At 49.8% G+C, this 282,519-nt stretch overlaps 8 protein-coding genes across 18 annotated transcripts; 5 read left to right on the forward strand and 3 right to left on the reverse strand.

Moving 5' to 3' along the window:
* The first annotated feature begins 15,575 nt into the window (after positions 1-15,575).
* On the forward strand, positions 15,576-23,586 carry RHBDD2 (rhomboid domain containing 2). Of its 3 annotated transcripts, none has more exons than XM_010980745.3 (4): positions 15,576-15,835; positions 17,808-18,215; positions 20,088-20,238; positions 22,611-23,586. In XM_010980745.3, the coding sequence occupies exons 1-4, from the start codon at positions 15,658-15,660 to the stop codon at positions 22,966-22,968; spliced, it is 1,095 nt and encodes a 364-aa protein (XP_010979047.2). In that variant the 5' UTR covers positions 15,576-15,657; the 3' UTR covers positions 22,969-23,586. The 3 variants fall into 3 exon arrangements, with proteins under 3 accessions (XP_010979047.2, XP_010979048.2, XP_031288570.2); XM_010980746.3 differs by lacking the exon at positions 15,576-15,835 and adding an exon at positions 17,571-17,735; XM_031432710.2 differs by lacking the exon at positions 15,576-15,835 and adding an exon at positions 17,571-17,717.
* A 27,095-nt stretch (positions 23,587-50,681) lies between these two features.
* On the forward strand, positions 50,682-103,501 carry LOC105089654 (NADPH--cytochrome P450 reductase). Of its 3 annotated transcripts, none has more exons than XM_031432698.2 (16): positions 50,682-50,791; positions 81,231-81,422; positions 92,126-92,174; positions 94,754-94,882; positions 96,421-96,570; positions 97,035-97,159; positions 97,593-97,682; positions 98,080-98,178; positions 99,230-99,346; positions 99,447-99,565; positions 101,439-101,620; positions 101,767-101,916; positions 102,257-102,527; positions 102,607-102,752; positions 102,831-102,916; positions 103,019-103,501. In XM_031432698.2, exons 2-16 carry the CDS (start codon positions 81,244-81,246, stop codon positions 103,161-103,163), a joined length of 2,037 nt encoding a protein of 678 aa, XP_031288558.1. In that variant the 5' UTR covers positions 50,682-50,791; positions 81,231-81,243; the 3' UTR covers positions 103,164-103,501. The 3 variants fall into 3 exon arrangements, with proteins under 3 accessions (XP_031288558.1, XP_031288557.1, XP_031288554.1); XM_031432697.2 differs by lacking the exon at positions 50,682-50,791 and adding an exon at positions 50,828-51,195; XM_031432694.2 differs by lacking the exon at positions 50,682-50,791 and adding an exon at positions 52,474-52,536.
* A 160-nt stretch (positions 103,502-103,661) lies between these two features.
* On the reverse strand, positions 103,662-109,923 carry TMEM120A (transmembrane protein 120A). The gene is made up of 12 exons (XM_010980742.3): positions 109,747-109,923; positions 107,981-108,099; positions 107,632-107,748; positions 105,566-105,625; positions 105,264-105,359; positions 105,098-105,187; positions 104,797-104,862; positions 104,637-104,698; positions 104,441-104,533; positions 104,255-104,319; positions 104,087-104,155; positions 103,662-104,013 (listed from the first exon to the last, which is right to left on the reverse strand). Exons 1-12 carry the CDS (start codon positions 109,825-109,827, stop codon positions 103,900-103,902), a joined length of 1,032 nt encoding a protein of 343 aa, XP_010979044.1. The 5' UTR covers positions 109,828-109,923; the 3' UTR covers positions 103,662-103,899.
* Positions 109,924-111,326: 1,403 nt separating this feature from the next.
* On the reverse strand, positions 111,327-204,205 carry STYXL1 (serine/threonine/tyrosine interacting like 1). 6 transcript variants are annotated; one of them, XM_010980739.3, is made up of 10 exons: positions 158,826-158,973; positions 157,806-157,903; positions 148,372-148,475; positions 139,814-139,875; positions 136,141-136,282; positions 131,795-131,940; positions 126,058-126,203; positions 118,542-118,639; positions 116,804-116,916; positions 111,327-111,576 (listed from the first exon to the last, which is right to left on the reverse strand). In XM_010980739.3, the coding sequence occupies exons 3-10, from the start codon at positions 148,472-148,474 to the stop codon at positions 111,445-111,447; spliced, it is 942 nt and encodes a 313-aa protein (XP_010979041.1). In that variant the 5' UTR covers position 148,475; positions 157,806-157,903; positions 158,826-158,973; the 3' UTR covers positions 111,327-111,444. The 6 variants fall into 6 exon arrangements, with proteins under 6 accessions (XP_010979041.1, XP_010979043.1, XP_064334691.1 ...); XM_010980741.3 differs by having other exon boundaries at positions 157,806-157,910; XM_064478621.1 differs by lacking the exons at positions 157,806-157,903; positions 158,826-158,973 and adding an exon at positions 204,082-204,205.
* On the forward strand, positions 159,071-171,018 carry MDH2 (malate dehydrogenase 2). Its single transcript, XM_010980738.3, has 9 exons — positions 159,071-159,250; positions 161,032-161,200; positions 162,859-162,942; positions 163,412-163,521; positions 164,932-165,057; positions 167,771-167,848; positions 168,783-168,882; positions 169,222-169,373; positions 170,698-171,018. Exons 1-9 carry the CDS (start codon positions 159,185-159,187, stop codon positions 170,827-170,829), a joined length of 1,017 nt encoding a protein of 338 aa, XP_010979040.1. The 5' UTR covers positions 159,071-159,184; the 3' UTR covers positions 170,830-171,018.
* On the forward strand, positions 188,689-243,519 carry SRRM3 (serine/arginine repetitive matrix 3). Of its 2 annotated transcripts, XM_031432691.2 has the most exons (16): positions 188,689-188,836; positions 208,480-208,744; positions 215,061-215,162; positions 224,254-224,382; positions 224,476-224,556; positions 225,078-225,107; positions 225,546-225,608; positions 225,731-225,766; positions 227,609-227,659; positions 228,177-228,281; positions 228,610-228,787; positions 238,870-239,228; positions 239,822-240,046; positions 240,134-240,271; positions 240,659-240,738; positions 242,036-242,191. In XM_031432691.2, the coding sequence occupies exons 2-16, from the start codon at positions 208,512-208,514 to the stop codon at positions 242,095-242,097; spliced, it is 1,872 nt and encodes a 623-aa protein (XP_031288551.2). In that variant the 5' UTR covers positions 188,689-188,836; positions 208,480-208,511; the 3' UTR covers positions 242,098-242,191. The 2 variants fall into 2 exon arrangements, with proteins under 2 accessions (XP_031288551.2, XP_031288552.2); XM_031432692.2 differs by lacking the exon at positions 240,659-240,738 and having other exon boundaries at positions 242,036-243,519.
* Positions 243,520-250,124: 6,605 nt separating this feature from the next.
* HSPB1 (heat shock protein family B (small) member 1) lies at positions 250,125-251,746 on the forward strand. The gene is made up of 3 exons (XM_031432690.2): positions 250,125-250,613; positions 251,279-251,342; positions 251,431-251,746. The coding sequence occupies exons 1-3, from the start codon at positions 250,262-250,264 to the stop codon at positions 251,618-251,620; spliced, it is 606 nt and encodes a 201-aa protein (XP_031288550.1). The 5' UTR covers positions 250,125-250,261; the 3' UTR covers positions 251,621-251,746.
* Positions 251,747-264,995: 13,249 nt separating this feature from the next.
* Positions 264,996-268,414, reverse strand: YWHAG (tyrosine 3-monooxygenase/tryptophan 5-monooxygenase activation protein gamma). The gene has a single exon (XM_064478623.1). The coding sequence runs from the start codon at positions 268,241-268,243 to the stop codon at positions 267,740-267,742; it is 504 nt and encodes a 167-aa protein (XP_064334693.1). The 5' UTR covers positions 268,244-268,414; the 3' UTR covers positions 264,996-267,739.
* Between the last annotated feature and the right edge of the window lie 14,105 nt (positions 268,415-282,519).

Genomic DNA, 282,519 nt, shown 5'->3' on the forward strand with positions numbered 1-282,519 from the left:
CAATATGGCTGCGGTCCTCACAGGAGGAGAAGAGACACAGATTGTGATCTCTAAATACTATTTCACTTAAGAAACCAGGGACAAACCAATGGTAAAGACACATTTTTGAGATAATTGGAGAAACTGAACACAGACTAGGTATTTGGTGACACTAAAAAATTACTGATTTTGAAGGATGTCATAATGGTCATTATGATTATATTATAATGAAGGATGTCCTTATAATTACATTATCCTCCCCCAAAGTCTTCTTTATTAGAGACATAAACCGAAGTGAAAGAAGCCAGACACAAAAGGTCACACATTATATGAAATATCCAGGATAGTAAATCCAAAGAGACAGACAGCAGATTAGTGGTTGCCAGGAGCTGAGGGGAGGGAGTGACTGTTTAATGGGTGTATGGTTTCCTTTGGGGCTGATGAAAATGTTTTGAAACTAGACAGAGGTGGTGGTTTGCACAGCATTGTGAATATACTTAATGCCACTGAATTGTATACACTTTGAAATGGTTAATCTTATGTGTTTTTTTACCTCGATTTTTAAAAGAGGGAAAAAAATATGTGATGAAATACACATTGCATTATCCTTGGGAATGACTTTCCAACATTTCTGTATTGAGCAATTTTATCAATCTGGGGGGATAGAGATTAACCAGGTGGACATAAAAGAAATAAGATTGGCCAGGCATTGACAATTATTGAAACTAGTGATGGGTACTTGGGGTTTCACTATCCTATTCTCTATGCTTAAAATGTTCTGTAGTAAAAAGGGGTATGTGTGTGTGTGTGTGCGTGTCTGTGTGTGTTTAAGAGGAAGGTTCCAGTAATGATAAAGACACTGGTGTCAAACATTCAGGGGAAGATTTGAAAAAAAATGGTTTCATGAAATCATAGTGGAAAATCCAGTATTTGTAGATTAATAAATTGCTGTATGATATATTTTAAAATGAGCATATACCTAAATTAATAAATAACATTTTATAAATATTATAAATATAGTATTATAAATAGACTTTTGCCTCCCTCTATGTTTATATATTCAAGTTGCGGGAAAATAACTTTTATTTTAGACTTTTTCAGAAGAAGCTTTTCTTCATGGTCTTTTTATATTCTGGCTTTTGAGGCATATTTCTGTAATGAACAAGAGGATCCCACCATTAAAAAGGTGTCCTCACTCCTGGAGCAGAGCTATTGTCCCATCGCTTCAGCAGAATCTGTGCGACAGGAGACTGGCCAAGACACTATGCCCTTCACCACCTCACTTTACCAACTCGGTTTCCATGTTGAATAATTCTGATTGTCCATCCACAAAAATGTTAAGTTCAGATCTTCCTAAATAGAGTCTCATCATTTTCATTAAACCCCCAAAATGAGATGTACTTAGAGCCCGCTTTACTGACACTGGGACCTGGGTTCCCTCATATTACCCATCTGTCATTTCTGTGTGTTCCCTAAGGGGCTGCTTCTCGTGGACTCAAGGTGAATTTCCCAGTTTCCTCCCCTCTGGCTCTCTGACCACATCTGTCTCTTGTGAGATGCTCATGCTCTGGGCACACACCTTTTCTGATGGTGATCTCCTCTGCCCCAACCTTTCTGACTCCTAGAGAAGACACTAATTTTCCTTCAACACCAGACATCCTTTGATTCCCTGCAGAGCAGCCAAGATCAGGCTATAACATCAGACAAGAGTATACTGGATGTGAATGGGCAACAATCCGTAGCAGGTTCAGCAAAATTGGTTTTGTAAAGGGCCAAATAATAAATATTTTAGGCACTGTGGGCCACATACAGTCTTTGTCGTGTTTTCTTTTCGTTTGTATGTTTGTTTTGACCGCTCTTTAAACATACAAAACCCAGTCTTAACTCCACAGGCTGCACACCACGGGCTGGAGCAGAACTGGCTCACAAGGCATCAGCTGCTGACCCGGATCCAGACCTCCCAGCTGAGTCCTGGGAGGGGCTGCAGCCAGCGGCCACGGGTGCCGGTCCGCCCCCAGGTTCCAGCGCTGTCCTTGCCCAACTCCCAGCCTCAGCCCTCACAGTAGGAGTCGGTTTCTGGAGAAACTGCTTGGGTCAGGGTTCTCAGAGAAACAGAGCTAATGGGGTATTTAGCTAGAGCTATAGACACAGAAGTAGAGCTAGGCTTTTTTTTTTTTTTTTTTAAAGGTATTAACTCATGTGACTATGGTTGCTGGCAAGTCCAAAATCTATAGGGCAAGGTGGTAGGCTGGAAATTCTGACTGAGGTCACAGCATTGAGTCCAGATTCCACAGGGCAGCAGACTGGAAGCTCAGGGTTTCTCGGTGACACTCTGCTGGAGAATTCCTTTTATAGGAACGGTCAGGCTTTGCTCTTAAGGCCTTCAACTGTTAGAACAAGGCTCAACCAATTATAATGAGTGATCTGCTTTATTCAATGTCTGCCGACTTAAATGTTAATCATGACTAAAATAACTTCACAGCACCATCTAGACTGGTGTTCAGCCAACATCTGGGCATCTTAGCCTAGCCAAGTTGTCAATAAAATGAACCACCCCACTGCCTGTGCCTCGGAGCCCAGGTTTCCTGAATCAGGAAAGAGAGAAGACTTTCTTTTCACTTTCCTTCAGTCTAGAGCTATGCCTCCCCACACCTCATTTATTGTCCAAGGACTGGCCTCTTTCCAGGATGACTTAAAGTGAAATTTCTACTCCTTGCAGGGGAAATACAACTCCCACCGACGGCGATAAAAGACACTTCCCTAGTACTGAATCAGGATGATGAGAATTGAATTCTAGTTTCAGCTCTGCTGCTAACCCTCTGTGGAGTCTGGTTTTTCACCAGCTCCAGGCCTCTTGCTGACCACTGGACCCAATACACAGAAGAACCCTGTAGAACAAAGTAGACATTCAACAGACACTAGTTGTGTTGTCTTAGCTTTGGGAAGCCTTATCTGATCAGAAAGTAGTTTTATTTTCCAGGCTGGCCCTCCCTGCCCCTTTTGCCCCCTAGTTTTGTGTCACAGTGCCCACATTTTGGCCCAAAGAGTCGTATTCAGGTGTTTGCAGCTTGGGCTCAAAGCAGAAAGATAATCTCCCTGCCAAGTAATGAGAAGCTACCACTGACAAGGATCACCACAAGCAGGACGGTAAGAATTCTATCTAACCTTCAAAACAGTCATAGGTACTTTCATCTCCAAGTGTCTTTGCCGTAGCTATCTTTGCCACAAACGTTTTTGCCACATTTTCACCACAGAACTAATTGGCCATAAGGCATTTTTGCTGTGAAAGATAAAATAACTGGTTGACACTTTGGTTAGATAGTTTGGTTTCAACTGGTTGAAATGCGTTAGTATTTCTTCCAGTTAGTGCCATTACTGATGGTTTTATCGAGCTGACAGATGGTGATGATTTGCCCCAAGAGCTGGTTTCTTATTTCGAAACACACTACATTGAAGGAGAAAGAGGCTGAGGGTCCACAGAGTTGAACTCCCATTTCCCATAGAACTTTGGAACATCTATCAACGATACAATCCATCAGGTGTAAAAGCTTTCCCAACACAATACAGAGCTCAGTTACAAATATGCATCCTAGTTTTTAGAAACTGACACCTCTCTTGAAAGAAGAAATTTTAGCAAAAAAGAAAAAAGGATGATGAGGAGACGAATCAACAAGCAGAAAAATGTATGATCCTATGAACAAAAGATGTCGAAGACAAGTGCTTTAGTACAGCCTACAAAATAAAATCAGTTCTTTCTGCAGTATCGCCACAAATCTATACACATGTTCAATCTATTTGCATATTTTTTATTTTGCAATAAAATCTTTTTAATTTTGTTATTCAGTTTTCATGTTTCAGTGTGTCCCTTTTAATAATCTCTCTTTATTTTTTGTAATTTTGTCTTTTACAGCAAAATTGCCTTATGGCCAATTAGTTTTGTGGCAAAAAAATGCTTGTGGCAAAGAGCTTATGATGAAAATATCAAACATGGAATTTACCTATTCTGGACATTTCATAAAAATGGAATCATATAATAGGTGAAAAGGTGGCCTTTAGTGACTGGTTTCTTTCACTTAGCATAACTTTTCAAGGTTCATTAATGTTGTAGCATGTATCAGCACTTTGTTCCTTTTTTATGGCTGAATAATACTCTACACATGGATATCCTACATTTGTTCATCCATTCATCAGTTGACATTTATGTGTCTCCACCTTTTGGCTATTATGAATAATGCTGCTATCAACACCCTGGAACAAGTTTTTATGTGGACATATTTTCACTTTTCTTGGGTTAATAAACACAGTCTTAAACTGCAGCATAATATTGCATGCAGTTATATAACACTGCTGTGTAGACACACAACCATCTTACTAACACTGGAGTTAATTTTTGGATTTTCTTTGCCATTATAAATAACATTGCGGTGAATAATTTTGCATGCGAAGCCTTGCTGAGATTTTGGGTAATTTTCTGTGTGAAAGTTATCAACAAAGTGGTTTGTGTTTAGAGGAGAGTGACCAAGATGGAGACTGAAGTTTTAATTTGAATCTGTGCAACATAATAACTTAAATGTCCATGGCACTACACACTTTATGAAACACTTGTCCTTTTCTTTCTTAAGAAGATACATGAAAAACATGAGGCTATTTAACCTGAAGAAGAGGAAAATCAGGGGGTCAGAACTGCCAACTGTAAAGCCCCAAATGGCCACCATTTGGAATGGAAGAGTCTAATTTCACATGATTCCAAAGAACAGGATCTGCTCACCATTGGCCAAGGGATTGGACACTTTCCCCTGATCCCTTCACACAGAAGGCAACCTTTGAATGGGCTGGTGCTTCTGCCTGTGACTCAGAGTAGGACGCGGGGACTTCTTATGAAATCAAGATGGGTTCTATCTGTGAAGAAAAGTTCCTAACTCTTTAGCAAGAATGAGATCAATCTAAATTTAGGCTGTCAGCAGATTTGAGGTTTGCCGCAGAACTGACCTCCAGCAAGAAGGGAACGTTTTGGTCTGGGGAGTTGTCAAGGGACTGAGATAGGCGTGTGTGTGTGTGTGTGTGTGTGTGTGTGTGTGTGTGTGTGTTGAGAAATTCAGCTGCAGCTGGGAAGATGGCAGCTGGGTCAGAATGTGTAGAAGAAGTTTTGGTTGGGACACATTCAGACTTAGAGATCATTTCTCTGGAAGGCGTAGCACATGTTGAGCTCAGCTGGCAGTTGGCAGCATCTCAGCAAGGGACCCAAGTCAACATGTGTTCACGTCAGTGAAGGTTTCACTAAGGAATATGAGCCTCTTGCCACCACCAGGCCATACGAATGGGAGAATATTTGCTCTAAAGGAAATGATTCTTAATTTTACAATTAAATAATATTTTAATGAGCAGTTCTAAAGTCCCCCTGGCAAAAGTTCCTTACCTGGGATTGGGGAGAAATTCCCTGACTTCCAGACTCCCCCCCCCACCTCAGTATTTACCAACATATAACGGTGGAACAGGAATGGTTAACCAGAATAAACACTCCCACTCAGACAGGGGAAAGATGGGAGCCTGCCTACTTGGGATTGGGGAAAATTCCTTGACTGGGTCTTGGTTCCGTCTCTGGAAGGATCTCCCTAGCCCGTCATTCCCTGTGACTCTTGGATTCACTCTTTGAGAGTCTCTATCTACTCAGTGACCATGTCTGAAGTAGACACTAGGCCGTAAGTTCTCCATGGAGACTGAGCAGTGGTCTTAGTTTGCTTGCTGCCTGTAGAACATTGGAGGGTCCAAGGATTATTTCAAGGATTGAAATAGTCACCCTTTCTTTCAGTTCAGATTAACGGTTCTTTTGATGCTACAACTTTCTCAAAAATTTAGTTGGCAGGGGCTAGGTACAGCTCAGTAGTAGAGCACATGCTTAGCATGCATGAGGTCCTGGGTTCAATCCCCAGTACCTCCATCAAAAAAAATTTTTTAGTTGGCTTCATGAATATTTGTCAAATGCAACCAAGAGAAACCAACTCACGCTACCAAAATTCTGTTTTCTCATTTCTTTACCCAAAACCAAAAATTCATTAGCTAAATTATCTTTCTTCCCCATTAGTTCAAGTGATAGTTTGGACAACAGTTTTGCCATTGTGCAACATGGGCTGCAATTTTTTTTCCCAATCTCCAATAAGCCCAAAGCCAAGGTCACTTATTTTAGACTTTCGTACTTCCAGGTATCAATTTTTCTATAGGTCAGTATTCACTATAATGTTACAATACCCATCCACAAATCTCAGCTTACAAAAAAAAAAAAAAGCTATTTCTTGCTCACTTTACATGTTATTCTGTGGTGAGCCCCAGCTATGCTCACATGTCCCAGGCTGGAAGAGCAGCTCATATCTGAACAAACCGGACTCAGGACAGAGGAAGGGGACAAAGAGCAATGGTGGAACACTTCTACTCACATGGTTCATCAGCCATATTCAATAAATGGTCATGTCTGACTTTAGGGGTGTGGGGGTAATAATCTCACAGGGAAGAACAGTGAAAATCTGGAACAGTAATACAGTCCATGCCAGGGCCAATGAACAGAACCTTCTTTCTCACCTGAATTCTGAACTGCGACATAAGACAATCAAAATGACTCTGTTATTGCTCATATAGCCCAGATGGGAGGATGGCAGGTTGGTATAACAGCCAAAATGGGTTCACTGATATAAAAGCCCAGAATTAAAAACCTTACTGCCCAGTCACTGCTTTGCTGGATGAGGCAGGCCTGTGGGGATAACCTGCTTCTGGAAAAGCTGAAAGCATACACCAAAGGAAGGAACCTGCTCTTAAGCAAAGGGGAAGGGGGGAGGGGGAGGGGGAGACCCTTGGTTTCTCCTTCCAAACTTTCCAGGCAGGTAGGTTATTCCAACTTCCCTGGAACAGAGTAAGCGGACAGAGGAAGGCCAAGAGTATAATGCTAATAAACTCCCTTCACATGGACGAAAACCTCAGGAGTCAGGAAGAAACACTTAAGACATAGACATCTTTCAGATGAGGAAACAGGTCAGTGAAGACCAGTAGCTTGCTCAAGTCCCATTTGGGTAGTTCAGTGTCACCCAGCTCCAGGGGAGGGAGGGGTCGATTTGTACCTAAGAGAGGTCGGGCTGTGCTTCATAGAGAGAGAATTGCCATTTGGGTAGAAAGGTTAAGATTTGAGGAATATTTTCTGTGTGTCTTCATGTATCCAAAGTGGTATCTGTTGATTTCATATAAACCTTTTCTTTGTGTTTAATGAGCACATATAGTTGTGGCCATTTCCCTCAGTCCACTCCCCAAAATGGCCATTTAAGAAACCATAAAAATTGGTTGACTCTGAATAAAAACAGCCTTATCGGGACTGATTAGGCCTATTTCACAGTCCCAGAGGGGCTGAAACGGTGTCTGAAAGCCAGACCGTAAAAGGCAGCACTGAGGATGGAAGCTCTGGTCTTCTGATTCCCAGGCAAGTTTCCTTCCCCTGCCCCCAGCTGCCTGTCTACCCATGAGGGAGCTTGAGTGTCTCAGAGCACGTGTCCCACTCCGCAGTCCCCAGGGGATGGCTGCCTGGCTGATGATAGGATCCCAGCCAGTCCCAGGCTGACCCACGTGGGGCCCCTGAAGAGGGGTCTTCGCCTTTCACCAGGCTGTGATTCCTTTCCAGGCAGCAAAGCGGACAGACAGCGGAGGCAACCCATCACCGACGTGCAATTCAAGGATGTACCGTACTGCTGGCAGCGGCAGCGGCAGCCCAGGAGCCGATCAGAGAGGCACAAAGCCTTCTCAAAATCATCACAAATATGCCCCAAGACGTGTGAATCTGGTCCCTGCCGATTCCTCTTGCCAAGTCTACAGGAATTTTCGCTTCTCAAGCATTCCTAGGAGTGGGGGCGGAGTCTGTTGCCAGGGCGACAGGAAGGGATTTCCCTTGGGTTCTTACACACACACACACACACACACACACACACACACACACACACCACACACACACACCCCGCCACTTCCTTCTGTATTCTTGGCCTTCCTCACCCTTGTTGCCAAAAGAATGCAAACCAGGCCATCCTTCTGCTTCCTTTTCTCATAATTTTGCTTCTTTCTCCAAGGTCTGAATCTCCTGGAAAGAGCAGGTGGACCTCTGTCATCTCTCCCAGCCTACGCATTTGTGTCTTTTTATTCCTCCAGCCAGTGGGTGCCTTTGCCATCTCCTGAACCACAGGCTCTCGCTAGTATTTCTCCTTTGGGACCATAATTCCCAACAGTGAGGAGCTGATATTTCACCTGAGGTGGGGAGGAGTTGCAGGTGCATTTTGAGCCGTGTTGCCGGGGGATACTGATCTGGCACCAGTGGAAACTCAGTAATAATAGCAACAATTTACTGGCCGCTTGCTTTGTCAGGTGTCTCACATATATTGCGTGTAATGTTTGGAGGAAAGCTTTTTGGGGGGTCCATTTTACAGCTGAGAACATTAAAGTTAAGAGGATTAAGCCAGGCCCTCAGCTAATGAGTGGCAAAACCAGGATTCAACCCCACATCTATTTGGCTCCAATGTCTGTGTCCTCCCTGTGTCCCAAGCTCCTGGAGGTGACAGAGGCCAAAATGAGGATAGCACAGTGGGAATTTACTGTACGTATCCAGGGCAAGATATAAGTCCTCAGGAATGCATTCTGAGTTGGCCGGTGACCCTAGGGAGGGACGGGGGTGGGGAGTGATTACAGTAAATTATTTTCATACAGCACTTTATAAAACACTTCCACAAATACGGATTTGTTTGTTCCTCTTCACAGATTTGGGAAGTAAATCTCACCATCCCCTTAAGTTGAGGTATTCTGACTCAAAGGCTGATGCATGTGTCTCCACCCTGTCCCCAGCCCCCACCCCCCACCCCCCAGCACAAACTCCAGGGAATAGGCTCCGGTGAAGGAGATGTGACTCTGAGCTCATGTGTAACTTTAGCAGTGGAGGCTACAGCAGGGTGGGCAGGGTATTTTCCACCCCCAAGAAACACCCTCCACCCTTCTCCATCCTTCTCCGTGGAGTAGGCTGACCTTTAGGCACCACAGCAGGAGACTTCCTGGCCCTCTGGTTTCAGGGGTTGGCTGACGGGGGCACCAGGAAGTCGGCTCATCCCTCTACAGGTACAGCTGCCCTCATCAGGCCCAGGAATGATGCCCTCCTCTGGCCCCTCAGGCCCTGGAGGTGCAATGGCTCTTGGTCACTCCCAGCCCTGGGGTACTGCACCAGCCTACCTCGCCTGCCCTGTTACAAATCGTCACCTTATCCAGTTCCCCTCAAGTTTCCCATTTTGAGTGTGTCTGCCATGCTGTTACTCCAGGGCCTTGATAAGAAAGATAGACCTACAAGCCTCAGCAGCTTGACCCAGTGAAACATCAGGCCTTGCTCATGTCACAATCCATCGTGGGTCTGTGTGAGGACACGTGTAGAAACTCTGGGGAGGGGATGGAGGAAGTTGTGTCAGACAGTAGGTAAGAAAAAGTGGTGGGTGGAGGGTTTGTTTATCTGGAAGGCATAGGCCACGTTGACCCGGGGTTGGCAGTTGGCAGCACCTTGGAAAGTGACTTTCCAGGTCAACGTGCAAATTCAGGGTTTGTCAATCACTGAGAAATAGGAACCGCTTGTCAGCACTGAGCCACGGAAATGAAAGAGTAATTGCCCTAAAGTGCTGATGCTTGCCCAGAGACAGTAACTTTGACTTAATTATCATTTACTTTAATACACAACCACAAAGCTAAAGCAATGTACTAGACTCTCCAGGAGTTATAAATTTGATGTAGACATAGGATCTACCCTCAAGACACTTGAAATCTCTTCATATTAAAATTTTATTTTTAAATTTACACACAGGAAAGTTCATTCCTTTTGGCATATGATCCTATCAAGGGTTTTAGTATTCCTTTGGAGGGATGTACCATAATTTATTAATCATTCCTGCAATGGCGGACATCTGGGTTTCAATATTTCCTATTGAAATCAACACTGCAATAAATAGCTTTTTACATAAGACATTTTCCACTGATGCAAGTATATCAGTTGGTTAAAATCCTGCAAGTGGGATTGCTAGATCAAAGATACATGCATCCGCCATTTTGAAAGACATGGCCAAATTTCCTTCTACAGAAATTGAACCAACGTTCAATCCTCTCAGCAGCACTTCAGAGTGCTCATTATTTCCCCACTTGCTAAACCATAAATGAGTCATGCGACTCCAGGCTTAACCCCTCTAAATTTCCCACTGTCTTGGAAAACATCCACATTCTCACCATAGCCTGCAAGGGCTTCCACTGTTTGGCTGCTGCCAACCTCACTTCCCAGGCCACACTGAAGCCAGGAGGATCACTGTAGACACCGGGGTGCCAGCCAGAAGGGGTGAGGGGAATCGACATTCCTTTCCCTGGGGTGTGTACGTTTAGGCAGTGAGCTTGCTGCTGTGCGTCCTATCCTATGAGTGTGGAAAGAGAGCTGGGGCGAGATGGCACAGCACACGACTGCCACGGAAGGAGGAAGTAACATTATCTTGAAGGGTTGCCATCCAGGGCTTCGGACCTAAATGGGCTACTTATTCAGCAATCCCCCAATTAAAGCCTAGATGTGAGCCGCTTCCCAGGACAGCCAGCAGGGGGAACTATTCTGATTTGGGACACGGCCTCTCCAACAGACTGGAGGAACAAGGCACAGGGCTGTCCACCAGGGGGCAGTAAGGACGTGGCTTGGAGGCTCCAGAGTGGCTTATGGAAGCTTGAGATGGGAACTGGTAAACAACGTCCTTGTGCACCGCTGCCGTCCCGCAGGGAGTGAGGAGGAAAGAGAGAGACATACAGGCCAGTAAGGAGCCACGCTGCTCAGTGGGCTCCGGCCCGAGAGGGACCCGAAGGACCTGATATCCTGCGCCCCTGTGCCCCTGGAACGTCCTTGGGGATGGACGAGGGTCAGTCCCCCTTCTACCCCTAGCCCTCCAGAGCCCGGCGGTCATTCTGTGCCTTCTGCAGACGTGCACTGTGGATGCAGGTGGTGGGGGTAATCCAGGAACACCCAGACCCGACCAAGATGAGTGGTTGGCATTGGTCCCAGCGCTGTCTCAGCTGTGCAAAGTGAGACACCTGGTGCTTGGTTTTTTGTTTGTTTGTTTGTTTTTGTTTTTTTTTAATATTTTCTTTTTGTGTGTGGGAAAGGTAATTAGGTTTGCTTGTTTATTTAATGGAGGTACTGGGGATTGAACCCAGGATCTTGTGCATGCTAAGCACACACTGTACCACTGAGCTGTACCCTGCCCCCTATCCTGTACTTGTGCATCTCCCATCAGCATCTCCTGAAACCCTCCACGCCTTTCCTTCCCCAGAGACACTGTGGAGAGGAGGCACTAACAAGTATTTCTGAGTGCCGACTGTGTGCCAGGTTCTATTCTAGGTGCTGGGGGATACAGCAGGTCCCTGCCCTCAGGGAGCTTATAGTCCAGTAATGTGACAATCAGACAAGTAAAGGCATGAATAGGTGAGATAATCTGAGACTGCAGTAAGTGCCCTGAAAGAAGTAGGAGAGAGGGATGGTCCTGGAAAGCCCTTCAGAGGAGCAGCATCTTAGCTGGAGACCTGACGGCTAAGAAGGAGGCCAGGCTACTAAGAGCCAGCAGAAGAGCATTTAAGCCAAGGGAAGCGCACATACAAAGGCCCTGAGGTCAGAAAGACCTTGGCTTGTTTGAAAAACAGAAATGAGACCAGTGCAGTGAGTGACTGAGGGAATTAATCCATTTCTTATCATTGCCATAACAAATTAATACAAACTTTGTGGCTTAAAACAATACAAATCTCCACTTCACACCTTGTAGGATGGTCACTATCCAAAATCCAGAAAATAACAAATGTTGACAAGGATGCGGAGAAATTGGAGCCCTTGTACACTGCTGGCAGGAATGTAAAATGGTGCAGCCACTGTGGAAAACACTGTGGAGGCTCCTAAAAAAATTAAAAATAGTTGCCAAGGGGGAGGGGATTGGGAAGGGACAGACTGGGAGTTCAAAATTTGTAGATACTGACAGGCATATGTAGAATAGATAAACAAGATTATACTATATAGCACAGGGAAATATATACAAGATCTTGTGGTAGCTCACAGAGAAAAAGACTGTGACAATGAATATACGTATGCTCATGTATAACTGAAAAATTGTGCTCTTCACTGGAAATTGACACAACATTGTAAACTGACTATAACTCAATAAAAAATGTTTAAAAAAATTAAAAATAGAATTACCATATGATCCAGCAATTCTACTTCTGGGTATATGCCCAAGAGAATTGAAAGTTAGGTCTCACAGGGCAGCATTATTCACAATAGCTAAAAGGTAGAAGCAATCCAAGTGGCTATCAAGAGATGAATGGATAAACAAAGTGTGGTCCATCCATACAATGGAATATTATACAACCTTTAAAAAGGAAGGACATTCTGACACAGGCTACAACATGGATGAGACTTGGGGACATGATGCTCAGTGATATAAGCCAGTCACAAAAAGGACAAATACTGTATGATTCCACTTATACAGGGTACGTAGCATTGTCAAATTCATAGCGACAGAAAGTCACATAGTGGCTGCCAAGAACTGGAGAATTACCATTTAATAGGTATAGTTTTACAAGATGAAAAGAGTTATGGAGATGGATGGTGGTGATGGTTACACAACATCATGAATGTACTTAATACCACTAAACTATACACTTTAAAATGGCTAAGATGGTAAACGTGTGTATTTTCCCATAATGAAAAAATTTTTGGAAAAATATCCCCACACATTTATAATCTTACAGTTCTGGAGGTTGGAAGTCTGAAATGGGTTTCACAGGGCTAAAATCAAGGTGTCCACAGAGCTATGTTCTTTTTGGAGGCTCAAGGGGAGAATCTGTTTCCTTGCCTTTTGCAGCTTCTAGAAGTTGCCTCACTTCTTGGTTCTTGGCCGGCCTCCATTTTCAAACCACAGAGCTCCACCCTCTGCTTCTGTTATCACATCACCTTCTCTCTCTCTGACCCTCCTGTCTCCTTAAAAGGACTCTGATGATTCCGTTGGGCCCACTTAGATAATCCAGGATAATTGTCCCAAGATCTTTAACTTAATCACGCCTGCAAGGTCCCTTTTGCTACATAAAGTAACATACACGATGGACCTGGGGATTAGCATGTGGACATCTTTGGGGACCATTATTCCATCTTGGACCTAGGCTCTTACAAACTGTAATAAGAGTAGCACCTTCTCATTTACTTAAAAACAATCAAACAAACCTCACCCCGACCCCCCAAAAACTTGGCTGCTGGGTGGAGAACGGGTTGAGGGTGGAGCCAACAGAATTCGTTCATGAGTTTGATCTAGAAATGTCCACACTGGTACGTGTGCTCCCTGAGAAGTCACCTGTCACCCAGCCTCCATGTCTGGCATGTGGAGCACCAGACAGTCTCCAAGTAGGAGGATGCTCGGTGGAACTGTAAACAAAGGCACCTCCGGGTAGCACGTTTGAGGCCCGGAAGTCTCTCTGCAAACCAAAGGGGAGGCAGGCAGGACAAAAAAGATTCACAGTCCTGGGTTGTCCCCATCCCCACGCCACCTGCTGAAGACGGCTCTGCTTTGCTTACTCAAGTCCTCCATCCCCTGAGCTTAAGAGAAGGTCTTGGGGGTTTTCTGGAGGCATAATCAGAAAAAAATTAGAAGAAGGAGGCAGAATCAGAGAGACAGGAGACCGCTGGCTGCTCCCTGTGTTAGACTACACAGCCCTTGGCTGTAGGATACATGATGTTACCACAACTCTTATTCTGCCAGGAGACCAAATGCCCAAGCCCCTGGTAAGCAGTAAATAAATCAACCCTCCATATGCATTTGTGTTTGTTTATGGAGTCTTAGATCTGAGGATCCAAAAAGATTTTTAAAAGCATCTAGCTCCACCTCCAACCTGATGCTTGAATCTCTTTAATACTCTCAGCAAGTCCCCAGATAGCCTCTGCTTGTATACTTCTGATCACAGGGAGCTCACTACCGATGAAGGCAGCTCATGCCATGGATGGATGAGCCAAATTGTCAAATAACTCATTCTTAAGTCAAACGTGCTGTCCTATTATTTCTGCCTTTTGACCTCAGTTCTCCCCTCTGGAATAACACACAGTAAGTCTACTGCCTCTCCTCCAGGAAAGCTTTTCACATAGTTATAGCCAGTGGTCAGGACCCCGAAGCCTCTCCAGTAAGGTCTCTCTGGTCCCTTTAATTGTCCCTCATCAGATATTACTTGAAGTCCCCTTTTCCCTGCCAATCCTGGTCACTTTTTGTTGGACAAGCTCTAATTTTCTACATCCTTTTTCAGACCATGTGTCTAGAAATAGACCTTGAACTCCTAGAGTGGCCTGATGGGCACAGAGGACGTGGGACCACCATCCCCTTCCTCTTTCCGAGGCTCAGACTTCAGTTCCAGCAGCCCAGGTTCCCACTTGCTATTCTTAGCAGCTCCAGCACACTCCTGAGTCACATGTTGCTTCCTGTTGAGTAAAACCTTAATTTCCATGCCCACTGCTGCATCATGAGCATTAGTTTAAATACGCATCACTCATTTAAATGTGTCCCATTGCTTTATATTTATATCCAGAAAATTGTACGGTTATATTTTAGTACTAAACAAAAAAGATGAAGAGAATCTCAGCTTCTCTTCCTGAGGTTCCTGGGAACATAGACACTGCCAGGATTACTGAGAGGAGGCAGACTAGGGCTGGGAATGGATCTGAATGTCCAGCACAGAGAGTGAAATATTTGTTTATTTTTCAGGAGTCAAATTTACATACATGTAACAGTAGGCAGGATATTAGAGGGAAATAGTGACGAGAGAAGAAAATGAGGGCCCAGAAAATAGGGATTTCAGTCCCAGTCCAACCACTTCCCGCTTGTGACCTTGGGCAAGTTACCTCACCTTCTGGAGCACCTGCAATCAGGGAGACAATAATTCCACTTGTCTACTTTACACAGCTGTTCTCTGGTGAAGGTGCTTTTCGGACTTTAAGTGCTGAAATTTAAGTGCTGACCTTTATTGTTATTGTTATATTATATCCCTAATCCTTCAGGGCCTTTGGTAGAATCCCTCTTTTCTCTCCCACCCCTGTTTCTCTAACCCAAGCACTGAAACCTGCCCTTGCCAGTAGCCAATTCCGGAACCTGAGTTCTAATTGTCTTTGCTGTTTAGCTGCATTTCCCAGGGACCTCTCCAGATTTTAATTTACCTCATTGGTATAATGGGGTTAAACACAGATAAGGGAGGGGTGTGTGTGTGTGAGAGGGTAGGCGAGAGAGAAAGAGGGAGGGAGAGAAAGGAGTCTGTAAACTAAACGGTAAGGCACAATAATCATTAGGTAGCTAGAACAGTGATGATCAAAACCACTCTAGCCCCTGAAGCGGCTCCCACACCAGGCTCCGTTCGGCCCCGGGTATGCTGCCGCCAGAGGGCGCTGGCTGGACTCCTAGCTGCCTGCGCGCGGGGGCAGCTGGCTGGCGCGACCGGATTGGGAAACTCTGAAGGGGGCGGGGCCTCGGGGAGGCGGGGCTTCTGGCCACCTCCTCCGCTGTTGCCAGGGGAAACAGCCGCAGGGAGGCGGAAGGAGCTGAGAACCAGCCAGAGCCGCGAAAGAAAGCGGAATCCTTGGCGGCCATGGCGGTCTCGGAGCCCGGGTCCCGGAGCTGGTCCTTGTGGCCCGAGGTGCCATCCGCCACCTTCTTCACCGCGCTGCTCTCGCTGCTGGTGTCCGGGCCCCGCCTGTTCCTGCTGCAGCCGCCCCTGGCGCCCTCGGGCCTCTCGCTACGGTCCGAGGCCCTGCGCAACTGGCAAGGTGAGCAGGGCGGGGCCGGGCACCGATGCCAGCCGTTTTCTCCTGCCTTGCCAGGCCCTAGGCTCTGGCCTCTCAGCAGTCGTGCTACCCGTCTCCATACGCCTCATTATTCTCCCCACCTAGAGGATCAGCCCCATATCCCACGTCTTTGTGCAGAGCCCCATCTTCGTCATCAGTGTAATCCTTCCCTACTCGGATTTGTTCCCTTCCCTGTCGCCGTCGAACTGGTCAAGGCCCCCATATCCATTCGTAGCAAATTGGTTTCACTTACCCCTGCTCGTTTGCCGAGAAGAAGCATTTTCCTCTCCCCCTCCCTTGTCACATTCACACCTACGTCTGCTTTAGAGCCTAACCACCCCCCCATTGGAAAAAAAATTTTCTTTCACCTTCGTCAAGACACTTGAGCTTCACCTGTGGCCTCCTGGGGTTTAGAATTTCCTCTGCTTCTTCGTTTTTATCTTAATCCTGATGCCGATTCCCAGCTCTTGTACCTTTGGGAGAGGTGTTTGTTTTCTCTGGGGAGTGAGAAATTTTGCAGACCAATTAAGGATAAACGTCTGCTCATGTAAGACGTTCTTAGGGGAGGAAAATGGGGAATTTGTATGACTTGCTGTTTTGCAAAGCACATTCACGCATTAATCTCATCTAATCCTCACGATGATCCCATGACGTAATGTAGGTTTTATTGTTGCCGATTATTTAGATGCAGCTGAGGCTTAATGCGAGACTCGCAGGTCTATTGAGTCATACAACCGAGACAGGAACCCAGATTTTTCTTTTTACTGTGTGATGTTTTGGAACTGGAGCCTTGGGATTTATAAGCCCCAAATTATATAGAATTGCTTCTAGAATCTTCATACTTGTACTTGGAATTTCAGTGTCAGAACTAGTCAACAAGTTATGACGTACTTTTCAGATAATGGAGCCTTATAGAGATGGCCTGACTGAGGTGTGTGGTTCATGGCCTGCCTCCCTGCTCAAATCTGAAACTCCCCCACCCCCACCCTAGATACGCAGCACATCTGTCCTCAGAGACAGATGCAAAATGCCAGCTTAACTGAGCTCCCTTCTTTTTTTCTTTACTTCACAGCTTCTTTGAGTGTTGGGTTTATGGGCATGTGAGTATTAGATATGTAAGATCTTTGAAGGCCTCAAGTGTAATCCTGTTCTTTCACATTGAGAAAACCCAAGCAGACAGGGCCTGTGACTTGACTGAGCTCAGCCAGCCTGATTCCACTTCCAAGTCCAATATCACTGCCACTTTATCGGTCTCCCTCCTTCAGTTCAGTGTTTTGGCCTGCAGGGGTGTAAAAGTACATAAGAGAGGACTGCTTTTAGAACAATAAAAATGAGATTCTTTGCTGTCTTATTGCATATAAAGCATCGCTCTACCTGTAAGCTTGGATAAACACTTTCAGGAGACTTCTGAGTTCTGTATCAACATTATTAGTGATAGTTTTCTAATCTTTATAGGTGCAAAATAATTCATGGTCCCTTTTTTCTTCCTCTAAACAGCCACTATGGAAGGAGAGGTCAGGATTACAGCCGAGGAGACGGGCACAAAGAGTGTTAAGTGACACCCACCCAATCCACCTGAAGCTGTTACAATTAATTAACCCTCAAACTGCCCGGTGAGATAGGTCAGTATTAAAACCAAAAAAAAAAAAAGGATTATAAAGCACATTACAAATTCAAGTTGCTAAAAAGTGTTATTTTTTTTCCCCCACGTGGAAGCCAGTCACTGGTAAGACTTGCTCCAGGTCTGGGAAAGAGCAGAGATTAGATTTCCACGCCTCTACTTTGAGTCCTGGGTCCTTCATTGTTGCCTCCCACTGTTTATTCCACTGGCTCTGGGCTGATTTTCACTGGCAACAAGAGCCAGGTGCTCCCCATTTCCTAGGTGGGTTGTAACCTGGCTTTCCCTTCTTGGAGCTACGCCCCCATCCCGCCTCTAACTCAGCCCCCTCTGCAGTTTACAGGCTGGTGACCTACATCTTTGTCTATGAGAATCCCGTCTCCCTGCTCTGCGGTGCTATCATCATCTGGCGCTTTGCTGGCAATTTTGAGAGAACCGTGGGCACCGTCCGCCACTGCTTCTTCACTGTGATCTTCGCCCTCTTCTCCGCCATCATCTTCCTGTCGTTTGAAGCTGTGTCCTCGCTGTCAAAGCTGGGGGAGGTGGAGGATGCCAGAGGGTTCACGCCAGTGGCTTTTGCCATGCTGGGTGTCAACTCCGTCCGCTCTCGGATGAGGAGGGCCCTGGTGTTTGGCATGGTCGTGCCCTCAGTGCTGGTGCCATGGCTCCTGCTGTGTGCCTCCTGGCTCATTCCCCAGACCTCCTTCCTCAGTAACGTCTGTGGGCTTGGAATTGGGCTAACATGTATCCTTCCTAGGAGGGGACTGTAGAACAGTGACATGTCAAAGCGTGGACCAAGTTGGAAGGCCTGGGGGGCCAAGTAGGTGGAGCTGGGGGCCCAGATGTAGGTAATCTGTGTTCTGGCTTCAGTTTTGAAAACCATGTGGCCTTGGGCAGGTCACTTCCCTTCTCTAGGCCAGAACTGCCTCATCAGGAAAAGATCCCCGTAGCTCTCTCCTCACAACAGCCCAGCACTGCCAGTTAGTGAAATATTCTGATTTGATATTTTTCCTTATAAAGTGACGTGTAAACCTACATTTGACTAATTATGGTAAGACTCTATTGGAGGAATCTGAAATACCCATGAGCTGAAAGGACTAGGGAACAGGTTGGTTGGTTTTTGATTGGCTTAGTCATTCTCTCAGAAAAAAAAATTTTTTTTTAAAGATAGGCTTTTACCATATGGGTGGTTAAAAACATAGGAGAAACCTCATATTCCTTGTGTGCATATTCTGGCAACTGGGGGGAAATTCCAAAGTACAAAGTGGAACCTCAGAACTAGTAGTGTTGGGAGTTGGGCAAGGTGCATTCCTAAAATATCTTCCAACTTGTGATTCTGTAAACTGTTAGTGTGGGGAAAGCCAGCTTGATCTTGAGGGTCACTTAATTTGTTTCCCTTATCTTGGGTATCACAGTTTGGTAGTGTTTGTGGTCCAAAGTCTGAAAACAGTTGTGGAAAATATCGTATGCTGGTTATAGTTATTTATTTGGGAAGACCAGTCTAGTATTATTACTTCTTCAAAGTCAGAAGCAGCACACATTCTTCAGATCATTCTGAAGTCATCAGCCACAACTTTTGACATCCTTTCAGCATTGGTTTCCACCTGGAATCGGTATTTAGAAATACACTGTCCTCCCTGAAAGAATTTAGAAATACCCAAGGGCATATTTGGTTATCACAATGACTAAGTGCTACTACCATTTAGTGGCCAGTGGCGAGGGATGCTCGATGTCCTAATGAGTGGAACAGTCTGGCCCAGCACAGAATTACCTTACCAGGGCATTCCAGTGAAAACACTGCCTCAAGGAAAAACATTCTCTTGTTGCTTTCTTACAGCCTTCTCTCTGCCACCACCTGACTTCTCGCTCTTGCTACACGATTTAGGGCTCAGCCTGCACATCACTTCTTAGAGAAAAACACATCAGATCTACCTAGACTAGGTCAGGGTCCCCAGCATGGTCATCTGTGGATAAATTTTGCTCATCACCACTATTCTACCCCAATTACTTACTCCTTGTCTGGCACTCATTCCTTATGTCTTAGTACCTGGTATATACTAGATGTTCAATAAATACTTGTTGATGGATGGATGGTTGAAGGCTGACTCTTTGTGGCTGTCTAGGCAGTGATGGGCTGACACGGGTCGGATGACCAGAGTACCATCACATCCGTGGGAGAGGTGACAGTGTGGAGGAAGTGCTGCCAAGGAGGCCCACAGGAAGCTCCCTGGGTCACATTGAGGCAGGGGTCCTTCTGTTTGGGACAGAAGTACAAGAAGACGTCCGTTCCCCCAGAAGGTACCAGGACAGCTCCCTGCTTCATCCCACTACACAGACGGGTGTGTGCTGGCTTACGGCTGTGATCGCAGGGGCTGGAGGGGCTTGAGAGATGGGATGGCTGGGCGTAGGGAGAGGTGAAACGCTAGCCCCTCTCCGCCCTCTCCTGTTGCTGGACCACGTTCCTGCGGAGGTACCTGCGGGCATGGAAGCTCAACTCTTGGTTTCCCCTGAGCTTGAAGCTCCAGGTGGACTAAGTGCTGACTCCCCTGTATGCTGTGGGGAGGGTTCAGCCCTCCCTTTAGCCACTTCCGGTTTTCCTTAATTCGCCAACCTCAGACGGCCTCACCTACTGCTATTCCATCGACCTCCCCGAGCAGGTCGCACTGAAGCTCGACCAGAAGTTCCCCTTCAGCCTGATGAGGAGGATTTCGATGTTCAAGTACATCTCTGGCTCTTCAGCTGAAAGAAGGGCGGCCCACAGCCGGAAGTAAGTTCCAGAACCCTGTTCTTTATTCCTAAAGCAACTCCAGGGCCTGTAGATGGTGCGCCTGGTTCAGTGTCATGGGGAGAAGGGAAGAGGGTGTGGGCAGCCTGGGCCCAGAAAAATCTACGCATGCATTTCTTCTGCACTCTCTGGAATCTGCCCAGCTGCATCGAGGTCAGGGCGGAGCAGGAATGGGCGAGGGGAGGCATTTGAAGTTCTGGCGCATAATCCCGGGTGGCCCCATCTAGGGTTGTCACCAGCCCTCAGTGCCGACAAGCGCTCTGTGCAGTGGGATCGGGCTCCGGCCTGAAGGCTGTAAGAAGCACAGTCCGCACGGCACAGCCCACAACCTGAGAGGCAGGGTTTTCCTGGCCGCCCAGCAAGAGAAGGCGAGGTTTACCGTGTTCCAGTCCAGGCACGTTGATTCGTAGTGGAGAGTGCTGGGCACCGCCAGGGCCCTCCTCCCTCCTTTCAGAGAGGTGGCCCGAAGAGGACAGGAGTCTTTCTCCAGGTACCGCAGGGTCAGAAGAGCCTAGTCTGGAACCAGGGTCTCCTGCTCTGGGTCCTGTTTATTCCCTTTGCACTGCTGCATGCAGCCAGCCTTCCCTGGTGTTTGGAGATGCTGAGATTTCATGACGGAGGAGGGTTTCTTCAACAGTCCCTCCCGAAGAAAGGACTCACTGAGAAGTCAGGGTGCTTTTCAGTGGCCCTTTTCTGCGTTCAGCCAGCTGTGGAGGGAATTTGGCCTCTGTGATGACCTGGATGCAGGGTCTTGGTTGAGTTGGAAGCTGCACCTTGTCCTTTACCTTGTACTTTCTCTCAGGAGGGGGACACTCCCAGGCTTCAGTGGTTCAGAGCCCCCTGACCATCTCTGAAAGGCAGGGACGGGTACTGGGAAAAAACAGAAACGCACACTCACCCGTTTGGCTTCAGGCAAGTAATTGCTGGAGTCTAAATAGGTGGGAGACTGTTTAGAATTGGGTGGTGGGGGAGGGAGGGTATGGCTCAATGGTAGAGTATGTGCCTAGCATGCACAAGGTCCGGGGTTCAATCCCTAGTACTTCCGCTAAAAATAAATAAATAAAACCTAATTACCTCCCTGGCCAAAAAGCAAAACAAAACAAAAACAAACAAACAAAACAGAATTAGGTGTAGGAGCTGTTTGGCTCTTAATTGCTGTCCTCACAGAATCTAGGGAGGACTTAAGGGTCCTTGTTTGCAAACCTCCCACCTGTGGAGGGATCCCTGCTAAGACAGCTGGCAATGTACTTTACCCAGCCTTAACTCACGGCCCCTGTGGGCTGGGGGCTCTGACACTGATTCTGCTTCATGGCCTGCAGATCTGGTTGGGGGACATGGTGACCCTCTCAATCCCTTCCACGTCCTTTGCATTGGCGTGGTGTTCGATCCCTCGTTATCTTGGCCTCAGTAGGCACCCAGAACAGAACACGATGTTTTCAATGGCCTGGCAACGGGACACAGGCAGTGTTACAACACGCTTGTTTATCTTGGCAGTGGACTTGGCTTTGCCTCCCTGGAGGCTCTTGGCAAGCTTCTTATAGGCCGAAACCTCCATATTTTTAAAAACCTCAGAAGTACTACTAGGTGTCCTGTATCTGTACTTAAGCAGCTGATTTGTAAGGTCAGGTTTGGGTTGAAATGTATACAGCTTTAGTGCTTTACCTAACACCAGTATCAGCGGTGTTGACATTCGTTCTTTAGATTTGGAACTCTGCACAAAAGTTCACAGGATGAAACGCTTAGGGTGCTTCTGCCTTCGTGGTCCCAGGCACACGTGTCTGTGGTGGGGTCTTTAACCTCGACACAGACAGCTCCCCACACCTGTCCTGTCCAGGACCTTGAGCTGTGAGTCTTTATTCCTGAAGTCAGAGGTGGAAAATCACCCAGCAGACAAGGCCTGGGCCCAAGCCCTGTGTTACCCCATTAGAGCCCTCCCCTCCCTTCCCCACGACAACAGAGGTGGGTCTACTTCCTCTGGGTAGAATGGCTGAGCCGGCCACAGACATGCTGACTGCTGTGATCTGGTCCCCGTCTCCATCAGGTTGGCACGCTACTGTGAGTCAGTTACCCCTCAGGGGGTCTCAGGCGTGGGCCTGATTCCCCTTCATCCTGCTGGCTTCCTGCAGGACTGTGAGCGGGCCCTGCCCTCTCTGGGCATCTGTTTTCTGTGCAGTTGAGATGAACCTTTCTCCCCACATGGTGCTTTTATGGCTAGTTACAGGAAATGTCCAAAGCGCGTTGTAATAGAAAGCAGTACGGTGACCTCATGCTTTTCTCCTGTGGAGTGACAGCTGGAGGCGCCCTGCCCTGGCATTATGAGCTCAGTGACCATTTTCTCTCTTGTTCCTTTCCAGGCTGAACCCTGTGCCCGGCTCCTACCCCACGCAGAGCGGTCACCCTCACCTGTCCCCAAACCACCCTGTTGCCCAGATGCAGCACGCCAGTGGCCAGAAAGCCCCGTCCTGGCCAGCCAGCACTCCTGGGCACATGCCCAGCCTGCCCCCATACCAGCCTGCCTCTGGCCTGTGTTATGTGCAGAACCATTTTGGCACAACCCCTAACTCCTCCGGTGTCTACCCAGCTTCTGCGGGTGCCTCCCTGGGGGTCCAGCCCCCCGCCCCCCTCAATTGCCCGGGCACAGTGTATTCTGGGGCCTTGGCTACTCCAGCGGCTGCAGGCTCCAAGGAGTGCTCAAGGGTCCTGATCCCCTGAGAGAGAATTTCTAGGGAAGTAATCTCCCATCTCGGCCTTCTGAAGGTCCTCTCAGAGCTGATTTTCTTGACAAGAAGTTATTTATTGAACACCTCTCTGTGCCAGGCTCTGTGCTGAGTATTTTGATATATGTCCCTATTTCAGTCTCACTCATCCTGCTGAGACCTTTGTGAAGTACAGTTTATCGTCCCCAGTTTACAGATGGGAAGCGAGATGCTCTGTGAGGACGTGAAGTCGAGTGGCCCAGTGGCGGCACAGCTGGGGTCCTTGGCTCCAGGCCCAGGCTCCTCCCACCCGCTGACCTGCCTCCCAGAGAACAGCTGGGCGATGAGGGCATTGGTTGTCAGTGGCTAATTCAGCTCTCCGTTTCCTTGCTGTCCTTGTATGTAGTGCTCTTGGTTATACAGTGTCCGTGTGTCTGTGTGTGCCCTTCGGGAGCTCCCAGCTGGCCTGCTTGCCAGTCCCCGGGCCTGCATAGTGTTTCTCCCCTGCAGCAGCCCCCCCCCCCCCGAATTCTGCCCTCTCTCGTGTGGTGAGATGGGCCAGTGAGCCGCAGCAGCATGCTGCTGGGTCCACGGTGTTGATTACCTTTGTATAAAGAAGCAGCCTCCAACCTGCCCTTGGTGTGTGGTCTCTTCGTGGTCTGGCCAAGGAGCGCGGAGGGCAGTGGCGAAGCTCAGTGAGATGGCGGAAAAAAGCGTGTTCAGGTAATCAGGCTGACTCCCTGTGGGGGATCTGTCGGGGCATCATTTGCAGAGGTCCTGGGAGAGCTGAAAGGGTAAACAGGAAGCTTTGGCAGCAGCAGGAAACCACTAGGCCCCTGGGGAGAAGGCGTGTTCCCAGAGCTCCAGGCTGGCTATTGTTAGGAGAACAAAGAATCTAGCATCATTGGTAGGAGAGAAGATCATTATTCCCTGCACGCCAGAAACCTCTCTCTGGTCCTCAGGCCAGGTGGGACCCACTAGCCAAAGAAGTTTCCAGACATTGTCCAGTTTCCCCTCTTCGTCAGCAGAGGGCAGCAAAGAAGCCACCCCCTTGGCGACCTCTGAAACCCTTGCCTGGGCTAGCGCTGAGGGTACAGGAGGCAGAGGGCTCCCTCCTGTCCATGGAGGAATGCCCTCCCCCTTCCTCGGAGGGAGTCAGCTTTGCAGATAATTACAACACAAGAGGATGGTGAGAGTCAGACACCCCACCCCACGAGGCTTCCCTCCTTCACCTGCTCCTCCTTTTTTCATTTAACTAACACTTTGTGAGCAACTACTGAGTTCCAGGCCTGCGCTAGGCTCTGGGGATGCAAAGATGGAACAGTATGAGCTCTGTCTTCAGTGCACCCGTAGTTCATTATAGGGGGCGTGCTCTATGGAGTGAGAGAGGGGAGCCAGGTACGGAAGTGAGGGGAGCCCACCTGGAGGGGAGGTGGCATCAGAGAAGAGACTTCCAGGAGGAGGAGAGTAACTGGGCAACAGCAGGGCCAGGAAGACGAAGGGCGACAATGTGAGCAAAGACAGGAAGGCGGGGATCCAGTAGGCAGGACGGAGGATGTGAGCACGGAGACTGGGAGGGCAGGTAGGAAAGAGCTGGTTGCAGTAGCCCGGGCTGGAAGTGATGGGAGGCCGGCCTGAGGCCCTGGCAGTGGGGTGGGACAGGCAGAAACGGAGTCGAGAACACAGAGTGACTTTCTGGAGTCACACCAAGCCTGTGGCCAAGCTGAGAGTGTGCGTACAGCTCTCCCACCTTAAGTCCAGCGCTCCTGCGCTGCCTGAAGGTGCCTACTCACTCAGGTGGGATGGAGAAGGGCCCAGAGTAGGGTTGGAGGCAGGATAATCCTGTAGGATGAGGTTCCCCCAAGCATGGAATGAAAGGACTTGGGGAGGGGTGTGCTGGTCCCCAACAAATCCCAGCCCAGCCCATTGCCCGAGGCAGGGACACCCCCGTCCTGTACCCTTGGCAGAGCCCAGGCATCGCCCAGGAGGAAGCAGGTTAGAGGGAGGAGGAAAGCCCGCAGCAGGGTGGACACAGCAGGCGCCCCACTGCCCTCGCTGCGCCCTGTAGCGCAGCTCAGACAGTGACCACCCCTCCCCGGGGACATGCGTCAGGGTAGCATCTCCAAGGTCTTCCATGCCATCCAGCATCCTTTGGTCACTGTCATGGGTTGAATTGTGCCCCCTCCCAAAAGATACGCTGAAGTTCTACCCCCAGTACCCATGAATGTGATGTCATTTGGAAATAGGGTCTTTGTGGATGTAATGAGTTAAGATGAGGCCAGACTGGATTCGGATGGGCCCTAAATCCAACGACTGGTGTCCTTATAAGAAGGCCACATGAGACCCACAGGGAGAAGATGGCAGTGTGAAGACAGAGGCAGAGACAGGGTCAATGAGTCTATCCACTGAGGGGCACCAAAGATTCCTTGAAGCCACCAGAAGCTGGAAAGAGGGAAGGAAGGGCATTCAAGGGAAGCAGGGTCCTCTTGACACGTTGCTTTCAGACTCCTGGCCTCCAGAACTGTGAGAGGGAAAATGTTTGAAGCCACCCAGTTTGGGACACTTTGTTACAGCAGCATTAGGAAGCTAATAAAGGCAAGGTCCTCTCCCCATATGGCTACATCCAGACATCACCATCCCACTCAGAATCCTGGGAGCTCCCCACAGCCGGCTCCCCCACCCCCACCCTCGCCATCTCTCCACTGGCAACTTGGTTCCTCCCAAGGCATCCTGTTCTCATTCAGTGGGAGGAAAAGGGGGAGAAGGAGTGGAAGAGAAGTGACCTTTTGAGCTCAGGTCACCGAGTCCCTGCTGGAAATAGGAAGGCCAGAAGAGGGAGGTGGTCTGCAGGTAGGGGATATGCTGTTTAGGGTGGTGTGATTTTGCCGTCATTGTCACCTCACGAGGTCACAAGGCAGAGATGGCATGAGGCATTGCAAAGAGATGGTGCCAGAACCCAGACTCTGGACACTATAGACTTCAGTCCCCACCCCCAGGTGGGGGTGGGGGCTGGAATTAGTAAATTGAGGCCCAAGGAAGGAGCTCTGATCAGAAGGCAAGAGGGTGTGGAGAGGGCGCCTTCCAGGCTCCAGCAACCTCTCCCTGGCTGTGAGGCCTTGGGCAAGTCACCTGACTTCTCTGAGCTCAGGGAGAACTGTGCCTGCCCCACAGAGGGAGATCAGATATATAACAAAGAGGGAGGGCTGAAACCATTCTTCTTTCTAGTGTTTGACCCAGGGGCAAGCACACCTGAACTTCCTTCTCTCACCTGCGTCATCCCCACCTTCAGGGAGGTTGTCAGCACTAAAGGACAGTCACCTGATGTGATGTGAACACAGCTCCCAGGTGTGGTGAAAGGCTTTTGTCAACTATGGCAAATTGCACCAGTTCTGGTGGCCTTCTCCAAGTAGGTGTCTGTCTACTGCACCGAGAACTCTGAGGACAGGGACTGTCTTGGCTTGGGCCCTCATCCTCAAAGTCTGCGTTCCCTCGTTCACTGAGCATCTGCTGAGCACCGACTATGTAACAGGCACTATTCCAGGGGTGAGGATGCAGCAGAGAGCAAGGCGGCCAAATGCCTGCCTTCAAAGAGCTTACTACTCTGTGTGTCCGGGGCAGGAAGGGAGAGAAAGACAATCAGCAGACAAATAAACGAAAAATAGGAGCTGGTGATAACTGTGGTACAGGGCATTAAAACGGGACAATGAGGCATAAAGAGGGGCTGCTTTAAATCTGGACAGCCTCCCTGAGGAGGTGACTTTTCTGCTGAGGCCTGATGGAATCCAAGTAGCAGCCATGAGAGGACCAGGGTGAAGAGCGTTCCAGGCTGACAGAGGGACAAGAGCAGAGGGCCAGATGGGAAGGGGGAGGATGGCCTGGGGTGATGTACACAGTAGGTGCTCAATCAGTGTGTGTTGCTCTGGGAATCCACAGGTGGGCAGTCTGGGCTTGGGGGGTGGCACTGGTGCTCTGAGCCCAGATGTCTTGTCCATCTGGTCCACAGGGAGCTCACAGTCAAGGGCCTTAGATACTGGGAGGCTGAGCCCTGGCAGTGCCCACCCTCACTCACTCACTCACTCACTCATTCTCCTGTATCAAATAGTTACTGAGCACCTGCTACATCCTGGGCCTCAACCCTGGGGTGGAGGGGCACAGGGATGACCTAGACCGGCTCCCAGTGCGGTCTGGCGAGGGAGACAGAAACCAACAGTAATCCCAGGAGGCACTGGCTCTGGGAGGGACATCTGCTCACCCACTGCAGAGCACAGACAAGGGAGCAGCCCGCCCAGCAGGACCCAGGGAAGGTGTCCCAGATGAGGTGATGCCCTAACCCGGTCTGGAGGGCTGAGTGGGCCTCTCCAGAATAGAACATGGAGAAGGGCGTTCCAGTAGGAGAGAGCAGCCTGTGACAAGATGCGTGACAGCCTAGAAAGCATGATGTGGAAGGGCCCACGGGGCCAGCACCAAGAAATGGATGTGGAGAGGCACGGGGGCCAGGGTGAGAGGGGCCCTGAGGGCAGGCCTAAGGAGTTTGGACTGGATCCTGTGCATGGTGGAGACTGCAGTTCGGTTTCCCTGTTTTACTGTGCAGGGGTCTGGAGGGGGTCCGTGCAAATTTACCCGACTGATGCGGGGCATCTCCCCGAGGGCTGCCCCCTCCCAACTCGTGAACCCAGGTCCCATGGGGCTAGGGAGGACATTTAAGGACAGGCAGAGCTGGCCCTTCCATGTGCCTGAGCTCTCTGCTGAAGGGTGAGCTGGCTCTCTGGGCTCCTGTGGAGGCATTCCTGTGGGTGGCAGAGAAGGAATCTAAAACCCTTGAGCCTCCTTGTTCTTTGTTGTTCTCCATTCCCAGGTGTGGTTCCTCTTCTATTAACTCTCAGGGACCCAGGGGCACAGCAAGGTTACAGGTGAGGTAGGGCAGGGCCAAACTCCCAGCAAAGAAGGATGGAGCCCAGGTGCTCCACTCCCCAGCTCCCATCTGTCCCGAGTTCATCCCCTCTCTGGCATCTGAGGAAGTGGGCAGTGGGAGAAAAGGAGGCTTTCTCGGGGCTTACTTCCTGAGGGCTCTGCTGTGGAAGGTAAGCTCTCTGCCATCTCAGCCATGGGTGTTGGGACAGCCGTGAGCCCCATCCCTCCTGTCCCCAGCTAGAAGAGGAGTCAGCTGGCCTGAATGCAGGTGTCAAATTCCGCTAATCTGGTATCCCTTCTCCTTATCTGATCTGTGAGGAGGGAGAAGAGAGACCAGAACCTCCCCTGGGGCCTGGAGAGGAGAATGGCAGGTCCCAGTAACAGCAACCCCCACCCCTCACTCTTTCTTGCCTGGAAGAACCCAGGAAAGGAGGAGGGAGAAATTGAGTGTTTGTGAGGACAGCGGCTTGGAGAGGTTGATGGTGAATACATCACTATGTGTGTGTGTTCAATGTTGGGGCAGGTGGATAAATTTGAAGGTGTGGACGACGTGGTCTATTGAAAATTTCCCCAGTGGAAAAGGTCCTTTCCCAGGCTGGTGCAACCCAGGGGCACCAATGGCTGTGCTGCAAAGGCCCTCGGAGCCCCCCTAGTCCTGAGAGGAAAGAAGTCTTTCCCGAGGCTGCACAGGGAGTGGAGGCCAGTCCCACACACCAGCATCCCATTCTCCCCCAGAGACTTTCTCCCATGAGCAAGAAATGCCCAGGCCCTGCTCTGACCTGCGGCAGCCTCCATCCAGGCCTCTCCAGCCAGTGCGGCTCAGTCCCTCTTGGTGTCCAGCTAGCCCCCTGGGATGTTTGCGGTTGGAGTCTCTGCCTGGAGTCTAGCCTTAAGCCTTCACGCTATAGTGCCAAGTCCTGATAGTAGACGCTCTGCAGGCCGCGGACCTCTCCCTTCCCGAGGGCGCCAGCCCCTCCTATAGCTTACGCACCTGGGAAAGGTTCAGTTTTCCTGAGAACCAAGGTCTGGTTGGGTCTGGTTGGGTCTGGTTTGGTCCGGCTGCAGCTGGCTCTGGGAGGCTCTGGGTGGCATTAGGTAACAGTTCCTGCCCACTCCAGGCTTCGGGAGCCTGGCCCATCCCCCTTCACCTGTCCTGAAATGCTGAGCTGCGTCTGAGTGAGGGTGGAGGAGGGTAAGACCTGACTTCATTCTCCCCTGCTGCCCTGCAGGGTCCCTGAGCCTGGCACCCCACCCTGGGAGGCAGGGACTCTCACTCGCATTTTGTGGATGTGCACACTGAGGCTCCAGGAAAAAACAACTTGGCCAGTAAAGGCAAAGTCTCGAGGGGCGCCCAGGTCTACAGCCCACTGACCCTGCCCTGCTTCTCCCGCTGCCTGGGCTGCTCAGGGCCAGGGAAGGGGCTTGCAGAAAGGATGCCCAAAATGCCCCCTGGATGTGGCAGAACCCACCAGGGTCCTCTCAGAGCTCTGGGTGCGGGTTTGTGCAGGTACGCACGTCTATTTCTATGTGCGTGCGTACACTTGCGTGCGTGTGTGCGCACACGCGAGCGCATGCGTGTGCGTATGCATGTGCGTGTGCGTGTGAATGGGGTGGGGGACTGGATTCCTCCATGAGCCCCTCCCCTGCACGGGGCCTGCTCACTCTTCCCCCTCCCCCTTTCCCCCACAGAACCTTCCTCTCCCCCCTCCTCAGAGAGCTCCTCTCCCCTCTGCCAGCTCAGGAGCCCCTTTCTCTCACCGAGCCCCCTCCCCAACAAATATAAAGCTGCCATTTAACTCCTGAGGGTCACTTTGAAATCCTTACCCCTGGCTCCTAACTCCTCACCTGCTCACCCACAGCCATCCCGGATGCTGGGTGCGGGATGGGGGAGCAGCAGTTACCCGGCTAGGGAACAGTGTCCAAGGCGCTGGCCTCTGGCCTGGGAGGCGGAAGACCCTGTAGTTACCTGAGGGGATGCATGAGGCCGGCAAGTAGCTACCCCCCGGGGGGTTGGAGGGGACCCGCAACCCTCCTGGCCATCCATGGGAGCTTGCCCTTCCCCAGCACCCCTCCAGCTTCTTTGGTTTCCAGCTTGATCTTCAGGGAACATCAGTCAAGGTAAACTGACAGCCTACGGAGTGCCAGAAGCCAGATTACGTTATGACTTCTGGCTGCTCTGCTGCCACTGGGCCCCTGCAGCCAAGCCATTTACAAGGGCCCAGGCAAGGAAAAGTGCTACCCAAAGGTTGCCAGGCCGAACCTGGTGGGGCCAAGGTGACCCCTAACTCTTTCCTCCATGCCTCAGCTGAGGCCCCCTCCCATCAGTGCTCATCTGCTGGGGCCGGGCAGTGGCAGGGCCCAAGTGATGGCTGCAGAAACCCTCGAGTCCAGGCCCCAGATGAACATCCAAGTGTGGACACACTCTCTCCTCAGGGCCTTTCCCCTGTTGCTCCCTCTGCCTGGTGGCTACTCCCCTAGATGTCCCCGAGGCTCACGTGACGTGTGACCTTCAGGTCTCAGCTTAATCAGAGATACCTTCCTGGGCCCCCGCATCCATAATCACCCTGAGATTCTTCATTCCTTATAGCACCTGACTTCTTATACAAGAGCTCTTCCCACGCTAGAGTTCCATGAGATTAGACCCTTTGTTTCATTCACAAGGTTATCGCCAGTGCCCAGAACCGTTCTGGTTCTTCCTGCCCTGGTGCAAGGCAGGCACTCAACAAGTACGTGCTGGATAAATGTAATAACTCATGGGATCATTGCAACTCTCATCCTCATGGTCGTATTGCAAAACTGAGGTGCAGAAAAGCAAAGTATATCATCAAAAGTCATGCAATTAAGAAGCAAGGATTGAAACTAGGAGGCAGGTGCCTAAACTCTGGATTCTAACCACCATGCCAGCCTGCTGGGTACTGTCAGGGTCCGCTTGGCTGCAGCGTGGGGTGCAACTGGGACACATGCATCATCAGCTGGGAACACAATTCCTGGGCCCACAGGCAGGCCTGGCCTGGCTGGTGCCCAGCCTACTGAGCTCTTCTTGGTGGTTCGCTGGCCTCTCCTGGCCTCACCCCTCTGCAGTGAGAGCCCAGCCGTACTCTCCCTTAAAGTGGACGGGACTGCACCCAGCTGGGGACACAGACAGAGAAAAGGAAAAGTCCTGGGGAAAAGTCCAGAAGGTTCCTCAAGAGGCTGTGGAAGGTGAAGGATCAGCTTCCACCACAGGACAGGGAGAAGGAAAAAGGTGAGCCAAGGTGTTGGGTGGTTGAAGCTCCCTATGCGGACAAACCTTAGTGCTGGTGCTGGAAGTGTGTGTGTGTGTGTGTGTGTGGAGGAGGAGAGGACCCCAGGGATGCTGCCCATATGCTGCTGGAGGGGCATCCACATGGGTGTCAGAAGGCCTGCTTTACTGTGTGACCTTGGCCTCCCCGTTCAGGTCCCTCAGCTGCAGAATGAAGGTCATGTCGCCCACTGTAGGGCCTTTTCTAGCAACTGCGTAGGCTTGTCCAGCAGCAGAGTGGGGCCTATCTGGGGTTAACCAGCTGCCTTGGGAGAGCATGGGGTCCCGTCACTAAGGTGAGCAGATGAGGAGTAAGGTAGGGGGCGGAATTTGATGTGCTCCACCCTACAGGACCCAGAAGACCATTCACTCTCTGCGAAGTTGGACTGATCACAGTCTATCTGGGCCTCATCCTTATAACAGGCATTTATCCCACATGCTGGCTTCTATCTATTCCCTACTGTGTGAACCACTCCCGGAGCCAGCCAGTCAGTCCTATTCTCCCTCCTACCCTGCACCTGAGTCTCCTTCTTTGCGGGTTGCACCTCCCTGAGGGCTCAAGGGACAGTGGTGTCAGCAGACTCACCCCTTCAGGGGTCTGGACCCCTGCTCAGAAACAAGCACGGCTACAGGGGTATTGTTCTTCCATCCCCGGTCCCTTGTCAAGGCTTTCCTGGGAATTACCGGGTCGCTGAGGATGTTCCTGCCAATGGCTAGAGAGTAGGCCCCACCCTGGACCAGCCAGTGCAGTGGGAGAGCTGTGTACACAGGAAGACGGCCGCCTTGAAAACTAAGCGGTCCCTGTCTGCCACCTTTGCCCACAGATGGCCAGGGAGGGGGTGGCTAAGTGTTACCCTCTTCCTGCAAGGAGGAAGCCAGATGCCCAGGGATGAGATACAGCAGGTGGGACTCAGACCTCTTTTTGCCTCACTGGGGGCCCACCTGTACTTGTCTAGGGTCCTCAGATGCAGAGCCAAAGACCTGAACAGTATCCTATCTGGTCTCCCCTCTCCAGCCTGCCTGTACCTCAACCCCTATTCCTGTCCCCTCTGATCAATGGCCGGTGGAGTAATCAGAGCACAAGGAAACAAGCCACAGCTCTTCCCAGCTCACACCCCTTCAATGCCACTCCTTTCCCTCTCCCCTGCCCCCAAAACACACACATTGCCCTTTGTTCATCAGCTTATAAATATCAATGGATGTTTATGAAGGGTCTGCTATGTGCCAGGCATGGGTGCAAAGATCAGCTTACAGGCTGGCCGGGAGAAAGCCAGTAATGAAATAGCCACACAAGTGAGTATCCAGTTACCAACTGTAGCACGTGCTCTGGAGGAAAGGAACATGGTTCAGTGGGGATTTAAACAGAGGACTCCGGCTGGCCACTTAGAGGAGCAGGAGTTTGCAAAGGACCCTTAGCAGGAGCTGAGGAAGAGCATGCCAGAGGGTCGTTTGCTGCAGAAGGGGAAAGAGGAGGAGCAGTTGAAGGAGGCAGATGCCGCTGAGGCATCGAGTAAGATGAGAGACAAATGTTCTTGGGGTAAAGCACAAACTTCTCAGCATGGCCACCAAGGCCCTTCAGGATGGCCTCATTGATATCTCCATCCACTTTCTGGCCACAGCAAACACCGTGCTGACCATGCAGTTGTTTGCACGGTCCTCCCTACCTGGAATTGCCTTGCCCCTTCTCCTCCTGGCAAATACCCAATCATCCCACAAGCCTCAGCTCAAAAGCCACCTCTTCCATGAAGCCTCCCTTGCCCAACACTCCTCAGGTAGAACATGTCACTCTGTCCTTGGGGGTTCCCATAGCACTACATACAAACCTCTGTTGGAGCACATGGCAGACCAGTTGGGTCTGCCCAATGCCCACTCTTCTCTTCTTCATTACTGAAAGAACTTTTTGGTTTTCTTTGGGGTAGCAGTGTTCCCAGCCCTGGCAACACGTTGGGATTGATCTAATCCAGTCATCATAATCATGTGGTCCACTTTTCCAGGGTCTCTTGCAGTTAGAGGTGGCCACACGACCCAGTTCTGCCCAATAAGATATGAACATATATCTGTTTCAAAAGGCAGGATTGGGAAACCTTTGCCTTCCACTCTTTAGTCCATCTTGAAGACAGATATGATGGCTGGAGCTGTGGCAGCCACCTTGAGACCATGAGGGAAAAGGCAAGGAAATTAGGGAAATGTGGGCTCTGACACTATTGAACTGCTGAGCCAAAGGCAGCAGCTGACATACTTTTGGACTTCTTGTTTTATGTGAGTGACGATGCCTTCTTCATTTAAGCCATTGTTTGCTGGGTTTTCTGTTGCTGGCAGCTAAGTGCCTCCCTAACACCCAGCACTTTATAATTTATTTGGTTCCCTACCTGAGAGCCAGGATCATGCCCTATTCATCTTCAGGGCCTTTGAATTTATCAGAGTGTTTGGCAGTGAGTTAGAGTCCAATAGTGTACATTAACTGAAGAGAAAGTTTCTGAGGACCAAGACCACTCCCAGGTGGAAGTGAAAACAGCAATGACTTCAGACGGTTAGTACTAGGTTGCCAGATAAAATACAGGATGCCTAGTTAAATTGAATTTCATATAAATAATGAACAATTTTTTAGCACAAGGAAGTCCTATGTAATTTGGGGGATATACTAAAAAAAATTTGTAGTTTATCTGAAACTCAGATTTTAACTGAGCTTCCTGTATTTTTATTTGCTAAATTCTCCTTGGGTTATTTTCCACAAAGTGCCCTCACCTGTGTTCAGGGGCTCTGCAGTGGGCATGAAGGGAGAGACTATTCTTGGGGTTGAAGCTTGGACAAAACAAGATGGGAGGACTCTGGGGGCCTTGCTTTCTGGCTGCAGAATGTGTAAGAGTCAGGCTGGTGAGAAGCCCCACTGTGAATAACAGCCAGAGCCAGGAGGGCCAGTGGGGTGTATGGAGATATTGGAAAGAATGAATCAGAAGGACTGTGGGGAGCCCAGGCCCTTTATGTCCACCAGCAGAGGCAAGCATGGAGCCCTGCCCACCCTGGCCTGCAGGCTGGAAGAACCAACAAGTTGGTGTCTTCTCCCACCTCAGGGCCTCTTATACAACCCACAGCACCTTCTGTCCTACTCAGCAGGCTGCCAGGAGTCTGCTTGTCTCCCTGTGGACCCACATGTCCCTTGAGGGTCTTTCCTCATGGCCCCCCACCCAGCACAGCATAAAGGGCTATAATAGAATGTGGAACATGAGGCCAAGGCAAGGGATGCTGTACCAGCTTCTTTCAGCATCAAATAAGGATGCTTCTGGGCTCCCCCTCTCTGACTCCCTCATTGAGAAGTGCACATGCACTTCTCAAAGGATGGGAACAGCCCCTCCATCCCTGGTCTCTAGGGCTCCTAAGCCTGGACATGAGTCCCAGAAAGTAGAGGAGCTGGGTTCTTCGAAGAGCCACCTAATAATACAGGGGGTGTCATCTGACCCAGGCTGGCCTTCCAAGATCATTGTAAATGCCAGGGACACCATGAATCCTGAATCCGCCCAGCTGGGGAACCATCTGCAGAGGACCACAGTCCAGAGCCACCCTCCCAGAGAGGTCCTGGGAGGCTGGAGCAGGCTCTGGTGGCTGAGCTTTCTAGCCTTTGCACCTGGCCAGTCGGGCTCCAGGCTGTGCTGAGGGCCTACTGTGTGCTGAGTGATGACTGACAGAAAAACGCACAACCTTAGAGTTGTAAGTTTCAGTTTTTATTCAGGGACCTTAATGAGAACTATAGCCTAGGAAAACAGCCTCTCAGTATCTCTGAGGGGGCTTCTCCAAAGAGGTAAGGGGAGAAGCCAGTATGTATGTATATATGATTTTGGCTATGGAATACATGCAATCAAGTGTACCTCTCGATTAAAGGTTAATGCTAGTCACAAGGAACAGATGTCTGTTAATGATTTTAGTGCTTTTTCTATGTATGGGAAGATGAAAGAATCTGGGTCCATTAAAATTCTTCCTGAGATACATCTAACTATTTATTCTATGGGCCTATTTTTTTCAAAGCACAGAGTGCCTTATCTGGTTTTTTTTCCCTGTCCTGAAGTCCTTTCAGGGTGTACTGTTGATCAGCAACTACAGTGGCTAATGACATAATCCTTGTAGAAATGAATGGTGGGCAACATTCCTTACTTTACATCAAGTAGACTGTGGATCCACTCAGAGCCTCGGAGCAGACCTGGTTCTGGCCCAGGCCCTGCCACTGACAAATTGTATAATCTTCAGCAAGTCACTCCAACTCTCTGAGCCTCAGTTTTCCCCTCAGTAAAAAGGGATTATAACCACCTCTTGGTGTTGGTCGCAACAGTGAAGGGTTTGCTCATGTGAAAATGTTCTGTAAGCTGTAAAGAAAGGTGGATGAAGGCATGGGTCATCTGGCTGGGGAGCACCTCGCCCAGTGATAATGATAATCTTCCTTCTCTCTAGGAAGGATGAGGAAAATACAATCCTGATGGGCTAGGTCCTTGTATTATATTGCTGTATAAAAAGTTACTCTGAGATCTAACAGCTTAAAATATTTGTTACCTCATAGTTTCTGTGGGTCAGAAACTTGGGAGCAGCTTAGTTGGGTGGTTCTGCTCAAGGGTTCTCTTGAGGTTAGAGCCAAGGTGTCATCTGAAGGCTTGACTCGGGGCAGAGGTTCTGTTTCCGTGGTTGCCCACTCACACGGCTGTTGGTGGGAGAGCCCAGTGCCTTGCTAGCTATTGGAAGAAGGCCCCATCCTGTAGCACATAAGTGTCTCCACGAAGCTCCTTGAGTGTACCCACAGTGTGCCAGCTGACTTGGCCCCAGAGCTGGTGATGGAAGAGACAGTAAGGGAGAAGTTACGATGTCTTTTATGTCCCAGCTTTGGAAGTTACATGTTATCCTTTCTGCATACTCTACTGGTCACATAGGCCAGCCCTGATGCACTGTAGGAGGGAGCTATACAATGGTATGACTATCAGGAGGCAGGATTGTTGGGGGCCAAGCTAGAGACTGGCTGTCACAGTCTTCTGCTCCAAGATTTATACACCCACCACTCCTCACTCACATACCAGGAACCTGGCCATTACATTTCTCTCCCCGCTTCACCCTTACTCTCTCCCTCAGCCACCAAGGCCCAGGACTGGGCCTCTACAATGCCTCTTTCACCAGTTTCCTCATTCCTCCCCCCTGTCCTTATCCAGGTGAGATCCTTGTCACTTCCTGAACACCCAGGCTTATCTAATCCAAAATGTACGTGTTGTGTAAAACTTTTGTTGGCTCCCCAGCATTCAGACTCCTGGGTGAGACATTCGGTCCCATACCTGGCCTCCTTCTATCTTTCCGGCTCCTGCTCACCACTTCCCAGTGGACCTAACTTGAGCCTCACCAGATGTTCTCTAAGCAAGTTTTACCCCTTCATTGACTATGTTAGCTCTGCCTGGAACGTATTCTTTTTGTCTGTAAAACTCCTAGGCATCCTTCAAAACCCATCTCCCAGAATCCTTCTCTGATGCCCAGGACACTTTGTCCCTCCCAAGACATCCTCAGCCTCTGCTCACAAGCTTGTAACCATCTGATTACCTGCCAGGCCCTCCCTTCACAACTATGAACTTCCCCAGGGCAGGCACAGAGCCTGGCACATCTTGGGGTCCTTAGAACAAAGCCCAGGGCTGGGCACATGGGTGGGGGTTCTGCTGACTAGTGTTGAGGAATAATGCAGGTAGGGGCTAGGGTGGAGATCAGGTAGGATATGTGCAGTATCCTGCGAGTAACAAAACGCCGACTCAAATTGTCTTAACGAATGAGGACCTTCATTATCTCACATGGAAAGAAGCCCAGAAGTGGATGGGCAATTGGTATAGTGTGACCAGCAGTTCTGGAACCCTCTGCTCTGTGGTCTTCATTATTGGCTTTGTCCTTGAGCCAGTTCCCCTCATGGCCACAAGAAGGCTCCTCAAGTTCCCATGTCATTGGACATAATATCCAGAGGCAGAAAGCAGCTGTTTCCTTTAGTATCTTTCTCTTGGGAGCCAGGAACCCCCTCCCTGTAACCTCCCAGAAGACTTCCCCTCCTATTTCTTTGGCCATAACTGGGTCACGTGTCACTCCTAAGCCAGTCACCATCTGGGAGACTATCTGGGCACAGGGGCTATTGAGAGGAAACCAGCTAGCGGGACTGAGAGGGAGTCACAGCCTGACCGTGAGAGGAAGTGGGGTCATCTATGGATGGAGCTGGGAAATAGGGAGAGATTTTGGCATGTCTGAATCAAGCAAGGTGAGACGTTGAGGAAATAAGGTTGCTAAGGATGAGTTTCCAGACCGCTCATCAACCTAGTCAATTTCTATCCATTCATGCATTCAGTGATTGAGTAGCTATGTGTTAAGTCCCGTGTCCATCCTATGAAGTGAGTATTATTATTTCTATCTTAGAGTAAAAAAACTGAGGCACAGAAGTGGCATACCTCTTCAAGGTCTCAGAGTAGGTAGGAATTTCACATCTGTTGGGCTCCTGATGCAAGGATCTGAGTCTCCCCAAGAGAGACCCCAGGGAGCTGGGGAAGTCAGGTGTCCCAAATGAGCTTCACTCCTTTGGGCCCTGACCAGACCCAAAGGAAGCCTGGGCTTGGCCTAATGGGGCTTCTGTGATGTTTTATAAAGGGAGAGGCCTTAGCCAGGGCAAGAACTGTTCTGGAACCAGCTCCAGCCTCAGCTGCTGCCTTCAAGCCTGGCAGGAGCACTCAGGGTGGGGACATCTCTCAGATACAGATACCCTGGGCTCCACCCCTAATCCCTCACACCACACCTCTCTGCCCCATAAAAAGCCACCATGGGGTTCAAGCCCTGGGAAGGCAGGACGATCCTCAGCCCAGGACCTCCCCTGGCTGGTCAACCCTGCCTGGGGTGCCCACACCCCTAGATGTCCAGGTGGGTGCCTTCTCAGCATGGGGCAGGGCAGGATGGAGGGGGAGGGGGCCAGAGGCTAAGCACCCAGAGGTTTCAGTCCTGCTGCCCCACCCCCACCCCTGGCCCTCAGAGGGAAGTCTGGTTCAGGGCAAGGAGGGCACAGGTCAACTGGAACTGATACTGAGGGTAGCTGAAGGCAAGATGGCTGTAGCCAAGCCTCGATGAGGAGGCCAAGTAGCTGGCTGGGCTCTGCTCTGCCCTCTGTCCTGTCCCAGAAGAGAACGGGAAAGGAGGGAGCTGGTGTGGAGCCCACCCCCCACCCATGCCCATACCCAGCGGCAGAGTGGGAGACCAGTGCTTCGACCTCTCTGCGCTGAGTTTTCTCATCTGTAAAAGGTGGGGGGAATGCCTGTGATGAACTTGAAGACGCCTCTGTGCTGACTACTTCTGCTCTGAGTTTGTGGTGGGACTGGGTGTGGGCACCCCGCTCTCTTCCACCTCCCCTTGCTCTCACCCGCTTCCCATCCTGCAGTCATTTCTGATTTCCAGCCTTGAGCCCCCAAGACAAGGACTGGGACTGGAGTGTTGGGGTAACTTTTCAGAGCCTTAGGGGGGGCCCAGATCTTCGTGGTCATCTTCTCTCTTCCTGGAGGCAGGCTGGGCAGGCATTTCAGTGGAGAGAAGGGGAGTGGGGCGCCCAAGACCGCACTGCTTGGGAGGTGCAGGACTGGCCTGTGAAGCTCAGGGCCTGCTGCACAATTCCAGGGGTGCTGGCCCAGGTGCAGGGTACGGGCTGAGTCCCTGGAGAACCACCCCTAATTTCTCTAGCTCTGAGCTTCCTGGACTACCTGCAGAATGAAAACGTGTGCAGATACCTGGGCCCTGGCCTCTTGAATGGGGCTCTTTGGCGTGGTATCTGGGGATTCCTCCACCTAAAAAAGTTTGGAAGCCACTGCTCTGGATGACCTGGGAAGGGGTGGGGAGGGTGGGGTAATGGTGGTGAGACTGTCTCCTTTGTGAGCAGCCCTACAGAGACGGATGAGGATGCTGCCTGCAGCCTGGGAGGCCCTTGGACTCCCCGTGGGGTGGGCACCAGCAGGATCTGGCACTGGGGACCCCAGTGCACCTGCTTAGGCCAGGAGTTGGGGTGTTCTCCAGAGACCTTTTATAAAGGGAAGGAGGATGACCTTAACAAGGCAGACACCCTCTTCAAGGCAGGGTGGGGTGGCCACGTGCAGGCTGGGCAGCCCAAGGCAAGGAAGGAGTTTCTAGGGCTCCTTACTTCTGCTAAACACTCATCCCTCCTGAAAAACACGTTCTGCGGAATGAGGCCAGAGTGGTTTGAATTTCCTGAGCTACCACAACATCTTTGTCTCTTGGCAGACTTGGCAGAGCCAGTGTTGTCAAGATGAGTAAAATAATCCTGTTACCATCCCTGTGGGTCTGCAGGAGAGTTTCCTTCCTTGTGGGACATGACCCTTCTCCTGGAAGAAATTGCTCACAGACCCCTGGAGGGCTGCCTCCGGGCTGAAAAGTCTCTCTGAGCCCAAATGTAGGCAAAGCCCCTCCCCCAGAAATGCACTGAGGGCCACTTTGCAAAGAATCCTGTGAAAAATAATCCTGAAGCGTGAAAACCAAATATAGTGATTGGTGACAAGGGGACATTTCATTGTCTTTCTCTAGAGAGCTAGTCCTCCAAACTCACTGGTTCTACTGGTTCTGTGCCAGGACTCCAGGTGAGGTCTCCTCCAAGCAGGATGGGTGCCCTTCTGCCCCCTCCCCCTCTTCTTAGGAACAACCAACCAGTTTCCCTCACACCCAGACTCCAAGCGTTCATCTTTAGAAATCAGAGAACATAACAGCTCAACAGATAATTTCCCCTTCCTTTAGCTTGTTTAATTCTCAAACCAACTTTAGAATGTGGTAGGCTCACCCCCATTTTACAGATGAGAAACTGAGGCCCAGAGATGGGGACGACTTGCCCAAGGTCAGAGGCAGATTTCCACAAAGCTGAAGTCGCTTTAAGCTCCAAGATCCCCATTGGCTGAAAACAATAATATATGTGCAAAACTTTCACTGAAAACACTAGAAGTGAGTTTTACTTTTCTGTCATTACAAAGCAGCCATCTATGACTTTATTCAACAAAATGAAACAAGTTCTGGCTGATCATATTTGTCATATTGTGTTGTTTTTCTTGAAGGGGGCTCCCATGAAAACTGCTCCAGTCCTTCTGGGGTCTCGAGGGAAGGAAGTGGCGAGATGGAGGCTCCAAGTCAGTGGTCTTTCCTTCCACTTCCTCCTGCCCTTTTCCACCCCCACCTCCTCTTGTTGTTCCTACTGTTTCCAAGGTAATGAGTTGGTATGTTCTACCTGTTTTGTTTATCTGCAAAGGTAGATGCTTGGGAAATCATTGGCATAGATATTCTTAGTTCATATCACACTTTAAAAATAAGCCTGTAATCTCTGTTACAAGGGATTAGCCTGACTCATATTGTAAAAGGTGGAAATTACACTGGGATGGATGTCAGCTCATGTGAAAGGGAACTTAACCCTGTCAGAGATTTCACAGATGGATGGGCAGCCTGAAAAGGCAGTGAGCACCCAGTCCCGGGATGTGTGCATAGAAAGTCTGGAAGCCATTAGCTGCAAAAGAGGTGACTCCAAAACTGGGGAGAGGGGTGTTCAGGCAGATTGCTGTGTAAGATGGGTCCCTGAGAGTTCGTGGGGGCAGAAGGGTGGAAAGAGACCAACCTAGTGTGCAGATGAGTGAACACAGGAGAGAAGCTCTAAGAATTGGAATGTGGGCAGGAGGGCGCTTAGCAGCTTGGATGGCCTCAGCTGGGGGGCATCATGTCAGCTCAGCGCCCCCACATTCGGGGAGGTGGTTGTCACCAGGGCTGCTGCTCTTTCTGACCCTACTCCTAGCTCTGCTCTGCTGCACTGTGAGGTTTTCATTTCTTCTTGCCTCTGTCACTCTACTCAGTCCCAACTCGGCCCCTGACCCTGCTGGACACAGTGTATGATACTTCTGTGAGCCTAGTGTCTCCAACCAGGACCCAGGAGGAGTACCTGCTCGTGACCCTCTCACAGGTGCTGCCGAGGTAGAATTTGATATCGGGAGGGACCTGAGAATCCAGCCCCTTCAGAAGCTGTCAGCTACACCACCAGGGCAGGACAGAGCCTTGGGATGCTGTGAGGTTGTAATTAGATCTGTGGTTCTCAAACTACAGCATCACCTGTGGGGCTTTTGTTAAAACTCAGATTTCAGGATCCCCTCTCCCCCAGAGTTTCTGATTCAGTAGACTTTGTTGTTTTCTTTTTCTTTTTCCTTCTTTTTTTTAATGAAGGTACTGGGGATTGAACCCAAGACCTCACGCATGCTAAACACACACTCTACCACTAAGCTCGTACCCTCCCCCGTGATTCAGTAGACTTTGGAAGAAGCCTGAAATGTGGCATTTCGAACAAATTCCCAGGTGATGCTGATTGTCCTGGTTTGAGACCACACTTTGAGAATCACTGAACTAGACCAGTTGGTTCTCCATCTTGAGTTGGCCAGGAGACTGCCGGGCCCTCAAAGCCAGGGACCAGCTCTAACCCACTTCCATTTCTGCCAAGTGACTGCTCAGTGCCGACACATGGTAGATGCTCTCAGTAAGTGCTGTTTGAACTGAATGTTAATGGAAGCCACGCAGTCTTCGCCTCAGGGGCCCTTTCTCAATGGTCGGCTTTGGGTTCTGGTTGCCATGGCAACAGCAAGATCAGCAGCCAGGCAACACACGCTCTTTGCTACACTGAGGGGAGAAGGCAAAGGTTCTCGCCTAGCAGCACGTGGACAAGAATGTGAAGGGAGGGAGGGAAGCTGTGGCTTTCAAAACCTGCCACCCTCCCATTTGCTCTGCCATGGCCCCAGCTCCAGCTGCAAACCCAGGAGTGATTTAAACTTTGGTTGTGTAACAGAGAAAGGAACAAAGGGGTGGGCACGTGTAGGAAGCAGGAAAGAGGAAGGAGTCCTGGTCCCTGAGAACCAGTGCGCACTTGGCTACTTTACACCCATTAACCTGTTTAATCCTCACCCGAACCCCAAGGAGCCGTGTTACAAGGACCCACAAAACCCATCCAAGGTCTTGCAGCTGTCTGGGCCTTGGCAGCATCCAGACTGGAAACCCGATCTGCTGTTGCCAAAGGCCATGTTTGTTATTTCATTTCAGGGCTGCCTTTTTGAAATTGTGGAACTTTGGACACGATTAGAGGATCTAGGGGCACGGGGGTGGCAGGGTATCTGTGAGGGAGCTCTGGGGAAATTTTGACATCTCAGGGAGCCAGGCCAGTCATCTTCCCAGTTTCACCCTTCAAAGCAACTGCCCCCTCCTCCCCTTTGTATGAGCCATGCTGTGGACATGCACCCCCCGCCCCATCCCACTTCTGGCCAAGTTAACCGAATAAGGCAGTGGTTCTCATATTCCAGTGTGGCTAAGAATGAAGCTTATTTAAAATTTCAGTTTCTGGCTGGCCTCCAGAGATTCTGATCCAACGGCCGGGGGTATGGATGCCTAGGATTTGGCAGTTTTAATAAAAGGCTCCATGACGATTCAGATGTGCTGCCCTTTGAGACATCCAGCTAGGTCCTCCGTTCTCTCCTGTACTCTCACAGCCCCTTCCAGAAGCTCGCAGGTTTCAGTGACTTCTCGTCCTCTCAGCTGTTGCCTGGGAACGGTTCCTGTAATCCCCACATCACTGTCTCCATACAGCATATCCACAGCTGCCCACAGCTCGCCAGCTCGCCCCGCAGCCAGCAGGGCCACACACATCTAACTGGCTTAGTGAGCCCCACACCCCGGACCTCTACCCTGTTTTATAAGGACTTGGCCCTGACCTACCAGGAGGCCTGAGCTAGGAGCCTTGGGGCACTGGGCCAGCTGTCCCCAGCATTAGAAGAGAACTAGGATGTCTGCTCTTTGTAAAAGAGGTTTGGGCAGAGAAGCCCCCCATCTATGGAGAAAGAATAGACTTTGGTGTGCACTGGCCAGATGGTGCTCCTTCATTCCCTGCCTCAGATGGGGACAGGGCCAAGGGCTCATCCAAGAACTTCAGAAAGTTCAGAGTCACCCTAGGCGTGAGGTCAGGCCCGAGATTTGGCCTAGGGCTTAGAGGTCAGGAAAGTGTGTTTTCAGGCTCCTCCCTCCTCGCCTCTTTCACAATAAGGCTCACTTGGGTACCAGCCAGCCACCCTGCTATCACAGCCATTTTTTGATCATCATCACAAACCTCAGAACACCTGGGAGAAGAGGACAGGACAGGATTTTTCTCCCCATTTTGTGGATAAGGAAACTGCTTATCTAGGGAGGCTGTGCATCTGGTTAGCAGTCAAAGCAGAATCTGGCTCCTGATCCAGACGGAGCTCTGGGCCTCTGCGCTTTGGTGACTGCCTCATCCCTGGCCCTGTCAGGCACACTTAGCATGAGTTCCTGCTCAAGGCAGGGGGTTGCAAAGCATGACCTTGGAGATGGTATAAGACTCTGTGTGCCCATGAAGGAGGAAGCCAGAGTCAAAGAGAGCAGAGAAGAGTCAGGCCAACTGGAACAAGGGTCCTGAGAAGCTGAACCCTCCAAGGAAGGAACTGCCCTGGGTGTGGATGCAGGGACCACATGTGCACCAGCGTGAGAAATGTTACCACTCCAAAGTGAGAGCGGAACAGAGCCCCCCGGGGCTGGATGGGTGACCCAGGCCCATCACTGGGGAAGAATGGCTCCCAGGGATGGAGTGAAGTGGGAAGGGTTCAGACGTGCTTGGCACGCTCACTGTGGGGGCACCAGGCCCTGTCACAGTTTAGACACTTACTAGTTGTGGGATTTTGGGGCGCTTGGGACAGATCCCTTCACCCCTCTGAGCCTCTGTTTACTCATCTGTCAAATGGGGATTATAGTGTATACTTTTGAGAGATTTGCAGCAACATGGGTAGAAAGTTTAGCACAGCTCTCGGGATCTAGTTGGTGCTCAGTATATGGTAATTAGCTCCTGCCCTCCATCCCATAGCACGTGGAAGCCCGCTGCAAGTGCTCAGTAAACGCTGGGTCCTACGCAACAAGGAAAGGCTCCAAGGGATCATGGCGATCAAAAGTACCAGTACAGGGGAGTACATCCCTTGGCTTCGTGAAATGCTCCCTGTGTAAAAGCTTCTCTTGGGGAAAGAAGCTTTGCTTTTGGGGCCCGCTTCTGGCCCCCTCAGTCCCTGAGCTTTCTCTGTGTTGTTGGGGCCTGGGTTTTTTGGGTTGTTCCCATATAGGAGAACCTTGGGGTGTGGGACTTCACTGCCTGTGGCAGAGAAAGATCCATGATTCAGACACCCGCCCCACTTAGATCACACCTTCCTAGTGCAGCGGTGCCTGCAGCTTCACCTGGAAAAAATGTCCATGCGATTCAGTGGAGATAGCCCTCCCCAAATCAACAAAGCAGCAGCCTGGACAGGCCGCAAAGTCCTTGTCCTGCCATGACCACAGTCCTGGGCCCTGGCTCCCTTGCACCCCAGCCTTGGCTCTGGGGTCCCTGCCCCTTGGACCCTAACTCTCTTTCACCCAAGCCCCAGCTTCTTAACTCCAGGCCACCTTTCCTGAATCCCCTGTGGTCATCCGGCAAATGTCTCCATCCTGCCTGCATTTGGCAGAAACTGGGGGCGGGGAGGAAGAGAGAGGAGGCTTCTGAGACAGACCTGCCCTGGAGGGACTCCAGACTGATGAGAGAGGCCTATACTCCAGAAACATGATTAAAAGTAGAAAGTAATCAGTGGCCTTCTTAGCTCGGTGGGCAGCACATCAGTCTTGTAATCTGGTAAAAGAATTTACCGGAGACCAAGTCTTCCATAGACAACAGCGGGCCACACAGGCAAGAGGTGCCTGCGTGAGCACCAAGGGTGGGCATGCAGGGTCTTTTACTGGGGAGAGGAGGCTGTGCACAAAAGGAGTAGGGGCTGCATGATCCATTCGTGTTCAGGTAACTGATTGGTTGTAAGATCTGTCAGGGACTTTCTGAATAATAGGATGTACGACTCTGGTAAGGGCAGGACATGAGGCCTGTCCACCTAGGGTATTGCGAGACAGGCTCTCTTCTGGGGTGATGAGTCCTGCCAGGGTAAACACACGAGATGTTTTTATCCTGCAGGAATGCAGGTATGCGAAGTGTCCTGCACTGGGGAGTGGGGGTTAAGGTGTCAATGGCTCCAGGTACACAGATAGCCTAGGAATGGGGGTTTTATGACTCCAGAGAGTGCCAGCAGGCTCCACAAATAATAAGCCTTCTGGGATGGTGCTTACAGAGGGCCCGCAGGGCCCAGCAGGTAAGTAAATGCAAGTAGGTCCATGCAGACCAGTCACCACAAGCCACAGACCCGTAAATGTAGGGGTAAAAAAGTAGTAAATACTCTGGGCCTTGGAGAGCTGGACAGTGGTAGGGGAGCCATCACTCCTGGAGGGATCAGGGCATCTTTCCAGAGACAGGAGCATTGGTAGGATATGGACTTACAAACATGGGAGAGAACAGCATTCCTAGTGGCTCAGAGGAATGAAATGCACAGCATGTAAAAACTGGATCCGTCCAGTTCTGCTACAGTGGAGAGTTTGCGGAGAAAAGTTATAAAGATCAAATTGAAAAGATAGGTTGGGGTCAGATTTTGAATGATGTTCTTGCATTCCAGACGAGGCGATCCATCCATTCCACACACTATTGTGCACCTGCTAACACAGATAGGAATCCTAACACAGCTTCATGCTTCACAGTAACTCATTTGGATGGGGGCTGGAGGGGAAGGCAGTGTCTGAGAACCTTGGAGGAAGTTTCAGGAAAAAACTTGATACACCAGATCCATGAAGAGGTGGAGGTCTGTTTCTTTTAAATCGTGCCAGGCGGAAAAAGAAAGAACTTTCAGAAAGAGGATAGCTGCGCAGAAGAGCCCTGTAATCATCAGGGTGGTTTGGCTGTGTATCCCCTGTATGACGTTACAACAGTGTCAGTGCTGCCTGATGACTTTTAGGCTCAAGGGACAGACCAAGCAAAGCACGCACATGTAGAATGCAAATGTCGTCAGCCTCAGTAATGGAAATATTGAGGTTCAGATGGCTGAAGTGGGGAGGCAGAGGTGGGCATGCAGAGCAAAGGGAAGGGCAAGGATGCCAACAGCTTCATCGCATAGTGTGAAAAGATACTGCCTGCAGTGGATGGGTCAAGAAATAAAGGCCCAGCAGGGAGGTTATAGCTCAATGGTAGAGTGTGTGCCTAGCATGCACGAGATCCTGGGTTCAATCCCCAGCACCTCCATTTAATAAATAAATAAATAAACCTAATTACCTCTCCCCTCCAAATAAATAAATAAATAAATAAATAAATAAATAAATAAATAAATAAATAAATACATACATACATACATACATAAAGTTCCAAGGCTGTTACTTCAATTGTGAAGATGACTAACAGGAAGTCAAAGAGGTATATAAATAATTCCATTGGCATGTGGGCAGGGGAGGTGGGCTGTGGTTTTAATAACCATCATTAGCAGGACTCAAGAGATAACACCTAAAATATAGGACAACAGCTAGCCACAAAACACACGTATTTACCAGCATGGAAATAAGGACCAAAAGAAAGTGCTTAACAAGGTGAGAAGTGATTCTTTTTGGACAGCAAAGAAGATGAGGAGAAACGGAGGGGAATTGGCAGGAAACTGTAAGCCTACATGTGTATGTAACTTTGATTGATGAAAAATGTAGTGTATAGTCATCATTTTGTTTTGCTTTGTTGTTGTTGTTGTTGTTTACTAAAATAGAATTTATATACCATACAAATCACCCATTTAAAGTACATGTTGTGGGTACAACTTGGCAGGCCAATGATGAGGGTTGGTGAAAGAATTACCAGAGACCGACAAAAGTTTAGGGAAGTTTAACAGGTACCCTGCTATAGGCAACAGCAGGCCATAGCCTGTGTGAACCCCGAGGGTGGGCATGCAGGCTCTTTTACTGGGAGGAAGGGGCTCTGCACACAAGGAGTAGGGGGCTGCGTGGTTGTAAGATGTCAGGGACTTCTCTGAACTGTAGGATTTACAACTTTAATAAGGGCAGAATGTGAGACCTGTCCACCTAGGATATTGTGAGATGGACTCTCTCCTGGGATGATGAGTCTTGCCAGGGTAAAAACACAACAAGAGATGTTTTTATCCTGCAGAAATGCAGGTATGAGAAGGGTCCTGTAGTGAGAAGTGGGGGTTAAGGTGTCAATGGCTCCAGGTGTACAGAGCGCCCAGGAGTGGGGGGGTTATGACTCTAGAGAGTGCCAGCTGGCTCCACTATACACACAGTTCAGTATTTTAAAAATATCTTCGCAGAGTTGTGCAATCATCATCACCACCCTCACTCTTAGTACATTTTCATCACCTCTGAAAGCAATCTCACACCCATTAGCAGTCATTCCTTTTTTTGTAGATGAGGAATATTCTGTTGTATGGACACATCCCCTTTTACTCATCCATACATCAGCGGATGGACATATGAGTTGTTTCCCCTTTTTATAGTCATTATTCTTTAGATTTGGAAGCCAGTAAAAGAGTTGGTTCTTTGGCCAGTGACAAGATTGTTTAGGTATTTTTTAAAAAGTGTTTCTGTATTCGACTTAGAATAAGTAAAACATTCATAGGACACGTGAAAAATACAAAGGATGTACAGTGATGCTCCCTTCTTCCTTGGTCCCAATTCTCCCAGTTCTCTAGAGACAACCAATGCTATCACTTTTTTTTTCTCTTTCCAGAGAGGTCGAGCTTATATAGCTATGTATATACACACAGTATGTACGTTTTCCCTTCATCTTCCCCCACCGGAATGTTTTTAAAAACACAAACGGTAGCATTGTCTACCTACTGTCCAGCCCCTTGCATTTTTCTTTTATCAGTTTATCTGCAACGTGGTTCTGAATCAGCAATGAGCTTTCTTGTCTTTTTTTAGAGCTGGATGATATTCATGTTTGGATGGAGCAACAATAAATGACAGTGTGTCTTTCTACACAGCTCCACCAACCATGTGTCATCAAACTTGGATTTTGTTATTATTGTAGGTGAAAACTGGTATCTTGGTCAAGTTTTAATTTACATTTCTTTGATGTGTGGAATTGAGAAACTTTTCATATGGTTAAGAGCCATGTGTATTTCTTTTTTTAGTGAGCTGGTGATTCCTATCCTTTGCCCATTTATATTAATAAGTCTTTTTCTTGTTAGTAGGGGCTCTTTATTTAGGGAAACCAGTCCTTTGACTATTAATAATCGCAAATATTTCCTCCTGGTTTGTCCTTTGTCTTTTGAGTTTGCCTGTATTCTTTGACTTTGTTTTTGTTTGTTTTTAAATTCATTTTATTATTATCTTTTTAAATAGAGGTACTGGGGATTGAACCCAGGACCTCATGCATCTTAAGCATGTGCTCTACCACTAAGATATTGCTCCCCACCCCACCCCCAAGCCTGCCTGTAGGTCTTTGTTACATATCAAGTTTTAATTTTTATGTAGGTAGATTTCTTATCTTTCCACTTATCTCTTCTGGGGTTTGTGTCGTAACTCAGAAAGGCCTCTTAGAGATTAACACTAATTCTCCCATGGTTTCTTGTAGGACATTTCCTTTTTCTTCTCTTTTTAAAAATCATTTAAGTCTTTTACCTATCAGGAATTAATATTAGTGTGAGGTATGTATCCAACCTTTTTTTTTTTTCTTCCAGCTGGCTTATGAGAGTGTGCTTTTAGGGTGAAGGGACAGGAAGGCACTGTTACTGAGTCCAAGCTCATACTGCTCACCACAGGACAAGCCAATAAATCGAGAGATGAGTTGTTGAGGCAAGGAATAGCAACTTTATTCAGAAAGCCAGCAGACTGAGAAGATGGGGGACTAGTGTCCCAAAGAACCATCTTGCCTGAGTTAGATTCAGGCTTCTTTTATACTAGAAGGGGAGGGAGTAAAGTTAAACATTTCCTGTTTCTGGTCAGCCTTGGGAAGGGATATGTTTATTTCTTCCTTCCTTCAACCATTCACAGGTGGGCTGGGTCAGAATGTTTCCTGTGAGCTAAACAAAGGTATTCTGGCTTAATGCTCATTATCTGGGAGGCAGGATTCCCAGAGATGGGTCCTTATGTATAATTTAAGCTTATAGGCAAATCCCTTTAGAAGTTAACTTGTAGCAAAAGCAATAGAATACAAAGGTTGAAGTAAAAGAGACAGATCCAATATGGAGTCAAAATTGTTTTTCTTTATTACAGTAGGGCAGTGAGCAGAGCAGGATAAGAGGAAGTTTCCCTGGTAGTGGGTGTAGAAGAAACTGGAGGTGGCATGCAAGTCAGGAACTGTTGAGATCATCCAGATGAAAGGTGAAGCCAGGTAGGCCTGAACTAGGGCAGGGACAGTAGGAAAGATGAGAAGTGGGAGCGGCAGGAAGGGTGATCCTGGAGACAGAACCCATAGGACTCAGTTACTGGTTCAACGGGGAAAAGCAAAAGATGCCTGTTCCCTGCCTCAGCGATGCTATTAGCAGAGAAAGAGAGAGACTCAGTTTTATGTGTTCTGGCTTCACAGAAGCAGGATGCAAGGGTTAAAAGGTAAAGTTTGAAGGCTCTTTGGAATACGCCAGGGAGATGTTCAACAAGGTGTTGAAAAGATGAGACAGAGTATCAGAGATCTGGGTGATGAATTTCCCCACTGCTTTCTTGAGGGCCTAGGGCAGGAGTTAATGTATTCAGTCCCTTAGTAAGACACCATATGCCCCACCCTGAGAGCTACTGCATTCATCAGACCTGTTGGAGGTACTGGTTTCTGACAGACTAGATGGAGCACGGGAAGCCTAATGCTCGGGCCACATTAATAATCCTCTCTTTATATAGGACTTTACTATTTTTAAAGTATTTTGTTGTCATTGGTGGGTCTTATTTTCAAAGATGTAAAACAGGCTCTGAACGTAGTTGCCCAATGTTCCAAAAGGAATTCGCAGCAGAGCCTGTGATGATAATGAAGATGAAGACGATGATTGCAATGACTTACATTTCTAGAGCACTGACCTAAATTACTTATGAACGTGAGTTACATCACCTAATCTTCAACCCTCCAACAGGAACCACAGTTAAGAGGCAGAGGTGGGCTTCTCACCCCCGGATCAAGACAGCCAGGCTTTCCAAATCCTTGGCGCCATCTACCCCCCTCTGTCTCTATGGTTCAGTCCTAGCCCCTTGTCTGCTCACTTCCGGCCCCCAGACCCAAGCAGGCCAGTAATCTAACCCCAGGTTGGAGGGACCCCGGACACTCAGTCCCTGCAGCCTCGCCACTTTTAGGTGAGGGATCTGAGGGCCGCGGAGGAGAAAAGGCCACGAAAACACGTGAGCGGCAGCCGGCAGCAGGAGGCCAGGCAGCGCAACACACAGCCACAGCCCCTCAGAACGGCTGGGTCAAAGGCGGGAGGAGCCACAGTCGCCCGCTCCAGGGTACTCCTGCTCCGGAACAACGTGACGGGCTCCCGGGCCTCGGTGTGGAGCTGGGACGCTGAGGGGGCGTGGCCGTCGGGACCGTACCAAGAGCGCAGATTCGCAGGGGGAGGCCTGCCCCGGAAGCAAGCGCGCGGCCGGGTTGGGCGGAGCGGGCGCCGCCGCCAGCCACGCCCCCACCCCCGCGGCCGGCCCAGGAGGTGGTGGCGCCTCAGTGGTGCGGGCCTGCGTCCTGCTCCGGAGCTCGGAGTGCTGCCGGCTGTCCGTGGTGAGTGCGTGCGTCCGCCGACGTGGGGTGGACGAGTCCGGGTGCCAGGGCTCGGGGTGCGGGCGCTGCGGGGCCCGACGCATACCGGCCGCCTCGGCAGCCTGGGCCCTCGGCGCTGGGAAGGGCACTTTGGCCGGGGTGCTACCCGTTTCGCCCGATGCTAGCTTTGAAAGTGAGGCTCCCATCTCGGCCCTTCACTTCGATTTCACCTCTCACGGCGGCTTGAGGGTCGTCATTTCCACGGCAGAGGGTCCCGACGGGCCCTTCAGCGAGGATCCGGTCTCGGCCCACACTGCCACCCTCGGACTAAGCCACTTTTTCTCTCCGAGCCTCACTTTCCCTGTCTGCACAGTGGGCCTCAGGAGGCGGCCAGTCAGAGGGTTAACTCCTGTGGGACGCTCTGGGTGAGTGCGGGCGGGACCCGAATCTGACCCCGGAGCATCAGGTGGGCTCAGTCTGGGGCTCAGGCAAGCCCGCCAGCCCGGCCTTTCCTGGGAAACTCTTGAGTGTCTGAGTGCGGGCAAAGTCCTGGCATCCATGGCGGGGAGCAGTGCTTCTTGCGGGCAGGTGTCTTGGCAGCCGCTACCACAAGTCTTTGACGGGCTCAACTGGGCAGCGTGACACTCTTAAGTTCGTGGGAGCAACTGGGTAAGAGGTCGAGGTCTCCTGGGCGGCGAGGGAGCTTGACCTCGAGTTTTTGCTTTTCATTTCTCTAGGAGAGTCACCATTGTGTAAGCTGGTGACCAATACAGGGGAATTTGGGGTTTTTTCAAAGAATGTGGCTGCCTCCTCTCTCAGACCCAGAAAATGTAGCCTTTCTTCTGGGCTTGACCGAAGTAGGGAATAGTGCTGTCGCCCCGGGAGACCGGGCTGGAGTGGGTAGTCCTGGATTTGAACCTTGGCATCTTGGCAGGACACTACTTGGGAGCCTCTCCTTTTCTCCTCAGCAGCACAGATAGTGATACAGCTCACTTTGCGGGCCCCCACAGGACTGAGGTTCTGAGGATTAAAAGGGAGGGTCCTGGAGGGTGACATTTGAGAGCTGTAACGTTCTGTGTAAGCTGAGCAGTCAGCTAACCCTCTGGGATCCAGTGTCCTCACTATGTAATGCTGTAATTCCTCAGGCCCTCCTGTGTGAGAGAAGGCATTGATTCATTAATCTCTCACAGGTTCTGTCTACACAGATCCCATTTGAGTGGTTATGGGGTTAACCTGATTAGGAAAACAGTCCAGAAGTCCCAGTTAGTAAAGCAGTCAACCCAGAAGACTTCTCTTTGTGTTCCTCTAAGACATCCTAATTTTTCTCTTGAGAGTGTGGTCAGTCCTTGAGCTTCTCGTGATTTTCATACCACCTGAGGCAGAGAATTGTTTCATTGGGCAGGTAGCTTAATCATTATTGAAAAAATGGGTCTGCATTTCAGAGAATAGAGTATTAGCTTCCAGTGGTGTAGTGTTGAAAACTTCAAAGTGATCTTAACTCTCCCCAATTCTTTTGTGTCTGGTACTTGAAGAAAATTACAGGTGGGTTAGGTTTGAGGTGAAAGGAACTCCAGGGATGTACTTCAGCGCCTGGTAAAAGCAGCCTTGACTGCAGTCACCATAAGGCAAATGAGCCTCCTGGGTGATTTGAGTTTGTAAACAGCCACAGGAGTTGTTTGTTGCCTGACAAGCCTTAAATTTCAGGAGCTGCCAGTGACTTCGAATTGATCCTTCCTTAACCCCTTGAGAATCAGGATCTGGGTCAGGTAAGTTCTGTGTACTTAGGAGATAGACTGTTTGAAATCAGAACTGCTTGGCAAATCCAGAATCTTAACATGGAATAATTCAAGTTAATAAGAATTTGGCTCTTAAGCACACCTCCCCACCAGCAATGGAGGCTTCTCTAATTGTAAGACTTCTCACAGTGCCAGAGGGCCCAGCTGCCCTTGCAACATCTCTGCCTCCTTGTGCTTTAGGAAGGAGCAGGGCATTGGATTGGGGGTCAGGGAACTTGAGATCCAGCTCTGACACTAGCATTGCATGCCTCTCGGCAAACCACCCCAGGCCCGTGGGCCTCAGTTCAGTGCTATGGAATTTAACTTGTATGTCAGATTCATTTAAAAATTAAAGTCTGGCGGGAGGGTTTAGCTCAGTGTTGGTTTCATTAGCATGCACAAGGTCCTGGGTTCAATCTCCAGTACCTCCATTAAGAAATGAATACATAAATAAGCCTAATTACCTCCTCCTAGAAAATAAAAATAAATTTAAAAATAAATAAATAAAATCAGAAAAAAGTGAAATGGAGAAATGACTTATGAAAAATAATTTTTATGCTGTTTACAAAAATATTAAGGGCTCATTATTTTAAAAAGTGCTATTATAGAAATATGCAATACAATGAACATTCCTTCACAGTCTTACATAGAGACAAAAGATCACTGCTGGTGGTGTAGTATATAGTCTCCAGTTGTTTTTCTTTACATATAAGAACATCCGTTACCTAGATTTTTGTTTGTTTTTACTTAAAACAGCAGGAAGTTTTTGACTATTTAAATTTTAAACACAGAATTAAGATGAAACTTAATTCTGTTCTGAGGCTTGCTTTTTATTCCTTAACATGATGTCTTTCTATATCACTCTGTAAAGATCTACCTCATTCTTTTTTTAAAATGTCATTCTTTGTAAAAATGACAGAATATTCCAGTAGCCAGTATTAATGAAAGCAATTTATGCTGTGTACAGTCTTTTGCTATTTTGGATTCTGCTACAATGATTAGTTTTGTTCTTTATCTTTGGACAATTGGACAAACATTTTTTCATAATGAATTCTTAGAAGGGGCAGAGCTAGAACAGTTACGAACTTTTAACACATCGATCGCCACATCACCCAAATCTGAGTGACAGTTGTGTTTCCTCAGAGGCACTCGATCCCCAGTGGGCAATCAACGTGTTAAATGTATTCATTTAACAGATGTTGACTACCTCCTGTGTACCAGCTACTATGTGAGGTGTCGGGGGTATAGCAGTGAACAAAACAGACAGATCCTCTGTGGATCTGACACATGGTTTGTCAGATGATATGCTTTCAGGTTTCAGATTCATTTGAAAATTAAAATCAGAAAAAAGTGAAATGGAGAAATGACTTTCTTTTTTTATAAAAGTGTATTTTTTCTGTTTACAAAAATATTAAATGCTCACATAAAAAGACTATTGCAGAACATGCTGCAGACAGCGAACGTCCTTCATAGCCTTATACTGAGACTTTTTCTCTGTGGAGAGAAAGTACAGAGGAGCATGTGTGTTTGTAGAAATGGTGTGATTTTAAATGTCAGTAGGTATTGCCAGACTTCCCTACAGAAGCGATACCTTGTTACAGTCCCATCAACAGAGACTCATCATTTTTTAATTCATAATTTGTGAAGACTAACTGCTAATGGCAGAGCTGCTTTTATTTCAGGGAAATTTGTGCCAGACTCTGTGCTAAGTTTACACTATGTATGCACATGTGTACAAGTACATACACACTATATATATATATATACATATACATATATATTTTTTGGTTCTTCTGATGACTGGTGTTTGCATGCCCTCTTCACAGCTGGGGAGGCCACCTCCGAGATGACATCACTTGCTCAAGGCTATGAGCGTGAAGCTAAGGCCTCACGTAGGGCCATCTGCTTCCAGGGCCCTCCCTCCTCTTTCTGTGCAGTGTTATGTCATTTTCTGACTGCAGGGTTTTTTTGCTTTTTTTTTTTTTTTTTTGGTGGAAAGGAAATCTCCTAAAACATATAATTGCTTAATAATATGATTGTTCCTCCTCACTTCCAACACTGCAGTGCACAAGTGATTATATCTATCTTCTATGTTTCACTGTACATTTCATTATAATGTAAAAAACATACGTGAAATGAGTATCTTATAACAACATAAACTTTGCCAGTTATTATTATTATTATCTAGGCAAACAGAGCAAACAGAGCAAAACTGTTTTGCAGAGCAAAACTCCTGTGCAGTTATCTGGCATTGGGTAGAACTTTAGACTCACTGGGCCAATGGGGAGAAGCTCCTGGGTCAGAGGTAGCTTCCCAGCTTATATTGGTCCACACCAGGCCTTACTTTCTTCATCCACAATGTGAGGGAAAGAATCCGTGCTCAACCTGCCTCCTGGAACAGCTCAAGAGGTGTGTCTTTTCAATAGTGAATTCCCTTTATTCTTGACAGTGTTTCCATCCTGTCATCCCTGAGGAATGACACTTAGAAAACACATATTTGGCCTTGAGGCTCTCGAATTCCATGTTTAGGGCCTGGTTCAGCACTTGAGAACCCTGGCCTTAAGGGGAGCCAACGTTAGAGTAAATAGTGATGACCAAGTGTATTCAGTTCCTTCTTGAGATAATGCATGTGAGGCATTTACTCTTGGTGCTGAGCATGCTTGTGTGTGCTGAGGAGCACTCAGGACAAGCTGCCTTTATGTGGGGGGTCATGTGAGGCCCCACAGAAGAGGGGCCATTTGAGTTGGGTCTTGCAGGGTTTGTAGGAGCTCACTGAGCCCACCAAGGCACACCCTCTCTGGGGCATGTAAGGGTAGAGGTTGCCTGAGGCTTGGAAATGATTGGGGCTGATCTGAAGGCATCTTGTGAACCATGCTAAGTGATGGGAAGGCTTTTAAATAGGTCAGTGATGTGACTAGCACAGAACATGTGTTCTTGTCTTGGGTTTTTGGACTCTTTTTTACTGTGCAATGTCCTCCTCTCTGATTGAGTTCATCATTTAGGAGTCTTACTCTGCCTAAATCATACTGTTTTAGAGCTCTACATTGTTAAAGTGTTTTTCCTTCCCTAACCCTCTCACCAAGTGAGGTATTAGTTGTGTGCCTGTTGGGGTGTGTGTGCGTGTGAGTGAAGGTGGCAGAGGAGTCCCATGGTGCAAACCATGGCTCTTTGCAGGCTGGTGGCTCCTGTTGGTTGGGTCCACTAGAGCCAAATTCATCAGCCTCTGTTATGCCTGATGCTGGCTGGCATGGCAACTCAGTTAATGCTTAGGGATGTTGTGAACAGAGCATCTGGGGGACCTGGTTCTTCTCGCTGGCCAGTGGAAAAAACTGCTGACATGGGGGGCTTATTTATTTCACTTATCAAGAGGTGGCTGTGTTGGAGGGAAATCTAAGAATTATCCTTTAATTGGAGCACTGTGGGTTGAGGCAGTCTGATCTCCATTGCACAGCATCTGTACAGCTGAGAGAACTGTACCCCCAGAAATAAATCTGTTTCAAGGCTAATGTAGAATATAACCATGGGCCAAACTGTGGTGCCCTCCACTGTGGACTGGATTCTTTGGGAGATGTCCTGTGGTAGCAAAATAGAAGGGGAAAGCTGGCTTTTGTCCCCCTGGTTGTAATCACAGAGGAAGACGGACTCTGGGATGTGTCCTCTGATGTAGGGTTACAGAGTTTACGTCTCAGTGAAAGTTACGAATTATGTTTAGTCGTTAAAAAAAAAACTCCCCTAGTTTTATCTTTAATGCCTTTTCCTGTGGCCCTGCCCACCCCATTCCTTTTCCCTCAGTTCAGCCTTTCATGTCACCTCTTCCTGTGATGCTTAGGTAAGAGCACCGTGACCCTGTGATACTTTGATCCTCACGGCAGGCACCGTCATTGCGTTGGGTAGACTGGGTCTGTACAAAGGTTCGAGGACTGGGTAGGAACACATGAACTTGCGCTCACCTTCTGTGAACCCAGATGTGTTGACTCTGTATCTGTGGGTCACTTGGGTCAGCTTCCAACCCTGTAAACAGGGGTGGCACTTCTTGAAAACACAGGAGAATGGATGGGCCAATTGTGCCCGGCTTCTTTCCAGAGTGAGGTTTAGGGTGAGACACATTCCAGGCACTGGAGTGTTGCCCGCCAGGGATTTGCGGTCTTGTACAGAAGGACATTTGTCAATTTCAGTGAAGGGTTTCAGAACCTTTGTGATTAAGAAACCACACGGCGTTACCTGGACACGTTGGACGCAGTCCCTTATGTAATATGATTTGCAAACTCTAAAAGGTCGTTTAGCACGAGTGCAGAGATGAGCCAGCCCTTCCCGCCTGCCTGAAACCCCCGCTGGCAGTCTGTCTCCCAATAGTGACCTCACCATTCCCTGATCCCTGCAGCTGTAAGGACGAAAGACATTTTCCCTTCTTCTTCCTGGGTTTCCGCCCCCACACAGTCCTGACAGTTTTTACTCTTTGAATCTCTTTCTACTGCCGTGGTCTCATGGCCGCTGTCATTTCCCGCTATGCCAGCCCTCGAATTGGCCTCCCCCGAGTCCGTCCGTAGTTCCTCCACGCTCTTCCCCAGCTCTGCTCGTGATCTGTCCATGGTACCATGGCTAGACTGATCTCGAAGCCCTGCCTTTGCTCAAGAATTTACAGTCGCTCTCACTGTCTTGTTTTCTGTTTATATTTCCTCTTCTCCATCTGCTTCCATCAAGGATGTGGAAGTGATTTATAATAAAAGGAGTCTCCTCCCTCCCTCATGGCAATGTGGCTGGAATAGACAGTGAATTGGGTGAGGACAGGGGACCTCCCCATCGTTTCCGAGTGTAAGCCAGTGCCCAGAACAGGGCCAGGGATGAGGTAGGCCCTCAAAAAATACTAACTGGGTGAGTGGAGGGATAAGCGGATGGATGAATGGCCGTGGCTCCTCTCTCCCAGGTGTACTGCCGAGCTTTCTCCTGCGTATTGATGGAGATGCCAGTGTTGGGTCTGATCTGTATTTTTTAAGATTATTCTAAGATGCAGTATGAACTTTTAGTAGGGTTTTAGTTGTCCATCTAGGTATGAAATTTTAAATGTTTCAAGTTCCTCCTGAAATGGATAGTTTATTCAATGATTAATTATTTTTTAATTGAAGAGGAAGAACCTATGTACTCGTTCCCCCCCCCCCACCCCCCATCATAGTATTCTAAGTCTTTCTGGATATTTCTAGATCAGTTACCTGGATGTGAAACACATGAATAAATTTGTTTATTTAAAAAATTCTAATGAAATGAATTAAAGGGATCTCGTCTAACCTTAGAGTGTCTGTTGTGTCGGGTGTTTTCCATCTCATGTGATGAGCATAACACTGGGAGGCTGGTCGGCAAGGGGACCGAGGCTGAGTGATAAGGAATGTATGTGCCCCGGGTCCCGTGGTGTCAGAAGCATATCTGGGGTTTGAACCAAGGTCTTTTTGCCTACAAGGCCCGTGTTCTTGTTCATGGCTCAGCTGGGTTTTATTTTAGGTTTGTTCAATTTCAAGGCCCCACACTCTCCTCAGCAAAATAAAAAACCACAGAAAGAACTAGCAGTTGAGAGAAGGACTCAGGGAGGCAGGTATTTGTACCAAAAAACAGTCAAGGGAAGCCATCGTGATGGAGGACAGAATCAGCTCAGAGCTTCCTGGAAGGTAAGGAAAGAAGAATGGGCTTGCACAGCAAATGTGACTGGAAAAAGGGAGCAGATTGGTTTATCACAAAAGGGAGCAGATCGGTTTATCACAAGCGCTTTTCCCTGGGGCTTCATGTGAGGGTCATTGAATGAGGTAGTGGCAGCAGCCTCTTTTCCCACCAGGTGTTTGCATGTGCCAGGCCCTCTTTGAGGCACCAGGACTGCCCTTGTGTGTGGACGAGATGAGGGTGGCTTAGGCCAGGGTGGAGGGAATGTTCTAAAGAACAGGAATATGACCACAGGTCATGCTTTTGGGGACCCCCTGGGGTAAAGGCAGAGACCTGCAGGCTCCCTTCTCATGCTGTAAGGGCAGATCTTTGAAGGATGGGACAAGAGAATAGACTCAGAGGAATGTATTTTACCAGGCAGGGGTCAAGCAGGAGATTCTGGGAGAGTGAGTGGGGGAGACCCTTTGCCGGAGGTGGGAGGCGGGCAGTCCACAGTGGAGGTCCTGAGCTTCTCAACCTCCTGTCCACTGAAATGTCTGCTATTTGGCCGTGAAAGTTGAAAAGCCTGGCTTGGCTTCTTGCCCCCTAGTGGGTGACCGTAGGCAGAGCCAAGAGTTCTCAGAAGGCAGCCTTGGTTCTGTTTAAATGCTTCTGGCTGAAGGGCCAGCATACTGCACCATCAAGTGTGGAGTAGGAGAGAGCCGGGAGCGTTTGTGGGTTCAGTCACCCAGCAAGTGTAATACTGAGCACTGTGTCTTGCCAGGCCTCTTGAGCACCAGGGCTACAGAAACACCAGGGACCTCCAGCCAGACACCAGCCCCTTCTGTGACACCAGGGCTTCTTTAATTTTGAGCAATGCTGTCACCTGATGGTGTAGTCAGGGTGTTACCTGCCAGCTGAACCCCAGGTCATGCAGTGAAGCAACTTCTATCTACAGCTTTGCCTTGGTCTAAAAATGTTGTGTGGGCATGCAAGAGGGCGACAGAGGGGCTCTGACACCAGCTGGTCTGTGTTTGAATCCGGGTTCTAACACTTGTCAGTTCCCCGACTTTGGACAAGACTCTAACCTCTGCTAGTGACGGCTCCTGCACCTCGGGGCATTGCTGTGAGGAGGAAATGGAATCGTAGAAAGTCAGAGTGCAGATACTTAATTCATGGTAATTGTTGGTACAATTAGTATTTATTAAGAAAAAAATAGATAAGGCAACTAGAAAATGATGGGGGGAGGTGGGGACCGGGGGGGAGGTGGGGACCCCGGGATAAGGGTAGTGTGTGGCTGCTAGGGCTGTTTAGATTTCTCTAGAGTTTCCTGACATCCAGAGCAAAGACGGGAAAGCACATCAGGAATGGCGCGTGGCTGCTGGTGGGTACGAAGATTTCCTGTGGGGGGCGGGGTGATGAAAATGTTCTGGTATCAGCTGGTGGTGCTGCTCTCACAATGGGTGAATCTACCGAAAACCGCTGGGTTGTATACTTTTTAAACATTTTTTAATGGAGGTGCTGGGGCTTGAACCCAGGGCATGCTAAGCATGCGCTCTACTACTGAGCTATTACCCTGCCCCTGAATCGTACACTTTAAAATGGCGAATTCTGGGGCTGTGAATTATATCTCAGTTTGTAAAACTCCGATTTGTCAGTCACAAGTCCCTGAGCAGCTTGACCCCCACTAGTTCTGCTACCGAGTCCCATCACCTCGAGCGAGTTCTGCATACCTGCGGCAGACGTCTTTACTGCTCACGGCGTGTTTCTGTGTCCCCGCCCCGCCCCCCCCATTCCTTCGCCCTCTTGAAGTTAACCTCAGCTAATGGCCTGCGAGTGGGAGTGATGTGTGTCACTTCTGGCCTGACACACATTTAGGGGCTGGGGCTGATCCTCCCCAGTCTCCTCCCCATCACAGCAACCCTGCAGGTGATGGGTGAAGACAGTGGCGACCCAAGAAAAATGCTGCGTGAACCACTGAGTCCCCTTATGGAGGCCAAGAACCCAGAAGAGGCACCTGGCCTCCCCTGGACGTTGTGTCACTTATGTACCCTGTCACTTGGGGTGGAAGTCTGTGCTTAAAGGAGGACGCCTTTTCCCAGCACTGTGGCCTGGAGAAATGTCCTTGTGGCCCCTCCCGCTGGTGTGCTGGGTGATGTGGGCGTCATTTCTAACGGGGAGCCACAGCCTTTGCACTGGACCTCGAGCGTGTTCCCACTGCTTGCCGCAGCTGAGTGCGCAGCCCTGTCCATCAGAGGGAACATTAAACTCAGCCTCAAAGAGCATCTCGAGGGACCAAGTGTCCCTGTCTCGAGTAACAGCATGGTCTGATGTCAGGGCAGCTGACATCCTATCCCAGAGAGAATGTAGTCGGGCAATAAAAAGCTCTCATCCGCTAGTGATTTATTGCGCTATGCAGTCTTGTAAATGGTGTAATAATTGTGGATGCTTCTACAGACACCGTAAAATAGTCATCTGTCACCATAGGGTCTGATTCGTACCTGCTCATTCATGCTGTTGTGAACTTTTAATAACCCCACTCCCGAATCCTACAGTTTAAAGCATGGTGTGACCCTGTGGGCTGAGATCACAGAGATGACCTTCAGCGGGTGCTCGATACATGTTTGATTGTCACTGGCCTTTAATACGTGGCTGTGGCCTGATGTCAAGGCAACTGCAGAGCTGGGAATCAAAACCATGTCATCTGAGGCCCAAGCATGACGACATCCTGGCCTGACCTCATGATAAAATCTGACCCCTCGGAAAGTGGATGCCCACATCTCTGGGTGCAGAGGTACTGCCCAGAGGAGCCTTGTGTGGCTTCCTGGTCCTCACTTTCTGGCAAAGCGCCTGTATCTTTGCTGAGTGACACAGCCTACTGTGGGCTGAATCCGGGGTGACCAACCAGCATGAGGACCAGCTGAGACCATTGTGACATTGTGAACCAGGAGTTGGGCGACCCCCTGTCCTCTTCAGCAGGTAGCCAGTGACGGCTAGGGTTGCAACAGGATGTAACGGAGAGGGTCTTGCACGACGGCCCTTAAATCTCCTTCTTTGAGTTGCTGGCTGTGGGATCTTCTGTAATTTTCTGGTTCCTTCAGTCTTTGAGTCTGTGTCTGTAAAATGGGTGACTTAATATTTATCTAAATAGGCTTACTGTGAGAATCAAAAGTAAGAGCTTGTATCAAATGATGCTTGCACATGGCAGGTGTGGGGTTGATGCTGGTTCCCCTCACTCGCCTTCTGCTTCGTGAGCAGGCTGCGCACACAGTACTGATTAGGACCTCGCAGGCCTTTCTCCTCCAGTTCTCTGTGCCTGTTTTTGGAGACCCAAGGGCACTCACCCTTGTTTCTTGGAGGTTTTGAGGAATCCAGGTCATCGGACCTCTATTCAGCACTGGCCAGAGAAGCGCAAAGTTGAATAAGACATGATTCTTAATCCTCACACGTTCATAACCAGGTGAGAGAAGCAGATGTGGACGTAACAGACTGGAACCCAAGGCAGATGCTGCCACCGAGCGTGAATATGAGGCAGGGAGAGGAGGTTTTATGTAGAAAGCGGCACTTGAGTTAATTTGTGAAGATGGAGCTTCAGTGGCTACAAAAAGGAAGGACCATCCTTAGGAGGGAAAACAGTGATGCAGAACATGCAGCAGCATGTAAGGTGTGTCAGGGGAGCTTGATGGGAAGGCCTCACATAAGGATGCTACGGGCTTTTTAAAAAAAAAAAAATTTTAATTTTTAAACCAAGTTTTGACTTACATAAAAGTTGCAAAAATGGTACAAAGAGTTTCCTTAAGTTTCTCACTCAGCTTCCCCTGATCATCACATCTTACAAAATTATAATAAAATGATCAAGAACAGGCAAATAAGACTGGCACAATATCATTAATTAAAAAAATTAAAAAGCAGATAGTCAATACTTTAGGCTTTGTGGGCCCTAAGATCTCTGTCACAACTACCTGACTCTGGTTTTAGGAAGAAAGCAGCATAGGTCATCTGTGAATGAATGAGCGTGACTGTGTCCCAGTAAAAATTTGTTTTCAGAAATAGTTAGCAGGCTGGGCTTGGCCTGCTGACCATAGCTGGCCAACCCCTGGACTAAACTCCATCCCTTATTAGAACTTTACTAGGTCTTTCCGCCCATGTCTTCTCTCTGCCCCACAGCCCCATCCAGGACCCGCCTTGCATTGAGTTGTCCTGTCTCCTCAGTCCCCTCCAGTCCGTGCCAGTTCACTCCCCTCTGATTACCTTGATGCTTTTGGAGAGCTGGTCAGTTATCCTGTTGAATGTCCTTCAGTTTGGGTTTGACTGATGCTGCCTTGTGATTGGAGCGAGGTTACGCATTTGTGGCAAGAACACCTCATAATTGGTGGTGTGTCCTTCTCAGTGCCTTGTCTTCGGAGGTTGACTGCTGGTGATGTCTAACTGGACCTCTTGGTGAGGGTGGTGACTGCAGGGTTTCTCTGCTGTGAAGTTTCGACTTTTCCCTTTGTAGTAAGTATCTTGGGGGAGATCCTTTGAGACTGCGTAACTCCAGTCTCCCCCCGCCGGCCCCCACCCCCGGGGACTTCGTGCTCACTAATTTCAGCACGTCCATTGGCGGATCTTACCTGCAGCAGTTCTTACTGTGGTATTTGTCAGACGATAACTCTCTATTTTCCTCTTTCCTTCTGCATTTATTAGTTGGACTTCTACTGTGAGGAGGAGTTGTTCTTTCTCTCCCGTTTATTATTTCATTATTTATATCTGGACTCAGGGATAGTTATTTGTTCTATGGTTAAAAATCCATAGCTCCACTAGCAGTGAGCAATCCAAAGAGGAAATTAAAAAACAATTTCATTGACAGTGGCATCAAAAGGAATTAAATACTTAGGAATACATTTAAACAAGGAGGGGTAAGACTTTTACACTGAAAACTTCAAAACATCTCTGAAAGGAACTAAAGAAGACTTAACAACCCCCCACCCCAAAGCAACAATGCACAGATATAATGCAGTCTTCATAGAAATCCCAAGAACTTTTTATGCACAAATGGAAAAGCTTATTCTAAAATTCTTATGGAATTGCAGGGAACCCAAATAACCAAAACAATCTTGAAAAAGAACAAAATTGGAAGACTCATATTTACTGATTTCAAAGCTTACTTTTAAGCTATAGTAATTAAGACAGTGTGGTACCATTGTAAGGACAGACAATGACTGGGTCAATGGAATAGGATTGAGACTCCAGAACTTAATTCATACATATATGGCTAATTGATTCTTGACAAGGGTGCCAAGGCCATTCAATAGCGAAAAAATAGTGCTGGGAAAACTGGATATCCATCCATATGCAAAAGAGTGAAGCTGGACCCTTATCTCATGCTATATACAAAAATCAACTCAGGATGGATCAAAGATGTAAATGTAAGAGCTAAAACTATAAAACTCTTACAATAAAACATGGAGGTTAAGGGGGAGGGTATAGCTCAAGTGGTAGAGTGCATGCTTAGCATATACAAGGTCCTGGGTTCAATCCCCAGTACCTCCTCGAAAAATAACCTAGTTACCTTCCCTCCCAAAAATAAAAAGTTAAAAAAAAAAACTTAGGGGTTAATCTTCATGACCTTGGATTTGGCAGTAGTTTCTTAGATATGACACAAAAATCACAAGCAATGAAAGAAAAGAAACATAAATTGGGCTATTATGGACTGAATGTTTGTGTCCCCCTAAAATTTACATGTTGAAATCCTAATCCCCAATATGATGGTATTAGGTGGGAACTTTGGTTGGTAATTGGGTCATGAGGGTGGAACCCTTGTGAATGGGATTAGTGCCCTTGTCAGAAGAGACCTCTAAGAGCTTGCTTCCTCTCTGCCCTCTGCCATGTACGTGTTCGAGGAAGCAGTTGTCTATAGGCCAGGTAGGGGGCTCTCACCAGACACTGGATCTACTACTGGGGCCTTGAACTCGGACTTCCCAGCCTCCAAACTAGGAGAAATACTTGTTGTTTTAAGCTACCTAGTCTCTGCTATTTGTTATAACAGCCCAAGCTAAGACATAGACTTTGTCAAAAATTAAAAACTTTTTATGCATCGAAGGACACAACCACGAGAGTGAAAAGACAGCTCACATAATGGGAGAAAGTATTTGCAAATTATATATTTGATTAAGGTCAAATATCATAACTCATAACTCAAAGGTCAAAACTCATGACTCAACAAGAAACAACCCAATTAAAAAATGAATAAAGGACCTGAATAGATATTTTTCCAAAGAGATACAAATAGGCAACAAGCACATTAATATTGGTGAGAATGTGGAGAAATTGGAACCCTGGTACGTTGCTGGTGGGAATGTAAAGGGGTGCTTTTGCTGTGGAAGCTGGGTTGGCATTTCCTCACTACATCAAGCATGGAATTCCCATATTACCCAGCAATTCCATTTCTAGGTCTGTACCCAGAAGAATTGAAAGCAGGTACTCAAACAAATACCTGTATGTGAATGCAGCAGCATTATTTATAATAGCCAAAAAGTAGAAACAACCTAAATATCTATCATCTAATGAATGGGTAAATAAAATGTGGTATATCCACACAGTGGAATGTTAGTTCTGCCATAAAAAGGAATGTTATTCCACCAAAAAAGCTGATGCAGGCTACAGCATGGATGAACGTTAAACACCTCATGCTGTGTGAAAGAAGCCAGTCACAAAGGACCACTTATTGTATGATTCCATTGATATGAATTGTCCATAATAGACAAATTCACAGAGACAGAAAGTAGGTTAGTGGTTGCAGGGGCTGAGCCATGAGGAATGACTGCTTAATGGGTACAGTGTTTTTTGGGGCAGATGATAGAAAACGTCTGGACTAGATTGTGATGATGGTTGCGCAATATTTTGAATGCACTTACTGCACCTTTAAATGGTAAAATGGCAAATTTTACATTATGTGTACTTTACCACAATTTTTTAAAAAAAAAAAACTTAAAAATGACTACCTCCCCCCAACCCAATAATATCATTATTTGGTTGTTGAAATTGTTCTAGCTTTAGCCACTAGGAACTCCTTCACGTTGTCTCCTGGTTCTTTTGATAGCCCCATCTTTCCCGGAGCATTTCCTTCATTTATAGCACCACAGGATGTTCCAGGCTCATCTGTTGCTTTTCATGCCCCATCCCTGGCTTCCCCTCCCCCCGCCCCCAGCCCTCCAAACTGACACACAGCTTTTGTTGTTGTGTTGTGAAAATATCACAAAGAAGTCTGAGGAATGATCTGGCATCTTGCTGTTTCTGTAGCTGGATAATGTAGATCTTATTCGTCAGCCTGCTGAACTTGTCCTTTTTCAAAAACATAGATACCATCCAAAATTTTTCTGATATCTTTTATTTAGCTGCTGTGGCTTGCTGAATCCAAGCAGCTGAATTTGGTACATGTTCACTGCCGTTTCAAGAGTGAACTCATCTTCTGGGCTTGAGATCACAAACAAACCTCTTCTGAACCCTGCGTATGGATTTTTTGCCCAAGAAATTTCAGATTTCAACAAGAGCACCATTCTCCTGAGTGATGACATGAATGGGGAATGAGCATACTCAGACCTCGTCTTGTAACAAAAGCTGAGAGTAACACCCTTGGTCACTGTACGTGCCTGCAGAAAGGAGGCGGGATGGGACAGACGCGGGGAGTTCTAGTCCTCATACAGACCCTTTCCCTTCCGAGAAGATCAGATTTGTCCAGAACTTTTGGGTGTCTCCAGATCATGTTTCTCTAAACTCTTAAGGAAATCCAGGGGCTCTGGGGAGTCACCTAGACCGGATTCCTTGCACCCTCCTAGTTTCAGCAGACCCAGAACACAAAGCACAAGACAGAGCACCAGTTAACAACTTTTCTCTTTTTGCAGGTATCACTCCGGCCATATCTGTTGTCTCATAGAATTTCAGCATCAGCCCCTAGGAGGTAGTAATATTATCCTGGTTTTACACATGAAGATACTGAGGCTCAGAGATTTTAAGATTTGTGCACGTGTGAGTGCGTAAATATCACGGCATACGGCATTTAAACACATGAACTGTTTTCAGACAGATTGTGTATAAATGATTATTCGTACTTTCTCAGGACTCTGGTCCTGCTGTCTGAGTCACCCACTCCCTGCCCCAGCAGCTTTCACACCGACAAGGGCTCCAGGGACAGAAGGGTATGTAGTGAGTGACTCGCAGCAGGTGGAGAGCTGAGAGGTGGCACTGGTGTGTCCCCAGGCTGTGGTCCCCAGGTTGGTATGTGGTTGTCACCCTGGGCCAGCACCCCCACTGCACACCTTTCCCCCGAATGCCACAGAGGGTCTCGTCTACCAGGAGTGGTTTCCATGGTAGTGAGCACCTCACCCATCTCTCCAGTTTTCCCTCTGTCCTCCTCTCTGGGGCACAGACTTCGTGGCGTCCCTGGACTCCTTACTGATTCTTGTATGTAGGGCCTATTCCTGCCTTGTTTCCCTCCCAGGCTGCTCTGGACACAGTGCTTTGTGGAGTTGCTCCCTCCACGCCGGGTTAGCAGTTATGTCTTGTGGAGGAAAAGCTGTAGAGAAATGTTGAAAATAAATTGCTTTTTGGAAAATGATTTGACAGTGAGTCAAAAGCCTTAAAATAATTATTCCCTTTGATTTGTAAATATTTTTGAGATATATTCAGAAACTCTATTTTCAGAAAATAATCAGAGGTGCACAAAAGCTTATCTTGAAACAATATCAATCATGTTTATCATGGCATTGTTTGTAATAGTGAAGATACTGAATAAACCACTCTGCAGTCATAGACTGGAAGAACATTTGAGATTTTATAATGTGCACTATTTAATAAATGAAAAAAGTGGGACAAAATTATATGTAGTATAAAACAAGTAATATTGAAAATAAACATGTTTTATGATATACACATAAAACAGCTAGGACAAAAACAAATAGGTGTTTGGGTTATGTTTTCTTTAACTTTGTGGGGTTTGTTTGGTTTGGTTTGGTTTGGTTTTGGTAGAAGTACTGGGGACTGAACTCAGGACTTCATGCATGTTAAGCATGCGCTGTACCATGGAGCTATACCCACCCCCAACTTTGTTTTTAAATTTAGCATATTTTCTTTAATAAGCATGTATTTATTTTTTAACTTTTTATTTTGAAATAGTTTCAGATTTACAGAAAAGTTACAAAAATAATGCAAAGAATTTTTGAATACTCTTTAAGCAGATTCCTCAATTGTTAACATGTTACCATGTTTACTTTATCACTTTCTCTGTCCCTCTCGCTCTTTTTAAAAATTGAAGTGTAACTGACCTACAACTCTATATTAATTCTGGGTACACAACATAATGATTTGATGTTTCAAATTACATTACAAAATGATCACCATGGTAAGCCTAGTTACCATCTGTCACCATACACAATTGTAATGTTGGCTTTATTCCCCATGCTGTATATTTCATCTCCACGACTCATTTATTTTGTTACTGGAAATTGGTTCCTCTTAATTTCCCTCCATTATTTCATTCATCTCCCCATGCCCCTCCCCTCTGGCAACTACCTGGTTGTGAGTATTTCTGTTTTGTTCTATAGATTCCACATATAAGTGAAATCATATGATGTTTGTTTTTATCTATCTGACTTAACTTCACTCAGTATAGTACCCGCTTGGCCCATCTATGTTGTCACAAATGGCAAGACTTCATTCTTTCTCAAGGCTGAGTAATATTCCATTGTATATATACTACGTCTTCTGTATCCATTTACCTATCGATGGGCGTTTTATTTTGCTTTCATATCTTGGCTATTGTAAATAATGCTACAGTGAACATAGGGGTGAACATATTTTTTTTAGTGTTTTTATTTTCTTTGGAAAAATACCCAAAAGTGGTATTGTTGGATCATACGGTATTTCTGTTTTTAATTTTTTAAGGAACCTCCATTACTGTTTTCCCTAGTGGTTGCACCAATTTTCTTTCCCACCAGCAGTGCACCAGAGTTCTCTTTTCTCCACATCCTCGCCAACATTTGTCTCTGTATTTTTTTAATCATGTTTTTTCCTGACCTCTTTGAAAATAAGTTGCACATATGGTGCTCATTTACTCCAAAGTACTTCAGTACTTCTTTTCAGAAATTCAAGGACGTTTTCTTACATTGCCATAGTGTAATAATCAATCGGGAAATTAACATTGATATACTACATTGTCTAATCATAGCATTTATTCAGATTTGCCACTAGTGTATTTTATAGCAAAAGAAAAATCCTCCCCCACCACCTCCGGTCCAAGATTGCATTTAGCTGTAACCACTCTTTAGTTCCCTTTGATCTGGATTAATCCTCCAGTCTCTCTTTATCTTTCATTACCTTGACATTTCTCAAAAAGTCAGACCATCTCTTTATAGAATGCCCCTTGGTGTGGATTTGTCTGATGTTTCTTCATGATAAGATTCAGATTATATGTTTTTTGGCAGGATATCACAGAAATGGTATTTTGTCCTTAGAGCGCCGTGTTAGTTGGCAGGTGATGTCTCTTTGTTCCAGTCTTGGACTTAGATCCCTTGGTTACAGTGGCATCAGCCAGGTTCTCCACCATGAATTTCTGTTTCTCTGTATGTAATCAATGAGTTTCTCATCACACTTTCACCCCTGACGTTTTAGCATTCATGATTCTTGTCTGAAACAGTTATTACTGTGGGGATTGCCAATTGGTGATTTTCTAAGTCCTCCATTCCTTCTACATTTATTAGCTGGCATTCTGCTCTAAGGAAGAACTTTCCCTTCTCACCCTTTTGTTTATTTGTATCAGTGTTGACTCTGGCGCTATTCTTTTATCCTGTGGGTTATAATCTGTCGCTAATGGTGTTTATTTTGATGTTCAAATGGTCTCAGATTTCCCCGGTGGTAGACTCCTATGTCCTTTAAACATGTCCCTGTCATTCTTCAAGCCCTTACTCTTGGGCACAGCAAAGAGACCCAGGTTCACCACTACTTTCCCTGCCCTTCTTCTTGAGTCAGCCATTTCCCCAAGGGGTCCTGGTTCCTTTTGATGGAGAATAGTGTTTAGAAATCAAGACCTGGTGCTGGATGACTCCTTGCTTCTGGAGGATCATTACTTCTAAGCCCTCTCAACAGACAAAATTAGGAAATACACACAAGTACATACACGTTTCTAGATCTCTCTTTATACAGTAAGAAACCGTTGTGTATACTGATACCTCCAGTTTCAGTCCAGCCCACAGTGTTCATTCCCCAGTCGCTCTTCCATATTTGTACCTCCCTTCTTCAGCAGCAAGAAATCCAGCCCCCATGTATTTAATTTCAGAATTAACACATGAATACCAACTATCTCGTTGTAAAGGACAGGCAAAGCCAAGGTGCCTTTAGACCCCCACCACCCCTTTCGTATTCTAGGCATTTCCTAGAGGAAATCTCTATTGTGTATACATCCTCCTGGATCATTTTTCTGTAGAAATATATAATTTTTCTTTTATTGCATTAATGATTTCATAAAGAGAATGTAACTTTCTTTTTTAATATATCTTGGCAGTCTTTCTATGAGAGTACCATTAGTTCCATGTAATTATTTTTTAACTTCTGCATAGCATTCCATTGGAACTGAAAACATAAGCATACAGTTTGGGGCTGGGACAAGCAGTGCTGGGCTCAGTGAGAAGCACAGTCCAAGAAGAGAGTTACCAGACCCAAGGGTCTGGGAATTTTTTTCCTCTTAAGAAAACAACTTTAAAAATATTTTTCTAGGGGGAGGGGAAAGCCTAGGGGTAGAGTGTGTGCCTGGCATGCACAAGGTCCTGGGTTCAATCCACAGCACCTCCACTAAATAAATAAATAAATAAAAACCTAATTACCTCCCCCCCAATTTTTAAAAAAATTTCTCATTATGTAAATAACACCTATTATTTATTTATTTATTTATTTTTAATATTTTTATTGACGTATGTCAGTTTACAATGTTGTGTCTATTTCTGGTGTACAGCACAATGCTTCAGTCATATAGAAACATACATATATTCGTTTTCATGTTCCTTTTCACCATAAGTTACTATAAGATATTGAATGTAATTCCCTGTGCTATACAGATTAAACTTGTTGTTTATCTAACACAGTAATTATTTTAAAAGAAGCAAATAATATGTTAAAAGTAAAGTGGAAAAAATTAGAATCTCACCTCTGAGACAATATTTTGGTGATCCTTTCACATATCAGCTTACACATATACACAAGTAAGTTATTTTCACATCACGGGGACCAGAGGACACATGCTGTTGTATTGAAGATACTTATTTTGCAGTGTAACTTACATATAGTAAAGTGTGCAATCTTTAATGAACAGCTTGATGACTTTTTACATAAACTTCCCTGTAACTACCGCCCCAGATAAAATACTGTACCTTGTCAGCATGTCAAAGCTTCCGTTATGTCTCCTCCTCCATTCATGATCCTTGACCCAAAGGTAGCCACTGTTCTGACCTCTGTCACCGTAGATTGCTTTTGCTGGTTCTTGAGCTTCAGCTTTCAGTGGAATTGTACAATAAGTTACTCCTGTGTTCAGCCTCCCTGGTTCAGCATTATGTCTGTGCGATCTATTCGTGTTACTGCATGCAGTAATTCATTCTTTTGCATGGCCATGGGTACTTAATACTTTTTGCTGTTGTTTACTTCTTGTCATTCAGAATTCTTCCCGGTAGTAACAGCTACATTTATTACAGTACATACTCTGTGCTAGGCACAGTTCTAAACCCTTTACGAGCTCAGCTTGTTTAATCCTCACAATAACCCAGTGAAGTGGGTCCTATTATTATAATGACAGTCCATGACTCTGTCAGGTTGAAGAAGTTCCCTGTTATTCCTAGTTTACTGAGTTTTTTCATCATGAATGGATATTGAATTTTGTCAGGTGCCGTTTCTCCATCTACTGATGGTCACGTGAGTTTTTTAAAGCCTGTTATATAGAGGATTACATTGATATTTGGATATTGAACTAACCTTGAATTCTGGAGAAAACACCACTTGATCATGACATAGTATCCTTTTTACATATTGTTCAATTTGATTTCCTAATATTTTAGAAGATTTTTGCATCTGTGTTCATGAGGTGTGTTAGTCTGTAGTCTTTTTTGTACCGTCTCTGCCTGGTTTTGGTATCGGGATAATACAGGCCTCATAAAAGAGTTGGGAAGTATTCTATTTTCTGAAAAAATTTGTGCCAAATTGGTATAATTTCTTCTTTAAGCATTTAGCAGAATTTGCCACTGAAGCTGTCTGCTCCTGGAATCCACTTTTGGTGAAGGTTTTAACTACTAATTTGAATTATTTCAGGGAACTCTTCAGCTTATCTATTTTTCTTGGGTGAGCTCTGATGATTTGTGTTAAGAAATTTGTCCATTTCCTCTAAGTTATCAAATGTTGATGTAAAGTTGTTCCTAATTTCCCATGTTACCCTTTTAATGTCTGTAGACTCTAATGATGGCCCCCTTTTCATTTCCCTGTATCAGTGATTTATGTCTTTTCTTCCTGATCAATCTGCTTCAGGCTGATCTATTTGAAGGCAATGTATGTATTAAGAGTTACAAAAATTCAAATGGAGTCGAGAATTTGAGGATTTTTTTTTAAGAGAAAGCTTTTTGTTTAAAGATGCTTTCCTTAATATTATTTAAGGAGGAGATCAGATGGACCTCAGAAACAGACACACGTTTTAATTCAAGCTCCACCACTCACCAGCGGTGTGACCTCAGGCAAACCACCTAAACCCCCCTGAGCACTGATGTCATCCTTAGAAGGAGATAGTAGTAACTCCAGGGTGAAACGGCTGAGACACTGACGTGCACCACAGAAGGGCCCAGCCCTGGTGCCTGCTTATAGTGGTCACCCATGCATCTGTTACTCACAGTGAGAAATCTGAACCAACTCTGCCAAAATTGCCTGCGTGTGGAGTGTTCCTGAGCTTCTCTGGGGCTCCCGCTCGCTTCTCCTCCCCTCAGTTCCCACAGCACTTTGTCAACGTTTATTTCATAGCATTTCTCACATTTGACCGCAGTGTCTTCTGTGTTTCCTTGACCAGATCGTGCACGTGTGCACAGCCAGGCCATGGTGTTCTCATCTTTTCTTCCTGGTGCCCATATATATTTAAATGATCAATTATAATTTAGTAACTGCAGAACAGGAAAGTAATCAAATAAGATCAGTGGCCTGTCCCACAGCCAAAGAAAATATCACTATAAAGGATCCTCTAGCAACGTGAAAAACTGTTTTACAAAATAGAGTACATTTTATCTGCTTTTTGTATGAGTGTATGTAGGTGTGTGTAAGGTATTCAGATATGGAAAAAATGATGGGAGGCTCTAGAGAGAAAATAGCGATGTGGGTAGATGGCCTCTGGCCTGACCTTTTTTGTCCTTTAAGAGAAACACTGGAGCAGAGTCAGCCTGGGATGCGAGGGGGTGAGCCCCTGTCACTGGAGGCTGTACCGGCAGAGGCTGGGATCGCTCGGCACAAAGGGCTGTCGTGGTTCCCGATTGGGAGGCCTGAGGCAGGCATTCCTTCTCCCCTGGGCCTCAGTTTACAGGTACCGAGCCCTCCCTCTCGGGGCCGGAAGGAGCAGTGAGGTGCCATCAGGGAGCAGTACCTTGCATCCGCGCAGACTGAGTTGGGTTCTCAAAGACATAACGCAGACGTGGGGATGGTGTGCTTGGGGGGCCTGTAGACTCATTTACCCCTGAACATGCTCCTCGTTAAGGCTGAAAGCCCGGCTCTGCTGGAAGCACAGAGTGTTCTTGGAACCAGTTTCTTAACCAAAGTAGTTAGAGCTTCCCCCTTTCCTGCCTTTTTCAGAGTCTGCCCTGAGCCTCCCCGTTTCTCTTCCTCTTTTCCCGAGTCCTTAGGATGTGCCCTGGACCACGTATCACTGTGTCACTGTCTGCCTTTGTTTTCCATAGCTCTTGTCCAATGTGAAGTAGGAGTGTGTGTCTGAGTGTGTGTCTGTGTGTGTGTGTCTGTGTCTGTGTCTGTGTGTATTTCAAAGGGCTCAGTGAAAGAAGGTCCAGGAATTAGTGGTGCAGTATTAACTCAGGTCAGAGACCAGGGATTTTCCTCCCGGTGTTGTCACCAATCAGCCGGTTCAGCTCACTGAGCATTAATTTGGCGGGTCTATGTCCCAGGCCCCTGGGGTCATGAAACCCAGTGCACCTAGCCTTCTGTTGACCCATCTCCAGTGATGCGGGGCTGTGGCTCATAACAGCTCATTTCACTTTTAAGCACCTTTGTCGGAAAGTTCTTCTGGGGAAGTGTGTGAGTCTCTATCCTCTGTCACCAGGCCCCACTTCTACACTTTGGGGCCTCCCCCCTCCTGTTTTTTGACAACCTTATAAAGGAGTCAGCTGCCTCTGAATCTCCTTCTCTTTAGGGTAAACCTCTCTTGTTCCTTTACAGTAAGCTTCTCATGTGACATGTTTTGGGGACCACACCATCCTGGGGACCCTTTCTGATTGTCTTCCAGTTTGTCTTTGATGCTGACCGCGGAGCCCATTTGTAGCTCTGTTAATAGGTCCTTAGTACAGATTCACTTTGGGGAGGCCCTGTTGGCTCCGGCCCATCCCATCCCCTTCTCTGTGAAAGGGAGGCGGCTGCAGCATCTGTGCCGCAGGCTTGCTGTGTGGATGAGCCGGGTGAACGGTAACAGGCCCTGCCGGAGCTGGGGGGTTCGAATTCTCTCTCATCAGACTGTCACCCCTTATTCCCGCTGATGCACTGGAGGCAGGAGCAGACTTCAGAACAGCTCTGCCCAGAACTTAAGTAAACCAAGGCGGGTCCTCCAGCTTGGAGCTTCTCTTTCCCACATTCATATCCAAGGCTAATGAAGGCAAAGACGTGGTCAGAGGGTGAGCCCTATGAACTCATGTTAGGAAAGCCTGGTCCTTCCTCCTGGGTCTCTCCTTTACTCTCACGCTGCTACCACCCTGACAGCACTTCTGACCCTGGGTGTGTGGGGTTTCCCCAACAAGCTATTCTCTGTGACACCAGCTAGTATCCTACAATTTAACTCAGTCCTGACACTATCTACATGGAGATATGGTCAGATCCCACAGGTTAAGGGCTCAGTCCCGCAAGACTGCTCCCCCTACCCCCACTGCAGATGCCAGTCACAAGACCAGGTTGTCAACCTGTGCTTCTGACCGATTGGCTGTAAATGGGGGTTCCCACAACCCCCTCCTTGGGTTTGATTAATCTGTTAGAGCAGCTCACAGAACTTGGGAAAACATTTACTTATGTTTATCAGTTCATAAAAAAATATAATGAAAAGATACATGGGTGAGGTCTGGGAGGATCCTGAGCCCAGGAGCTTCTGTCCCCGTAGCGTTAGGGTCACATCTTAGAACATAGATGTGGTCCCAACCTGGAAGCTCTCTGAGCTCCGTACTTCTGGATTTTATGGAGGCTTCCTCACATAGGTATGATCAACTCCATTATTAACTCCATTTCCAGCCCCTCTCCCCTCTTTCGAGAACAGAGTTGGGGCAGGTACTGAAAACTCCAAGCTTCTCATCATGGCGTGGTCGTCATGGTAACCAGCCCATCCCACCCAGAGTTGCATTCGAACAGAAGATGCTCCTGATGCTCTTATCACATAGGAAATTACAAGAGTTTTAGGAGCTCTGTGCCAGGAACTTGCCTGGTGCAAACTTTCAGTCATGCTACTAAGTTATACTCTCAGAATGTCCCAGAGTATGTATTGTTCAGTCCAGGTGGCCAAAGCCCTGGGGAGGCTGACAGAAACAAGCCCGCGTGGCTGTCCATGACAGGCAGCAGTTTGGGCGATCAGCCCCTCTGGGGCTTTGTCAGCAACATTTGTGCTGAGTAATGCTAGCTCTTCTCTCCAAGTCACACTTTCACAGATCCAGCTCCGCTGGATGCCTTCCTCTTTCACATCATTGCATCAGACACAGTGCCAGTCATGTGTTTCCAGATCCCACCTATAATATGCCCTGTTAAGTGGGGGAAAGGTTGTCAGCTGGGGCATTTGGGCATCTGCTATGGTACATTGGCCAGAGCATGTTCTAGTCTCGGATGTCTTGGTCACGGCTCCGTGACTGTACTGATAATGTGGGTGCAGGCACTGTTCAGGGTTACCGCCCTATGATGTAGTTCTAATCATGCCACACCCTCGCCTTGTAATCACCGCTGCCCAGGGCCCTAAGACCTTAGACACGCAGAGGGCTCCTGGGCCCTTCGCACATGGATCTTGGTCTCTTTGAAAAGGCTCATCTCTTCCCTGCCACCCTTAGACCCCCACACACAAAAGTATCCTGTCATAGCTCTCCTGAGTCACACCCGATCCTGTAACTACTGCTCTTTTGTGGTTTATGTCTTGGCACATGCTTCCTCTATCTGGAACTTCTCTTACCTTCCTTATCTGACTGTTGGACTCTGGCCATTTTTCTCGACTCAGTTCAGAGGTTGACCCCTGGTGACCCTTCTTTGACTGACTGGACCGTCTTATCTTCTTCCTTAAAGCTCCATTTCCCCCTCCGCCTGGCCTCCCCACTGTGCTGTGCCTATTGGGATATGCCTGCAAATGACAGCAATGCGTTGGCACCCTCCATCCCCCACCAGTGTGATGGCAGAGGAGGTCTGACAGAAGAGAGAATTTAAATAAGATTTAGAGTGTTATAATACTCAAAATGTTCAGGATACAGTAAAAAAATCACTCACCATACTAAGAACTGGGAACGTCTCAACTTGAGTGAGAAGACAGTCATACAAGATATAAAGAAGAGCCAAACAGACATCTTAGAACTGAAAAATACTGTAACAAAAAGATGAAATAAAAACAAAACCCAGTGGATGGCAGGCACCACAGCAGAATGGAGACAACAGAGGAAATCTCCAGTAAACTTGAAGACAGAAGAGTAGAACTTACCCAGTCTAAACCACAGAGAGAAACTGGATCACTAAAACTGAACAGAGCCCAGGGACTTGTGGAACTAATAACAAAACACATTTATGTTGTCATGGTCCCAAAAGGAGAGGAGAAAGAGGGTAGGGCTGAGAAACTATTTGAAGAAATAATGGCTAAAAAATTCCCAAACCTACCGAGTCAAGAAGCTGAGTGAACTCCAAGTAGAATAAACCCAAAGAAGGCCACACCAGTCTTGTCTCACTTTGAACGATCAGCTCTGTGGACACGCTCACCACTGGGGAATCTGTACCAGCTGCTCTTTTGAGCAGCACTGTCGAGTAGGCCACCAGGGGAGGCCTTTTTCCCTGGGCATCTCAGGCTCTGGAGGATGAACTGCGAGACAAGAGCAGGCTTGGTTTCCCTGTGGCTTTTCCCTCGTCCTGAAGCCACTGAACGTTGGCAGAGTTTTGTGACCCTGAGCAGACTGCTCGCACTGCTGCTGGGGGCGGAGGGTCGTCTGGGCTTCCTGGAGGTGACAGCGACTGTTTGCCTGGGCCTTGTGCATGTTGAAGGGGCCACCTGAATCTCTTGCTAGCTTCCTTCCTTTCTGTTGCTGCATCTGTAACCAGCTCCCTGTGATGTCAGTGCCGGCTCTGATGATCAGTCATTTACTGACCAGAAGTTACGTACAGCAAAGGCAAAGCTGCAGACATTTCCTGGAGGAGGACTTTACACTCCAGTGTTGTAAACAGTCAGATGGAGAAAGGGCCCTTTTGTCCTTGCCTTGGTTGCCCTTTCAGAGCTGACCAAACCCCCTCCATGCCCTCGGCGCTGGGTGGCCAGCAATTTGTACAGCCTGCTCAGCTGCACAAATCGGGCTGCCTGCTGAATCCGGTGCGGGCCCTGGAGGTGATGTCCTTGGCCTTCGACATCAATGGGAACTGGCCAGTGATGAAATTCAAGAGGAATAGCGCCTGTCTGTCTATCTGCGCCCTTTTCCGGATGCACGTTGTCATTTATGATAAAAATGAAAAGTTACACACAGACCTAATTTATAGTAAAAGATCAGATCATATCTGCTCTCTTTGGGGAGGGGGAGACCTTCTTGGCTGGTCTTTCAATGCACCCCCTTTTTCCATACCCTGACTTTACGGAGAAGGACATAAAAGCCTGCTGCCAGTAAGCAGTTTGCCCAGTTAGTGGCAGAGTTGTCCCTCAGGGCACCATAGCCGACGCTCAGAGGTGCTGAGGGAGAGTCCACATCTGTCCACCTTACTGCCACTTGGGGTGCTTCTCAGTGTCAACGTGAGATCTTTGACATTCCTTCTGATACTTTGTGTCTTTGCAAAGCTGGGTTTTCAGTGGTTGGATCTGGTCACTACCTAACTGCATCTGTTAGGTGTTTCTCTTGGCCTAGGGATACCATGAAAATTTTACTGAGTTGCCAGGGCTCCGTGAGTTGAGAAAGTTTGGAAACGTGTGTCCTGGAGGATTACCATGTGCGCACACTCCCAGCCTCAAAGTTCTTTTCATTGTGCATGCTTCATGTTTGGTTCATGCATCTTTCACATCCCGTGCTCCGTGTTGAATTCACTGGCTCCCTTCATTCATTCCACGGGGCGTTATCAAGCACTAGATTATGTGCCAGAAAAGTGTGACCCCCGGAAGTGACGGTCGAGCTGAGGTCTGAAGGCTGAGCAGGAAGCAAGTAGGGGAAGAGCAGCCCCAGCACATGTGAGTGCCCTGAGCAGGGATGGAGACACAGCCTGGAGAGACTGGTGGGCGTGTTTGTGTGTGATGGTGGTTTAAGTGAGGTCGAAATAATGGTTTAACAGCTTTTCAGGGCTTCAGCCCGGAGGCGTGCTGCTCTGGATCCTACTGGGAATCCCAGTGGGTAGTGTAAGGTTAAGGTGTTCCCTCCCAGGTTGATGCCCTCCTTGCCAGCCTGCCAGTCCTACCTTCCCACCACGTGGCAGATACAGAGGTGCCTCTGGGACTGTCCTTCCTTCAGGAGCTCACACAGAGCAGGGGGGAGACACATGTCCGCTTGGTCCCCCCACTTAGCTGGGTACTGAGCGCAGCCCCCCCAGGAAGCTGGCGCCCCTTTCTAGTCTTATCACAGGTGAGCTGCTTATCCCTTGGAGCTTCTGACTCTCCGTTGTTGAGAAGATGATGGCCAGGGTCCCTCCCAGAGCCCCTCTGCAGCTCTTTCTGTCTGACATTTCATGCCTGAGTCAGAGCTGCTGGGGACATTCTTGGATCTGTTGAGACCCAGGTCTGAATGCCGGGGGCCTCAGGACCTGCTGCAGGGAGTCAGGCACGCTCCCAGTAGCCAGCGCCTGGTTGTCTCCGCGGCGGGGCAGGAAGTCGTGGGGTCCGACTCTGGGCTCGAAGAGAGAGGCCTGAGAGGCGGCAGGAAGCAGCAAGTGCAGGTGTTCGAGACAGAGGGAGAGTGGGGACTAGTGGACGTAGCCTCAGACTGTCATAATCACGTGCCCATGTTGTGCTTTTCAGATTAGAAAACCGCTGTGATTTGTGTGCTGCGCTTTGCCAGCCCAGCTGCGCTAGAATCCTGTGCTCACTTATTCAACAAGTTGCTGTTGGATGCTCCTTATCTGCCCTTGTGGGCTAACCACGTAGTCAGAGAGATAGTCAGCGGGGAACGTGTAACATAACATCAGCTAGTGATCAGGGCTGTGATGGGGGAAGGGCAGGGAGAGTGACCAGATACTGCCTTGAGGCCAAGTCGCCCTGAGATGGCGAGTTCTGTGTGGAGACCTGAATGAAGTGAGGGAGAGAACCCTGTAGATAGCTAGAAGAGCATCCAGATAGCTGTGTTAACATGTGCAAAGGCCGTGAGGCACAAGCAGGCCTAGAGGCTTGAGTAAAGGAGGCCAGTGTGACCGGTGAGTGTGAGGAAAGGAGAGATAGTGAGAAACGTGGTGGGAGTGGTATCCAGGGGCCAGACCGACTGGGGCATATCAACCAGGTAAGGACTTTAGATTCTGTGCTGAGTGTGACATGAAGCCTTTGAGGGTTTTGATTAGGGAGGTAACGTGGTCTGAGTTACTTTTTGAAAGGCTCCCTCTGCTACTGTGCAGAGAACAGCCCGTTAGGTGTCCGTTGCAGGGCCTGGTGGCTTGAGCCTCACGTTGTTAGAGAGAATAGGGGAAGAATGGGGTCGTGTGAAGGCCGACATGCAGCCCTTCCCTGTGCAGCACCAGCACCTTAGACTCCTCCTCCAGGGCTGAGCTTTCTCTTCTGAGCTGTGTGGTCAAGAAACAGTCACTTAGCCTGGTGGGCATTGGTGCCCAGTCAGTACAGTAAGGGTGCCGGGCGGCCCAAGTCAGACAGGAGCGGTGTTCACTGACTGCCTTGTTGTGAGGGGCACCAGCTGGGCCCTCCCGTGTCAGAACATTGACCCTGAGCAGCACCCCCAGCTGCTTCCATCTGGGCCCCTAATTCTGTGGGACAAGGTCCCATGTCTCTGTTTCCATGGAAGAAGGCTTGTGACAGATGACACAGTCAGAGTTAGACATAAGGACGTGACTTAAGTTCAATAAATATTAAATGTGTCTTTAGGTTAATAGTTAAATATAAACAGTATTCTCTGGGCACTAGAGTTAAGTTTGTCCTTTAATGTTCAGGTGTCTAAAAGGATAAGTTGGGATGATCTCAGTCAGGAACTCAGCCATTCAGAGAGCACCTCCTATTGATCACGAAGCAGAGAGCCAGGCTTGAGGACCCATCCTGAACTGCCCATTCCTGGCAGGTTGCACAGGATGGCAGGGCCAATGCCCCGAGCCCTCAGATGCTGGGATAAAGTCCTAGCTGCAGGGGCCTGCCCTGTGGTTTCCTGGAGGAAGTGACAGCTAACGGAAGTCAGATATTTGGTAATCTCCCATTGCCTGAGTGGCTGAGCTCTGACTAAGATGTTTCTGACCAAGTCTGGGGCCATGGCTGCAATGAGAGCAGCCCACATGGCGAGAACAGTGATTGCAAAAGGGCCTGATGCAGATTCCAGGGCCGAGCCAGTGATGAGAGGCAGGAGTGCACCGCTGGGGTTTCAGGGACTCTCAGCTCAGCCTTCATTGACTCAGACCAAATCTGATACCTGCCAGGTTCCCATGGTGGGAGGACCAGTGAGCAGTTCTTTCAAGGGGACTAACTAGGCTGGTGTGATGGGGGCTCCCCAGGACCACCCTCTGGGTCAGCAAGTCAGCAGGACTCATAGGACTCAGATAAGCTACTTTACTCCCAGTTGTGGTTTATTATGGCAGAAGGAAACAAACTGAAATCAGCAAAGGAAAAGACTCCATAGGACAGAGTCCCGGAGGAAGGAGGCACAAGCTTCCAGTTGTCCTCTGCCAGGGGAGTGAGACAGCAGCGCTCAATTCTCCCGGTAACCACTTGTGGCAACGTGTATGAAGTGTTCCCCACCAGGGAAGCCCACACAAGCCTTGGTGTCCAGGGTGTTTATTGGGAATCAACCTTGTAGGCATGGGGCACCCATGGGTCTCAGCTCACTGATGCAGTCTCCAGCACCCCAGAGGTCAGACCAGTATGATGGGATTCAGAGCCCTGGGTGTTCCCCTAAATCAGACCATTAGCATGGATCTATATGACCCAAGGTGTCAGATATATGGAGACACTCTTTTCAGGTGGCACATTCCAAGGGCTCACAGGTTACTTCCCGGGAGCTGTCCAAGGGCCAGTCCTGAAGACCTTTGAAATGTGCAGAGGTTGGGGCATCCCAGGCTGGCCGCACAGCAGGGGAAAGGATTTGCTGTGAAGTGGCCCCTCTCGTGTGGAAGCTCCCCCTCTACTGGGCCCTAGAGGGGATAGGGGATGCTAGTACTGGGAGTCTGTGGCTTCCATTCTCTGTGTTCTTGGGGGGCCCAGTCCTAGCTCCAGCCCAGGTACAGCAGGGCTGCGCTGATGCCAGAGGGCCACATGCTAATTTAGTTCCAGGCCAAGGCTGTAGCTGCGTCCTAACGGGGGCCTTGCTGAACCGGCAGCCCCGTTCCCCGGTCCTCTGCCGGTTGCTGCGGCCCCTGGGGCATGAGGCCAGGACCAAAGCCTTCAGGAGATTCCCCAAGAGTCCTGAGGCGGACCCTGCTCTTCCCTGCTGACGTCTGTCATTTCTCTCTCCCGACAGTTTCGCAGTCAACATGGGGGACTCCAGCGTGGATGCCGGTGCCACGGCGGCTGAGACAGTGACGGAAGAGGTGTCCCTCTTCAGCACAATGGACATGATCCTGTTTTCTCTCATTGTGGGTCTCCTGACCTACTGGTTCTTCTTCAGGAAGAAAAAAGAAGAAATCCCTGAGTTCACCAAAATTCAGCCCATGTAAGTGACACCACCCAGGCCCCTCTCGAGCCTGTCCGTCTCTGCTGTCCCAACAGTGCCGTGCTTGGGCCTCGGGCAGGAGCGAGCCGGCTGGGCGACGTGGGGTCCCTTGCAGCTGGGCTGAGCCTGGGGGTTTGCCTCTTTGGTGGACTCTGCTGCGGGTCTACCTCGGCAGTCCCTTATGTTTACACCGCACCTCGCTGTGTTCAAGGTCCTTTGGTACCTGGTTCTCATTGAGGCTTCACAGCACCCGTTCAGAGTAGAAGGCACCAGGTACAGATAGGTAACCCGACGCTCAGGGCAGGGAAGGGTCGGCCCTTTAAAGGTCGTCAGCACCAGGCAGAGCTGGAGCCGGCACCCACGCGATACCTCACTCCAGACCCCAGATCTTTCCGTTTTGTGAGCAGATGGGCTCACAGAGGCTCTGTCCACCGGGCCAGGTCGCTCCTTGGCACAATCCTTTCAGTCCTTTTCATCACTGACAAGGAGAGAGTCGCATTTGGTGCTAATATGTCCCTGTCACCTAACGCTTGCTCATTTCTCTTTGTAAATGAGGAGAGCAACCTGGAGTTTAGAGCTCTGGGGAGTGACAGCATATGAGGAAAACTCAGTCCTCACCCCGAGCACTTCTGTGACCAGGTGTGTGAGGAAGACTCCACAAGTAATTCTCCAAATCTCCGGACACCAGGTGGGTCTGACACTATCTCCCTGGAGTTAGCATCAGATCCCCCAGGTTAAGGGCTCAGTCCCACGAGACCACCCACCACCCTCTTCAGACAACAATCACAAGTCCAGGTGTCACTGACCAGCTAAATCAGAGGTTCCCATCACCCCTCCTCAGGTTTGATTAACTTGCCAGAGTGGCTCACAGAACTCAGGAAAACATGCTGCTTACTAGATGACCAGTTTATTATAAGGGGCACAGCTCAGGAATAGCCCAGTGGAAGAGATGCATCGGACAAGGTGTAGGGAAGGGATGTGGAGCTTCCATGCCCACTGAGGGTGCCATCCTCCCTGCATCTCCATGTGTCCAGCAACCGTGAAACTCTCCAAACCCCATCCTTTGGGGTTTTTATGGAGGTGCCGTTAACGTAGGTGTAATTGATTAAATCATTGGCCGCTGGGGATTAAATCAACCTCCAGCCCCTCTCCCCTCCCCGGAGATCAGTAACCCTGAATGGAGGCAGTAACCCTGCCCTCATGGGGCTTGTGGGTATTAAATGGGGTGATCTTTCTGATGTCACCTGGCACTGGGCTTGCCACGTGGTAGCTGTTCAGTGTTTGCATCAGAAAGTATTTTGTACCCAGCAATACGCAGGTGTGCAAAGTTGGCCTTTACATTAAAGAAGCTAAGAAGTCAGGATGTTGAAAGGTAATTTTTAAAAATGATTTGTGAAATGTTTCCACGTGCATTTATCTAATCTGGGCCTCTCTGCATGCAACAGCAGTGCCAGCCCAGCAGGGTGAGTGGCCTCCCTGTTCATTGTGGAGGGGGAGGCCAGGCAGCCAGGAGACACAGGCTCTGGGAACTCTTAAGAAGGAATCCCCCTTGGGAGAGATCAGGAAGGTGTGCGACGGGAGGTGGGGCCACACGCCCGAGGCTTCGAGGGCTCTGCCAGCAGAGGGCCAGAGGGAGGCTGGGAGGCTGGGCGGCTGGGCCGGTGAGCTGGAGTCCAGCCTGTTGCAGCTGGGGTGCAGCAGGTACCTTCCTGTGGTGGGAAAGTAGTTTTGGTGAAAATGATGGCACTCAAGATAAGGTGACCAGTTCTCAGGCCCCAGGTTACAGTGGCCCCACGTTGCCCTGTGTGTAAGATGGAGGTGGTCCCCCACCCCGGGGTGAGGACCGGCTGTGCCTGGGGGTGTGTGGGGCCGCCATTCTGCCCGTCCCGAGCTCTCTGGCCTTGCAGGGTAGACTGGAAACTCCTCTATTGGGAGCCCCTGTATTTTGTAGATTCCAATTGTCCATCTTTGCCAGCATCCTGGAACTCTGTTTCCCTCTTCATGATCCTAAAGTTTTAACCCTATTTTAAATCTCTTTCTCGTCCCTCATTATATCATGTTGAATACCCTGTGCCAGGGGTTTTATGTGTTCGCTACACAGAGGAAACTTTCATAGCACAGGGGTTAGGTTCTAGGCCCTGACACTGGGTAACAAAGGTTTGAATCCTGACTGTGTTACGTCTTAATTTGTGACATTTGCCCTTACTTAATCTTTGGAGTCCATGTCCTCAGTTGCAAATTGGAGGTAATAATAGAACTTACCTCATGGGTAAAAATTAAATGGTATGATCCACTGTAGGGCTGTTTGCCTGGGGCCTGGTGCAGGATGAGCCCTCAAATGGCATGCATTTACCCTTATTATTAATATCATTTCCAGTCTTACAAGAGCCCTTGAGGGACACCATTGTTAACCTCGTTTTGCAGAGGAGAAAGCTGCGGTGCTAGAGACTGAGGAGTTTGCCCAAGGCCGCCTGAAGTACAGGTAGTAGAGCTGCCTTTTGAACCGAGATCTGCAGACCCCACATCCCATGATCTCCCCACTCTGCCAGGCCGCCTTTGGTCTCTTAAGATGTAGTTAATATCCCTATTTCAGAGGTGAGAAAACTGAGATTCAGCGAGGTCACCTGAGCCCCAAGCCTGGGCCTCCTGCTGTGAACCCCGCTTGCATGTTCAGTGAGCACAGGTGGATTCAGCCATGGCCCAGAGCCTCCCTTACCCCCAGGTCGCTGGAGCAATTTGTGTGGGACTACATAGGCCTGGGCTTCCATCCAGAATTCTCACCATGATCTTTGGTGGCCTCTAGTTGGTGTTTTAAGGCCTTAGCCACCTGGATGGTGAGTCCAAACCATTGGGCATGGATGGTATTTAAAAACCAAGCCAAAGGGAGCAACTGTACCTGACAAGCAGGCACTTGGAATAGCACAGAGGCACAGGACACACATACGCTGCCCCGACCCTGGGCTTCGAGGTGCAGGGGCCCCAGGAGGAGCCCCTGTGTCCGCAGGTGTGCTGGCCTCTGGGGCCCTTACCACCGTCTGGATTTGGCCCCAGGACCTCAGGAGCCTGGAAGCTGTCTCTGCTGCCGCCGTCCACACGTGGCTGACGAAGATGCCACCTGTAGACCCGCTGAGCCTGGACTGCTCTCAGGACGGATCAGCGTCCGTCCAGAGGACACTTGAAGCAGCCTTTGCCCTCACGGGCGGGGAGGGGTGGGGCTTAATACACCAGTCAGAGTAGCCTTTGCCCTAATTCTCCCCTGGACAGATTCTAGCTCAGGAGTGACCTCATGTTCCGTTGTGGGAATGAACCATCATTAATTCATTCTAACAATGATGGCCCTTTAGACGACTTCCAGCCTGGGGCACTGTTACCAACAGTCCTGCAGGGAACATTCTAGTACATGTGGACGTGGTTCCCTATGGACGCAGTATTGTTAGGTGTTAGATGTGGAACTGGGAACTGACAGATTTCCAGCGTGCTTGTCCTGGCGTACAGTCCCACCCCCAGCAGGTGGGGTTTCAGTTGCTTCCCGTTCTCATCAACATTTATTTCTGTCAACTTTTATATTTTAGCCATTCTAATGGTCATGTGGTGGGACTTGTTTTAACTGCATTTCTCTAATGTCCAATGACCTTTTCATTATTGGCTGCTAAGATATCTTTTGTGAAAGTCTGTTCAAAAGTTTGCCCATATTTTTTTCTGTCGGGTTATTGGCCTTCTTGTTGATTTGTCACAGTTCTTTATATATTCTAGATATGAGTCCTTTGTTAGATGTCTATGTATTGTCAATATTTTTCTGTAACTTGCCTTTTTTACTCTTAATAGTATCTTTTGGTGATGAGAAATTCTTGCCTTAAGCTAGTCACTTTGTCAACCGTTTGGTTGGCCTTAAACTTTATGGTTAATGATTTTGTGTCCAGTTTAAGAAATCATAACTTATCTTGAGCTTGTGAAGCTGTTCTTTTATGTTTTCTTCTGAAAGCTTCACTCTTGTAGCTTTGATACTTAGATCTGCCATCCTGCTGACATTGACTTTGATGTTGGCAAATTATCAAGTTTCTTTGAAATTCATTTTTTCCTCGATAGCCACGCACGTGACCCAGCACCATTTATTGGAAAAGGTCATTCTTTTCTTGTTGTACTAAAGCTTCACTATAGGTATAAATCAGGGAACATATAGTTGGGGGCCGATTTCTAGACTCCTTGTTCTGTTCTGTCAATCTGTTTTCTGTCCTTTCACAAATACCACCTTGTTCCCTTTTCTATGATTTTATAGTAGCTTGTGATTTGGTATCTGGCAGTCTAAGTCTTCCGGCTTTGTTCTTCTCTTTGAAGATTCTCTTGGCTTTTGGGGCCCTTGGCATTTCCATATAGCTTTTAGAATCAGCTTGTCAACGTCCACCAAAACAAACAAGCAAAAAAACCTGCTGCGATTGGATTGACTCTGTAAATTAGTTGGCATCTTACAATATTGAGCCTTCTAATCCGTGAACATGGTTTTATCCCCCTGGGGAGGTCTTTTGAAGGGTTTATAATAATAGCAACTAAAGACTTGTTGAAGAGGAGCAGTTACAAGCAGTGCATCCTCTTAGTAATAATCATAATGATTTAAAAAGTTGCTCTTTCGTCTCCCCTCCCGCTCACTCCTCAGCCTTCACTCTGCTGGTACCTCTGGGCAGAGCATCCACACCAGGGCAGCTCCTGATGGGAGGGGACCCGGGGGATGGAGTCTGAACTCGGGGGGCTCCCTGTGCCCCTCGTGCTTCGCTCCCTCATGTAATACAGCGCCCCTCGTGTTGGATGGGAATTTGCTTCTCCTTCTGCCTCCCAGAGTGCAGAGGTAGCGGCCCAGTCCCATCAGGTCCCTCGCTTGGCGCAGGGCCCGTCGGAGCGAAGACGCTCGGAGAAAGGCTGTTGAATTAGTAAACCCTGAAGCTGCACGTGTGTCTGCCTCTGAGGCAAACTGGCTCGCAGGCTGGGTGTGGCTTACATTAAAATTTAAAAATCTTTTAAATTAGAACATTGAAAAGTCTGGCAGCATCACATTAAACTCAGACTTACGGCTTCTTTTGGAAAAAAAAAAACCAGGCTACCTCGGGCCTACGGTGACACCTGCCATCAGTGGCTGGGGCTGAGTGGGGCCGCCCTTCTCCGTGGGGCCTGCACCACAGCCCCTGCCCACCAGCCAGCCTGGGCTGCCCTGCTCATGGCCCTGAGGACCCCCCTGACTCTCCCCACACCCCCTGCAGCTAGGCTTCACTTGTGGCGCCTGAGGGTGCTTGAGAGAAAAACAAAGCTTTTCATAATGGAACATTTCAAACAAACAGCGAAGCGCAGAGCACAGGAGAGTGAACTCGTGCACCTGTCACCCTGTTTGAACAGCTGTCCCCTCCCAGCCAGTCTTGTTTCCTTCCCCCCTCTGCTGTTCCTGGCTTATCCTAAAGCATATGATTTCATAGGAAATTGGAAATTTGCATATGAAATTATATGGAAATGGGGACTATGAGAATATTTCCATCCTCTCAAGTCCAAGGACTCCCCGTTTAAACCCGACCCAGCGCCATCCTCCCTCCCCCGGAAGTCCGCAGTAAGTCTCGGCATCCTCAGGTACAGCAGCCTTGTTCATAGTTCCCAGAGTGACTAAGGAATTTTTGTAACTGTTTTTTTTAAAAATTCAAGATCAAAACCCATTACATTGCAGTTGATTACTAAATTTTATGTCTTTTTTAGGGGGGGTCAGGTATATTAAGGTATAATTTACATGAGGTAAAATTCACCTTTTTAAAGTGTATGTACAGTTTGATGAGTGCTGACAGGTATGTGCAATTGTGTAACCCGTGTTACGGTCAAGATACAGAGCACTCCACACCCCAGCAAGCTCCCCTGCCGCCCAGGTCCTCTTACAGCCGGCACCCCTAGCCCCCACCTCTGGCAACCACTGATTTTATTTCTGTCCCTGTGGTTTTGCCTTTTCCAGAATGTCGTGCAGATGGAATTGTTTCACTGCGGCCTCTGCTGTCGGGCTGCTTCCCCCTAATGTATCGTCAGGTCTCCCTCCATCCTGGCGACTCCCTCGCGGCATTTGTATCGAAGAACCCAGATCACTTGTTTCCTGGAGTTTCCCACAGTCTGGAGTCTGCTGACTGCATCCCACTGGGGGTTGCTTCTGAAAAGCCACAAAAGAGCTCATTTTCCTAAGTGACCTTTGACTGGCGGCTAGTTCTCAACAGAAAGGCCAGGAAAGCCAGGCGTCAAGGCTGCCGACACCGGCTCTGTCTGCCTTTATCTCCCGAGCGCCAGCAGATAGAGAGTGAGCTGTTCTTTCCACACCCAGTTCAGGGCCACTTTTTATAGAGAGAGGGTCCTTGCCTCTGCCAAGCATGAAAATAGAAATACAGATGAGTTTTTACAAAAAGAACAGCATGAGGAAAGGCCCCTGTGGACGTGGAGGGTGGACAGCACCCAAAGCCTCCCCCATGGGTAGAAAGGGCGAGGAGGTGGGCTCAGGGCATCCACGTTGCTCCCCCAAGCCCAAGTCTGGGTTTTCCGCTGCCACCTGGCCACTGAGGCACCTCTCCTGTCTATGACACTGGGGTAGTTTTGCCATTCCAGCCAGTGCTCAAAACCTCGGATGTGACCTGTCTGGGAAGGCCATGAAAGTCTAATGTCATTGGGCCTCCTGACCTTGCTGGCGTCACCGGGGCTCTTGGTGCTAGTGGCTGCGTCTCTCTGGGTCAGGCGCCAGGGTGCGGGGACACACGGCATCTGTGGGGGCTCATGTGCAGTTGGGGGATGTGAGCATGGTGCAGTGGGTGATGCTGGAACAGCCCAGGGCAGTGAGAGTGCAGAGGAAGGGCGCCTCTCCACTGGGGGGCGTGTCAGGATGGGGGGCCCTGAGCTGAGTCTGAGAAGCTGAGTAGGAAGCTGGGAAAGGGCCGTATGTGCAGAAGCCCGGGGGAGGACTGGCAGGCCAGCTGTCTCAGGAAGCCGTGTCCTCCCTGCCTTCTGTCCGTGGAGAGAGCTGCTGGTTTTGGTTTAAGCTCCAGCAAACCACTTCGCTTTCACCAGAGACAGTTTTTACAAACCATTAGCTCTTTGCCCCACGGCTCGGGGACAGCCCTGCCCATAGTGGAGACGTCTGCCCTGGTTCAGCCAGCCTGCCCCTGCTCTGCCACCATTGAGTACCGGGCCTCAGCTCTTGTCCCCTCTCCTGTCATGGGTGCCTGCTGTTCCTGGGACTGGACAACTTGTCGCCATACACTAGGCTCTGGGAGGGAGCCATTCAAAAGCAGCTGCCCCGTGCGTCACCACAGGCAGGGGAAGGTCCCAAAAGAAATCAGTTCCGCTGCGCAGAAAATTAAATTTGAGTTGCACTTTTCAGAAACCCTTCTGAGCGTTGCCTGGGACTAGACACAAAATGAGTCACTCTGGGATATCGTGGTTCATCTCTGTCCAAGTGACTCAGTGCTTTTGTCCATCCTCCGTCTTGGCTCTGCCACCCAGCGGGCTGCAGTTAACTTCTGCAGCCAGAACCAGAGACACTCCTGCTCCCAGTCTGGGGCTGGAGAGCCCTAATTGGAACCTTTTGTACTGTATTCCGGAGCCACATGGTCTCTGGGCTCTGAGCCTGGGCCAGCTACGGCCTCTTCTGATGGGCTGTTCGTAGTTGGGTGCCTTTGAAGGGGGGCTCCCTACCTGGAAACGTCTCAGCTGCCAGCGTGGTGTCCACCTTGCAGGGCGTTCCCTGCACTGCGTGGTGGGAGGCTGAGATGTGCCGGTTTCACAGCACACTCTGCTCCTAGGTGCCTGGGCCCAGTGTCTTAGGCTCTGTTGCCCACAGTTCTTTTGTAGGGAGGAAGATGGGGACCAGATCTAATTTAATGTGATTCTGAGGTGCCCGGGCAGCGAGATGGATGTGCTTCCTTTATGGAGAAGGGGCCCTGCCCTAGGAACCCGCACCACTGCCTTCCAGTGTCCAGAAGAGCTTTGTTCAGCCCACACGACTTCCTCTTTTTTTCTTTTTCCTTCATGGGAAGGGGGAGGATGTGGGGAGAGAGGGCTCTGATATAAACAGTTACCAAGGAGACCCGAGCAGGGTTGGGAAGGTTTTCTCCCTCCCTCGGTCCATATAGAAGGAGGAGGGGTGTGTGCCGAGACGCAGGGGCTCACGGGAGGTTTCAGCCTTGAGTCCCGGTTCCTCCCCGCCGGAGCCGCCAGATGCGGCAGCGTTCCCAGTCTCACAGGGACAGGCGGGCAGGGGCTCGGCGGGGCTTCGGAGAGGACGGGGGTGTCCAGGAGGATGTTCAGAGTCCTCGGGCCAGTCTGCCCGCCCCGCCAGCACTGGTAGAAGATGGACAGGGCCCGACCTCTGAGACGCTGGCTCCCAGCCTGCTTCCAGGAGAGAGCAGCAACCTGCCTTTTCCCTCACGTCCCAGAGTTGGGAGTCAGAAAGCATGGGGTGCAAGTACTCATCTTCACAGGACGAGCCCACCCTGACAAGGTCAGTTCTAGACAGTGTCCAGGCAGACAGTGTGGATGCCCGCGGGCACCCCTGCTGGGGTATGGATGGAACTTGTTCCTGGGCAGGGCTGCCAGGAGGCACGAAGAGGGCGCTGTATAGAGTTGACTGGCAGACTCGGGTCCCTGGGTGGAAGGGGCACTCTGGGGCACGGACACCCTGGCCCCTTCAGTCCTGGCTTGCAGGCTGCGTTTGCAGGAAGGGTTTAGACTGGAAACCAGGAAGGCCCCAGCCACCCACTCCTCCGCCTGTGGAAGTTCAGGTTCTGAGTGCAAGTCCCAGCGTGCAGCATCAGTTGTGGGGGACGGGGGCGTGTAAAGCCAGCCAAGGGCACCCGGGTGGGCAGGACCGTCCTGCCGCTGCCCAGCAGGCCAGTGTAGCCAGTGGGAATGTGCAGAGCCTGCCCTGAGCTGGGCAGTGGCTAGAGGCACGGACAAGGGCTTCCCAGTCTCCTTGGGTTTCCCTTTCCCCCTCGTGGGTCTGCAGGAGTGACCCACCTTCCCCAGCGGCTAGAGCTAGTGATGAGACCAGTGCCGGCCTTCAGAAGTGCTTGTCCTTCTTGGGAGCATCCTTCCCTGGGCAGCGGGGGCCCTAGCACATCTCACCTGCCCTCTGACTCCCCCAGCCAGACCTGTGTGGAGGGCTCCCCTCTCTGCTCCCTCACCGCCAGCTGGAGCGTCTGTCCCATGCAGTTGCATGGGGGGCACCCATGCCCTCCTCCCCAGAGCTCAGCCCCCACGAGCTGCGTGGGCCTCATCCGGGAGCCCCTTGGCACCCCTGCCTCTGTGGCTTTCCCTCCTGGGAGCCATTTTCCATCTCTGAGAAAAGACCCCAGCTCTTCCAAGAGGCTTTCTCTGGTTTCTTTGGCCACAGTCCCTGCTCCCTCGGAAGGCCCAAGATGTAGTATCTGCTCCATTGTTTGGTCTTCACACGGCCCACCTTGTGCCCCTAGGTGGCTTTGAAGTCACAGAGCGACCCAAACAGCTTTCTTTATCCAGAGAACACCCCTTTTATCCCCAAGAGTTATCCAGGCTGCAGGCACTGTGCACGGCACCAGGGCGACTGCAGGAGCCAAGATGCAGTTTCCAGCGAAGGAACCCAAGGCTTGAGAGGCCCAGCTTATCCGGTCACAAGCCTGTTTGGTGGCAGAATCCGAGTCTCTGCCCCTGATGTGTGGCCCCTCCCCTTCCTCCTGGACTCTGTGTTTCCCTGGACTGGTGATTGGCCCCTGGGAGGTCCAGGCCGCCTCATTTAGTCTCATGCCCTTGGCATTGGCGGCGCCCACCCCACCCAGGCTGGTGCACATCACCTGGAGATGCAGGGAAGGCAGCTGGCCACTCGCTGCGTGGTGAGGGTGCCGCTGGTCCCTTCGCGAGGCCTTCAATCCACCTTCCTCAGATGTAGCGTCTATGGAAACCTCTGTCCTTTGCGAAAGATGAGCTTTCCACAGATGTCAGACCCTCTCAGGTGGGTAGGGAGGCTCCAAAAGCCTTCTCCGGCCACCTTGGCCAGCCTACGAGAGGTGGAAAGGGAGCGGGCGTGCCGGGCGGTGGCGCTGCTCTCTGGAGAGCACGAGTAAATGTGGCCTGAGGGAACGGGGCGGGGGGCGGGGGTGTTAGGAATCCCAGGAACCTAGCAGGGGAGCGGGGGTCTGTGGGGTGAGAATGCTCTGGGCAGAGGTGATGGCGTTGACAGAATTCTGAGAACCGTCATGGAGGGATGGTGTGTGGATGGGAGTAGCTGGGGAGGCTGGAAACAGTTTCTGAAGGGACTTGTGTTCCCTGTCCTGTGGGTCATGGAAGCTATCCAAGGGTTGAGAGTGGAACAGGGCAGTGGCATGGTCCGAATCTTACCTGGGAGACTCTCGGTTCCTGTGAGGTGGGGACTGGAGGAGAGACAAGGCTGTGGGGACCATGGCTGTGGACGGTAGGGGACGGGGGAGTGAACGTGACCCTTCTTTGTTCTCGTGCTCTCACATATCCGGGGGGTAGGCCCTGGCCCTGAGAGGTGTTGGATTTGGAGTTACCGCTGAGGACACAGGAGGCCTCAGAGCCTGGGTCCTGCGTCTTCCAGCCCCGGCACTGGGCCAGAGGCGGCTGCTGGCGTGGTCCCCAGGGAATGGGTGCAGGAACACCCCTGGTGCCCCACGTGCCTCCCGTGCCCATCAGACACTTTTGTTTTGCAGGACCTCCTCTGTCAAAGACAGCAGCTTCGTGGAAAAGATGAAGAAGACGGTGAGGTTTCTTTCTGTCTCTGTGCTCTTCCCAGGGAGTCTTGGCCTTGGTGGGCATGCGGGGGCATCTGGCAGGAGGCCAGCCCCGTGGACAGGAGGGGGCAGTGGGAACCTGGCCCCACTTCCCTTGTGGGTGCGTTCTCCTCCCACCAAAGCCTCAATGCTGCTCTGCTGTGGGTGGGACAGTTTACTCTGCTTTTTAAATATTTACTTCTTGAACAAACGTAAGAACAGACTTCCCCTCTAACTCAGACGCCGCCCCGTCTCCTCCCCCACCCCAGATCAGGCTCTGTCCCCTAGCAGATGTAAACCTCACATATCTGCGGTCACAGCACAGCTACAATTTTATCTGTTTGGTTTTGTTTATTTAAGTATTGAATTTCATGACAAGGTACTTCATTCATGTGGTTAAAATTTGAAACATAAACTATTCAGTGGAAAGCTTCTCCTTCCCCTGTTCCTCATCACTGTTCTTAGTATTTTATAGGTCCTTCCAGAGCTTCTTTATACACATGTAATAAAAAACAAACATAGATTTTTATTTTACACTTTTTTAAACACGAAAGGTGGCTTATTATATACACTGTTACAGACCTTAATTTTTTTTTTCACTTACTATGTCTTGGAGACCCTTTCACAGCAGTTCAAAGACACCTCCCCCATTCTTTGTATATATATATATTTTTTTTAATTGAAGTATAGTCAGTTTACAATGTTGTGTCAATTTCTGGTGTACAGCATAATGCTTCAGTCATATGTGAACATACATATATTCATTTTCATATTTTTTTCCACCACAAGTTACAAAATATTGAATATAGTTCCCTGTGCAATACAGTATATATTAATTAGTATCTGCAAATCTTGAACTCTCAATTTATTCCTCCCCATTCTTTGTTATAGTTGCATGATTCCATGTGTGGCCACAAGTACTGACTTTAACACTGTCTTGTTGACAGGCACTCAGAGTATTTCTAATCTTTAGCTCTCATGAACAAGGCTGCTGTGACTATCCAGATCAGTTTGCACATTTGCAAATACAGTAAAATCCCAGAAGTGGAATTGTTGGATCAAAAGGAGTATGCCTTTGTGATAGAAGTTGCCAAATTGCACCCCAGTAGGGGTCACCCCAGGGCACTGTCACTAGCAGTGTGTGAGGAAACCTGTTCCCCACAGCCTTGCCAACAGTTTTTTGCAAAGGCTGGGATTTTGCCAGTTTTCTAGATTAGAAAAAATGCTCTCTGTGTAGTTCTAATCTGCATTTTTCTTATGAATGAGTTTAAGCAAATTTTCATGTAACGATGGCATTTTTTTAAATCAATTCGTTGTTCAAATCTTTTGCTGTTTTTTTCTGTTGGGATTGATCTTTCTTAGGGACCCCTTAAAATTATTCAAGAGATTAACCCCTTGTCTGTGATATGAGTTAAAATTATTTTTCTCAGTTACTAATTTGTGAATAATTCAGCTTACTTTGTGTACGTGTGTGTGTTTGGTTTTGTCGTGTAAAACTTCCCTAGTCCATTTTACTATTCTTCCTATGATTTCTGGACCATAAATAGTTAGCTACTGTTTTATATCCTGTTTTGCTCCCTTAACCTGATTTCATAAGCATTTTCTTCTTTATTAAGTAGTTTCTGTAGTGATTATTATAAAATACTTTTTAAATGATTTTAAAATGATTTGTAGAAAATCCAGAAAATGTAAAAGCTATGAGAACACTTAACAGCAATTGTAAGTCCTACATTTTATGTGTCATTTGTACCTATCAGTTAGGGCTCGGTGCAAAACCAGAGACCCCCCTATGCATTTTGGACACTGGAAAGGCTGCTGCAGAGAAACCTCCTGTCTACATAAACAGACTGGAAGGCAGCCTGTGCCTCACTTCCACCTCTCGGATCTACAAAAGCACGTTCAGTTGCCTGGACCTAATTTGCTGCATCCCTGGCTGCAAGGAGCCCAGGGAATAGAGCTCGGGCTTTTCCAGAGCCACAGCAGAGGGCTCCGTAGGAGGAGGGGAGGGTGAAGAGCCTCTGAGCCATGTGGTACCTCTCCCTGTTCTCTGGGTTTGTATAAAGCATATGTATTCGTTGTCTAACACCCAGAAAAACTCACCTATAATCCCCCATTTGGAGATTCTTGGTATATTTCTTGCCCATCTTTTCCTTTATACAAATACATGCACAAACAAAATACACACATATACATATGTGTGGAGGTATAAGACAAAACTGAACTATGCTATACATAGTCTTTGGTCACCTTCTTTTTTCACTGAACATTATTTCTGCTTTTTTCACACGTCACTTAAAAATCTGTCCAAAGCGTGATTTTGAGCAGCTTGTGTGCGTAGGATTTATCTTGACGGCTCTGGCTGGAGTCAGCTGGGTGGCCTCTGACCCCGTCCGCTGCAGTGGCTGTGGCAGTGAGATGCTAGTCCCAGAGTGACTTAGAAAGGACGTGAAGCAGGAAGGAAAGAAGGTGCCCTTGAGGGACCCACCTGCCCCCGTGGTCCCCTGGAGTCTCCAGTGACACCTGTGGCTCTTGGCCCCTTCTTGACCCCGTGTGTCTGGCCATCCCTAGGGCAGGAACATCATCGTGTTCTACGGCTCCCAGACGGGGACCGCCGAGGAGTTTGCCAACCGCTTGTCCAAGGACGCCCACCGCTACGGGATGCGGGGCATGGCTGCGGACCCCGAGGAGTACGACTTGGTGAGCCCCTTCCTCCCCAACAGTGCTGTTCCAGAGCATTAAGGAAGTCATGTCTGGATCATGGAGACACTTAAAGGGCTGAGTTTTCCCAAGGGACAGACAGGAGTGGGTGTCTCTTGTCATTTGTTCCAGCAGCCAGGTGGCCCCGGTTTTAAGGACATTAAGAACACCTGGCGCAGGTGTGCACGTGTGCTCCCAGCACTGCTCGCACTGTGGGCGTTACAAGTGCTGGGCAGGTGCAAGCAGAAGGGACTGGGGCACCTGGTGGATTAGGTGTGGCTCAAAAAATGAAACGGTCTCAGCAGGTCAGGAGAGAAACTGTTCCCATCCCCCAAACTGCAGTGACACAGGAGCTGGATTGAGGAGTCGGGGGAATCTGGGCTCTAAGCCTGCTCTGCCCTTACTGCCCGTGACCCTGGGCAAGCCTCCCACTGAGAGCCTTCCTTGCCTCGTCCACAGATGAGGGACGAGGGTGTTGGACAGGCCGTCCCTGGGAACCCTTCAGCTGGGCTTTGAAATGAGGCTGTAAACTCATGTGTCCGGGCCTGGAAAGGGGCCAGGAGAGCCTGAGAATTGGGGGAAAGGCCCCCATTTGGAGCTGCAGGAGCTCTCCCCCCTCCTGTCAGCCATCCTCCACACGTGGCTCCTTTGAGCCACACAAGACTGTGTGCAGTGTCAGTCCCCAATTCCCCACCCACCTGACCCAGCCTGGCTCTGAGGGCCGTGGGGGTGGGAGGTAGGCTCACCTTGCTCACTATTCTCCTGGCATTGTCTCCTTCGTCCTAACCTTTGCCGGTTATGGCTCTCCAAAGTGCAAGAACCTTCCAGCAGTCTGTTTGCCTGTTTCTGGGGCAGCCAGGCCAGCGGCCCCAAGTGCAGGCAGTGGACAGGAAGGGGGAGTGATCCTTACGCAAGCAGGAGGGGTGAGGCTGGTGGAGAGCAGGTGGTTCTGGGAAGGTGCCCCCATGAAATTGCCCTCCTGCTTGTCCCCTTCTGAGGTCATTGTCAGTCATCACACAGGCTGTTGCTACTCCAACAACATGACAAATGAACTTTCCCTTAGAACCACTCTCTCCTGAGTGCCAGCTGCTTCCCCCGTGTGCCACTCCATCTCTCAAACCAAACCACCCCCACCTACTCCCCTGCCTTTGGCCTTGGGGATGGGCACCACTACCCATCCATCTTTGGCCCTGGGTCTCGAGTTGGCAGACAGTTGCTTAGGAGTTCGTGCGAGCCTAGGTCCTCCTGTGCCCCAAGTTCCTTGTGGGACCATCTGGTTCTCCCGCCGTGGTCCAGGGCTGATGCCCAGGGAACTGTGTTCCAAGGGCCAGCTCATGGCCCGGAACCCAGCCTGCTTCTGCCTGTCAGTACCCCGCACCCTAACCTGTGCTCTTCTGGACCTGCTGTTGCCTTTGCTCTTGAAACGCACTCCATCCACTCGAACCCTGGACTTGCCTGTCTGCACCCGTATTGGGAGCACAGACCCAAAGCAGACCCAGTCATGATCGCTGGGCTGGGCCCTGACCTTGTCCCTCCAGGCCGACCTCAGCAGCCTTCCGGAGATCGAGAATGCCCTGGCAGTGTTCTGCATGGCCACCTACGGTGAGGGGGACCCCACTGACAATGCCCAGGACTTCTACGACTGGCTCCAGGAGACAGACGTGGACCTCTCTGGAGTCAAGTATGCGGTGAGTCGCCCGTGTGGCCTGTGGTGGCCTCTGGAACCCCACGTCTGAGAGAGAGTCCTCCAGTCCCCACTTCATTGTGATCAGCCGGCGTGGGTCGCGGTGCCGGGATGGGGCCTTCAATCTAAGGGCCTGGCAGGCAGCTCGTGGCAGGGAACCCGGGAAGGCTGCTCACGGGACAGCCCTCTCTTCTGCCCGGGCCTCGCACTAAGGACTTCTCCTCCTGTGTCCCCGCCTCAGTCTGCTCTGGGGGCATTTGCTGCTGGAGGCTGAAGGCAAGAAAGGAGGGGCGGGCTGACAAAGATCAGCCAGGCGAGAAGAGTGGTGGGGGGAGCGCCCTGCTACCTCCAGGGTCAAGGCTGAGGTGGCTGTGGAGGGGCCTGGGCTGCTGGTCACTGAAACAGAGCCACCAGCGGGTGCGAGGTGTCTAGCAGGGACCGCTGACCACTGACCTCTCATCCACACAGGTGTTTGGCCTTGGGAACAAGACCTACGAGCACTTCAATGCCATGGGCAAGTATGTGGACAAGCGGCTGGAGCAGCTTGGAGCGCAGCGGATCTATGAGCTGGGGCTGGGTGACGACGATGGGAAGTGAGTGCCCCCCAACAAGCCCCGCCCCGGCACCCCCACTCCGGCTGTCATGTGTCAGGAGCCAGATTCAGACTGGCTGGGGTGCAGGAGAGGAGGGCAGAGACACAGGGTCAGCGCAACTCCAAGGCCTGCCTCAGCACAAGGGAGGCTGACCCCTTTGCTTAGTCACACATCCCCCACCCACGGCTTCCCCAGCTCAGATAGGAGCCGCCTGTGGTTCCTGCAGACCCTCTGGATGCTTCCTGATGCCCTGGGTTACAACACTGGGTGGGCTGATGTGAAATGAATCCTCAGGCTTGGGGCACAGGGGCCAGAGTCTGAGCTGCCTCACAGCCCCATCGGACGCCCAGGCTGTTGGGGAGCCAGCCCCACTTGGGGTCTTACTTCCACGATTGGGCTTCCTGGGGCCTGGCTCATCCCCTCTCTTCCCCAGCTTGGAAGAGGATTTCATCACATGGCGAGAGCAGTTCTGGCCGGCCGTGTGCGAGCACTTTGGGGTGGAAGCTACTGGAGAGGAGTCCAGGTGAGGGTGTGTCGCAGGTGGGCGGGGCTGTAGCTGATGCCTCCCGCAGGGGAGGCTGGCCTGGTGGGTGCAGTGGGGCTGGGGCCAGAGGAGGCTCCATCAGGGTATGGGAGAGGCCCAGGCCCATGTCTTCCTCACCTTCTCACAGCAGCGCCTCAGGCCTGGCAACCCCAGGCTCCTCCGCCCTCTTTGCGCTGTGCCGGCCCCTCCCCTACCTCCCATGCTCACGCATGTCCTTCCTTATAGGTCATGTCTGGCCATGCACACCTCCCCTCATGACACATCCTGTCTCCTCACAGTCTCACTCCCTCCTGTCTTGGGACCCCCTCACCTCACCCCCAGAGCCTCCTGGCCCCCTTCCCAGCCCCTGGCCTTATCCTGGGTCTCCCCTTTACAGCATTCGCCAGTATGAGCTTGTAGTCCACCCAGACATAGAAGCAGCCAAGGTGTATGTGGGTGAGATGGGCCGTCTGAAGAGCTATGAGAACCAGAAACCGTGAGTAGAATGTGGCTGGGGGCCAGGCTGTCTCAGACGCCCAGGATGGCAGACAGCTGGCCATCCTGTGTCCCCGCAGGGCCTTTCCTTTCAGACCTCATCCCATGGGGCTTCCTTATCCCTACCTTCATCCAGGAGTGATCGTGGGTGGGCGCACCCAGATTTCCATCTGCACCTCACAGGAGGGCATGAGGCCCAGAGCAGGAAGAGACAGGAGGCTGCTCCAAGCCCAGGGCCCTGGGGACCCGTCTGCTCCTGGTGGTCTCTCAGTCCAGGGTGCAGCCTTGGGGAGACTGGCACTTGCTCAGTTTGTACTTAATTTGCTCTGACAGCTTTCCCTGTAAATACTCTGGGTGAGGGATGCCCACCAGTCCCTGGACCAGAACATAGAGAGTTCGGCTCTGGGTCTAGGCTGAACTTTGGCAAAAGGGCTCACTTCCTTAAAATCTGCCTCAATATATGAACTTTTTGTCCAAAAACACTGTGTTCATCTTTTGGGCCCCTGATGTGCCCCTGAGCGTCACCCAGATGCCTGCAGATGCCTTGAAACACTGGCATTTGAGACCAGCAGCCCCCCTGTTGGCAGCTCTGCTGTAACTGTTGTAGGAAAGCTGGACATTTCAGTGACTTCACAGGGTGGAAGTTTCTCTCCTGTTTGTGTACAGGCCAGGGCGTGTGGTGGGATGGAGCTTTGCCCCACAGTCACTCGGGACCCAGGCACATTCCGTCTTGGGGAGCCACCTTCGAGGGCCTGGTCCTCCTTGTGCTCAGCCCCCACAGTGGGTACAGAGTGTGGAGGGTCCCCCAGGTTTTTAGGAACCAGCCTCAGCTTCCATGTCTGTAAACAGGGACACTGATAACGTAGCTCTGCCACCTTGCTGGGTGCTGGGAGCATTTCCTGGGATTGGGCTGGAGAACCCTTTACCTAATTGGAGAGGTTTCCTTGTGGCCTTTGAGGTTCCCCATGTTCTATGTGGCCAGAAGGGTCCCTGGGGACAGGGAGATTCAGACTGAAGACCTGGCCAGTCACTGAGCTGCCCTCTCTACCCAGCCCCTTTGATGCCAAGAACCCATTCTTGGCTGTCGTCACCACCAATCGGAAGCTGAACCAGGGAACTGAGCGACACCTCATGCACCTGGAATTAGACATCTCAGATTCCAAAATCAGGTACCAGCTCCACCACCCACTCCCCAAACCCAGCACTCAGGCCTCTTGTTTGGGTTCAGAGCCATCTTCCCCCTCCTCCTAAGCCTCGCATCTCCCCTAGGTATGAATCTGGGGACCATGTGGCCGTTTACCCGGCCAACGACTCTGCCTTGGTCAACCAGCTTGGTGAGATCCTAGGTGCCGACCTAGACGTCGTTATGTCCCTCAACAATCTCGACGGTGAGTCCTGGGACCAAGGCCTCCCTGCCTGCCGGGTGTGAGGCGGCTGGTGGGAGTGGGCCCCTTGGCAAGGCTCGTAGGTTGAGCTTCTGCTTGGGCTTAAAGCCTGGTGCCCTACAGGCCCTTACATCCAAGACCCCAGAGTTATAGGTTCTGGAACAAACTCGGAGGGCAGGGGGCAAAAGCACCTGTAGGGTCTGGCACTGTCCCTTGAGAGGGATACTCCGTAGAGGTGGGGGGGCCTGGAGACAGAGCCAGCCCTGGCTGCCCGCCCAGCGCCACGTCCTGTGGGGAAGAGGGCCACAGCTGGCCACTGAAGGCCGCCTTCCAGCTCCAGGGCCTCCATCTCTTCACCTGTGAACTTGGGGATCAGTCAGTGATCCTAATAGTCCTTTGGGTCCATTCAGGGTGCCTAGAGTGCAAGAGGCACTGACATGAGGCGGGGCTGCCCAGGCCTCCCCGGGGCCGCCTGAGCCTCTTGCTCTGAACCCCTCGGCGCCCTCCCCGTCCACCAACCTGGGGTCCAGCTCCAGCCCAGCTCCGCCTGGTCCTGCCCCACTCACTCTTGTCCTTGGTGCCCCTGGCCCGGCTGCTGCTTCTCACCAGCTTTAGAGTCAGCTCGTAAGAGGAGCAACACAAAAGGGGGCTGATCGATACCAGAATTCACGGTGCCAGCAGTGGACATGCAGCGGTGCGCTCGTGGGCCTGTCTTTCTCACTCTAGGGGGCGTGCCTTTTGTGCCATCAGAGGTGGGATGTTGCTGGGGGCGGGGGGGCGGGTAGTTGGTGCTCACGCTCCCCGCATGAGAATCTGAACCCCCATGGGGAGCCCTTCACTGCCAAGAGCTGCGTTGAGAGAAGACTGTGGAGGCTCAGAAGTCAAGGCAGAAGTGGGGCTTTAGAAAAGGCACCCACACCTGCCCCTGTAGTGCGAGGCCTGAGCCCTGGTTCCTGGACCCGCAGAAGAGGGTGCTGGGGTGCTAGGAACACCTGTTCCTTGATGTGGGTGCTGGGTATGTGAGGACGTTCAGTTTGCATGTGACTTGTACACTGTATGTAGGTCATACTTCAGTAAGAAGCTCAAACTCCTCCCCAAAATAGATGCAAACCCCTGAAGTCCTGGGCCAGGCCCTCTCCTCTGCGTGTGTTCGGCACCCCCTTGAGGTTCTGCGGGGCTCATTTGTGCACAGGAATAAATGCCCCTGTAGTCATGCCTCTACGAGGTGGACTTACTCCTGGGCCCAGTCCTGCTTGAGCCTGGTTGTGGGGAGGGGTCAGGAAAGCCGACCTGTTGACTGTGGCAGCGGAAGGCTCCCGCAAGGGGTGGGGGGATTCCTGTGCCGGCAGCTGGACCTGAGTGTACAGGATGCTACCCCAAAACCTTGGCCTTTGGGTGTCCCATGTACCGACCTCCACTTGTGTCCAAGCATAAAAACTGACCTGGAGGTGGCCCTGCTGTGACAGCTGAAGGCTCAGTATTGGCACCTTATAGGAGCCCCTACTGTGGACCAGGCCCAGCCCACAGGCAGGCAGGACCCACTTGGGAAGTTCTGCCCTTGAAACCCTCTCAGAGCAGCTCTTGGCAGGGCAAGGGCCCCCGCAGGGGCTCAGATTCTCCTTGATAAAGAGAGTGACCGCCAGGCCCCCCCCACACCATCCCGCCCGTGAGGAAGACTGTCAGGCCTACAGTTCGAGGCTGGCCGAAGGCCTTAGCCTTTGCCCCAAGCCCAAGAAAAGACCAGAAAAGCCTGGCCTTGCTTCCAGTGCCAGCTACGCTGCCTGCTTCCTGAGGTTTCACCCACCCCCATCCCATGATACCCGGCCCATCTCAGCTGTGGCCGCTGACCCCAAGCCTGCCTGCCCTCTCCTTGCAGAGGAATCTAACAAGAAGCACCCGTTCCCCTGCCCCACCTCCTACCGCACGGCCCTTACCTACTACCTGGATATCACCAACCCGCCACGCACCAATGTGCTCTACGAGCTGGCCCAGTACGCCTCGGAGCCCTCGGAGCAGGAGCAGCTGCGCAAGATGGCCTCCTCCTCGGGCGAGGGCAAGGTAGACCTGGCACCCAGAGTGCCACCGCCTCAGCCCTACACTGCAGTTCCCACCCATCCCCCTGCTGCCTGGGCCCCGCCTCAGCCCTGTCCCCTGGGCCCGGGGCCCCCTCGCCTGTGCCCCACCTCCATCTCTGTCTTCTCCAGGAGCTGTACCTGAGCTGGGTGGTGGAGGCCCGGAGGCACATCCTGGCCATCCTGCAGGATTCCCCGTCCCTGCGGCCCCCCATCGACCACCTGTGTGAGCTGCTGCCTCGTCTCCAGGCCCGCTACTACTCCATCGCCTCGTCCTCCAAGGTGGGGGCTTCGGCCCACCTGCTTATAGAAGACAGAGTGTTGGCTCCTCAGAGGTGTCCAGGGACCCTGGGCCACTGCCCCTGCTCTGCCCAAATGTCTGGGGCAGTGCGCTCAAGACTCCTGGGCTATGTATCCTGTTGGCTGGAGTGTAAGACTGTAAACTGCTCTCCGGCCCCAGTGCCAAGAGCCGGTCAGGAAAGCTGCCCGAAAGGGGTCTTTGAGGAGGTTTGGGTGCTTTGAAGGGTTTGAAGAGGCCCTGAGCAGGGACCTCATGACAGGGTGGGTGGAAGGAGGGCAGGAGCCTCGGGCACACAGCCGCACTCACTCCTGTCCCCACCAGGTCCACCCCAACTCCGTGCACATCTGTGCCGTGGCCGTGGAGTATGAAACCAAGTCTGGCCGCATCAACAAGGGCGTGGCCACCAGCTGGTTGCGGGCCAAGGAGCCAGCCGGGGAGAACGGCCGCCGGGCCCTGGTGCCCATGTTCGTGCGCAAGTCCCAGTTCCGCCTGCCCTTCAAGTCCACCACGCCTGTCATCATGGTGGGCCCCGGCACTGGGATCGCCCCCTTCATGGGCTTCATCCAAGAGCGGGCCTGGCTGCAGCAGCAGGGTGAGTGGGGTGGCCGGGGCCAGGGCGGGGCGGGGCGGGGGCGGGGGGCTCCAGGCTCACTCCAGCCGCGCTGCCCCAGGCAAGGAGATGGGGGAGACGCTGCTGTACTACGGCTGCCGCCGCTCTGACGAGGACTACCTGTACCGTGAGGAGCTGGCCAAGTTCCACAAGGATGGCGCCCTCACCCAGCTCAACGTGGCCTTCTCCCGGGAGCAGCCCCAGAAGGTGAGGCCGCGGGCAGGCCGCCTGGGGTGCAGGGGGTGGTGTGATTGGCCCTCCTCACAGGCGCCCCTGGTCCCCCAGGTCTATGTGCAGCACTTACTGAAGCGGGACAAGGAGCATCTGTGGAAGCTGATCCATGACGGGGGTGCCCACATCTACGTCTGCGGGTGAGTGAGGGCAGAGGCTGGGGTTCGGCCTGCCTGCGTGTGTGTGCGTGTGGAGGGGGGGGCCTTGTTTGGCCGCTAGTGCCACCTCCTTCCTGCCCCCAGGGATGCTCGGAACATGGCGAGGGACGTGCAAAACACCTTCTATGACATTGTGGCCGAGCAGGGGGCCATGGAGCACGCCCAGGCCGTGGACTATGTCAAGAAGCTGATGACCAAGGGCCGCTACTCCCTGGACGTTTGGAGTTAGGGGTTGCCTGGCTCCGCCCTGCCCCTCACACCCTACAGACTTGCTTCCCCGTGTAATCACTTTCCTTACTCCCTTCTGCCAGTCTCTGCCCCGGGAGGCAGGCCCAGTGACAGAGACTGCTCCAGGCCCGAGATGTGCCCTCCGGACCTGCCAGCCCCAGGCTGCGTGGCCAAGGGTGCCTGGGCTGGTTCTTTGGGAACACCTCAGACCTCTGGGGGCCAAAAAGAAGGGGCTCCTCCTCTCAGCTGAGTGGGGCCTCGCCCCTCCACATGATTTTCAATGAGTGTAAATAATTTTAAATAACTTCTGGCCCTTGGAATAAAGTTCTGTTTTCTGTATTTGCCTGGCATTGCTTACACAGATCTAGGGGCCTCCACGTGGGTGTCCTTAACTCAGACCCCAGAGAGACCAGCAGCTCAGGAGCCCCAAGACCCAGTACTGTGGCAGCACAGAGCCTGTGCCCCTGCCGTACCTGCAGGAGAACACACACTGAGCCACTCCGAGCCTCTCGTCCTTTATTGAGGCCACTGGCCCCCAGCTCCCCGCAGGGCAGGGACATAGGCCCAGGTCTGCATCACCTTCGGGGCCCACAGAGCCCACAAAACCCAGGGGAGAGCAGATGAGACCCTCTCAGACGAGGGGAGCCCTGACCCGCTCAACACATGGGGCACCAAAGCCCCTTCCGGGCCAGGGGTGTGGTAGGGAGCTGTGCTGGCAGGTAGGGCGAGGCCCCGCCTCATTCTTTCTTGCTCCCATGCTGCTGGTTGTGGAGCTTCTGGTGTACAACCCGCAGGGTGGTAAAGAAATTCCCGAGGAACAGGAGGAGGAAGGGGAAGCCGCACATGAGCACCTGGGGGAGGAAGCAGAGTTAGGATGGAAGCTGGGCCAGCCCTCCCGCGTCCTCTCCAGGCGCCCTGGCTCACCTGCCACTCCTTGCACTCGGGGTCCCGGGCCAGGTTGAACAGCGTCAGCGCGTTAAAAAGCTGCCAGAACTGTGAGGGAGGAGCTTTTTACACAGCAGAACACAGTCCCAGCTGTAGCCAGGGCTGGGGACGGACAGCCAGGGGGACAGGGACACAGGTACAACTTACGTGTCCGAAGAAGAGGAAGGGCAGCAGGAAGGTGAGGCCCCGCCACATCCAGGACTGGAAGCCCTCTGCAGGGGCACGGCAGGGACAGAGACGGACCTGTCACTCAGACCCAGGTCAAGAGGAAAGGACGTCCCCTTCCAGCTCCCCCATCAAGAGTCCAGAGAAGCGTGGCCACGCCCAACTCACCCACAGTGAGGTCCATGGTGTGCCGCTCGCCCAAGGCCCGCAGGCGGTACAGACAGCCGCTCTGGTAGTAATACTGGAGGAACTGCACAAAGCCTGGGGGCGAGGGATCATCAGGACTGGGCTGGAGCCCCCGGTCCCTTCCCCACCCTCCCCAGGAGCCAGTCCGGAGCTGCGCGGGGACCTCTGAGACACTCACTCTGGTACATGGAGAAGGACAGGAACTGGTTCCGGAACTTCTGGTACATGAGGCCGTCTGGCCTAAGGCAGAGAGCAGAGAGAGGTGTGAGGGCTCGGGGACACCATCTCTCCCTGCTCCGGCTCCCCTGAAGGCCCTGGGACCAAGCCAGCCTACTCACCATGTCAGCATGACTCCCGACAGGAACGTGGACACGTAATGATGGAAAACCCACCAGCCTTTGATCCTGCATCAGGAAGCTGCCATCACTCCTGTCCCCTCAGCCCCCAGAATCAGTGCTCAGGGACAGGAAGTGAGGATGAAGTGGGAAAAAACCAGTACCCCAGCCAATTCCCACTTCTCAGGGGCCATGGCAAACGCCCCACTCTAGGGCAGCTGCGGTGTGGGTCCCCCCACCACCCTAGGAGCCTGGGCCTGGGTCCCCCCACCGCCCCAGGAGCCCGGGCCCGGCCCTCGCCCACCGGGAGCCGTTGTTGATGAGGATGCTCTCTCGGATGGTCAGGGTGCAGTAATACCAGACCAGCAGGAAGTTGAAGGCAGCGTCTGTCACCCTGGGGAGGGGTACAGAGGGCTGGTGTCTGAGCCTGGCAAGGGCACAATGTGCAGCGCTGTGCAGCAGACACCCACCTGGAATTGAGGAGGAAGCGGCAGGTGAAGGAGATGAGGATGAGGATGATGGTGAGGTAGAGCTTGAACTTCTCGTACTCGTCTTTGTAGGCAAACCTGGGGGTGGGGGGCAAACACTGTGGGGCAGGCTGGGATGCTGGAGGGGGCCACCCACGCCCCCAGACACATCACTGTGGGTGGCATGGGGCCCGCATGGGGGAGCAGCCCTGAACCCCAAGCTGAGCCGGGGAAGCTGGGGCACAGGGAAGGGACCTGGGGGGCCGGAGAGTAGGGATGAGGCCCAGCCCCTGATGACAAATTACTTAGCCTGCTTGCTCAAGAGTGTCACGTTGACGTTGCCCAGAACCAGGCTCAGGTACAACCTAGGGGAGGGGGCACCAGGTGAGGAGACGCTCTGAATGAGAGGGCAGCCAGAGGGCATAGAGCCCCACCCCGACCCGGCCTCCCCAAGGCCTCGGCTTAGAGGTCTGACCCCGCGGAGGCTGCAGACTGACTCCATGGAAACAGTGATGCCCGGACTTCCTCCCTGCCTGCTCCTGAGTAAATCAACAGACCAGCCCTGCCTTGTCCACAACCGAGCTCGCCACCTCAGGGGCTCAAGGGCAGCCCGGCTCTCCCACCACATGGCAGCAGGGCCCACACCTCAGATCGCCCCGTAGGCCTGGGCAGTGACTCAACACCTACGTGCGTGATCACCGTCCAGCACCCGCCCTCCGGTTCCTGCCACCTCCAATGACCCGCGGCCCCCAAGTCCACTGCAGCAACCCACACCCAACGACCACAGCACAACCTCCTCCCAGCCCAGAAGGGCCTCCTCGGAAACCCTGGTCGTATTCTGACCCCTGAGTGCCCAGCCTCCCATCCAGAAGAACCTTCTCTCTCACTAAGGCTCGAAGGCCCTCCTGACTCTGGTCTTCCTCCCTCCCTGAGCCAGCTGAGTCTCCAAGCCCTACTTAATGGCACGTCAACCACTTTCTGGCCAACCCCGTAACCACCAACCAGCTCCTTGCGTGGCCATCACCCCCACCAGCTAAGCGCATCTTTCTCGGCCAGAGAAACTCCAAGAGATGACGGAAGGTCATAGTCATGTACTAAGCAGCTGCACCCATATGGGCTCCAGTTCACATTCAAGTCACATGGACAGGCTCAGAGTGGTTCCGGGGCCTGCCTGAGGCTGCAGAGAGATGACGGGGCACAGCGGGGACTCAGACCAGGCTGCCAGGCTGCCTCTCAGCATCGCCATGAGCTCCCTCTCCCACTCCCAGAGGTGGTCTCGTCCAACCGACTCCCAAATCCTCCATCCCGTCCCTCTCTGGGCAGGTGACATCTCCCCTGCCTACCTCCTCACCCTCCCATCCCAAATGACAGGGACTTCCTTCCCATCTCCAGGGACTTCCCTCCACAGCTTAGTGCACCTCTTCTGGGTCTCTCTCCCTCGGCTGGCCCCACTCCTCAGCAGCTTGATATGCTCACGTCTTCCCTATGTACAAAGTAACACATACATCCGAGCAAAAGCCAGCCCTCAACCCTCATGCCGAGTTCTAGTTACTAGTTTCTCCTTCCATTCACAGCCAAGCCTTTGAGGCATGGCCTAGACTTGGCTGTCTCCTCAGCATTTTGGTTATCCCCAGTATCAACTTCCACCCCAACCCTCCTGTCAAGTGGTTCTCTCCAAGGTCACCCTGACTTCCAGGAGACATTTCCCCATTCATATTGCATTTGACTGCCTGCCCGCCCACCCCCCGCCCCGGGCCAGTCTGATCTGGGGCTACTGGCCACTGCTTCCTTCTTGGGACATGCTCTCTCCCAGTTGTCTTGCTGCCTGCCATCTCTGCTGGATTTTCTTCCCTAAGCCTAGGATTCTGCCCTCTCTCCTGCCGTCCCCCTCGGTTACTGCAGCTGACCTCAGTGCGTATTTGACCTGTCACTCTCCCCTGCCCACTGAGCCAGGAAGCTCTGCAGGTTGGCTCCCCCTCTGGTATCATTGAAACCTCTCACCTCCCACCCCAAGCTCTGGCCGGGACACCTGCTCTTTCCAGCTTCCCACGTCTGCCTGGCTTACTCCTCTTTATCCTTCATGACTCAGCTGAGGCATCACCTACTCCAGCAGGCTTTTTGTGACCTCCCAAGCAGGTTAGGTGCCCCTCTCTGTGCTCCCCCCATTCCCTGTACATGCCCCAAAAAACACCCATCGCAGTGAGCTGTCACTGTCACTCAGGCTGTCTCTAAGATAAGACTGTGCCTGACTGCTCAGCCCAAAGAGGGTCCAGGCAACATTTTCTGACTGAATGACCAAGCAGAGGAAGACCATGCTTCAGGCCTCTCTCCTAGGAGTGGCTGTGAACTGAGCTTGGGGAAGGAGTCTCACCCATTCTTCTTGGGCAAGTAGGCCTCCATATCAAAGAAGAGGCCTTGTCGCTCCTTGATTTGGTTCTCCAGCTCCTGCGCGGCCTCCTTGGCCTCTGACGGGAGGGAGGGTTTGCATCTGCAGTCGGGACCACAGAAGCCAGAATCAGAGCCATGTGTCACACCTGACACCTGTGGGGCAGGAGAGCAAATGCAGCCCAGAGAGGGGAGAAGCCATGCCCAGGGACACCCGAGAGTCAGCTACTCCCTACCTCACCAGGTCAGACACCCACCCACAGTCCGAGGCCAGGGAGTATGGGGGGATGAGGAGGGATGGGGGGATGGGGGAGTATGGGGGTTTAGGTCCTAACTTCTTCAGGACAAGGGCCAGCTCCTGGAGCTGCTTCTTCTGCCGAGTGATGGAGCTGGTACAGTTGTTCTGCAGCTTGGTCAGCTCCTCCAGCTTCAGGCGGTACAGCCGGTGGGTCTCCTGGGGACCATGTAGGGGAAAGGCTCAGGCTGGTTAGGGGGTCCCTGAGCCAGAGCCTGCTGGGCAGGGGGCAGGGCACAGACTCCCCCAGAGTTCCTTGGGAGGGTCTCAGCAGGAAAGGAAGCAGCCAGCTGTGCCAGCCCAGGGAACTCCCTGAGGTTACTCTCTCTCCAAGGCCCGCAAGGAGACAGGGTTCTTCCTGCAAGTCCAGAAGCCCCCACAGCACCCCTGTCCCAGAAACAGACTAGTTCGCTGAAGATTTTTAGTCTCAGTACTTAGTTGTTCCCACCCCTCTCTGTTCTATCCTGAGTCTGGATTCTAGGCCCACAGGTCCACCTTCTGGACCAAGCAGGCAGCTTAAAGCCATCCCTGGTCCTCTCAGATCCTCCTGCCTATCCAGCCTGCAAATGCAGGGGGAGCTGGGTTTTCCAAGATGCCTGCTGCTCTGGCACTCCCAGCAACTTACCCCCAGGTAAAAGGTCATCAGCCCTTGGACCTCCTGCTACAAGACCATTCCTCTACCCTTCCCCTTGCACCTTTGGCCCAAGGCTTTCCAGAGCACTTTGCCCCGGTGGGTAAGTATTGAGAAGGAACAGCCTGAAGACTGGGCAAGGGGCAGTGGGAGGAAGGTCAGGCAGGGACTGAGGCCGGAACAGTGGCACCCAGGTTAGGAGACTAGGTCTCCTCTGCTCAGGACTCTAGGGAGAGGCACTAATGGTGGCAGCTTGGCCAAGCCAGGGGGCAACCAGGCTTCAATGTGGACAGGAAAGGACTGGAACCAGTCCAAGGGAGGCAAAGGGCTGATCAAGTGTCCAGCTGGCATGGGCTCTACCCTGTCTGAGCCTTGTTTCTCATGCCTAGGAGGGGCCACCACACCCCTCAGAACCCAGCGTATGCCACCTCAGCCTACCCCCAGCCACCACCCTCTACTTTCAGCATCTCCATAGAACAGCACGGTGGCCCACTCAAGTCAGATCTAGACAGTTCCTCCCCTGGCTTTCCACTGGTCTTAGAGAGACTCCAGTCCCAGCCAGGCCCATGAGGTCTCTTGGCAGGGTCTTGCCCACCCACTTCTCCCCTCATTCTCTGCAGCAGCCACGTGGTCCTGTCTGGGTAGGTGTTGTCCTTCACCCTGGATGAGCCTTACCCACCAGTCCAGGGACTTCACCTAAACACCACTTCCCCTGGCCTAGGCCGGGCTCCCCAGCCGCACTCAGCCCAGACAGCTCAGCCCGGTGGTGAGGAAGACGCTGCTAACCGCACTGGCCCGGCTGGCGCCCTCGGCGTATCTGGTCAGTGACTGACTCAATACTGGCCCGGGTTTGCTCGGACTCTCCTGGGAGGAGACCGGGTTGGAGTCGCGCCTCTTAACGAGGCTCCCGAGGTTCACCCGGGTCAGTGTGGTCACTCTGGGGTCGCGGCGGCCGCGCTAGTGAAACGTACAGCCGCCGGACATTCATTTGAGGCCAAGAGGAGGGTCCAGCCGGGAACACCAGGACCCTGGGCCTCGCTGCCCTCAGGAGCGACGCCAAAGTCCTCGACCGCTGACCCCGAGGTCCCCGCTGCTTGACCCGGGGCCATCCGACCCCTGACCCCAAGCCAGATAGACATGGCTCGGGACCAATAGGAGTCCGCATCAGGGCTCACCTGGATGCCGTGGAAGTCCTGCTGCAGCTCCTCCCAGTCCCGTTGGCAGTCGCCCAGCGGGCCTGGAGGAGGGGGATGCATTGCTGCCGGGCCGCGGGCCGGACGACCAGAGCCGAGGACAGCGCCGCAACCCCGGCGGGCCCGAGGCGCCTCCGCCTCCGCCGCCTCCGCCCCTGTCCGCTTCCGGGCTCGCGCCGCCACGACTACCAATGGGAAAAGGCCTGGAGCAGTGAGTGCTCTGGCCCCGCCCCCTGCCCGAGCCAGTCCGGACCGGGGGCGGGGCCTGGGCGGGGCCACGTGCGCTGAGGACCGCTCGCCGTGGGCGGTACCGGGCCCGGAGGGAGGAGGTGGCCCCCAACCTGGGCTCCAGGGGTCGTGCCAACCGCGTGGTGCAGCCAGCAGTGTCCTTGCCTGTCGTGCTGGGAGTAAACCAAGGCCCAGGGAGGTGACACCTGCCTCACTTTCGTCCTTGAGAAGCTGCACTTCTGCGGGGAGGATGATTCTGAGCCTCTTCTCTCACTTGGATTTTTACAGGGGCCTCTTTACTGTCTCCCTATCTCCAAGTTCACTATTACTGTCCCTTCACACAGCCACCACACTGCCCTTAGTAAAACACAAGGCTAATCCCCACCTTGTCCCTACTGAAAACTTTCCAATGGCTCTGCCCTGCCTACCAGGGGGTCCCTAAGCCATCACTCTGCAGCCCTCCCAGGCTCTGCTCCAGCTCAGGTCCTGACTAAAGCCTGCACTACCTGAAAAGCCCTTATCCCTCTGGCAAAACCCCACTTCTTGAGAGTTTGGGCGTCTGTTGGGGCACCAGGGGCGGGGGTGTGCTCCTTCAACCCTCTGCAGAGAATCCTAGGAGGCGACATAGTGTTCATCTCTTGGTCCTCAGCCCCACCCAGGTGGCAGGGAATATTTGCTGAATGAACATGGACCGACATCCTAAATTCTCCATCAGTCCCTTTGTGCCCTCTCCTGACTCCAGGCTTGTTCTGTGTGCGCTGCCAGCATTCAGAAATGCTTTCTGAGGAAAACACCCTTCAAGACCTGTGGAAGTTCTAAAAACCTGGGTGTGATGGATGGGAGGGTAGGAATCTCTTCTTGGTGAATATAGCCAGGCAGACATGAGTTGGGAGCAAGGAAAGGAAATCTGTACAGGCGGTGGACCACTGGGAAGAGAGAGGAGCGCTGGGACTGGGGATGAGGCAAGGGTGTGCCCTTGTGCCAGGAGCCTCTCATAGCTATGAAGCCTGGGGCCTGGGCCAAGGCTGGGCCTGGCATCTCTGGGGCTGGGGGATCTCCGCCCATGGGCAGGCATCGTGACACCCACTGTGGCCCAACACAAGGCTGGGGGAACCCTTGGAGCTCCCACCAGGCAGCCTCCAAAGGATCCATATCATAGGGGACATGAGGGACAGCTGCTCTGGCAGCCAGATGCTCCTCCAGAGGCACCCTCAGGAGTGCAGTGGGGTGGTCCAGGATGCCCCAGGGATGGGGATTCTCACTGAGTCTCAGCAGAGCGCACCTGCTGTGTGGTGTGAATGAGGAACCTGGGAAGAACCAGGGAGGCTGACACAAGGCTCCAGGCAGCAAAGGCCTTCTCATTCCACATCCTGGTTACACACCCTGGCCCACTACCCACAAGAAGCCTCCAAGCCAGGTTCTTCTAGACCCACAGCTGGGCCACAGAGAAGATCAGTAGAGTGGATCCAAGATGTCTGTGACGACGTCTCCAAGGATGACCTTCTCCCACTCTGACAGCTGAGCCACCAAGGCCCGATTTGGACGCATGTTGTTTTTACACTTCTTGACGTAGGCCCAGGACCTCTGTAAACCCATGGAGAGAAAGCAAACTTCAGGATTGGACCTGGCCCCTTTCTACCTTGATCAGAGCTCAAGAGGGACAGGAGGTACTTACACAGGAGTCAGGAACATGGCTTAAGGGCAGGACATAAAAATAGCAGCTGCCTGGGGTTAATAGATTAGGGTAAGGAGTTGTAGGAGCTGGCTCTGCCCTCTCTGCACCTCTGCTTCTGAACATAGAGACAGAAATCATTCCTATGTCAGATGGCTCCTATGAAGGCTGAGACAACATATGTGAAACCTCCCGTGGACAGGAAAGCACCATGCCCATGCCTGACACTTAGTGCTACCTCAACAAACGTTTGCCTTGTGAGTGGAGAAATTAATAAAAAGGAAGGGAACTTGGGCAAATTCTCTGAATAAGGAAAATTGAAGCTGCCTTCCATCAGGCATCCACCCTAAAATGCAGAAAGGGTTATTACGTGAAGGAAGGTGATCAGCTGGTCTATCTGGATTGACAAAGGAAAAAGGAAAAGGCAAAAAGCAATGCCTCAATAAACCACGGAATAGAAGGAAACTATCTCAACATAATAAAGGTCATATGTGAAAAGTCCACATGTGTGAAAAGAAACATCATAGTCAATGGTGAAAAAGTGAAAGCTTTTCCTCTGAGATCAGAAACAAAGCAAGGATGCCCGCTTTCACCACTTCTTTTCTACATTGTACTGGAAGTCCTAGCCAGAGAAATTAAGGGGGAAAGAAGGAAGGTGGGAAGGAAGGAAGGAAGGAAGGAAGGAAGGAAGGAAGGAAGGAAGGAAGGAAGGAAGGAAAGAGAGAAAGAGAGAGAGAAAGAGAGAAAGAAAGAGAGAAAGAGAAAGAAAGAAAGAAAGAAAGAAAGAAAGAAAGAAAGAAAGAAAGAAAGAAAGAAAGAAAGAAAGAAAGAAAGAAAGAAAGAAAGAAAGAAAGAAAAAGAAAGAAAGAAGGAAAGAAAGGAAAGAAGGAAGGAAGGAAGAGGAAGGAAGGGAGAAAGAAAGAGAAAGGAAAGGAAAGAAAAGGAGAGGGGAAAAAAGAAAGAGAGAGAGAGAAGGGAAGGGAAGGGGAAAAGGGAAAGGAAAAGAAAAAGCAAGGCATCCAAACTGGAAAGGAAGAAGTAAAATTTTGTAGATGACACAAACTTTATGATCTTATATATAGAAAACCTTAAAAGATTAAAGACAAAAACCTTTAGAACTAATAAATGAATACAGCAAAGTTGCAGGATACAAAATCAACATTCAAAATCAGTTGTGTATCTAACAATGAACAACCTAAAAAGGAAATTAACAATTAAAGTCCATTTACAATAGCATCAAAAGGCGAGAGGGAAACAGCTCAGTGGTAGTGTATGCCTAGCATGCACAAGGTCCTGGGTTCAATCCCCAGTACCATTAAAAATTAAAAAGAAAAAACAAAAAGAATAAAATACTTACATTAAAAGAATAAAATACTTAGTAATAAACTTTACCAAGGAGGTGAAAGACTTACACCCTGAAAAATACAAAATGTTGCTGAAAGGAATTAAAGAAGACATAAATAAATGTAAAGACATCCCATGGAAGGACTAGAAGATTTAATATTGTTTAGATGTCAATACTACCCAAAGTGATCTAAAGATTTAATGCAACCTCTATCAAAATCCCAAAAGCATTTTTTACAGAAAACAGAAAGATCCATCCTAAAATTTATTTTGAATCTCAAGGAATCCCTGAATAGCCAAAACAATCATGAAAAAAGAAAAAGAAAGTTGGAGGTCTCACACTTTCTAATTTCAAACCTTTGAAGTTATTACAAAATTTTAATAATCAAAAAAATGTGATACTGGCATAAAGACAGACATTCAGACCAACTGAATAGAAATAGACATCCCAGAAATAAATGCTCACAGATATGGTCAAATGATTTCAACCAGAGTGCCAAAACCGTTCAATGGAGAAAGAACAGCCATTTCAACAAATGGTGTTGGGAATACTGGATATCCATATGTAAAAGAGTGAAGTTGACCCTTACCTTACACTATGTACAAAAATTAATTCAAAATGATTAAAGACCTAAAGTAAGAGCTAAAACTATAAAGCCCTCAGAAGAAAACATAGGGGAAAAGTTTCATGATATTGGATTTGGAAATTATTTCTTGGATGTGACACCAAAAGCACAGGCAACAAAAGAAAAAATAAATAGACTGGATTATATCAAAATTTAAAATGTGCATCAAAAGACACAATCATCTTGTAACAACCTATAATGGAAAAGAATCTGAAATATATATATAATAATATTATAATATATAATATATATAACTCAATCACTTTGACATATGCCTGAAATCAACCCAACATTGTAAATCAACTATAATTCAATTTAAAAAAAAAAAGAGACACAATCAAAGAGTGAAAAGGCAAGTCACAGAATGGAAGGAAACATTTGCAAATCATATATCTGATTTATATCTGGATATATATTCAAGTGTTAATATAAAAACTATGTAAGAAACTTCTAAAACTCAACAACAAAAACAACCCAATTAATAAATGGGCAAAGGACTTCAATAGACATTTCTCCAAAGAAGATATATGAATGGCCAATAAGCACCTGAAAAGATGTTCAACATCACTAATCATTAGGGAAATGTAAATCAAAACTACAGTGAGATACCTCCTCAAATCCATTAGGATAGCTACTGTGAAAAGGAAAGAAGGAAGGAAGGAAGAAAACAAGTGTTAGCAAAGGTGTAGAGAAACTGGAGCCTTTGTGCATTGTTGACGGAAAATGTACTTTAAAAGCTGCTGCCTGAGGTTCCAGCTTCCAATCAGCCTGAATCTAGGTGCAGACTGAGATTCTTCCCTTTGGGAGGCTGACAAGTCTTAATACATCCTCAACTACTGAGAACCACTAAGAACAAAGTAAGTTGCTTGGACAATTACAAACACAAAGGTTTGAGAGATAGCCAAGAGCTAGGAAAGGGTTGAACCATAAGGTTCATCTCTTACATGAGGCCATTCCTTCAAGACTGGGAGAGGTGACTGTTTTATCTAATACACAGAAACCAACATAGAGAGTCAAGGAAAATGAAGAAACATAGGAATACACTCCAAATGAAATAAAAAGATAAAACCTCACAAAAACACCTTAATAAAATGGAAATAAGTGATTTACCTGATAAAAAGTTCAAAATAACAATCATAAAGATACTCACCAAGGTCAGAAGAATGCCTGAATAAAGTGAGAAACTCAACTAAGAGAGAGAAAATGTAACTATAAAATATAAATCACGGAGCTGAAGAACACAATAACAGAACTGAAAAATACAATAGAAGAAGTCAATGGCAGACTAGATGAAGCAGAAGAAAGGATCAGCAAACAAAGACAGGACAGTAGAACTCATTCATTCAAAGTAGAAAAAAGAAAAAATAATTACAAACAGTGAAAGATAGCTTAAGGGACTTAAGGGACATCAAGAGGACCAACAGTCACATTATAGAGGTCCCAGAGAAGAAACAGAGAAAGGGACAGGAAAATTATTTGAAGAAATAATGACTGAAAACGTCCTTATCCTGGGGAAGGAAACAGAATTCCAGATCCAGAAAACCCAGTGAATCTAAATAAGATAAACCCAGAGAAACCCACACTAAAACATTATAATTAAACTGTTAAAAGTTAAAGACAAGAAAAGAATCCTAAAATCAGCAAGAGAAAAACAACTTATTATGTACAAGGGAACCCCCATAAGACTATCAGTAGATTTCTCAGCAGAAACTTTGCAGGCCAGGAGGGCATCATATATTCAAAGGGCTTAAAGAAAAAAATTGCCAACCAAAAAAGTACTCTACACCTGGCAAAGTTGTCCTGCCAGATTAAAGGAGAGATAAAGAGTTTTCCAGACGATCAAAAGCTGAAGGAGTTCTTCACCACTAGGCCTTGCAAGAAATGTTAAAGGGGATTCTTTAAGCTGAAATGAAAGGGTACTAATTAGTAACTGGAAAATATATGAAAGTATAAACCTCACTAAGAGAGCTAAATACACAGGAAAATTCAAAATAATCTAATGTAAAAGTGGTGGTTTAATAACTTCAGATGTAAGGACACATACAGACTGAAAGTGAGGGGATGGAAGAAGATATTTCATGCAAGTGAAAACCAAAAGAAAGCTGGGGTAGCTATATTTATTCAGACAAAAATAGACTTTAAGACAAAGACTATAATAGAGACAAAAGAAGGTCACTATAAAGGGGTCAATCCTACAAGAGAATATAACATTTATAAGTATTTATGCACCCAATATAGGAGCACCTAAATATATAAACAAAATATTAATAGACCTAAAGGGAGAAATAGACAGCAACAGAATAATAGTAGGGGGCTTTAATACCCCACTTTCATAAATAAATAGATCATCCAGACAGAACATCAATCAGAAACAGTGGACCACAGGTGGACTTAATAGATATTTATAGAACATTCCATCCAAAAACAGCAGAATACACATTCTTCTCAAGTGCAGATGGGACATTCTCCAGGATAGAACATATATTTGACCACAAAACAAGTGTTAACAAATTTAAGATTAAAATCAGATCAAGCATCTTTTCTGACCACAATAGTATGAAACTAGCAAAAGCAACAAAAGCAAAAATAAACAAATGGTACTATATCAAACTAAAAGCTTTCTGCGTAGCAAAGAAAACCATCAACAAAATGAAAAGGGAACCTAAGAAATGGGAGAAAATATTTGCAAATATAATTGATAATGGGTTAATCCCAAAATATATAAAGAGCTCATACAACTCAACAGCAAAGAAACAATTTGAATTTTAAAAGGGACAAGAATCTGAATAGACATTTCTCCAAAGAAAACATATAGATGGCCAACAGGTACATGGCAGCAGCCAAAATGCACCTCCCTTGGGGAACCTGAACAAACACTGATAGACAGAGTGATGGATGGGGGACACGCAGACGGTGCGGCTGGCTGAAGCCTTGCCCAGTCTGAGTCCCTGGACTTGCCCTGTGTTCCCAGCCTCTGGTCTCTAGCCCATATCTTCGGACCTTGCCTTTGGGTATGGTGTGCTAGGTAAAGCCATGGACTTGCAGCTCCCTTCCCCAACCCTTCTTCCTCCCTGTCCCCCAGCCCCCAGTTAGGCCCCTGAGGCAGTGCTGGGGCCCCATTCCTCCCAGGTGCAGCTCTGACCCCACCTCTGGACCAAGGAATACATACTTTCAGGGTCTGCTCGTTCCGGTGCATAAGGTAGGCCAAGATGGCTGCGCAGCTGCGACTGATGCCCATGGTGGAAAACACCAGGATGACAGAGCCAAGATCAAGGTGAATTTCTGCACAAGGAAGGAAAGACAGGGGTTTGTGCGTGGCCCCCTTCCCTGTGGATCTATAAGATGACTGACCTCAGTAGGTCCAACAGTAAATTCAGAACCAGCAAACCATGGCCTAGGTAAGTCACATGACATCTCTAGGCTACTTACTGTTTCATCCCCTGACAAGTGGAGATCCTCAGAGCTAGCTGGCAGTTTAAGAGAATCACGCCTGGGCACTCAGTATTATCATGCAAAGGTCTTTTCTGGGCCCTCCAGGCTTCCAGCCCAGGAAGCCTGCTACCAGTTGACCTCCCCAAGTGGAGATGAAGAGGACCGTACCCCAACGACACTTGGATGCTGACAGAGGCAGTGTAGCCTGGGTGTAAGTACTGGTTGTGGGGCTTGGGCATGTTACTCTAAGCTACAGTTTCCTCATCTGGAAAATGTGATAATAGTGTACTACCTACCTCATAAGGCAGTCTTGAACTGTGCTTAGGCCAGTGCCTGGCACACAAGTATCAGCTATAATCACATTCAATGATGGCCCTGGGGCTGCCAAGCTCACCCAGTGAGGGCTCGGGAGAAAATTTAAATTGGCATCCTAAGCTGGCTGGTAATACCCAAGAACTGAAAATAAACATACCAAGTGCAGAATCAGAGACCATCAGTGCTGGAGGAGGACTGAGATTATTAAGGCCAACTGCTTCATCATATGGATAAGGAAACTTAGGCACAGAGCAGTTAAGGATTGGCCCAGAGCCACACCAGTGAGGTGGGGCTGGACAGGGGTCCTCTTTGGGCCACAGGGCTTTGCTATCCCATGGTGGGATGCAGGGCAAGTCTCAGTCTCAGCTCCTAGGCAAGTGACAATGGCAATCTCCTGGGAAAATAAGGGAATTCTGGGCCAAAATGCCTTTCTCAGGTTCAGGGTTGTGTTGGTGACAAGCAGGCCATCCTGGGGTGGGCCTCTAACCTGACACAACCTACTCTCTCCAGGGATTTTGCTCTCTTTGGGGAATCCTGAGCCCTGGGAATGGTTGAAAACTCCACCCCTGGTGAGATAAATGACTGGTGGGCACTGTTGTGTGGTGGGACAATAGAAGGGGCACTGGGCACACATGTTGGGGATCATGGAAGTCAGAAATGGAAGGGCTCTAGAGTCTTCCTTCCACCCCACCCCACTGACCAGACAAGAGGGCCAGGACGGAGTGAGATTCACCTGCAGGTCACCAGAGCCCAGCCCAAAGCAGGCGTCCATGAACACATGCACCCAGGATAGGCCAACACCCTCATTTCACAACAGGCCAACAAGTGCAGTGATGCCAGGACTGGGGCCTGGCCAAGCCCAAAAGGGCACAGTGATCCAGCTAGGGCCAGAACACAGGGCGCTCAATACACAGCCTGGGGCTCTTACTTGGCCCTATTGCCCCCAAGGTAAATACGTGGCTGCCCATATTGCCAAGGATCCCAAGGAGAAGGGCCTGGCCTGGGGCTTGGCCACACCTGGCTGAGCACGGCTGGGCCCTGACCTTTTTCTCCTGAGTCCTGAGAGTCACAATCAGCAATAGGCGTATGGACAAGGTGTCACAGCCCCTCTGCTTCCTGGGCACAGGCCAGTTGCTAGCTAGTTAGAGAATGCTCCTTACCAATGAAGTGGCAGAGGTGGCGTAAAAAGGGGGAAATGTTGGCTTCTAGGGAATCTTCTATCTGGATGTGCAGAAGCTTGTCAGCGTCGCCTACAAAACTAAACAGAAGAAAAGCACAGGCAAGTGGGCAAACTCACACAGAGACCTACTGTGGTGTCCCTCAACCACAGCAAAAGGACCGCAGTGGAAGGATGCTGAGCTAGCATCTTGGAGATGTGGGCAAATAACTGAAACCCTCTCAGAAAAACAGCACCTATCTTGTAGGGGTATTGTGTAGATTGAGTCAATTAATCTAGTAGCAGTTAGCAATCTGCTTGGCACATAGTAGCGCTCAATAAATATGACATTACTATTGTTAACCAAACCTGGTGCTTTCCTAGAATACAATGCAGATAATAAAATGAGCATGGAAAGGAGTATGTAGTAAGACTGCTACGTTAAATGAAGAAAGCAAGATAAGAAGGATGGAGAGTGGTGGGGCTGCTGTTTTTTAGATAGGGTGGTCAGGGAAGGCTTGACTAAAGAGATGACATTTGAGCAGAGGCTTAAAGGAGGTTACAAAACAAGCCAGGCAGTTATCTGAGGAAAGAATGTTCCAGGTGGAAGAGAACGCATGTGCAACGGTCCTGAGGGCAGGGTCTTTAGTGTATTTGAGAAACAATAAGGAGATCAAAGTGGCTAGAGCTTCATGGATGAGGTGGGCAGGGGAGATGAGGCATGTAGCATGTTTAATGAGAAGATGCCTGCAAGGAGCCTGGCACAATGCCTAGCGTGCAGTAAGCACTTGATAAATATTTTTGATGAAGACCATGGCCTACTGGTGACATTCATTCACTGTGGCATGCAGAAAGTTGCAGTAGATACAGAAACAAGAATAGGCTGGTTTAGTTTCTGCATGAGCACTTGCTGTGACAATACAAGCACAGTTCACAATGCATTCATTCATCCATCTATCCTTTCCTCCCCCCTTCATCCCTCTCTCCCTCCTTGCCTCCCATCTACCCACCTGTCCACTCACCCATCCATCTACCCACATCCATTCATTCTTTCCTCAGACACTCACTCAAGTCTGAGCCTTGGGCTGGACCCTAGTGGACCTAAGATGGATCAGACAGGGCCTTTCCCAGCTTCAAGGAGCTCCCAGTCTGATGGGGAAGCCAGACACACAAACAAATGGCCCCAATCAAATTGGTTAGGTTTATGGATAAAGATCTGCACATGACACTGAAGAGGAGGGGCAGGGAGAAGTCAGGGGAGCTGGGGAAAGCCTCACAACAGAGGAGACATCTGGACAGAGAAGGCTGAAGGATATAAGGTTATTAATATATAAAAAATCAATTGGATTTCTACATAGTAGCAACAATCACAAATTGAAGTTTTTAAAACAGCATTTATAATTGCACAAAGAATATCAAATACTTAGGAAGAAATCTGACACAGGATGTGCAAGATCTGTGCAATGAGAACTACAAAACATTACTACTCACAGTAACACTATAATTTTCTGGGTAGGGATCTTGCACATCCTTCATTAGGTACTTAATAATTTGTGCTATTGTAAATTATATGTTTTTAAATTTCAGTTTTTTAATTTGTATGCAAAAAGTTATTTATATATTGCTCCTGTACCCAGCAACCTTATTTAAGTCTAATAATTTATCTGCAGGTTGTTTTGGCTTTTCTTTGTATACAATTACATTGTCTGTGAATAGTGAAATTTCCCTTTTGATTCCTTTTTTATTTCTTCTTCTTGCCATATTTCACCAACTAGGACCTCCAGTACAATGTTAAATAGGAGTGGTGATAGCTGCATCTTTATCTTGTTCCCAGACTCAGAGGGAAAACTTTCCATTTTCACCATCATGACATTTGCTATAGAGATTTTTGTAGGTTTTAAACGAGCAAAGAAGTTCCTTTTTATTCCCAGTTTGCCAAGAGGTTTTTTTTTAACCATAAATATATAGTGAATATTGTCAAATGCTCTCACTGCATCTATTGAGATAATCCTGATTTTTACTTTATGTTATTAATATGATAAATTACATAGATTGATTTTTTTCAGATACAACATTGTATCCTTGGAATAAAACCAATTTAATCATCATGTATTACCTTTTTCATATATCTCTATATTCAGTGTGTTAATATTTTATTAGGATTTTTACATCTGTGTTCATTAAGAAAATTAGTCTATAATTTTCTTGTATTATAATATCTTATGAGGTTGTGATATCACAGTTATGCTGGTCTCAGAAAACAAGTTGAAATTATTCCTCTTCTTTATTCTCTAAAAAAATTTAATATTGGCTTTATTCCCTCCTTCAATATTAAGTAATATTCATCAGTGAAGCTACCTAGATCTAGTGTTCTCTATGAGAAATTTACTGGTTATTGATACTAATAAAATTTTCTATTTTGTCTGATGTCAGCTTGAATAGTATTTTTTAACTTGTTCATTTCATCTAAATTTTCATATTTATTACAATAAAGTTTCACAATATCCTGTTAAGATCTTTTTAATATCTGTAGGGTATGTGGAGTCCCCTTTTACAGATGGTTATTTGTGCCTTCTCTCTTTTTTGCCAAGGGTTTATCAAATTTATTAGATTTTTTAAAACTATTTTTACTTTCTTAATCATTTCTATTGTTTCTAGATCAATAATTTTCTTTTATCATTCCTTTCTTCTCTTTTATTTGGTTTAGTGTGATGCTTCTTTGATAATTTATTGAGAGAATGCTTAACTACTTTATTTTTAGCCCTTCTTCTTTTTAATAGATGCATTTAAGGCTATAAATTTCCATCTAAGAACAGTTTTAGCTACCTTGCACAAGTTTTGATATGCTATATTTTTATTATCATGTAGTTGAAGATACGTCATAATTTCCATCGTGAGTTTTTCTTTGATTCATGGGCCATTTAGGTATTTATTTTATTTATTTATTAATTCAATAATTATGTATTAATAATTTGATAATTAATAAAATTTATTATTTCTATGAATTTTCTAGTTACATTTTTTAATTATTGCTTTTTACATTAATTCCACAGTGGCTGAAAACCCAACTGTATATGATTTTAATCTCCTGAAATTGGTTTAATCACACTTTATAGACCATCATAGTCTCAATTTTTATAAATGCCCCATGTAAACTTTTTTAAAAATTTAGATTCAGTACTTGCAGGATGCCATGTTTCTGTATCTATTCTGAAGATAACTTTTCTTTTCTAGCCTGTTTAATACAGTAGTTCCCCCTTATCCATGGTGGGGATCCACATTCTAAGACCTCCACCTCACCACTGGATGCCTGAAACCACAGCTAGTACCAAAACCTGTACATACTATGTCTTTTCCAGGATCACTACTCTTGTTCTTTGGGGCCATTTTTAAGTAAAATAAGTGTTACTTCAACACAAGCGCTGAGGATACTGTGATAGTCAATCTGATAACCAAGATGACCATTAAGTGACTAATGGGCAGGTACTATATAGTGTGGCTACACTAGACAAAGGCATGATTCACATCCAGGTGAGACAGAGTGGGACAACATGAGATTTCACTGCACTACTCAGAATGGTGCACAACTTAAAAATTATGAATTATTTCTGGAATTTTCCATTTAATATTTTCAGACTGCAGTTGACCGTAGATAACTGAAACTGCAGAAAGAAGAACCATAGATAAGCGGGGACTACTGGATGGTGAATTACACTGACTGATTTTCTAATGTCAAACCAACCTTGCATTCCTGGAGCGAATATATTTGGTCATGAGATATTATCCTTTTTATATATTTTTGGATCCCATTTGCTAAAATTTAAAGAATTGTTCTGCCTATGTTCCTGAGGATATTGGTCTGTAGTTTTCCTTTCTTGTAACATCTTTGTCAGGTTTAGGTATCAGAATATGATGGCCTCATAAGTGAACTGGAAAGTGTTCCCTCCTCTTTTATTTTCTGGAAGAGCTTGTGTAGAGTGGGTATTATTTCTTCCTTAAATGTTTGGCAGAATTCACTAGTGAAGCCAAATGGGTCTAGAGCTATCTTTGTGAAAAAAATTTTAAACTCTGAATTCAATTTCTTCAAAAAGTATGGGGATATTCTGGTTGTCTCTTTCTTATTGAGCATCGGTAGCTTGGGTCTTTCAAGGAAACTGTTCACTTAATTTAACTTCAATATAATAATCAAGTGTATTGGCATAAAGTTGCTCATAATATTTCCTAATTTTTCTCTTATTTTTAATTTAAAATTTTATTGATTTTATTGAGATCATTATAATGATCATTTATAGTTTTTATCAAAATTGGAAAAATTTTGGCCATTATTTCTTCAAATGTTTTCTATCTCCCCACTCCTCTCCTTCGGAGACTCCAATTACACATGTTAGGCCACTTGAAGCTGTCTCAATCTCACTGAAGTTCTGTTCTTTTTTTGAGTCTTTTTCTTCCCTATGTTTCATTTTGTGTATTTTCTATTGTTTTATCTTCAGATTCATCCATCTTTTCTTTCATACTGTCTCATCTGCTATTAATTCCATCCAGTGTATTTTTTATTTCAGACATTGTATTTTTCATCCCTAATATCAAGCTAGTTTTTCCTCACTACTGAGGCACTACTCTTCTGAGTATTCTATTTGATGCCCTGCATATTATGAGTTTTGTTTACTCTGGCTCGAAACATAAACTACTTCTGGCTCCCTGTAACCTCTGGGGACTGTACTGCCTGTTCATTTCTATTGGTTTTTCTCCAGCCTTGAGTAGTTTCCTCACATGCATTTTCTTATAAGTACTCAGCTGAAGACACAGGGGGACTCTCTGCAGACCTTCTTTGTACTTTGCTCTCTATTCTCCATGCAAGTCTCCCCTAAAAATTCTAGCCAACTTGACAACTCTAAATTCTCAACTCAGAAAGAATAATAAAATCTCTTTTGGCCTCAGCCCTGTACTGAGACCTGCAAACAGTCTCCAAGCAACAAGCTGGATTGATTGTGGGGCTCATCTTGATTTTTCACCCTTTCTCTCAAGAATCATTGTCCTATGCTGTCTGTTTGCCATTGTCCAAAAATCCTTGTTTTAGATGTTTTGTCTGAGTTTTTTAAAGTTGTTTAAGGTAGGGTTGTAAATCTGGTCCTAGTTACTCTATCAAGGCCAGAAACAGAAATTCTTCTCACTTACATTCTTGAAGGATATATTCTCTGTGTACAAAATGGTAGGTTGGCAGTTATTTTCTTTCAGTGCTTTAAGACTGCATTAGTTATTTACTGCTGGAAAGCAAAATGTTCTAACACTTAGTGGCTTAAACAACAAAAGTTATCATCTATCAGTTTCTATGGATCAAGAATCTGGGAGCAGTTATCTGGGCACCATTGGCTCAAAATCTTTCATAAAAGTTACAGTTAAGCTACTGTCTGGGTCTCATATGATCTCATCTGAAGGCTCAATTGGAAGAGTAGCTGCTTCCAAGCTAATTCACATGACTGTCAGCAGGATTCAGTTTCTCATAGGCTTTTTGACTGAAGGCCTCAGTTCATTGCTAACTGTTTGCTAGAGACCTTCAGGCCCTTGCCATGTGGACCTCTTCCAGAGGGCAGCTCACATCCAGTCTTTCTGTAACCTAATCTCTGTAGAGACAGCCCATCACTTTTGCTTTTCTAGTCATTAGTGCACATGAGTAAATCTAGCCCACACTCAATGGTCTGAATGATAGGAGGTGGGGATCACCTAAAAGTCTACCAACTGCAATGATATATTCCATTTTCTTCTAGTTTCAGTGATTTCTGTTGATGAATGAGCTGTCAGTCTTCAAGAACTCCAATTACATTTATGATAGACCTTTCTCTGTAGCTCCTATGTTTCTTGCATCCTCTATCATTCTGTATAATTTTTATCCCCTGAGCTTCATTTTAGTAGTTTCTTCTGGCCTAACTTCCAGTTTACCAATTCTTCCTCCAACTGTATTATTTATTATTAAACCTAATCATTGTTTTCTTAATTATGGTTATTTTCTTCCCAGTTCTAGCATATCCATTTGCCTCTTTGTTAGTTTCCAGTTCTCCACTTAAATGCTCAATTTTCACTTTCATTTTTTTAAACCTATCCATTATAGTTAAGTTAAAGCCTATGTCTGATAACTCTACTATCTCTATTATCTGGACCCTCTATGAGTCTGTTTCTATTCTCTGTTGTTTCTTTTGATTACTGGTCATGTTGCCTTATTGCCTCATATGACAGATTTTTTTTTTTTACTGTATATAGGTATTGTACATGTAAAATTACAGAAATAATTTGAGGCCCAGGATGATGTTATTTTTTTGTAGAAGATTTACAATTGTGTCTGGCAAATAATTTGGGGCGTTAACAATCTAGAATCACCTGAATTGAGGTTAAGATGACTTTTGGCTGGGCTTCAGTCCCCATGAGGGTTGGCCTTTCTCTGATTAAGCCTTACTTCTAGGGAGTAGTCCTTTAGTGTTCCAATCTAAAATATGAAAAAATTTCCAGGGCCCCTGATTCTTAAACCTATAGCTCTATGAGGCTTTCAAAAGTTCTGCTCAATTTCTCAGCCTTTAGCTGTCACTTTCAGAATCAGCAGACACTCCCAGCTGAAAAACAGCACCAAGTGCTACCTTCACCTCTCTAGATTTCCTTCTCCCAGATATTGGCCACTAAATTGTCACTGCTTTGTCTTCTCTCTTATCCATAAAGTAGAAGAAAATTTTATATTTGATCCAATTTTCTAGTTGCTCTTGCTGGAAGGCTGAACTGAATCACCTAGTCCTGACTCATCATTAAATTTTGTTTTCTCTATGAACATCAAATTGTCTAGTTATACACACATGTAATTCATAATTTTATTGAAATTTTGAATTTATAGTCTTTTCCATTATCTGTATCATCTTTTATCTCCTACCTTAAAATCTTGAAGTTTTCTTTACATAAGTACTGTGTATTTTTTAAGTTTAGTCCCAAGAATCTTATCTTTTTCTTACTGTTTTAAAATGTATCTTTTCTCTTTTACTGATTATTGTTTTTATATCAATAACTTGAATTTATTGATTTTATATAGTATTTTCATTACCAGATGCCTTACTGAATTATTGTGTTATTTATATAAATTCTCCCTGAGCTGAATTTTTATTAGCTTTGACCAGGAGCTGGAAGAGGTGGGGTGTACAGTGCTGGGCCTTGGTGACCATGACTGGACACAGCTGGGAAGACAGCGGCTGACAAGCAAGGCTGTACAGAACTTTTCTGCTCTTTGAACCCAGAATGTTAAACACCACGAAAGCATTACTTTTGAGATTTAAGTATGGGGCAAGTATGACGTGTCAATTAGGGACAGAGGACACCATGGCCAAGCTAGGAAATGAACTGCAGGCCAGGAATAGACAAAAATAAATGTAGACCCTACTCCAGTGTGTGCTGATGTCTAAGAGCCCTTTCAATGCTATCATTGGATGGCACTAGGAATCTTGTATAAATAAATTATACTAATCTAAAAAAATGGTATTTCTACTTACAATGGCCCTGTCTCCATGGATACGTTGACATGTGCTTTGATTTTCAAATCCTTCTGCACTTTAGGGTCGCAGGCTTGCTTGAAATTGCCCAGGTAGATTCTGCCTGGCATTATCTCAACAGGGTATGGCTGAAATGCATCCAGTTCCTGAGATGGAGGGAGGAGAAAGGCCACTATAATAATAATTCTCAGAGAAGCTGCTTTTGTTTTTGTCTCTTGAAATGTGGCTCAGAAAACAAGCTCAAAAAGACAAACTGGGACAGTGAATAAGACTGAGATCTGGGCATTCAAAGAGATTGGCTTATAATTTGCACAGGGGTGAATAAGACTGAGATCTGGGCATTCAAAGAGATTGGCTTATAATTTGCACAGGGGTTAGAGGGCTGGTAGTGACAGAAGGACCAAGCCACAGCATCATGGTAGAGTGTGCTGAATCGGAACACTGACATCTCACCTCCCCCAACCTCCCCGTTTGTATTTGGCCAGGTGCACAAAGACTGTAGTTGAATACCACATGGTATTCAACATGGTAACCCCAGGGTGTGTTTGGTCAGGGGATGGCAGGGGACAACCTTTTTATTATACTTGAAGACCACCAAAATTTAAAAACTTTAAAAGAAAAACAATAAAACTAATCACAAGAGCCTATTTGCCATTAGGAAATAAATTCTAATGAAGTTCTGATGTAGGGACGTAGGGAGAGCAGGACACCACTTAAATAAATGGAAGCTTAGTGAATTCCAGGTCCAAAGTTATAATAAGAAAAAATTTTGGTTTCTTTGAAAAACAAAGAAACAAAGAGAAGGATTATTTCTACACTTCCCAAAGCGTGTTCTAAGAATCACAGGTTGCTCACAAGGCACTGAGAAAAGAGTTCAGAGAACCAAGCACAGATGAGAAGCAGTGCCTGTGCTATCCCTCTCTCAGAAACTAACAACGCACATTAGCAATGAAAGGCTTGAAGAAGTCCGGCACTAAGGAAGTCCACTAACCACAGCCTCTATGGGTAAGAGTACGGAGGGTGCCTAAAAAATTAAAAACAGAACTACCATATGATCCAGCAATCCCACTTCTGGGTATGAATCTGAAGGAAATGAAATTGCCATCTTGAAGAGGTACCTGCACCGCATGATCATCTGAGTATTATTCACAGAAGATACAGAAATGAATTAAGTGTCCATCAATAATGAATGGTTAAAGAAAATAAGTTATATACATACAATGGAATGTTGTTCAGCCATAAAAAAGAAGGAAATCCTATCATTTGTAACGTGAATGGACCTTAACACACGTGAATGGCATTGGTTAAGTGAGTAGGTCAGACAGAGAAAAACAAATACTACATGATCTCACGCATATGTGGAATATAAAAAAGCCAAACTCACAGAAACAGAGAGTAGAGTAGTAGTTGCCAGGGGCTCTGTGAGTGGGGGAAATGGGGAGATGCTGGTCAAAGCTTATAAACTGCCAGATATAAGGCACATAAATTCTGGGGATCTAACATACAGCAGGATGACTACAGTTAACAATACAGTATAATATACTTGAAAGTTGCTAAGAGAGTAGATCTTAAATGTTATCACACACACCCAAAAAATGGTAATTACATAAGGTAAGGGATGCGGTAACCTTGTAATGGTGATCATTTTGCAACACATAAGTATATCAAATCATCCTATTGTACACCTTAAATTTACACAATGTTATATGTGAATTATGTATCAATAAAGCTAGAGGGAGAATTACAAAATTTGACGGTTTCCAAGGAAAGATTATTAGAGCACCAATCAGGTGGTTAGAAACAATTATGATCAAATAATAAAACTAATCTTATTATTTAAAAAGTTGGACAACAGCCAGAAAAGCATGCCAGTCTAAGACTGTTCTCAAGGTATGCCTCCAGGGAACTGAGAACTAGTGAACATTTCCCTAATGGCTGGGTGACCTCTGTAGCTGAGATGTTTGTAATAAAACAATGGCTACATATTTATTGTTGGTATGGGTTGAAAACTTACTTGTTTTTAGGCGTAATTTCAAAAGAAATCCACTAATATTGTATAAACTCATGCTTCTATTATGATCTGTTTAGAGACCCCTTTTTTCCATCAGTTTTCCATGGGAAATACTGACCTATGTAATTTCAAAGGTCAAACCAGTTCTAAAATGCCTCTGGCTCCATGTTTGACTCAGAAATAAAATCTTAAGTACCTCAAGCTATTCTGCCATCCACTTCAGCCTTTCAGAGCCTTCTGGCCTCCGCACATCCCCCCTCCCAGGGAACCTACTGCAAGCCCACATTCTTCCCAAACTATCAGCCTCAAAATCCCTTATCAATGAGCAGACATCACACTGAGCCAATCCTCAAGTTTGTGAAAGGGAGGCAGGGCCCTTCCACATGCAAGCATGCAGGCTACTTGCAGATGTGACCCAAAGCACCCCTCAGAGTTCAGGCTGACTCCATACAGGATGCTCAGCTTGCTGGAGCCAAATAAAATCTTCCTGGTTTCATTTGGGAAAAAAATCTCACTCAACACCCATCGTAAATCTGTCAACTCTCTTCCGGATGCTTTCTAACCAGCTTCCTTTCCTGTGGTTGTAAGGGCTGCGAGGGAAGAGGGTGTAGCATGGATGAAAGCATGCAGTACTAAAAGAAAGAGTGCCTGTTAATTCTAGTGGTCACAATTTTGACAACCACATCAGCAAATGCAAAAGAAATAGGTATCTTGAATTAACATGTCCAGACTGAGCCCACTGCCTTCCCTCTGACACTGCCTCCTCCTTCCGTGTCCCCATCTCAATAAGCCACACCACCCGTCACCTGCCACCCACACCTAAACCAGGGTATTATTCTAGACTCCTCCCTCTCCCATGCCCTACTCCTTGTCTAATCAATGCCACTTCCTAAGTATTTCTCGAATCCATCCTGTCCTCCTCTCCATCCCTGCCTCCTAGCAGGCCTCCCCAGATCCACTCTGCCCACCCCCATTGATCTCTGCTCCATACTGCCATCAGAGCTGATCTTCCTAAAGGGCAATCTGACCAGGCGCCCCACCCCCCACCTGACTTAAAACTATTCAGTAGCTCACCATTATCTCTTTCCAGTGTGGTCTTCACACAAGCTTTAGTCAGAGAACCCCTGTGCTCTTTGAAGGGATGCCATATATAAGACAGGAAATCAGAAGTTGCTCTGTCTAAAGTAGAAGGGCAGTCTCAGAGCCCAAATTCTGTACCTCCACCCTCCCCACAGAAGGACTTCCTTGGGGAGTGTTAGGAACACTCCTGCTTTACAGTGTGACAGAACACAGAACAGGAAGGGAGTGGGGCTTCCACTCTTGCCCCTGCATTAATAACAAAGGTCCCAAAGCAGGGAGAGGCAAATACTAGGAACCTGCATTCTGAAGAGGGCCACAAACAATCAGAGTAGAATTCATCCACCCAGGCCCTGCTAGATACCACCAGCCACCACCACCCTCTCCCTCCTCCCAGTATACCTAAGACTGGGGGCAAGGGCAAGTCGCGGGTGTACACGCGTGTCACAACTGACCAAATTGTACACTGTGAATATGTGCAGTTCATCCTATGTCCTTCCTAAAAATTTAAAAGAAAAAAAAGGAGGTGAGTTATCAGTGTGTGATATTCAGATGAGAAAGACTCCCTCCCATCACTGCAAATCCAGCAAGGGTGCTCCTCTGACAGTGCAGAGGAGTGTCTGGCAGGGCAGGGAGACTGGTGGTACACCTGTTGAGCTGAAAATCATAGCTCAGTGGAAGAAGGGGAGGAAATCCTTTGGAGAGCTTGGGTTTGTGAACAGGCATGACTCCACGATACCCTGGTCCCTGCCTTTTCACACAGGCTGGCTTCCCTCTGACACTGCCTCCTCCTTCTCTTGCTGAGTCAGCAAGACAAGGAGGGGCTGGAGCCAGGTCTGCCTGGGCCCCCTTCCCCACCATCACACTCCCTCGTGGCTCATTCTGGGATTCAGGCGAAAGAGTATAGATGTGGTGAGAGGTCATGAGCTGCCAAGGGGAGGGAAGGGGGTTGGGGGTACACCTGGCAGGAATTCTCAGCTGGCTCTCTCTGAAGGATCCTTAGTAACAAATGGGGCCCTCTGACCAAGGCCTCAAGAAAGCCAGCAACCAAGGCCATCAGCAGCACACAGGAGCACCAGAGTGAGAAGGCACTCCCCCACCACTGACGAACAGCCAGTCACACAAGACAGGGCCCACTCTGGACCCCCAGCACCAAAGGGTCCAGTCCCAGAAGAAGGAAGTGAGGCGATGTCCCTGAAGCTATCCCACATCCCTCCCCACTCCCAGCCCCTAGGAAATGGAAGGCTGCCCAGCTCCGGGGGATGGGAAGAGAGGAGATCTGATTTGAGATTGTAATGTTAAACTAGTCTAGCTTGTACTGGGACTGACTGTTTTCATTCTCTTTTTAAAAATTATTCCAAAAATACACAAAAGTAGAGAGAATAGTATAACAAACTTCTGGTTCTATCACCCCTCTGCAAACATTACCAACTAATGGCCTATTTTGTTTTATCTATATCCCTGACTTACCAACCCACCCCGATTATTTTGAAGGAAATTCCAGGCGTCATATCATTTTAATTATAAATATTTCATTATGTATGTCTAAAAGATACCGACTCATATTTTTTAAAACATACCCATAGTAATGTCATCACAACCTAAAAATAAATAATAATTTCTATCATCAAATTCCAGTTCATAGGCCCATTTCCCCAGTTGTTTTATAATATGACTAGATTGAAATTTTTCATAACCAAAAGTCGCCACAAAGTACAGAATCTGCCCTTGACAATGCTAAGGGCAAGAATGAGAGCGTAGCTGAAAGCAATTGTTGGAAAGAATAAAACCCTTGCATGTTCACATTCCATTACATTCAGACTCTTCAAGAAATCAGATACTACAAAATGGCCCCAAGGGACCAGTCCCTGCCTGCCAATCATTGTTACTCAGTGCTTGCCCTACTCACCCTCACCCAGTTCCCTTCTGGTTTGGCTCCAGGAAATAAGTGCCCCTCTGGGCTCCAGACATCTGGGACATCCCTTGGCCACCTTGCTATAACCCTTGTCTCTCCTACTAGACAAAGGACTCCTCACAGGCAGGGACTGCCATCTCACTTTTTTTTGTATTCTCTGGACCCAGCCAGGGTTTGTGGGACTCAATGGCTAAGGATGGCGAGGCAGCCTCAAATCATGATGCCCCAGGGGGAGGGTATAGCTCAGTGGTAGAGTGTATGCTTAGCATGCATTAAGTCCTGGATTCAATCCCCAGTACGTCCATTTAAACAAACAAACAAGCAAGCAAATAAACAAACCTAATTACTCCCCTAGAAAAACACAAAAAAAGCCACAAACAAAATTAACAAATTATCTTTTAAAAATTCACAATGCCCCTGCCCGTCTGACTTTGACCACGACACACCATCCAGAATACCCCCTTACCTCACCCCGACCCCTGCCCTCTGAACCTGCCTTGTCTCTTAAACACCACCCTGGCCTCTGCCTGAATTTGGCAACTATAAATTCATCATACTGAACTCGACCTCCTGGCTGCCCCAAGTTCATTTCCCAAGCCATCTTCAACATCTGTTCCACCTTTTCCACGTCATCTGTCTCCTCCTGTGTCTCCAACCCTGCTCCCCACCCTTTGGGTCTCAGGGGAGGGCCATGTTCCCATCCGAGCCTGCCTGCGCTCAGCACCTTGCCTTACCAGCGGCATCCAGATGATCTTCTGCGTCCGGAAGAAGTGGTACATGGCTGAGAAGCGCTCGTAGCCCCCTCTCAGGATATGGATGGGCTGGCGGGTGAGGCGGGTCAGGGCTCTACCACACTCAAGGGCAGCTCCGAGCACCACTCCTAAGAGGGGAGACCAAAGAGAAGAATGCTCCCTATGTGCTCATCGTTTGCCTAAAGCTCCAGCGGATGGGCACTTCATTCTGAAAAGCAATTATCTGGGAAGCTGAAGTGACTATAAATAGAGATGAATGCTACCATTAAAATTTCAAAAGCAACTTACTACCAAGTAAGCTGATTTTTTCCTGTAAACTGAGATTTCATTTTTTTTCATATTGTTGTAAAGAATTTTGATTCAATGTAAGGGAAATGTGTGTGCGTATATATACAATACCATAAATCATATATCACACAATTCACCTAATTAAAGTATATAAATTAATGGTTTTTGATACATTCAGAGTTGTGTAACCATCACTGCAATCAATTTCAGAACATTTTCATTACCCTCGCCAAAGAAACCATGTACCAGTTAGAGGGTTTCACTCCTCATTTCCCCCCAAATACCCAGCCATAGGCAGCCACTAATCTAGCTTCTCTCTATGGACTGACCTATTCTGGACATTTCATAGAAATTGAATCACACAAAATGTGGCATTGGTGTCTGGCTTCTTTCACTGAGCCTCATGTCTTCAAAGTTCATCTATGTTGCAACAGGTGTCAGCACTCCATCCTTTTTCATAACTGAATAATATTCCATCGTGTGGCTCTCCACCTTTTGTTTATCCATTTGTCTGTGGTGAACATTTGGGTTGTTTCCATTTGGGGGCTATTTTGAATAATGTTGCTGTGAACATCCATGTGCAAGGTTTTGTGAACACATGTTTTCATTTCTCTTGGGTTATTGCTGGACCATATGGTAACTCTGTGTTTAATTTTTGAGGATGCACCAAACCATTTTCCATAGCAACTGCACCATTTTACATTTTGACCAGCAGTGTATGAGGATTCCAATGTCTCCACATCCTCATCAACATTCGTTATTACCTGCCTTTTAGATCATGGCCATTCTAGTGGGTGTGACGAGATCGCCACTCTGCCTTTGACATCAATTTAATCTTAAATGCCTTCATCAATCTGCACAATCATCATTAGACCATATACAAGCTAGATCTATGTGACAGGAAGCTTGCAAAATTAAGGCTAAGCTAAAATATCCTGAGGCCAAGATGTGAGCCCTGAAGAGAGATACTATGCAGCAGACTGTGGAGAGCCAGCTAAGAGGAGAGAGGGAAGAGCACAGACACTGACCTCAATACTGAACCTTTGTCCAGGGAGAGAAGGCCGATTCCATTAGGGGCTGCTGAGAATATAAGCGGCCTGAGACCCACTTGGAGAGACTGTATTTGGAGGCAGAGCCTGGATTCAATAGCCAGGCGAGGAAAGAACATGTAGCTGGCAAGACAGGAGCCAAAGTCCAACCCAGAGCACCTGGCTTGGAAGCCAGAGAGTTCTGAGCCTCCCTCTTGAGCAAGAGCTTGAATAATGACTGGTGAGTCAGAGGGCCCCAGGGATTTGGGGAGGGAGTCCCAGGACACACCGCTGCTGTCTTTCAATTGGGACAATTCAAGACTCCAGTGAAAACCCATGAGAACCTCCCAGGACCCAAGCTATCCAGCCACGGATGTAATGGGGTTAATACTTCTGATTAAATAAATTTCACTCCCATTAATTCTGAGTTCTCTACTGACACAAAGTTTCCCACTTGGGTGCCCACTGCTTCAGGGGGAAGGGGACACCACCTGGAACAAGGGGTTCGGGTCCTTAGCCAGACAACTGTTTTGAAAGTCAGGCTTTGTTAAGAAGAAAAAAGGAATCTCCAAATTCCCAAAGCTTCCCTTTCACAGTTGGTGTGAATGTCGGGGCTAGGGAACTCCATCCACACATATCAAGAGCCCAGCTTGCGGGTCTGTAATCCATTTGTTGCAAGGAAGGATGATTTAACATAAGGAAATGTCTTTCATTCAGGAAGGGGCTGCCCTTTATGTGCTAAAAGAGCTTGGAAAGAGAGTCCCAGAGACCAAGACAAGGGAAGATAACTTTCTGGGTTCCTAAGAAGAGACTCAGCTGAGGAGGCAGAAACACACTGGCTAGGGAGATGGGGGGGTGGAACGAGGGGAGCTGAAAACAGCTTGTGCCTTATTTCCCACTAGGAATCCTGAGGCCCTTGCAGCAGAGGTGGGAGGGGTTAACCTACCCTGAAAAGAAGGAAAGACACAGCAGCCCAGGGATCAGCAGCACCTGTGGAAGGCCAAGCGGAGCTTGGGTAGGAGGGCACAGGGCTGAGATCCCCAGGGGCCATCACCATGCACTGCCAAGATGGAGGGCACTCTTACAACTTACACGAGACGTGGACATTTCAGCCGCAGACAGCAAAGACAGAGGACCGTGCCAAAGGCAGCGCACAAATTGAGCTGCATCCCACCCAGAGACCAGCAGGAAAAGACTACACAGAGGCCAACACATGCTTCTAGGCTGTGATGAAGGCTTTGCCCACACCCAGATTTCCTTGGGAAACAGGGAGGTGGGTGCTTCACCGTGGAAAGAAGGTGGGAAGAGAAACGTTGAAATGGTCTTTTATCCAAAAGACTCTGCATTTACCTGAAAGATGCCATTTTAAAGGAGAAAAGTTGCCTTGAGTAGGCAAATTTTATGTGAGTGGTTTTTGGTTTTTGTCGTTCCGTGGTTGTGATTTCTTACAGGGTGAGAAGAGGGGCTCTCTAGCATTACAGTGAGGTCAGGGATGGAGTGTAGAGGGTAGTGCCTTATCAGCCACCATTTCCTAGGATTTCAGGGTCCAGCCTGCAATCCTAGGATTGCAGACCAGAGTCCAACAGGATGAGCTTAGGGAAGAGGGGACAATTGCCTAATGACCTCCTGGAAAGACTGGTTTTACTGAAGGTGGAAGCCTAGCGCCACCCAGTGACTGCTGATGTGAATGCCCAGGCCGTGGAACTCCACCTGCACGTATCAGCCACGGAGCCACAAGCAGCAGCCAGGGGTGGTCGGCCCAACCAGGGGCTGAATGGAGGACGCAGCGGAGCCTCAGTGAAGCAGTTCAGGACCGACCGGATCACAACCCCGGCTCGGACTGCTCTCCTGCACTCTCCTCCAACATCACTTTCCAGCCCTTAGGAGACCCGACAGAGCCAAACCGCCCAGGTTTGGATCCTGGCCCCACCATTTACTAGGCATGGTGGTTTAAAAATATGCCCATAAATTCTTTCAAACACCTCCCTTCAAAAGGTTAAGTTTAATTCCCCTCTCCTTCAGGGTAGGCTGTGCTTAGTGACTAGCTTCTAACGAACTGAATGTAGCGAGAATGACAGTTTGAGCCCCAAGACTAAGTCATAAAAGGCATGTGTCTTTCCCTTTCTCTCCCTCTCTCGTTCTGGGGGAAACCAGTTGCACTGTTGTGAGGCCACTGAAGCAGTCTTATGCAGAGGTCCATGTGGTGAGGAACTGAGGCTTCCTGGCTATTCCCGTGTGACTGACTCATCTCAGATGCAGATCATCCTGGCCCGGTGAAGCCTTCAGATGACAGCAGTTCTGGCCAATGTTGTGACTACAACCTCAAGACAGACACTGTACCAGAACCTTCCAGCTAAGCTGCTCCTGAATTCCACAGAAACTATGAGATAACTGATGTTTACAGTATTAACCTACTGAGTTTTGGGGTAATTTGTTACATGGCAAATTCCCAGGTGTGGGACTTTGGGTGAGTTACTTCACCTTCCCAGGCCCCAGCTTCCTCATCTGCAAGATGAGGATGTTACCTATTAGGAGACAATTCTCCATGGTCTCTCATGTTTCTACATGTCCTGTGAACAAAGCACTGGCTTTTCAAGGGTATTTGTATAAGAAACACCCTTGATTGATAGAGACAGTTTGTCCCTCCAGATCCAAGGGTGGGCAGGCTTTCTGCCCATTTAGTATACAAGACTTCAGGCTCTCTAAGCTAAGAATTCTCCTACAATGTTACCCGTTGCATTCTGGCCACTTTTATTGCTCAGAGAAATAAAGCCCTTTGTCTCTGACACAGAAGCCTCATGTCTTCTGCCAGCATCCATGAAACCATGGCAGGCTCACTTATCATCTTGTAAGGAAGGAAAAAATCCCAGACTCTCCCCAGTTCTTGACATTGCCAGCCTCACAGGGTTGTTCTGCAGATGGCATGAGGTGATGCAGGTAGGGCTCCTGGCAGGTGGCAGAAGTGCCCAATAACTGTTCAGTGTGATTCTTGCTGCTGCAGTAAAAACCCACCTTGTTTGTCATCATCGGTGTTGTCATCATCGTTTTCGTCTTTTAAGATTATCTCCAGGTTGCTGGTGTTGTTATCATACACCACACAGTATTTCACACACTCCAGATCTACAGACTCTGGGATGAGATATTCATCTGCCCTCTAAAGAGACCACAAGAGAAGCCTGTTGGCGGTGGGTTCAGCCAAGCAGATATTCCCTGTACACCAGCACTGGGAGGAGCTGAGGAAGGACTGTGCCCATTTCCCTGACTGCACACAGGTATGGAAGCCCTGAGTGAGCCGAAGAGTCTGCTAAATGCTAAGGATCTTCCACACCTATATCCCCTCCTGGGGAAAGTGACCACAGCTGACTGGACCAGAGATAAGTGCCTGGGCAAGGAACAGTGGGCTACTGACTGGCCCACAGTCTATTAGGTGCCCTGGCATGAGTGCTGTCAGAGCAACCATAGCCACCTGAACTAATGACATCCTCTCTCTGAGGAAGAGTGTTGGTTGTGAGGGCCAATTCCAAAATCTGCCATGAAGAGGGCAGTAAGCAGGAGACTTGACTAGACAGAAGTCATAAGCAAGCAGGTATGATGAGGCAGACTCAGCTGAAATGGAAGCTCTGGGAGAGTAGGAACTTTTGTCCATGTAGAGCCACTGACGTATCCTGAGCTTCCAGAATGATGCCTGGCACACAGCAGGGCATAAAAATGGTTAAAGGAAGGAATGGACAAACAGGAGCCAGGAGGTCATGAGGAGCAGTTGGGAGTGGCTGAGTCAACATCACGGCCACAAGGGCAAGCACAGGAGACTTCTGCCAAGGAGGTGAGGACCTCTCTCAGTACCAGGACTGTCCATGATCCCAAAGGGTGTCCCAGAGCTCAGGAAGACCCAACTGGTTAGTGTCCACTTGTTCACAATGCTTCCTGAAAGCCCGCACTACTCAGGGGAACCCAAGCCTGAGTCTGCCCCTTGCGATCTGGTCTGGCTGTCGTAGAGGCCCTGACAGGACCTGCGGGTGGGATGGGATGAGTGCACATCTACTGGACAGCAGTGCAGGGAGGTAAGGCCCAGGGAGTACAGACCAGGACTGTCTCCAGGACTCTTGAGGGGAGAAATCATATTCATCTAAAGGAATCAGGACACAGCTGGTGCTCGGGGGGTGAGCAGGATTTCAACAGGTGATAGCGAGGAGGTGGGGGGATGGTCTGTGTGTGGAGAAAAGTATGAGCAAAAGGCAAAGGTGGGAACAGCCCCCAGAGGCTGGAGCAGACAGGAGAGCAGGAGAGAAGTGGCTGGACCTCCATCCTTTATTCAATAAACATTCATTGAGGACCACTTTGTACTTACACTGTGCCAGGTTCTGGAATACAGAGATTTAAAAAAAAGAGAGAGAGAAAGAGAAGAGAAATGCCTGCATCAGCCTGGAGGACTCAGAAGGGCTGCATGGGGCAGGAGGCACTTGAGACGAGACTGTGAGGGTGAGCAGAAACTTGCCAGATGGACAAGGGCTGGGGGAGTGTTCCACACAGGAGGACCAGATTCCAGTCGTTCATGTTTTAGTTAACAAATAGGTACTGAGCACCTCCCAGATGCCAGGGACCAGACTGAGCATGTGCGATACAATGATGAGCAAAGCATACACATCCCTGTATCACAGACAGTAGCATGTCCAGGAGATCACACATACTGTCATTTCCTAGATTGTAAGAGACCACGGGTTGTAAGATGCACCACCAATTTTAACAGTTGCAATCAGGAATGTACATAAAAGGAGGGATGTGTTGGCATATAAATACTTTAGGCAGGGTGGGGACCAACTGGTCCTGGGAAGATCTGAACCAGTGCTCCAAAGCCCAGACCTCGCTCCCAGGCACTGTGCCTCGCTCTGTCGCCTGCACACTGGCTTCACCTTCTGGACCACTCTGTCCTGAGGCCTGAATCACGGCCACCAGCAATGCTCAGATTCCCACCCTCCACACTCCACCACCAGAGTAAAAGGAGCCGCCTTCTCTAATTCCAACTCTGACTGGCCATTTTCGTCCCAGGCCAATCACTGTGGCCAAGGTCTGGATCCTATTCTAGGGAGCACAACTAGACCCTTATGATTTGAGCAGAGAGAGGAGGAATGCCCCTCAAAAAAGTGGAGGTGCAGGGCAGAACAATAACAAGTGTGGACCACATTCAGTTTTGAGGGAAAGACACCGCTACTTTAAGGTGCAACTGTAGGATATATTCCCAACTTCAGGAGTGTTAAAATATGATGTATGTGCATCTCATAATCAAGGAAACACGGCAAGGCAATGCTGGTGAGGCATCAGGGGAGAGTGGAAGCGTCCCAGAGGTGAGGCTGAAGAGGGAGATGGAACCAGATCCGAGAAGGCCATGAACACCAACTTGGGGGCTGTGTGTTCTGCTGGTGCTGGGGTTCTGCTGGCCAGAAAGTGGAAGAGGGGAAGCATGAGGTGTCAACCTGGCTGAAGGGTTCTGCAGGGCTGAGGCTGAGAGAATGTCTCTTTTCCAGAGCTGGGGGTGCTGCCAGGATCAAAGGAACACACAGAGTTGAGAGCTGAGTTGGAAACTGAGGGCCATACATGATGAAGGGGCTCTGAATAGGCTGTAAAAGGATGAGAAAGGCCTGAAAGGGAGATGAAGAGCTGGAATATGGAGCCAGAAAACTGAAAACCCAGGGAGGAAAAAAGCAGATAATGATGCACGAGGGCGGAGGGGGAAAGAAGGAGTTAGGCAGCAAGTTTATCTCAGAAAAATGCTTGAGGCAGGGCTCATGCTTCCTGTGTGTTCTGTGTGGAAAAGGGCCAGAGGTGGAGCGTGGCAGCAGGAGTAGGGAGAAGGGGGAGTTTTGCAAGACAAAACTTTTGAAGTGACGTTGGCAGGACAGTTAACTGCGTATAGATAACTGAAGCTGTAAGCTTGGGTGAAATCTCTGAGCAAGAAAGTAGACTGACCAACAGAGATAAAGAAGACCAGGGACACAGTTCAGTGGTTTCCTTTAGGCGTGGCAGCAGGAGAAAATGAAGCTGAACCAAAGAGATAAAGAAACCAGAGAAGCAAGAGAGAACCTGGAATTCAAGGGCAAAGAATGTGGTGGCCAGCACTGCAGGGGTCAGAGGTGGAGCCCGAGTGATGGCTGCCAGGCTCCACAGTGACCTGAGAGAGAAGACACCCTGTGGGGCTGGACGGAAGGGCCTCAGCTGCAGGAGGAGGGGAATGGTCACTGCATGCCAGGCGCAGTCTTTTTAAAAAGCTGTAACTGGGAAAGGAAAACAAAACGGAAAAGAAAAGGGATAGGAGAGAAGGGGCTTCCCACTCCGGGTTATGCTATCTCTATGGCTTATCTGTTCCCTGAGTAGGGACAATGAATTAAGGGCATCCTGTATTCTGTTACAACAGACTGTCCCAGGGTCTGGAACACTGCCTGGCATGTCAAGAAATTAAATCAATATCTGCTTAATGAAGCTGCTGACCATGGGGGACAGGGGGACACCTGAGGGTGTGTGTGACAACGTAGAAGACCCTCGTGGTGGACGCACAGGGCCGGTCCTGCCTCTGCTGCCCACACTGTCCAGTAGGAGGTGCCGCCTCCTGGAGCTAGGATAACATCTCCCGTTCTTCCCACAATCCTGTATGGCAGCCAGTCTGCCCCAGATTCTGACTCTGCTGCTGTACCTTCTTCACGAGAAGGGCTGTAATCACGTGGCTTTCGTCATACTCCCGTTTGGAACGCACATCTGAAAAGAAAGGTAATGAACTGATAACTGCATTTGCAAAAGAACACATGACTGAACTACTCAGAGTGCTTACACCAGCATTAATGTGCATTTGTTTGGCAGTTGGCCAACAGCTGCCGTCAGTTTAAAATTCCAGGCATGTTGTTTTACTATTCTAGGCTGTCTGCACAACTCCTCTGCCCCATCACATCCACACCCACACATTCCTTTAAGGAAGAGTGAGACTTCGTATCTATGATTTAGGGGGAGTTCTCTCAGAGGTCCAAAAAAGCAGGGAAGGGAGAAATCAAAGCCAGAGTGGCCTCATATTAAATGCCCCATGGAATTTTAGACCCAAATTTTAGAACTTAGGAGTTGAGGTTCTAATGCCTTTGCCAGGACAGAGGAAGTGGTATTGATGTCCTCAATGCTGGGAGGAACATGGAAGCTAAATCCTAAAAAGGACTGTTCTGCATAAATCTTAAAAAGAACTGTTATCCAAAATATACAAAGAATTCTTAAAATTCTACAAGAAAACAACCAACCCAATTTAAAAATGGGCAAAAGATTTGAACAGACACATCATATCAAAAAAGATAAACAGATGGCAAATAAGCATACGAAAAGATGCTCCATATTATATATCATCAAGGAAATGCAAGTTGAAACAAAGTTAGGCTCCAGAATTTACGAAGAACTCATAAATCAATGAGGGGCAAAAACTCCAGACATCTGAAGGTACCTGTATTTTAAGAGTAAGTAAGTAACTTACCTTAGTAAGTTAGGTATATATGATAACTTCCTTAACCTGATGGGTAAATTACTAAATATCTACAGCAAACATCATACTGATTGATAAAGTGTGAAACAAGACAAAATGTTCACTATCACTATAACAGAGGAGAACAAAGCTGACTCCACATTGGATCTATTCTTTTATCTCTAACCTTTGTGCTCCGTTGCCTGTGCTTAGTCATGCTGGCTCTGCACCTTTGTAAAGGAATGTTGCCAGTAGACTGAAATATGCATACTAGCCCTTTCTCAAGGCTCTGACTCCCAGGCTTGAACTTTAAAGGTATAACATTTGTCCTGTTGGAGGTTTACAGGAACACTGTGACCAGACCTACTTGGACAGCTGCCAGAATAAAGGATTATCACATTCCCTCTGGGGTCTGGCCAGCACCAAGAAGTTTGCAACAACCAGCTACAACCCCCTCCCCTTTTAGTAATAAAAGGGGCCTGAATTCTAACTCGATTCAGACAGTTCTTTGTGACACTAGTCCACTATCTTCGCCATCTGTTGGCTTTCCAAATAAAGCCACTATTCTTTGACTCAACACCATGTCTCCTTGATTTACTGGCCTGTTGTACAGCGACCAGTATGAGCTTGGATTTAAAGAAGCAAAAGATTCTCTCAAGACACGAGGAGCAAGTTATATAATAATGGTGTGTTTTGAGTGCACGAATGGGACATTTTTTTCTTCTTTTTCAGAGCTGCTTCTTCCTTTCAGGGCTACTTTTTTTTTTTTTTTTAATTGAGTTGTAATTCACAAGGCATTACATTATTTTTCCATAAGGTTTTTAATAAAAAGAAGACTGGATGCTTGGCTCTAGTCTTCTAAGAAGGACATCTTATTTTTCAGAGTTGTTTCTAAAGTCATGTGGTCTTTAACTTTGGGGACTATTTTGCATTTGAGTGCAAACACAAATTTCAACCCAAGTCAACCTCATCACATGCCTCCACGAAGTCTGACTATGGAGGGAATACCTTGCCTATAGTATAAATATCAGTTCTGAACTGAAAAGCTGGGGAGGAAAATTTCCTTCTCAGAAAAACTTAAAGCTAGTGAGCTAAAGGCACAAATTTGTAAAAGACCTGAGAAGACCTTAAGTTTACATCCCTGGGCACAGAGATCTGGGCACAGAGACAGCCTACAACAATCAAAAAGACAAAAAACAGTAAACAATAACAATAACCAGCAAATCCAGGGGAAGGAGGGTAATCTGATTTTCAGAGTTACCGCGTTACCGCGTTATTAAATTCAAATGTCCAGTACTCAGCAACAACCACAACAAAATCACAAGGCACATGAAGAAACAAGAAAGTATGCCCCATTCAAAAAATTAATGGACAGAAACTCCCTGAAAAAGATCTGATGGCAGATCTACACAAAGACTTTAAAACAACTGTCTTTAAGATCTCAAAGAACTAAAAGAACATACAGAGAAAGTCTAGAAAATTATGTACGAACAAAATGGAAATATCAGTAAAGATAAAACACCTAAAAAGAAACCAAAAAGAAATTCTGGACCTGAAAAGTATAATAACTGAGATGAATAACTGACTAGAGGAATTCAAAGGCAGATTTGAGGAGGTAGAAGAATCAGCAAACTTGAAGATAGGATAATGGAAATCATTTCGCTCGAGGAATAAAAAGAAAAAAAGACTGAAGAAATATGAACGATACGTAAGCAACCTGTGAGAATTCAAAGAGACCCACACCAAGACACATTATAATTAAACTTTCAAAAAACAAAGACAAAGAGAGAATCCTGAAAGCAAAAGAGAAGCAACGACACACACGCACACACAAGCACTCCTCAAAAAGATGATCAGCAGATTTCTCACCAGCCACTTTGAAGGTCAGAAGGCAGAGGCCTGATATATTAAAGTATTAAAAGAAAAAACATTGTCAACAGGAATCCTTTATCTGGCAAAACAGTCCTTCAAAAGTGAGGGTGAAATTAAGACATTACCATATCAACAAAAGCTGAGGGAGTCTGTCAGAAGTAGACCTGCTCTGCAGGAAATGCTCAAGGTAATCCTGCAGGGTGAAATGAAAGCACTCCAGAGAGTAATATGAAACTGTGTAAAGAAAGAAAGATCTCAAAGGTAAATCCGTGGGGAACTATAAAAGCTGGCATTATTGTGACAACAGTTTGTAACTCCACTTTTTGTTTTTTTACATGATTTAAGAGACTAATACATTTTTAATTAATTATAAATCTAAAAGCTAGTATATTGTAACTTCGGTTTGTAACCATACATTTTGTTTTCTACATAACTTAGGAGATCAATGCATTTAAAAGAATTTTTAGTTTATGTTTTTGAGCACAGAATATATAAGAAGTAATTTTGTGACATGAACAACTGAAAGGAATGGGGAAGGAGCTATAAAGGAGAAGAGCTTTTGTTTGCTATTGAAGTTAAGCTGGTATAAATTAAAATAAGAGTTTTATAACTTTAGGATGTTAAATGTAATCCCCATGGTAACCACAAAGAACATAGCTATAGAATATTCACAAAAGGAAATGGGAATTTAAACATTTCACTATCAAAAAATCAACTAAACATAAAAGATGACAGTAATGTAGGAAATGAAGCACAAAAAAGCTATAAGGCATATAGAAAACACACAGCTAAATATCCCACTTCAATACCTCACTCACAGTAATGTCTAGAAGAAAGAGACAGAAGCAAGGAACTAGAGGGCTTAAACAACACAATAGACAAAGTAGATATAACATGTATACAGAACATTCTATCCGACAACAACAAAATACACATCTTCTCAAGTGCATATGGGACATTTTCCAGGATAGGCCACATTCTAGGACAGAAATTAAGTCTCACTAGATTTTAAAAGACAGATATCATACAAAGTACTTTCTCTGACCACAACAAGATGAAGTTAAAAGTCAATTACAGAAGTAAAACTGGAAAATTCAGAAATTTGTGGAAGTTAAACAACACACTCTTAAAGAACCAACAGATCAAATAAGAAATCATGAAGGAGCTTAGGAAATACTTAAGAGACAAATGGAAATGAAAACAAGATACTAAAACTTATGAAACCCAAGGAAAACAATGCTAAGGAGGAAATTATAAGTTACAAATGTTTATATTAAAAAATAAGATCTCCAATCAACAAGCTAACTTTACAACTTAAGGAACTTAAAAAAAATTTTAAAAAGCTAACAAGCTAAGCCAAAAGCTAGCAGAAGGAAGGAAATAATAAAGTATTAGAGCAGAAATAAATGTAATAGATAACTGAAAAACAATAGAGAAAAAAAATCAATGAAGCCAAACCAGAAGTTGGTTATTTGAAAAGATAAATGTGACCAACTTAAGCTAGATGGACTAAGGAAAAAAAGGCTCAAATTACTAAAATCAGAAATGAAAATGAGGACATCACTACCAATACTACAGAAACAAAAAGGATTTTAAGAAAGTAATATGAACAATTATATGCCAACAAATTGGATAACCCAGATAATATGGACAAATTTCTAGAAACACAAAACCTACCAACACTAAATCATGAAAAAATAGAAAACCTGAGTAGACCTATAACTAGTTAGAAGACTGAATCAGTAATCAAAAAGCTCCTGATGAAGAAAATCTCTGCACAGACCATACTAACACTCTAATTATAAAACTGGATCTTTACAGCTTGTATATTCATAGAGAAGGGTTTAAACTATATTCCATATTACTATAATTCACATATGTCCTCTGCTACTGGCAGAGTGAACACAAAGCAGAATTATAAGCCAAATACAATACATAAACAACAAGGTCCTACTGTATAGCCCAGGGAACTATATTCAATACCTTGTAATGGCCTATAATGAAAGAGTATGAAAAGGAATATATATATGAATCACTGTGCAGTCCACCAGAAATTAACACATTGTAAATCAACTATACTTCAATTTAAAAAAAGAAGCCAAATACAATATATGCACTGAGGCTTTTCCCTTGTCTATAGCCTCTGTGACACATTACCCTGAAAGGGCCTTTCCCATATCTATCTAACCAACAGCTGCTCTCAGGAAAGGATCTCATCCATCACTCCTTGAGAATATAACGCTTTAAAATTCAGTGTATCATTTATTGTCTTAAAAAAATGATGACAAACCTCTTGAAATTCATGACCAGGATTCACTGGTGAATTCTACCTAACATTTAAAGAATTAATATCAATCCTTTTCAAACATTTCCCAAAAAAATCTGAAGAGAGGGGAACACTTTTTTACTCATTCTATGAGATCTGCACGACCATGATGCCAAAAGTCAGACAAAGATACAAGAAAACTACGATCAATATCCCTTATAAAACACTGATGCAAAAACTCTCAACAAAATGCTAGCAAACCAAATTCAGCAACATATTAAAAGGATTACACACCATGATCAAGTGGGATTTATTCCTGGAAGGCAAGAATGGTTCAAGAATGAAGGGGGGAAAAATACATGATTATCTCAATCAATGCAGAAAAAGTATGAAAAAATTCAACACCCTTTCAGGATAAAAATACTTGACAAACTAGGAATAGAAGGAAATTACCTGAACATAAAAAAAACCATGTATGTGAAACAGTATGCTGTACACCAGAAATTGACACAACATTGTAAACTTGACTATACTTCAATTAAAACAAAACAAAACAAAAAACCAAGCATGAAATACCCACAGCAAACATTATACTCAATGGTGAAAGACTGAAAGCTTTTCCTTACGAAACAAGACAAGGATACCCAGTTTCACCACCTCTATTCAGTGGAGCGGTGGAAGTTCCACATTACAATTAAATAAGAAAAAGAAACAAAGGGCATCTAAACTGGAGAGGAAGAAGTAAAATCATCTAAGCTCACAGAAAACATGATCTTATACATAAAAAATTCTAAAGATTCAGTTAAAAAAACTGTTAGAACTGATAAATGAATTCAGCAAACCTGCAGGATACAAAGTCAATACACAAAAATCAGTTGTACAATTGACCCTTGAACATGAATTTGAACTGTGGGGGTCCACTTACATGCAGATATTTTTCAATAGTAAACACTACAGTGCTACATGGTCTATGGTTGGCTGAATCCATGAATGTGGGGGAACCACAGACACACAGAGCTCACTCTAAGTCATAAATGGGTGAACCCCCCATTGCTCAAGGGTCAGTTGTTATTTCTATACACTAGTGATGAACAATCTGAAAAGGAAATTAACAATTCCATTTTCAATAGCATCAAAAAGAATAAAAATACGTGAGAATAAAATTTAACCAAGGAAGTAAAAGACTTATACTCTGAAAAATGCAAAATGTTGCTGAAAGAATTAGAAGCAAATATACAAAAAACCATTCTGTTCACAAGTTGGAAAACGTAATATTGTTAAGATGTCAATACTGCCCAATATTATTAAGATGTCAACACTACCCAAAGCAATCTACAGATTCAATGAAATCCCATCAATATCCCGATAACATTTTTTGTAGAAATATAAAAATCTATACAAAATTCATATGGACCCTCAAGTAACCATGAACAAGACAGTCTTTCCAATGGTGCTGGGAAAACTGGATATCCACATGTAAAATAATGAAGTTGGGCCCTTATCTATATACCACATACAAAAATCCACTCGGAATGGATCAAGGACCTAAATATAAGGCCTAAAAGTATAAAAATCATGGAAGATAACATAAGGCAAAAGCTTCATGACATTGGATTTGGCAAAGATTTCCTGGTTATAACATCAAAGACATAAGCAACAAAAGAAGGGACAGACAAATAGAACTTTGTTAAAAAATTTGTAAATGTTGCACATCAAAAGACAATACCAACAGAGTAAAGAGGAAACCAAGTAAGGGGAGAAATTATTTACAAGTCATACATCTGATAAGGGATTAATACCCAGAATATACAGAGAACTCCTAAAACTCAACAGCGACAATAAAACAACAACAACAATGCAATTCAAAAACGAGCAAAGAACTTGAATAGACATTTCTCCAAAGAAGATACACAAATAGCCAATAAGCACATGAAAAGATGTCAATACCACTAATCATTAGGGAAATGCAAATCAAAACTATAATGAGATACTACCTCAAACCCATTAGGATGGTCACTATAAAAAAAAATAATAAAAACCCAGAAAATAACAATGTTGACAAGGATGTGGAGAAATTGGAACCCTTGTACACTACTGGTAGGAATGTTAAATGGTACAGCTGCTATGGAAAACACAATGGTGGTTCCTTGAAAGATTAAAAATAAAATTGCCACATGATCCAGCAATTTCACTTCTGGGTACATACATAAAAGAATTGAAAGCGGGGCCTCAGAGATATTCTGTACATCCCTGTTCATAGCAGCATTATTCACAACAGCTAAAAAGTGGAAGAAACCCAAGTGTCAATCAACAGATGAATGGATAAGCAAAATGTGGTATAAACATACAATGGAATATTATCCAGTCTTAAAAAAAAAAAAAGAAATCTGGACACAAACTATAACATTGATGAACCTGGAGGACATCATGCTAAATGAAATAAGCCAGTCACAAAAAACACAAATACTCTATGATTCCACTTATATGAGGTGCCTGGAGTAGACAAAACCATAGAGACAGAAAGTAGAATGGTGGTGCCAGGGTTGCAAGAAGGAGGGAATGGGGATTTATTTAATGAGTATAGAGTTTTAGATTCACAAGATGAAAAGAGCTGTAGAGATGATGGTGGCAATGTACCACCAAACTGCACATTTAAAAGTAGTTAAGATGGTAAATTTCGTATGTATTTTATCACAATTTTTTAAATTGTGGAGAAAAACATCGTAATACAAGTTCACGTCAGTCAGATAGCAAAAAAATTAAACACTGACAAAACCAGGTATTCATAGGTATGTTTCCCAAACTACTGATTGGAGGATAAACTGATACACTGTCTTTGGGGGGCAATTTGACAATAATGTAGTGAGGCTGAATTTGCAGCTTGGCAATTTCATTTCTGGATATATATCCTGAAGAAACTCTTGCACACGAATAGGGAGAGATATACAATACTGTTCACTGCAGCACTGTTCATAACAGCGACACAATGCAACACAATTAGAAATGGATATGTATTGCAATGAACAGCTAAAATAAACTAGATCTTCATATTTTTTTTTAGATCTTCATATTTAGACATAAGGGAAACAACAAAAATGCAATTTTAAGCAAACAAAAAAAGCAAGCTGCAGAATCACTGTACATTATGGTACTATTTGTGTAAATGTTTGAACCATATATTATTTTGGGACGCCTACAGATGTAGAAAAAGTGCAAATATACAGAAGCAGTCATCTTTGGGGAGGGAAAGGAATAGGATCAGGATGGGGTACAAAAGGGAGGTACATCTGTGCATTTAACTTTTTATTTATTATGTTAAATCTAAATGGTGGGTACTTCAGTGTTTTGCATATTACTATACGTTTGTTAGATGTTTAAAATATTTCACTAAAAACAATTAACAAGAGGACTCAAACATTAGTCTTCCAGGAACTTCTCCTCTAGATTTATTTAATCTGGTAATATTCCAAGTCATGTTACAATTAATAGCAGCGTCTGAGCTATGCCTGATGAGTTTAACAGTTTTCTAAACTAATTTATTGCCCCCCACCAAAGTTTGTTGATTCATCAAAAATAATCTTTGAAGGACACTGTTCACAATATTTTTTTATGTACTTACCCAATAAACAGAGATAGTTGGGTTCGGTTAATCTGGATAGTTTTGTGACCTGATTCAGGATGTTGTAAAGCTCTGTTGGTTCACACAAAACCAAACCAGTCATCCTATGGGGAAGAATCAGTAATAACGTAAAAGCTTTGTACATCTTTTTATCTTAGATGAATGACCACAAAGTAAGATAATTAAACTCTTCCCTAACATGCCTTCAAATAAGGATGAAAGTAATCAGGGAAATTCAAAAATTTATAGTGATATGTGTGCAGGGGAGATAAACATTGCATACAATATATATGAACCATACAAATAAAAGCAGGCTGTAAAATAGTCACCAATTCATTTCTTCCTTCAGCAGAAAATTACTGACCACCTACTGTATGCCAGGCACTGGAAATAACTGTGGTAAGCTAGACCTAACCTTGTGAAGATTACAGTTTAGCATGGAATGCAGATGTTGGACCAAAAAATACATCATACATAAAAATACGTAGAAAATGCATTCCAAGAGTCAGCATCCAGTGTCATAGGAGGGGCTAACAGGAGGGTCTCACCTAGCTGCGGGGATCAGAGAAGGACTGACAAGATGTGATTGCTAAGCTGAGACAGGAGGTTAGGCAAGACTTAGGCAGGTGGAGGAGAGAGCGAGGATGAAGGAAGTAAGAACATTCCTGAGAGGAGGAGGGAACTCAGTACCTGAGAGATTTCAAAAGGAGCCTGGTGTGGTGACAGAGGGGAGAGAGTGATGAGTGAAGACCCCAGGGAGGCCGATGCAGGACCCCTTGTGAAGGGCCTTGTAAGCTTATGATAAAGATCATGACGGTTCATGGAAGGCAGAGAATCATTCACTTGTATTGACAGAACTGCCCAGCCTGGGCTCTGGCTCCTGATTGCAGGGCTGCCTTGGGGACACAGGTTTCTGAGGACAACTGTCTCTGGTGCCTCGTGGACATGGAAGGGGGAAAGCTGGGTCTGTGCAGCAGCTTCCTGCAAGGGGGCTACCTTTGAGATAAGGTGGGGGCCACAAGGCGCAGCTAGCAGACCTCTGAAGGCCAGTCAGGTCCAGACATAATCTTGCTCAAAACAGAGTCCACTTCAGAATTACCAGTACTCCCCAGAAAGGCTACCCCTCAACCTGAGCCCTGGATCCTTCCTCCAGCATCATCTGTTTCGTTCTCCACATAAACCATTCCTAACAGCACACATTCTCTGTACTTGTCTGTTCTCCTTAACAGCCAGGATGTCTCAAAAGGGTAGTGTTGACTCACTGCCTCCACTTCCTCACCTCCAGACTCTCTAGGTCCAAATTCCTACTGTGTCACTCTCTGTTTGCTGCCTTACCTTGGGGAATAATTATCTCTCCTTGCCTCAGTTTCCACTTCTGTAAAATGGGGGTAAAAATAGTATTGCCACCTCTGTAAAACAAGGATAATAGTACCTATTGTGTGTGGACTAAAGCAATTACACACGTAAGACATTCTGAGCAGGGAAGAAGTGTTCGCTAAGTGGTGGCTATTGGCACAACCTTCTCCCCTGGAACTTCTAACCCCAGCAAACCACAGAAACTGCTCTTATCAAGGTCATCAGCAATACCCATCTTGCCTAACCCAGTAGTCATTTCTCTCTGTGCTCAAACATGGCACCTCAGCAGCACTTAACCCAGTGGAGCACTCCTCCCTCCCAAACAACTCTCCACTACCAGGACACCCCACTCTCCAGGGTTCCCTCCTACCATTCAGATAATTCCTGCTCTCTCTCTCCCCATGAGAATGCCCTTAGGCACCATCATCTCCTTTTTACTGTCTGTTCTCACCCTAGGACAAAGCTTCTCAACCTCAGCACCACTGACATTTGGGGCCAGATAATTCTTTGTTGTGGGGGCCGATCTGTGCATTGTAGGATGTTTAGCAGGATCCCTGGCCTCCACCCAGTAGACACCAGGAGCAAAGCCCCGCCTCCAATTATAATAACCAAAAATTTCCCAGACTTTGCCAAATGTCGCCCAGGAAGAGGGGCAAAGTTACCATTAGCTGAGAACCACCACTGTAAGCCCTAGATTATAGAGGACTCATCTAGTCCCTTGAATACCCCTTGTATACTAATGATTCCTAAACTGTAGCCCCTACTTAACCACTCCACTGAGCTCCAGCCTCCACTTGGATGCCTGATGGGCATCTCAAATTTAATATGGCCAAAAACGAATGTTTAAATTACATATGCCCACATCTCCAAGATCTGCTTGTCTTTTAGTCTTCCCAGTCTCAATGAACATCACCGTTACCCACCTAGTTACTTGGGTCACATCCCTAATCCCTCTTGCCCTCAGCCCCTCACAGCCAATCTATCAGCTCTACTAACTAAATACATTCCAAATCCATCCACTTCTCTTCATCTCCAGGGTTAACATCCTAGACCAAAGGTACTAGCAACTCTCTCCTGAGGATGCAATACTTCCCAACTGGGCTTCCTGCTTCTTGCTTTCTCCCTAACAGTCTTAATTTTCACATGGCAGTCAAGGTGATCTTTGCAAAATACGAGTTTGTCTTCATCTGCATTATCACACTAATTTGTTTGCTTGGTTCATCATCAGTCTCCTCACAGTGGAATGTACGACTCATAAAGGTGGAGACCTTGCCCTTCTTGTTCACTGTGTCCTCACCCAGTGCCCAGGGTGCAGAGCAGTGCTCAATAAGCATGTGTTGAAGGAATAAATCATGACTAGTCACCATTCCTGCCTTCACCAATGGGGTCATCCTGACCTGATGCCACATGTAGATTCCGCCTCAGGATCTCCCCTCTTGCACCCCCAGGTCTTCTGCCTCTGAAAGTCCTGATCTCAGGCCATTTTGAAGGTGGTGAGCATGCGGGAGAGAGGATGGGCTCTGTGTCTCACCCTATAACTTTGTTAAACCAACCTAAAAACTGGCTCGTAACCTGTTTGGTCTATCACTTAGAGCCCATCCTCACACTCCCAACTACTTCTCCCCATTACAACTTCCATCTCTTCACTCACTAGCAGAGGGGTTGTCTCTGGGCCTCCAGGAAAAGCCCAGCCCAGCCCCAGTGATGAACTCCTTCAGACTTCTCTCCTTCCCAAAGGAGGCACTCTATCTTGTCAAGCAAGAACTGCCCCTCGCCTGCTGGTAAAGTGCAGGGGGGTGAATGCAGTCCTGAACCTAACAGCACATTTCTGAGAGAAGATCCCTGTAAGCTGAGACAAGAGGAATCACTAACCCGGATGGGTGGAGGACTGGACACAGGTAACATCTCTCAGGGCTGCTCCAAATTCTGAAGGGTGTAAGATATTCTTGGCTCCACAGTTTGGGCCCCCAAAATATTTTGATACTGAGCTCTTACATGGAACCATTAAGTGAATATCGATGAGGTTTTGCCAAAAGTATTTTCCTTAGAGGAATTCCATTAAGCCAATTTAACCCCTTAATTGATTTTCTGTATTTCAGTTAACCAATTCCAATTTCATCTTCAGTTTTGTTTCAAAATTATTTTTCCCCAAGATCATCTTTTTTCCCTGTGAATTGTACAATAAAGATTTGACTCATTCATCAGATTTTTGTTGCATCAGATTTTACCAAATATAGTTACTGCCACTGTGAGTTTCATTATATTGATTATTGCTACCAAGTCTCATTTTCCTGGTGAACTATTCAAAACAGTGGAGTCAAAATGGCAAGTTTCAGCCATCCCCCTCTGGGCTCTTTTAGCACAGCACAGCTTTTAAGAGACTTTCAGGGCATTTAGTGAGATCGTTTTTGCAAGGGTGATGGGGCAGGTTGTAGAAAGAGAGGTCAGAGGGAGCACCTTCTGGGGCTCTGGCTTCATGGAGTGAGAAAGAGACCAATCCTCCTATAAGCTGATGCAGCTGGGATATCCACACAGCTTTCTGGGTGGCAAGGAGGCACCTACTGTCAGCAGCAGGATGCCAGCCCAGGCCTTGTCTTGGCACACTAGATGCCCACCAGCAGGAAGGTTCTTCACCCTCCCTGTGATGACCTGGCCTGAACTTCAAACCAGGGGACTTGTGTGGGGCTCTCTCTCCCTCTCAGTCCAGACGCAGCTGTGCTGGCAAGCTCAGCTCCAGCGAAAATGCCTGGGAAAACAGCCGACTGAGAAGGGATGTTTCATTAGGAGCTGTCATAGCCTGAGACTAAGAGGAAACTGGCCAGATCCAGGCCTTCTTGCCTCCCTGTGCTTGACCAATGCCTGGGACTTTCCATTTTGACTGATAGCATCACTGTCAGAGACTGGGCCCGACCCCATCCTTCTCACAGGCATTATAGGATACTGAGAGTTTGGTCTGGTTCAGCCCCAGACAGGTGGACACAAATGATGGACATTTGCCTCTGGTGGAAAGGAAGCATCACTCAATGCTCCTGGAGAAGCCAGACTGTAACCTTCACTTTGTGCTCCTGGCTCAGGCTAAGCAGGGACCAGAGGACTACACAGATATGAGATGGGGTCCACAGCCAACCCCACTATGCCCAGATTCCCTGTGGGAAACTGAGGTTGTGCCAGGATGACCAAGGCTTAAATACAGCGACAGGCAGCAATGCCCTCACCTGTAAACTGAGGCAATACTACACATTGGAAAGGCTATAGGAAGGTAATGTTGAGATAATCAACATAAATTGCTCAGACCTGAGCCTGGTATAGAGCAAGAGCTTAGAAAACACAAGATCCTTTACTCCTAACATCTCTCTTTTCATCCTCAACCAGGAACCTCTGATAGCTACAAGTCCAGTAGACAGAGATTCGGAGAATCTCAGGCCAAAGACCAGCTGGCCAAGTTTATAAGAGGAGGGGAGCCTATGATGCTGCCTGACGGTCAGGCTCCTATGGGATCTGATACAGTCTTTCCTCAATCCCAGCCAGACACCTTCCTTGTGGCCCAAATCTTGACAAAGCTAAGGGACATAGTCCTGGGTGGCAGCACCCCACAGTTGCAGAGGCTTCAGAAGTGGTCCTGAAATCTCTCAGTTCAGAGGAGCACCAGGTCCTACTGCCAGTGATTGCCAGTATTTCTGTATTTTGGAAGGAACAAGTATGGGCCAGAGGCACAGACCCAGCCACCACATCCCTGTCCCTCATCTTCTATTTTGCCTTCATTCCCATGTTCCCAAACCTACACCCACTACACCCTGGAGAAGCACCCTAGTGGCCCTGGGAGGGTGACAGGCCTACCCAGGCAGCAATTCACTGTCAGAGGTAGGGGCTGGCAAACTGCTACACAAAGGCTGTGTGGCCACCACGTCTGGTCTCACCTCCTCTGACTCCGTCTCTGGCACTGGCTCCTCCTCTGCTCGACTGGGCTTATGCCCTACCTTCTGCTCCTGACACGGGTTCTTGGACCTGACCAGGGTCTGGACTCACATTTGCACTCACTTCCCTGACCCCTGGCTGGTCTGGAGGACTGAAGGCTCTGCTCCTGACAGATGTGTCACCGTCGGGAACTCTCAGCTCTCGAGAGCACCTTGCCAGCAGCTTCTTGCTGCCTCTGCTGTCACCATCCACCGCCTCCTAGTTGCTCTGCTGGTATATATCTTGGAAAGCCAAATCCTTCGACTTCCAGCAGGTATGGGCCGCAGCAAAAAGTTAAACTATGTATCTAAACAGAGGTCTGTTTTAAAATACACTGTACATTTTCCAATATTCTAATGTATCTAGAGGAAAATACAGAAAACTCCCATGCAGGTGGGAGGACAACCACCTTTCTAATTCTTCACTTTAGCTCCAAGGATCTGAAAGGGAAGATTTAAAATACTTCACTTGTGGTACGATTTTAGGGTTGAAGAGAAGGTAGGTTAGTATATAATATGTGTACCTAAGAGCAAAAATCTGATAGCCCCTGACTGTGGTCTAAGCCTATTGTAAGGAACAAAATGGTCAGTATACATGCATGTGTGCGGCTTGTGTGGCAGTGTGGCAAGGAGGGTATCAATGAATTAGTATATTGTGTATAAATACATACAATGAAGAAATAGCAAAATTAATGTATGGTGATAGAAATCAAGAAGTAGCTGTTTGGGGGACTGGGGCATAAGGGAACTTTCTGGAATAATGAAAATGTTTCTATAGCTTGTTTTGGGTGGTGGTTACAAGGGTATAAACTCAAAAACATCCAACTGCACATTTGAGATCTGTATACTGTACTGTACGTAAACTATATGGCAATAATATTTTTCAAGTCCCCTGTGTAGAACCATGTGCTTATGTGGTCAAGGATGTGAACATGCAGGTGTGTGGGGGGATGCAAGGCTGTGTGTGTGGCCCCACCTGTACATCCATGAACTTGGCGTGGGGTTTGGGCTTTGAGACACATGAACCTGGGCACACAGAAAGTACACTCCGCAGAACTTTAGCTTGGCCCCGACAGCCGCCAGCTAATCTCTCTCATCGTCCCTTATTTGGGCAGCATTTCCCCAATGGCTACAGCTGTTATCCAAACCTCCTCACCTTGGAGCAACTTCTCTCACTTACTAGTTCTTGCCGAGAAAGGTTAAGGCCACTGGATGCAAAGAGCCCTGCCCCACCAACTGCTCCCTAGGTGCCCTTCAAGTTTCTTCCCCGAATCAGAGGGATAAGCATCCTCTGACCTCGTCTTCTCCCACCTAATCCTTCTCTCTACTTTTAGCATCTCAAAACTCTTTACCTCCATTAGCATCTTTCTCTATGATTTCAAACATTTCACAAGCCTCAGCTTTCTTGAACAGTTCATGAAACAAGAAAGAAAACCCCTAGAATAGCTTGGCCTGTGTCCTCTGAAGCTTGTGCAGGCATACAGGCTGGTGGTGGGCCCCAGTGAAAGTCTAAGGAAAAGTCTGAGGCTAACTAGCAGTTAGCAAGGAGAGGCAGCTGCATTTGAAATGGCCTACATCCCTAGAATTTGTTGGGGAAAAAGATATGTGTTTCCTGTAGACCAGATGTGGGCCACACAGTAAAGAGGGCCAGCTAGAAGCCATCTTAAAGGCACTCTGCCCAAGAGGGCCACTTGGACGGACCCTGGACCAATTGCAGGTAGTGGGGGATACCAGAAAATGAGGGCTGAAAGAGCACCTGGAAACAGCAAGACTGAGGTGTAAACACCTAGGTCAAGGGAACTACAGGTAAGAGAGACCCACAAAAGCACCACATGGAAGTGTCAGCTACAAACTCCTGTCAAGCTCAGATAATGCTGATGCCAAATGACAAAGGGACCTTTCCTGCCCCTATATTCTTACAACCCTCCTCCACCAACACTAATGGGTCTGAAGCCTCAGTCTGCAGGGATGAAGGGTGGTGAGGAAGCAAGATGGAGGAATGGAGAAGTCAATCACTCTCCTCTCCAAAGGTGGGAGCCTGAAGCAAGCTCAAGGGTAGAAGGAGACAAGTTTTAACATTGAATCAAGTTCAGAGTTTTGACTACTAATGTGAATTGGACATTTAGGCTATTACAAGTCTGTCCTGGTGACTAGATGTAATCCAAGGACAAGCAAAGGTTTAAAGGAAGAGTGGGGATGAAGACATAAAGCTATTTTCTGACTGCACTAGGCTTCCTGAATGAGGCTGGGCATGTTCAGTGTAACAATTATACTTGCAAAGCAGGGCACAGTGCCTGGTACAAAGTCAATGCTTAGTACAGTAGCTGTTAAGACTGTTATAGAACATTTTGGGATTTAAAAGGAAGCAACTAGCAGTTGAATGTGAGGAAACTTTTCTAACAGTCAAGTTGCTGGGATGGCCAGAGCAGAGGACTTGGGAGATAGTGATTCCCTGTAGTGGAGATGCAGACAGGGGCTGACTGACTTGGCAGGGATAGGGAGGAATTCCAGCCCCACATGTGGGAGTGAGCATGAGAATCTGATTCTAGTTCCTCTCCTATGGCCTCAACTCTCCTCTCTACAGGGATGACTTCAGTCCTGGCCTCTCTCATCGGTTTCAATCCCATATTTCCTCTTGGAGTAATTCCCCAAGTGCCCACTGATATTTCTATGTGGACAACTCACCATCACTTCCAATTTAGCCCATCTAAAACAGAGTGCTTTACTTTTTCTCCAGCCAGCTCTCCTTCCACACAACCCCTGAATTCCCTGTTTCTGTACAAAGATACTTCTCTCAGGCTGATTTCCCACATCACTTTTCATTTCTTAAATCCAGATGCGCACAAACTCTTACCATTCTTCCCTCTCCCTCACTGGCCCCACTTTCTCCATTTCTAAAACCACCACCATAACTTAGATCTTTATCATCTCATATGACAGCCCCCTAAACAATCTCCTTGCCCTGCACAATTTTCCCTTGGGATCTTTAGCATGCCAAGGTCAGTCTAATCTTCCTCAGAGTTTCGGTGGCATCATAAAAACTTTGATAAACACCTGCTTCCCAAGGAATAAAATACGAACTTCTCAGTTAACATTCATAGGTCACGCACAACCTGGTTTTTCCAGACATATCTAGAACCACCCAACTCTCTCAAAATTCAGAGACCCACTCTCAGCCTGGTCAGATGTGTGTGAAGGAAAAGCCAGGCTGGGCTAACAAGCTAACTAACAAATCTAAGTGTAACAAGTGTCAGATTACTGATTTGAGTTCTGCTGGGCTAACTCATAAATCTAAGTTAATTAGTGTTGGTTTGCTGATTCCCTGTTCATGTTTTTTTTGCTAGCCAGCTGGATTTCCAAAGAGACATATCTGGCCTTGAAATGTTGGTTTGCTGCCTCCCTGCTGCTACTTTTGTGATAATGATGCTGCTAAAGTTGTTCCATGCCTATTGGCCGAGTACCCCAAGCTTGTAATTAACCCTATAAAACCTCATGCACACGTCTTGGAGGTGCTCAGAGCTTCGGAGCAGAAGCCCCTCTGAGCCCGCCGGCGTAATACATCTGAGTACTCCAACCCTTCGAGTGGTGCTTGTTTCTCGGCTGGCCTATCATTTCCGTAACAGCTGGACAATAGAGATGAAAGACGTACCTGACTGCAAGATGCTTTCAGTTGTAGTGCTAAGATAGAGAGGTAATTAATTAACCAGAAAATACAGTCTATAAGATAAAGGTCACTGTTTGTCCTCATGTCTCCACACCAACAGAAATTATCTGTTCACTGTCCCCTGAATACAGATCTGGGTTTTTCCACCTCCAGGTTTTTCTCTGGGCTCTTTCCCCTTCCTTTCTCATCCGAACACCTCCCACTGTTAAACGCCCAGCTCCTAGTGCCCCTCCTTTGAGAGCTCCAATGTCCAGACAAGGATCTCTCCCGGCTGTGGAGCTGAACGGTCCCACTGAGTAACTCCTACTCTTCCTTTACATCTCCCCTTAGGCATTTCACCCTCCAAAGTCCTTTCTCACATAGTCCCCACCCCAAATCTAAGTTAGATGGACCTCCTCTGTGTTCCCACAGCACCTCATAGTTCTCCTCGTGTTGGTCATATCATGCTGCTTGCAATTTACCTGTCTCTCCCACTAGACTCTGAGCTCCATGAAGGCAGAAAAATGTGTGGATCTTGTTCACAGTTGGGTACCCAGCTCCAAGACTGGGCTAGCACATCCTAGTAGCTCAATAAACAAATGGGAAGGAGAAAGGAAAGAGTAAGCCAGTCATCATGCACTCCCTCCTATAGCACTTTTGCTAACTGGTCTTTTCACTCCTGCTTCCCCAACCAGGTTCTCAAGCAGGCTCAGTTATTTGTCACCCTCCTCCACTGGGTTTGTACACTCCTCCATCAAGGCAACAACCTGCAGTACACCTATCTGCCCCACTTGACCCTAAACTTTTTGAGGGTAAGGAATTATCTGTATGCCAGAAAATAGGGGGAAGGGGAGTGGAAATGAAGTGATAAGCTGATAAAGTTAACTTAGAAATTTAAATAAGCTTCCTGTGAGTAGGAACCATTACTTTCTGTCTGGGTAGACTCTGAACAAGTCCACTTAACTGAGCTCAGCCAGTTTCTTCATCCCTAAAGCAGAAACAATGTGGCCATGGTCACAGAATTGCTGGGCAGGCCTGAATAGTAGGGACTGGGTAGCTTCACAAGTTATCACCTGTTTCCTCATCTATAACGCTTGACTGCTTTCCTGTAAACTCTTAAGAACAGTGTCTCGCGCCCAAGTCAATGCTTAGGGTCAGCCATTCTCAGTAGGGGCGTCTCTAAAGCTTTGTAAGCTGTAATGGAAGGTCCTGGGCACCTGGCGGACGACACTGGCTGGCGGACAGTGCGTATATGTGTGCGCTCGAGCGCAGAGGGGTGCACGGGAGTCACTGATTAGAGGGGCCCCCATCTTCCCACCCCGGGACTCTCCACCTTCCCTCCCCCTTTTCTTTCCAGAGCTTTCCAGACCTCGGAGCCCCCTCCCGCCTCCACGGGCAGGAGGGGTGGGTTTGGCTCAGGGGCTCGGACTGCACCCACTCCGTCAGGCCTGCGGCGTGACCTCGGATGGTCTTCCTGTCAAAACCTCTGTATGGGGCCCCACCTGCAAAATGGCTCCTCTAAGGCTCTTCCAGCCTAAAGCCTGTCTTCTTCCACCTCTCCGGTGCTGACTCTCCCTCCCACTCCGACCGCGTCTCCCCTACAGGCCGCAGGAAACACGACCCGCGCTATGACCCAGCCAAAGCCTACGCTTGGGAAAGCGTCCCTCCGCCTGTCTCCGCAACAGCCCGGATGTGGCCGTGATACCGCGAGATGTGAGCAGAGCGGCGCCGGAAACCGGGCCACTCTCGCGAGACCAGGCGGAGAAGAGCCGGGAGGTCCTGCGCAGTGTGGAGGTCGTTGGAGTCACTTGCTCGCCGCCAGTTCCTTCGCCTCCCGGTCCGCGCCCCGCCCGCTCCAGCCATGTTCTCCGCCCTCGCCCGGCCTGCCGGCGCCGCTCTCCGCCGCAGCTTCAGCACCTCAGCCCAGGTAGGCCCTGCAAGGGGCTGACTGCAGGCCGAGGTTCCCCGGCTTAAGCCACGTGTGTTCCTGGCTCGCGAGCAGCCCGGACCCCCGGGCCGGCTCTGATACTGGGCAGGAAGTGCGGGGGAGAAAGCCCAGGAGAGAGAGGGGAAGGTAGTTCATCTCCAGGACCGGTGCGCTTCTCCAAGCCCCCAGCTCGTCTCCCAGAGGGCCTGCTCTTGACCTGTGCTCCTTCAGGGTCGAAAAGCCAGGGCTCTAGGGCCGAAAGTAACTTGTTTTCCGTAGTACTTTGACACTAACCTCGTTCTTCTTGCAGCATCTGTACAAACTGTGTAATTTTTAACTCCATAGTGTAGACTAAGATTCCGAGGGTAGAGAAGTGGTCCAAGGTTACACAGTCATTTTGCCAGAGGTTTAAAATTCAGCTTTCTTGACCATTGTTAGTGACTTTTTTGGATCATCAAGCCTTCCTTCTAAGAAACTGAAGACACTGTTTCCTCTTAAGGACTTTTTTGAAGGATCCATTCTGCTCTGGGCCGGCTGGGCCTGCCCCCAGGTGTTATAACAGTGGGTGGCTTGGCCTGGGACTGCTTAAGCTTAAGCTATTTTTAGCCATCTTCTTCTGGGGCAGCTATTCTCAAACTCTGGTGTGTGTCAGAATCACCTGAAAGCTGCTAAAGATCAGAGGCGGATAGGACCTGGGCCTCTATATTTTTTACCAAGTGCCCCAAGTGACTACTGCAACCAAAATTTGAGAGCCCAGGAGATGCCCACATGGCCTCTTAAGTACCACATCCAAAGGGGAAGTGGTTACTGAATGAGATTCCACATTTCTCATTTAGCTTCTGTCCTTCATATAAGATTCCTATGCATTCAGTTCATTAAAAAAATAAAATATACACACAAGTACATTAAGTATCCGTGCTTGCCAAGGATTGTGCTGGGTGCTGCAGGTAATACAAAGATGAGTGAAAAGTGGCACTTAAGCCAACAGTGAATAAACTTAGGACAGGTGGAGGTGATGAAAGTTGACGCTGAGAAGCAGGGGAAGGGAACTAACTGAAGGTAAGACAGTGGGATTTGCTGACCGTTGCTTTGAAGAGGGTGTTGTGAGAGAAAGAGGAGCTTGGAGGACACCAAGGCTTTGGGCTTTGGAGTTGAGATTTGCTGAACAGTCTTGAGACTGCTACAGGAGAGTGGGTTTGGGCAGGGGCGGGGATGTCAGGGGCTCAGATTTGAATCTGTTGTTTAAAATGCCTATTGGACATAAGGGTGGAGATGTTGAGAATGCAGTTGTATAAGTCAGAAAGATGAGCCTGAGCCAAATAGTATATGGGCCCAGAGAGACTTTGGATCCTTTGTCTTTAACAGGAAGAATGTGTTGACCATGCAATCTCAATGTATTTATTCCTGTCGGTATGAATTAAAATATATAAAACACAAATAGAAATTTAAAAACAAACTGTAACAGACTGCTCTTTTCTCCTTTTGTTTTCTCCTTCCCTGGCAGCTGCCCACATGCTTGCCAGGATAGGCTCCGCTTTTTATTTGTGAGTTTGGACCCTGACTATCACAGCATCTAGAGACATGAGTTCTCCCCCATTTTCTTAAGGCAAGCTTCTGAACTTCAGAAGGAAACAAGGGCCTTAGGGTTGGTTGAAATACTATTGCACCTTCATTTGGCACCACTGCAGTAAGAGGCTCAGTGCACTATTCTGCAGGTTAACACATGAATCTTTTCAATGCCGATTCTGTCTCCAGAGTCCTTTCTCTGTGCCTCTTTCTAGAATAATGCTAAAGTAGCCGTGCTAGGGGCTTCCGGAGGAATCGGGCAGCCCCTTTCACTTCTCCTGAAGAACAGCCCGTTGGTGAGCCGCCTGACCCTCTACGATATTGCTCATACCCCCGGAGTGGCCGCGGATCTGAGCCACATCGAGACCAGGGCAACTGTGAAAGGTACTGAGCACGCCGACCCTAGAGAACTTACATCTCTTCTCCCCAGGAGACCAGGGTCCAGGTTTAGAGTGAGAGTCTTAGATGAAACTGGGTGTTGAGAGACTTGGGGTTTTCATGTTCATTTTAGAATTAAATTTTGTAAATTATTGCACCTTTTTGGACTTGAGTCCAAAAATTTAAATAGCAATGTCAGAAAAATTTAAATAGCAGTTTCAGAGAAACAACAATGGTCCAATCTTCCCATGTAAAACTTTTTTCTAGTTTAAAAAGTAATGTGGAGGGCGGTTATAGCTCAGTGGTAGAGCACACGCTTAGCATGCATAAGGTCCTAGTTTCAATCCCCAGTACCTCCATTAAAAGTAAACAAACCTAATTACCACCACTACCACCCCCTAAAAAAAAGGTAATATGAGGATGGGGGAGGGGGAATCTCCTGCAGGGACGTGCAACAGTAAGAAATGCTGTCCCTGGTGCACCGCCAGTTCCCTTCCTGCCATGGGCCATCCCTCCACCCCAGAGTTACCTTTGACAGCTTTTCCAAAGCACGGCCACCTTAGGGAAGTCTTCCCTTCCAAGTAGGTAATATAGGTATGTTATCCAAGAAGTCATGCATAATTACATATAATTATATATACCCTGCTTATTTTACCTTCATGTTACAGCAGCATTTCTCCTTGTCACCAAATTCTTGGTAAAAATCATTTTTAAAGACGTACTGTAATTTATCGTTTGTTTATTGACCATTGGGCTGTTTCCTGTTTTGCTCTACTATAAATATATAAGCTGTGAAAAACATCTTTATCTTTACCTCTTGTTTCTTAAGAGTCCTAAAAGTAGAATTAGTGGGTATGACACTTTTAAAGCATTTCCTATAAAGTATCAAATGGCTGTGCAGAAAGTTTGTACTGCTTTCTGTCTCTACTGATAGTGTGTGAGACTGAGCTGTTTGATGGTGTTTGCATGTGTCTCTATAGACAGCACAGAAGGTTGACTGGTCACATGTTTGTGTGCCTTCCATGGTCCCTCTGAATTAGTTTGCTCATTTTCTTCTGGACACTATGTTTGAGTTTCCAAAAGCTCCTGCAGTAAGGGAAAAGGCAAATCAGAGCAGACTTTGGTCATTGGAGCCAATTTCCCTGAAATCTTTGGACCTTTTTTCCCTCAGTTGATAGAAGTAAACAAAATAAATGCTAATATTTAGAGCCCAGGGATGTTCTTTCCTGGCCTCCAGTGTGCCTTCTGATCTGATCCCGAGATGCAACATTTGTTAGGATGATTGTGGCAGTGAATAAGCAGCTCTTACCAGGAGCCAAGAAGGACTTAGGTGCTAGTGATTAGGATAAAGACAAGCAGCCAGTTTGGTGTAGTTTTGTGGGAACCTGCAGGGTTGCTCCATTCTGAATTGGGGCCTGGGCCAGTGGAGGCTGGAGGAAAGGATAATGAAAGGGGCCCCTGCCTGCCTGCCAGGGTCATCAGACCCACAGTGACAGTTCCGCAGGAGAGGAACCCCTTCATGGCTGGGCCTTCCAGCCTGTCTTGAGGCCTATGGTCAACCTTGGACCCAGGTCGGGCTGTCCTATCCGGACTCTGTCCCCACAGACATACTGGCCTCTCCGGGTCAGAGGCAGTGAAATTGTTCTTGTGGGTATTTTTTCCAGGCTATCTAGGACCTGAGCAGCTTCCAGACTGCCTGAAGGGCTGCGATGTGGTGGTTATTCCGGCGGGAGTCCCAAGAAAACCAGGTGTGTGTTGAAAGCCTTGCCTAGCATCTCCCTGCAAGTCAGACGAGGGCATGGTTTTCCATGAAAAATGGATCTGGTCAGATTTCTCTGCTGCAGAAAAAATTCCACAGGCTCCCCAATGCCTGTGGGGTACAGATAAAGCCCCCCATGTGTCACGGTGTCCCCTCGCCCAGTCTGTTGTGTGTGTGCTTTTCCTGCATGGGGTGCCCATTCCTCCTTGGAAGTCTTGCTGGTCCTGATGATCCTCCTCAGAGCTACACCCCCATCCCGTTCCCCCACCCCACCCCCACAAACCTCAGTCTTGGCACTTGGCACACTGGGCTATTTTCCCTACAAGGCAGATTTACTTGAAACAGGGACCCTGTTTCACTCAAGTCTGAATTTCCTGGAACAACACACACGGCAGTTGGCACGTATTTAGAAACTTCATCCTGTACTTTGTGAACATCTGAAATTGGATCATTCTCAGGCATGACCCGGGATGACCTGTTCAACACCAATGCCACCATTGTGGCCACCCTGACTGCTGCCTGTGCCCAGCACTGCCCCGAGGCCATGATCTGCATCATTTCAAACCCGGTGAGTGTCAGCCGCGGGCAGGTAGGTGGCTGATACCGTATGAAAGTTCACAGTTAGCCCAACTATGTTACTGTGCTTATAGGGAGAATAATCAGATTAATGTGCTGAAATGGGTAAATTGGGTGAACTAATAAGAGGCCCTTGAATTTATTTCCTAAGGATTCCCCCTGGCATGACCAGGTGAGTTTTAACCTGATTTTTCTATCAGCCGTGTGCCTTTGGGCAGATCGTTTCCCCGCTTGATATCTTAGTTTCTCCACCTGGAAAATAAGTCCATTCCTAAGGCTGCTTGCAGCCATGAGTCTGGTGCCTGTTAACACCTTTTACCATACGCCACTCAGGGTTTGTGATTCCTGCCTGCCCGACATCCCCTTTCTCCTCACATTGATGCACATAATCCTGTACGCAGCTGCCCCGGGCCTCGCTCGCTGGCTTCTGCAGGAAGCTCATTCTTCAGTTCAGAAACTCCGAGTGCTGTGTCCCTTGAGAAGATGGCGGTGGCTCCCACAGCCGCCCCAGCAGGGTCTCGGGTTGCACCTGACAGCAGCCCTCTGCGTTCCTCCCCACCACTTGAATTGGGACTCTGGTCTCCGAGTTCAAGATTGGTGTGGGTGAAAGTGCAGTGACATGATGTTCACTGAGGGACGTGGCTGCTGATGAACCCAGAGGTGGGGCCCTTGGCCTCTGGGAAGAGGATCCTGCCTTTTCCAACCAGCCTGCCTTTCCTCAGGGGCAACGATCAGGAGTTATTGGGGAGCTGATTAACCAGCACCTCATGTAAAGCTTGCTGTTCTGGTCTGGTTTTAGTCTTTCTATGCACCAGGTAATATGTTAAGCGCTTGCCATATATTAAGTCACTTAATCTTTACAACAACCTTATGAGATAGTTACTTCCATTTTACAGATAAAGAAACTGAATCCTCAGGAGTTAGTAACTTGCCCATGGTTACAACGCAGAGTGACAGAGCTGGGACTTGACCCTGGTCCCTTAGAGCTTTTAGCTCTGTGCTAGGCTGACTTTTTTTGTTTGTTTCTTTTTCTTTTTCTTTTTTTAAGAATGGCCTTTCAGGCATAAGCCCCAGTTGGAGCAGAAGGTGCCGTTTCGGAACCTTCATCACATTTTAAGTTGTTAGTTGAAGGGTCATGTGCGTCTGTGAACTTTGAGCTCAGAGGCCACCGAGGGGTAGAGCGTCTGCCACAGAGAAGGGTTTCTTCTTTCCTGTGGCAGAGAAAGACGCACTCTTTTAGAGTAGGGGGCCTTCCGGCCATTGTGGGGGTCGGTTATCAAACGTTCGGTTTAATGTGACACCTTAGGGCTTGTTAATGGTCTGGCGAAAAGACTTTTCCTTCTGTTGCCTGGCTGTGCTCTCAGAATGCAGGCAAACTGTGCCTCTCTCCTGGATTTACTAGGTTAACTCCACCATCCCAATCACAGCAGAAGTTTTCAAGAAGCACGGAGTATATAACCCTGATAAAATCTTCGGGGTGACCACCCTGGACATTGTCCGAGCCAACACTTTTGTTGCAGAACTGAAGGTAAGAGCTGCATCCGGCGTCTTTCAAATTACCTTTCCAAACTTTTCTGGCCATTGCTGGCTCATTAGTGGGCATGGAAGATCGGGGCCCTTACAGGTCACATGTGACTGGGGACTTTTAATGTCTTTATGGCCTGCCCCCTTGGTGGGAAGCAGCTCTCGCGTTGCTCAGGGAACACGCGCCGTGGGCCTCTGCAGGTTGAAACCTTGACCAGCTTCTGCCTTGACTCTGCTCTTCTCCCTCCTGTACCAAGGGTTCTGGCTTTCCCTGGGTTTCTCACTGGCTAGACTGGGTTGTGCTTTCCAAGTTCACTGCCTCTGAAAACTTAGTAACAAACATTTACCTGCTAATCATTAGACAAATGATAAAATCAGCAGACATGAGGAACTTGGGAGGGTTCCCCAAATCCTCAGATACGAGAATTGTTCCTGGGCTGTTCTGACTCCCCTTCTTGGTACTGGTAGCAACTTACCCGAGAGCTCTGCTGCTTCCTGAGCTCCAGACTCGTCCTGAGGGAGCTTTGGGGCTTCGGCACCAGCACCAGGTCTGGTGTCCTCAGTGCCTTTCACAACCCGCTCTCCAATGTTTTTGGCTGTGGAACCGGCAGAACCACTTCCTCTGGCCCCAAGAAGCCCTCTTGAGCTTTAGGCCATTTTTTGTGACTTTGCAAGTCAGGGAGTGGGGGTCTCCCAAGTAGGGAATGATTGTCGTGCACACAGGACCACCGACCTTCATTTTCCTCCTGGTGCACCCAGCAGTTCTCTTCTAGAACGTGGACAGTCCAGTGCCCCCTGTAATTCCCACTGTGGCACGTCCCCCAGGCTCTGTTCTAGCTGTGGGGTCCAAGATCCATGAGACTTGGCCCCAGGCCTTGGGAGCACTGTGGAGCAAAGTGGAAGGAGACACTAATTCCAGAGACAGTTGAATTGAATCATCAGTTCAGCACACTTGTGTATAGAACACAGAGTCAGAAAGGCTTTGCGGAGGAGATCTCATTGGAACCGAGTCTGAACACGGACAGGTCAGGAGGGTGGGGGTCCCAGCTTTCTGAGGCTCACACCCTGGGTTCCTGGAAGCAGTGGTGTTCATTCCCTTAGGTCTGCCGTGGTGCTCCTGGCTCTTGGGGGACAAAGCACATATTTCCCTGGGCCCCTAGTCCTGCTGCGGCAGTAGATATATGCAGCTGTTTCATTACAATTAAATAAATTAGAAATTCACGTACTCTGTTGCACTTGCTGCACTTCAGATGCTTCACAGCCACCCATGGCCGCTGTGTGCCTGCGTAGTTCTCAGACATGCAGCCTTAGCCTGGAAGCACCGCTGTGTGGGGTAGAAGATGGGTGTCTCGGCCCTTGCCAGAGAATCTAGTGCTGGACGAGTCAGTTAAGTGATGTGCCCTTTACCTCAGGCTGCCTTGTATTCAGAAAAATTCCTGAATTCTATCAGGAATGAAAGGCAGCCCTTAACCTTGCAGCCCCTGGCTCCCCCCTCCACCTTGGCTGTCTCCAGCCCCCTGCACCACCACCTTCCCTTTCCACTGGGCTCGCTATTGCATTTCATGCTCTGCTGATGTGCTGACATGCTCTTTATACCTCGTGTCTTTGCTCCTTCTGCCCCTTCTGCCTGGAATATGCTTCCCTTGGCAGAGTCCTGCTCCCTGCCAGGTGAAGTTAGGTCTGCCCCCGGAAGCCTTGTGCCAGGCTGAGTAAGGGCACCCCTGCCTTCCACAGCCATCCTGTGGTTGGCTTAGCCCATCACACTGGAGCATCCATTTGTGTCTGTTTCAACGTCTATCTTAAGACAATGCATTTCTCAAAAGCAGGGGCTCTGTCTGTTGGTGCCCGTGTCCCTGGTGACCAGCACGGTGCCTTGGCCCACAGGCACTGCTGTGCAAGCTCCCTGCTCGGTTAACTCGGTGCTGCTGGGTCTGCCTGTTCTTGAGATTGGGCCTCCCTGAGTGAGTCTGGTTCCTAACTTAGGGTATCTCTCTTTAGCAGCTGCAGCATTTAGGGAAGGTGGAAGCATTTGGGGACTGCTCACCCCCTCCCATAACTCCTACCAGCTTCTTTTTTTGACTGTCTTAAGAGATACCTGGTTCCTAGATTCTTGGGGGCGTCATGTCTCTGGTTTAACAAATGAGTCAGCCGCCCCAGCAAGCCCTGCTTAGCCATGGCATTGTGACCCCTTTCAATTTGGTTTCATTCTTTCTGTCCCAATCAGTTTGAGTTGACAGACTTCTCACCCCTGGGTTTTCTGTAATCTTGCTCTGATATGAGGGAAAGAGAATTTGACTTGTTCTCGGTGACAGAGTGTGGGCACACGCGTCTGGGCTTTTGCCTGGGGTGTGACATCAGGTGTGGGAAAGAGGACTGTCATCCTCTGGTTCCAAGAATCTATCAGACTGATGGGGACCAACTGGGGAGACCCTTCAAGGAGGCAGTTTTCGGTCCGTCATGAAAGGAAGCCTCATAGTGACCTCACCAGACACCTAGTTACTCCTCACTGCACATGTTCAAACAGATGTTAGACCATGTAGTGGGGCCCGGTAGGAGCTGTAAGCACAGCTGGGGTCAGACAGCCTCTTTCCTGACTTCTTTGTTTTGTTCTGAGTTCTGTAGATTTTTCCAGTATTGGTGCCTTAGGTAGATATGACACGTTTTACACTCAAAAGTGTGTGTTAAAAATTAATTAAGCTTCACACTTTGGTGACCAGGGTTTGGATCCAGCTCGAGTCAACGTTCCTGTCATTGGCGGCCATGCTGGGAAGACCATCATCCCCGTGATCTCTCAGGTGTGTGCGTCACCTTGCCCGGAAGCCTGAAGGTCATGAACACTGTCCAGAGGTTCCACTTAGGGGCCCTTGGGACAGGCTGACAAAGATCTCACTATCCATTATATTTTGAAAGGATTCCTGCTATGGGTACAGCCCCATCCCAGTCTGGGTCTCTCGAAGGGCCTGTGGGGCTGTGGTCAGGCTGGAGCCTTTCAGAGTCCATAGCCGTGGGAGTGAGTGTGGTCAGAAGGTGTTCAGGATGGCCAGCTCCTCCATACAAGGAACCATCGCTGACTTCCTGGTCAGGTCAGAGCAGGCATAGCTGCTTTGTTTGAAAATGAGTAGGCAATGAGGTAAAACCACCGAGAATAAAATACATGAGACCATCTCATAACCTCACAGGGAAATCCTGAGGAAACACCTTATAGATGTAAATTGGTAGACATCCTACAAAATGAGCAGTGGGCACTCTTGACAGATGTTGTGAAAGGCCAGGGAAGATGGGAACTGGCCAAGGCAAGATCCCTAAGTGCAGGGGCCCTAGGCAAGACCCTGAACGGAGAAGGGACAGTAGTGGGACAGTTGGACACTGAATAAGGTCTGTGGCTTAGTTAATAACGTGCGCTATTAATGTCCTATTCTTCGTACTTCGTACTTGTGGTTATGTAAGATATAACATCAGGGGAAGCCAGGTGAGGAAAATCTTTGTGCTATTTTTACAACTTTCCTCTAAGTCTAAAATTAGTCCAAAATAGAAAAAGTTCTTTAAAAATGAGTAGGGAACTCACCACACCTCCCAATAAAATCGGCTTTTTTCTTTAAAGAAAAGGTCTTGGTTTCCCATGGGGCGGTGATGCTGGGGGCCTGCCTGGTGGTGGGGGAGGAGGATGCGGGACCTGGGAGGTGATGGGCCTGGCCCTGCTCACGTGGTCCCCGTGGCTTCTGCTTGCAGTGCACCCCCAAGGTGGACTTTCCCCAGGACCAGCTGACCACCCTCACAGGGCGCATCCAGGAGGCCGGCACAGAGGTGGTCAAGGCTAAAGCTGGAGCAGGTAGGCTCTCGGAGGCAGCCCTGGGCAGTTAGAGTCAGAGTTGAAGACTCACGGGGGCCTGGCAAGGAGCTGGTCCTTTTCTAAGTTTTGCGTCTGGCCGCTTGACGAGCAAGCCCCAGGTCAGGGCAGCTCAGCTTGCCTGGTGGCGTGGAGTAGTGTTTGAGGTCAGCAACCCCAATTTCACGCCATTCGTGAGTCTGCGGGTCAAGGGATGCTGACCTGAGGTCTCAACTATAAGAGCTGGAGGTTGTGCGGGTGCTTTGTTTAGCTGGTGGGATGGGCTCACCTGCAATTTACGGTCACATTGCCAGCTTGGCTGACCTGCCTGTGTCCTCCTAGGCTCTGCCACCCTGTCCATGGCATACGCTGGAGCCCGGTTTGTCTTCTCCCTCTTGGATGCTATGAACGGAAAGGAAGGAGTTGTCGAATGTTCCTTTGTTAAGTCCCAGGAAACAGACTGTCCGTATTTCTCCACACCGTTGCTGCTGGGGGTATGTATCCTGGAGGCTGGGTCTCCTTGGTAAAACTTGACAGCTCTGCCCCGAGCGTTTGCGCCATGGTTCGGATTTCCCTGTGTGGTGACTGCGTCTCACCGCCTGGAGTGTGCTTGGCTTTTTGAGGGAGAAGTGCACCACAGAACTAAGAGCAGGGAAGTCCTCAGCCCCAGGGCTGATGGGAATCTCACGGCCCCAGCAGCTGGTCGGTAGTGGCTGCCTGGGTGTGTTCCTGGTGAGACCCTCGGTCCATCTCAAGGCAGCCCACGGACAGTCCTCACAGAAGAGGTTCCTCAGGCCCTGATGAGCCTCGTTCCTCTTCCAAGGAGCCCCAGGGGTGGCTTTGCATAGCTGTTAGACTTTCCAGTTGAGGCTTCCCTGGGTCCTGGCTCCTTGTCACACTGGTTTTCCGTCTCTGCTGCAGGCGTTCCCCTTGGAATGTGGCACTCGGACGGAGCCCATCTCATCACCTTGCTGGCTTCAGCCAGGCCACTTTAGGGTAGCTGCCAGGTCAGGTTGACTCTGAGTCCTCAGTGGGCAGGACTCCTAGTCTCATTCCCACAAACCGTGGAACCAGGGTTCCATTTCTTAAGTGTGGGCACCTGCTGGAACCGCCTTCATCTCCTGCCCAGAAGGAAGCCATTTCATGACTTGTTAGGCCACCAGAAGCCCTTCCACGGACACCCTTGTGTCCAAAATCCCTAAGACTGACTCTGAAGAGATGAATTCAGGAACCAGGGCCGCGCAGGTGTGTGCAGCGTGGTGGGGCCCGTGGGTCAGGACCCCGCGGCTGACTGTCCTCACCAGGGTAGGGGCTCCAACAAACAGCCCAGCTACAGAGGATGAGATTGTGACAGGCACCTACCGTTTTCCTCATGTCTGACGTTCACCTGCTTAATTACGTTAGATTCAGGTGGATATTAAAGTGTTTCTTCAGTCCTTTACCAATTTGGAAAAGAAACTAGATCCCAAAGGTACACTCTGTGGCAGGGTGAGTAACTCAGGTGCTGCTAAGTATTGAGTGCGCCACGTGCCAGGTCACCCACGTGTGTCCTCATAGCCTCCTGTGAGGTAGACTGGGGGCCCCTTTATAGAAAAGGAAGCCAACCTGGCGTGTAAGTGACAGCCCAGGTCACAGCCCAGGGCTGCCTGACCAAGGCCAGAGCTGGCCCAGCTCATTCCCATCCCATCTGGGGGATGTGCCACCCCTCAGTGGGCTCCCAGAGGCCACTCGTGTAGACAGTCCAGGCAGAGCGATGAAGCTACAAGCTGGGTTTTCTGCAATAAACTCATTCACTATTCCCACCTCCCCTCTCTCCAGAAAAAGGGCATCGAGAAGAATCTAGGCATCGGCAAAATCTCCCCTTTTGAAGAGAAGATGATCGCCGAGGCCATTCCTGAGCTGAAAGCCTCCATCAAGAAGGGAGAGGAGTTTGTAAAGAGCATGAAATGAGAAGGCAGTTAGTGAGCAGTCCTTTTTCTTAACTTATTAAGGCATCATGTCACTGTAAAGCCATTTCAGATGCCTTTGTCTTTTCAGTTTGCTTTGATGATGAGTATTGTATTAACGAACCATCCCTTCCAAATCTCCGGTCGGTCTGTCGGAACATCAATAAAAGCAGGCTTTGATTTTCTTTTTCAAGGTCTCCTCCATTTGAGTACCGTGCTTTCTTCTCCATTAGAGCTGACTGCAGAGTGTCTGGCATCTCTTCCATCAAAAATCAGAACTAGATATTTAAAAATTAGACGGAAGCATGATGGTCTCATCAGTAGCTTCACGTCTGAAGTCTGTCACTTACTGCTTCTCCCAGTCCTCCTCTCTGCACCATCGCATCCCTCGGGCGGGTGAGCTGAAGGAAGGGCTGGCAGGGCCTGATTCCTCAGGTCCCCTCACCTGCTAGGGTGGCAGCTCAGTGGCCGACACTAGGCCACTGCCTTCTGTCCCCCGTTCTCTCTATGAGGTATTTCCTGGCCAAGCAAACTCTGCCTTGGCTGACCTCTGCCCCCTCTGGACTTCATCCTCCCCTGATACTCAGTGGTGATAACGACCCAAAGCCAGGAAGTGAGGGAGGCTGGGCAGGGGCAGGAACAACCAGAGCAAAGCCCCAGCAGCACCCCCAGGGGGCTGAGGACACAGGGATTCGAGTCCTCATTGGTGGCCTAAGGGGATTGTGTTGCATTAGCTGGGCTTAGCATAAATGTGAGGAATTAAAGGGACCTGATTCCCTTAATGTTGGGTAGTCTGCTCCCCAGAAGCCATGACCTCTAAAGTAGAAACAGAGCTCCATACCTGAGAAAGAACTTTCTGGCAACAGGAGATGACCTTCCGGTGAAAGGGCAGGTGGGGGAAGTGAGTGGAGCTACACCCTGGGGACCGACACTCATTTACCTACAGCTTTTTTTTTTAAACTAAAAGTGAAGTGGATTTTATCAAGTGTGACATTGTTTTCTTACACAAATAGTAATGTTCATTGTTTAAAACCCAAAATGTAGCCAAATAATAAAGCAGGCAATAATCACTGATAGTAGTATGTGCCCTCTTAATTTTGGGTATTTCAAAAGTTGAGGTAACATCTCTGTGCTATTTTGTAACCTGTCTTGGTTATTACTGTGTGACACAACTGAGTTGCTATTAAGCCAGTCTTTTCTTTTTATGTCTCATGATTCTGCTGTTGACAAGATTGTCCAGGTGTGGGGACTGGCCATCCTGGCACATTTGAGATGATGGTTCAGGAATGTGCAGCTGTTCGGGAGGTGGTGGGACAGCTGGACTTCTCCATGAGATCTTGGGCCTCACTCATTCCTCAAGGGCCGCTACTGCAGGGTGGGCAGGTTTCTCATTTGATGGCTCGGGGTTCCCCAAAGTACAGAAGCAGAAGCTGCCGGTCGTTAAGGTGCAGAACAGGCACAACATCTCTCTGGCCACATCCTTGTGGTTAAAGCAAGTCACAAGGTCCCCGGCAAGCCCAGGTCTGCAGTGGGAGGGGACTGACCACACAGGGGCTGGAGTACCAGGAGGCCTGTTTCTTTGGGAACCAGCTTTGAAGATTAGCCATCACACACAATTCTTTTATTCTAAGTGTATGTGTGTTTTCCCCGTATTGCTTGTTCAATAGCTGGATAATCTTAGGGTGAACATGCTATAAGGTGTGTGCCACTGTTGTTGGGTAACTAGGTGGTTTCAGTTTTCACTACTATGAAGAGCATGGCTCTGAACACCATGGTACTTTGGGGCTGATTCCTCCTGGTGGCTCTCTATGTGAAGCACTTTACTAGCTCTGTTTGGGGTGCATTTGCTATTTCCTAGCATCCTTGCCGTGACCCTGATGGGCAGGACCTAGTGCAGGTGACTCGGCAAGTTGTCTTGGTTTAGGACGGGTCAGAGCGGGTCTCCACATACCGGTGGTTACCCACTAAGGCCTGCCCAAGAAGTTCGCTTAAAATGCAAGTTCCTGTGCCCATCCCTCACAAGTCCTGACCTAAGAATCCAAGCGAGAGGGCCAAGAACCTGTAAGATTCCAGAATCTTCCAGATTATGCTGAGGGGGATGGAGTGGTCCACCACACTTCAGACTGTGTAAGCCTCTTGCCTGTCAGGGTTTATGAACAAGTCAGGGATGTGATAATGAGAGAAAAATGCAGGTCAAGTACAGCAGGACTTGAAAAGAGGATGAGATTACTCCTGGATGTCTCGGCAGAGGCAAGGATCAGAGAAGATTGCCCCATCGAGATATCCAGGAGGGAGGAGGAGGAGAAGGCATTTGACCAGTCCTGCAGGCGGGTTAGGATTCCAGCTGGCAAGGAGGGCAGGGTGGGCGTGGCAGTAGCTGCAGGAGCAGGCTGGGCTTAGAGAATGGGCTCAAGGTGTGTTTGAGGAATGGCGAGTGTTCACAGGATGAGGGGAGGGAGGCCATTCGGGGCGGGGGCAGGGTTTGAACGCCAGGCTGCAGAGCTCGGACCTCGTCATCTGGGTGGTGGGAACAGGGAGGATGTCAAAGGCGCTGAGCAGGATGGAGACACAATCCTAGGAGGGGGCTTGTTAACACGCACGGGAGCCTGGGGTGGAGCCCAGGGGATGTCCTGGCTGCGGGCCACACTTAAGTAGGAAAAACGTGGTGGCAGGGACCACTCAGGACGCTTAGCAGCAGCAGGACTGAGGACCCGAAACGGGGTGGCAGTGAGTGGGAGGGGAAGGATGATGATGACATGGAGGAAAAAACAGCGTCTCCCAGCCCCATCTCAACCACCCCTGAAGTCCATAAGCCCATTAGCAGCATGGGTTCAACCAACCACATCCCCACTTTCAAGCTCCAATTATACACCTCCCAGTCCGTGAACTGGCTGCCATCCCTGCCTTCTGGTCACCTCTTGACATGCAACTCCTGTCCCCCTCAGCAAGGAACAAAAACCCGGGGATTGAGTGGTTGGTGTTAATGACCATAATGAGCTGGCTGAGCCTTTACCGAGGGAAGCCAAGAACCAGTCTTTGGACCTCAGAGAGGAGGCTGGTGCAGCAGCAGTGAGGCACCCAAACGACAGTAATTAGATGGCAAAAAAGTCAGCCCTGCAAAGAAGCTGCCATTTAAGTCCCGAGTAGATGCAGCCAAGTTGGGTAATTATAAGGAAAGCAGAGTATTGCATCCCCCCTGCTAGGGCAGAGGGAGTGACAACACCCACAATGACCCTGACCTCTCTTGGATGGACGTGTGCTGCAGGGAAAACCTCCTGTGCAGTTCTCTCAAGCTGCCTGCAGAGGGAGCTGCAGGCTGGTGCTGCAGACCCTGTCCCTGGGACAGTGTAGGTCAGGTGACCCAGGATCAGCTTCCTAGGGCCAGAGCTCCTCCCTGCCCTGTCTGGTCTCTGCTCACCCAGCCAGCCGCCTTCTGACAGTGGTAATGGAGGTGGGATTGAATCCAAGGAGGTCTGTGGAAACCGGCCTGGAGACACCAAAGCAGGGGTGGGGTAGGGGGTTCCCGTAAGAAAGCACTCCCCTCCCCATCACCCAAGAGACTCAAAGCCATGGCCTCACAAGAGAAGTCAGCGGAACAGCGCAGAGGATAACTTCCCTCTTCCATTAACCAGGTATCCTTCGGCTCCTTCTGTCTCCAGGGCCCTGAGTGGACAGCAAGGACAAGCCACTCCGTCCAACACCCTGGGGCGGGTGGGGGAGAGGGAAAGCCCCAGACCTGTGGCCACCTGCAGCAGCTCCTGCATCAGGCCCTGCAAGGGGCCTGGGCCTGGGCCTGGGCCTGGCGCCCACTTGCTTCTGAGCTCCTGGAGAGTGCTTTCCTGACATCGCCAGTTTGTAACCCCCGGGGCTAGAGATGGAGCTACTCAATTAACCCACTTTAAGAAGCCACCCACGTCCTCCCCCTCCGTGGGCTGTGGGCTCACTGCTTGGGGCAAACTCCCAAAGGCAGTGAGCTGACCAGCCAGAAAGTGTCTTTTTTTCCTCCTGTTCATTGTCTTCTAGACAAGTAATTAACTTCCCTCCTAAAGCCGAATAGGGTCACCCAGAGCCAGGTGCCGAAAAGCAGGGCCAGGTGGGTTGATCCTTGGCTTGTTGCACCAGCAGCTGACTTGGTTGTGAAGTACCAGGACTAACTAGTCAACAGGTGCTGCCCCAGCCTGCAGGCCCCTCCCATGGGGCCCTCCTCCAACCTCCCCATAATAAAGTGGTGTAGCAGCTCCCAAACCCACTAGCCAATGGTTAAATAATTCAATACAACCGTGGCGTGGGGCCCCTTCCGCAGAGGACTGGAGAGCAGGCCTGGAGGACAGCTTCCTGCCCCCAGCACCAAGCCCCCCACCGCGCTTCAGCCAGAAGGGAGGGTCCAAAAGCTGGGCTTTGGGGTGGTGGTTTCCCAGCGGTTTCACCCACCCCGTCTCCCTCCCCAAGGCCATAGCTAATAAACAAGGCACTGATCTGACAAGCCTCTCTACAACCTATTAAATGAAAACAAATGGGTATTATAAGATTCCACATGCTGTAAAAAAAAAAAACCCACTAACAACAAATCTCCCCAAAAGATATTTGTATTTGATTGTAAATGCGAAGGAAAAGGTCTTGAAGGCATGCATGACACTAATCAGCTGGTGTCAACGTCTAGAATGGGGAAGGAGTTATCTTTGGAGCTGCGTAGAGTAACTTTTTAACTTCATGTACTTTGTGTAAGGGGTTGAATTGTGTCCCTAAAATTTCGTGTGTTGCCATCCTGACTCCCAGTGCCTCAGAGTGGGATCTTCTTTGGAAATAGGGTTGTGGCAGATGTAATTAGTTAAGATGAAGTCACACTAGAGGAGGGTAGGCCCCTAATCCAAAAGGACCAGTGTCCTTGTCAAAGGGGGAAGTTTGGACACAGACGCGCAAAGAGAACGCCAGGGGAAGATGTAGGCAGAGATGGGGTGAGGCGTCTACAAGGCAGGAAACACCAGGATTACCAGCAACCACCAGCAGCCAGGCTCCCCAGGCGTGAAACAGACTCTCCCTCAGAGCCCTCAGAAGGAACCATCCCTGCCGAGGCCTTGATCTCAGACTTCTGGCCTCACAGCTGTGACACAATAATGTGTGTTGTTTAAGCTACTCAGTTTTGCTGCTTTCTTAGGATGGTCCCAGGAAACTGGGGCACTTGGGGTAGTTAAATATTGCACGAGGAGAAGTCCCCTCTGGTGGAGGTCAGAACACACCATGAGTACTGCTTGTGAAACTAAAAATCAAATATCCATCTTTCCAAAGCATGTTAGGGAGCTGACCCCACACTCTAGTCCCACTCCCTGTGTTTATGTGTGGGTCTTGTCCTTTAATGCAACAGCCATCCATACTGGCCCTTTCATGGATGTAGGTGACTTGCCCAAGGTCACACAGCTTGAGTGACAGTGCAGGATGGGAGCCCCGGCTGTTGGACCGCAAGCCCAGTGGCCTCTGTCCTTCCTAGGGTGCCGCGCCCACTCCCAGCTTTCTGGCCTCCAACCCACTGTGCATGTATCAGCTGTGCTGGGCACAGAGGCACCTGGGGTGTGATGGGAAGACCCACCCCTAGGCTTGAAGCCGAGCACTCCTGGATTCAAGTCCTGGCTCTGCCATTTATACCTGACCTTGGGTGAAGCATTGTCCACTTGTCAGTTTCTTCATCTATGAGATCATAAAAAGCCCTTTACAAACTGTAAAGAGCGGTGCACCAGGAAGTTGTAATGTCTCTGCTACCTTATCCTGATGTCACTTTTTGCCTAAAGCAGGGCCACCTTTTCCTGGCAGCCCCTGGAAGCCCCTATTGACTAAATCATTCCCCATCCTGTCCAGGCCGTGAGCATTTTTCCCTCCCTCACATTTACTGACTCACTACTTCCGGAGCCTCCTAGTGGAGGCAGAGTAATGGTCCCCAAAGATGTCCATGTCCTTATCCCTGAAACCTGCAAATACCTTACCTTACAAGGCAAAAAGGACTTTGTAGATGTGATGAAGTTCAAGATTTTGAAATGGGGAGATTGTCCTGAACTATCTGGGTGGGTTGGATATGATCACAGTGGTCCTCATAAGAGGGGGGCAGGAAGGTCAGAATTAGCGGTGCAGATTTGATGCCAGAAGGTGGTCAGAGAGAGAGATCTGAAGATGCTCCATTTCAACACTTGAAGAGGGAGGGAGGGCCCACAAGTCAAGGGATGGAGGCAGCCTCTAGAAAGACAGGCAAGGAAACAGATTCTCCCCTAGCACCTCCAGAAGGAATGCAGCCTTTTTGACACCTTGATTTTAGGACTTCTGACCTCCAATTAGATAATACATGTGTATGTTCTAAGCTCAAAGTCATTTGTTACAGTAGCCACAGAAACCAGTACACCCTCCTAGGCATTTTCACCATACTCTGTTTTATCCTCATCACAACCCACTGAGGTGGGTAATTAGCAAGAGAATTCATACACAGAGAGGTTGAGTAACTTGTCCAAGGTCACACAGCAGGTGAAGAGCACTGAGATTTGAACCCAGGCTTTCTAGCTGTAGAGCTTTCCCCTTTCAGCAAGGTGCCTGCAGCCTCAGGGAGGGCAGGGCTGTGTTTAAGACATCTCTTTGTCTCCCAATAGCTCCTGCCACCACTGGGCAGACCCTCCCTGCATGTGGGGGTGGTTCTGTGTCTTGAAACCAGATCCTTGGATATCTTGGGTTCCTGGCTCACTATGTTCTGATATCTTATGTGCTTTGAAAGTTGGGGAGGTAGGGAGGCAGTTTCCCACTCTGCCCCTCACTGGGAGACAGGGGTACTCCATGGTGGATGGGGGGACATTGACCCCAGATCAGGGACCTGAATGGAGGGGACATGCCATTCACAGAGGGGCTGGTGTGCCCTGGGGAAGTCACAGACCCTGCCACTGCCCAGCTAGTCTGAAGGCCTAACAGAAGCACGGCCCTGCTCCCACCCTGTGCGTCTGTCTGTCTGTGGGTGGGGGGAGGGGCTGTCAGCTCACACAGAGCCTTCTCCCCATTTTAAATCCATTTCACATTCTCCCAGCTGGCAACCCAGCCCAGCGGGACAGTTGCGGTAGGAAGTCTTGGCAAGTCCCCTCTTTCCTTCTCTCGGTCCCCTCCCCTCCTTCCTGGGAGCCCCGGGTGGAACTGGACCCTCTTAGCAGAGGCCACAGCCAGGCTGCCTTCTCCCCCTGCCCTGAGCCCTCCACCACTCTGTGAAGCCCCCTCCACCCGAAGCCACCGGCCCAGCTCAACTACAAACCCCACCTCTGTTGCCTAAAAATAAACTGAAAATAACTCCTCTCCACCCTGCTCTCTCCCTCCCAGGCTCCTGCTGGTGCTAATATTCTCCCAGCCAGGCTGGGAGCCTTGCTCGTGCCAGGCAGACTGCAGGCCAGTAATTAGGTTAACTCCACTCCTGCTGGGGATGGAAGTTGGCTGGTTGGGGCTGGAGTAGAGGGGAGATTGGAAATGCTTCTTTCATGGACTGGGGTGGTTCTTTGGTGGGGCGGTGGGGGCTAGCATGTGTGTGTGTGGTGTATATGTGTGTCGGGTATGAGGGGGGCGGTGTGCATGTTGGGGGCAGGCACTGTGAGCTTTGAGAGCAGCGACTGATGCTGGATGTACCTGGCCTGGGCTCAGGGGAAAGGTCTGATTAGGAAAGGGGGGAGCAGAGGGACCCTCAAGACCCTACCATTGCTCACTTGGAACAGACCAGGAAGTGCCTGTTTGCATCACAGAGCATCTTGTCCCCACCCAGAACCTTCCACATCTGCCATCTCAGAGCTGTGAGGCCTCCATTACAAACGAGAAAGCAGAGGTTGAGTACAAACAGGAACTGATTTAAAGAAAGCATTAACAGCACAGAAGTCACCCAGAGGAGCAGAGACGTGGAGACAGAACAGGAATTGCTGAAGTCTCAGTGGCATCGCGCTACATTAGAAATGTGTGCTTCCCAGTGCAACAGAACATTCAAGAAGGAAGAGTCCAGCAGGGCTGGAGTAGTCCAGAGGGACAGCCTGGGAGGTGAGGCTGCTGAGGGCCAACAAGGGGTCACCTCACTCCAGACCCCAGACCTCTTCCCCACCCCCAACTTCCCAAGGTTGGGGAACCGACTTAACTTCTCTGGGCCTCAGTTTCCCGGCTAGTAACATGGAGATGATCACGCGCGCCCCCAGGCTGGCTGAGGGGACTGAGCATACAAAGTCCCCAGTACAAAAGGCGCTCAATAAATGGTGACTGTCCTGGTGATGGTTCTCACTTGGAGGCCAGGACCCTTCAAGGACTCATGGGGAGTCTCCGGGTCTGAGGGAGCAGGGTAGCCCGGAGGAAGGCTCTGGCCAGGCCAGGCGGGAGCCAGAGAGAAGGAAGCTGGGGTCCGCAGGGCAGCCCTAGGCAGAACAACTTCCTGGGGCCTCACTACACCCTCTGCAGGGCTGGGCCAGCCTGGGCTTTGTCTGAGCCAGCCTCAGCTCAGGAAGCAAATCCAGCCTGCTCGGTCCCTGGAGGGGTAATTAAAGCAGGGCTGGGGGAGAAGGAGGGAGGCTTTTTGATAGTGTGCAATTAAATGCATCATATTTATAACAATCCCTGCATGTGTGCACGCACAGATGTGCAGACCCTTCCCAAGGAGCTGGCTCTCTCCCTGTCTCACACTGACAGCCTGTCCCAAGCCAGCTGCCCTCTCCCCAGAGTGGTCGGAGTGGGCAGGCTGAGGCTGGTCCAGTCCAGGACCCTGGAGCTCCACAGGGGCTCCCACCGGGCTCTGTCTCCCAGCCCTGCCCCCACCACTGCCCCCACCCCAACCCTCACTCTGGCACTCCAGCTGGGGCAGGACCTGGGGGCTTCTCTTGGGCCACTGAAAAAGAGATGGGGGTCCTGTGAAAGAGATGGGGGTCCAGGCTAGGGACCCTCAGTCAATCCCCTCCTGCCTCTGGGTACCTGGGGGTCTGGTTCAGTGTGGGTGTGCCCCTCCTCCAGGCAGGCCATCTCTGTCCCAGGGTCTGATGTGTTGGTGTGTGTATCTACGCATGGATGCTCGTATGTGGGGGCCATGCTGATGCAGGACTGTGTGTGTGTGTGTGTGGGTGCGTGCGCGGGCATGTGTGAGCGGGTGTGGTGTGTGTACGGGACTTAGTGCGTGTAGCACATACATAAGTGTGAGGTGTGTGTTCCCTGTGGCCGTGCGTGGTGGGTTCAGGTGACTGGGACCGATTCTGCTGGCAGACGGATGCTGGAGATGAAACTGGGTCACCGCCTCCAAGACAGCCTCAGCTGCCATCTCTGCAGCTGCATCCACTCCTCGCCTGCCTGATCTTGGTTGGAACACATGGATTCAGGTATGATGCTCCGGGCCTTTCAGAAGAGCTCACTGCACACTCCTTGGGGATGAGGGTCCCCAGGCCAGGGCACCTGCCCACTGGGACAACCTGGGTTCTTCCTGGACCTGGATACCATAGGTGCCCAGTGTGGGATGGAAAGACGATGGGTGGTGGGTGAGGGCCTGTGGTGACCTGCCAAGGAAGGAGGGGAGGTGGCCATCCTAGGCCACAGTGACGGGTGACGGGGCAGAGCTGCGCCCTGCCCTCTGCCCACCTGCACCCCTCCTTTGTCCCTCTGCTGACGTTCTCCTTTTTGTCTCTTCAACCTAACCCTCCCTTCTCCTTGGCACTTAAAATTTTATTAAAGTACAACATAAACAAAGTATAGAAATCATACATATACAGCTCAGGGAACTTTCACAAATTAAACCCAGCCAGGTACCAGCATCCAGATCAAGAAACAACATTACCAGCCCTCCTTGTACCCTCTTCTAGTCACCACCCACCAAGAAAACTGCTATCCTGACTTCTAACACTGCAGATGAGTTTTGTCTAATTAGTCATTTTTAACCCCAATACCTGAGTCCCTCCCTTAACCTTGGAGCAACATTAACTCCTCCCTGATCAGGAGAGGTGAGGAGAAAGCTGGGAGGCCATGCTGTCTGTCCCCACCACCAGTAGGCAAAGGTTGAAGGACCAGACTGGCCCTCATCACAGACGCCTGTTGAGGGTCTCGACAGCCCCTGCCTGAGGGTTTCGGGGCTGAGTTCCATAGCTTGGCAATGAATAATGTGTGAGTGTGTCAGTTAGGGCAACGCTAGCTGCTATGACAAATAAACTCTAAAACTGCAGTAGCTTATCCCTACTTATTATTTGTCATTCTGTAACAGTCCTAGGCTGATGTTCCTGGTCAGCAGGCAGCTCTCCTCCACGTGATGATACAGAGACCCAGGCTCCTTCCATCTTGTGGCTCCCTCTCCCCTTCACAGGGCCTTGAAGTCTTGTACATCCAGCCAGCAAGTGGGGGAAGAGAGTGGAGAGAGGGAAGACAGGACATACCTGCTTCTTAAGAGCCTCTTCCAGGAAAATGTCATTTCTGCCTACACGCCATTGGTGAGAATTGGTCACATAAGCTGTCTACATCCAAGGAATGCTGGGAGATGTAGTCCCTGGATGGGCATTCATGGCCCATTGACAACTCTCCACTCTGAAAGGGGAGCATGAACATTTGGTGGGCATCTCTGTCACAGTGGGCCTCATGGGGAGGGAGAGCCCAGAGAGGACCCATGCTGTCTCTTTGCTCCTGCCTCTACCTTGCCTGATAAGCAGAGTTCACAGACTCAGTGCCTCATTTGGTATCCATTTAAATGACTTCTCATTCATTCATTTGCAAATTCATTCACTAAGTGAAATTCACTCACACAGTTATTCCCCACGCCCTTTACTCACTGTATCCACTCATCTGTGCACACACATCCATCCACACTTCTACACCTCCTATACACCTGTAAGACCCCAAGGGGCAAAGTAGCTGGGCCAGCCAGAGTCACACCCACCATGTGGATAGCTCAGGGTGGGTTTAGGCTCTGCAGTCACAAAAGGTCCAGGGGGAAAGGGGAATACACTGAGGAGCCAGGGGATGGGCAACCTGGTTCTGGGAGGTCTGTCCCTCCCACAGGGCCCACACTGGAGGGTCTGGCTGAGTTCCAGCCTCAGGAAAGCAGAGGAGCTGTGTGCCCTGGTCAGGAGCAGGAAGGAGAAATAAGACTGTGTTCAACTCTGAGGCCAGTGGTTCAGGGGACAAGCTTGGCTTTGGGTCAGACAGATGGTGGCTCAAGTTATCACTCAAATCACCTATGGGCTGGGTGGCTGTGGGCAGCTCTGAACCTCTCTGACCATCAGTGTCATCATCTATGAGATGGGACAATGATCCCCAGCTCAGGGGCCCATTGTGAGGAGCAGAGGTAATGAGGATGAACACAATCGCTGGGGTCCTGCAGTGTCCAAAGTGTGGGCCCCTCTCACTCCCACACCCAGGCTAAGTAGGACCTGGTCTGTGGGGCACCCAGTGGGTGAGGCCTAGGCTGCTGATGACAGCCCCACAACTCCAGCTCAAGATGGCCTTGGGCCAAGGGTGGGGCTGGACCACAGAGACAGTTGCAAGGCCTCAGTGGGGGAGGTGGATCCTCCTGTAAAGCACAAAGGCAGAGGCAGGCGGGGCCCACAGCCTCAGAGTATAGCCCCCTCCCCTCCTATACCACTTCCCGCCCCCTCCCAACAAAAATTTTCTTCCTTCACACTCCCACATCCCAGGGATTTGCACCCACCAAAAGGACCCTAATGAGGGCAATGCTTAACCCAGAGCAATGGCCCTTTATGATAGATTTACAGGCGAAGGAGAAGAGCGACCCGGCTGGAGAGAGGAGGGGAGTAGCGCAGGGGAGGAGAAGGGGGAAGGCGGGGCTGCCGCCTCTGCTCATTTTTTATTAAAGATCTGCTTCAAGGTCAGTCCTGCCACAAGGGACTCCTCAATTTCCCAGGCTCTGCAAAGAGTATGAGAGAATGATGTGCTGGGAGGAGGGGAGGGAAATGGAGAGGAAGCAGCCTGGGGTGGGCCAGCCAGAGAGGCACCAAGAGAAAAGGGCATAGTGGTCCCTGAATGCAGCGTGGATCTAAAAGAGTACTGGGCTCAGAGAGGGCACCTGGGAGACAGGGAAGAAAGCCAGGAGAGAGAAGGGGTGACAGCAGGGAAACCCTGATGAGTTGGGCCAGAGGCAAAGAGTGATCGGTTAAGGTATCAGAACCCCGACACCCAAGTTTTGTCATTTTCCAGATAAAAGATACCAGATAGTCATTGGCCTGTCACCTGCATCACCAAGTTGCTGCAGGCTATGACCAGGAGATGATCTCTAATAATTAGAAAAGGAGCACGACCCTCAGAGACAGGTATTATTAGCCCCATTTTACAGATGAGGAAATTGAGGCTCAGTGCGGCTTAAATCGCTTTCCCAAATCCACATAGGTAGTCAGAAATCAATCTGGGTTTTGGACCTGGGTCTAGACTGCACTCCTCCCACTGGGTCAGTCACACCCTCCCCTACCCTTTGGACCCAGCTCAAGACTCTCCCTCCAAGACTGTTCCAGTAGCCATGAGGCCTGCTGGGCAAAGGAACAGCCCAGGGGATGAGGAGTATGCGCTCTAGGGTAGAGGAGGGCCATAGCTTTGGTTCTTCAAGTTCAGGAGCATGATCATGTCTCTACCCCAGTGTCGGCAGTGGGTATGGCCGATGGCCATCAACTCCTTGCCCCTCCTCCCATCAAGAGGTGGGATCTATGTCCCCTATCTTTGGATACGAGTGAGGAAGCACTACTTTAAACAGAGTGGGCTCTGTAACTGCTTTGACCAATAGAAAATGGGGGAAGTGATGTCATGCCTTCTGAGCCCAGGCCTTAAAAGACTGGCAGCTTCTATTTCCTCTCTTTTGGAACATTTGCTCTCAGAGCCCTGACCCACCATGTAAGAAGTCTGACGATGCTGCTTGAAACACCTGAGACTACCTGGAGAAGGAGAGAAGTCGACTGAGCCCAGTCCTCCAGCCAGTGAACAAAGATATCCTAGGCCTTCCAGTCCACAACTCATCCATCAGCTGAGAACCACCAAGTGATTCCATTTAATGCCTTGTGGAGCAGAAGAATCACATAGTCCAGCCCTGCCCAAATTTCTGAGCCACAAACTTGTGAAATATAATAAAATGGTTGTTGTTTTGAGTCATTAAGTTTTGGGGTGTTTGTTACGCAGCAGTAGATAACCACTAGAATAGGTCTGGAGAGAGATTCAGATATAACACATTTAACAAGCACTTAAACTGGTTCTGATGCAGAAAGTGGGGGAAACACTTTGAGAAGTGCCAGAAGAGACAGACTGACCCTAAGGCCAAGTGTCCTCAGGGGGCATGTCTACATCACATCATGCAGAAAGATGAATGGAAAGAGACAAGGCAGAGCCAGAGAAAAAGTGAAGAGAGTCAATTGTTTGAGGAGTGGAGGGGGAAAAAAAAGGTGGGAGGTGGGGGTAGGGGGACAGAGAACAGCTTGGAGACAGAAAACAAGACAACTCAATTCAACAAGCAATGATGCTTGCCTCCTGGTGCTAGTGTGGGAGATAAGGAGATAGGCACAAGGCAGCCCCACCTTCATGGAAATTTACATTCTAGACATAGGTTGGCACAGAGAGAAGGTGGCAGAGACGGCGGAATAAGAGAGAAAGAGCAGAGCCAGTTCTGAAGTCAAACCACTATAAGCCACACTCTGGGCCTGGGAACTCTGGTAAGGAAGGACCCCAGCCTGGCCTGGCCTCTCATCACTGGGTCTTTACTGCTCTTTTCTCTGGGCATGAGGCCCCTGGGAGGGGAGATCAGGCATCCAGGAGGGTGGACACCTGGAAGGGAAGTTCCCCCTGGAGCTGAGTGGTGATGTCAGGGGAAGCAGGAAAAGGTGTTACAGTCAGGAGAATAGCAAATATAAAGGCCAGTGGGGGATGTAGCGGTTGATGGGGAGGAGCCAGGAGATGCGCAAAGCCAAATTCAGTGACAGATTGAAGGCAGGTGAATTTGGCTATGCAGGGAATGGGAAATCATGAATCTGCTCCAGGTGCAGGGCTCTGAATCAGACACTGGATCCCATGTCTACTTTGGAAAAGCTTATTCATGGCACTATTGTTCTCATAACACCAATGGCAGAATGTAAGATGGACATAATTTTGGCTGGTGAGGCTGGGCAGAGATGGATGGAGAAAGCATCACAGGGAGAATTTAGACATTCAATCAACAAATATTTATTGAGCACCTACTATGTGCTGGAACTAGGAATACAGCAGTGAGCAAAGGCCTTGCTCATGGAACTCAAGGTCTAGAGTGTGAAGACAGAAAAAAAATACAAGTGTTTGTGTAACATGACAGGTGGTGATAAGATAAAAAATAAGGGAGGGCACCACACCGAAGATAGACAAACAGCCAATAAGCACACAAACAGATGCTGGGCATCACTAGTCATCGGGGAAATGCAAATCAAAACCAAATGAGACACCACTTCACACCTATTAGGATTATAAACAACAAAAACAACAGAAAATTACAAGTATTGACAAGGATGTGAGGCAATTGGAACTCTTGTGCATTGCTGGTGGGAATTACAATGGTGTAGCTGCTGTGGAAAATAGTACGGCAGTTCCTCAAAAAATTAAATATAGAATTACTACATAACCCAGTAATTCCCCATCTAGGTATTAACCAAAAGAGTTCCTCATCTGGGTATTACCCAAAATAATTGAAAACAAGGAGTCAGACAGACGTTTGTACACCCATGTTCATTGCAGCGTTATTTACAATAGCCAAAAAGCAGAAACAACCCAAATGCCCAGTGATAGATGAATGGATAAACAAAATATGGTCCATCCATATAATGGAATATTATTCAGCCTTAAAAAGGAAGGAAATTCTGACATCCACTGTGACATGGAAGAACCTTGAGGACATTGTGCTCAGCGAAATAAACCAGGCACAAAAAGATAAATACTACGTGATTCCACTTACATGAGTTCCCCAGACTGGTCAGATTCATAGAGACAGAGAGTACAACTGTGATTGCCAGGGGCTGGGGGAGGGGCAGGTGGGGAGTGATCTTTTCCTGTGTACAGAATTCCAGTTTGGGTTTGGGTGATGGTTGTACCCAAAAGAATGGGAATGTACCTAATGCCATTGAACTGTAAATACTTAAAATAGTTAAAACAGCCAATTTTATATCGTTAATATTTTACCACAATGAATTTTTTTAAAGGAGAATAAAACAATAATAGTGCTGGGCTGGGAGACACAATTTTATGAGGTTCATTGGAAGGGTTCATTGATCGAGAGCTACTCAAACAGAGATGGATGTTCCAGGGCAGGGTGAATGGGGAGGGAGCAGGAACTAGGCAGGGGTCCAGGACCAAGGCCTGGACCAGGCAGACACCCTGGGGGTGAAGAAGAGACACAGTTCCAGGAGGTGGAAGGTCTGCAAGGAGAAGGGGGGTGGGAGAACTCAAGGACTCAAAGGGCTCTAACTTAGAGACTGGACTTGAGAGAGCAGGGGTGCATGGGTCAGGGACCCAGAATGGAGTAGAGGCACCTCCAGAGGTTTAACTGAAGAGTGCTTGATGAAGGAACTATGCACAGAGATGGGGGTGAGGATATGAAGACTGACCAATGAGGGATAAGAAGCACCCAGAGACTTAGAACAGAGGGGGGCATTACCACCTCTAGGCCTGAAGTGTCACAGAGAGGAAACTTACTGCCGGGGCTTGACCAGAAGAATGGAGCCACGGACAAGGGGCCACTGGACCAGAGCTGGAGAGGAACTCAGTAGGGGAATAAATACCTAACTTCTCTCTCCTCCCGCCCTTCTTTCTCCTGGTGATGTTTCCCTTTGGAGGAACCCGAACAAAAGCCAAGAACAAGGGAACCTGGGTAATCAGCCTGCCGAGGTCAGCCTCCCAAGGCCCAGAGCAGCACAGAGAAGGATAAGAAGGGACCAAAGGGGCAAGCAGAGAAAAACCAGTGCAGATGCGGATGCCATTTGTTGACATGAGTAGCACAAGGGAAGGAGGTCTTTTTGGAAACTTAGCAGCCTGGTAGGGAAACCAAGATAGAGGTCTATTTCTCTGAGCCAGGGCATGGGAGTACAAAGGGTGAGAGGGCCACTCTCACCACTTGTACTGGGGCTGAGAGGCTGCCTATGTTCCAGAGCTCCCCCTCCCAGGACTGGTAAAATAGAGGGCCCAAGGCAGCTAGAGAGGTCTGCCTGCAGCCAGCTTGCAGGCCCCTATCCCTTTCTCCTCTAAAGCAGCTCCCACTGTGAAGCAGTGGTGGTGGGGGCGGGGATTTGCAGAGGCAGATGAAGGGAGGGCAGGAGGAGGTATGCCCAGCTAGGGCAAAGCATTCCCAGGCACCAGTCCCAAACAGAGTTGTGCCTGGTGCTGGTCTGGAACCAAATCAGTGCGGTGATATTTCAAAAAACTAACTTGACTTCATTTAAGGAATGGGCTTCATTCTGGGAGTATGTGGCGTCCCAGCACCTCCTCTGGCCTCCTCCATTCCCTCCCTTCCACACACCCAGCCATGGCTCCCCAGGCAAGGCAAGGCCTGCAGGCCCTCGAGGGGGCCCTCCCCCAGCCCTTGATCTGCCTACTCCCCACTCTGCCTTGCGAGGCCTAGCCAGATAAAGGGAGCAGCCCCTCCCAGGCAGGGGGAGCAAACACACTGGTGCTAGTCCAGCTCAAGGCCCCAGCATATGAAATATTCATGCAGCCAGAAGGCAGGAGACCAGCAGAGGATGCACCCCTGAGGCTTTGGGGCTGCAATAACAGCAGCAGCAGCTGTAACCACCCCTCTCCCCCACCCCAAGCTTTGTTCAGCAGACCCCCTGGGCCTACAGTGCAAGGATCCCAATGTGTACACACACACACACACACACACACACACACACACACACACACACACTCCAACATACACTCCAAAGATACATGTAGGTGAAGAAACTTGGGAAAAAGAAGAAGGGAGGGGAGAAGGGCACACACAGACACACTCTTAATCTGGAATATAGAAACAGACACACGATATACAGATGGGCGCACACACAATAAACCTGCACAGATTAACAACAAACATACACTCAGGATGACTCTGAGTGTCATGCAAAGGCGTTCTTGTAATCTGTGTCCCAGGTGCTTCACTTGCCCTGCCCAGGTCTGCTCTGGCCCTTCAGCCCTGCTTCCTGAGAAAGCCACAGGGACACCACTGGTGGCTCCAAGCAAAGGCCTCCACGACCCTGGCCTCCTTTCCACTAGGGAAAGGTCTCTGGGCTCCCAGTGCTCCTTGCAGAGGCCGCCCCACCCCTGAGTTCCCTCCACTCAACTGGCTCACTGAGGAAATGAGGAAACCAAGATGGAAGCTGAGGGAGGCAGGCTACCCAAGGTCAGGAAGAGAGTAACCAAAGGGTGACTTGAACTCAGGACTCCAGGCAGCCAATGACTCCAGCACCACCGAATGTCCAGCGATTCCATTCTCGAATTCCTCTCCCCTTTGGGATGTCTCCTGTCACCCCGACTGGCCTTGGTCAGGCCACCAGGATGCACGATGAAAGGGAGCATCCCAGAGGGATCCCAGGGCCCTCTTCGACACTGCGGTATCAGTGTCCTGGTGAGGACTCACGTTATCATGTTCACTCCCAAACTAATACTCTCCCTTTCCCCAAGCGCCTCCCGGGGCTGACGTGCCCCTACCCCTACCCGCAAGGCGTGGAACTAGTCGGTGCGGTGGAGAATCATGCCCCCCTCCCCCCCCGCCCAACACCCAGTCCCGTGCCTCGGCTGCGGACGACCTCCAGGCCTGTGGAGGGCGCTATGGGCGCCAGGCCGCTCTGGCCGGCAAGTGGGAAGGGAGGCCACCTCCATGGTGGTGCGCTGTCCAGCATTTCAGCAATCGGCGGCGGCGCCCGCGGGGAGACGGAGGGCGCGGGGCCGCGGGGGCCGCGGAGCTGCCCTGCCGAGCCTAGCCGAGCCAAGGAGGCGGCCCGGAGGCACCCCAGAGAAGCGGGGCCAGAAGGCCTGGCCCCAGCGCCCGGCGAAGCGTGGCAGTCACCGGGGAGGTGAGAGCCCCTGGTGGGGCGGGGGCATTTCCCAGAGGGGCTGGAGCTGGGATGAAACTTGGGCCTCCCAAGCGGGGCGGGGACCCAGGGTCCATAGACCCCAGAGCAGAGGGTAGGTGCTGAGGGACTGCTAGTGTGTTTGGTCGGGGTGCGAGGCACCTGGGGAACAGAGATGAGGAACGTTGTTCATTTCACTGAGGGATGGAGAAAGTGAGAACCCTGCCGGGTCATGGGCAGGACTCCACTAAGCATAAATGACCATGGCCTGGCCCATAGGGATGCTACAGAGGCCCCCAATTGCCGTCCAGTTGCCCTCCCCCAATTGAGGAGAAGGACCTTCTCCCTAGGGAAGGGAAAGTCCAAGGAAGGGACCCTGTGGAGATGCTGGTCACTGGGAGGCATGAAGGGAGCAGGCCCCCACCTGAATGCTGGGCTTCTGTCCAGCACAGAGTGGCAGCATAAGGGACAGTCTGGCCCCTTTCCCAGCTGCCCAAATGCCCCTGGGGAGGCAGAAGCTGGCAACGAGAACTGGGTTTCACACAGGATGGCATTTACTCTCACATGGGGGAGCGAATGGAGGACACGGAAGAGATAATAACCACTAGGAGTTTAGGGGGGTTCTCTGTGGTCTCTCTGGATGCCCAGGGAGAGTTTCTGAAGCTGAGAGTGGGCTCCAGAGCAAATTCTTGGTAAAAAGGAGAGATAGAGAAGAGACGCAGCCTCTTTCTTGCATCCTCCTCCCCCTCCCTCCCAGGGCTCCTGCCTGGACAGTATTGAAGCTTCCTGCAGTTCCTGCTTCTGGCAGCAGGTCCATTGTGGGGATGGATTTGGAGGGGAGCAAGAGAAGTGCACCCAGGTCTGGCCTGGTATTCCAATGCCTGTGCTCTATTCCAGCCATAACTTTTCACTCTCCTAAGTCCTCACTCACTCATCTGCTTCTGGGATCAAGGGGCCTGGGCTGGTTTTTTGTCCTGTGTCAAGAGAAAAGGCAAGTACTTTCATGTCCAGGGGGCGTATTAAGGTCATAGCCCTAGCATGTGCCAGATCTTTCCCAGGCCAGAAATAGGACCAAGCTGGCTAAGAACTGGCTAAGAAATTGCTTCCACACAACACCAGCTTTTTGATTCCTTAACTTTATGCCCCATCCCACTCTCCTGTGAGGGATGGAGGAGGAATCCTTTAAGAGTGAATAAAGAGTTGATTGGATTTTAAAAGGTGGAGTTGAGTAGGTGGGGAGTCATGGACTTTGAACTGTGAGGGACATGGGTTCAAATCTAAGCTATGTGACTGCAGGTATGCCACTTAACCTTTCCGAGCCTGTTTCCCAATCTGTAAAACAGGTATAGCATTGAAAATATCAACTTTGGCAATCAAAGAAATAATCCAAATAATAGATGGGAAACTACTTTGAAACTGTGAAATGCTGAACAAGTGTTAGTAAATCAAATACAAGTAAGAATTTCTTAAGGAAGAGCTAGGTAAGGGTGGAAAAGTTTTCAGCATTGTTTGAAGCACATCTTTCTCTTCCCAGTGGAATTGGACATTGGCTGAGGGCCTCACCCCAGACTTCATGCAACGCACAATGCTACAGTTAACTCAGTTAGTTCTCACAAAAACTTAACAAGGAAGCCTTCAATGTTCCTATTTCACAATTTAGAAATGAGACTTGAATGACTTTTCCAAGGTCATGAAACCACCCAAACTGTCTTCCCTGGGGCAGGAGTAGAGCTAATAGCCTGTCCCAGCCCCTTGATATCAAGATCCAGTTAAATGCCAGTTTCTTGATTCATGATGCCAGCTTTCCAGGTGAGGAGCTTGAGGCATATGGGTGAGGAGCTGACTCCCCCAAGGTCACTGGGATATCTGGAGAGCACACAGAATGTATTTTGAATTGTCCAGCTGGGTGCCCCCACTGCAACCCACCCCCTCCACTGCTATGTCTACCAGGGGGCAAGTATGGGCTGGCAGGCCCATCTGCTCACCGCCGCACCCACCCTCACCTTCTCTGCCTGCCAGCCTCTTGCTGACCCTGGCAAGCCAGTGACTGCCTGTTCCTTTCTGAGTGGCTAGCCCTCACCCCGTGAGACAGGGCTATGGTCACAAGCAACTGCCAGCATTGCTGGGGTCATCCTTCCCTACTGACTCTTCTCTTCCTCTGCCTACTTCTTACTGCTGGGGGTGGGGTGGGGGCCGAAGCACAGCTCCTGTCCCAGCAGCCAGCCAGGGGTACTACTGAGAAGATGGGGGAGAGCCCACCCTCTCTGCCTTACCTCCTACGCACACTCTGAGCCCCTGCCGCAGGCCTGTCACTTCACTTACGTCATCTCATTTCATCCTCACATAACCTGGCACCAAAGGTGCCACTGTCTCCCTTTCACAGAGGAGCAAAATGAGGCCTGAAAGGGACATGACTTTCCGAAGGTCACAGAACAGGTCATGGTGCAACCCTAGCCCACTGCCTCAGGGGCCCAGTGTGGCTTCCACACCACCACTCTGTCCTCAGTTCTCCAGGTTCTCCTGGGGAAGGATCAGCTAGGGCCCTGTGAGCTGGCAGGGGTTAGGGGTGGCAGGTGATGGAGGTAAATGAAGGGCTCTAGGACAGAAGTCCAAGGACCTTTCTGGGCCCGTCTCTGACCCTGTCTCCTTGTGTGACCTTCAACAGGTCCCTTCCTGTCTCTGGGCCTCAGTGTCCTCAACCATAAAATGATGGTATTTGACCAGATGTTTCCACCCCACCCCTACTAGGCTGAAAGTCCTGCCAGCACTAAGATTTTAAGATCTCTTGGCTCCGTAAATCTGTGTGTCAGGAAGCCTGCGGTTCCATCAGCAGAGGTAGAATTCACCTCTAGTGTCTGAAGGTTTGGTTTATTAGTTGGAGCTGAGATTTTAAATTCACCCATCCCTCTTAACTACAAACTTGGGGTCTTAACTCAAAATGGGAAAATGTGGCTTGGAGAGGCCCAGTGGCTCACCTGGAGATCCCAGGATTCTTTGGCTGAGCGAGGATGAAGCCCTCCTGGCCCAAAATTTGAGGTGACCTGCAGGGGCACTGAAGGTGCCTTCCACACACCTCCCAGAGTTATTCACCGAAGTCCAGGAATTCCCCCCAGACATGTAGGCACAGGTCCCACATCAAGGGAAGCAGCAGGAGGGACGGTGGTGGAGGCTCATTCATAGAGTCTTGGAGAGAGGGAGGGATTTCGAAGCTGGCGCTCTAAAGAGAGGATGCAGGGCCCTGTGGGGGACTGGGTCAGTACGGCCATTAGTCCAGGCTGAGTGGAGGAAGGAGCAGACAGGCAAGAAATGGGGAGGTTCCTTTTCCAACACCTGGGCTCAGTGAAAGGGTAGGCAGCTCAGAGACGGGGGAAGATTTCATGAGGAAAGGAAGAGAGAGGGCACTTGCTGAAGGCTGGAGGCTCAGTGGGGTCTTAGAGGCTCAGGGAGAAGGAGGGGGCTCGGGAGATGGTACTCAGAGAATGGAGGGCAACCGATGGGTGGGAAGGAGTTAGATGGGAGGTTAGGGGCTCAGGTGTGGGGAGTGATTTCAGAAAGGAGGAGGGGGTTAGAGAGGGAGAGAGACCAGTGAGAGGGCGAGAGGTCCAGTGGAACCTACAATAGGGAGGAATCATTACCAACAGTTACAGACGTAGGTCTTCATTGTGCTTAGTGTCCGCTGACACCTCTGGTTTCCTCCCTTCACCTTCTTCTGGGTCATGAGCACAGGAGGGCGGCAGCTCCATCACCAGAGGCCAAGCCCTGTTGACTCTGTCATCCAGAATAGGGCTCTCAGGCAGGTAAGCCAGGCCCAGGCTGTCCAGGTTGACCATTGGCCTGGGAGAAAGGCCTCAGCACCATGTGTGCCTTGGCTCCGGAGCAGCCCCTGACCCCGAGAGGCTCCCCGCTTATAGCCAAAAGCCGCCGGCCCATCCGTCTGCGGCACTGCTCCCTCGTCAGCCAGCCTGGCCTCAGCATCCTGCCGCCCCCACCCTGGCCTCCTGCCCACTGCAGAGGCTGCTGTGCCAGCATCCTGCTGGGGCCTGTGAGGACTTGGAGGTGGCCTGAGCCCAGTGAACCAGACCCGGAGGTCCAGGCAGCTTACTGAGCTGGGGAGCTCTCAGCCTGCCCATTTCTAGCATTGAGTGTGGCCTGTGCCTCTGAGACCCCTCCCTGTACTGAGCCCCCTCCCCACCACCATTCCCTACAACGCCCCAGGTATAGAGACAAGTAAAAGTTAGTTTCATGGAATTCTTTTGATTTTAAGAATGGCACATCCTCATTGTGCAAGTCTTGGGACATAGAAAAACCAAGGAGGAAAAAAATCTGTAGCTGCACCACCCAGAGAGAGCCACTGTGAACACAGGGCAGTATTTCCTACCAGGATTTTGTCCATGTGTTTATAGATGCATAGCATTAAATAACTGGGAACACCCTGTTGAGGGAAGTTGGCATGCTAATTTTCATCCTAGAGTAAAAAAATTCTCTGATGTCTTTAAAGAGTCTTCAAAAAGTATACTTTTAATGGCCAAAGACTGGGCACAGGTGAAGCTGCTTCCCAGGGAGCCAGGGAGACCTGGAGGTGGTGGGGTGAGACCTTGCCCCTCCCCTGCCCTCTCGAGCAGAACATACCTTGGGGGTCTGCTGGCTGTGGGTTTCCCTTGGAGAGCATGGCTCTGGGGCCCGTGACAGGCTCAGCCAGGGACTGCAGTGGGCCTGCTCCCTCAGGACACCCCTCCGCCAGGGACCGAGGTGGGGAGGGCCAAAGCTGCCAGGGGAGGGGGAACACTAGAGAGTCATACATTCCCCAGAGAGGGTGGGAACTGGGATCCACCCAGGCCTCAGAAGAAAGAGCTCCAGACTGGGAATCAGGCGATTGGATGCCTATCTCCTGGGCTCTGATCACATCTAGGCCCCAACCTCCAGAAGCCTGTCTGTTTCCTGTTCTGTAAAATAGGCATAATAATAGCCACCTCCAGGTGTGCTCCGAGGAGTGATTCAGGTCATGAGTGTGAAAGCGCCCAAGGGAGGATAAAGCCCCCTTGGGCCCCACAGCGATGGCGGTCATCTGGGTGCGTGGGACCACGCAGTTAATATCTATCGAGCCCCCCCATCTTTCGGGCATCATATGAGCCCTGAGGATGTGGAAGTGAATCAGACACCCTCCCTGACCTTGAGGAGCTCCCAGACTAGCAGGAAAGGGAGGCGTGAGGGAACTGACAGTGAAGAGGTTCTGCTCGAACTAAGATGTCCACGGTGATGTGGGCCACTGGAGGAGGCTTCTGGGAGAGGGACCTTTACGTTAGACTTTGGAGAATGACAGGGAAGATGCCAGACAGGGAAGACAGAGGCATGGCCCTCCAGACAACAGCTTGGGCCATGCACAGGGGCGTGAAAAGCCCTAGTGAACTAAGGGGCTAGTCAATGATCTCAAATATCCATGGCGCAGAGGGCATGCATGAGAATAGAGGGAGGCCCCCACACACTTCTCTTCTCTGCCTCCTGAATTCTCTCTCCCTCTGTCCTCTGCTCCTTATATATCAGAAAGCAGAGATGGTCATTCATTCATTCATTCATCAAACATTTGCTCAACACTGGAGAAAGGGAGGAGCCTCCCTCTGCCTAGTGGGGAGCAAGGCCCATAAGCCGGTGAATGTTTTGGGAGGAAATGGGGCTATGTGGGAACATCCCGAGAGCTGCCTGGGCATTGGTGGAGGGGGCAGGGTTGCCTGCCTGGCTGACTTTGGAGCCAGCTTCACAGATGGTCTTCCTAAGTTGAGTACAGGCTTGCCGGGGGGAGCAAAAGGGGAAAGGCATTTCTAGCAGAAGGAACAGCATGAGCAGACGCATGGAGGAGGAAAGCGCCTCAGGCACTCGAGGATTAGTTTGGCTGGAGAGTCCAAGGAACAGAGGACACCATGGGAGTGGGAGGCCTCTTGAGGGGCTCTGATGCCAGTCGGGGCAGTCTGGCCTTTCTCCTGTAGGCAGCAGAGAAACCAAGGGATGTTTCCGGCAGGTAAGCACGTGGCCAGAGCTGTTTCAGGAAGGTCACCCCTGAAGGACAAGCATGATTTGGACAGATGGAGAGAACAGGGGGGCCTGGGTGTGCTTTCAGGACACAGGTCACATGGCCCGTGGCCTCTCCTGCTGCAGCTCTGCTCCTCTCAGCCTGGGACACCCAGAACCACAGCAGCCATGGTCTCTAGATGCACAGTACCTGCCTCAATATTTCCAGAACAGTCCACAAACAGCAGGTCCCCAGGACCCACCCATTCAGAAGCCGAGTGTAGGGCCTGGGAAGCGGGTGGTGTGGGGTGCTGCATTTTTTAAAGATCCCCAGTGACTATCCATGCTAGCGGTGAGGAGTGGTGCCTCATTGCTTTGCACATGCTGTTCCCGTTGCCTGGATGCCTGTCTTCCCTCCTCTATCTCCTTGAACTTCAGCCTCTGCTCTCATGTCTTTTGTGCGATGCCTCGTTCCAAGCTCCCTCTGGGTGCCCCCAGGTGCCTGGTACCACCACTTTCTCAGCCCCTCTGATACTCTGTCCTGATGGTTATTTACCCTTCTGTCTCCCTTGGTGATCATCATGAACGCCCACTTGGCATCTCCCGTGTGCCAGGCACTACTGCAAGGGCTTCATGTGTGTTAACTCATTTAGTCCTCACAACGTCTTATGGAGAAGCCAGGCCACAGCAGTGGACACTGAGGCACAGAGAAGTAAGTTACATCACCAGCATCACCCAGCTGAGATGCGATAGGCTGCACTGTTCTGTGACACCCCAGACTTGGAGCTCTTGGAGAGCAGCAACCCGCGCTGTTCATTGTTGCAGGTGCCCAGTGCAAGCACAGGGCCTAGCATATGAAAGGTGCTGTTTCCTCATCCTTAGGATGGGCTTAAGGATGACAATTCCCCTCCAGGGCAGCTCTGGCAGGAAAGTCCATGGCCCTGGTGGGTGTTGTAAGCTGTGAGGTGTATGGTCTGGGCTGGGGGTCAGGGCGACAGTGGAGACAAGGACTTCTGGCTAGGATCTGAGGGTGGACCAGTTTCCCAGACAGGAGGGCTTTCTCCCTCCTCTGCTGTGCTGAGGTTCAGCCTCTCTCTCCCAGAAATCAGACCCTCCTAACTCTGGCCAGGGGCCAGGAAGGGTTTGTGGCCAGTGTGGGGTCGGATGCCCTGATGAAGATTCTCGGGCTGATGGCGGAGCAAGGCGGAGACTCATAGAGGCCTCAGCTGCAAAAGTAGCTCCCACTCTCAGTGGGAACTTAAGGGGCTCTCTCCTTCCCAGAGCAAGGAGGGCCCCTACCCCCTGCCATTTCTGCCTCCCACCCACAATCCCTCAGGAGCCATAGGTTATTGTCAATGATGTTGTTAATTAACTGCTTAATTAACTATTTAGGCTAATCAGATTAATTGACATTAATTGGCTACCATTTGTCAAGGACCCTGGAAAGCTGTGCCTCTCAGAGTTGAAGTGTGTGACTGGGGCTGGGCAGGGAAGTCAGGGAGGAGTTGTCACTGTGCTGCGGAGTGGGGGGGAGCAGGTGGCAGGCAGTGGCAGGACCCAGGACACCAGGACTGCTGCGCAGGGACTGTGTCTCTCCCAGCGGCTTTCCGGGCTGGGTCCTTGGACTCCTGAGTCCTGGGTCTTCATAGTTTGGGAAGCAGACCACCCCTTCCTCTCCCTAAGTTGCATTAAAAAAGAATAAAAAGGTCTGATGAGGGACCAGAGGCAAGAGTGAGACACTTTCCATCCCCAAGGGCTGTAAAGACCTCGGAGGGGGAGAGATGTTAAAATCCTAAATAAGCCATGATATAAGTAGGTCACCACACAACAACTGTGGGGATGAAGTGCACATATTCAGCTTTAAAAAAAAGGGGGGGGGGGGGAAGATGAGCAGTATAAGGTAGATAAAATATGCAAAATATTAAACTGTGATAAAATGATCAGATTTGCATTATTTAGTCAATTACAGCCCCCAAAACCCACAGTACATTTTTATGCCTGTTTTAAAACACAACTTACAGTTTTAAATTATAGCACTTGAAACAAAAAAGAAAAAACTACTATGAAATGCATCCTACGTTTTGAAAAAAGGAAAAAAAAAGCCAACCCACTCAAAACTGGGAGTGTGAATTTGTCTTCAGAGCTATTCTCTCAAGATTAAATGGCTCCCACATCTAGTCCAATGCTGGGCTGCAAGTTGGTAGGCTGCAGCCTCGATTGGACTTTTTCACTAACACCTGCCTCCCCTGCCCTGCTGAAGGTCCCTTCTCCTCTGGTGAATCCCTCGCCTGACTTCCTGATAGAGTGCTTACATGGAGCACAGGAGGTGTGGATTTCAAGTATTCTGGAGATGAATACAAATGCGAGGGGAGAAAAGGGGTCTGTTTTGGTGGAAGGGTCAAGTTCCCAGGATGGGGGGCCCTTTCTGGGCAAGAGGAGGTCTCCCAGCTTGGTGACAGAGAATTCTCTCTTGGTAAGGGAAGACCTAGAGAATGAATATGGGGTCTCTCTCCCCCTTTACGGCCCAATCCTGCAGCCCCTGGGGGAGGAAGGACCAGAAGAGACTGGAGGCTGTTGCCTAGCAACGAGAGGCGCATCTGGATCGATGGGAATGGCAGACGAGGCTCTAGCCCCCAGCCTGGCTCTCTCTTTGATCTCACCCAGCCCAGCAGAAACCTGGGGGGGATGCCCAGGGCAGCCTGCCTAATTAAAGCTGAGTCAATAGAGGGAATTTTCCATAATGAGATTGTGTGAGCAATGGAGGCAGCTGCCCTGTCTCCCTACTTCACCCTTCCCAGTGGGTGGAAGGGGCTTTTCTGTCTGTCCAGCATACACACTTCCTGCTGATACCTCTGGTTGGGAGGCAGGAGCGAGGCAGCACATCACCACCCAACTTAGATTATTCCAAGTCTTGGGCTGCCAGGAACTCAGAGTCCAGTGCTACCCCGGCCCACTAGTCCTCAGGTCCCTGGCACTTAGTCCAAATGGAGAAACTGAGGCCTAAAAAGGGAAAGAGATCTGGTCATACAGCTACTAGCCCATCTTCCCTTTCCTCAGCCCAGCTCCCAGGTGTCAACCCAGGAGGGTCTGATCTTTGCAGGGAGGAGAAGCGGGTAAAAGAGGTAATAGAAGCTGAAGACAGCACACCGGCTCCTCTGATTTCACTCCATGGTCATCCCTGGAACCCTCAGAGAGCATGGAGTCCTGACACTGAGGTGGCTGGCTCTCTCTAGGACACCTCACCAAGGCCATCTGGTTTGGACCCTCCCCAGGACACAAAGATCACCTCCCTGGCAGCCCGTGCCATTAGTGACAGCTCAGCCATGGAAAGTTTCTTTCTCAGTCTCCCCCTTTGCAACCCCAAATCTCCATTCTAACTCAGGCAGCCACAGGGAAGCTGTCTGCTCCCTGGCTGGAAGACTACAGCTCCCGGAAGGCCACTAAGGTCCCCAAAAAGGAATAGAGTGGCCTGGGTGGGGGCAGGGATTCTTTTGTTCCACTAGAACGTGGGGGAGGAGCAACTAAAACACTACTTGCTTGTTTGGTATCAGTACAGGTCTATACAGGCTGCCTACTGGGTTTAACTAGTTTGTTATTTTCAGGACCAGTGATGTGTGTTCTGCTCTATTCCCCGGGTCTAGAATACTGGCCTGCATTGGCCTGTGGGTTCCCCCCGTCCTCTGCTGATGTATCCAATCTGAATTCCTGGTTCCTCCATGGCCTGTCCTGGCTACAAACAGTATTCTGCACTGATCTCCTTTAGGCTGTATTGCCTGTACTGGGGCTCCTGTGTAGGAAGCAGACAGCTGAAGCCTCTTTGTCCCTGTGGACCTGCCATGCAGATCCTGTGCTCTGGAAACCCAAATCAGAGCCAGGAGGAACAAAGGCAGGCCCTGGGCTGAGGGGTGGGGGCCTAGGTATCAGGCAAGTCCTTATCCATTCAATGACAGAGCTGGACTCCAGGGCTTACAAAGTATATGACCATGTGGCCTTTGCAAATATACACACACACAAAGTCTGGGCGTATTGAAAGCAGTAACCAGGGACCTTTCTCACTGAGGTCCCGAGAGATGGCCATGGTTAAAAACAAGTAGTGAGCTCCCCATCAGTGCAAACACAGGCTGGGTTTCAATAAATATTCATAGATGGCTGCTTTGTGCCAAGCTCTGTGCTGGGCTCTAGGTTCACAAAGACGGACACAACCCAATCGCTGCCCTTGGAAAGCCCTCACTAGGCCAGAGAGCAAATAGTCACAACAGAACAAGGTAAACACTGAGAGTGGTAACCAGAGGGTGAGGCTCTGGGAGCAGCACAGAAGCATATCCTCCAGTGGAGGTCAGGGAGGGCTTCACAGAGGAGGTGATGTTTGCACAGAGTCCTGTAAGATGAATGGAAAGGGAAGGGCATTCCAGGCAAAGGGAGTGGCCTAGGCCAGCGTGTTCTTGGGTGGAGTGGAGTGCCATGTATCTGACATACAGGGGGCTGGACAGGTTGCCCAGGACACAGGTACCAGCTAAGCTGCTCGGCTTTCTCTTATGGACAGTGCACGTGACCGCCCTCCTTTGCCTACCACGGACACCTCACCTTGGCTCTGGGAACTTGGCCAGCCCCATCGCCTCTGGTTCACAGCACAGACTGAGACTGCCAGGAAGGGGACAGTTCCAAGCCTAGCCAGGCACAGCTGGGCCCCTGCACAGGGCTGGAGTGGGGAGGGAGGGAGCAGGACCACGAGGGTGGTGGCCCAGGCGGTGGTGCCAGCACCCCCGCAGGCCAGGCTGCCTGTCCTTCCAGCAACCAGCCCTCCCCACAGCCCAGCCAGACCCAGCCTGGGGGCTCTGGCCAGGGCTTTCCTCTGGCTCCAACAGGGAAGGCAGGAGGCTCCGGCTGCTGAATAATTGAAAAGAAGGCTTTCAGTTTTCTCCTTCCTCCTGCAGCATCTTCTCGAGGGTTGGGTAACAAACAGCAGTGCCAGCGCCTCCCGAGAGAGACTCCAAGGCAGGGAGGAAGCTCGCTTTGTTAACCCTCTCGCTGCCGCCGGCCTGCTGAGCGCCTTCCGCCCTGGCTTTGCCCTGCAGCATCTTCTTACCTGCAGATACCGGTCTCTACTGGTCTGTGTGGGCTGGTATCTACCAATCTTCACAAGTCGGTGCTGTTTTGGCACCGTACGTTATCTGTCTTAACTGTTCTGATTTATACTGATCTGGGTGTCTCACTGGTTAACTCAGTCTTGTAGTGGTTTAGACTAGTTGGCATTGTTTGTGGCTAGTACTAACAGTTAACACTTATAGATAGAACTTAACTTGTTCCTGGGCACTGCACTGTCCCTATGCTAAGTCCCTCATCCCTAAGTGGGGAGTGGGGTGGTACTCGTATTAACCCCATTTTACAAATGAGGAAACAGAGCACAGAGGTCAAGTTACTTTAGGGCACATAGTAAGTGATGTGAACCCAGGCTGGCTCTCCTGCCACTTGCTGATCTGCACAGATCTGTCTTGGTTCATGGGGACTGGGCTGTCCCTGAGAGTCAGACCTCTCTCCAAAGGGCAGAGGCCACCAAGAGTGAGGGCACCAGGCAGCACAAGGGATCTTTCCAAAATGCAAAGCTGGCCATGATCTCCCCAGCTTAGCAGCCTTCAGTGGCTCCCTACTGCCTGCAGGGTATGGTCCCAGCTCCTCCTGCCCCTCCTGGCCCACTGTGCCCAGCCATGCACAAGCCCATGCTCTTCCCTCTTTCCTCTTCAAGGCTTCTTCCCATCCACCCCTACATTCTGCCCAAGACAGCCTTCATCCCCTTCTATGTCCCACCAGCTCCTATTCATGCTTCAAGATCTCTCCTCCAGGAAGACCTCCCAGCTATGCTCCTCCCCAAATACACTCCAGCTCAGTTGATGTCTCTGCGAAATGTGCCGCATCCCAGTACTTATCTTGCTCCATCACAGTGCTTCTCCTCTGGTGAGTCTCAGACTGGCTGCTCACTGAATAACTGTGACATGAATGAGTGACCCACCCCTGGAGCTAAGGGGCTGTCTCCCAGTCCTGTGGCCCTTACTCCCCAGCCCTCTCCTCTTGGGCAGGGAGCACAGGGAGGGCTTCCAGTTTGTTCTAAGCACTGCCTGATTACCTTTGCCACCTCCGCATGCTTGTGCTCACGCTCTGGAGGTCTGGAGACACCCCAGGGAAGGGAGGGGTTTGCAGGAGAGCCCCCCACCCCCCCCAGTGCTCTGGGGACCCACCGGTGTGAGGAGTGCAGCCTGGCTTCGGTGCAGGGATTCAAGGATTTGGGTGGGGAAGGGAACGCCTAGATTCCCTGGACACAATGAGGATGGGTTTTCTTTTCCAGCTGCATGAACTATCTTGACAAACCATTGTTGTTGCACACTCCTTTTTACAAAGACCCAGACTTAGTTTTACAACCTAAGTACTTGGTTTCCTGTGTGTTTGTCAGTTCCATCACACTTCTGACAGTTACAAAGAATATTTTTTCCTCTGGGAAACTCAGGAGACACATCCCTCCCCACCCTCTCTCCCCACACGGGGCTTTTTCTCTGGAAGGGCTCACCCTGTGTCCGCAGTTCCCACCTTCATAGGAAGGCAGAACCCCATCATGCATCCCACCCTACTGTGACCCCGTTAGCCCCAGGTCCTGGGGCCTGCCACGCCCTTGCCCTCGGCCTGTGCAGTCTCCTGCCTGAACTCCCCTCCCTTAGACTCATCCTTCAAAGGGCCAGCTCAAACACCATTGCCTTTGTGAAGCCTTCCCTGACCATCACAGGCAAAGGTAGACCCTCCTCAGTCTCTTTTAGGCTCCCCGAGCATGGGGCAAGGTGAAGGGTAATGAGGATCTGTTCTCATAACAAGCTTGTCACTGAAAGAATGAATGATCCCACTATCCTATGAGGCAAAGAGTACTGTCTCCATTTTACAGATGAGAAAACTCAGGCTCAGGGAGGTTTGATGACATTTCCTGATGACTCAGGCAGAAGCGGCAGAACCAGAATTCAAGCTCAAATCTTCTGATTCTACACCCAGTGCTCTTTGTTCCTGAGCCAGTGGGAGACAGCAGACAGACCTTAGTGGCAAGGAGGTGGTTAAATTGTGTAAGACCACAGACCAGGGGTTTACTTGAAGCTGTAGGAACCTGTACCTTTGAGGGTACAGATCCCTAGTCCCAGGATCATCACTGGGGACGTGGGTCTCTGGCAGGCAGGAGCAGGGAAAGCAGCCCCCAGGGGAGTGAGTGCTGCCCCCTGGGAGAGAGAGTTTTCTGAGCCCCAGGAGCAAAAGGGGGCCCTGGGTTGGTGCCATAGGTGCTGGAGGCTGAGACACTGCATGTGAGATGGAGGGGAGTTTGCTGAGGCCAGAGAAGAGCGGGGGGACACTGGCCTAGGTCACCCCCGCCCGGAGTCCCAGCCTCTGTCCTCCCCTTCCTCCACAATCCACAACCTTGCTCTCCCTGTCGTCTTAGTCCCTAGCCATGTAATTACAACCTCTGATCAGATCCAGATCTCAGCCTTATGGGAGCCAGACCCGTAATCTGAGGCCTCCTGGACCATCTTCACATGGATGTCCATGGACTCCTCACTACCCCCATGTCCGAAAGAGGACGGTCACCACTGACAAATAATCATCACCGTTTATGAGACATTTACTGCGCACCAGGCCCGTGATAGCATTTCACAGACATTAGTCCTTTCCTATGACCCTACGAGGAGGGTGCTATGATTAGTGCCAGTTCACAGGCAAGGAAACTGAGGCACAGAGTTTAAGCTTCATGATCAAGGTCACTTAGCTCATGAGTTCCCAAAGAGCACAGCCCTGTCTCCCCATCTCAAACCAGATTCCCCAGGACAGGGCCCAGTCTCCTTTTCAGACACGTATGTGGTGCACTGCTCCCTTCCCCAGACCTGGCCCGGTCACTACTGTCCTCAGCATCCTACCCTCCTGACCCCCCGAGGTGAGTGATGATCTCATTAGCTGAGAGGCCTCTGTGCCTGTCAGCAGACTGGACCCTGCAGTACAGATGGGCTGTTTCACCTTCAGTTAATCTCTACCAGCAGGGCTGGACGTGCAGGTACCAGCAGCCAGGTTATGTTCCATCCTGTACTCAGCCAAGCCTGCTCAGGGGACCCAGGCTTGGGTCTGAGGAAGGGAGGCAATTCCAGGGACTCAGCCATGAGGCTTGGAAGTCAGGGCTCTGGCGATTTAACTACTTCCTGGCTGGCAGAAGAAAAGATGTTCTCCCCTCTCCCGTCAGCCAGCATAAAATTAGAGCTTCAGGACTTAATCTGCACATGGGTTTGGCTGGCCCAGCATCTGGGCCTGCCCTTGGGACCTGACCCAGTGCTTGGGACAGCCTCAGGCTGGGCTCTGGGGGGAACTGGTGTGCTCCGGCCACTGACTGCAGCAGCAGGAAGGAGGGGAGTTGAAGGCTTGGCAGTATACATACATAGTTAGTATTATCTAGATTTCCAGAGCAGGAAAAGACCTGTGGGGTCTTTGAGTCTGGCCCCTCATTGTCAAGTGGGGAAACAAAGGTCCAGAGACATGGAGAGACTTGCTCAGTGTCTGACAGCCAATCAGTGGTAGAGAAAAGACTTCCCTCCAAAGAGACGCAGCGTTGATGTCCCCAAGGACCTTAACAAGTCAGGGTCAGGGTTACGGCTCTAGACCTCGTAGCTGCCTGTTTGACCCCCATAAGCCCCTCACCCTTAACAAACCTGTTTGCCCTCCATATTCCCCATCACAGTAAGTGGCTGCACCATCCAGCTGGCCACACAAGTCAGAGACCCAGTGGCATCCAAGGCGCCTCCCCCAGCCCACACCCAGTCCAGTACAGTCCTGCCAAGTCTGTCTGTCTATTTCTTGAATGCTGGTCAGGCCCCACCTGCTCTGGTGTCCCTGTCTCCAGCCCCTCCCGCCCGTTCTGGGAAGCCTGCCCGGACCAGCCAGGAGGAGATGCGGACATTCTTTTATCACATCACGCTGTGATACCTGTTGGTTTCCCAAACCAGCGGAGAGCTCCCAGAGGGCTAGGATGGGGTCTTGTCCATCTCTAAATCTCTATCCAGCCTTGGGGAGGTGGGCCAGGGGCGGTGGCAAGCAGATGCTGAGTGTTTGTTGTGTTTGTTGAGTGAATATCGTCTGTCTCTTATTTGAGCAGCTCCTGTAATGGGGAACTCACTCATCCTCGGATGAGCAGCTCAGGGTTTTTTTAAAGTTTTGATTGTTAGGGGAAAAAATCCTACCTTGGTCTTAGCTGAAGTCCACTCAAGATGACTTCCCCGTAGGAGTCTTGGCTTTGTCTTCTGAAACCACCCAGATCGGCTAGGGGCTTTGTTCCTCTCAGTGTGGTTCAAGGTCCGGCACAGGGGAACCTTGTTAGAAATGCAAATTTGCAGACCCCACCCCAGTCACTGAAGCAGAAATCCTAGGGGTGGAGCCTGGCCATCTACGGTTTAACAAGCCCTGCAGGTGACTCTGATGCCTAATGAAATCTGAGAACTGCTGCTCTAGACACTGGCTCCCAATTGCTGGCCACAGATGGTCTGTATCAGAATCACCTGGGGAACGTGAACAATTTCACCCCCAGAGATGTTGATTCAGTAGGACTAGGTAGGAATCACATATAAAATAAAGACACCCAGTTTAATTTGAAATTCAGATAAACAATGAATTTTTTTTTAGTATAAGGGTGTCCCAAATATGAAATTCATGAAATTCAAATTAATTTAACTGTGCAGTCTGTATTTTTATTTGCCAAATCTGGCAACGCAACCTACTTCTAACAAGCTTCCCAACAGATTTAGCCAGGTTCCTCTGTAGTCCTTCAGGCATTTGAGGATGGGGATTCTGACCCTTTGGATATTCTTATCACTCCCCATTCCCGACATTATATTTTTGTTGATGGAGCTGAAGATAACATGCACTTTTGGCAGCCACATCGTGCTATTGACTCATATTGAGTCTATGACCATTGAAAACCCCTAAATCCTTCCTAAATATGCTGCTTCTAAAGGATGTCTAGCTCGTTCCAATTTTAGAAAGTTAGTTTGGGACCCAGCTTCAGAATGTGACATTTCTCACTATCCTGTTTCACCTTCTTAGATTCCTTCCATCTTTTTAGCCTGTTGAATCCTTTTAGATTCTGACTCTGAATTTACGAGACTTCGCAAGTGGTTGCCCAGTGAATCTGATCATCAGGTTATCAAAGTGCCATCCAGTCAATGGTGAACATGTTGGATCAGACCTCAGTGAGGACAGAGCCCTGTGGTCCTCCACTAGTTACTCCCATCTAATGTGACACTGACCTGTTAATCAGTTTCTTTTGGAGCATAGGTCAATCTATCTACCACTTACAATAGTACAGATTATTACTTCCCACCAGCACAATGTCTCTTTCTCCTTAAGAAATCTCACAAGGATTCCATAATAAATAATGTCAGATACCTCACAGGGAGACCCGTGCCTGCAGTAACTCCCTGGTCCGCTGGTCCAGCAACACCAACTTGGAAAGAAGTGGGCTCAGTGTGCCATGACTCATTCTTAGGGGCATGGCCTCTTCTCTAGGGGTTCAGGGGTCATTCTGAGGTTATTAATAACCTGCCTCAGATTCCTGCCTGGCACCCTCCATCACCAGGTGAAGTTGGTAGAATCCACCATCTGTCCTAGTGCAACTCCAGACAGCATTTGTCCTCTGTCTTCACACCACTCTCCTTGCCCTCAGCAGCCCAGTCATCTTACCCAGGCTTTCTCCTAGTGCTGGGGATAGACTTTCTCAGGTTATGGAGACCTGAGTGCCCTCAGAACTGCTCCCACCAGCCTCGCATCCCCTGGGGTCAAAGAATTTAGGCCAAGGTCTAGGCTGGGGAGCCAGCCCACATCAGAGGGAAAGCATCACTCAAACCTGGCTCCACAGGCTCTCTCTGGGGCCTGAGCACTTTCTCCCCACACCCTCAGTGCACCTCCTGCATCGCCAGGTGCTGGGTGGGCTCCTGGGAGCCAGAATGAAGGGGTGGTCTCCCCTCCACTTCAAGGGTCAGAACAGGGGTCAGAGGCAAACAAATTGAGCCTCAAAATCTAAAGATGTGAGGACAAAAGCTCTAGGGGCACAAGGAGGGAATGACTTACCCTTCCTCAGAAGCAGGGAAGGCTTCCCAGAGGAGGTGGCATTCTGCTGGGCCCTGAAGTATGTGCTGAAGTTCCCCAGGTGAAGAAGAGGGGAGAATGGAGTTCCAGCACCGGGAAACCACATGGGCAAAGGCACAAAGGAGTGAGGGCACATATTTGGGGACAGACGATCCAGGCTGAGGGGCTGGATGTTAGTTGCAGGATTAGGTGTAGTAAGGGATGAAGTTGCAAGATAGCACAAGGCAAAATGCAAAGGGGTCTTGCTGTCTGTATCAAATGCCATGCCAGACCTCCCTCCGTCCCGCCTCCCTTTTTGTCTCCTCTTAGTTCCACCCATGTGCACTGGGCTCCAGTGTTTCAGGCACTTTACAGGCACTGGGAGTTGAAAGTTAAACTGCCTTCAGCCCACAGGGGGAGCCAGACTGTGAGCCCACAGTGACACAGAGAGTGACAAGAGCTCCAGGAGGGTAGCGCCAGCCGGAGGGGTGAGGGGAGGCTTCCAGAAGGTGGCGATGCTTGTGAGCAGTGACTTTGAGGACATGTCGGAGTCAGGTGACGAGCATCCCAGATGGAGAGGCCTGGATGCAAGAGAAATGGAGAATGTGTGTGGGAGAGGGAGAGGGATGGCTAGACCAGGAGGCAGGCCAGGTCACGACTAAGCCAAGGTGACAGGAAACCACTAGAGGCTGTTAATCAGGGCATGACATGGTCTGATTTGCTCCTGGACTGGATCTCCCAGGTTGCTGATGGAAGATGAACAGAAAGAGGTCAGGGGTGGGGGAGGGCAGACAGGATGCTGAGGCCAGAGTGAGGGACTTGAAGTGGTAATGAGAGGGGAGGAGGTGGATAAACGTGAGCAGTATTGAGAAGAGAGAATGAGGGACCAAACTTGTTGGCTGTGGTGGGCTGGGACAACAAGGGTCTCCAAGCTCCACACATGTCCCTTGCTCGGTCCATAGCCAAGCACTGGAACCAAGGTGAGTAGCAAGCAGGGATCCCAGGGCTCTGTGTGGGGCTTGGTGAGTGGGTGATGCTTGAGGGCACCCTAGGAGAAGCCCTGGTGGAGCTGGGGTGAGGGGCTGGGTTAGGGACAGACAGGAAGCAGGCAGGGGTTAGAAAAACAGTTTTGTTCTGTAAGTGCCCAAGAACCTTCCTCTCCTGAAGAGTCTAGATGATGCTCCCAGGCACAGGTTGGGATAAGAGGCTCAGAAAGGGGCAGTGACATCCTCAGGGTCACACAGCAAGGAGTAGAAAAGCCTGGCCTAGAACCCAGACACTTAGGGAGATGGACATGTGAAAGAGGCATATGTTCTCATTACCACTATCCCCTCCTGTCACTGTCCCCTTTAGAGCCCTTTTCCTCTCATAGTCCTCCTCTTCTCTGCCTTCCAGACTCCATGGCTCTGAAAACCACTCACCCCCACCACTTTGAAGCCAGTGAGGGGAGTATGTGTTCGGGGAGAGGGCTGTGTCACAAGGAAGGCTCCATCTGAGATGTCCAGACGTGCCCAAATCCTTCTCTTCCCACCTCCCTCCACCCCTTCCCTCCCTCCCATCCCACTCCCTGGGAAGGAGGACTTCCTGTTGCTTAGCAACTAGCAGAGCCTTGGAAGAAGGAAATGGAAATAGCTCAGGAGGTGCCTCCCCCCTGTTAAGATAAGTCCTGGGGTGGGGGGGTTGTGCACACACAAGGAGTGCTTGCCTGCACATGCTCCACATGGAGCCATGGCTTCTCACCTCCCAAGCCATGCTGACTCCCACCCCACCAGCAGGAGGATGGGGCTGCCTGGGAAGTTAATGTTAGTGCCACTTTTGGTCACATCCTCAGAAGCAGTGTTTCCAGAACAAAGGAGGGGACAGTCCTGTGGGCTTCAATCCAGATCAGTCCCCAACCTGGAATTTGAACTTTAGAGAAGTTAGATCAAAGTGAGAACAGAAAGCTGCATCTGTGTTGGAAATGGAGTTGAACCCGGAGAAGGTTCCATCTTTCCATCTCTGCAGGGTGGTCTGAGAGCCTACTGGGTGTGGGGAGCACATGTGTTCTGTGACTCCACCCACTAGAGCCAGGGGAATGCAGTGTTAAACTGAGCCTGAAGGAAAAACAAGAATAAAACCAACAAATTTTCCCAGATACCAACTTGGTTGCTCCGAGAGTTGCCAGCAGGTGTTCAGGCAGGGGCCAGGCAGGCAGGCCCAGGCAGCAGTACAAGGCAGAGAGGATTGTCCTGGGGGGTTACTAGGTCCCTGGAGATGAGAAGGCTCCTTAGAGGCCATCTAGCCCAGCCTGCATCCACCTACCTCACAGATAGGGAAAGCCCAGTGTCCAGTTCCCCTTCATGCCCTGAGGTGTGACCTAAAGGTGCAAACCTGCCACCCGCCCCACTCTGCAGCTTGAGGGGAAGCGGATTAGAGCCATGAGTGGGCCTTTAAATCTCCAGGATTAACCCGCGCGGAGAGGAGCTTAGCAGGTGGCCGAGAAGTGACCATACCGCGGGGTGTCTGTGTCTGTCCCGCAGGGCCGAGGCCAGCAGCTCCGGGGCCAGCCACCATGTCCTCCACAGTAAACAACGGGGCGGCCAGCATGCCCTCCCCGCCCGACGCGGCGAACGGCTTCCCGCAACCGGGCGCCTCGTCGGGGGCCTGGCCGCGGGCAGAGGAGGAGCTGCGAGCCGCGGAGCCGGGACTGGTGAAGCGCGCACACCGCGAGATCCTGGACCACGAGCGCAAGCGGCGCGTGGAGCTTAAGTGCATGGAGCTGCAGGAGATGATGGAGGAGCAGGGGTGAGAGGGCCGGGGGCGGGGCCGGGCTGCCGGGCGGGGCCGGGCGGGGCGGGGCGCTCGGAGTTGGGTGGGACTCAAGGGCGGGGCCAGGCAAGCGCTGGGACCCGGGAGCCTGTAAGACAAGGGGCCAGAATCTGCACCAGTCCTAGTGGAACCATTGCAAGCCCAAACAAACTTTCATTCACTTATTAGTTTATTCAACGAACAATCTGTCTTGAACTGCTCTATGTCAGGCTCTGAAGCGGGCTCAGATTCACAGACGCCAAGGAGAATCAGTCCATGCCTTTCAGGAACATCCAGCCAAGCGGGGGAGACAGGCGTGTAAACATCAATGCCAACTCAAAGCCTCAGTTTCCCCTTCTATAAAATGGGTGGATCGAGCTGCCTGGACTCAGCCAAGCAGGTTCTGCAGCCAGGAAAGAACGCACAGTGGGCCCTTACAATATGTGAGGGCTGCCTGTGGTTTCAGCAAAGGAACCCCAGCTGGCAGCCACATCCAGAAGCTTCGGTTCCACACTGTCTAGTTCAGGACTGGTCACAGGGGCACACGAGCATGCCAGGCACTGTGCTGGGCAATGCTGGGCCCCAGAGCCAGACTAGAGTCACTTCCTCAAAGACTACCATCCCATCCCCTACTCTTTCCCCATCTCAGAAGGGAAACAAGCACATTAACAACCAACTTCACCATAAAACAGATTAAAATTATGGTTATAGACCAGGACAGGAGAGGGCCAAGTGCTTCAGGAGCTCAGAGGAGAGATTCTGAGAGAAGACATTTGAATGGGCCTTGAAGGATCAGTAGGAGTTCATCAGGCTGAGAAGGAGGGGTTGTGCATCAATCACCCCCTGAAAATCCAGTGGACGCAGGACAGGACAGTCATCACACATGGAGCTCAAGGCAAAGAAATAGAGAACAAAGCTATTTCTGTCCGTGCAGCTCCAAGAAAGCCAGTGTTTCCAAGGCTCCATTTTGCATCTGCCCTGAGTACTTTGAAATTATTGGGCTGGTTGCTGAGGGAGTCAAAGTGGGGAGCAGGGCCTGCCCATCAGACTTGCACTGAACATGAGCTGAGAAATCAGAAATGCCCATTGCATTAGGGCCTGGAGCCATATGGCAGCAGACAGCCTGTGTACAACAGTCCTTCTAAACCACAATTTTGTCTGTTCATCCAGGCCTCCTGGGCTCCCCAAGAGGCAGTCAAGGCATGGCTCACTGTGCCCAGAAGACACTGAGGCTCAGACAGAGATAGCCACTAACACTGAAGTCCCTCAGGAAGGGCCAGGAAGGGCCACTTGTAGAAAAAGAAAGGGGCACAGGGACTTGGTGTTCACCTCCAGCCAGGGACCAGATGGGGGTGGGGAGGGTCCCTGCAGGGAGCGATGGATGGGTGAAAGGCTGCTGAAGACAGACAGAAAGGAGGCCTCCAGCTGGCAATAAAAACAGGCTTGATGAGCTGTGGATGTGGGCAGAGGAAATGAGATCCCCAGGGGCAGGGCTGAGTAAGGGGTGGGGAGTGGAGTATCCTTCTGCAGAAAGAGCTTCAGACCTTAATTAAACCTGCAAATTCCATTGAATTGGGAGACTCATGGAGAGGAGGGCGGGTGGGTGTGGCTAGGGAGCCAGATGACTGAGACTGAGAAGAACCAGCCTTCTGTGCTTTATCCCTGGAAAACACCCCCTTCCCCTTCACAGAGTTCCGCCCCCTTCCCCTATACAGAGACCCACTCTCTTCCCTTAACAAAGTCACACCCACTTCCTGATCTGCTCTCCACTCACTAAGCCCCATCCTCTTCACTGAACCTTTCCCTTCTGAAAACCCTCACAGAGCCCCAACCTTTCAGGGAACCCCCCAAGGCTTCTCCCTCATGGTGCTCCCTCCTTCCCAAGCCCCCTCCCCCTGGCTGAATAAACCTGCACACAGAAGGCTTATTACCCCACAAAGGCAGCCTCAGGTGGAGAGGACGGATGGTATCTGGCCATGTACTAAGTGTCATCTCCCAGCCCCGCAAGGCATCCAGGACTCACGCCTCAGGGGCCCTTCCCTGACCCAAGCCCTCACTTCAGATGGTCCTTAGACTGGAGTCTCCCACAGAGCTAGCTTTCCAGTTACCATTCCCCTCTCCTCCCCATCTCTTAGCGGCTGCCTCGTCGGTAGAGGGCACAGCCACTCTGGAACCCAACAATCCAGGCTTCCAGCTCCAGCCCGTGATCTTGGGCAAGCCACAGCTACTGGCCTGTCAAATAGGGAGTTGTTCTGAGGGTCCTGTGGATTAAGGCACGTACAGGGCTCCCGCATCCCCAGCCAGTCCCCCAAAAGTGCTCCACAAAACTAAAGAGGGACTCTTGCTCTGTTATAAAATCCAGTCATTAATATCCATTTCTAGAAACACTGGTTCACTCGCATTTATTTACCAGGTTCTTGGGCATTTGACAAATATTCCCACTAGTCATACATTCTTTGGCCCCATTAAATAGCAATTCCTTCCTTAATATTGATGGATGGCAGCTGATCCACTGGTGACTGATGCTGCATTTGGAGTCATCTTCCTGAGCAGCCTCTATGTGCAACCTGCAATCACCGTAGGGGCAGGGACAGAGCCCCCAACCTTCGTGATGTGATGCTCCAGCCCCAACCCCAGACATCCCCTCCCACACCTTACCCATACCCTTTCCCAGAGGACACTCAGTTGGATGGAGCATGGCTCTGCCCCTAGCTGGACTTGGAGCTTTGAGCCCTCCCCTCTCCCTGTTCTGTCTCCTCATCTGTAAAATGGGAATAAATTGTAAGGCCACCACCCACCTCAGACCTGTGGCGAAGGTCAAATTAATGACCAAGGAAGTGATTGTCTAGGAAGTGCCGGGTCTGCACAAAAACAGGCAGAATGAAACATTTTTCACTCTGGGGACCTCTTTTAAAATGCACTGTCCCCTCACCTCACCCGAGCCCCAGAGAGCAACCCAGAAAGTCCCCAACGCAAAAATGAATTTGGCATATCCTTCCCATAGAGTGCAGTGGTAAGGAGGGAGCCAGACTGGCTGGAGGAGCGTCTGAGCCAGGAGGCTGGGGCGCTGAGACAGGCATCCTTGTCCCGCCTACCCACTCCCCCTCATCCAAGCACTTGACTTTTAGCCAGCAAGGCCCCCTGTGTGGCCTTAAGTTGGCAGGTATTGCCAAATCCACAGGGAGTGGATGATTTGGGTACCAACCTCCCTCTCCATCCCAGCCTTTGCCTCCTGGGAGAGCAAAGCGGAGAGGCCCCAGTGATTCCTGACTCAGGACCATGCTGACCTGAAAGGGGTCTAGAGTAGAAAATGGCAGGGAGCCTGGGATGATTGGACCCTCTGTCCCTCCTGCCCTGGGACAGATAATCCTTAATCCACCACCATTTACTGAGCATCTACTGTATGCCAGGCACTGTGAAAAGTGCTTTATATGAATCATCTCCCTTCGTCCTTAGGAGAACCTTGCAAAACAAGTTACTATCCTGGTTTCACAGATGTAGAGGCTCAGGCTAAGAGAAGTACGTGGACTTGTTCAAGTTCACAGAGTTAGAAAGTGGAGGATGCCAGGATTCAGAAACAGGACTGCCTGGCTCTCCTGCCTCTCCTCTTAATGACTGTCCCCGTGGCCTCCACTGAGAGGTCTCAGAGGAGACTCTGAGGCGGTGGTCACACTTGAGACCACTTTGCCCAATAATCGGATGTCATCCCTGGGTCCCCAGCTTCTCCCAGCACGAAACCCTGGGGCATAAAATGGTCTTTCCGAGTCAGTTCAATCCAGCACCCCTGGCCCCCCAACAACAGGTGCTAGAGTTAGTCACGTCACCTTACACCTGATGGCTCTGGGATGAGCCCTAAGTCCCTGCTCATGTCCCGCTCCAGGTCTTAATGAAACCACAGGTGTGCTCCCACCTCCCAGCTTTCACACGCTCTGTAGACCACCAGGCTTGCGGCTCATGCAGCTCAGACCCTGGCCTGAAGCCCCTCCAACACAGCTGGCGATCTGGCCCAGCCTTGCTCTTGGGCCATCTCCTTCCCAACCCGACCAGGTCCCAGGCCCTCTGCCAATGGCCCAGCCAGCCTGTGTCTCCCTCCCAAGGGCTTATGCATTGGGGGCTGGGCAGTGTTGAAGGGCCTGTGTTGTCTGTCTCTGTGCTGGTGACAATGACCAGCTGGTCTCCTGAGGAGAAGGTGAGATGGAAGTGGTTCCTCTGTGCCTCCACTGCTCAGAAAGGGACCAAAGATGTGACTCAGGGGATGTTTACAGCAAGAAGGATACCCTCCTTCAGAGCCCAGCGAGCTAGGGCTCTGTACTGCCCAACAAGTAAGGCCAAGGGACTTCTGGCTGAATGATAAACAAGGTCCAAGGTGGACACTTACGAGCCAAGGCCCAGGGCTGTGAAGCTGGAAAGGGTGAGGGGTTGGAAGAGATGGGCTCCTACCCCTGCCAGGCTGGACCCAATCCTTCCTATACTGGGCCACATGGGTGCCTGAATCTATAGAGGGTGACACCTCAGCTGGGGGTCAGGGGACAGGTTAAGAAGTAGGTAGTGCTCCCCATCTGACACCCACCCTGACAAATTCAATCAGTTCCCGAGTCCCAGCTACTCTCCCTCCCAGATGGTATTTTGTCCACTTCTTCCCCTCCATCCTCACACCCACTCTCCAACTCTGACCTCATCAACTCTCCCATGAACCCCTGCAGTAGCCCAGTGCCAGCCTCCCTGCCTCCAGGTCCCTCTCTTCCAGCCACACAGCCACCAGAGCCATCTTTCCAAAATGAAAATCCAACCTTCAAACTCTTCAATGCCTCTCCAACACCAGCCACTCATTTATCAAACATTTTTGGATGCAGGCAAAGTGCCAGGTGCTAGGGACACAATAGCAATCCAGACAGACAAGGTCCCTGCCCTCAGGGAACTCCCAGGCCAGTGCAGAATACAGTGGAGTCAACAGATGATAACTAGCGCATAAACCACCTGCCAGGATCCAGGAGGCTCCGGTTGCTATGGAAACACAAACACTGGCACCTAACCTGGTGGCGGGGGGAGGCCCATCCTGTTGTAAACATCTCATGAGTCATATCTTTGTGCGTAGCCATAAGTATTTCCACAGAGTAAACCTGGAAGTTAATTTATGAGTCAAAGGCTCTGTTCATTTTTTTAAAGGCTTTTGAAAAGAATTGTCAAATTGTTCTCCCAAATGACTGGGTCAATCCCAAATGCTTGTTGAAGGGGAGGCGGAAAGGAGGGCGGAGGGAAGGAGCCAGAAAAGAGATGGGGTCCCTGAGAGGGGACAGTGTACCATTTTCATGGACAGGCTGAGCGGGGAGGCTGGGCCTGCTGGGTGCACAGATGGATGGTTAGATGACAGAGAACACAGGACCCCAGTTCCTATTTGGCAGCCATGTTTTCTGTCCAGTTCAATGACCTGCAGCCCAGGAAGGGGAGAGGGTGTGAGCTTGGGGCCCCAAGATTCAGTCAACAACAGACACTGGGCACCTGCTGTGTGCTAGGCATAGGGCAGGGGGCTGGGTGAGCCAGACGCCCACCCAGGGACAGCATGGACACAGGCTGGGATGCCCAAGCAGCTGTCAGAATGGTGGCATGAGAGAGGATGACAGCTGACCCCAGGGTGCGAGAACAAGGATGAGTAGATAATTCTGGGTTTTGGTCCCCAGCCTGAGGCTCGGCTCAGGGAGGGAGGGAGAGCAGAATAGAGAAGTCAGGAGCTTCAGTCCAAAGCCCAGACTTTATCCACCCCCACCCCAAGCTGAGAAGCAATGGATTTACCCCTGGGATCCTGGGCCAGCCACTTGGCAGCCTTGACCTTGCAGAGGTGGGGATGCACTGAGAACCTCTCAAGGCTATTGTGAGGATCAGATGTCCTTGAGGCCAGGAAAATAGAAAAGACCACGTATGTATCAAGGCCAGGGGTCTCACTTCTCCCCTAAAATGTCTCCAGAGAGTGACTTCAGCCTGGATGTGGGAGGGAGGGCTGGCCAGGGGTGGGAGAGGGCCAGGAGGAAGGGCCCAGCCTCCCTGGTGGGTCTCCCCACCTCTGGGAACAACTCATCCTTTAGTTTATGTGTTTATTTGGCTGATAGTTTGTTTAGTTGGTTGATTGGCCGATTTGGTTCAAAGTAGGTAGGCCTTGAGCTTCCCCAACACTGAGAATCTTGTCGGTGGGGTGACCTCGGACAGGATATTGCGAGCTGGATGGTGCCATTGTGACTGAGGGCTGGGCTCGGGGGCAGGCAGGTGGGGAGGAAACCAAAGCCAAGAGAGCAGCGCTCACCTTCCCTGTGCCCCGCAGGTACTCAGAGGAGGAGACCCGGCAGAAGGTCAGGACCTTCCGGCAGATGCTGATGGAGAAGGAGGGAATGCTCATCAGGGAGGACCGGCCTGGGGGCCACATGTGAGTGCTGCCCGTGTTAGGGCAGAGTACCGGGAGGGGAGGCCCAGGCAGCAGCTGGGGGCCAGAGGCGCATTTTCCAGTGCTCCCTCAGGCGGTGGGGGCTGGAGGTGGGGAGCAAGAGACGGAAGAAGAGAGGGTATGGGTCCTCTTCACTGGATGCTCTGGCCTGGCCCAGGGCACTGGGCAGGAGCCTCTGGGTACCTGTGCATCACCAAAGGCCTCCCTGCCACCCTGGGTTCTACCAATGGCCCAGTGGTGGGGGAGGCAGCCCAGATCTCAGCTCAGGGAATCCTGGGCTACAAATCATGAAACTTGAGAAATGTTCTGGCCCTAGTGTTGTCACTGGCCGACAGGTGTGTCCCTCTGCCCCAACTATTACCACCTATAAAGTAGCCTCCAGAGTAAGCACGTACTCTAGAAAAAGAACCAACACACCAAATGCCATTGCTGGCTTGGCCAAAGATTTATTGGGTAATGAGAGCCTGGGCTCTATGGGAGTGACATCTCTGCAGCTGTCACAGAATAGGAGACACATTGGGATGCTATGGGCCTCCTGGGTGGGCTTTGGATCAAATAGGGAAGTTACAGGGAGGTACACTTTGTCTCAGATTACAGGAGGACTTCAACCACTCAAAACCATATAAAATGGAGCAGGCTGCTGTAGGAGGGTGGGGACAGCCTGTCTCTGCAAGTGCCCAGGCATGGCTGGGTGGCCAGCGAGCTCCATGCCCGGCAGGCAGTGTTCACTAAGGGAGAATCACTGAATCTACTCTATGGGTCTTGCCCGTGTGCTAAGCCTCAGTGGCCCCTCCTGTGTGCCGGCATCCTGTGTGCCTTTTGGCTGGAAGTGAGACTGGGGTGAATGCTGCTGGTCATTTCCTCCAGAGTAGGGCAAGTGTGGGGAGAGGGCACCTTACTGAAGCCCTAAGTCCCTGTGCATCTTTACTGGCACAAAAATAAAATGACAGCAGCCCCTTTGGAGTGATTTTCCCATTGCTGTTGTCTTGAGGGCAGACAGCATTGCAAGAGTAGATGTACCTCAACAGGCAGCCCTTCTGCAGAAATTCTAGACCGCTGGGGATTCTCAGGATCGGGGAGTCCCCTCCTAACCCCACTGAACCTCACTTCTCCGACTAAACTAGAAGTAAAAGCAGAGTCAGGGCAGCTTCCAGCTTGCCTTGTGGGTGATCTGCGGGAGCCTGGCTCAGCTGGCCTGCTGTCTCCTCCCCTGGGGTGGGAAGAAGTGATACCACCACCAGCTCCTCTCCAGCCTCCCAGAACACACAGCACCCCTCAGTGATGCCCTGCAGGTTTCCCCCAGAGCGGGGCTAGCCCCTCTCTTCCCTTCTCAAACCTCCTGACAACAAGATCTTCCACCACTGCCCACACCCCCTCCAAACCGCCAGGTCCTGGCTTTCTGCCCCGTGCCTCCTCAGATGGCCCCAGGAGTCCTCTGGGAAATCAGCCACCCTTTCCTCTTCCATCCCATTTGAGGGTCGGGGGATTCCTCAGGAATCTACCTTGGCCACCTTCTCTGGGCCCTCCCAGTGATAACTGCCCCTCCAGCTCAAACTGGCTGCTCTCCCTGCCCCCCAACCCCCCTGCCACCACTGGCTTTTTCCTCTAAATCTGCTTCTCATTCTTCCTCAGCCCTGCTTTCTCCTCCAGCTACCAGCCCACATTTTCCTCTCCTTTCTCCACCCAGTTTCTGTCGAGTGTGTGGTACACATTGTCTCCACTTCCTTAAGCCATGAAGATCTGGCTTCTGCCCCCACAAGTCCCATGACCTGCTTGGGCTGGAGCTGCCTGTGTCGTACTTAGCACAGCCCGGGCTTCTCTGCAGGCCTGGCCTCTCTCTCACACGTGTCACCCCTGTGCTTCCCCTCTGGAAATTGCTTTCCCCCCTGGAGTCCAAGATGCTGTTCTCTGTGAGCTTCCTCCTATGCCTCTGACGGCTTCTGCTCCTCCCTTGCTCCTGCCTACTTCCCAGATGTTGGTTCCTGCTAAGGTTCAATCATATCCTCAGGTCCCTTCCCCAGCTCTGCCTTTCCTCTTCTTCCTGGAGGAGCTCATCCATTCCCCAGCTGGAGCACTCTCCTGTTAATGGATGACTCCCAAGTCTTTTCAGGTAGTCTTGATCATCTCTTTCCTTGAATGAATGAATGAATGAATGAATGAATGAATGATGCATTTAAGAACTGAGACACACTGGGAAGTATGCCATGGAAAGGTTGCAATGTTCATAATCAAGAAATGACCTTGAGGGTCTATGGTATATGCCCCACCCTGCGCTAATGCTGTGTATGGGGAGAGGGGAAGAGAAAGACATGCCTCTGTTCTCTGGTGGAAACACAAACCTACAGCCTGAAACCAGGATTACTGGCAGCTCCTGACAAGAAGAAACAACTCAAACCTTTTACTCTTCAGATCCTGTGTGTGTGCGTGTTCTGTGAGGGAAGAGAGAGAGACAGTCTGGGGTGATCAGTCAGGTAGGGTTGCTAGGAAGAGGCAGTGTCACGGCGCTCAGGGAGGACCTCTGCTCTGGAAGCAGGGGAGAATATATACTTGGCAGGGTCCTGGGATCCTACTAGAATGTTAGAAGACAGTGAAGGTAAATTCATTATCAGTTTTTTTTACTGCTGTATTCCTGGTGCCTAGAACAGTATGACTTGCCTTGATTTCCCCCAAAGCCTCAGTTTCCTCCTTTACATGGGGAATGGGTGGGACCGGAAGCCTTCTAGCTCAGGTAGCCAAAAGCGTGTGAGAATAGCGCTGCGGACAGTGACCACAGCAGGCTAAGGAGGCTGATGGTGGCCGGGATTACTCCCAGGCTGGGAAGAGCTGTTTGTGGTGCTGAACCCAGGGCCCAGGGCAGAGAGGTGATGGAGAGCTGGTGACAGATTGGTCATGTGCCTTCCATGTGCCTTCCTGGCAATTGACCAGGTCTTCAGTTCTTAGTTCAAAGTGTGGGGTAGAGGAGGGAGAGGGCTCTGGCGTAAGACAGTCCACCTGTCCAAACCTCTGAATTCAATGTTAACCCCCCAGGGTCTGGGTGCCAGCTTGACCACACCCCAGCTGTGTGACTCAGGCAAGTCCTTGACTTCTCTGGGCCTTCAGTTCTTTACTTATAAAATGGAGATATTAGCGGGGGAGGGTATATCTCAGTGGTAGAGTGTGTGCTTAGCATGCACAAGGTCCTGGGTTCAATCCCCAGTACCTCCATTAAAAAGTAATTAATTAATTAATTAATTAAAATGGAGATATTAGTACTATCCTCAGAGGATTGTAGAGGAAATGAGTTGAGATGATGATGGTTAGTGTGAGGATTAGTGGCTGGCACATAGCAGACGTACATCACTACCGGATGCTCCCCACCACTGTCTTAATTGGCTCGAGCTGCTATAACAAAGCATAAACTGGGTGGCAGAGCAACAATTGAAATTTCTTTCTCATGGTTCTGGAGGCTGGAAATCTGAGATCAGGGTGCCAGCGTGGTCTGGTTCCAGCAAGAGCCCCCTTTGGGGCTGCTGACGGCTACCTTCTTGTAACCTCACATGACAGAAAGAAAGGAAACTGTCTTTTCTCATAAGGGTACTAGTCCCAATCACAAGCACTTCATCTTCAAGATCTAACTACCTTTCAAAGGCCCCACCTCTAAATGCCATCACACTGGGATTAGAGTTTCAACCTATGAATTGGGGAAACACAAGCATCCAATCAATAACAGCCGCCACCCCCATGATCACAGGGACCCCTGGCAACGGCAAGGAATGGAGTGACCTAAACTTATTTCCCTCTCCCTGGCTGTGTCCACCCTCTCTGCCAACTGTGGGGTTCTCTTGGGAGTCTATGCCTCCCCAGCAGTCCCTGTGCTCATGCCTTTGGCTTTCTGACCCTGGTACCCCACCCCCACTCATAGACTGGAATTTTGAGACATGGAGAAATTCAATGCCTTCTCAGAGTGAAATAAGAAACCCAGAAGCAGCGCAAGGGTCTCCACACTGCAGGAGAGGGGGGCCTGATTTTAACCCTCCACAGACTGTAAAAGCCCATGACACCTCCAGCTCAGGAAAGGATCTCAGTAGGGAGGGCAAGATCACTCCCAGAGCTTTTTGTCCCCAGGGATCATCCTTCCTCCTTAAGTTAATTGACTGGTTTGAGTGACAGTCTCTTGTGACAATCTGCCCTCCAGTCTACTCTCCACACTGGTTGCCAGAACATCATACTGTGGCATCCTGGATGTGATCCCATAGATGGCAGGAGCCCGGGGAAGGCTCTTAAGAGGCAGTCAGACAGGTGCTTGGGGACTTTTCCCTTTGGAAGATGGATCAGATGGGTGAAACTACAAGGAGAACAGTGGGGCAGCTGACTCTCTAATCTGGGAGAGAAGTGATGGAGAGGAGTGAGGTCCCACAGACACTGAGAGAGGACATGCTTTTGTCTGGAAACAGATTGATATGGGGAGTCCTATTTTACCCCCCAAAACTCCTGTAGTTCCCCTCCATCCAGGCAGTCAAATCTGGACTCCCTGGCCTGCATTCAAGGCTCTCCACACTCTAGACCCAGCCTGGCATCCCCCTCCCAGCATCACACAGCAGCCAACCTGACCTGCTGGCAGTTCCCAGTCACATTCTGCGTGTTCTCACTTCCACGCCTTTGCTCATACTGAGCCCTCGGCCGGAGACACCCTAGTTCCTTCTGCACAGACTCAAACTCACCCCATCATTCAAGGCTGCCTCTAAAAACCACTTTACCCATATTCCCGGGATAAAAGTAAAATCCTCTCCTCTTTGGGATACATACAGTGTTTTCTTTACGTCTATGTGTTATCAGTTCTGTGTTCTTTTTTTTCACCCTAATAGACAAACTTTATGACTAATTGTTTTCAGGGGGTGGGTATAGCTCAGTGGTAGGGTACATGCTTAGCATGGGTTCAATTCCCAGTACCTCCACTGAAAAAAAAAAACCAGAATAAAGAATAACCATTTTCTTCATTATATAATACACATCCCATATATGGACATGTGATTATATTGAATCTTGGTTTGTAATAGCTCAGAACCATTAAAGTGTACTCTGGATATTTTTTTAAAAAAAGAATAGTTTTCATAGTTACGTAATATAACAAAATGTTTGGGAGAGAGGGTTTATGAAACACAATATTCATAAGCTATTTTCTAAAACAGTTAGCAAATTCCAGTCTTTTTTTTTTCCCTATGTCTTATTTTATACGTAATGTGACCTCTCTGTGCCTCATTATCTTTTGTCTAAGATGGGACTATCAATGATAGTCACACACACATCAGAGGCTTGTTCTGAGCATTAAATGACTGAATGCGATAAATACATGTGAAGTGCTCAGAACAGCACCTGACTCCTGCCTTAGTAATTAGTATCATATGCACTTGTCAGATTTTTGCCCTGTGCTGTGAGGCCCCAAGCCTGATTTATCCCTGTTCCTGCCACCACTCCCCCATCTCCCCCTCCATCCCCCAACAGACCTGGCATGCAGGCTGAGTGAGCAGAGGGCAGCCCCTGTGCCTGGAATCTTCCTCCTCCTCTTCTTTCTGGACCCATTCATCTGTCAATTGGCCATTAGGCTCCTGGCAAATGGGAAACAGAAGCAGTTAATTAGTGAAACTGCTGGCACGAGGAAGCGCGTGTGACAGGCAATCTCTTCCCAGGTCCGAGCCCTGCCTGTGGCAGCCAGTCCAACATGTGTCCCGTGCGGTGCTGTGTTCAGCCTCCAGACGTTCCTGGTCCCTTTGCAGTGACACCGGCTGAGCCCACTTTGGTCGGCCCCCTGGGGCTGGGTTTGTACTATCGCAGGGGAGGAATGCCTCCCCAGCCTACTCCACACACGTGGTGAGGCATCAACTAGCTGACAAACGTGAACTTAAGAGCAGAAACACTAACCAAGTCTAGAACTCGGAGCACTCACCCACAACTGTGTCTAGAGAGTAGGGAGGGGACAGCTGAGCTAACATCTACAGCAGGAAGCCCAGCCAGCAAAGTCAAGGGCCATCCGGTTTGCACGTGAATTCTCAAAGCCAATTGGATAGGTGAACTTACATTCTTTACTCAAAGGTCCCAAAACATAGGTGATGTTCCTTTCCCTCTCCGGGCCTCAGTGTTTTCATGTGAGAAATTTGAAAGGGGGGTGTGCAATTTCTTTAAATCAGGAAGTGGTTCTGAATGGGATTTGAACTGTGGAGAGCTATTTAAGCATTAGAGAACATTCATATTAGTGATGTTATCATCTAGGAAGTTCAGGACAGGAGAACCCAGTCTTCTAGCCCTGGGAGAGCCTGCAAAGCAGAAGTAGTGATACCAGCTGCACAAAACTAGCAAAAGAAGCCTCAGTCTAGGCCTACTTATACCCTTGGAACTCCCAGGGCAAGTCTTACCGGAAGGTTCTGAGACGCTGTGCGTCTCCCCATGCCTGTCTTTCAAAGTTCCCAGCATAGGAGATCCCAAGTCAACCTCCCTGAAAGGATTGGAAAGTGAGGGAGTTCAAATGATAAGGTCCCAGGGAGGGAGGAGGAGGGGGAGGGGAGGAAGCTCTGACCCAGGGACAGAGGAAGAAAGGAAACATGTCTCTAGGGGTGCAGCCAGCAGAATCAGGAGGGCGCAGTGAGGGCCTGGACTCAGTGGCTAACCCAGCTCGGATGTTGGGAAGCAAGAAAGGATTCTTACAGAAGTCAGGGCCCAAACTGAGCTATTTTATCTTGTAAATAACCATCATTTTTGTGTCGGGATAAACGGAAGCTCCCTCCACCCACCAGCTCACTCACACAATGTTGGAGATGCCCTTAAGTTTTACTAAAGACTATGTTTTACATGTCAGGCGTTTGGCTGAGGGCTGTGTGGGGGCGATGGGCCCTGGGACGGTGGGGGTGGCAGGGCTGGATGGGCCAAGGAGTTGGAGATTTCAGGGACAGCAAATAGGAGGCCTCTGGCTTCAGGAAGAGGAGTGTGGGGAAGAGCAGAGAGGTGTGGGGGTGTTTGGCTCTGTGGGGGCAAGGGAAGTGACGTGAGCTTCCATCACCCTGACAGACCTCCCCTACCACCTGTGACTTCTAGGCTGCCAGAGCCAGGGTGGTGTTTGGGAACTGAATAGCATTCTTTTTTTTTATTTTATTTTAAGAAATCTTATTTATTTATTTGAGAGGGGATTAGGTTAATTAATTCATTAATTAATGTTAAGGGAGGTACTGGGGATTGAACCCAGGACAGCATGCTTGCTAAGCATGCCCTCTACCGTTGAGCTATGCCTTCCCCCTGGAATGGCATTCTTGAGGCTAGCTAACCCTGCCAGATTTGGGATTTTTTTTTTTTTAATACAAAAATCAATCTTTAAAGAGCTGCCTTAGTTCATGCCCTGCTGGAGATTTGTTTCTGAAAATTCTTTCACCTCGTAGCTGTGATCTGCCTTCCTTGCTTTGTCTCTTTCATAGGTCAAAACCGCTTTTCTCCCTGGAGGAGCAGGTGTGTGAGTGTCTGACAGTCCCTCTGACTAGCAATGGTGGCCGTGTGTGTGCAGGGCAACAGCTGAGGGCCAGGCCTCGTGTCAGGAGGCTTCATAGACAGATGCTTACTTAATCCTCTCCTCAAAGCTGGGATATTCTTTTCCTCGTTGTATAGATAAGGACCTGGAGGCTCAGTGAGCATGGTCATGCCTGGATTCAGACCTGTCTGTGTGAATTCCAAGCTCTTGTCACATTCTTAATGCTCTGCCATCCAAGCCCTGGCCTCCCTTGCTCTGGACAGGGAAAGTGAACTGGGGGAAACCATCTGGAGGTGCATTGTTGGAGCGGGCAGGGAATAAAAAATGAATGGTGAGAAGCCATCACCCTGGAGGTGGGGCTTCGGAGGGTCACTTCTGGGCATGTTCAATATAAAACAAAGTTGCACAGCATCCGTGACCTCAACGAATTGTCCCAACCGCCCTATGACATCATTATCATTCTCATCTTGGAGAAGAGGCTCAGAGAGGGAGTGGGACAGGCACCATGTCACACAATGACTCAGGGACAGCACATAATGAGGGCACATCTGCAGCTTCAAAGTTCATGCTCTTGCCTTGGGCCCAGCAGCCTTTAGGAAAAAAGCACCACTCTTCCAAGTGCCCGCAGGGAGCAAATATCTGTGGCAGAAGATGACTGGGGGCTCCTGAGCCCGGAACAGGGACAAGATGCGGCAGTCACTGCTGAGTGAAAGGGAGAGCTCGGCAAGATGGATGAGGAGCATCGGAGGCAGGCAGAGTGCTGGGGCCTGCGCCCGCTGCCACTGGGCAGTGATTGATGACAGCCTGGCCACGCGAGGAGAGCAGCCAGGCCTCTGGAGGCTGCAGTGGGGAGGGCGAGGAGAGGCTATGAATATTTCAGAGAGGCAGCGGGAGCTGGAGGGTGGGAGGGTGGGAGTTGGGCGGAGGGAGGCTCTCTGGTAGGAGGTGGGGGCTCAGGGACAGCGGATTAAGGGAAGACAGATACCAGAGAAGGGGGAGCTAGGAGAGGGGGAAGGGGCTCTCAGAGAGCGGGCTCAGTGAGGGAAAAGGGAGGATGGGGAGGGGCAGTGGGCTTAGCGAGGGGAAGGGGGCTCCGAAATAGGACGCGAAGGCTAAGGGTGCAGGCATCAGTGAAAGGGGCTCAGTGAGAGAAGAGGGGGCTCTGTGAAGGGTAGTGGGGCGCAGTGAACGGGACTGAGGGACAAAGAATCAGTGTCAGGAGGGGACTCAACGAGGGAAGAGGCCTCACTAAGAAGGATAGGGCTCCCTGAGAGGGTGAGAACCTCAAAGGGGGGAGGGCTCTGCGAGGGGGCAGAGCTCGTGCTCTTCTTTCTCTTTTGCAAAATATGGCACCGTTGAGGGAGGACAAAATATAGCATGGCTGAGGCTGGGGCCTGTAAGGGAGGCTCCCGATTGGGTTCCCCAAATCCCTGCCTGACCCTCTAGAGGTCCAAGCCGCAGACCTGGGTGCCGGGAACATCCTGACCTTACGGCCCGGCCAGGCCCCGGTGCGCCGCGCGGGGTAAGGGGCCGCCGGACGGCCCGGCCGCGGCGGCGGGTGGTGAGCGTCCCTGTCGCCGGCAGCGTGGCGGAGACCCCGCGTCTGATCGAGGGCGCCGAGCCGGGCCTGGAGTACGCGCCCTTCGACGAGGACGACGGTCCAGTGGACTGCGACTGCCCGGCCGCCTGCTACCGCGGGCACCGGGGGTACAGGTCAGCGCCCGCCGCCGCGGCGGGGGGATGGAGGGATGGGGGCCACCGTTCCGCCCTCACCTTTTCTCCCCACCCCCGCCCCTTCTCACCCAGGACCAAGCACTGGTCCAGCAGCTCGGCGTCGCCCCCTCCCAAGAAGAAGAAGAAAAAGAAAGGCGGCCACAGGAGAAGCCGGTGAGAGCCGCCACCCGGCCAGAGAGGGTGGGAAGGGCGCTGGGGGGGACCCCAGGTGCCCATCCTTCGGCCCGCAGGGCGCCAACGCCGCACCTTTGGGCCCCTGCCTTTACTGAATCCCTCCCCTTCGCTGCGCTAAGTGCCCTCCCCCTCACTGAGCCCCTCCTCTCCATCACATCCCTCCCCTCCATCACATCCCTCCCCTCACTGGGCCCCTCCCCTTCACCAAGCCCCTCCCCTCGCTGAATCACCACCACCACCACCACCACCACCACGTTGTCACTCGCCCGCCCCAGAACTGGACACACTCCCCGCCTCCTTGATCCACCTGCCCTCCTTCTTCTAGCACCTGCCCCGGGTCCTGCACCCACCACAAGTGTGAGTAGCGTAGGGAGGAGGCGTTTGGCTGGTCTCATCTGTGACTCCCCTTCTCTATGTGCCTCCTTCCCTGTGTGAGACCCTGGGGCCCCAGCTAACACCATCCAATTGTCTGTTTCCCTTCTTTCTCCCCCTGCCCTCAGCAAAAAGAGGAGACTAGACTCCGAGTGCAGGTCAGTGATGAAAGCGGGTCAAGGATGGGCTGGGCCTGGAGAGGATATGTGTGGGTGGGAGAGTCCAAGGTCATTCCCCAGAGGCAGAAGGCCAGCCACCTCAGGTCCTGGAGCCTGGACACAGCCAGCATGCCAGCTTTTCCCCACAGAGGTCAGAAATCCCATCACTGGAGACCCTAACCTTTGGGTTTGAAATATTCACAATGCCCAGGAGGCTGGAAAACTGAGGAATGGATAACACAAGCAGCTCCATCAACTACCCTTAGAGAATTTGCAGACCCTTAGGGCCTTGGTTCACTCTTACAATGGCAGTTGGCTTTATGCCCTGGAGGCCCCTTTCCAGCTTCAATGCCCCAGGCACAAGGACTTCCCCAGCCATTTTCACCACCCCTCCATCCTGGGCCCCAGTTCACCAGAACCCCCCAACTGTGTCCACAGCTGTGGGAGCTCCTCACCCCTGCGCAAGAAGAAGAAGAGTGTGAAGAAACACCGCCGAGACAGGTACCCTCCCTCCCCTGGGGCCTCCTTTCACTTCCGTGGGGCCCCCACCACCAAGGCTGTGCAGATCCTGTCCCCAGGCCACCCCAAGCAGGCTCAAGAGAACCCTTTTATTGGCCCTACAGGTCTGATTCTGGGTCCCGGAGGAAGAGACGGCACAGGTGAGTGGCACTCTATGGAGGTATGACAAGAGGATGTGCACAGAGGCCAGTCCCACTCCTGGGACCAGGAAGCCATGATGGCAGGGAGTTGCAAGGGTCCTGCCCTGCTCCATCTTCCCACTCCAGGGACTCCTTCCCAGAGCCAGACAGGGGAGAGGAGGAGGATGAAGGCCAACTGCAATCCTTGCCTGCCCACAAGTCAGCCTTGCCTTGGGGGTCCCCAAAACTTCCAGACAACACAATAGGCCCAATGTCCAAGGGCTGCATCTCTAGAGGTGCCAATTAAGAAGGCAGAAGCATCAGGACCCCAAATTTGCAGGGAAAAGACAAGCCAGGCAGAAGGACCTCCTTGGTCTAGACAGCTCAGTGGGTAGAAGATAGGGTGAACAGGCTGCGACTGAACATGGAGTTTCTGGGGGCAAGTGCCAGCCCCCAACAATCCTGCCAGGTGGGGCTAGGAGCCAGCGCAAAGCTCTGAGCATGACAGTGACTTGTTCAGGATGGACTGAGGAGGGGAGAGCAGGAGGTGTAAGGCTGGAACCCAGGCAGAGGCAGGGGTGTGGAAAGTAGAAAACTCAGAAGATGTGGGGCAGTTACATCCCCACTGTTGGCATTGGAGCCAGACCCCCTCCCAGCAGCCCTGAGGAGGGGCAGAGTCCGCAGTCCCATTCCTGCAATGAGAATTAGACTACAGCTGCTTGCAAGGTGGGGGAAGAGCCTAAACAAACACCTACAAACACCTAATCCTGGCCCTCCAGTTCCCCAATTTCCTGTCCTCCCCACTTCCAACCCCCTCCGGTCCCTCTGGGCCAGCGTGGGCCCCTACTGCCTCCCAGTGGTCACCATCAGCTTGCACAGCTCCTCTGTCCTGTTCTCATCAGTCCTGGGAAGGACCTAGAGGTGAGCTAGGGCCAGATCAGCTCCAGATAGGGAGACTGAGGCCTGAATCAGGCAGCATGGATTCTAGAACTCAAATCTCTGGACTCCCGTGCCCACCCCCCCACCCAGTCTGCTCCTGTGTGAAACACGTTCCAGTGTTTCTTAGCATCACCTTGTTTTCAGTCAGAAGGAGGCATCTGTTCAGGACTAGAGCAGGAATCTGGTGGAATCAGGGAGGGTGGGGTTGAGAGATCTATAGGGACCAAAAGTGGGGTGATACCTTAGAAGCCTAATCAGAAGTTTCTCGGTCCATCTGTCAAAGGCAGAAGGAGCTGGGCCCACCCCAGAGAGCCAGATGAGGTGGGATGGAGATCCCGAGGAGTAACTCAAAGGTAGAGAGATCATATCCCAAGGGAAAGCATTTCTTTCCTAAACCCCTGGTGAACTGGCCCAGGGCTGGGCCACAGTCTGAGGGGACAGAGAGGCAGAAGGCCTGGACTCTGCCCTAGAGAGCCCCCTCTGAGGGAACCTGGGGCACAGGAGACCCAAATGAGGTGTGGAGGGGCCACCCGTACCATGGTGACTCATCAGAGGGGCCTGTCTCGAGACCAATGCCAGAAGGAAAGGGCAAGTCCCCCCTCCTTCTGGGGCCATGGCCACATCACCTATTGCACCCCCAGAGAAAGCAGCAGTTGGGCTGAGGCAGGAGGTCATGCAGGTAAGGACTTCCAGGAAAAGGAGAGACTAAGGCCCTGCAGAATCGAAGGGACCAAAGCAGTGAGGTGGGGTGGGCAAGTCCACGCCAGCCAGGAAGTCTCATCCAGGGAGCCGCAGGTGCAAGAGAGGAACAAATCTCAGATCACAGCTGGACACAGCCCAGCTCCGGGGCTCAAAGGCCCCAGCCTACCACTGGTGGGCTTATGGCTCAGGCTGTGCTGTCACTGTAGCCTCTGCTTTCTGCAGATCTCGAAGCCCCAAGAGCAAAAGAAAAGAAAAGAACAAAGAGAGGAAGAGGTGAGTACCTTCTGCCACCCCTCAGCCCCCTCCTCTCCATCCCACAGAAAACTGGGCCTTCTAGAATTACAGTATCAGGCCCTCAAAGATAGCTCACTTTGTCCCGCCTGCCCAGATGGAAAAATTCAGACCTAGAGAGGAAGCCAAGAGCCCCCGACCCCCACCATGAGTCAGCGGCAGAGCTGGAACTGGAACCCAGGCCTGTGGCCTCCCAGGCCAGGTTCCCTTGGAGCTCAGTCCTGTGACTCCCCTGCTTCCCCTCATTCCTGTCAAAAGGGCACCAGCTGAGAGGCGAGGGAGGTCTTGAGGGGCTAGGACTGTCTAGAGAAAAGGACACCTTTTCCTAATTCTGACATGACCCGCATGGACTAGCTCTAGGCCCAACATGGTTTGCAGTATTTTTGTAGGAGGCTATGGAGTAAGGGGCAGGGGAGGTAGTGGGTTCCATCAGGCCTGCACAGAAATCCCCTGTGGGGAGGTTGGGCAGAACTTGAGTACAGCCTGATTTATCTCCCAGGCCACATGTAGAGTCCCCTGGCCGGAGGTCCCATCGCCACAGCAGCGGCAGCTCCCACAGCCCCTCACTCTCCTCCCACTACAGTGATTCCAGATCACCCAGCAGGTAGGTCCCAGGCCACTGGGAGCGCTCTGGTGTGATGGAGCTCGGCTTTGTGCTGGAGGGAGGGGACTTGCAGCTTAAACACCCGCAAGGGCTGCGGAGCGGGGCTGGTGGGTAGACAGCGACTAAATTAGTGGGTAGAAGTTTAGCGGGGCTACGCTGCTGCCCACGCCCGAGGGCGCCCCAGTCCCTGAATTGGAAAGGGCTGGGGCCGTGCTCTCTCCAGGGAAGGGTTTCCCGGCCCAGCGAGAGCGCGGGTAGGGGGCTGCCCTTCGTGCCGGGCAGCGGCCGCTCGCAGAGGGGGCGTCCCACGCCGGCTCCCCCCATGCAGGCTGAGCCCCAAGCACCGAGACGACGGGCGGAAGACGGGCAGCCAGCGGTCCAGCGGGAGCCGGTCGCCTTCCCCGTCCGGCGGCAGCGGATGGGGGTCGCCCCAGCAGAATGGCGGCAGCAGGCAGCGGAGCGGAGCGCACGGGGGCCGCCCGGGCTCGGCGCACAGCCCGCTCGATGTACGTACGCTTCGCTTTGCAGAGGGTTCCCGCGCCGCGCGGGCTGCGCCGAGCTGGGTCAGGGCGGAGCAGGGTCGGGGCCGGGTCGCCGCGGGGCAGGGGGCAGTCAGTGCGTCACGGGGGCGAGGCCGGCCGCTCCCGCCTCCCAGGCGCTCTCCTGGCATCGTCCAAGCGGTCGGGAACGCTTGGATGTTTCGCCCACCCGGCCCTAGTGTCGGTGGGGGAGGGGGGCCTGCACTCTTGACCTTGGCAAACTGAAGGCCAGAGGAGGTTGACCACTGGGACACCCAGCCACTTGGGAAAAGAGCTGGAAAGAAGTCAGGGTCTCCTGCCTCCCTTCCCCCAGGCATATTGGGGTGGTAGGGGGCATGGACTTTGGTAGGGGTCTCAGTCAGGAGCAGGATTCAAGAGTCAGGACCTCCCCCGGGCATCACCTGGGCCCTGAGCCTCCCTCTCCCCACCAAGTCCTGCCCCCTCTAGAACGCCCTCCCTCCCTCAACCCCGTCTTAGCCCCCCTCTCTCTCTCAGATAGATCCCGACCCTCCCTCCCCCATCTCAGTCCCCTTGCCACTCCAGAGCTGCACTTCTAAAGTGCCTGCTCCAAGGAGTCTGTCCTTTCCTGGGCACTGCCCACACTTGGACAGGTATCTCAAACCTGCGGGTTCCACTTCCCATGGTCCATCCTTCCTAAGGCACCTCCCAGCGCACCCACTGCTCCCTCGGAAAAGCCACACCGGCATCACCTCAAAAACTGTTCCCACTCATCCTCCAGGGGGCGCACAGACTCCTGGAGACCCTCTGGCAGGTGTGGTGATGGTAGGAGCTGGCAGAGCAATAGGCTTCTCAGCCTTTCCCAGGACTATGGGCTGGGCCAGGGTGGGAGGCTCTCCCAGGCCCCAGGGGAGGCCCTCATCCCCTTTTGTCTGTCAGTCTTAGAGTCCAGGGTAGAGGGGGCTGCGGTCCCGGCAGAGGCACTGGATGGGCACAGGGGATTTGGTGTGGGCAGGCCTGCAGTTCCCCCACCCCCCGACCTGCAGGCTGCCCCAGGAGTCTCAGCAGGGAGTTAGGGGGGGTGCTGCCCCTCCCCAGACCTCAGGTCTCAGCAGCAAACATGTACATGTTGGTCAGTTTCATTTTGATTTTTGGCTGTTTCCTTTCACTCCCTTTCTTTTCTCAAACACCCTTACTCCCATGACCTCAGCCAGGAAAGCCAAGGGCATCTGAGAAAAGGCTCTGAGTCTCAGGATCAATCTTTGTTTAAGGACATGTCCTTTCTTGAGACTGCCCTGTTTGGACAACGTGCCAGACTCCTGGGCTCCAAGGCACCTCACTGGGCCACGTGGGGAGGATCACTCCGATGTCTTAGGTGTAGGAGGGAGCTGACAGAAGTAGCTGAGGGTGGCCAAGACAAAGACTGGCGCTAGCATCCCACCCCCCAACCCCACAGGCACAGAGCCAGAACAGCCCAGTGCCCCAGACACTTTCTCGGGGAAACTTTACGTCCTCTGAGAGGTGCAGAAATGCAGGTTCTCTCAATCAGGGCCTTCCTCCCCAACCCTGGAGGCCTGAGCAGTAATCCCTGCCAGGGCCCAGGGCCGGTGCAGACAAAACGGCCACAGCAACTAAGTAAACCCCAGGAGAGAGCAGCCAGGGAAGCTGGCCTAGCTTCTGGCCTCAGCGGAGAGGAGGGAAGCCGTGGCAGCACCCCACTCTTGCCTCTCTCCCCAAAATGGGACAAAATTTGTCATCACCCTGGGACTTTTCTAGAAGACAGCACTTTGTTACTCTACTCACAAAGCATGCTCCCCAAACCCTTTCCCTACCCTTTGGGCCCCAAGAGGTCTGGGATTTCAGAACATCCCAGGCCTCTCACCCGCACCCATCCCCTCTTTGCCTGCAAAGTCTTTCTGAGGAGTGAAATGAGACCTGTTCTCTCTCCAGGGAGGTGAGATGGGGCTGGGGTCACAGACTACCATTAACCAAAAAAAGTCTTTGGGATAAAGTACGGGAGGCGGGTGGTGTTCTTGGATGCTACCTTTGAAAAAAAAAAAAAAAAGAGAGAGAGAAACAAACGGAAAAAAAGAAAAGCTCACCGTTTTTAACCCCGTCTATGTTTTTGTTTGTTTTTTTAGCCTCCCATTTGAAACGTGGTAATATTGTGATTCCATTTCTTGTTTAGCCGGCAAGGGAAGAGGGTGGGGAAGTTTATGTAACTTTTCCTGTTGTTTTGTTTTTGTTTGTATTTCCTTTTTTTCCCCTTTTTCTTTTCCTTTTGTGATGTACAGAAATGCAAAGTATCTTTCGTTCTTTTTTTTTTTTTCCTATCTTCTATGTTGTTCTAGAATTTTGCTTTTGTGCGTGTTACTGTGGGAACTTCTAATGCAGAGATGGTTTTTGAATCTCAAGTGAACCTCAGTCATGTACATATCTCTATATTTATTTTTTCCTTTGTATTCAGAATTTAAAAGGGAAGATAACTCTTAAAAAACGACTCCCACACCAACAGCGCCAGCAGCCAGCCCTCTCCTCCACCTGCGGGCATAAGCTTGAACTGCTTCAGCTTTTAGATTAACAAAAGTGGTGCAGACGGTGCTTCAGGGCCTCAGTCTGTAAGGAACCTTGGAGGGAAGCTGGGAGATCCCGAGAAAGGGAGAGACTTGTCCCAGTTCACCCAGGTTGCTTCCCAGAGCAGTGAGATCCTCAGTTCCATCCAGAATAAGATGGCTGATCCGCCCCTTCCGTGCCTGCCTCAGAGCCTTAGGAGGCACTGGAGGAGGGAGCTGAAGACACTTGATAGAGTTTAACTCAGGTGAGGGCTTCAAAGCCAGATACTCCCAGGCAAGAGAAGTTCCTCCTGATCTTGAAACAGGCCAGTGGGATGCTGGCTCCAATACATCTCCTACTTGTCCCATCCCAGGCCAGGGCTGAGCCCCAGAGGGAGTCTGGGTCCTACTGCTTACTGCTTTCTACGGCTCAGAGAGGTCAAGTAACCCGCTCAAGGTCACACAGCTTTTTAGAAGTAAACCCAAAAGGAGATAACAGCCCTCAGACCTCAAGAACCCCAGCCACAGCTAAGATGTAAGAGGGTAGTCAGTAGAAAACACATTCCAGGTGTCCTGAGCAGAGGTGGGGAGGGTTTATGAGGTGGCTTCTGGTTGTCTCAGCTTCTGTGTTCCCTCTGGGGACCCTGCCAGATGTCACTGGTGTGCTCCCAGTTCTCTCACCTCTCTGACACGGGGGCCTGCCCACACCAAGACCAGGGTACGTGTGGGCCCGGCATTACACAAGCCGGAACTACGTGATTGCTGCTTCACAGACCCAGGGAGCCCTGAGCCCTTACAGTTCACAACCACATGGGAGAATAAACAGTGAGGCACAGGGATGGAAGGGAGTGGCTCAAAGTCACGTAACATGGGACAGAAGAGTATGATGACCTCGTGGGACAAGTCCTTCCACCCGTCTCACCTGGTGCCTTCAGCGGCCTCCCTCCACCCCTAAGGAGAGAGACTGGTGCTAGCTTTGCCCTCCCAGCACAACGGCCAGAAAGTGTGTGCAGGGTTTGCAGCCTTAGAAGTATGGCCACCTGCCTTGGCTCCATCTGTCCCTGTTAAGGCCCCAACCCTTCTCTAGCCTCTGCCTCTGGTTCGAATGTCATCACCTAATAGGTGGCCTGAAGGAAAGGTGCCCATGGTTCTCCCTGACCTGCCTCATCCCAGGCCTCCCCCCTCCCCAGCCCCTGGAAAAAGCAGTGACCACAGCTGGAGTGGGACAGCCAGGATAGGAAGGGACAACTTGGCATTTCTTCCAGGATAAAGCCAGAAGGCAGGAGGGATGAAATTTGCTACAACAATGATGAAGCCAGGGGGACCCGAGGCTGGGTCAGTCCTCCAAATTGAATCTGTGGTTGCCTTCCCTTTTAAATGCACAATCCCCTTTCACCCCATCTGTCCACTGATTGGCCTTGTTTAAGCGGCTTTTGTCTTTTCTTTCTGCCTGGGTCCACCTTCCTCTTTGTCTTCCTGCCTCTCTGTCTCTGTTTTCTTCTGCCTTTGTCTCTTTCTGGTTCTGCTTCTCTGTCTCTCTGTCCCTCTGTCCCTCTCCCTGTGTCTCTCTGTCTCTTCTTCTCCATCTCTCTCTCTGACTTGGGCCTCTCTCCCCATGCTGCCAGCCCTTCCTTCACCCACCCTGTGGTTTTGCTTCTATCAGCTGCTTCCTGCATGCCCTCTGGAGGTTTTCTGTTGTTTAAAGAGTTAAGGAAAGGTTGGCTCTTGGAGCCTGTGGGTTAAAAAAAAAAAAAAAAAAGCAAACAGAAATGGCTGGGCAAGAGCCCCCTTCCATCCCTGGGACTAGCCTGAAAGCCACAGGGCTGTCTCGTGCTGATTCAGAGGGGGAGAGCAGCTAGAGTCACCGTCTTCCCCCGATTCTGCATCCCAATGCGGAGACCTTCTTTCTTTTTTATTATTGCATTCCCGTCCCTGACCACTGAGAAGGTAGGTATCCCGGCTCCGCTGTGCGCCCGCTCCCATCTCCAGATAAGCCCCGCCACTCTGCTTGGTTTGAATGTGGTTTTCTTTCTCTCTCTCTCTCTCTCTCAGTCTCGCTCTGGTTGGTTTTCTTCCCCTCCCTTTTCTTTCTTTATTTTAGTGACTACTCATTTGTAACTTGCATTTTCTCCAAATGAGCTACAAAGCTGTGTTTCCTGGTTTGTCGTTTAGTTTTCTTGACTTCTCCCAACAACTTTTCTGGTTCATTCTTCTCTTTCCTACCTTCCCTGCTCCTTCTTCTCCCTCTCCATCCCCACCCCCTGTGCCCCAAGCCTCCCTCACACCCTCTTTTTCTCATTTTGTTGTCCGAATGCATTTCTGTGTGGTTTAGCATTCCAAGTTTGTGTTCCCTCCCTGAACTGTATGCTGCAGTTGAGCCAATTTGATTTCTGTTGTCTGGAGTAGCTGCTCAGCCCCTCACCCTTTACCCCTGCCAGTCCCCAGGGCCACCTTGGGCACTAAGCAGTGGTGGAGGGGCCTGTGCTGAGCCTCGTGGCCTCCAGATCCTGGAAGAAGTTCTGGCTGAGGTCAGGCCTGAGGAAAGAGCCCTGTCCCACCCTTCGGGGCCTGCTGGGCTCCTATGGCTCTGCCCTGGTGGTAGACTGAGCTTTAGGTGGGAGCTACAGGCTCTGGGCAGCAGCTGGCACCAGGGCTGAATCTCACAGCTCCATCTTTCGGGCATAATGGTAGTTGAACTTCAGGGGATATGTGAGCTGGCCAGGAACAGGTGCTGGGCTAGATGGTCTACTTAGCAAAGTCTCTGGGGGGCAATTTGAGAGATGGAGGGGACACTCAGCTCACCAACCCCCTGCCTGGACCACAACCCAACCCAGACGGGGCTCCTCAGTTCCCCAGCATCCTTCCATTTTACAATCTGAGCTTAATGAGAGTCAGCAGGGACCGGGATCCCCCAAGATGTTGGGGCAGAACCAGACCAAGGTCCTGGGACTTGTGACTCCCAACCCAGTGCTCATCCAGCCACAGAGTACACGTCAGGATAGGCTCTCAGGGACCCCAACCTCCCCATCCTTGCCCTTTAAACTGTTTCCTGTCCCACGTGGGAGCTGCCGTAGAAGTTTGACATCCCAACCCTCTGAGGCCTCAGTAGGCCTCCATCCTCAGCTTTGAAGAGAAAGGCCCCAGGCGCAGGTCCTGGGGAGCTCAGGCATGAGAACATTCCTCAACCTTGGGTGGTGCTGGGAGGGCAGACAAGGAGATTGTTCAGGGAGGGAGAAAGCACTGCTGGTCTGATGGAGGAAACTGTCCCAGCCTGATTCGGGGAGTGGAGGCCCCACCTTTAAGGAGTACCTGATGTAACCAGGGCCCCCAAAATGCTGAGTTAGAGGGGTAGCTGTTCCAGATGCTCACTTGTTCTCGTCCTGGAGGATACTAGGGTCGGGTGAGTGCACGTCCCTTGCTGTTCTCCTTGTTTTTCCCCTCAAAAATGTCTTACATAAGCAAAAGAGAAGATGCCAGGGAGCAGGTGGTACCAGGGAGCAGAGGGGCTCCTGCAAGCAGGGCTCAGAGGCAGGTGAGGTCCCTCATTCACTCATTCACTCACTGATTCACTCACTCATTTTTTCATGCACACACTAGATGAGCATGTGCTGGCTCAGAGTGCCAGCCCCCATCTGGGTGTCCCTGCCAGTGGAGAGGCAGGCAGGCCTGTGTTCACGGCCCCCACCTGCAAGGCTGAAGGACTGACAAAGATCGCCCAGGACAATGAGAGGGAAAAAGTTGAACCATGGATGGGGAGCTCCTGCTGGTGATGGTAGCCCTGGCCCTGGCACAGCCTGGCGCAGTCCATACAGGAGGAAGGAACAAGGGTCTGTGTGATGGTAGAAGGGCACACTCAACTCAGGGTGAGGATCAGAAGAAGGCTTCCTGGAGGTGGTGACCTTGAGCTAGAATAGAGGGGTAACAGACATTAGCCAGGCTAGCGTGGGGCAGGAGGGGAGAAGAGGCCAGAGGGATGGGAATCACAAAGAGCAGGCTTCTGGAGGAGATGTTTGGAGGCTCCTGGCCACCACAGTCCTGTCCAGCTAGGAAGTGCCATGGTGTCTAGGCCTGGGTCTCCCTCAGTCCCTGGGAAGAATGAGACCCAAACTGAGGATGAGGTTCACACTTTGGCAGGATCATGGTGACCCTTTGTCCTGGGCTTCTGGAGGGATGGGTGGATAAGGGTGAGATTGGCTCTAGAAGTCTCCCCAGGGAGGTGCTATCTGCCACCCTACCCAGCAGAGCCTTCCTCCCATCCTCCTCCTTCCTGGCCCTTGGGAGATACCTCACAGAGCCCCAGGCCTTCCTGCACTGCTCTGGCCCTGCTCACCTTTAAGGGGACCATAAGTCAGTTGTCTTCTGAAAAGAACCTCTCAACCCCTGTACAGGCCCACCCAGCCATGACCCAGTTATCCCCCATTTTACCAATGGGGAAACTGAGGCTCCCAGAGTTGGTCAGTTCCTTCAGGTCTCACAGCAAACTCATATCAGAGCTGATCCCAGGGTGTTCCACTTTACCAATTACTCTCTTGGGCTCTGGCAGCCATTTGGCTTGAAGGAGGTGAGAGGGAAATGAGAAAGAGCTTGACTTCAAGACATGCCAGGCAGGAAGCACCCAGATCAGCACAGGGGGTCTGGCCTGGGGGCTTGGACTTCTAGGGTTGGGGGCAGCAACATGAGGCTGGTGGACATCCACCAAACACAGATGAGACTGTTGTTCTTAACACTCTCAGCCCACTCCCAGCCCAACAGTGGGAAGTGGAGAGGACCCTGCTGTGTCTATGGGAAGGCACATGGTGACCTTCACCACTGGCCTCTTCCCTGGAATCAGAAGCAGTTGGCTCAGATCCAGGTTCCGGGCTGGAGCCAGGATTCACATCCAAGTCCTGATTCCCAAGTTTAGTATTCTGCCCACTTGCCTTGCTGACTGCTGACCAAAGTCACAAGCAAAGGCTTCTTAAAGGCAAGGTCCAGCATGTCCTTGGGTATGGGCTACTGTGTGTTGGCTCCGGACCTCCCATCCCCGCAGATGGTATCCGTTCACTTTACACTCTTTGACAACCCAGGGCATAGGAAAGACATTAGAAATCTGAGGCTCCTGGAGACTTCTTTCTCATTTATCTCTTCTGTAGGGAAAAGAATGCTGGATGATAGAACCTATTTCGGGGGGCTTGGGAGCTGTGAGGCACTGGCCACCTACTGGGGTGGAGGTATGTGATAGGGGAGCCATGGGTCTCCTGGTGATGTCTACTGAGAATGGATTGCCATTTCTCTGAGAGCGGCCATGGCTGAACAGCCCAGCCTCCATCTCTCTTAGCAGAGGTGAGTTGGTCCAGATCAGGAAGGTCAGAGTGCTCAGAGGGTCACGTCAGTACCCAATGATATCCATTTTGCTTACCTATGCCTGCCTCTGCCCCAAACAGAAACACCAGGCTCTCCCAGGTCTTCATGGCCCGTTTGGCTCTGAGCAGCTGCTCTCACCGCTATGGCTGGTGCTTATTGGCTGCTGCAGCCAGCAATCATAAGCTAGCTGTGCCTTGCTCACTCTCACCCCACCATGGGGCTGACTTCTTCCTCTACCTCATGCCCTGGCTGGATCCAGCTTGTACAGAGAGGTCTGGGCACCACCCCACCCCAGGAGGAAGCACCTGGGGCCATGCCAAGGAAGCCACGCCCCTTCCAGTCCTGGGCAGCAAGGTACCCTGAGGCATGGCAGCTGGTTTTGCTTTCTCCTCCTGCCAAAAGAGCTTGGTCCAGATCCTGCCTCTTTTCTAGGACTCCCTGGTTTGGCCCTGGCCCTTGCAAGGGCATTTCTTCTTTCCTCAGCAAACCCCATTGAGGCCCTACTAGATGCCAAGTACTATGATAAAAACAGGTTACTGAGTCAACTCCAACACCAAATCGGCCCTGGAGGTGTTCAAAGTCAAGTTGGTGCTGGTGACGAGGGGGGGGGGTGAGGAGGGGTTAAGGGACAGACTTACAGACAGATAAGTGCTATCAACTGTTAGTGGATAGAAACCCAAGGACAGGAGGAAGGGTCAGTTCTGTGGAGGGAGGGGGATTGAGAGGGTGGTCAGGAGATCCTGGAATATTTGCTCTGGAAGGGACATCAGAAAGCAAAGCCCAACCCTCTCATTTTGTGGATGCGGAAACTGAGGCCCAGAATGGGGAAGTAACTTGGCAAGGGTCACTCAGTGAGGCAGTGGCAGGCTCTCAGACCCCTAGTTCCCAGCCAGGGCCCTTTTGATGGTACCAGGTGCCCTTTCTGGTTTTCTGTATCCCCATCCTTGTGTACTGACTCCACTTTTGGAAAAACATTCGACATCTCTATCCAGCGGTCACCAAGAGGTGACTGCTCAGGCCCGAGGAGCCGGGCGCTGCCCATCCTTCCTCCAGAGGCAGCGTGGCCTCCTCGGCCTGGAATGGGGTGGTTACGTTTTTCTCTCTCTCTCTCTATCTCTCTTGCATTTTTGTGAATCTAATGATGAACTTACGCTACCACACTTTTCCCTTCTCTTACACACCTTACCTACTAAAGGAGGAAGTGCCACTTTATTGGTAAGTGGACGTTAACCAAGAGGGACTTAAAAAATCAGAACTTTAAAAAAAAAAAGAAAAGAAAAGAAAAAGAAAAAGAAAAGAGAGAAACAGAAAGACAGTCGGGTGCTACTGACAGCTCCACAGGTCTCTGCAGGGCCGGAAAACAAAGAAAGAAAAAATGTTAACAGAAAAATGTCAGTTCCCCAGGAGTTCAGACATTGTTTTTGATTTTGGTATCTAATGACATTTGTGGATTTTGTTTTTTTATTTCTGTTTTTTCTCCCTATCTTCGGTTCAGTTTTGAGTTCAGTTGTCCTGCCCCGCCCCACCCCACTCTGTGTGCCGTGTGTCCCCTCCATCCCCTCACCCACCCCCACGCGCTGGGGGGCCTGGCCTGGTAGGCTGGCCCTGGCCCGGCCTCCCGGTGCCCGCCCTCTCTCTTCTCTCTGCCGGGATCCTCCGTCCCGTCGAGGGGGCGCAAAACCAGCCCCCGTGCCCGTTCTGGATCCCCTCCCTGTCAGCCCCCTACCCCCCACCGCTCCGTCCCTCTTGTGTTTTGCATGCCGAGAACCTTGCATGAGCTGCACTGTTGAGGCCAGAAGGTGGACACTCAGGAGAGGCAGAGGCAGGGCAGGCGCGGGGAACCGTGTGTGCGATGCTCCGGGACTGGCAGCCCCTGGCCTGGGCCCGGTGAAAGCCCCCTCTCCTTCTCTCCCCCCCACCCCACCCGCCCGCTCTCTCACCCTGGATCTCTCGCTCCTTCTCTTGATCTGTCCTCTCTCTCTGTCTCTCCTCCTTTCCTCCGTCTCTGCTTTTTCTCTCTGCTTCTCTAACCTTTCCCTGTCTCTTTCCTCTCTGTCTGCTCTGCCTCTGCCTCTCCCTCTCTGGATTCTCCGCCTCTGTCTCTCCCCGTCTCTGCCCCGTCTCTCCTCGCCTCTGTCGCCCTCTCCGTGTCCCTCTCCACCCCCTCCGTGCCCTCTCTGCCTCTCTCCCCGTCAGAAGCCCAGCTCGCCCTCGCCCAGGGCCCGCGACCAGGCGGAGGCCGGCGCAGCCACGCCGCCCGCGCAAGGGAAGGAGAGCCCGAGCCCGCGCTCGGCGCCGTCGTCGCAGGGCAGAGGAGGCCGCGCAGCGGGCGGGGCGGCCAGGCGGCGACGGCGGCGGCGGCGACGGCGGCGGCGCTCGCGGTCCTCGGCGTCCGCGCCCCGCCGCAGGGGCCGCCGGCGCGTCCGGCCCGCGCCGCCCCGGGGCTCGTCGCGCTCGCTCAGCAGGGCCCGCTCCAGCAGCGACTCGGGCGGCGGCGCCCCCGGCCCCGGGCCCGAGCCCAGCTCCGAGCGAGGCCACGGCGGACATGGGAAACGGTGAGTGGATTCGACCCCAGGGAGCCGCGTGTCTCGGACCCGCACGGGGCTCCCCTCCACGCACTAAGCACTGTCTCCTCCCACCCACCCCCCACTCCCCGCACCGATCCCTCTCTCCTCCCTGCTCATTCTCACTCCCCGCGCACTGACCTCCGGGTTACTGACCCTCCCCCGCCACCACTCCGCAGAGCAATCCCCGCACTACCCCCTGCTAACATCCAGATCCTCCTTCCACGACGGCGCACCCTCCTCCCTCACTTGCCCCACACTCCCTGATCACTTTCCCTCGGCAGCCCGGATCGGCCTCTTCCTCACGGATTCCTCTCCGCCTACCAGCGCCCCCTTCCCTCCTCCGGGAACCTCTCTCCCACCCAACACACACCACGTCCTCCCCATCACTAACCCTGCCCCTGCTCGATCCACTGCCCTAAAGAACCCCTTCCCCTCCCGAGTCCTTTCCTCTCCACTGGGCCCACTCTCTCCCTTCGCGAGCCCTTACCTGTCAGCCAGCACCCCTACCGTCTCCCTTCGCGCCCCTCCCTGGCGCCCACTTTCTCCCAGCTGAGCCCTCTGTCGCCGTGCCCTTCCTCCAGGGCCAAGGAGCGGCCCCCGCGCGCCCGGCTTGCCAGCACCTCCCCGTCCCCGGGCGCGCACGGCAGGCACGGCGGCCCGGAGGGGAAGAGCTCGTCGCGCAGCCCGGGCCCACACCCGCGCTCGTGGAGCTCCAGCCGCTCGCCTTCCAAATCCCGCTCGCGCTCAGCGGAGAAAAGGACCCGCAGCCCCAGCCGCTCGCCGTCGCCCAAGAAAACCGTGGGCCGGTAAGTGCGGGCCCAGGGGTGGCGGCCGCGGCGGGACCGGGCGGGCCGGCCGCGCCGTGTCGCTCACCTCGGACCGGGGCCCCGCAGGGACAAGGACGGCGAGGGCCGCGCGAGGCACGCCGAGGCCGAGGCTGCCCGCGCCCGGCGCCGCTCCCGCAGCTACTCGCCCATCCGCAAGCGGCGCCGGGACTCGCCCAGCTTCATGGAGCCACGGCGCATCACCAGGTACGGAGGGGCCTGGCCCGAGGGGCAGGGACCTCGGGGGCCCTCGACGGACTGAACCTGCTCCGTCCGGGGAGGGGAGGGCCCTGAAGAAGAGGAGGTAGGGGTTCAGGGAAGGGAAGAGAGCTCTCAGGCTAGGGCTGAGGTGCTGGGGAAGAGTTGGGACCAGAGAGACAGGTGCAGGCTCACTGAGTGGAGGGAGGCCTCCAGAAGGGAAGGGTCTTGAAGGCCATGGAGGGGAGGGGCCCTGTTCTTGGGTCTGGGTACACCAGCAGACAAGGTGTTCAGCTCTGGAAGATTCCAGCCATCCCTCTTGGAGCCCCTCCCTCCTTCATCCCTCCCCACATTCATCTCCTGGCAATGATGTCTCCTTTTCTCCTTCATCTCAAGGTCCAGTCTGCTGAGTGGCCTGTGGCCAGCCTGGGGGCCAGGTGGACCCCCTTTCCACAGGCTGCAGGGGACATGCCCATGTGAGCTGACTGGCTCTGTTCAGCTGTCAGTCTTTCTGCCTCTCCTTTTCTCACTAACCTCTCTGCTCCCTTTCCAGCCCCCTGGGAAACTTGGAGGAGGGGGCACCCCCAGTCTGGTCTCTGGGGCAGCTGTGGGGGGAACCAGCCCCTCCCACTTTGCCCACACAGTTGGCCAGACTCAAGGGTCTGGGCCTAGGTCTCCAGGTGAGATGACTGTCTGCATTTGTGGAGATCACCCTGAAGCCCTAGACCCCTGACAGGGGTTAGAGGGCCACAGACAAAATTCTGAGCCCAGCTCTGCCTCAGACTTGCTGGGCAGCCTTGGGATATCAGTGTGCCTCTCTGAGTCTCGGTTCTCACGTCCAAAAAATAAGCAGGGCTCCTTGAGCATCTTTTCAGCTCTAACCTGGTCTGATTCTCAAACCAGCCCTTACTAATCCTTGATGATCCAGATGTCCCTGAGGGAGAAGGGGGCACTGGCCCCAGAGCTAGAGGCCAGAACACCAGAGGCTTAAGGCTTGCCCTCAGACACCCCCATATGCAGGGGGTCCTAAGATGGCCGGACCTCCACACCTTCCACCTGGCACTCACCTCAGTCCCCCTCCCAGGGAGCCTCCTCCTCCTCCCACTAATGTGCACCTGTTTCCCTCCTCAGAATTAACCCCACGTGATGGGGACACTGTTGCCCCCTTAACTCTCTTTTCTTTTCTCTGGGTCACAGTCTCCTGGCTTCAAACTAACTCCAGGCCGGAGGGAGGTAGCTGAGTAAGGAGTGGGGCAGGGCCGGTGGGATTGGGCCAGGCCTTGGGCAGGGGCAGCAGTGGCCAGGGGGCTCCTTCTTGTTCCCTCCGAGTGACCTGAAAACCAAAATCCTCCATTCTGTGGGGAACAAAGAAGCAGGACTGGGCCATACTGACAAATCTTCCCATGCACAGAAGCCACTTGGCTTAGCTTGGCTAATGTGAGTTGTCTATATTTGTAAGTTTCATTTATTCAACAAATACTGAGCACCCGCTCCAGTCAGGTAGACACTTGGTCCCCTTTCCCTGCAGACAAGTGAGGGAAAAACAAAGTGATCACATGAAATTGGCAAGTAACCACTGTGTGTCCAATCTTGCTGGGGCAGGGCGGGGGGGAGGGCGGAGGCAGGGAGAATTCCAAGGCCAAGTCTCAAGGGAAACTGAGGCAGGGAAGCCCTGGCCACTGCTGGGGAGGGGCTCCAGGCCTGATTGAGGGCCCAGAACTGGCAGAGCTCAGGGCCCTGGATGGCCTGTAATCGGCTTTTCCCTCCCGGCAGTGCCCGAAAGCGTCCCATCCCCTACTACCGGCCCAGCCCCTCATCCTCCTCCAGCTGCCTGAGCAGTGACTACTCAAGCCGGAGCCCCAGCCGCAGCCCCAGCCCCGGCCACAGCCACGGAAGCTACAGCAGCCGCAGTCGGACCCGCAGCCGCACGCGCAGCCCCTCTCGGACCCCCAGTCCCAGCTACCACAGCCGGAGTAGCTCAGAGAGTGGGGGCTTCTGAGCCCAGCAGACCCAGCTTCATGCTCTCAACACAGGGAGCAGCAAGGGGTCAGGCCCCAGGGCCCGTGGGGGGCCTGCACCCCACTGCTACAAAGAGGTCCTGGGGCCAGAGAAGACCTTGGGGATGGATGCCCTGCAGACATGGAGGGACTGGATTCTGCTGCTTCTAGAGGGTCCCCACCCCCACCTCCTGCCTAACCACCATGTCCAGGGAACAAAGAGCCGTTCTGAACACAGGGATCACCCTGCCCTCCTTCCTGCTTGATGCCAGCTCACCAGGCTGGGGACCTCAGCTCAGTGGACCCAAGGATCCTTTGAAGGTGCCAGACCTAGGAGCCTCCCCTGCCACTCCAGAAGACCCTCAGCTCTTATCTGTCACCGGGTGGACATGGAGGTGGGACAGCAAGCAGGAGCTAAGTCAGACAGAAGGAAGGATGGCCTAACCCCTGGCACACACCATCCAGGCTGGGGAACTACTCCCTTCTGAGCTGGCAGCAGGAGGACCCTGGCTGAGGGCTGAAGGCTGGCCCCACAGCCTCCCCAAAGCCCTCCCCTAGCCCAGGAGTGCCCAGACTCAGTGGGCCCCTAAGCCTCAGCTTGAGGGTCTGGGAGCTCACCCATGGTCCCACCTATCCAAGCCAGGCTTTCCCCTCCTCACCGCATGCCCTGGGTCAAGGCCATGCCAGCAGGCCTTCTGCATGACAAGAGGGGGGACATACAGACCACAACAGCATCTGACCCTGAGATCAAAAGGGGTTGGGGTCAGGAAGTGGAAGAGAGAAGGAGTAGGTGGAAGAGGAGCCTGTGAGGGGGCAAAGCAATGCAGTCAATGACTGAGAGGGCCTCAGTGTCCCAGTGTGCCCAGTGGCTGGGACATGGGCCAGATGGCAGCAGGCAGAGGAGAGCATGTGCTTCCGGGCCTGCACAAAGGAGCAGGAGGCCCAAGGCAGTACTTCCTCCTCTCCCAGAGAGGGGTGCTACAGCTCTTTGAAGAAAGGGTAGTATCTAGACTGAGGCCCTTGGCCTGGGTTAAGGATGGGGAAGCAGTGGTCCCCAGCCCTCTTCTGCTGCTCCCAGCCCCCTCCTCCTGGGGCCCTCAGGGATCTCATGAAGTCTTCCTTGGCCCGACAGGGCAGATACCCTGGGCTCCGGTTGGGGGAGGGGTCTGGGGTCTGATCCGGGTTCCTCCCTCTCAATTTCCCCCTCCTCCGCGGTGCGGATAAAAATTGGACTCTAATAAAACACTTGGTGCCCGGACGGCAGGTGGTGAGACCAGGCCTCTGTGGATTTGGGCACCTGGGGAGTGTGGGGAGGACAGGGAGTCCTGGGGTCCTTCCCTTTGAGAAATGAGGGGGGCTCAGACTCCTGGGGACCCAGGATAAGAGCTGGCACCAAGGAACCAGGGCCTAGCATGCCCACCTGCTGCCTCCACTCATGAGTCTGCAAAGCCTGCAGCTCAGCTCAATGGGAAGAAAAACAGGGACCCAAAAAGACCTTCCACCCAGCCTGGAGGCCCTGTGGCCTTGAATATCCCCATCCGCCAACCCTCACACATGGTCTCGCTTCAGCAGTGGACGGGGCCGGGACAGGCCCACGTGCAGGACCCTCCCTAAAGGTTAAGTGGCTAGAACACAGCTTGGAGCAACACTGGCTGTGAAGCCAGGATCCACAGGGGACCGGGAGGATGCCGAAAGGGGATGCTGTCCTCAGAGTGCTTGGCACAGGGCCTGGCACAGCATGAGCCGTCCATAAGTGGCCACTTAAGGAAAACACTGTGTATCCAGCCCTGGCGGGTGTTAGAATGGGGATTGGAAAGGGAGACCTTAACGTGGTGTTTTTTTTTTAATAGCTACTCACGTATTTCTTTCCTTTATATAGATCTACACACACATCCTCCCCTTCCTTCTCCTTCTGCTCTTCCTTCTTTTCCTAGAGTGATAGATTTTAACCTACTTTAAATCAACTGCTCTTGGGGAATCTGACGAAGGTTGGGAGCCCTTTCCCGAGAAGAAGGTGCATAAGCCCACACTCTGCAGGCAACTTCAGATCTCACAGACACTCTGCCATTCTTTAGGGCCCCACAGGTTGAGAACCCTGGTCCACCTCTGCTGAGAAGGCAGCTGACTAATCATGGCTCTGGTCTGCATGAGCCGAGACATAGGAGACGTCCTTGGTCTGGTCTGGGCCCCAGAGCAGGGGAGCTGAACTCTGAAGCACACAGTTGTGTCAACACACGACCCTCTCTTTAGCTTTTGCTCAGACTGGAAGGGGCACCGGAGGAGGCCTTTGGTGGCTCTGTTTCTGATCTGAGGAAGCTGTTCAAAGACACACCAGGGATCTCTTTAACCCTTTATACAGGTTCAGCAAAACTCAGTCTGAGGCAAGGGTTGGGGCTACAGGGAAAGCAGACTTGGCCCCATTCTGGACATGCCACCTCTTGGTGGGGGTGGGGCATGTAACATGCCTGAAGGTGGGCATAAAAGTTCAGCCTGTCTCCCACTGAGCCCAACCCTGCCCCTCCCTGCTTCCCCCATTGCCTTCCCTCACTGCCCAGCCTGACTGCCTTCCTCATCCCTCATCAGCATCCCACAGCCAGGCCGTGCCCACCTTTTCTGCCCCACCCCCACTCCTAGCCTCTCACCTGGACTGCTCCCCCCATGCTCACCTCCTCACTAGCTGGCCTGACTGAGCCAGGCCCCCTCCAGCCCATCCCAACCGTACCTAAAATGCAAATCTGACCATTCACTCGCTCATTCCATACATGCTTATTAATCACCTACTAAGCGCCACATCCAGTTCCTGGCTCTGAGGACACAGTACTGAATTAATGAAACAGAACTCCTTGCCCTGTAGATCCTGTGACCGTGCCCACCAGTCACGGGCTTGGAAGGCATCCAAATGGCTCCACCTGGAATTGCTTCCTGCCGCCCTCTAGCCTCCACTCCTACCACTGTCCTGGACTCCAGCTGACCCTCCTCGCTGGGCCCCCCTCGGCCCCGTGCACACCCTCTCCACACCCACAGGTTCCCATGAGCTCATGGTTTGAGGCCCAGCTCAGCTGCCTCCTACTCTAGGGAGCCTTCCTGAGCCCCAGCTGCAGTGGCCACTCCCGCTTCTGGGTTCCTCCAGCTCTGGGTCTGTTCCTGCCTTTTTAGGGCTCCAAGCTCTTGATCCAGTTATTTGTTGGCATGTCTCTCTCTCCCTAAATCTGTGAGCTTCTGGAGATCAGGCCACGCCTTCTTGTTGCTGCATACCCAAAACAGGCCCCCTGGAAATGTTTGTTGACTGAGTAAAGGAGTGAAGAGGGGAACCAGGGAATGAGCAGTTCCAGGGACCATCAGGGCTGAGACCAAAGGCAAGCGTGGTGGCGGCAGGAAGACCCTAGAGGGCGACAGAGAGAGAGGAAAAACTGCGGCTTGGCAGCTCGCCAGAAGGAATACAAAACAGGCCTGGACAGAGAGAGATCCCTGGGAAGGGGGCGGGGGCGGTGTCCATGTCATACTGCAAGCCCTGAAGCTCACGTCCTTGGCACCTTCCTGGATACTTGGTGTCTGTTCCCTGAGAAAGACAGGGAGGGTACCAGGCCCATCCCTCCCACAGACGGAGGATTCAGCTGGAACTCTTCTGTTCTGTACCTTGGGAAAATGGAAAAACACTGCCAGGAAGGCAGGCAGGGAAACAGGAAACTCCAATTTTACATCAGGTAGCAAGGAGGGGGAGATGGGGGCCAGGGTGGAGGAACCTTAGTAAGATGTGGTGTTTGGGTATCGTATGTCCTCTCCTGGTCTCTCTCTCTCCACTTTTGGAGCCTTGGGGACCCCTCTGTCTTTCCTCTCCCAACAAACACAGTAGCCGGGAGGCTGGACAAAGCTTTCCTGTGCCCTGACATATTCGTCCCCTTTCCTTAATCGGTTTCCCAGACCCAGGATAGCAAGTCACAGTGCACATGCCCAATCTGGGGGTCCCAGCTGGCATTCCCCATCCCCTGTCTCTCTGAGATGCTCTTGGAAGCCCCCTGGCCTCCCATAGGCCTCTCTCAGCTGAGGGCATATTCAGAAAACTGGCCCTATCACCAGGCACCTGCCTTTCCTTCTCCAGGCCCCTCTCCACCTGAGAAAGGCTCTCAGGACACCCAGGACGAGGGCGCTCCAGCCACAGGGCCTCCCACCTCCACGGGCACCACAAGGGATGCCATCACCTCCACGTCCTCCTTTACCCTCAGCTTCCACTCACCATAAACACATCCCAGGAGGGGGTGCTGGGGGCTGGGAGGGGGAGCGTGGAGGAGAAACTGTTGATTCACCAACGCTGGAAGTCGTCTTCGAGAACATCCAGTCCGATGTTCTCATGGTACAGATGAAGCAAATGAGTCACAGAGACCGGCCGCTGGCCAAGGTCACAGTCAGAGACATGTAGGTCCCCAGACTCTTAAGCTAGACAGATTCTTTTTGTTGGACAGTGGGGCGGGAGGTCCGGGAGGATGGGTCCACAGCTCTCCCACCTGGCCCATCCTTGCCTGCCTTCAGCAGTGATAGGGATGTGGTGACCCCAAGGCCAGCCAGAAGCCAGAGGCCTAGGGGATGAGCAGGCTAGAGACAGGTTTTCAGAAATGGACTCCCAGAGGGGCAGTGTCTAGACGCTTCCAGAAGGACCCAGTGCCCCCAGCCCCCATGCGCTCTAATTACGGCTGCCCACATCTTTAGCTCCCAGCAGGCCCAGCAACTGGCAATCCATCAGCTGTCAGGCCTCTCCCGGGAGCTCCAGCAGCTGCCTGAAGACTCTCGTGCTTTCTCTGAGGCTGGGCCAGGGAGGGAGGGGCTGGTGCAGCCGCAATTGGCAAAGACCTGCCAAGGGAGTGGCTAATGTGGCCAAGGCCTTGGGCACAGGGCTAGGCAGGAGGCTGGGAGGCTGGTCTCAGGGCTGCTGCAGAGTACTCCAGACTTTGAGGCTAGGGGTGAGGGGAGGGGCCCCTCTGATCAAGGAATTCCTGCAGTACCCACCTCCCCACAACCGCTGTGGCTTCTGAGAAATCCCTGGGTGGGTGGAGTTGTTCTCTTAATCCCAGAAAAACTACCCCTGGCAGCTCAGTGCTCTGGAGGAAGGGTGCCCAGTCAGGGCTGGAGTGGAACCCAGAGAGGCTGGCCCAACCCTCCCTGTCCAGGCTGCACACCTCGCCCTGGGCCCACAAGCCACAGCCCACGGCCCTCCCTGGACTGCCTGGGATCTCCCCTGCCTGACCAGAGGCAGGAGGCCTGGGCTCCAATCCCTCCACCCCCACCCCAGGCTTTGTGACCCTGGAGCCATCATGACTCAGTTTTCTCATCTCCAAAATGGGACTTTGATAAGATACTTGGACATGCCATAAAGCACATACAACCAGATAATTCTCATTAATTTAAGTCTCAATATCCAAAATTAAAGGCCCTCTGTCCTTAATAACGATGAACACTTCCTGTGTAGTAGGCACTTCACACGTGTTATCATATCAGAGATTCACTACAGCCCAGCAAGATGGATGTGTTCTTAGCCATGCTTTGCAAATGGGGATGTGTGGCTCAGAGAGGTCACCAGGCCAGTGAATGGCAGCAGATTCAAGCCCAGCCATGCTTGACCCCAAAATCCAGTTACTCCCACACTCCCACCCCACTTATCACCACCTAGAGCCACCCATGTTCCCTCCCCTGTGATTGGCCAGGTGACCTAGGAGTGCCTCAAGAGCTGACCCATTGAAGATGGGTGTGAGTTCTCAGTTCTGCCTCCCTCGCCCCATGGACAGAGTGCTGGGGGTTGTGCCCTGGGTTGCACAACTTCCCCTGGCTGGGGCAGCAGCGATGGATCCTCCTCGCCCTGGTTTCAGGCAAGATGAAGGCAGCTATGAAGGGAGCCTCTGTCTCCGAGATGCTGGCGGCTAGGAAGGCAGGCCCCACCCAGAGCAAGGCTGGGACTGGCTGGGCCACACTTGGAAGCATCTGTGATTATATTTGAAAGCTCCCGCTAGGGTGGGGCACCTGGGCTCCAGTCTGGGCCGATGGGCAGGCAGGGGCTGATGACGGCCCTCCCTGGCTCCTGACCTCACCCCGACTTTATAGAGCTGGGGATGGGTGAGGCTGGGAGTGCCAGGAAGGGAAGGCCTGGGGCTTCCTGAAGCTGAGACCCTTGGAGGACAGCGAGAGGCTCCCAATGGAGACCCACTGGGCTCATGACATAATCCAGCAAGGGAGGAGGTGCAGAGAACAGGCATCCTGTCTGCCTCCTACCCTTGGCCCACAAGAGCTCCAGGTGTTTGGAGGCCTTTCCAGAGGTGACCTCAGATGTGTGGCCCAACGCCAGCTCTTTCCTGATGGGGAGCAGGTGGGTAAGAAAGATATCTAGGAGCTCTTTCTCTTGAAGAGGAAACTGAGGCTCAGAGACGGCATGAGATTTGTTGCTACTGTGGCTCGTCAAGGTGAGTGGCCTGGAGTCTGGCTTCCAGCCCCTCAGGGGTCCTGGGCAGGGCAAGCTCCCTGTGGAACCGGCAGGAGCACAGCCTCAGCTCAGCCGCAGGAGAGGCGCAGCAAGCCCAATGGGTCTTGGAAGGAGAGGAAGTAGGGGACTCCAGGGAGGGGCACCCCGAGGGTAAGAGCCCTGAGCACTAGAGAAGCAAGACTTACTCTGCTAGTGTCTTACGGGAAACCCGGGGCCAGTCACAGTCTCTCTGAACCTCAGTTTTTTCACCTAGAAAGGAGAAATAATAGGACGGAAGTCAGGAGAAAGAAGGCTGGACTGGGGTCATGTCAATGAAGGCAGGAGAGACAATGTTAAGATTATGGCAGGACCCTAGGGGCAGCACCCTCTCCCAGAGGGAGGAGTGGGGACCTGGATCCCATAAGTGGTCAGATAGGATGTGGGGTTAAGCAGGCCCAGCCTCCAAGCAAGTTTAAAGGAACTGCCTGGAGCCCCTTCTCCCTTTGTGCTGTGGGACTACTAAACAAAAGGGGCTTCAGGATCATAATCCACAAAAAGGGAAAGGAGGGGCTTTGTCCCAAATCACAGCTGCGAAGCCCACTGACTAGATTCAAGGTTGCTGCATGTCAAGTTCCCTGGCCAGGGCCCCTTATGGTAAAATAGATATAATGGGGAGATTTCACAATAACCTTCCTCCTGACCCTCTCTCTGCATTGAGCCTCAGAGTTTCTGATCTGGGTCCGCCGCACTTGGGGGCAGGGGGAAAACGGCCAGACCTACACATGCCATGCATCTGCCATAGGGAGACATACGCCGCTCCCTCCTCCTCCCCCTCTTCAATTCCAGGTAGCTAACGATAACAATACTTAATTATCACACAGCAGGACTTGGACTAAAATGCTTTCTTGCATTAAGTTGCTGAATCCTCACACCAACCTAGTGATGGAAGCATTATTATTATCATTATCCCCATTTTCCTGATGGAGAAACTGAGGCACAAAGACTCTTATTTGCACAAGTTCATCCAATTAGTGGCAGAACCAGGATGTGAACCAGTCTGGCTCCCCAGGCCACACTCGTAACCATGATACTTCTTAAGACATTGTTTCACAGACACCCTGTGATCTAAATCCCGGCTCTGCCACTTCTAGTTGTGTGTTCCCGGGACAAGCAGCCCGATTTCTCTCGGTTTTGTGCTGCTGGACAAAAGGCCGGGACCATCCACAGGGTGTGGCCCAGCGATTCAGCGCCCAAACCTGCGAGTGTCCGGCAGTGGGCACTGCACCAGCAGCGGGGCTCCAGTCATTTGTTTTCTCAAACAAGAGAAGGTTCCAGATGTGGGCAGGTCCTTCCTCGCCCCGCCCCGCGCCCCAGTATGCAGTAGAGGGGAACGCAGGGGGAGGGGCCGCCCCCAGCCAGTCATTGCCATTAATAGAGACCTGAAACACCGCCTGCTAAAAATACCCGGCTGGAGGCCCATAAAAGCGCTGCGGGGTCCGGCGCCAGACACTTCTCCACTTCCCCGAGCTTCAGCTAGACGCATCCCGCCGAGCCACCATGGCCGAGCGCCGCGTGCCCTTCTCGCTCCTGCGGAGCCCCAGCTGGGACCCTTTCCGAGACTGGTACCCGGCCCACAGCCGCCTCTTCGAGCAGGCCTTCGGGCTGCCCCGGCTGCCAGAGGAGTGGTCGCAGTGGCTGAGCCACAGCGGCTGGCCGGGCTACGTGCGCCCGCTGCACCCCGCCGCGATCGAGGGCCCCGCCTACAGCCGCGCGCTCAGCCGGCAGCTCAGCAGCGGCGTGTCGGAGATCCAGCAGACGGCCGACCGCTGGCGCGTGTCCCTGGACGTCAACCACTTCGCCCCCGAGGAGCTGACGGTCAAGACCAAGGACGGCGTGGTGGAGATCACTGGTGAGCCCTCCGGGGACTGAGGACCCCGGCTCCCCACCCCCCGCCTTCCTTCCCCTCTCGCCCGCCCCGGCCTCTCGCCCGTTTAGGGGAGGAGCCCTGGGCAGGGCGAGGGGCCTGGGAAGTGAAAACTTAGCCGAGGACCCGGGGACAGAGTCCTGGGAGCTGGGCCCAGCCTCCTCGCCCTGCCCTCTGGCCTGTGTCTGCTTCTTTAGAATGGGGGCGGGGGGCCTTGCTGGTAGCTCCTAAGGGAACTGTGGGCCCTAAAACTTCTCTACTAGGGAAAGAAACGCCCGTTTCCAGCAGAGACCACCCCCCAACCCCACCTCTGAGGGGCCAGGTCTCCCTGCGCCCACCCGCGCCCCGCCCAGCCTGAGGTGGGTGTGAAGAGGGCGTCGGGTCCCCACCCCCAGCGCGGTCCCCGCCCCTAGCCTGGGTCTGCGGAGAGGGCGTGTGCGCGTGCCCGGCGCTGCGTCCCTACTCTCCAGCCCAAAGCCCCTGAACCGAACTTTCCAGAAGCTTCTGAGGTCCCAGGACAGTCGGGCCCCCAAATCCTTTAGTGAATCTTCTCCTGCCATGAGTCCTTGCCACCAGGTGGGGCGTGTTTGGATGTGGGCCAGCTGGAGACGCCCCTGCCCGTCTCCTCTGACCTCCCTCTTCCCCTCTAGGCAAGCACGAAGAGCGACAGGATGAGCACGGCTTCATTTCTCGGTGCTTCACTCGGAAATACACGTGAGTCCTGGCGTCGGATCTAGGGGGCGGGGGAGGGCGCAGCGACCCTCTAGTGTGTAACTTTTGTCCTCTCTCTCTGCGTGTCTAGGCTGCCCCCCGGTGTGGACCCCACCCTGGTCTCCTCCTCCCTGTCCCCTGAGGGCACGCTCACCGTGGAGGCCCCGTTGCCCAAGCCAGCTACCCAGTCGGCGGAGATCACCATCCCTGTCACCTTCGAAGCCCGTGCCCAACTTGGGGGCCCAGAAGCTGGCAAGTCCGAACAGCCTGGAGCCAAGTAAAGGCCTTAGCCCAGCTGTCTACCCCACAGTAGCCGTCCTTGACCATCCCCACTCTCCAAGCCTCTATGTTCTTTTGATACGTTTACCTTCTGTTTTTCTCAAATAAAGTTCTAAGTTCCTGCCGGCCACTGCCTCAGACCCGGTGTGTTTGTGGAGGCTTAGGGGTTGGTGCTGGTTCACACACTCATCACATTTGCTGAGGGCCCGCTGTATGCCAAGCCCCATGCTGGGCCCTGCGGGTACACCCGTGTCTATCACAGGGCACAGCCCTGCTTTCCAATACCTTGTCTACTAAGAGAGAAGTGATTGTTTATAGCAATTAAAACCCCCAGGGCCAGGTGTGGGAGGTAGGAACCCAGAGAGGCCCCTGGCCCAGGCTTAGGCACTCAGGAACACCTGGTCAGGGGGCAGGTGGAGGGGGACAGAGCAGGGCCAGGGAGGAGAGCTTCCTGGGAGCTCAGGGTCCCCTACTGACTTCATCATCGTGGAGAGGGGCAGGACCACTGAGAAGGTATGGGAGGTGTAACCACCCCTGGTGACTCTAAGGCAACTTTTTCATCAAAGGACCCGTCCTCCGCCATGCGGGCAGAGTGGGGCCTGGGCTCTCTGGCCTGAGGGCAGCCTGCAGAGAGTGAGTGCAGTATGGCCTAGGTTTTGGTAGGAGAGAAGCAAAGTCCTGATGGGGAAGACAGTGACTCCCAGAGGGCCTGCCTTGACTGGCCCCAGCCGGGACAGTCACTTCTGCCTCGGCCTTCTCCTTTGTCTTCACCACCCTCTCACAGGCCCAAGGAGAGTTCAGAGAGACCTAGGGGATGGAGAAAGCAGATGGGGGCTTTGGAGCCTAGTCTTAAGTCTCCAAGATCTTGAGAGACCCCACATGATCTCTACCAACCAGGTCCCAGCACCTGAGGCTGCGGCCAGACCCTTTCCTAAGTACAGAGCCCTACTTCCCCAGGGTCGCTGAGAGGAGCGGCACCCAGAGGGAGAGGCCTGAGGCCCCCCCGAACCCCCTACGCTGCCTGGCTTCTCAATTTCTACTCCCCGGCAGGATGCCACAACCTGGAGCAGGCATCAAGCCAGAGCAGGTCCCAACACTCGAAGGCCCCAAACCTGGAGGGAGGCCAACAGGGAAGTAAACACACGGAACCAGGATTGTGCTGGCCCAGCTGGCAGCACGGGTCTGGGCCTGTCAGCCAGGGCACTGCCCAGTCTACCCGCCCTTCCACCGCTTGTTCCCTGAGTTCCAATCTCCTAAATCTGCCCTCCTCCTTGACATACCCCACCCCCACCCCACCCCCCTACATCTTAGGTGTCTCCTGGACGCCTCCACGTTCCTGTGGTCAGCCTGTCTGGGTCTCGCCCTTGCTTTGCCGGCCAGCTCCCTGGTGGCTGGAAACGGTGGCCCTGACCTCCAGAGCTTTGGCTGGGTCCTCCTGTCTGGTCAGAGGGAGTGATCACAAGGCTGCCAGGCTGCCAGCTCCTCTGTCAGTGTCCTTGAAGTGTGGGAAAGCTGGTGGCAAGCCTTTGACAAGGTAATCCTCACATCAGCCCTGAGAAGAGGTGTGCTTACTCCTGCTTGACAACTGGGCGGCAAGCCTCAAAGAAGCGACGGGACTTGGCCAGGGTTCACAGGGCTTGTCTGGGGGCGTGTGGAGGGACATCTGTATGGTCACAGGCAGGGGAGGGCAGATTAGCTCAGATGCAACCTGGTGGGGGAGAGGCACCCGAAGTGCTGCCTGCAGGGGCTCTATGCGGCCTCAAGAGGAGGAAGACCAGGATGCAGCAGAGCCCGCAGCCAGGGCTGCTCAAGGGGCCAAGGCTGCAAAATGGCCTAGAGGGAGCTGCCGGGGGGTCTCAGGCCCAGATTCCAGGGCCGTGGACTGGGGCAGGCAGGGGCTGGCGCCTGGTGCTGTTGGTGCTACAGGAGTGGAGTCCAAGGGCAGCAGCTTTGAACTCCTAAGGGCTCAGTTAATCATCTGGGACATAGCCGGGGCACAGGGTAGGGAAGACATGAATTCAGTCCCTCCAAAGGAAACAGGCCCCAGTTGGGAAACCAAAGTAGCAGATGAGGAAACTGAGCCCGCCTGGGCCACACTGTGAGGGTGGGGCAGAGGCAGCAGGGGAGTCAGAGGCTGGGCTGGCCCGGAAGCTGGATGATCTGGGCAGCACCTCCGGGCAGAGTGGTGGACAGGCAGGCTGGCTCAGGTCTGGGGGTCTCCACTGGGAGAGGCAGGCACTGGGTATCAGGAGACCTGGGGAGTCCCTGCCCTACCGCTGTTCCCAGCCTCTTCAGGCCTTGCCCGGATTTTTATTAGGTCCCTCTCTCAAGGCCCCTGATGTCCATCAGATCTGCAGACTCAGACGCTGGTTTGGGTTCAGTGAATGCTTGCATCTGCGCCCCGTGCTCAGCCGAAGGTCTGAGGGGCAGTGCGCCCTGCTCCAGACCAATGACAAAGGCTCCCTCAAGGACCTCACATTGTTTTGGTGGCCACTCACCTCTCACCAGCCCCAGCTCCCCTAGGGAATCTGTGGGGAGCTCAGTTGGAAGCTGATCCCTGGGTCTCTCCTTTCCTCTCTCCCTCTCAGTTGTGAAATCTGCCCTTCCTGTTGGCACCCCCACTGGGCCCAGCAGCCAGCCCATTGGTCCAAGTCCCTGCTTGAGCTCAAGGGGGCAAGTGGAGGACACAGCCCAGTGACAAGCAGATTATCATTAGAGAGGGGCCAGGACAGGCTGCAGGGCCTCTGTGGAGTGGGAAAGAAGGATTTCCAGAAGTGACCCTTGTGTAATAGGCAAGAGGGGACTGCATGGCTGAGGGCTGGAAGGCTGGCGCATTCAGGCTGGAGAAGGAGCTGCAAGCACAGACAGCAAGTGAGGGAGGTCGCGGGGGCCGTCTTGGAGGGCACTAAAGGCTGTGCTAAGTGCAGGCTACTGAATCATCAAAGAGTTGAAGCATCCCTGCTTTAGAAATGGTCTCAGATCTTAGAAGAGAGTGGTTGGGAAGGGCCAGCAGAGAGGCAGGGGGCAATGTGCTACTGAGATGTTGTGAGCATGGGTCCTGCCAGGGATGGGGGGAAGGGGGCCATATGCCAGGATGTGGCAGCAGCAGGCTCTGTGGTGTGGGGTGACAGATGGGATGTGGGGGTGCTGGGCGAGGGAAGGAGGAGACTTGCTGAAGCCCTGAGCCCTCGACTGCCATGGCTCCCTGCCCGAAGCTTCCTGACCTCACGGTCTCTGTAAGATCAAGAAGCCCCCAGACCTTGGCTGCTGGAGGACTGAACTGTTTGTAGATACCACCATCTTCGCTGCTACAGAACCAACCTAGGGTTTGCCAGGCACAGCTGCTCCATGGAGAAGGTGGGGTGGGGTGGGGAATGGGCACAGAGGACCTCAGTGCTGGGGCCAAAGGGCAACACTTGAGCACTGTTGTGACGGGGGAGGGGCAACCAAGCCAAGAAAGGAGAGGAGGGTTGGGTAGGCCTGGAGCCCCTTCCCAGGGCTGGCCAGGAGTTTGACAGAGACCCCAGACCTCTGGTCTGCTGACAGCCACACAAGCGCTGCCTGCTCCAGCAGAACCCAGGGCAGGGTGGAGATCAAGCAGACAGGCGTCCTATCTGCTGGCCTCACCCTGACCCCCTGCACCTCTGCACTGCACTCCACCCCAACAGGCACACAGTGGGACCTGGGAGTATGGGACAGCCGTGCGGTTCAGGGCTTGGCCCCAGGTCCAGACTTGCACAGAAGGGACCGAGCTGCCAGCTCAGGACCAAAGCAGAGAAGGAGGATGCGGTATGGGTGAGGGCAGCTAGGCGAGCCTGGGCTGGTCTCAGCCAGTCTGGCCCTGGGCCCTGGAGCTCAGACCCTGATGAAATGGGGCCTAACCCTGACCTCATGCTGCTCTCCTAGGGAAGTAGGCCCTGGGAATGTGGAGGAGGCCCAGTGTCTGTCCCCCGCCCCAAAGCGTGTACTGTCTGTTCATCTACCAGTGCCCCTGTGTTCCAGCCCTGAGGAGCACAGGAGCCTGTGGGTGGGAGGCACTCCATCCCTGGCAAGATCCTCTTAGTCGAGAGCTCTGGGTCCTCCTCCACCTGCCCAGGTGACTGGCTTCACTGTATGCATCTAACTCTGCCTCCCAAGGATGAGCCATATTCTCATGGGCCTCTTACGAGACAGCTCTGTTGTGCTGGGAGAGCTAAAGCATGAAAAATAACAGGAATCCCAGGCCTGGCTAAGAAGAGACAGCTCTGGTGAGGGGAGGTAATTATTTATTCATTCTTGGAGGAGGTAGTGGGGATTGAACCCAGGACCTCATGCATGCTAAGCATGCACTCTACCACTTGAGCTATACCCTCCCCCTGAAGAGACAGCTCTGGATCAATAACAGAATCTCTGGATGGCCTCAGCTCAGAGTATGGAGGGTGGAAGAGCCTCACTGGGCAGTCAACCACCTCCATCAGTTCTGAAGGGCAGACTGAGGGCAAGGGAAAGTCAAGTGTCCGGCCAGGGCTCCCCACTCCCAGCCCAGAGAGAAAGGTCATGTCTAGGGACTCTCGGGAAATCTGACCCGCCCTAAGAGAGTTTCCTTCCCACCCTTCCTTCCAGCCTTGCACGCCTACCAGCCTGATACACCTCCCTGCCCAGCCTAAGTGGCAATGGTTGGGTCAAGATGCAGCACTGGTGGTCCAGAGGCTTCCCCAGTGGAAGGAAGTCTACCCTCACCCCCACCTCAGGGCTGAACAGGGCAGAACCTGCCAGGAAGGCTTGGATTAAAGAATGGATAGAGGTGGCAGGAGCAGCTTTGTGTTCAGGAAAAAGCACTGGGCTGAGGCCAGCTCTGGGTTCCAGCCAGCTCTGTCCCTGCTGGAGGCATGGCCTGGGGTCCAGCCCTGCTCTGGGCTCAGTTTCCATTCTGAGGAGCCTGAGTGGCCGCTGAGGCCCCTCCTGCCGTGATTTTCCAACAGCGTTGTCAGCTTTGTGCAGACTGGGACTCACTAAGATTGGCAGCTACCCAAGGTCTCCTAACAATGGTAGGAAGGCCAAAGTCCCAGGGGCATCCAAGGGTATAAGGACAGCCCTCTGCAGGACCAGCAGGGACTGGCATGAGGAATCTTGGCTCTCACCCCAGGGCAGGTCTAGATAACACTTTTCTTCCCCACATCGTTCCTCCACCCACAAGATGGGTTCAAGAAAGTCCTTCTGAAAGCCCCCTAGGGATGGCTGTATTCAGGCTGAGGAGGTGGTGGGATGGGGAGACTGAGAACTTACTTAATCAGGTGAGTGGATGACCAGAGCTGTCCCTGAGCCTGCTCCTCACCCAGCCCTCTCCCTCTCTGAGGTCTCTCACCCTCTCTCAGCCCTCCTCCCTTCAAGGAGCCCCTTCTGAGCACCTGTCCTCCTAGCTAGGTCTCCCTATCCCTCTCTGTTCCTCCATCTCCCTTTCTTAGCCCCATCCCTGACTGCACCACTTCTCCCACACTGAAACCCCCTCCTTTCCAGGAGTCCTCCAACTTCTCTGATCACTGAGCCTTCTCCCTCCCCTGAGCGCCCTCCCTCACATCTCCCCTGGCCCTGGTGGCTGAGCTATCCTTGTACAATCCCCTTGGCAGCCCAGTTTGAAGATCCTGAAAACCTCCTTCTCTAGGCCTGACCAGCCTAAAGGCCTTGAACCCTGGGAGTGGTCCCACAGGCCAATCCCTCCGCAGGGGTCCTGGAGCCCCAAGGCTCTGGGTGGGAGGAAGAGTGGTTCTGAAGGAGTATTCCATCCCTACCAAGCAGGCAGCAGGCCCAGCCAGCTCAGGCCTCCGGCTGTACCGGCCAACTCCGGAAAGGAAGCCTTGGCCCCACTGGAGAGGGGGATGGAGAGCTGCCAGGGCAGGCCCTGAGACGCCCCCTGCAGGATACACTGGGGCTAGAACCCCCCACATTCTCCCCACCTCCCGCAGACCCAGACAGGACAGTAAGTGACTGCCCCCTGGTGCTCTCCCAGAGACACCCAGATACCTGACACCACCCACCCCAGAACTTTCGGGAATCTCTGCTCAGTTTCTGGGTCCTGACAGTCCCAGAGCTGAAAAGGAGGCATAAGACCCAAGTATCTGAAAACATTGACACCCCCAACCCTGCACCTACCAAGCCGTTGGCCATGTTCTTTTCTGCTCTGGGATTCAGTCACCTGGAACCCTCAAACCTCCTGGAAGTTTCCTCCTTCTGGAGGACCCAGTTCGCTTTCTTGGTTGGCCTGCCGAGTCTGGCAGCCAAGGCCTGGAGCCCAGGAGTGAGGGAGGCCTGCCCCACCCTCTGCGCCTTTGCTGCATAGGTGTTCTGTTACTAATCATAACTGGCATGTACTGGGCACCTGCTAGCTGCCAATCACTCAGCTTATTAAATCCTCATAGCAATCCCATGCCGCTGAGAGGCAGCAGAGGATTAAGGTTGTGCTAGTGGCCACCACTGTCAAACTGCAAGGGTTCAAATCCCATCTGGGACACTTACTAGCTGTGGGACCATGGGTAAGTTGCTAAGTCTGTTTCTTCCTCTGCAAAATGAAACTGATTACATGAATTAATACATGGGAAGCTTTTATTTATTTTTCAAGGAAGATAAACATTGAAACACTCATAGGAATTGATAATGGGGAGATAACTTTGATTTTATTAAGACATTAATATGGAGATCACCCTTATTGCATAGTGAAATCACTGGTAATCTTTGTAAGTCAAAAGTTGAGGGAAATATGAGGAAATGGTAACTGTGGTTTCAGTTTCATTATGAAAGGACAGGAAAATGGGACTTGAGCTTTAGAAAATAAGTGTAGATTAGATTTCAAGACTTAAGACAATGAATTTAAATGATGAGAGGATGGATAGAGAGAAGCAGTGGAAAAGTTTATAAAATGATTTAATTTATAATCAGGAACATAAAGTTCTGAGAAGGAACAGATTGTCTAAATTAAAAAAAGAAAAGAAAGAAAATGGAGTTAACCAAGGTAGATGTGACCAGTTTTAATAAGGTGTCTTAAAAAACAAAACTCACCTGAGTAAATGTGAACATCTAATTGGCTTTAATCAAGGATTCATGAATCAGGAAGCCTCCCATCTGGCTTCCACAAGTGAGAGGAGCTTCCACAAGTGAAGCCTTTGGAACAGTGCCTGGGGCACCCAGTCAATATTGGGCATTTTTATGAGGTATTATTCCCATTTTACAGATTGGAACCTGATCCTCTGAAAGACTAAGGAACTTGACGAGTTATGCCCCATGACTAGGACAGAATGGGGCAGGAATCCAAATCCTAAACTCCAAAGCTTTCTGCCACTGAGAACCCTTCATTTGGAAAATGACAGACTGCTGAGTGACAGACATCTCACCATTCTAAACAGTGTATGCACTTTACTTGGTCTTCAATACCTAAATCCAGGTTTGACTATGGCTTGGGCAACCCATCTCCCTCCCGCGCCTCAGATTCTACAGCTCTACGTCGGGGAGGAGAGAAGGGCAGAGATCGGGGTGTCTGCGCTCCCTAAAGTTCCTGACTTCGGATTCTGGATGCGAGCTCTGGACGGCTGCCGCTCAATTCAAATTTAGAGGCGTCTATGCAGAGGGTGGGGATGGAGGGACGTTCAGAGCGGGAAGGAGGATGGGCCTTCATAGGCGGCCAGGCCTCAGCCCACCTCTCCAGCCTCACCAGCCGCCCGCTACCTCACCGCTCTGCCATGGAGCCTGGGAAGTGATGGAACTTCAAAGACCCGAATCGCCATTCCCCTTTGAGCTCATCCAACTGCTGCGTGGGCCGGGCAAGCTGTACTGAGTCATCGGCTTCCTCTGAAATATGGGGAGAAGTAGATAACTTGGGGTTGGTTACAAATGAGCGATATGTAGGTAAGAAAGCACTGCGAACCCGGGCAGGACATGAGAGAGGAACGTGCTCAAGGGTCCAGCGGGATCCGAAGCTCCACCCTCCAAAACCGGCTCTTCCGCCTGCCGCGGCAACGGATCACGCCCGCGGACGTCGCTAGCACCCTATAAGGCGTTGTAATGCCCTGCAGAGCCCAGACCAGGTTACTCCGGGTGACAAAGGCGCACGCAGAGGGCGGAGACAGAGGAGAGAGAGGAGGGTGGAGAATGGGGGGACGAAGGTCCGCGGTGGGAGGAGGACCAGAGGGGAGAGAAGGGGCCTGGGCAGCCGCCAAGCGGATCCCAGCGCAGAACCCTAGCAACAGGCCGACCATTGGAAGAGCGGGGCGGGCTGGCTGTGATTGGCTCTCGCTGCTGCCCGCGATTGGAAGGCGGCCGCGTCCCCGCCCCGCTCACATCCGGGTGTCTGGCCGGGCCGGGCCCCTTCGCGATCCCGGGTTGTCAGAGCCCGTGGGCCTTCAGGGCGGCCCCGAGTTACACGACCGCGCAGAGCCGAGCAGCTTACCCACGTGGGTTCGCGGGTGCGAATGCGCGCAAATGTGCCGGCACAGAAAGTGAGGCCCCGGGCACACTCAGACACCAAGAGCCTGCCCCCAGGGCCCAGGTTGTTTCGGATGGAAGGTGACCAGAGAGCGGCCTGAGGGTGGGGCTCCGGGGTGGGTCGGAGCTAGGGGCGGGGCGGGCTCCAGGGCGCTGCAGCCGTGCCGGGGTCTGGGTGTAACCCGGGTAGCGGGAAGGCTTGCAGGAACCGGAACTCGGCTGACACTCGGGGGCCGGGGCCTGGGAAGGGCGGGCCAGCCGCGGAGCCGGGTCCTGGAGAAGTGGGGCGGGAACAGGACGGCGCCACTGGAGCCAGCCGCTAGGTGGAGGGCGGGGCCGGGGCCCAGATTGGGGCCTGGATGGATGCTGAATCCTCCCAACTCCAGGGTCCTGTAAAGTATTTGGTAACCCAAGTAATGATACAGGGGCAGTCAGAACGGTCGCTGGTGCATTCGTAGGTGCTGAAGCCTTGAGGGGTGGGCCAGGGCTGTTCTGTTATCTAGGTTCGTTTTGGTCCTGTCGCACTGAGCTAAATAAATCTTAAATCCTAACATCACAGGAAGTATTGCTACTTTTGCTTTTTGCCCAGCAGTAGAATGTGGTATCTATTTGATCTTGGGGTTCTGGACAGCATTTAGGGAAATTACATTCAAAGGAACTCATCTAGAATGCTTGCAGTCAGCCACAAGCTGCTCATCCTTTATACGGGTTACCCAGCCATTATTTCCCAAGTCTATCTTGTTTGTTCGAATGTAATCTAATTTAGTCAGGAGAGTGTTTTTCACTCCTGGTCCACCCACTCCCCTACCATCTCCAACCTGGAACTTACCACTGAGACCACAACATTCCCCAAAAGGATTTTCTTTTAATTTTTTTAAACTGAGCAGTTCCCAAATCGAGTACGCAAAAACATCTATAAACCATAATGTAAAACCTTCATATTTTGGGAGGCAGGGTCCTTTAACCTAAGGAAATCCAAGATTACCTTTCAGTCAGGCTTTGAAGAACTGACCAACCATCCCTAAAATCTGACTGTGAAAGCGAAAGAGGTTTTGATGCCTCTTTCTTGGCTCCTTATGTAAGAGCCAATAAATAGGGTAATTTGAACATCAGTTAACACCAAGATTGTGTTAAAGTCTAGATTCATTCTCCCAGGGCAGATCCAATACAAAGGTAGCCTCTCAGACATGACTGCAGGTTCCTGAGAACTCTGGGAAGGTGGTGGGCTGCACTATTTTGCCATCTCCCCCAGGCACAGGGGCAGAACAGCGGCAGACCACCAGGACTCACCAGGCCAAATGAGTACATGAGTGAGATGGCTTGCTGAGTCAAAGCAAGTGCTGAGTGGGCACCTACCTAGTACTTTTCCCATCCAAGGGAAGCAAGAGAGGGTTGTGAGGAGGCAAAACACCCTAGCCTGGAAGACTTGTGTCAGAAAAGATGGTTCTCCTGGGCTCATTTAACAGGCCCTGGCACTGACTGCTGCTTAGGACCACCCGATTCTGGGGGAGAGCCCTGAGCCAGCCACCATTCAATTCAAATTCAGTTCCACCCGAACTACTGAAAAGGCTGGATGAAGGACAAAAGCTGTATGCAAGACAAAAAAATGACCCAGCAGGGAGGGAACAAATCAAATGACACAGGAGGAAACAACTGGACAAATCCACCAAGTAGCCTGGTATCTGGAGAAGTCAGTGTTACAAAAAAAGAAATGGAAGCAGTAGAGGCTAAAGAAACAATACTGAAATCCAGTTAATCAACTTAATTAGATCAGTGGGAAGGGGGTTTAGAAAGCACTATCAAAAACATTCTGGGTACAATTTGGGGAAACTTGAATATAGGCTGATATTAGGGAATTACTGTGATTTCCTTAGGTGTGGTTAACAATGTGGTTACAAGAGAATGTCTTTACTTTTAGGAAAATATGAACATAGGGAGTAAAATGTCATTACTTTCAAGGTTCCACAAGACAAAGAGAAATATAAAACAAAAAGTGTTAAGTGTGTACATAATGGGTATTTGGTTATCACTGTACCATTCTTTTCAACTTTTGTGTTCGAATTTTTTTAAAAATAAAAGGTAGGGGGTAAGGTACACCAATACCACTTAGCTATCCTTTAAACAGGGTTCAATCTACCTCAAGAGGCAACTACTGGGACCATAAATTTCAATTATCCATATTTTAAATGACAAGGCAAAACCTTATATGGCCCATAGGTCACTTAGTGCTCAAAAGAAGCAAAAATCCTTCCAATCTCAAAAACAGTCAAGTCTGTCTTCTCAAACTGAGCCAGATTAGGAAGCACTGAGGAGAGTGCTTGCGTATCTACAGGAAGGGGAACCGGGGGGCTGGGAAACAGCCATATTAAACCAAGTGTCTCCAAACTACTAGCCAGATAGTATTTTAAGTTTTGTGAACAAGATACTGTCTCTTTGCACTTTTTTCCCCTATAAAAATAGAAAGATGAAAGATGAAATACCGACAATTCCAAGACCTGGTACCAAGGACTGAGTCGTATGACCCAGCCACTCTCACCCCAACTCCTTGTTGACCACAGGTACCTGGTTAATTACAGGTAGGGTCTGTGGCCATTCAGATCCAACCAAATTTATCCATACCAGAGTTGGAAAATTCAAACCAGCAGGCTAATTAGCAAGCTGGTACACCACATTTTAATGTTCTGATTAGGCTGGACCACTTAATGTCAACTCCTAGAAACAGAGCAGTGTTACCCAGCTAGTTTTCAGGTCGTTTCCCCAAGCTTCCTTTTAGAACTGTGCACAGGAGGAAGCTGCCATTCTGAGCAATGCAGATCAACAACTGAGAGTCCACATGCAGGTTCAGCTGACCAGCTCAGAGGCCCACTGCTACGGTAATTACACAGAGCGGAGGGAGACTGCACTTGGTCCATCTAGCAGCTTATTTGCTACACCAAAAGGTCGCCTCCACTCCACCTGCAAAGTTCTAGGAATGGAGAACTCTGCTCTGTGGATGCCCCAAGCAGAGAGCATTATTCACTTCCTTACAGTTTCCCTCCTTCCTGCCCATCACCTTTTATTTGCTTCCCTCTCTCAGTTCTAGAGTGCACTGAAGAGGAGGACCTCTGTCATTGGTGCCTGTCCCAGAGTTTCATCTAATTCTGGATTAGGACAGCTTTTTTTGGCGGGACGGGGAGATGGGCGTAATTAGGTTTGTCTGTTTATTTAATGGAGGTACTGGGGACTGAACCCAGGACCTCGTGCATGCTGAGCACACGGTCTACCACTGAGCTAGACCCTCCCCCGGGACAGCTTTCTTAACCTCAGTTCTTCAGGACTATTTTCCAACTACTTATCATTGTGATGCTAGGTTTCTTCCCCCCTCAAATACTTCACACTTGAAATGTATCACAAGAGACTGTATGCAGAACCAATTATGGGAGTCCACATGACTTCCGAGAGATCTGTGAAACAACGCGACTCTTCTATTTTTTGTTTTGGAAAGCACTTTTCATGGAATTGTTAGGTGTCTTAACATGTAATAGGTTTTTACTATTTTTAAACGAATATTTTCAGTTTCTAGTTTTGGACAGACCCTAATAAACAAAAGCTCTTAAAAGTTATGTAAAGTGGTCCAGAGATGAAAAAGTTTAAGTTTGAGAACTCAACACCACAGTAAGAGCTCTTAAAACTGGGTAGAAATGCAGCCACACAGTATTTTATCTCAAGAGAAATTTGTCTGTGAAAAATCCTCTGGGCAAATTCCAGTCTTACATCAAATTCCAGGCAACTGTAATGGGAAGTTACACCAAAGGAACGAGGGTGTGATAGTAACAACTTCCTGGGGCTACTCTTCTTTCTGAAGAGCTTGATGAGCCTGTGATGTTAAATAAACTTGACTTCTGCTCTTGCCCCTATCTGTGCAAGACTCTCCACTCTCTACCCACAGTACCTCCCACACGACAAGAGCTCGGTCGGCGCGTGGGGGTGTCTGTTGCTCAGTTTTCTCTCCGAGCTGAGCAGAAGCAGCCCAGCTGGTTAGGAGAAGCAGCTCAGGGGCTGAAAACTGGGGCTCCAATGTGGGTCATCAGTGAGTTCTGGGACCTTCGGCACATGGGTCACTTCTGTTTCCATAGCTGTTTTTGCAGTGGCATTTTCAGGGCGGTTCTGAGTGACAATGGGCCAAAATAAGTGAATTCATTCAGTATATGGCAAAAGCCTAATAATCACACAGTGTTATTCCTAAAATATGAATTAAAATTTCTCAAAAAACTGAAGAGCCTTCTTTCAATACATAAACTAACATCCTCCCCAGCCCCCCCCCCCCCCCCCCACTGCCAGAGCAGGCCCAAGCTGATGGAGGAAAGCCTTTGCCCTGTAGACGAACCCTGCCTCACAGCTGGTCAGGGCAGAACCACCCCTACATCCAGGGATGTGGATTTGAGCTGTGGCCCGTTCTGACAGCTGCCATCAGCAAGATGGTGAGAGCTCAGTCCACACCAGCTAAGGCTGCTGACCGCCTCCGAAGGACTAAAATACCCCAGACAATCTATAAATCACCTCATCTAAGGCATAACGAGATCTCCAACCAGCACCTGAGAGATACTTAACCAGCATGTGACCCAGTTTATTTAGACCCCCACCCCTCACCCCAGAGCTCAGTTTTGTCATTTACCCAAGGATCAAAAGGAGCCATGATTCAAACTTAGGTTTGTTTTGTACCAGACACAATGCAGACCCCAAAGGTGCCATCATTTTTCAAGGTCAGTAAACCCAAGTCTGATTCCCAGACAGAGGCGCTTTCCAATACATACTGTTTTACCACTTTCCCCCAACCCTACTTCATTCTTTGAGTGGGGGAAGGGGAGAGAACACCCACATCCAATCAAACCTTCAAAAGCAAAGGAAAATTTCCACTCATTTAAATAAAACTAAGTGGCACTGACATCAGATCTGTAAGTTTATTTGCTCAATGTACGACAGCTACATAATGACTCACATTCATGATATTCCATCACTGAGGAAAACTGCTAAGAATGGTCCGTGTGTGAAATAATTCCTTAGAGAAACACGGAGTTGGAAAAATAATCACTGATTAGACCTTAAAAATAGTTCACTGCATAACATGACAAAAAGCACAAAGGCTCATTCAGAGAACATACTCATTGTTCTCCTACACTGTAATAGTTGTAATTTCACCATGACAAACACCAGACATTAAGATTAAGCTAACACTGGTGTTTCTTTTGCTCCCCCCCTTAAAAACAAAATATATAACTGCATGTCACTATAGCAACATCCAAAACAGATCAATTTGTTACGATCACTATTTGGTAGAGCAAACTTTACCCCCAAAAGGAAAAATTAAATTAAAAAAACTTTTAAAAATTTGAAGACTTAGTTTTTTTTGTCATAGGAATACATTAACACCTACAGTATAAGTTAATAAATTTCAAGCTACTGTATAGAAATACAACACTAGCATGCACAATATTGTATCAATAGAGTAATGGAGGAGTAATCATTTCACTGGACAGTATCATAGGCAAGTGCATTTCTTTAAAAATAAAGAAAAGAAAAGAAACCATTCAAGCTGCTTAAATATCAAGTCTCCCATCCCCTCTTCATTTTTAGCCCTCAGATACGGTTTTATCTTGCATTATTCTAAAAAAGCAGCCAGAGCCAAAGCTGAAATTTAAAATAAAAATAGGTTTTGTAATTCCAGTAAATCATTTCCAAATGCTACAAGGAAGGACACAACACTACTCACTGGACATGAAGATAAATTAAGGAAAGCCCCACCTACCCCCACAAACCTTTTCCCATCATGGCATGGACTTCAGGCCCTTGTTATAGCACAGAAACTATAAAGTTCTCTGTTAGTTCTTCTGGTAGGTTTGGTTAATCAGGACTTTCACGCTAGCATATGGAGGGGACCTTCTAAGGAAAGTCATGCTGGGTAAACTGTGCCACACGATGTTACAGAGCATCGTCACACTCTTCTATCTTCACTGTCACCTGGATCCTGGTCAATGTGTTCATTTCAAAACTGGAAGCTCCATTCTGGTTTTAACAAAAGCACTGTCAGGTTTTCCTCAATTACTAATTCCTCTCCTTGCCTAAATAAAACAAAGAAACAAACAAATCTGGTGTCGTTACCTATCTCGGGAGTTCATGCTGTTACTGATCTTATAAAAAAAGGCTGAACGCACGTGCAACGGGTCGTGTTTTCAAAAACACTTACCCAAATTGAGAACAAAGGACCTAAGGCTAACTGAAGACAAACTTGTGGAAATAGCATCATGGTTTCCTTCAGTTCTAAAATGTGCACAGACTGCACAAGTGAGATCAATCTCCAATGTCTATGCTTTCGTTAAAAAGAAAAAAATACATAGAAAAAGTTTTGGTCAAATAGGAGTTAAGTATTCATTATCTGATGATTATAGTTTATTTTCCTACAACGATTATTTGGGGAAGGAGTGTTTTCACGGAGGAAAAACTGACACACAAGGCTCCCAAAATTGGACAGAATGTTTATGACTAGAGCTCTTCCTTTAGGATTTTTCTACCAGTAAGCGTCTAGCACCTGAATTTTCTCACACTGCACCACGAACTTCCTCAAACGATCACCAACTTCTATACCCCAACAGCTTTTCAACCCAACCGAGTGCGTGCCTTCAGCATACGGTACAGCGGGGAAGACTCAAGTGAGAGGGAGATGGCAGTGTAATCCCTGAGGAAGGAGCTGTGGCAGCTTAAAAATCAGGATTTCTCTGAAAATACCAACACAAATGACATACAGACCTGAATTTTCTCTATTTTTGCGGTGGTTAACGTTTCTATTAAAGTGATTAATAATTTTTGTGGTGGATTTAAGTTAAGAAAGAAGGACAAAAATCCCACAGCCACCTGCCAAGCACCTAGTAACCAAAACCTAAAGTAGCTTTGATTCTCCTCAGGCAAGCCTTTTGGCCTAGGAGACAGATTAACAGTAAAACCAACCTGGATAAGGCTCAATAAGGATGAAAAGCCAAAATAACTAGCAAAGAAAAATACACAATCAATGGCTTGATGTTACATATGGCTGTAATGTAGAAATACTGTAAACTGCAATTTAGTGTTAATACTGTCAACTAATCAGAAACTTCTGAAAACTGGCAAGGCCTAAACCATAAGGATAAAATATATCTTATGTTCTAAGTCTATCAGCTTGGGATTTCAGCTATTCCATGTCTCGTAGAGTACACCCTGAAAAAAATGCACAGCTAAACAGGTGAGATAGAAAGTACCCAAAACTTAAAAGACAAGAGCCTATGTACATAAAAATCCTTACTGGAACCACAGAACTTACTGAATGAGGGCCATTCCGTTTTAAGTTTTCTTTTCATCTTAAAACCCTATTTTCTAGCAATAAGTTAAATTAAAGACAGCTCCACTTGCATTAATCTACAGAACAGTCCATATGCCAGTGTGAGGCTGCTATTCCAATACCAGCACAGCTAGCCTGACTTTCCACTAGTGGTATTTTGGCAAAAATGTCAAAGAGGCGATCAAAGACAGGACAGGTCGTGGGTTTCTCCCTAGGAAGGTCACCCCTCCCTTTCCCTCCCCCACCCGACCCCCAACTCATGGGAAAAAAATAAAGACTGCAGTAGTAGCATCAGCGTGCGCTGCCAGTCCACCTGGGGGCCTTAATTGTTGCCTTCTCCACCGTCGTCGTCTTGCTGATCGCTCGTCCAGAGCGTTAGGTTGTCGCGGAGAAGCTGCATGATGAGCGTGGAGTCCTTGTAGGAGTCCTCGTTGAGAGTGTCGAGCTCGGCGATGGCGTCATCGAAAGCGGTCTTGGCCAAGTGGCAGGCTTGCTCCGGGGCGTTCTGGATCTCATAGTAGAAAACGGAGTAGTTAAGGGCCAGGCCTAATCTAATGGGGTGAGTGGGCTGCATGTGCTCCTTGCTGATCTCATGGGCTTCGCTATAGGCCTTCTCAGAGGACTCAACGACGGTCGCCCTCTTCTCCCCGGTGGCTACTTCGGCCAGGTAGCGGTAGTAGTCCCCTTTCATCTTCAGGTAAAACACTTTGCTCTCATACTGGGTCTCACTGCAATTCTTGATCAGGTAGTTATCCAGCAGGCTCAGCACATCCTGACACACCGCCTCCAACTCCTTCTCTATCTTTTCACGGTAAGCTCGCACCATCTCTATCTTCTTCTCATTACCATCTGCAGATGTCTTCTGCTCAATGCTACTAATGACCCTCCAGGAGGAACGACGTGCCCCAACCACATTCTTGTAGGCCACAGAGAGAAGGTTTCTTTCTTCATTGGACAGTGGCTCATTCAGCTCTGTCACCTATTAGGGGGAAAGGATAAAGAGCTGTTACAGTACTGATAATGTCAGTTGGGTTAATCACATCTTAATGCCACTAAAACACAAAGAGACCCATCAGTTGATTAAAGTAATTAACAAACAAGTTAAGGCTGTGTGGGTGTATGGAAGGGGGATGGGGGTGGAACGAAGAAGGAAAGAAACTGCAAATGGATCAATGCTGCCTGAACCCCTGCTTCCTCCCTAGAAAAGGATACACATGCTTATTACATAGCTGTTCCATGGAACAACTACCAAGTCTAGCTCTTAGATGACAGATCAAACTTTGATCTCAACTGCAAAAGGTCAACAGTTCTCTCATGTAACATTACAGACATACAAATCCTATAGGTGGCTTATATACCCCGTCAGTTTTTTTTTTTAAGAAAACAGAAAGACAGCTTCCTCCTAATCTTGCCCTGTTTACCGAACTTCAGTCCCATCCCTTGGTGGAAATACAGTCAGCTTCAAGTTGATTTTTGAGAAACAAAGAAACTTTTCTGCTCTTCTGTTAAAGCAATATGAATCACAAAGCTCAGAAAGGAAGTCAATATTGGGGGCATGGGATTGACTCTGACGACTCTGACCACTGAGAACTTGGGGTACATGTGTTTGTTAGTGTTTGAATACAATTAGCCATATGACGGAGAGGTGAGCAAGGGCATTTCTGAGCTGAGGCGGCCAATAGGAATTAATGCTTCTTTCAACTGTGCATTTCTAAAGGGTCTTCATCGTCCCAAAGACTAACGGCCTTGAGGGAACTAAAGGAACAGTACACTGATGTTTTATATTTTTATGACTACCAAACAAGTGCATATAGTAAACAAATTAAATCAAGTGACTAACACTGCACTTACTTAATTTATATTACCTGATTTCTGTGATGTCAGAGCCAGACACCTCTAAGTGTCTGACAACAAAATTTTACAAGGATAGAGCTTTTTTTTTCTCTCTCTCCCTATTCTAAGGTCACATTTTTATTTGTCTGGTTAACTATCATATCTAAACAGGTACATACTAGGTCAGTGGCAACATCAGGAACGCTAGATCATGTGCTACTTCCTAAGTCTTACAACAGACTAGATTAGATGCTTGTCTCACCTCATCGTCTCATGTACCTGTGCTCCAGGGGTAAGCATGGTTAATTGTAAAAAAAAAACAAAAAAACTTCACACTTCTACCTTTTGTTCTTCTGCCTCTGCCTAGAACATTTCCCAGTGTTCCTGCCTACAAAATACTTACACAGCTGTCAAGGACCAAGTTATGCTCACGTCCTCTATCGTATCTTCTCCATCTCTACTCCTCCCGCCCAGAGTTAAACTGGCTACTCTGATCCCTGTGTACATCAACCACAGCAGCCACATAACATTATATTACTTATAGTTGTGAACCATCGTGCGATATAATCCAAAAAGATATGCAAAACTATATGGGGGGGGGTCTGGGATACCAAGAGACTTATCTATGTATGAATCATTTACATCCGGTATGTAGTCCTCTTTCATAAAGGGGCTGGGTGGGAGAGGGTTATGCTTAATGAAACTGGTCCTGTAATTTACACAGTATTTCTCAGGTATAATTAAATCAGAATGTAAACCAGATCATACTTAGGAGTTTATTGCAAGCAATTCTTTCTTTGAGTAAACTGATCATGCTTTGCTTACCAACTCTCACAACATCCAGCAAACATACACTCAAATATTCCTAAATTCATTAGTGGCTTTTCTTATGTTAACCTTTTACTACACAGTACTGATTCTCCACTCTAATACCAGAGGAGGCCTAGGTGAAACAGACGCAGAGCAGGGGAACAGGGTTTTGGTTCTACTGGATGTCAGAGCAGAAGGAGACCAGGAGAGAGGTGCTTTCTACTCTCTGACCCCCTTCCCGACCCTCTGTGGAAACACAGCTTCCCCTGAATAGGAGCCGTATCATCTCACAATCCAATTCTCCATATATTCTAGACTCTGGAGAAACTATTCCCAGCCCTCAGACCACTGTCACTCCTGTGGATTTCTGATGTATATGCAGATAATCCAGAAGATGGGGGTTTTCCAGTCCCACCATTTACTAACGATATTGAGACAAGCTACTTCATCTCTCTGGGCTTTGGTTTGCGTATCTGTAAGACAGATTTCTGCCTCTTTCATAATGTTATTATAAGGGTGTATCAGACGAATGAAAGTGCCCCTGACAAAGTGCTATAGAGATGCGCGCAATTACTTTTGAGAATACCTCGCATAATTTCCCTTCATTTTAATTCTCACCACAGGAGGCCTCTACATTTCTTCCATCATCTCCTCGGTTCTCTTCCTGTATCAAGTATCTCATCTCCATTTCAACCGATTCTCTAGTCTAAGCTCAAACGTCCTTAGCTACCTACCTTATATCACTTCCTTTCCATAAACTTTAGTATCAGACTGCCTAGAATAACTCCCCAGGCTAGCTTTCAAACAAGCTGAGGTCTCTGAAGGCCTTTATCACAGGACACCTACGGCTGTTCACTGAATGTGCAAACACTGAAGACTAGCGGCCTCTAGTGATAACGTGGTAACTGCCTCCAATGGAAGAAGCCACAGAGCCTAAGGCCATTGAGATCGGGTTCTGGCCTTTCCCCTAAATCATGCTGTCCTTATTTCAAGAGCCAGCAACTATTTAAAGCTCAAATGACCTCACCAGCACTCTATACCGTTAGATCTCCTCCTGCTGCAAATGTTCGGCTGCAGAGCCCAAAGGTAGCCACTTGTGCTTACATAAAGTTTGCCCAGTTGCCTCAGACAGACTGGAACATGGAGATTATGAAATGCCAGTATTACCTTTAGACAGAGTGACTCAACCACATTTGGAACACACCTAGCTGTTCTCTGCCATTGAAAAACTAAGTTAGAGGGAAAAACCTTTAACTCTTAAAAAGTCTGCTCGAAGGAAAGTAAGATTTCTCTAACAACCTTAAATCAGAATTTTATAGAAATCCTTAAGATCAAAATAACTTGTATGAAAGTTAATGTGATTTTCACTTTAAAATAAAAGGGATCTCAACCATACTAGCTTCAAAAGTCAAAAGATCAAACAATTATTCATAGTGTCCAAAAAAGGTAAAAAAAAAAACCAAGACAGAATGACTATTCAATGTGGGAAAGTGTGAAATATCTATTATCTATCATTTGGGAAGAAAGGTAATGTTTTTCAAAACAGTCACTGAACTATTTCTAAGAATCAACACTTGTAAACATGGTCCCCCAAGTTTACTGTCTTGGCCACTGGAAAATGTGGATAATTTCTAAGTTCTCCAGCATTTTATGTTCTGCTTAAAAACAAAATTAAGGATTCCCTTCTCAACTCCTATGACACTAGCTCAAGTTTAAATTTCTTTTAGTGAGTTAAAGATAGAGAACTATTAGCCAAAAAGGTTAGAAAAATCTGTTATTTTCACCTGTTATTCTGTTATTTAAGAAACAGAACTCCCCAAGTCCCAGCTGCTAAGGAATCAGGTATTAATTACTATCAACTGTTCTCCCCTAAGAGTTGATGAGGAGAGAAATCTTTTCTACCTAAGATTAGCAACCCTTGAGATTCCTGGAAAGCTATTTAGATGCCTTTCTCACCCTATGTCTTGGAGCACACCAAGTCATTCACAATTTCTTTAACTTATGAAGAACTTTAAATTGTAATGAATTCAACTTCAAACGTTTAACCTTCTTAAATAAAACCTGAATTAAGTTTACTTTAAAATGTGCTTCTATCGTGAAGAATCCCATACAGAAGTTATAAACTAAGTTACAGTGGTGAACATAAGACAGCTGATTTAAGGGAAATTGAAAATCTCCACAAGGAAAGAATTTAAGCTCATATCCAAAAAATAAGATAGGAGGGATGAACAGGCAGAAAAAAGGATATTTAGGGCAATGAAACTATTCTGTATGATACTCCAATAGTGGATACATGTCACTATACACTTATAAAAATGCACAGAATGTACAACACCAAGACCGAACCCCAGTGAAAACTAAAGATCTGGGTAATAATGAGTCAAGTGTAACCAGTGTACTACTCCGGGATACTGAGACGTTGACAGTGGAGGAGACTGTGCGTGTGCGGGAGCAGGGGGTATATGAGACCTCTCTGCTTCCCTCTGTAAACCTAAAATTGCTCTAAAAATAGTCTATTTTTTTTTTAAAGTTAGTAGACACTAGGTATAACGTTTGGCCCTGTCATGCATTTTTTTTTGGTCCTTCTAGGTTTAAAGAACTATCACCTGTCACCTGCAAGGGCCAAGAGGCTATGAAAAGGGTAAATGCAGTGATTACTATATGAACACCCTACACCGAAAATGAAAAGATGACAAGACGGGCATCAATGTCCACATAATAGATAGTTTATCTATATACTATGCAGGCAGCAGAATAAACCACTATAAGTAAAAGCGACATTTCTGCTTGAATATAATTATCATGTATTCTAGAGGTGATCTACTAAATAATAAACCAAAATTTTTGAAAATAATCTTTAGTTCTATCTTGCATATTTGAGCAAAATGCATTGAACTTGAATTACCGTCTAAGCAGAAAAGAGTTAACACAACAGGCTTAAGACAGCTATCTTTAGAAAGGTCTGCTTGCAAAGTTGACCCTTGGCTAGCATCTGAGAACTTGGGATATTGGGAGGGTTCCCACCAAACCCAGATAAAAATGGCTCACCGTCCTTAAAATTGTTTGTGTAATAATGTGGTTTATGCTAAACACCTATTTTCCTTCTGAGGGTCTTGAATTTGGTATGTGCTAGGCAGAAAGTGCCTATCTAACCAAGTCCCCAATAAACCCCTTGGGCACTGAGTCTCTGATGAGCTTCCTAGTACAGAATGTTTCACACACGCAGCCTGTGTGAGTCCCCTGGGAGAAGACTTAAAAACTTGTGCCTGGTTTCCTCTGATCTACTCTGATCTTTGCCCCAAGCACCTTTTCCCTTTGTATTTCCTGATTTAGCTTTGTACTTTTCACTGTAAGAAATCATAGCCGTGAGTACAGCTACATGCTGAGCCTTAGGAAATCACTGAACCTAGGGGTAGTCTTGGGGACCAATACATATTTCATTCTAGGAAACTTGATATGACATGTCACATAGGTCTGATGACAAGAAAAACCACTGCTTATCAGATTATTCATCAAGCACATACACTGACCATGTGTCCCACCACACCACACTGTGAAGACAGGGCCAGGCTCAAGGTCTCAGGGATGAGAGGAGAGCTGGCTGAGAACCTGGGCTTTTCTGATAGTCACCAAATCCTATGTTCTTTTCACAACTACCTCACAAGGTAGACACTTATACAGGTGTGATGCAGAGAAACGAATTGACTTTTCCCCCAAAATTACACCACTCACACACAGCAGGGCAGGGACACAAACTCAGGACCTCTGGTTTGAAATCCTGTGCCCTTTACTCCCACTGAGTCTCTGATGATGTAATCATTGCAACATTATCAGAGAAAGGGCTAATTTCTTTCATACAGGCAGACCTTCTTTTACTGCACTTCAGATACTGCAGTTTTTACAAACTGAAGGGTTGTGGCAAACTTGTGTTGTCAGATTGATGGCTGGCAATTTTAAGCTATAAAGGACTTTTAAATTAAGATATGTACTTTCTAAAGACATGTAAACATAACTTCTGTATGCACTCAGAAACCAAAAAATGTGTGCGACTCACTTTATTGTGATACTTGCTTTATTGTGGTGGGCTGGAGCTGAACCCACAATATCTCCAAGGTCTGCCTATACATAAAGAACTCCTACAAAGAATTTAAGACCAATCAGTAATAGAAAAGTGAGCATAAGGAATAGACGATTTAAAAAAAAAAACAAAAAAACAGGAGTACCCAATCTCATTCACTGTATAAATGTTAATTTTTCTTTAATCAGACTGGCAAAACTTAAACTTTGATGACTCATTGTAAAGGCTGACAGTGTGGATAAACAGGCGTTCTCATCCATTGTTAGAAACCATAAATTAGTACAAACTTTATGGAGGGCAATTTGGAAACAACTATCAAAATTACAAATACTAAAAGACCTTCTGACTCTGACACTCCATTTCTAGAAACTGCATTTGATTCACTGCATCATTTGTAACAGCGGAAGTCTGGAACCTAAATAGTCTTTCGATGGGAGACTGGTTAGATTATCCATACAATGGATTTCTAGGTATCCATTAAAAAAGTATTTGTATATTCTCAGTGTATTTCTAGAATGGTCTGAAAATGTGGCTGGGAGGCATTCAAGGCTGAGGAGGTTGAATTTTGACCTGTTACCTATTCAAATAAACCCTCTCCATAGTTGATCCAGGCAATCACATCCACCATTAAAGTTTAAAGTTAATTTTGAAAACCAAGTTTTAATTTTCCAGAAAAGCCCAAAGCCAGTAGTTTTATATAAACAAGCTTATTTGGGGGGGGGGAGGATTAGATTTATTTGTTTACTTTGAACTCAGGACCTAAGCATGCACACTGAGCTATATCCTCCCCCTAAACAAGCTTATTGATGTAAACAACTCACACCCACATCTGCTGCTCTGTGCTCACCACCCCACCTCCACCAAGAACATCTTAAAAAAAAAAAAACAAAAAACTTTTATTAGGTATATAAAAACCTTTCATCTTTTACAGATTAGGGCTGATAACATAAAATATGTACTACAGATTTCAGCCCTGTTTTATTGAACTACTTACTATTTCTAATATTCTTCCAGTTTATTCCCCATCTAATCTTACGGTTTCCAAATGTCATTTGTCCTTTCCCATGGTTATACTTCTTATACTCGTATCACATCTTACTGCACAGACAAGGACAATATTAATAATGCTTATAATGAGCATCTTTGTTTTGAGTTTAATGGAATGCTTCCAGTATTTCATTCTTTTTTTTAAATTGAAGTATAATTGATCAGTGTTGCATTCTTAAACACTGCCTCTTGGTTTAAAAGATATTTCACTATCATGTTAAGTATTCATCTGTTTCATATTTTTTAAAATAACTTTTGTGGTCTCAGAAATGAGTTCTTCACCAAAATTATAATTCCTCTTTTGGCCCTCCAGATAACATTTTATGATTTAATATTGTTATTTCCATTTTAAAGTTCAGAAAATTAAGGCTCAGAGCCAAATGAATGGAATACAAATTTCATGGTTCAAAAACCCCATGTGTTTTCCCCTATAATATGACTGGTTCTTAACCAAGCAGGAGAAGCTTTCTGTAAAATACTTTCTACCTCTGCCCCTCAAAGATTCAGGGATCCACACGTATCTTATTTCTCCAGATTAAGAACTGCAGCTCAGTGTTCCTCAAAATGCTGAGTTACTACATGCCTCAGTATTTCCACTCTTAGGTATAAATAAGAGAAATGAATATAAGGTCCACACAAACACTAGCACATAAACGTTCACAGCAGCATTAGTCAAAACAGCCAAGAAGTGGAAACAATCCAAATGTCAACAGATGAAATAATAAATGTAGCATTATCCATACACTCGATTATATACAAAAAAGGAACAGGCACAAAAAGGAAGAAAGTACTGATACACAGGACAACACAGATGACAATGAAAATATTAGGCTCATGAAAGAAGCCTGTCTTGACACAACATTGTAAAATGACTGTAACTCAATAAAAAAAAATATTAAAAACAAACAAAAAAAAAGAAGCAACCTGTCACCAATGACCACACATTGTGTAATTCCAGTTATATGAAATGTCCCAAGCAGGCAAATCTATAAAAACAGAAAGTAGATTAGTGGTTGCTTAGGGCTTTTTTTTTTTTTTTTTTTAAGGTGGGAGCGGATTTGTTGGCAGTGATTGCTAAGGATACAGGGTTTCTCTTGCAGGAATGACAATGTTCTGGAATTGAGATAATAGTGATGGTCACACAACTGTGAACATAATAAAAACCAGTGAACTGTACACTTTAAGTGGGTGAACTGTATGGTATGTGAATTGTATCTCAATAAACCTATAAAAAAATAAAACTGTGACAGTAATCACAGTCTATATACAGCACTTTCACACACCAGTAATTAAATACTAGCTCATTTGTTTGACAGGTTCAGAACTCCAAATATTCCTGCTTCATAATATGTGGGCTTTTACAAAGAAAATTCATTATAATAGAGCACAGACCTCTACCTCTTATATTTAATCCTCCTCTTGTGACTTCAAATAAACTATATAGTCTGACACAGATTAATATTTCTCAACATGCTTTCCAAAAATGAGAACAAGATCGTTGTTTATTGTTCAGGTATAGTTAAGCAAACTTCAAAAGGGTAAGAATTTTACATTCCCTACCAGGGTTATTTTTCATTATGAAGCATTCAATTTCACTATTATGGGGGAAAAAGTCAAGGAGAGAAACATACTAAAATAACAACTTGTCAAAGTGCAGACAAGCCACACACACATACCAAACCTGGGCTCCTCTCCCTCTGGCAGACCCTGCTGGGTGAAGGTCTTTCACCTTCTACTTGTACACCTGTGAGAATTCCGCTTAAATCCACTGCTAGATATTAACTTCAGAAGTAATGTGACTTCACACTAAAGCCAAGTTTATCGCCTTACAATGGCCATTCACTGGCCTTAGGAATTTTACTTCCTGGGGACAGAATCAATTCTTCAAGTAGGTAAAGATAGTCTTTATACCCCTAGGTCTTCTCTACTTACGGTTTCTATGATCTGGATACAACTCCCCCACCATCCTCTTTCCCCAAAATATGCTCAGTACTCTTCTGCCTGATATTAATACTTCAAACTTTAACCAACCAGGCTATGTTCTGAATTCAGCACAAATGAACTAGTATTTACAACCACTAGTTTTTACCATAGATTTTTTTTTTGGTGGGGGGAGAAGAAACTAAACAAGCTGGTATACGTGAAAGTGCTGTGTAAACCATGGTACAGTGCATTCTAAAAAGAGCTCTATTTAGACAATTATCTATTGGGCAGAGGCCAGGCATGCTGCTGAACACCCTACAATGCACAGGTCAGCCCCGTGCAAGTGCAAAGAATAATTTGGTCCAACTGTCAATGTTGCAAAGGTAGAAAAACCCCGCTCCAAGTCATTACTACCCACACCAGGTCTCACACTCTTCCTCATATTACGTCCTTCCCTGCTCTCATGCTTTCCCCACCACCTAAAATGCACTTCCAGAATCCATAAAGAAAAATTCCCTATATGTTGTTCTTCAAGTCCTAATTCAGATACTTCCTAAAGCCTGCAGAATTCTCAGGCAGAACTTAATTTACTGCTTCCTCTGTGTACCAGTAACTTTCACCTTGCACTTTTTACACTGCTTATTTCTAATGCCTTGTGGTGTGACTCTATACTTTTCTTTTCCCCCAAAAGACTGAAATCCTTAAGGGCAGGGAGTACACTTCACTCATCTGCAAATCATCACAGTACCTGAACAGTCACTTCCGAATGTTTGTTAAGTGACATGAATCTACACAGGATGTATCCAGTCCAGACAACTTTCCAACCCTGTATGATCCCCTTCCTTTTTAATATGATTTTACAGCTCCCTGCATTGAGAACTGGAATATATTTCTCCACCTCTATAATCTGAACCTGATCATGTGACTTGCTTTGGCTACTTAAGAGTTAGCAAGCGCGAGGCAAGCAAAGGCCTGAGAAGTGCTTGTGAATCGGGGCTCACTGCTGGGAACCCTCCAAAGCTGAGAAAACCTGGGTTAACCTGGAGATGAGACCATGAAGTGGCCTTGGCCCCACATGGGGTTAAGACCACTGTAGTTCATCCAGCCCCACTGGATCAAGCCTAGGCCAGAACTACCCAGCCAGTCCACAGAACTAAAATCAGAAATATTTGTTTTAGGTAGTTTGATTAAAAAAACAACAACACTAATCTTAATACGGCCATTGTTAAGTATCATCTGCACCAAATGTAACGGAACAGTTGAATTTTAGGGCCAAGGTACAGGACTTGAAGCAAAAATAAGGTCACTTCAGATGGAGGGTATAGTTCAGCAGCAGAGTGTGTGCCCAGCATGCACAAGGTCGTGGGTTCAATCCCCAGCACCTCCACTGAAAATAAATAAACCTAATTATCCACCCCAAATAAAAAATTAAAAAATAAGGCCACTTCATTAGGCCAGATTCCACCCGTTGCTCCAGTCTGATCTCACTTTTTAATAACTGGGACATGTGCCAAGGCTCTGCAGCTCATCCTATAACCCCAACTTCAGAGCAAATATACTAATACTCTAGCGCTCCCTTGGCTGGCAGTCAGAGAACTCTGTTCTAAAAATTAGTTAAATCAAAATTAGTTACACAGGATCTTATACAAATCCATACTGACTCCTTCACCACCATCTCCTCTTTCGTGTCTTTTCTGTTTCTAAAGTTTCTCCTGGAATCAATGTCATGTTCAATTCCTTAGGATTGTTTACCTGTGTCCAGACCTCTGGTTCCACTTCCCTATCCAAGGCTATTCCCTCAAATTAATTATAAACACCAGTTCAGTCATTTCATCAATTCTGACAACATATGTATCCCCAAACCACACCTCTGGCCTCATTCACAACCATTCACTTTAAAAAGCAAACTCTTATCCTTCAGTATTACCTACCAGTCCTCACTCCCACCTACTAGACTTGCTCTTGAACCCCACTTCCTTTTCCTCTCAGCCCTGTCCCTCTACACTTTATTCTTTCCTTCTGAGGTTCAACAAGATCCATCTAATTCAATTATTTTCGCATTTATATCAACATTCCTACACCCTGTCCTACTACGCCATCTCTGAAACACCCATTCAATCAATAGAACCACCCAGCCTGCTTTCTACTCTTATACCCAAAATACAGGTGAGGGGAGGGAGGGAGAGATCAATAAAAAAATTATAGACTGTAGTCACTACAAACTAAGTTTCTTTTAACCTCAGCTGGGCCCTTAGCACTCACTGCCTGGCAATCCTTGCTCACTCTGGCCTCTTCAGAAAAAGGCGACCACAGACAAGGAAATTTCACGGCCTTTACTCAACAAACAACTCCATCTACCACTGCCTCCTCCCTGTATGCAAACAAGATGCTTCTTCCCTCTCAAGATATTCCTATCAGTCATTCTCTTTTCTGTACTTTACCATTAACATGTAGACTAAGTTCAGGTTTAAAATAAATGATGCCTTTTAACTGCCTCACTTCCTTACCATTTCCTCACCTTTCACCCACGCCTCACCCCACTACCACTGTCATCAACTGTCTTCCTACCTCACATATCCCCAAGTTCTCTTATGTCTTCAATAAATCTATTTTATTTGGGGTGGGTGGGAATTAGGTTTATTTATTTATTTTTAAATGGAGGTACTGGGGATTGAACCCAGGACCTTGTGCATGCTGAGCAGGGATTCTACCAATGAGCTGTACCCTCCCCTGGCTACCATCTTAAATCTTAATTCCCAAGGAATCCAACACTGCAGACTGATCACCCTTTCTTGATGCTCTCATCCCTTTGTTAGCTTTCTTGTTTGGTTTTCTATCACCAACTACATTTTTCCTCCTCATTCCAGTCACTACTGATGTGCGATTCCCCGGGTTTCACATTTTGCCTTTGACTCTTGATTTTTCCCTAGATAACCTAATTACACCTAGTTTTGACTGTCATGAATTCATAGACCGTCAGCTCTAGGAGGGCAGGGGATATTACCTTCTCCTAGCCTTAGGCTAGAGCCTGGTCGTTAGTGGTTCCTAAATAAATGTTTACTTAATGAATAATACATTATTAACACATCGCTTACCCCCTGCCCCGCACTGTTCTAAGGGCTTTTCATGTATTAAGTTGTAGCCTGATGTCTCTATTTAAATCCACTTAAATGCTTCCTCCAACACAGCATGACAGCAACTGACTTTACCTCCATCATTTCTCCTTCTTCCTCCTTTCATCTCTAGTCATATTCTCTCTCAAATCTGCCCTCCCTGTCCCTGACCAGGTACTCATCCCTTCAGACTAGACCTGAAATACTAATCAGTCTCTGTCCCTCTGCCCCACTGTCCTATTCAATTTCCACACTGCTGCCAATGCTCTCTCCAAACCAAAAATCGGATTATGATCCTCCCCTGCCTAAAATCCTTTAATGACTCTCCATAGCGTAAGAAAACACCCAAACTCCACTTGAACTTTTGTGAACTGGCCCCCATTAATCTCTCTGGATTCATTTCCTAACATTCTCCCAGTGCAACCAACAGGGACTGCAATAATGCAACAGACCTGCTCCTTGTACGTTCTGAAACTGAACAATGCTATTCCCTCTGCCGGGACATTCCTGTCTTCAACCTTGTCCCTTCCCTCAAGCCCCCCTGGATGACACCACTCTGCCTTCACTTCTCTAAATCTCCCCTGATGCCCAGGGTGACTACAATGTCCTCTTCCGATTCCACAGCACTGGGCTGACGTTCACTTTTTTTGTGTGGAATACTCCCATAGATGTTCAATAATCCCCCCTCACAATTCTATCTGCCCTATGTGATTTCTGGATGAGTACCTTTCATTTCTTCCACCATCTAGAACATTAACAAAATATTCAATTAGCATTCTTTTCTTCCTTTAATCTTCACCCAAATCCCCTCAAAACACATCTCCAGTTTGTGGATTCCACACAAGACTATATTAATTTTGATGTATAAAAACATCACAGCTTCCCATTTCTTTCAAGTGACATACTCTTCCATTCAGTTTGAGTGGCATCCTTTGACCTCTTAGCAACACCTATTAAGACTCGAACGACAAAAACCACAACACTTACCTCCTTATGCTAAAAACTGCAAGTTCTCCTTTGTACTTAAAACATACCATAATCATGGCACCAAATGTTTTCTAAAACCAGACTATACTCATATTGAGTAATTTTTCTTAGGACTGTCCTAAAAGAAGTTTGTTCTGTGTATTTAAAACCTAGACTACATAACCACCCTTTCAAGGACAACTAAATGGAATAATACTAAACATGCAGCAGTTTGGAGGATTTTCGAAGCTTCCATGAACAATGGAACATTGACTAAAATTAATGGAAACAGATCAATGAGACAACAGCTAAAAGATCACCAGTATCCACATATACACTTTACCTATGACACTTTTTGAAAACTAAAAGCCTTTTAAAAGAGCCAGAGATTTAGGGGGAAAAAATACTTTTAATTCAAGCCTTAGGCAAATTATTTAAAACATTTCCACCTGTAAAATGGAGCCATTACTTTCTAAATGTGAAATTAAACAGGGAAAGTATACAAAGATGCTTCTCAAGTGATAGTAAATATCCAACTATGTTGCAGTATTTTATCCAAGAATGTGTAACTTAAAATCTCTTTTCTTCCCCAAAAGATTATAGTCAATGCAGAAATCTACACAACAGATGTAAAAAGGTAAGTCATATCAAAAAAGTACCCTAGGTTTTCCATTATGGTCCAAATGCTTAGTTAACTCATCAACATTTCAGAGTAATGCTATGCCGTAACAACTCAGTAAATAATGGTACTGACTTGATTTTCACAACAGATACAAACGCTTGCTAAAAAGCTAATTTTAGTCATCCTTTATTAAAATATATATGTATATATAGCCAGATCATAAACAGAAAAATCTGATCAAAAGGCAAGAGTATCATTAAGTTCCAAATAAGAAAGTTATAATTCAGCGTTTTTGAGAATCTACATGCTAGACATAAGTTCTAAGTAAGTAATGTCAGTAGAAACATATTTAATGCAAGTTTTAAAATTCAGTCTATTACTATAGCTGTTTGGAGTTTATCACATTGTTTTCCCTTCCTCAATAAATGGATCTAGTTCCAAAAATCTAGTCTTTTTCTGCAGGACCTTCAAATGATAAAAAATAAAACGGCAGTATATTCACTACCTACCTACCTATTCATACACACAACCAATAGTATACTGACTTTAAGGCAAAAATGATTTAAAATGCTTGGCAAAAAACAGAACCAAACAAAAGCAAAACCTGTTTACCCACACCATCCTCAACAAATCAGTTGGGTTTTAGCACTTCTATCAGATTGGGGATAAAAGCCAGAATTGACAGAAGATATCTCCCTTAACTGCCCTTT

The sequence above is a fragment of the Camelus dromedarius genome, chromosome 24 (assembly GCF_036321535.1).
Source record: "Camelus dromedarius isolate mCamDro1 chromosome 24, mCamDro1.pat, whole genome shotgun sequence".
Taxonomy (NCBI): domain Eukaryota; kingdom Metazoa; phylum Chordata; class Mammalia; order Artiodactyla; family Camelidae; genus Camelus; species Camelus dromedarius.

What these genes read in the sequence shown, in the direction of transcription:
- YWHAG (XM_064478623.1), bottom strand. Translation starts at nt 268,243, where the DNA reads ATGGTGCGAGCTTACCGTGAAAAGATAGAGAAGGAGTTGGAGGCGGTG.
- MDH2 (XM_010980738.3), top strand. Translation starts at nt 159,185, where the DNA reads ATGTTCTCCGCCCTCGCCCGGCCTGCCGGCGCCGCTCTCCGCCGCAGC. An exon ending in CTTTTGTTGCAGAACTGAAG is followed by an intron (nt 165,058 to 167,770) that starts GTAAGAGCTGCA and finishes TTTGGTGACCAG; the next exon opens with GGTTTGGATCCAGCTCGAGT. An exon ending in CAAGGCTAAAGCTGGAGCAG is followed by an intron (nt 168,883 to 169,221) that starts GTAGGCTCTCGG and finishes GTGTCCTCCTAG; the next exon opens with GCTCTGCCACCCTGTCCATG.
- HSPB1 (XM_031432690.2), top strand. Translation starts at nt 250,262, where the DNA reads ATGGCCGAGCGCCGCGTGCCCTTCTCGCTCCTGCGGAGCCCCAGCTGG. An exon ending in CGGCGTGGTGGAGATCACTG is followed by an intron (nt 250,614 to 251,278) that starts GTGAGCCCTCCG and finishes CTTCCCCTCTAG; the next exon opens with GCAAGCACGAAGAGCGACAG. An exon ending in TGCTTCACTCGGAAATACAC is followed by an intron (nt 251,343 to 251,430) that starts GTGAGTCCTGGC and finishes CTGCGTGTCTAG; the next exon opens with GCTGCCCCCCGGTGTGGACC.
- STYXL1 (XM_064478621.1), bottom strand. Translation starts at nt 148,474, where the DNA reads ATGACTGGTTTGGTTTTGTGTGAACCAACAGAGCTTTACAACATCCTG. An exon ending in CACCGATGATGACAAACAAG is followed by an intron (nt 131,941 to 136,140) that starts GTGGGTTTTTAC and finishes CTCCCCTCTTAG; the next exon opens with GAGTGGTGCTCGGAGCTGCC. An exon ending in GGAACGAGCAGACCCTGAAA is followed by an intron (nt 111,577 to 116,803) that starts GTATGTATTCCT and finishes ATGGGTTTACAG; the next exon opens with AGGTCCTGGGCCTACGTCAA.
- TMEM120A (XM_010980742.3), bottom strand. Translation starts at nt 109,827, where the DNA reads ATGCATCCCCCTCCTCCAGGCCCGCTGGGCGACTGCCAACGGGACTGG. An exon ending in CTGGCCCTTGTCCTGAAGAA is followed by an intron (nt 107,749 to 107,980) that starts GTTAGGACCTAA and finishes TCCCGACTGCAG; the next exon opens with ATGCAAACCCTCCCTCCCGT. An exon ending in CCTTCCTCTTCTTCGGACAC is followed by an intron (nt 104,156 to 104,254) that starts GTAAGTTGTACC and finishes CCTCCCTCACAG; the next exon opens with TTCTGGCAGCTTTTTAACGC.
- RHBDD2 (XM_010980745.3), top strand. Translation starts at nt 15,658, where the DNA reads ATGGCGGTCTCGGAGCCCGGGTCCCGGAGCTGGTCCTTGTGGCCCGAG. An exon ending in GCTTGGAATTGGGCTAACAT is followed by an intron (nt 18,216 to 20,087) that starts GTATCCTTCCTA and finishes CGCCAACCTCAG; the next exon opens with ACGGCCTCACCTACTGCTAT. An exon ending in AGGGCGGCCCACAGCCGGAA is followed by an intron (nt 20,239 to 22,610) that starts GTAAGTTCCAGA and finishes GTTCCTTTCCAG; the next exon opens with GCTGAACCCTGTGCCCGGCT.
- SRRM3 (XM_031432692.2), top strand. Translation starts at nt 208,512, where the DNA reads ATGTCCTCCACAGTAAACAACGGGGCGGCCAGCATGCCCTCCCCGCCC. An exon ending in AAGAACAAAGAGAGGAAGAG is followed by an intron (nt 227,660 to 228,176) that starts GTGAGTACCTTC and finishes TTTATCTCCCAG; the next exon opens with GCCACATGTAGAGTCCCCTG. An exon ending in CACGGCGGACATGGGAAACG is followed by an intron (nt 239,229 to 239,821) that starts GTGAGTGGATTC and finishes CCCTTCCTCCAG; the next exon opens with GGCCAAGGAGCGGCCCCCGC.
- LOC105089654 (XM_031432698.2), top strand. Translation starts at nt 81,244, where the DNA reads ATGGGGGACTCCAGCGTGGATGCCGGTGCCACGGCGGCTGAGACAGTG. An exon ending in TTCACCAAAATTCAGCCCAT is followed by an intron (nt 81,423 to 92,125) that starts GTAAGTGACACC and finishes TTTGTTTTGCAG; the next exon opens with GACCTCCTCTGTCAAAGACA. An exon ending in GTCCCTCAACAATCTCGACG is followed by an intron (nt 99,566 to 101,438) that starts GTGAGTCCTGGG and finishes CTCTCCTTGCAG; the next exon opens with AGGAATCTAACAAGAAGCAC.